Here is a 278,247-nt window from a genome sequence, read left to right as displayed (position 1 = left end):
TTGTTACTTCGTTCAGTTTCTGGAATTTGGGTGTTTAACCGTTTCCGCATTTATCCGTGAAACGCTTTTCGCGTTTTTCGTGCGCCGCTTCAGCCAGTTTTCAAAGGGAATGCTTCCAGTTTTGCCCATATTCCAGTATGATACTGGCTGTGGGTTTGTCATAAATAGTTCTTATTCTTTTTGAGATACATTCATCAATACCAACTTTATTGGGAGTTTTTAGCATGAAGGCTGTTGAATTTTGTCAAAGGACTTTCACCATCTATTGAGATAATCATGTGGTTTTGTCTTTGGTTTCCTGTTTGCATATGCTGGATTCACCGGTTATTGATTTGCGGATCTTAGACCAATACTTGCATCCAGGAATGAAGCCCACTTGATCATGGCAGATAAGCTTTTTTTTTGATGTGCTGCTGGATTGGTTTGCCAGTATTTTATTGAGGATTTTTGCCGATATTCATCGGAATATTGGTCTAAAATTCTCTTTTGTTATTAATCTCTGCCAGGCTTTGGTATCAGGATGATGTTGGCCTCATAAAATGAGTAAGAGGAGGTTCCCTCTTTTCTATTGATTGGAATAGTTTCAGAAGGAATGGTACCAGCTCCTTGTACCTCTGGCTGTGAATCTGTCTGGTCCTGGACTTTTTTTGGTTGGTAGACTATTAATTATTACCTCAATTTCAAGGCGTGCTATTGGTCTACTCAGGTATTCAACTTCTTCTGGGTTTTAGTCTTGGGAGTGTAAGTGTCAGGAAATTATCCATTTTCTTCTAAGATTTTCTAGTTTATTTGCATAGAGGTGTTTATAGGCATTCTCTGATGGTAGTTTGTATTTCTGGGGTTGGTGGTGATATCCCTTTATTATTTTTTATTGTGTCTATTTGATTCTTCTCTCTTTTCTTCTTTATTAGTCTTGCTAAGCGGTCTATCAATTTGTTGATCTTTTCAAAACCAACTCCCTGGATTCATTGATTTTTTGGAGGGTTTTGTGTCTCTATCTCCTTCCAGTTCTGTTTTGATCTTAGTTATTTCTTGCCTTCTCTGCTGCTTTTGAGTGTGTTTGCTCTTGCTTCTCTAGTTCTTTTAATTGTGATGTTAGAGTGTCAATTTTAGATCTTTCCTGCTTTCTCTTGTGGCATTTTGGTACCTCGAGATTTCCCTCTACACTGCTTTAAATGTCCCAGGATTCACCAGTATGTGCCCTTATCTTTGTTCTCATTGGACTTCCGAGGAACATCTCCTTATTTCCTGCCCACCTTCATTTCGTTATGTACCCAGTAGTCATTCAGAAGCAGGTTGTTCAGTTTCCATGTAGTTGAGTGGTTTTGATTGAGTTTCTTAGTCCTGAGTACTAGTTTAATTGCACTGTGGTCTGAGAAACAGTTTATTTATAATTTCTGTTCTTGTACGACATTTGCTGAGGGAGTGCTTTACTTTAGTGCGTAGTCAATTTTGGAATAGAAGTGTTGTTGATGTGGTGTAAAGAGAAGAATATATATTCATTGCTTTGGGGTGGAGAGTTTTGTAAATGCTCTATTAGGTCAGCTTGGTGCAGTTGAATTCAATTCCTGGACATTTCTTTTTCACTTTCTGTCTGGTTAGTCTTTCTAATGTTGACTTGGTGGTGTGTTCAGAATCCCCATTATTATTGTATGGGAGTCTAAGTCTCATAGCAAGTCTCTAAGGACTTGCTTTATGAATCAGGTGCTCCTGTATTGGGTGTATATATATTTAGGATAGTTAACTCTTCCTGTTAGATTGAATCCCTTTACCATTGTAAATGGCCTTCTTTGTCACTTTTGATCATTGATGGTTTAAAGTCTGTTTTATCAGAGACTAGTATTGCAACCCCTGCTTTTTTTTCTTCTCCATTTCCTTGGTAGATCTTCTTCCATCCCTTTATTTTGAGCCTGTGTGTGTCTCTGCATGTGAGATGGATCTCCTGAATACAGCAAATTGATGGATCTTGAATCTTTATCCAGTTTGCCAGTCTGTGTCTTTTAATTGGACCATTTAGTCCATTTACATTTAAAATTAATATTGTTATGCGTGAATTTGATCCTGTCATTATGATATTAACTGATTATTTTGCTCATTAGTTGATGCATTTTCTTCCTAGCACTGATGGTCTTTACATTTTGGCATATTTTTACAATGGCTGGTACTGGTTGTTCCTTTCCATGTTTAGTGCTTCCTTCAGGGTCTCTTGTAAAGCAGGCCTGCTGGTGACAAAATCTCTAACTATTTGCTTATCTGAAAGTATTTTATTTCTCCTTCACTGATGAAACTTAGTTTGGCTGGATATGAAATTCTGGGTTGAAAATTCTTTTCTTTAAGAATGTTGAATATTGGCTGCAACTCTCTTCTGGCTTGGAGTTTCTGCCGAGAGATCTGCTGTTAGTCTGATGGGCTTCCCTTTGTGGGTAACCTGACCTTTCTCTCTGGCTGCCCTTAACAGTTTTTCCTTCATTTCAACTTTGATGAATCTGACAATTATGTGCCTTGAAGTTGCTCTTCTTGAGGAATATCTTTGTGGTGTTCTCTGTATTTCCTGAATTTGAATGTTGGCCTGCCTTACTAGGTTGGGGAAGTTCTCCTGGATGATATCCTGAAGAGTGTTTTCCAACTTGGTTCCATTTTCCCCCTCACTTTCAGGCACCCCAATCACATATAGATTTGGTCTTTTCACATAATCCCATACTTCTTGAAGGCTTTTTCTTTTCTTTTTCCTCTTTTTTCTTTAGACTTCTCTTCTCGCTTCATTTCATTCATTTGATCCTCAATGGCTGATGCTCTTTCTTCCAGTTGATCGAGTCGGTTACTGAAGCTTGTGCATTTGTCACGTATTTCTCATGTCATGGTTTTTATCTCTGTCAGTTAGTTTATGGCCTTCTCTGCATTGATTATTCTAGTTATCCATTCTTCCATTCTTTTTTCAAGATTTTTAATTTCTTTGCGCTGGATACGTAGTTCCTCCTTTAGCTCTGAGAAGTTTGATTGACTGAAGCCTTCTTCTCTCAACTTGTCAAAGTCATTCTCTGTCCAGCTTTGATCCGTTGCTGGTGATGAGCTGTGTTCCTTTGGAGGGGGAGATGCACTCTTATTTTTTGAATTTCCAGCTTTTCTGCCCTGCTTTTCCCCCATCTTTGTGGTTTTATCTGCCTTTGGTCTTTGATGCTGGTGACGTACTGATGGGATTTTGGTGTGGGTGTCCTTTCTGTTTGTTAGTTTTCCTTCTAACAGTCAGGACCCTCAGCTGTAGGTCTGTTGGACATTGCTTGAGGTCCACTCCAGACCCTGTTTGCCTGGGTGTCAGCAGCGGAGGCTGCAGAAGATAGAATATTGCTGAACAGCGAGTGCCGCTGTCTGATTCTTGCTCTGGAAACTTCGTCTCAGGGGTGTACTCCGCCGTGTGAAGTGTGAGGTGTCGGTCTGCACCTAGTGGGGGATGTTCCCCAGTTAGGCTACTCACGGGTCAGGGACCCACTTGAGCAGGCAGTCTGTCCATTCCCAGATCTCAACCTCCGTGCTGGGAGATCCACTGCTCTCTTCAAAGCTGTCAGACAGGGTCATTAACATCTGCAGAGGTTTCTGCTGCTTTTTGTTTAGCTATGCTCTGTCCCCAGAGGTGGAGTCTACAGAGACAGGCAGGCTTCCTTGCACTGCGGTGGGCTCCACCCAGTTCGAGCTTCCCAGAGGCTTTGTTTACCTACTTAAGTCTCAGCAATGGTGGGCGCCCCTCCCCCAGCCTCGCTGCTGCCTTGCAGTTAGATCTCAGACTGCTGTGCTAGCAATGAGTGAGGCTCTGTGCGTGTGGGACCCTCCCAGCCAGGTGTGGGATATAATCTCCTGGTGTGCCATTTGCTAAGACCCTTGGTAAAGCACAGTATTAGGGTGGGAGTTACCCGATTTTCCAGGTGTTGTGTGTCTCAGTTTCTAAAGGGATTCCCTTCTCCATTGGGCTTCCCAGGTGAGGCAATGCCTCACCCTGCTTCAGCTCTCGCTGGTCGGGCTGCACCAGCTGACCAGCACCAATTGCCCGGCACTCCCTAGTGAGATGAACCTGGTACCTCAGTTGAAAATGCGGAAATCACCCGTCTTCTATGTCGCTAGCACTGGGAGCTGGAGGCTGGAGCTGTTCCTATCGGCCATCTTGCTCCGGAAATCCAAGCATAATTCTTAAATAAGTTAATTTAGGTCTTTACAATGTTCGTTTAAAAATTATCAATGCAGGCTGGGCATGGTGACTCGCACCTGTAATCCCAGCACTTTGGGAGGCCAAGGCAAGTGGATCATGAGGTCAGGAGATCGAGACCATCCTGGCTAACATGGTGAGACCCCACCTCTACTAAAAAAACACAAAAAATTAGCGGGGCGTGGTGGCATGCACCTGTAGTCCCAGCTACTGGGGAAGCTAAGGTGGGAGAATTGCTTGAACCCGGGAGGCAGAGGCTGCAGTGAGCCGAGATCGCACCACTGCACTCCAGCCTGGGCAACAGAGCAAGACTCCATCTCAAAAAAAAAAAAAAAAAGAAAGAAAGAAAAATTATCAATGCATTCAGCTATAATCATCTTTCTACCAGAACCTAAGTAATCTTTGCAACTACAAAAATGCAGGTAAAATTTCCTCTCTCTTATATATCATATATCCTATGAACCACAAGAGGGAGCCTATGTCCAGAAACATACAAAAAGGAATTAAACTTTTCGTGAAAATTTGTATGAATTTCAGTTAACCCTTCAACAACACAGAGTTAGAGGTGCTTATTCCTGTGCGGTCAAAAATCTGCCTGTAACTTTTGACTCCCTAAACCTTTAATGACTAATAGCTTACTATTGACTAGAAGCCTTACTGATAACATAAATGGTTGATTAAAACATATTTCATATAACATATGTATTATATACAGTGTATAACACATATACTGTATTCTTACAAAAAAGTAATTTAGAGAAAAGAAAATATTAAGAAAATTATAAGGAAGAGAAAATATATTTACTATTGATTAACTGGAAGTGGATCATCATAAAGGTCTTTATTCTCCTCATCTTCCACTTTGAATAGCTGAGAAAGAGGAGAAAGAAGAAGGGTTGGTCTTGCTCTTCCAGGGATGGCAGAAATCCACATATAAGTGGAGCTGTGCAGTTCAAATTCATGTTTTCCAAGGGTCATCTATACCATTACCAAGAATGGTAGTCCACTGAGCTATTCTTCTGAACAAACAGAACTATCAGTCCCCAGATAACAACATTCTCTACTCCTTCCCCCAGCAGAGAGGCCAACATTGTTTCTAAAGATTCAAGAAAACTTAAACAGAATCTTCCCCGAGTGAGATGGTGGGGTGGGCTATCTTGGTAGGGAGTGATGTTGGGGTGGGGAAGATTGAGGACATACTTTGATAGGCCTGGCAGAGTGACCTATGTTTAGCTTTCTTGCAGTGCTTAGGAAAAGAGCCAGACACTATGGAGCCTGTCTCATGGGAAAAAGACTCACAACAATATAAAGGAGCACCTAAAGGCATTTCCTTTTTTTCTTTTTTTTTGAGACAGGGTCTCACTATATTGTCCAGGCTGGTCTCAAACACCTGGGCTTAAGCAATCCTCCTGCCTCAGGCTCCCCAGTAGCTCGGGTTATGGGTACATACCACCCCACTCAGTATCCCTAAAAGCATTTCTGAGCAAAATATAACTACTTGCTCTGGTGCCTCAGATTTTCCTGATTAGGATGATTCATTCCTTTAGAAGTTGACCATGCTTAAAATGCACTTAATCTCTGGATGAGAAAGAAGACTACTTTTCACTATCCTGGGGCTATTTTTCAGGTTACCCAGGAAGAGCATTGGGAAAGGAATGAATATCAGGGTCACATGAAAAAGGCAGTTCTGGGAATGTACTAGGCACCTGGATTGGCAAGCTAGCGGAGCTTAACAAGACACTACCAACTTCAGACTGTCCCAGAGTCAGTGTGAAAAAGCATATAATAGGTAATTCCCAAGACTGGGATTTGCCTAATTGGTATAATCTAGGATTCAGTCACATTAATTTTCAGCTTTGAAAACCATTTTTTGTGGAAGCTTTATGAAATATGCCCAAGGTTGGTAATTTTGAGGCAAACAAATTTTCCACTTTTTTCATTTCTCCTGATTACTGTAATTTTTTTAGTCTTATATAAATACTTCTCTCACAGAATTATGAACTTAAGAGCTCTGTGTAGAATGCAATTTTTCTTTTATCTCTTTTTTTTTCTTTCTTTTTTTTTTTAGGAAAGAGCCTCACTCTGTCACCCACTCTGGAGTTCAGTGATGAGGTCTCAGCTCACTGCGACCTCCACCACCTGAGTTCCATCAATTCTTGTACCACAGCCTCCCGAACAGCTGGGACTACAGGTGTGCACCACCACGCCCAGCAAATTTTTTTTCTTTGTATTTTTAGTACAGACGGGGTTTTGCCATGTTGCCCGGGTTGGTCTCAAACTCCTGGCCTCAAAAAATCCACCCACCTTAGCCTCCTAAAGTGTGGAGATTACAGGCATGAGCCACTGCCCCCAGCCTTTTCCCTTACTACATAGAAATTTTACCTATCTGGCTGAGTGTGGTGGCCCACGCCTGTAATCCTAGCACCTTGGAAGGCCAAGGTGGGTGGATCACTTGAGGTCAGGAGTTGGAGCCCAGCGTGGCCAACATGGTGAAACCCCATCTCTAGTAAAAATACAAAAATTAGTCGTGCATGGTGGCACATGCCTGTAATCCCAGCTACACAGGAAGCTGAGACAGGAGAATCGCTTGAACCCAAGATGCAGTGAGCTGAGATCGCACTACTGCACTCTAGCCTGGGCAACGGAGTGAGACTCTGTCTCAAAAAAATAATTTAAAAAAATGTTACCTATCTGTTTATGGATTTGGATCTAACTTTGGTTGTGGTAGAGCCTTTTTAAAAAAATATCCAGCATATCAAGGTCCAACCATGGTGTACAAAAGACACATTTAAGCTTCCCTGCAATGTTAACTTTATATATGGATATCTAATAGACGTGTATTAAAAGTAAACTTTGTGGGAGTACCAACATGCATAAGATCAGTGGGGTTTCTGAGTCTAATTTTTTATTTGGCTGGGAGGAGGGAAGGTTATAATAATTAATGCAGCTTATGTTAAACTTGGGGATGTTCTCTACTCCTACTTTTTATTTATATCATCCTTAAGGTTGCAGAACAAAATCATAGAGATGCCCTAGAGTAGCCGAGTAAAAGGAACTTTTTTCCGGGCAAACACATGCTTTTAACATACCTGATACTTACTGTGATGGAAACAGAGTTGGTAAGAAATACTGATATCAGCAAACGCCTCCTCCTCTTCTAATAAAGTGAGGCCAAAAATGGTTTTAGAGACCACTTGAAGAAAGCTTATGTAGGATTCTCCCAGAGCAGGGGGACAGGATGGACTGGCTTAGTAGAGTGATGTCAGGGGATGGGGAAAGTCTGCAAGGCTGAGGGAGGCGTAGCATTTGGTGGGTTCAGTGGAGTGATTTGTGCTTAGCTCATTAAAGCTCCTAGAGGAGTATTAGGCAAGCTTAACCTTGAAGCAGCAAAGCAGCCCTCTACCTAAAAACCCAGAATGAGACAACTGGTGAAAGGCCCCAGAATTGGCCATCAGTGTCCTTCTTTGTTGTGACCTTTGCCCTGACCTTGTATCTCTTAAGTTGTCACAGAGGAGGGAGATACCCACATTGCCTTCCTTGTAATGTAGTGTAGTAGGGAAGTTCAGAGGAATTCCAAGGCATGAATCTTGTCCAGTAGTTAAAGAAGACAAGGCAGGGAGGCATAACTGCTCATTATCGCAAAATGAGGGATCTTTTTTCTTTAAGATGGAAATAGCTTTACTGATTTTTATGATTATAAATATAACACACGTGCACCGCACCTGATCTTAGCCAAAAGGCAGAGAAGTCATAACACGTGTGCACTGCAAAAATGCAGACAATAAGGAAAGAATGAACTCTATGATTTCAGTGGGATTAGTTCATAAATGCTGTTTGACAGCCTGCTTTTTTCACCAATAATATATTTTAGACATCTTTCCATGATAATGAATATCATTGTGGCCACAGGGTATGTCTTTGTGTGAATAAGTCAAACTTAATGCCTACTGGCAAAAATTCACACTGCTTACAGTATAGTTTCTGAATGAAGAAATAGTGATACAATAAACAAAGAACTTTGCACACTGATTCAATTATTTTCTTAGGTTATACTTCTAGAAGTAAAACTGTTAAGTCAATTATTACATAAATTTTTAAAATCTTGATGCATACTACCAAGTTGCCTTCCAGAAATTTAGTACCAATTTGTATCTTTAGCAGCAGACTATTGACAGTACCTATTTTCTACGTCCTTATCAATTCCACACATTGTCATTTTTAACTCAACAAATTTTATTCCTTACTCAAAATTTTAAGAAACTTCCAAGCCCTAAACAGCAATAATATGATACTTTTTTAAAGTTTATGAAACAATAATAGAATAGTAGTCTATCAAACATTCAGCAATATACTTTTTTTTTTTTTTTTTTTTTTGAGGAGACATGGTGTCGCTCTGTCGCCCAGGCTGAAGTGCAGTGGTACAATCATAGCCCACTGCACCCAGCCAAGAAAACTCTATATTTTTTAACAGTCACTCCTTCTTCCGTCTTCTCCCAATCTCTGGCAACTGCAAATCTACTCTCTTTCTGTTTGCAAATCTATTCTCTATCCACTTTTTAAAATTTTAGTTTAAACTTATTTATTTTTGAGATAGGGTCTTGCTCTGTCTCCCAGGCTGAACGGAGTGTAGTGGCATAATCATGGCTTGCTGCAACCTCAACCTCTCAGGCTCCAGCAATCCTCCCACCTAAGCCTCCTGAGTAGCTGGGACTATGGGTGCACTCTACCCTGCCCAGTTAATTTTTTATTTTTTGTAGAGACAAGTTCTCACTATGTTGCCTGGGCAGGTCTTGAACTCCTGGGCTCAAGCAATCCTCCCACCTCAGCCTCCCAGGCAGGGAGGCTGTGTGTCACCAAGATTGGTGAGATTCTTCTTAGCAAGATCAAAGTTTTGCAAAGCGTCATAGAAAATCTGGACCCAAGATAGGGTGATGGTAGGAGAGAAGATCTTTGAGCTAGCTCTTGAGGAAAGTTACTTAGATGCTCTGGGTAGCAGTGAACAATCTGTGCCATAAACAGAACCAGCTCTGCTAGTTCTTTGCTCAGTTTATTTGGTTGGTATTTGAAAATCTCCACATTGGATCTGTGGTGATTATACGGCTACAGAAACTTCTCAGTGTGGACAGGTGAGTCCTGCTTGATTAGATTCTGTCATTGCACCAGGTTGCTGGGCAGCTTGTTGTTTCTGTTGGATGTGTTGGCTGCAGACTGGCTCCATGGTGAGCAGTTCTGCAAAAACTCAGATGGCCAACAGCCACCAATCAGTTCTAGCTGCAACTTCCATCAGACATTTTTATTATAGCCATCCAAGTACTATGTGAAGTCATATCTTTGTTTTTGATTTGTGTTTTCCTGATGACTAATTATGTTGAGCATCTTTTCGTGTGCTGACCATTTTATTTGTTTGTTTGTTTGTTTGTTTGTTTATTGAGACACTGTCTCACTCTGCTGCCCAGGCTGGAGTGCAGTGGCATGACCATGTCTCACCATAGCCTTGACCTCCCTGGCTCAAGCGATCCTCCCACCTCAGCCTTCCCAGTAGCTGGGACTACAGGCATGCACCACCACACCCAACTAATACTTTAATTTTTTGTAGAGATGAAGTCTCACTATGTTGTCAGGGCTGGTCTCAAACTCCTGGTCTCAAGAGATCCTCCCACCTTGGCCTCCCAAAATGCTGGTGTGAGCCATCACCCAGCTCTAGATTCAAGACTTCAACTTTCACTCTGGTCCTCAGTTGACTCTTTGGAATTGAGAACAGGATTCCACGATCTGGCCTTTGTTACTCCCCAGCACTGGACTCAAATTCTGCCAATGGACACTTCTGGCAACTACCTTGCTTCCCCTACCTGCTTCCTACAACGCCATCCGGACTTTGAGATGCCCCGGGTAGGGTTTTCAGATAAAATACTTGCAATGTTTGGTACAAATTTACACTAAGAATTAATTATTCATTTGAAATTCAAATGTGATTTGATGTTCTGTATTTTTATTTGCTAAATCTGACAACCCTAGCCCCAGGGCTCTGCCAAGAGGATTCAGGAGAGGGGAGAAATGCATTGAAAAAAATTCATGAATACTTTTTATTTTTTTCTTCTTTCCCAGTATAGCCATTTTTCAAAGCACTACCTGGGTCTGTATGTCAAATACTTCAGCAGCCAAGCCAATAGTCACAAACTCAAATTTAAACACCTATAATCCTGCCTTCAAGAGAGAAGACATTATACATTGAATCTGGTAGTGTTTTATTCCACTGGGATTCACTGTCATCTAATGTATTATGTTATAGCAAGCTACATTGTATGGACATTTAACCACATATATTTACGATGTGCTAATTTATACTGAAAAGCGTATTTTCACAAATTGTTACAAGCATGAATCTCATATAGTGAGTGTAGGTCAAAGTTATATTTAATTAATAAAGCAACCAGAAGAAAAAGAAAATAGTTTGATGAGGATATGAGAAACTGAAATATATGTGTCAGTGGGAAAAGAAATGCTGAAATCAGATTGCTATACAAGATATGAGCTGGGCACATGGCTGATTCCTGTAATCCCAGCACTTCGGGAGGCCAAGGCAGGAGGATAACTTGAGCTCAGAGGTTCAAGACCAGTCTAGGCAACATGACAAAACCCCATCTCTACAAAAAATATAAAAATTATCCAGACAGGGTGGTGCATGCCTGTAGTCCCAGCTACTAAAGAGGCTGAGGTGGGAGGATCACCTGAGCCTCAGAGATCCAGGCTGCAGTGAGCTGAGATTGCACCACTGCACTCCATTCTGGGTTACAGAGTGAGACCCTGTCTCAAAAAAAAAAAAAAGTTAGATATAAAACTGGTTATAAGCTACAAGGCAATAAGGCCGGGCCTGGTGGTTCACACCTGTCATCCCAGCATTTTGAGAGGCCACGGTGGACAGTTCATTTGAGGTTAGACCAGTTTGGCTAACGTGGGGAAACCCCGTCTCTACTAAAAATACAAAAATTAGCCAGGTGCGGCCGGACACGATGGCTCCCACCTGTAATTCCAGCATTTTTGGAGGCCAAGGCAGGCAGATCACAAGGTCAGGAGTTCAAGACCAACCTGGCCAAGATGGTGAAACCCCGTCTCTACTAAAAATACAAAAAAATTAGCCAGGCGTGGTGGCGGGAGCCTGTAATCCCAGCTACTCAGGAGGTTGAGATGGAGAACTGCTTGAACCCCGGAAGCAGAGGTTGCAGTGAGCTGAGATGGCTCCACTGCATTCCAGCCTGGGCGACAAAGGGAGACTCTGCCTCAAAAAAAAAAAAAAAAAAAATTAGCCAGGTGTGATGGCGGGTGCCTATAACCCCAGCTACTTGGGAGGCTGAGGCAGGAGAATCGCTTGAACCCAGGAGGTGGAGGCTGCAGTAAACCAAGATTGCCCCACTGCACTCCAGCCTGGGCAACAGAGCAAGACTCTGTCTCAAAAAAAAAAAAAAAAAAAGCGACCAGTCAATAAAACCATAACCTTTGGGTTAACTTCTCTACCAGAGAGAGGGAAAATCTCATACCTTACCAGGTTTTACAAGTTAACATCTATTAAAAACTTTTATGAAGTCACATTTCCTGAGCAATATCACCCTCAGGTGGGTCTATTAGAAAATGTCTAATGTGATTTTAGAAGGCCACTTAGTAGAATTTTTTGCCTTTTTTTCAATTTTTGGAAAATTTTTCATGTATAACATGTACTACATTTATCACCACATAATTAGACATGGAAAAATAAGGGATAGAGACAAATAATATGCTTGATCTCCCTACCAGTCTATTCTGGGGTGAGCCTGAGATAAAGGATTAAAATACTCGCCTTCAGTTCCTCTAAATATCCTGGGGACTCAGATCGATGAATATGAGCTCAATGTTTAATGAGCTCAATGTTTCCAAACAGAAGGTTACCTAAATGCAAGCCAACTATTAAATGTAGTGCTGGTCCAAAGAAACATAATCTGTTCCAACACTGCTGGAAAAAATGACCAGTTTGGGTCCCAAAAATTGCTAAGGATTTCCAAGGCTAATTTTTACTGTTTTAAATTTTGGCATAGGTGCTGAATTTAGAATCCATGCAAACCACAAGAAGAGACCCTTCTGTAATATTTATTTTTTAACTGATTTTTTTTGAGGAGGTAAATACATATTTTATAGATTTCAGAAAATACAATGAGGTTGTAGCAGACACCTATCAGGCCCACCAGATTCCTTTTTCTAATCTGGTCCCTTAGCGGCTCTGAAGGTGAATTGCTAATTGCTCAGAGCTGTCTCCTTTTCTAGAGAATTGCCCTGGCCAGTAGGAGCCACCTCTCCTGAAAGGGCACCTCCTCCTGAGGGCAGCTCACAGCCAATGACTGACTGAGAAAGGTACAAAAGCCTGACCCCTTTGTCTCCAGGTAGGACCAATTCGATGGAACTATTCACACTCCAGAGCTCTTCAGGGTTTCAAGTAGAAGCTAGGCTCCAGCTAAGACCACATCCTTGCTTGATTTTTGATCCAGGCCCTGTCCTGCTTGCCTCACTCTTAGAAGAGCACAGACTCAAGAATCTCTGTCTCAGACTCTAATTATGGAGAAACTGACATAAGATGAGGACATAGAGTGAAAAGTCACACTCCTTGTGTCTTTCCTTCAGCCACCCAGTTCACTAAGAGGGGATAATCAAGGTTGCCAGTGTCTTGAGTAAACTTCCAGAAATATAAAAATATACATATATAATACATAAATGTATAATAACTATATTAAATATGTGATTTTGTGAGTTTATTTTTGTTTTATACACAAATGGTATCATACACTATCACTATTCTTTCCTTTGGCTTTTTATTTGATACTGTATCTTGGAGACAGCTCCTAACCAGTACACATAGTGCCGTTCCTTTTGTAAAGGCTGTTGAATATTCTGTTGCATGTATCTACTGTAATTAAGATAATTGGTCTCTTAATTATGGACATATAGGTTATGTTATGCTGTCAAATAATAGGTCTTATTCATTCTTTCTAACTACTTTTGTACCCATTACCATCACCACCTCCCCCCAGTTCCCCACTACCCTTCCCAGCATCTGGTAACCATCCTTCTACACTCTATGTCCATGAGTTCAACTGTTTTGATTTTTAGATCCCACAAATAAGTGAGAACAAGTGACGTTTGTCTTTCTGTACTTGGTTGATTTCACTTAACATAATGATCACCAGTTCCATCCATGTTGTTGTAAATGGCAGGATCTCATTCTTTTTATGGCTGAATAGTACTCCATTGTGTATAAGTACCACCTTTTCTTTATCCATTCATCTGTTGATGGACTCTTAGGTTGCTTCCTAATCTTAGCCATTGTAAACAGTGCTGCAACAAACATGGGAGTGCAGGTATCTCTCTTCGATATACTGATTTCCTTTATTTGGGGTATATACCTAGCAGTGGAATTGCAGTATCATATGGTAGCTCATTTTTTAGTTTTTGAGGAACCTAAACTGTTTTCCAGTAGTGTTTGTACTGACTTATTTTCCCACAATGATGTCAAGGGTTCTCTTTTCTCTACAACCTTGCCAGCATTTGGTATTGCCTATCTTTTGGATATAAGTCATTTTAACTAGAGTGAAATGATATCCCATTGTATTTTTTATTTGCATTTCTCTGATGATCAGTGATATTGAGCACCCTTTTGTATACCTGTTTGCCATTTGTATGTCTTCTTTTGAGAAATGTCTATTCAAATCTTTTGCCCATTTTTGATCAGAACATTAGATTTTTTCCTATAGAGTTGTTAGAGCTCCTTATATATTCAGGTTATTAATTCTTTGTCAGATGGGCAGTCTGTGTGTGTGTGTGTGTGTATACATATATATGATACTATATATATGCAAACATATGATATATTTTATCACATTATATATTATATTATATCTCATATATACATATCATATGTATCATATATGATATGTCCATTTCTGCTTTGGTTGCCTGTACTCAAGGGGTACCACTCAAGAACTTTTTGCCCAGATCAGTGTCCTGGAGATCTTCCCCAATTTTAGCTTGTAGTAGTTTTGTACTTTGAGGTCTTAGATTTAAGCATTTAATCCATCTTTATTTGATTTTGCATATGGCAAGAGATAGGAGTTTAATTTCATCCTTCTACATGTGGATATCCAGTTTTCCCAATACCATTTATTGAAGAAACTGCCTTCCTCAATGTATTTTCTTGGCACCTTTGTCAAAAATGAGTTCACTGTACATGTTTTGATTGTTTCTGAGTTCTCTACTCTGTTCCATTGGTCTATGTGTCTGTTTTTATGCCAGTACCATGCTGTTTTGGTTACTATAGCTCTGTTTTATAATTTGAAGTTAGGTAATGTGATTCCTCCAGTTTCGTTCTTTTGCCTAGGATAGCTTTGGATATTCTGGGCTTTTTGTGGTTCCATATAAATTTTGGGATTTTTTTTTCTATTTCTGTGAAGAATGTCACTGGTATTTTGTTTTTTGTTTTTTTGTTTTTGATGTCACAAATTACATGTTTTTATATTGTGTATTCATTAACATATTTCAAATAATTATTTTTTATACTTTTGTCTTTTTTAAAATTATACTTTAAGTTCTGGGATACATGTGGAGAACCTGCAGGTTTGTTACATAGCTATACATGTGCCATGGTGGTTTGATGCACCCATCAACCCATCATCTACATTAGGTATTTATCCTAATGCTATCCCTCCCCTAGCCCCCCACTCCCCCAACAGGCCCCAGTGTGTGATGTTCCCTTCCATGTGTCCATATGTTCTCATTGTTCAACTCTCACTTATGAGTGAGAACATGCAGTGTTTGTTTTTCTGTTCTTGTGTTAGTTTGCTGAGAATGATGGTTTCCAGCTTCATCCATGTCCCTGCAAAGGACATTAATGCCTCCTTTTTTATGGCTGCATAGTATTCTGTGGTGTATATGTGCCACATTTTCTTTATCCAGTCTATCATTGATGGGCATTTGGGTTGGTTCCAAGTCTTTGCTATTGTGAACAGTGCTGCAATAAACATACGTGGAATGTCACTGGTATTTTGATAGAGATTGCATTGAATTTGTAGATTGCTTTGGGTAGTATGTATATTTTAACAATATTTATACTTCCAATCTATGAACATTGGAATATTTTTTTCATTTTTTGGTGTCCTCTTCAATTTCTTTCATCAATGTTTTATAGTTTTCATTGTAGACATTTTTCACTTCTTTGGTTATGTTATGTACTAGGTATTTAGTTTTATGTGTGGCTATTGTAAATGGGATTACTTTCTTGACTTCTTTTTCACATTGTTGGCTGTTGGCATATAGAAATGCTATTGATTGGCCAGGTGCAATGTCTCATGCCTATAATCCCAGCACTTTGAGAGGCCAAGACGGGTGGATCACTCGAGGCCAGGAGTTCAAGACCAGCCTGGCCAACATGGTGAAACCCCATTTCTATTAAAAATGCAAAAGCTAGCTTGGTGTGGTGGCACACACCTGTAATCCCAGCTACTCAGGAGGCTGAGGCACAAGAATCACTTGAACCCGGGAGGTGGAGGTTGCAGTGAGCCAGGATCATCCCACTGTACTCCAGACTGGGCAACAAAGTGAGACTCTGCCTCAAAAAAAAAAAAGAAAACAAAAGAAATGCTACTAATTGTTGTATGTTGATTTTGTATCCTGAAACTTTACTGAATTTGTTTACCAGTTCTAATAGTTTCTCATGGAGTCTTTAGGTTTTTCCAGACATAATATATCATTCACAGACAAGGATAATTTGACTTCTTTCTTTCCAATCTGAATGCCCTTTATTTATTTCTCTTGTCTGATTGCTCTAGCTACAACTTCCAGTACTATGTTGAATAACAGTGGTGACAGTGGGCATCCTCATTGTGTTCCATAATGATTATTTAAAGGTTTGGTAAGTCTTCAGTGAAAATGGCTGTGCCAGGATACTTTTTGGGAGGAGCTCTTTAATGTTTACCCCCCACTTTTTCTATGGTAATCAGTCTATTTATATTTTTTATCCATTGTGAGGTCTGTTTTTGTAATCTCTTATTTTGATCTAGGTTGTCAAATTTATTTTTATAGTAATTACAGGTTGTCTCTTCTGAATCTTTAAGTTTTTCATTTATTTATTAGTTCCTCCATGTAAATTTGTATTTTACATGTTTATGATTCCACTGTTTTCCCTCAATGAAATCAAATAAATTTGTTTTTTTAAGAATTAAATTTTAGATGTATTTATCATATATGTCATCTTTTCAAAGTTTTACATTTCTGCCTTTATCCTTATGAATTCACTTATTTTTATTTCACTAATTTATTTTCTTCTGCTTTTTATAATACCTTGATTTGAACATTTATGACTTTGCATTTTCTTTCAAGCATTGCTTTATATGTATCGCAGATGTTCTACTATGTGTTTTCTCATTTCAATTTCCTTTTTCATGCAAAAAATGTTTTTTGATTTGTTGGTACAATTTTGTTCTAATTTCTAATTTAATTGCATTAGGTGTAAAACCATGTTGCCGAAGACTAATGTTGCCCGTAATATTTTTATTTAAAAAAATTTTGTTTGTTTGTTTGTTTGTTTTTTTGAGATAAGGTCTCTGTCAGCCAGGCTGGAGTGTGGTGGCATGATCATGGCTCACTGCCACTTTGACCTGCCGTACTCAGATGATTCTCCCACCTCAGCCCCACAGGTAGCCGCGACTACAGGAGCACGCCACCAAAGCTGACTAATTTTTGTATTTTTTGTAGAGATGGGGTTTTGCCATGTTTTCTAGGCTGGTCTCAAACTCCTGAGCTTAAGTGATCCTCCTGCCTCAGCCTCCCAAAGTGTTGGGATTACAGGCGTGAGCCACAATGCCCAGCCTGATTATTTTATATGGACTACTATATTCATCATGCTTTGTGAATATTTCTTGGACACATAAAAAGAAAATGTATCTCTGTTTGGAGAATATGAAGTTATATAAATTAGAATTATATAATTATTTATTAGTTATGTCTTAAGATGTTTACATCTGTTTATTAATTAAGCCTTTAGGATGTTATTAATTAGATGTTACCTTAAGATGCTTAAATCCGTGGTGGAATGACACAGAAAAAAGCATATTTTAAAAGATGTTTTTCAACAGACACTGAGGTCTACTTGAGGCGGGAGGGTGGGAGAAGGAAGAGGAGCAGAAATGGTAACTACTGGATACTGAGTTTAATACCCAGGTGACATAATAATATCTACAACAAACCCCCGTGACATGTGTTTGTCTATGTAACAAACCTTCACATGTACTCTCAAACCTAAAATAAAAATTTGTTTAAAGATATTTTTAATACTCCCTTGTTGTAGGCTGTTTCTAGTATTACAGGGACAAGAAAAAATATTGCTGTTTGAAAAATTATAGCCATACTTTTTGTCTTTCATTTTATAGGTTATTAGGGAAAACAGTACAGTTCTAACAACCTATAAAGCAAAAGACAAAAATAAAGCAAAGAGTGTTAGTTGTTACAAAATAATCAACATTTTATAGTATGGATGATTTAGGAGTAATGATGATTGATGACATACAGTTTTATTTTTATTTTATTTTTTGAAACGGGGTCTCGCTCTGTCACCCAGGCTGGAGAGCAGTGGCAAAATCATGGCTCACTGCAGTCTCAAACTCGTGTGCTCAAGCCATCCTCCCACCTCAGCTTCCCAATTAGAAGGGACTACACGTGCACATCAACATGCCCGGCCAATTTTTAATTTTTTTTTATAGACAGGGTCTCACTATGTTGCCCAAGCTGGTCCCAAACTCCTGGCCTCAAGCAATCCTCACACCTCAGCCTCCCCAAATGCTGGGGTTACAGGTGTAAGCCACTGCACTTAGCCTTGGTAAACAGTTCTAATGTGTTATTTTTTTCTACAATAATACTCTAATAATATGCTAAAACTTTTGATAAGCCTGATATATGAGGTGCTGTTGGGGAAACGGAAACAAGACATCTTTGAACATTTGATGTGGCAGAGGGCTGCAACCACCTGGGGCAGTTATGATATGGAAAATGGTGACCAGCAGGAAAAGGGCCTATTTTGGTGCTGAGGATTGAGACCATGAGATGGTAAACAGGAAAGGTTGGGTTCAAGGGTGGATTATTCAGGAGTAGACTTGAGATCCTGTCTTCTGGAATATATTAGATAGTCCAAAATCTTGAAACAAGAAGTGACAGCCTGCTGATTCATGGGTTGGTACAATCTGGTATATATCTAGGTTATGCTATGTTGTAAATAATAATAGCTCAATGCTTTATTGAGCACTTACTATGTGCCAGCCATTAGGTTGAACTATATATATATATAATATATTCATTTAATTATCATTACAAACCCATAAGGCAAGTGCTAATATAATCACTATTTTACAGATGAGAAAACAGAGACTTAAAGAATCACCCAGGATGGCACTACTGGGATTTCAAACAGGCAATATGACTCACAATTGGGTCTTTCAGGTATGAGAAACTAAGCTAAAGAGACTTCCAGTTTGTACAAGATGAAATACACTCTCATTCTTCCCACTAAGTATAGCTTAAAAACCCTGAACATTATATATAAGACAAATAATAAGGTGACTCTGAAAGATGGAGGAAAGAAAACAGAATGGCTTGGGACCTCAGAACCCCAAAAATGCCAGGCATTGTTTACCCTGGATTTCCTCCCCCTCCCCGCCCCCCGCCTTTGTATCCTCACCTGGGTACTGGAGAAGCTGGCAACCAGAAATGCCAACAGACATAAATAAAAGGAGGAAAATATGTTCAAGAAAAGCCTGTTATTTCTCACCAAGGGACAGAACAGGAGAAACCTAGCAAGAGAGAAAACTTAGACAATAATTGTCTTACTGTAGTGAAATGCCACAGGAAAAATTGAGGTCCCCATCCCCACCCTTGTCAGCAACTTAGAGGCTGAGTAGAGAGCTTAGACTTCCACCCTCACCCAGCTGGCATGAGGTATTCCTCATCTCCTCCTCCCCCAACACTGTGATGCTGTCAGAGAAGACCAGGTGGGGCACCTAGGATTGTCACCCTAATCATGCAGTAACAAGCCCCTCCATTCTCCACATTTTCGGGGGAGACCACAAGAAGAGCTTGGACTTTTGCTTCCACTTGGCAGTAACAAGGCGCTTCAACCTTCCCCCGACTGGAGCAGTATCAGAGGAAACCTGATAAAACCAAAGATTTAAATAAGATCCAGAGTCTCACAACATAATAACCAAAGTATCCAGGGTTGCATTTTCAAAATCATTCCTTATTCTAAGAACCAAGAAGATCTTAACTAGAATGAGAAAAGACAATCCACAGATGGCAGCACTGAGACGGCACAGATATTTGAACTGTCCGACAAGGATTTCAAAGCAGCCATCATACAATGACTCGATGAGAAATTTTGAACATGCTTGAAGCAAATGAAAAGTAGAAAGCTTTGGTGAAGAAATAGAATATGTAAAGAAGAGCCAAATAAAACCTTTAACTGAAAAAATACAATAAAATGTTAAAACTCACAGGATGGGCTCAATAATAGATGAAAGAAGACAAAAGAATACATCAATTAATTTGAAGTTAGATCAATAAAATGTAACCAACTTCAACAACATGAAGAAAATACACTGAAGAAAAAATCAACAGAACCTTAGGGACTTGAGGAACCTTAACAAAAATCAATAAATTGTATTATCAGAGAGGAATAAGAGTGAGATTGAAAAAGTGTTCAACAAACTCACAGCTAAAATTTTCCTGAATTTGGCATAAGACATAAACCTATAGATTTCACAGGCTAATTGAGCCTTAAACAGCAACAACAACAAAAAAAGAGCAAAAAAAAAAAAAAAAAACAAAGAAATATAACCAAGACACATTATAATCAAACTTCGGAAAACTAAAGACAGTGAAAAGGTTGAAAGCAATAAGAGAGAAGTGATTTACCTGTAGAAAAAAAAACAATTCAAACAACAGATTTCTCATCCAAAACCATGCAGACCAAAAGGAAGTGGGACAAGATTTTTGAAGTGTTTAAAAAACTGTGGGCCAGACGTGGTGGCTTACGCCTGTAATCCCAGCACTCTGGGAGGCTGAGGCAGGTGGATCACTTGAGGTCAGGAGTTCAAGACCAGCCTGGTCAACATGGTAAAACCCATTCTCTACTAAAAATTAGCTGGGTATGGTGGTGCATGCCTGTAATTCCAGCTACTTGGGAGGCTAAGGTAGGAGAATAGCTTGAACCCAGAGGCCTGCCACTGCACTCCAGCCTGGGCAACAGAGTGAGATCCTGTTGAAAGAAAGAGAAAGAGAGGAAGGAGAGAGAGAGGAAGGAAGGAAGGAAGGAAGGGAGGGAGGGAAAGAGAGAGACAGAGAGAAAGAGAAAGAAAGAAAGAAAGAAAGAAAAAGAAAGAAAGAAAGAAAGAAAGAAAGAAAGAAAGAAAGAAAGAAAAGAAGAAAGAAAGAAAGAAAGAAGAAGTAGAAGGGAGAGAGAAGAGCTGAATCCCATGCACTTTTTAGCATGCATATAAGTAAAATAGTTTTGGAATGAAGGCAAATGAAGATATTCTCAGATTAAGTAGAAAACTAAAATAATCTGTTACTAGCAGACTTAACCTTAAAAAGAATGGCTAAAAGGAACTCCTTTTTTCTTTTGAGACGGAGTCTGGCTCTGTCGCCTAGGCTGGAGTGCAGTACACCGATCTCGGCTCACTGCAACCCACCTCCCAGGGTCTCACGCCATCTCCCGGCCCCAACTCCTATAGCCGGGACTCCACACAACCAACCACCTTAGGCTATGGTATTTTAATTTAGGCCAGGATTTTACCATGTTCGCTTAGATGGTTCGCTTTTCCTCTGACTCCTTGATTCCTCTTACTTCGCTCTCCTAGGTGTTAGATTTGTTGAGCTACTACTTAATGAAGTGAACTTTTATGTGTTCAAGAAAACCAGAGGAACTGCTGAAACATCAGGAAGGAAAAAGGAACAATGGAAAGTGTAAAAATGTAGATAAGTACAACAGACTTCTCTTCTTGAGTTTTCTAAATTACGTTTGATTGTTGAAGCAAAAATTATAACATTGGCTAATGTGATTCTCAAAATACGTAGAGGAAATATTTTAGACAATTATATTGTCAATTGGGGTGGATAAAGGGAATTAAAGGGAGGTAACTGTTCTATACTTCACTTAAATTGGTAAAATGTTGACACCAAAAAATAAAACAAAAGGCCGGGCACGGTGGCTCACGCCTGTAATCCCAGCAGTTTGGGAGGCTAAGGCAGGTGGATCACCTGAGGTCAGCAGTTCAAGACCAGTCTGGCCAACATGGTGAAACCCCGTCTCTACTAAAAATACAAAAATTAGCTGGGTGCGGTGGCATGCGCCTGTAATCCCAGCTACTAGGGAGGCTGAGGCAGGGAGAATCACTTGAACCTGGGAGGCAGAGATTGCAGTGAGCCAAGATGATACCATTGCACTCCAGCCTGGGTGACAGAGAGAGACACTGTCTCAAAAAATCAAATAAAATAGTTGGCCAGGCGCGGTGGCTCACGCCTATAATCCCAGCACTTTGGGAGGCCGAAGCAGGCAGATCAAGAGGTCAGGAGATCAAGACCATCCTGGTTACCACAGTGAAACCCCATCTCTAGTAAAAATGCAAAAAATTAGCCAGGCGTGGTGGCGGGCACCTGCAGTCCCAGCTACTCAGGAGGCTGAGGCAGGAGAATGGCATGAACCCAGGAGGCAGAGCTTGCAGTGAGCCGAGATCGTGCCACTGCACTCCAGCCTGGGTGACAGAGCGAGACTCGGTCTCAAAAAATAAAAAAATAAAAAAATAAATATCCAAAGAATACAAAAAGAAGAAAGTGATCAATTTTGCCAATTCCATTTTTTTTTAAGTAAACCGAAAAGCTTTTGAAATGGAGTTGTGAAAGACTCCACATTACTAAATTGCTCAATATGACAATGATAAAATCTCTTCATACTATAGGCAGACTATTTTAGAAAAATGATTGTATTCTATGCCCTAAAGAGCAGTGAATAAATATATGTGTGTGTGTGTGTGTCTGTGTATGTGTGACCACGTTCAAGTTTTGGCTCAGCCTGTTTTCATGATCAGCTTTATGAGACTTTAATGACAATATGCAATAGGCACTTACGGGGTGGGCATTCTCCCCACCTTGATTTGAGAGCCCACACAGCTCTGGCAGCCCTGGGAGGTAATAGGGAACTTGGGAGAAAGGACTCTTCTTGGAGAACCCAGACTGTCAAGGAAGTTGATGAGAAGCAGGAGCAGAAGAGTGAGAGTAATTTTGTCCCCAGCACGTGAGACAGCACCTGGGGAACTATGAGAACAGACAGGGCATATGTGAGCAAAGATTAGGTACTTTAGTGGGTAGGCAGAAGCTCAAAGTCATTGTAATTAGAATACTAAAGAAAATGTAGCCTTTTTTTTTTTTTTTTTTTTTTAAACTGTCTCTCTCTATTGCCCAGGCTAGAATGCAGTGGTGCAATCTCGGCTCACTGCAACCTCTGCCTCCTGGGTTCAAGAGATTCACGTGCCTCAGCCTGCTGAGTAGCTGGAATTACAGGCATTTGCCACCACGCCTGGCTAATTTTTGTATTTTCAGTAGAGATAGGGTTTCACCATGTTGGCTAGGCTGGTCTCAAACTCCTGACCTCAAGTGATCCTCCTGCCTCGGCCTCCCAGAGTGCTGGGATTACAGGTGTGAGTCACTGCACCTGGCCAAGCTTCATCTTATTTTTAAGTTTAGTGAAACTTAGGCATATAAGCTCTTGTTGCATTCTCAGAGGTCTTATGATATGACTTGTTCTTCAGTTCTAGGTAGCTAAATCACTTCTGACGAATGTTCGTTTCTAAAAATTATAAAAAAGAATTGTGTATATTCCCTCACTACCTCTATTCATTGTCTAAGAGATGTTACTATTTTAAACTTGCTCCTACTTTTAAACTGTACTCTCCCAAGATGTATTTAAATTTTATTTTCTCATATTTTGTTTTCATTTGAGTTGAAAAACAGCTGACCTTCATATTTATTTTTAGAATTGTATTTTGAAAGGATATTATTAAATCATCATGATTGCATCAGTTGGGATTTTTTTGTTGTTGCAAGTCACAAAAACTTAAACTAGCTCAAATAGAAAAGGATTGTGGTTACCTTCAACTACAGTTGGATTTGGGGGCTCAAACACAGTTCTCAGGGACTCATGTTTTCTCCTATAATCAGCAGCTATGTCAGTCTCTCAAAAACTCTCTTTCCAACAAAAAAGCAAGAAAAGCCTGGAGAGTACTCTAATTAGTCCAGCTTGGTTTACATGCCTGTGTCTGAACCAATCACTGTTGCCAGGGAGAAGAATGGCCAGGCCTGGTCACCTATGAGTGAGTGAACACAGAGAGCCTCACCAGAACCACAAGAAATGGCTCCCCTACAGAAAAGCAGTGTCCTAGTACCAGAGTAAGAGGAAAGGAATGTAAATCACACCCATATGTCCAACAGATGTCTACCTACTGTTCTTGGCAATGTGAATACAGAGGTAATAAAACACGGACACTACCCTTAATGGGCTCATTCTCTCCAATTTTCTTTCTTTTTCCTCCTTGATTCATTTGACATTTTAGTAAAGTGCTTTACCTCATTTGTAAGGTGCCACTCCAGATTGGAGCCTTCTGATTTCTGTTTTTTGCTATCTGGGGGTTTCTGTTTTGGAATTACACTCAAGAAAAATTCCTGAACATTTTGGGACTCTCCCATTCACTGTGAGAACAAAAACATTTTAAATTAAAAACATTATTTGCCTAATGTTGTGAGGGGTTGTAAGTAGAATGTAACTGGTAAAAACAGGCTCCTTTTATTAAAGGAAGTAATGCATGATTGAAGCAATTCTGAGGAAAATAATTTCAATCTAGATCTACCAATCATGGTGTGCCTCTGGCATGTACACACATGTCCTATGCATACCTTACATATGCACATCATTCATGCTCACCCCACCCCTCCCAGGAACCTGTAGAGTCAAGGACTATTTCAGTTATTACTAAGACTTGAATAAAGAGTGGGGATGGGGGTGGGGGTAGAAGTATATATGAAACTGCAAATGCCAAGACCCACTATCTAATTTACCTGCCTCCTTCATTTTTAAGATTACCATTTATAATATGACTATTTAATGACTTTGATATATATATCAAAATATCAAATATATATATAAAATACATTTAGTCTAATTTACCTGCCTCCTTCATTTTTAAGATTAACCATTTATAATATGACAATTTAATGACTTTGATATATATATCAAAATAGCAAATATATATTTTATATATATTTTAAAGTCATTAAATATGACTAATGACTTTGATATATATATGTGTATGTATATATATACATATATATATAATATAAAGAGAAAAGAAACTGAACGATTGCTTAGTCTGTTTTCTTGCTTCAGGGACAGAGCTGTACCTGATTCAACTTAGGAATTAATCCTTGGTCTATAACATTCCAACCACTCTTGGTAATTTACTGCATTGGGGCCAATCCCTAGTACCAACCCAGAACTTAGTTGGATTGGAGAACAAGATGGGGCATAAATGAATGGAAGTGTTAATAAGTGATAGAGAGAAAGAGAGCAAGCAAAAAAGCAAAAGCAAAAGCAAAAGAAGGGTGGTTTTTGAAATGAGAACAGAATTATTCAAAAAGTTACGTGATTCAATTTTTAGTTAAACATGGCAAACGAACTATATCTATTTATTTTACTACCTTCTAAAACTTCACCAATGGATTTATTGGATTAATGGATTTATTGGATTAATGGATTTATTGAGGTACACTTGACATACAAACTACACACACTTAAAGTGCAGAGTTTTATTAGTGTATGCATGTGTGTGTGTATGTGTGTATGTATGTATATATATATATGTATATCCATCACTACCATTAAAATAAATATAATGAACTTACCTATAATCCCCAAAAGTTTCCCTGTGCCCCTTGTAACCTCTTCTTCAGATTCTTCCCCATCCAATACCCTTTCCCAGGGTATTGATCTGCTTTCTTGTCACTATATGTTGGTTTCCATCCTAGAATTTCATAAAAAATCATACAGTTCGCAGTCTTTTATGTCTGGCTTCTATCATTTGGCATAATTATTTTAGAGTTATGTTGTAGAAGGTATCAGTAGTCCATTCCCCTTTATTGTGAAATAATATTTTGTTGTATGGACATACCAGACTCTGTTTATCCATTACTTGATGAACATTTGCATTATTTCCTGTTTTGGGCTATAACATAAACTTCCTAAGTATATTTGTGAACAAATCTTTGTATGGATATATGCTTTCACTTCCCTTGGGTAACTACTTAGGATTGGAATGGAAAGATTGTATGATAGGTATACATTTAACTTTAAAGAAATTGCCAAGTTGGTTTCCAAAGTGATTATTGTCCAGCACTGTAGAAACACCCTTGACAACGGTTGGTAGAGTCAGTCTTTTAAATTTTATTTATTTTAATAAGTCTGCAATGGTATCACATTCTGATTTTAATTCACATTTTCCTAATGACTAACGATGTTGAGCATCTTTTCATCCATATGTCTTCTTTGGTGACGTGTATGTTCAGATATTTTGCCCATATTTTAACTGTGTTGTTTGTTTTTCTATTATTGGCACTAGAGAGTTCTTAATATAATTTAGATACAATTCTTTATCACAATTTTACTTTGAAAATCTTTTCTCTGACTCTATGGCTTGGCTTTCCATGCTCTTAACAGTGTCTGTTGAAGAGTAGACATTTTAAATGTTGTTGAAGTCCTCTTCTTCTTCTCCTTCTCCTTCTCCTTCTCCTTCTCCTTCTCCTTCTCCTTCTCCTCCTCCTCCTCCTCCTCCTCCTCCTCCTCCTCCTCCTCCTCCTCCTCCTCCTCCTCCTCCTGATGAAGTCTCACTCTGTTGCCCAAACCGTAGTGCAGTGGTACGATCTCAACTCACTGCAACCTTGGCCTCTAGGGTTCAAGCAATCTTCCTGCCCCAGCCTCCTAAGTAGCTGGGATTACAGGCATGCGCCACCACGCCCACCTAATTTTTGTATTTTTATTACAAGTGGGGTTTCACCATGTTGGCCAGGCTGATCTCAAACTCCTGACCTCAGGTGATCGTGATCTGCCTGCCACAGCCTCCCAAAGTGCTAGAATTATAAGTGTGAGACACTGCACTTAGCCTCTATCTTTTATGGATTGTGCTTTTGACATTATATTTAAGCAATCTTTGCTTAATCCAAAGTCACAAAAATTTTCTCTTAATGTTTTCTCCTGGGAGTGTTATAGCTTTACATTTATGGCCATGATCCATTTCGAGTTAATTTTTGTATAGGGTAAAAGCCATTAAATGAAATTTTTAAATTTATTTATTTATTTTTATTTTTTTAGAGACAGAATCTGGCTTTGTCACCCAGGTTGGAGTGCAGTGTTGCAATCCTAGCCCACTGCAGCCTCCAACTCCAAGGCTCAAGTTATCCTCCTACCTCAGCCTCCTGAGTAGTTAGGACTACCAGTGTGCACCACCACACCCAGGTTTTTTCTTTTTTTAAGAGATAGGATCTCACTGTGTTGCCCAGGCTAGTCTTGAGTTCCCGGCCTCAAACAATCCTCCAACCTCAGCTTCCTAAAGTGCTGGGATTGCAGATGTAAGCCACTGTGCCTGGCCAAAGTCTTTTTTGTTGTTGTTGTTTTGTTTTTGTTTTTTGTATATGGATGCCCAGTTGTTCATGTGGAGGCATTTTTTGAAAAGACTATAATTTCTCCACCGAATTGCCTTTGCATACTTAGGGGAAATCAGTTGTCCATACATGTATGGGTCTATTTATCTTCTTTCTATCCGGTTCCATTGCTCTATTTGTCTCTCTTCATGCCAATACCACCCTGTCTTGATGCCCCTAGCTTTATTCTTTTTGAAAGTAAGTGGTGTTAGTCTTCCAGCTTTGTTCTTCTTTCTCAAAGTGATTTTAGCTGTTGTAGGACCTTTGCATTTTCTTTTGAATTTTAGAATCAGCGTGTCAAATTCTATATAAAACCCTGCTGGGATTTTTATTGGAATTGCAGTGAATTCAGAGTTCAATTTGGGGAGTTATATGGTTTGACCGTGTCCCCACCCAAATCTCATCTTGAATTGTAGCTCCCATAATTCCCACATGTCATGGGAGAGGCCAGTGGGAGGTAATTGAATCACAGGGATGGATTTTTCCCACACTATTCTCATGATAGTGAAAAAGTCTCATGAGATCTGATGGTTTTATGAAGGGCAGTTCCCCTGCACATGCTGTCTTGCCTGCTGCCATGTAAGATGTGCCATTCCCTCTCCTTTGCCTTCCACCATGATTTTGTGGCCTCCCCAGCCATGTAAAACTCTGAGTCCATTAAACCTCTTTTCCTTTATAAATTACCCAGTCTCAGGTATTTCTTCATAGCAGTATGAAAATGTACTAATATAGTAGATTGGTACCAGGAATGGAGTGCTACTATAAGGATACCCGAAAATGTGGAAGTGACTTTGGAACTGGGTAACAGGCAGAGGTTGGAATAGTTTGGAGGGCTCAGAAGAAGGCAGGAAAATGTGGGAAAGTTTGGAACTTCCTAGAGAATTGGATGGCTCAGAAGACAGGAAGATGTGGGAAAGTTTGGAACTTCCAAGAGACTTGTTGAACGGCTTTGACCAAAATGCTGATAGTGATATGGACAATAAAGTCCAGGCTGAGATGGTTTCAGGTGAAAATGAGGAACTTGTTGGGAACTGGAATAAAAGTCACTCTTGCTATGCAAAGAGACTGGCAGCATTTTGCCTCTGCCATAGAGATCTGTGGAACTTTGAACTTGAGAGAGATGATTTAGGGTATCTGGCAGAAGAAATGTCTAAGCAACAAAGTGTTCAAGAGGGAGCAGATCGTAAAAGCTTGGAAAATTTGCAGCCTGACGATGCAATAGAAAAGAAAACCCCATTTTCTGTGGAGAAATTTAAGCCTGCTCCATAAATTTGCATAAGTCAAGAGGACCCAAATGTTAATCATCAAGACAGTGGGGAAAGTGTCTCCAGGGCATGTCAGAGACCTTCATGGCAGCCCATCCCATCACAGGCCTGGAGGTCTAGGAAGCAAAAATGATTTTGTGGGCTGGGCCCAGGGCCCCCTGCCCCACCCCGCTCTATGCAGTTCCCCTGCTCTATGCAATATGATGTTCTGCATCCCAGCTGCTTCAGCTCCAGCTGTGGCTAAAAGGGGTCAATGTACAGCTCAGGCTGTTGCTTCAAAGGATGCAAGTTCCAAGTTTTGGTGGCTTACATGTGGTGTTGGGCCTGCAGGTACACAGAAGTCAAGAATTAAAGTTTGAGAACCTCCTCCTAGATTTCAGAGGATGTATGGAAATACCTGGATGTCCAGGCAGAGACATGCTGTAGGGGTGGAGCCCTCATGGAGAACCTCTGCTAGGGCAGTACAGAAGGGAAATATGAGGTGGGAACCCCCACATAGAGTCTCCACTGGGGCACTGCCTAGTGGAGCTGTGAGAAGAGGGCCACCATCCTATAGACCCTAGAATGGTAGATCTACCAACAGCTTGCAGCGTGCACCTGGAAAAGCCACAGACACTCAATGCCAGTCCATGAAAGCACCTGGGAAGGGTGCTGTATCCTGCAAAGCCATAGAAGTGGAGCTTCCTATGGCCATGGGAGCCAAGCTCTTGCATCAGCATGACCTGGATGTGAGACATGGAGTCAAAGGAAGTCATTTTGGAACATTAAGATTCAATGACTGCCCTATTGGGTTTCTAACTTGCATGGGACCTGTAGCCCCTTTGCAATAGAAAGGTTGAAAATTACAACAGAGGAAGTCACCTAGAAAGCAGAACAAAAACCAAAGGTATGGAAAATGGAAGAAAAAAATATGAAAATTAGTGAGTGCCTCTAGTCCAGGAAGTCCAACATCCAACAAATAAGAGTTCTGGAAAGAGAAAACAGAGCAAATACAGGGAAGAAATTTTTCAAAGAGTTAAGACAAAATTTCTCCAAATTAAAGAACATGGATTTCCAGATTGCAAGGGTTAATGAGTGCCTGGAAAAATATGTTACAATGAACTATGTCGAGATAGATCATCCTGAAAGTTTACTACAATTGAAATAAAGCATTCTAAAACTTCCCAGTGAAAACACTGAAATCCAGAAGACTTTGAACAATGTCTTCTAAAATGCAAGATACATTTATTTACAACACAGAATTCTATAGACAAACCACTCAATAATAAGTGTAGAATAAATACAGTTAGAAATGCTAGGTCTAAAAAAATTTATCTTCCAGTGGAGGATATGCCTCACAAGATACAGATATAAACCAAGAAGGAGAAAACTATAGAATCCAAGACAAGATACAGGTATAAACCAAGAGGGAGAAAACTATAGAATTCAAGACACAATAAACCAGAGAAGGGGAATTCCTTGAATTTTAGTAAAATGAAGTCAAGACAGCTGTGTAGCCCACCTAGAAAGCAATTAGCCTAGGCTAGGACAGAACAGAGGGCTCCAGGAAAAATATCAAGCAATTGCATTGATAAACTTCTATGTGTTTATAGCCATTGGGAAAAGTTTTATGATTTCTTACAAATATTTTGAGAATGAATTAATGCTAAATATGTGAAATATTAAACAAAAAAACCAAGGCAATTATATATTCACAGGTTGCATGACCAAAAAGTTGCACAGAAAGGAGATATAATCACAATTTTCTTTGTGGCTCAGTAATAAACAATAGTTACATAGTTTTTAATAAAATTACTATGAATATTAAGCTAACCACAAATTGTGATTTAAATATATTGGAAAATGGGATGAGAGAAAGTGAAGGTGAGGAAAGGAAAATGGACATGTAAGAAAAATAAATTCTCAATTTCCATTTGGAAAAGATAATAGCTAACATTTAATTTTGTAAATTTTTTTTAATTTAATTTAATTTTTTTTTTTTTTTTTTTTTTTGAGACAGAGTCTCGCTCTGCCGCCCAGGCTGGAGTGCAGTGTTGAAAATTTTTTTTTATATGGCCTCATAAACTGTTATTTAGAAATATGGTAGTAAGTACCAAAAAAAAAAAAAAAACAGCTAAGAATGCTTAAACAGGTTACATATGGGGAGTGGAAAGGAAAAATGAGGAAAGGTGTGCTGTTTTTTACTGTCAGGTTTATTGAACTATGTGACCTTTAAAAATTATTCATGGTGGGCAGATCACCTGAGGTCAGGAGTTTGAGACCAGCCTAGTCAACGTGGTGAAACCCCAGCTCTACTAAAAATACAAAATTAGCCGGGCGTGGTGGCACATGCCTGTAATCCCAGCTACTTGGGAGGCTGAGGCAGGAGAGTTATTGAAACTCTGTCTGAAAAAAAAAATTATTATTCATATGTATAATTAAAATATTTTATTGAAATACAATATGCATACATAGATGTTCACATTTACATGTAAAATTTTGATTTTATTTGTTTTTTTTTTTTTTTTTTTGAGATGGAGTCTCGCTCTGTTGCCCAGACTGGAGTGCAGTGGCCGGATCTCAGCTCACTGCAAGCTCCGCCTCCCGGGTTTACGCCATTCTCCTGCCTCAGCCTCCCGAGTAGCTGGGACTACAGGCGCCCGCCACCTCGCCCGGCTAGTTTTTTGTATTTTTAGTAGAGACGGGGTTTCACCGTATTAGCCAGGATGGTCTCGATCTCCTGACCTCGTGATCCACCCGTCTCGGCCTCCCAAAGTGCTAGGATTACAGGCTTGAGCCACCGCGCCCGGCCAAAATTTTGATTTTAAAAATACATTTAAGTAAGTCAAAGGAACCATAAAAGGCTTTACAGGTGTGACCTTCGGCATAATTTACTGTTGATGGAAACAATGAGCCACTGAAAGTGTTTCTGAAGGTATGATTTCAGAAGCATTGATCTGTGGTTCTCAAGCACTTTGGAGTTTTCTGAAGACAAAGCAATAAACAATATGACTCATTCTTTTGAAATAAAAGATTAACTGTGACTTTCTCAGAAAGCTGGTTATATTCTTAAAAGTATTACAGTCTTTTTTTCTCTACACTGTTCTGAAGGTACATCAGCAATTTCAGTCTTAAAGGAGGATCTGAACTGCTCATTTTGACTAAAGTTCAGTTAACCAGATACAGATTATCTTTGCCAGAGTGTTTTGGAGTTATTTCTATGTGATTGTTTACTTTTGCCAAACTTAATAACATGGCTCTCGGAAGCCAAAAGTTAGTAATGAAAACAGTAACTGAAATACTACCACTAAGAATAATTTAGCTGCTCTAGGCATTTGTCAACATCATTTGTTTGGGCTAAGCCCAAATTCAGAAAGCCTTTAAAAATGAACAATAAGTGGAAATTTCAGAACTCCAAAGAAACGGTAATCAGTGAAACATTCTGCTGCTCCTTTTTCTCCATGGCAGTGCCCCCAAAGCTTGCCTGCAGGCTAGAATCACTTGGGGAGCTTTTAAAGTTCCAGTCCCCAGGCCGCACCTCAGAACAGGTAAGTCAGAATCTCTGGAGGTGGGACCCAGGCATTGGTATTGTTAAAACTCCTCAGGTGATTTCAACATGCTGGCAAGGCTGAGAACTACTGCTCAACGGAAAATCATAATGAACAACATTCAGATACTATCACATTGGTTTCAGTCCTTTTTTTTTTTTTTTTTTGAGATGGAGTTTCGCTCTTGTCACCCAGGCTGGAGTGCAGTGGCACGGTCTCGGCTCACTGCATCCTCTGCCTCCTGGGTTCAAGTGATTCTCCTGCCTCAGCCTCCTGAGTAGCTGGGATTACAGGCACTCACCACTACGCCTAGCTAATTTTTTTTTTTTTTTGTAGAGATGGGGTTTTGCCATGTTGGGCAGGCTGCTCTCGAACTCTTGATCTCAGGTGATCTGCCTGCCTTGGCCTCCCAAAGTACTGGGGTTACAGGCGTGAGCCACCGTGCCTGGACGGTTTCCGTCCTTTTCTTAAATAATCCTTAAACCTCTGCTGTGAGATCCTCCAACTTTTTTGAGGAAAAGGCATTAGGGAAGGGGAGATTATCCTCTCAACCAGACACTGGCTTTAAAGGAGATGCTTGCTCCAATCCCCAGTATAACCTAGCTTAGGGCGGTAAAGATAGGCTGGGATGACATCCGATCATAACTCCATTACCCACTTGAGCTTAGCTTCACGAGCAAGTTCCTCTCTGCTCTTTAGTTGCAATATTAAACAAAAAGTTAGCACATTTTAAAAAATAACAGTTTCATTGGGATATGATTTATATACCATAAAACTCATCCTAAGTTTGCTGTCTTAAAAAAAAAAAGTCACTCATTTAAAGTGCACAATTCAATGGTTTTTTTAGTATATTCAGAGAGGTGTGCCACCATCATCACTAATTTCAGAGCATTTTCATCGCCACAAAAGAAACCCCATATCCTTTAGCAGTCACTCTCCATCCTTCCTCTAGAGAATTCCCAGCTCATAGGCACCACTAATCTAATTTCTGTCCTATAGATTTGCCTGTTCTGGATATTTCATATAAAAGGAATCATACAATATACAGTCTTTTATGATGGCATCTTTCACTTAGCATATTTTCATGGTTCATGTTGTAGCATGCATCACTGCTCCCTTCATTTTATGGATGAATAATATTTCATTGTATGAATATGCCATATTTTCTCTATTAACTCATCAGTTCATGGACATTTGGGTTGTTTTCCTCTTTGGCTGTCATGAATAATACTGTTATGAAATCTGCATACACATTTTTGTCTATTTGTATTTCTCTTGGGTATATACCTAGGAGTAGAATTGCTGAGTCACACAGTAACTCTATATTGAACTTTTTGAGGAACTGCCCAACTATTTGCCACAAATTTTGCAAGTTTTTTTGAAGTCATGTGCAAGTATTAAATGTTTAATTTGTAACAATAAAATAGAATAGAATTTATTTTTCTAAGAATGATGTTCAGATTTTTTTTCTTTTTTGAGACAGAATCTCACTCTGTCACCAAGGCTGGAATGCAGGGGCATGATCTCGGCTCACTGCAAGATCCACCTCCTGGGTTCAAGCGAGTCTCCTGCTTCAGCCTCCCGAGTAGCTGGGATTACGGGCACCTGCCACCACGCCCAGCTAATTTTTGTATTTTTAGTACAGATGGAGTTTCACCATCTTGGCCAGGCTGGTCTTGAACCCCTAACCTCGTGATCCACCCCAGCCATCACACAAGGCCGATGTTCAGAGATTTTAATGTGACTTTCTTGAGAAACATAGTTAACAGCTATCCTCACATTTTAACTTCCATCTCTTCCCCACCCCGTTCTGGAAAGGAACAAACTGTTTTATGGATGATGAGGGGACTTAAGACTTATAAAAGTGGATTTAAACAATGATCTCTTGCCAGGCGTGGTGCCTCATACCTGAGATTCTAGCACTTTGGGATGCCAACATGGGCGGATCACTTGAGGCCAGGAGTTCAAGACCAGCCTGGCCAACATGGTGAAACCCCATCTCTACTAAAATACAAAAATTAGCCAGGCCTGGTGGCACGTGCCTGTCATCCCAGCTACTAGGGAGGCTGAGGCAAGAGAATTGCTTGAAGCCGGGAGTTGGAGGTTGCAGTAAGCCGATACCATACCACTGCACTCCAGTCTGGGCAACAGAGTGATGCTCCATCTAAAACAAAACAAAACAAACAAACAAACAAAACAAGTAGCTCCTGATGAGTTGTCACAGATCTTTGGAACAAATATATAATGGATATGTGTATCCAACTAGATTTTTATATATTACTATGACTATTTGGACTTTTTGTGGGAAGCTCAGAAATTCATTTTTCCCCAGTCCACAGTATATAGTCTGTTCCGAAATTTTGTCAATTACTGGTGCAAATTCATCAAAATGTAATTTTGTTTTCAAAAAGGAGCAATGACTTTGCTGGTAAAAATCTATTGTGTTTCTTTCTTGAATTGGTGCAAAATAATAACTTCTAGTAAAGCTAGTAAGTCTTGTTACAAACATAGAAGAGACCCAAACTAGAAAAACATCATTCAATGTTGCACTCTAGGTAACAAAAACAGGAATAAATTACATTATTGTTAGCCAGGCATGATGGCTCACACCTGTAATCCCAGCACTTTGGGAGGCCAAGGCAGGTGGATCATGAGTTCAGGAGATCGAGACCATCCTGGCTAACATAGGGAAACACCATCTCTACTAAAAATACAAAAAATTAGCCAGGCCTAGTGGCAGGCGCCTGTAGTCCCAGCTACTCAGGAGCCTGAGGCAGGAGAATGGTGTGAACCTGGGAGGTGGAGCTTGCAGTGAGCCCAGATCGTGCCACTGCACTCCAGCCTGGGCAACAGACAGAGCGAGACTCTCTCTCAAAAAAAAAAAAAAGAAAAAGAAAAAAGAAAAAAAAGAAATCCTGCACAAAAAACAACCAAAAACAGACTAAGAATCAATTTTTTGGCCAGACGCCAGTGGCTTACGCCTATAATCCCAGCACTTTGGGAGGCCTAGGAAGGCAGATCACCTGAGATCAGGAGTTCGAGACCAGCCTGGACAACATGGTGAAACCCTGTCTCTACTAAAAATACAAAAATTAGCAGGTCGTGGTGGTGCACACCTGTAATCCCAGCTACTCAGGAGGCTGAGGCAGGAGAATCGCTTGAATCCCGGAGGCAAAGTTTGCAGTGAACTGAGATTGCCACTGCACGACAGAGCAAGACTCCGTCTCAAAAACAAAAACAAACAAACAAAAATAATCAATTCTTTCTCTATCCCAAGTTGAAATATTTACATTTCTAGTTTGGGGTATATGTTCACGCAGTATTGAAAATGGCGTCAGTGAGAAATTGCTCAGTGATTTCAGGGTTTACACTTGATCATATATTGAGGAGTAGCTAACAGTACTAACCAAAACAGGCTGCCAGTCCAAATGATCTGGAGTAGAGCTTAAGGTCAACTACTTTAGCAGGTATAACATTAAAAAATAAACCAAAAAACAAAAATAAAAACTCCACTGGATATAGAACTTGACCTACAACTCAAGCTGTATAGAAATTCTTTTTGAAAGTCTTCAAGTAACATCATCTGTTTCACACACGCTTACCTTTATTCATTACAAAAATGTAAATGAATCTTTTTTTAAAGTTTCCTAAATTTGGTAATCCAAACAGCCACCAAGTAGCCCATATAGGCAAAGTTTGAGAAACTATGTGGACCTCCAAGACTTACAAATATTTTGGGCTGATCTCCAACATACTTTGGACCACAGGGGTTTTAACTATTTTAATATATACCTTTTAATTTTGAATAAAGGTTTTGATTTTCATGACTTAAAAAAATTTTTAATTTGAAATAATTTCAAGCTCACAGAAAAACTGTAAGAATAGTACAAAGGACCCCCATACATACCTCACCTAGCTTTCCTAATTGTCAATATTTTACAGTAATTTTATTTTATGTAGTTTTATTTTTCATTATAGAATTATTACATGTTTATTGGGGAAAATTATTAAAAATATTTAATAGAATAAAGAACATAGATATCATCGATAATCCACTACGAAGAGACAGCCACTATTGACATCTCTTTTATCTATGTTAGGCTAAAATTTTTATTCTTCAATGCTTTTTTGGTAACGATTGGTATTTCTTTCCCAGTCTGGGATTAGGGTGAGATAAGTGAGGTATTTAGGGCACAAAATTTAGGAGGCTCTCATTTTCAGAGTTCTGTAGAGTGAGCATTTATACGATCCTGAGAGCGAGTATGTCCTTACATTTTGTGCTGTAGGCCCCTCAGTTGCCTCACTCTATTCCCTGCCCTGTTACTTTTTATATCTTCTTCCACCCTCCATTTCGGGCTATGAGAGCAGAAAGAGAACAGGAAGTCTCTTTCTCACTTCAGAGTTTCAAAACCCTTAAGGATGGAAAGTGCTCAATGAATAAACAACGTTTGGGAGGGAAAAATATTGAATAATATTTATACCAACTCCTGCCTTGTTACTAAAACTTATTTTATGAGTAGGGGGAAAAGAAGAGGGGAAAGAGAAATGATGGGAATTTAAAAGAAAATGAGACCTTGCCTCTTACCCACTCTGGGAGAACGCAAAAGCCAACTCCCAGAGTGTATCATGCTATAGTGTAGCATGGGAATAGCAGTGGGACCTGAAGGCACCTTGAGTATAGGAATTAGGGTCAACTCAGCAACGATTTGCCTATGCCTGATAACCTAGGTATCAGGTGCTGAGTTGAAGGTTATCAGGGCCCTACTAAATTCCCCCAAGGGCTCCTGGAACTTAGATGCAACTTGAGAGAGAAAGGGTAGCTAGAGGGACACAGAATTTAATGAAGATTACATTTCTACCTCCCACCCCGCCCCAGTGGAATGGAGGCTTACAAGAACAATTATACAGGAAAAGATATGTAATGTTTTCTGTATACCTGAACATGTCCCCTAAGATCTGCGTCCATTATACAAGAGCAGAATGACCCACTGATCTGAATTGTATTATATGACCATGAGATATGGGTGGGTGAGTAAAGGTTGAAGTTACATGGCAGAGATTCAGTCTTTCAGAAGACAGATACTCAGAAGACAGATCCCCTTGAGAGGGGATCCTCTCAGGAACCCATTTGCCACTACGGCTTTCTTTGTGTTCTCAACCGTACATGTTCAACTACCCATACTATTTCCCCCAGTTAACACACCCTCCACTTCCAACTTTTTGTTTGGAAATGTTATCTGCCTTCTAAAACCCAGAACATAAGACCCACTCCAAGACTTTCCTGATCACGAAGCCATGGGCACTTCTTCCCCATCTCTTCGGGAACCCACCATGTGTACTTAGGGGATATTTAATATTTTCTGCATGAATATGTGACACGTGGCCTCAAATCATACTGTGGGTCTCCATGTCTTATTAATAAATTTGTACTTTTCATGCAAGTATGAACTGTATCATACACATAAACATGAAGGTGTCTTAAGAGTACCCAGTATGTATAAGAGGTATTCAGTGTATGTGTATGAAAGGATGAATTCCCACGTGGTCTATCCACCAAAATGGAATACCTAGTGTCTTAGATTGACTTCTCCTAGAAGCAGACTCTGAGCCAAAGTTTCAAGTGGAAGTGATTTATTAAGAAAGTGCACCCAGGTCAAACTAGCAAGGGAGTGAAGGAAGAAGGATAGGAAAGAAGATGCAGACAAGCAGGGTACAAGTTTAGATGACTTCCTGGACTCACTCTGATCCTGTGGAGAGCTCTGTAGCATAAGATACATCTGTGAGTTCATCCTGTCTTGAGGTTAGGGAGCTGGGCTTTTGTACGCTAGTCAGTGGCTGGCTACCAGCTACTTTGGGGGATGTGAACTCCCAGGCATCTCCAACCTTCTAACTGGAGGTGGCTCCAATAGCCCAGGGGCCATCCTTCAAAGAAGGTTGCAGTGCAACCTGAGGAGATTCTGAGGGGATCTGAATGGGGTACCAGTATATTCACTGCACCTGGTAACACAGTTTTCTGGGCTTCATTCTGAGGAAGATGCTCCTGTTGATCTTTGTTTTTTAGTCAGTTATTTCATTTCTTTTTTTGGTCTGTTTGCTAATTTATATCCTATCTCTTTGTGTTGGTTTCTACAAAACAATAAAACATTAAAAAGTTATCCTTAAAGAAAACTAAATATCAGATAATCCAAAGATTTATATCTGGAAAAAAGGAAATCATAAAAGTTCTGGAAGAAGGGTCAGAGGGGCTTTGGGAAGCAGGAGCTTAAGAAGGCTAAGTTGCTCTATAGAAGAACATAGAAAGAATTTGGTTTTTATATTTCTTTTTTTAACTCCGAAAGGCAAGCACAGGGAAGACAGAAGTAAGTATAGAAATAAAGGATGTAGCCAAAGGACTACTGAGAAGAAGAATATCTGATGTTTGATCTTAAGATGACTTTGTGGCTCCACCTCCCTAAACATTGATTGTAGACTGCCACCAACTCACAACCTTGGGTAAATAGGAAATTTTTTTAGTATTAAAACTAAGGAATGAATTGCAGACAGAGTAGAGGTGAAGTTGCAGAATGGAGAGCAAGAAGTCAGTGGAGGCGGCCAGAACCAGAAGAACCACGAGACCATGACTCCACAGAGAAGAGCCACACATCTTGGCAGGGACACTGGATTTGCCTTTCCCTAAGGCCTGGAATATGAACATTGTAGCGTGCGAAAGCCCAATCTTATCTAGATCCTTCTGATAACTGGATTATTCTAAGGAAGCTAACGGCACCTTAACATTTATAAGGGGCTTTTATAAAACAATACACAATCATAATATGGGAGAAGTTATGTGAGCCATATGAAAATGCAAAACGAGGAAGAGACAAAGGCAGAACCAGAGCCCAGACACTGTGAGTCTTCATCTGGTCTTCTGTTATGCATTATTGTCCCCAGTAGCAATTTGCAATGGTAGGATCAGGTTACTGACTGTGTCTGAGGCTTCTCAGAAAATCTTAGTATTAACACAGAGAGTCTGAAAAATGGGTTCATTAAATTCCCTCTGTGTCATAGCTGAGAAGCTGTTCACCCACTCACTTTGGTTCAAATCCAAGGTATTCTATGCAGTTGGAAAAATTGGCTGGGTGACATTTTCTTTTTAATGGCACATTAAATCTCTTCTATTCCATCCTTTTTAAAGGCTTAACAAGTAGGCTTTGGTATTAAGGAAAAGTAGGCTATTCATGATCTGAAAATTTTTAGAATGGTGCAGGCAATTCCTGAGACCAGGGAGTCACTGTATGTATTCCAGGGATGTGAGAAAGGCTTTGAGGTGTTCAAGAAAGAGCAACTAGTTTCCTGTGATTGGGGATGTAAGGTAGACAAAGGCTGGAGAAATCATAGGAGATAGGCCAGAAATTTGTAATCTGTCTTTCAGCAATTGGAGGTTACTGAAGATATTTTAGTAAAGGAATAGTATTAAATTTATCTGGGGAAAGGTCATTGGTTGCAAAGTGCAGAACAAGTCAAAGGGAAGCTGGGGGTTTTAGTCAGCTTGGGCTGCTATAACAAAATACTATAGGCTGGGTGGCTTAAACAATAGACATTCATTTCTGTTGTCCAGCATTGGAGTGCTAGCATGGTTGGGTTCTGTGTGGGTCCTCTTCCGGCAGATGGCAGGCTTCTTGCTGTGTTCTCACATGGAGTGGGGATGGGAAAACACTCCCTGGTCTTCTCTTTTAACCCCACACTAATTCTGTCAGGACGACCCCATCTTCATGACCTCATCTAAACCTAATTACCTCCTAAAGGCCTTATATCCTAATACTATCACATTGGTGGTTGGGGCTTTGGCATATGAATTTTGGGGGGATGCAAACAAGACTTCAGAACACCAGGGAATCATTTTTTGAGGAGGCTTTTCCAATATTTTAAGAGAGAAAGGTTGTACTTCTACTCTCGGAGTGAGAGTCTCACTGACTATCAGATATCTGAGTAAGATATTGGGAAAGTAAAGTCCAAAGAGGATAGAATGATTTCACTATCAATTACTTCAGATACACACACACAAAAAAAACAACTAAAAGAAAAGTCGCCAGGCGCGGTGGCTCACGCCTGTAATCCCAACACTTTGGGAGGCCGAGGCGGGCGGATCACAAGGTCAGGAGATCGAGACCACGGTGAAACCCCGTCTCCACTAAAAATACAAAAAATGAGCCGGGCGCGGTGGCGGGCGCCTGTAGTCCCAGCTACTCGGGAGGCTGAGGCAGGAGAATGGCGTGAACCCGGGAGGCGGAGCTTGCAGTTAGCCAAGATTGCGCCACTGCACTCCAGCCTGGGCGACAGAGCGAGACTCGGTCTCAAAAAAAAAAAAAAAAAAGAAAAGTCAGCCTTCATGCAGTTAGTCTGAATGCTAAATGCTATGGTAAGGAAATACAGGAGACTAAAGCTTCTCTGACTTGTGAATACCATTATATTGTTCCCCAAACCGGGGTGTCAAATAAATGTGGCAGCTCATGTTTGGACTCAGGTTAGAAACATCAATGAGAGGGTAGGCTCGAGAAAACTGAAAGGCATTGGAAGGTCAAGGCAGCTTCTGGAGGGTGAAACCACTGCTCAATTCAAGCTAAGTGTTGCCTTTTGGGAAAGTGGGCTTAATGTTGCAAGACCTTCACATTTTCCAAAAGAAAGTAGTATTCCAAATTTCTGTGTGGGCTCCACTGGATTTTAAAAATTGAAACCTAACTCTAATTTTAAAAAACAATGACATGGGCCAGGCGCGGTGGCTCACGCCTGTAATCCCAGCACTCTGGGAGGCCGAGGTGGGTGAATCATGAGGTCAGGAGTTTGAGACCAGCCTGGCCAACATGGTAAAACCCCGTTTCTACTAAAAATACAAACACACACACACACACACACAACAAAACAAACAAACAAAAACAATGATACTGTATGAGCCAAATAATAAATGTTTGTGTGCTACATTTGGTCTGCAAGCATCATATGACCTCTGGCCTCTTTCCTCAACTAATTTATGGAAAATTCACTTTACACCAAGCCCTGTGTTCTGCTCTAAAGATAAAAATATGAATTAGGTACACCCTGCCCTAGAATCACTGGCAGTGGAGTAGGGAGCCAGATAATTATAATAAAATATGCTGATGCTCTGAGAGGTTGCCCATTAAGAGTTGGTCCTACTAAGATGGTACCTAAATTGACATCTGTGTATCTACATTTTAACTTCATATTTCAGTGCTATATGCCAAGTGGCCTAAAATAACATCTTTCTATAAGGGCTTATGTGATTTGGATCTGTGTCCCCACCCAAATTTCATGTAGAATTGTAATCCCCAATGTTGGAAGTGGGGCCTGGTGGGAGGTGATTGGATCATGGGGACAGGTTTCTCATAAATGGTTTGGCACCATCCCTTTGATGCTGTCCTTGAAATAGTGAGTTCTCATGAGATCTGGTTTTTATAAAAGTGTGTAGCACCTCCCCTCTCTCCCCCTTGCTCCTTCTCTGGCCATGTGAAGTACTGCTCCCCCTTCTCCTTCCACCATGATTGTAAATTTCCTGAGGCCTCCCCAGAAGCCAAGCAGATGCCAGCATCATGCTTCTTATACAGCCTGTGGAATCATGAGACACACAGACCTCTTTTCTTTATGAATTATCCAGTCTCAGGTAATTCTTTATAGCAATGAAAGAATGGACTAATACAGCTTACATGTAGTATGATTGAAAACAAGGACATCTGTGACTATCTGTAGGTTATCTTATATACTATTATTTTGGAGGGGAAAAGTTTTGCTGTATTTTTTGGCTCATGGGTAGATACAGTAAAAGGAATCAGAAATCAGGGACATGGGAGGTGGTCGAAGGAGGAAGCACCATGCTGGATGGTGTATTAATTTCCTAGGGCTACCATAGCAATTTACTATGAACTTGGCTTACAACAGAAATCTATTCTCTCACAGCTTTGGAGGCCAGAAGTTCAAAATCAAGGGGGTAGCAGGGTTGGTTTGTTCCTTCTGGAGGCTCTGAGTGACAATCTCTTCCATGCCTCTCTCTTGGCTTCTGGTTGCCAGCAATTCTTGGTGTTCCTTAGCTTGTAGACATATCACCAATCTCTGCTTTTGTCTTCACTGGCTTCTTCCCTCTGGGTCTATCTACTCCCCTTCTCTTCTAAGACCTTTGAGGTCCAAGGACCTCATCCCTAATCCAAGAAGATGTCATCCTGAGATCTTTGACTTAATTACATCTGCAAAGATCTTTTTCCAAATACTGTAATGTCATATTCACAGGTTCTGGGGGCTAGGATACAGACATACTTTTTGGGAGGCCATAACTCAACCCACTATAGATTTTCCAATACAGTAGTTTTCATGTGAGTCAAAATTATTTTCATAATAATACTAAGACATTATCTGCCATTTGCATTGTGTTGACATTTGCACTGATGATACAAAAGCAATAGTGGGCAGAACTGAAGTTTCCTTAGCATGAACAATGCAGTGAGGCCAACTGCGCCTGAGAAGGTGCAGGTGTAGAAGGTGCAGGGGGAGAGAGGTGGGAGAAGCAGGCCTGTTCTGGAGCTGGGTCTTTGGCAGCTGAGGGCCATCAAGGCTGGTCTTCATAGAGCCACAGTGGACCCCAGGAGGACTAAGCAGGAACAAATAGCTGAGACTCGGGCTGGGGCAGAGCAGCAACTATGGTTGAGAGGATAGTGATACACACTTGGGTAGCCTAGAAGCAGGCACTAGCCCAGCCTGTGAAAAGGTCTTAGGTACCAGGCTGTGTCTCCTTTTCCTGGATACAAGTTTTTAGGGCCCTAGGGTACAAGATAAAGTATAGTCTCAGTGGCAAATTTCAAATGTCAAGTTTTTTCCTGAGGCAGTAAAATAAGTGTGTACCTCCCCAGAGGGACCATGGTGACAACAGCTCTTAGAGAGCATAGATGTCTAGAGGCTGGATGCTGGGGTCAGACTTGATTGGATTTTGTCTTAGCCTGGGTTCTTCCAGATGTAAGGATTTGGGTGCAAGTACTTGATTCAGGAGATAATCTCTGGACAGGTGGTAAAAGAGTGGGGAAATAAGACTTGGAAGGAAAGATAGACAAGAAAGGTGGTGTTAATGGATGAGTTATTGTAGGAGGCAACTGGGACTTAAGCCCTCTGGATCAATGTAGAATACTTAGAAGCGCCTCACACAGAGGCAAGTAAGCTGGAGAACTTAATAGTTCAATTCCTACATCCCCTTTCTGTTGAGGGTTGCCCCTCGGGTCTAAACTCCCCAGTCATAATGTCCTTGCCGGAGAAAACTATCAAAAAGAGAAATGCAGGAATTGACGGTATAGAATGGTCTGTAGGTAGGGGCACAGTCGAAGGACTGACAGTTTTGAATTTCCTTTCCCTAAGCTAATTAATTACATGGCTTTTATTCTCTGTGCTTCAATTTATTCATCTACAGAAGGATGATGATAATAATTGAAACTCATAGGGTTGTCATAGGAATTAAATGACAAAATACTCCTATGTAAAGTGCTTACAAAATTCCAAGAAGCAGACTAAATATGACTATCAAATAACTTCTGGAATATTCCTTAAGTTAATTATTTAAATTTGTTATAGTTATCTCTCTCTTATAACTTAGAAAGGTGATAATTTACTTGGCATTAGTTGCTCTTCCTTTAAAAAAGCAACCTAATGGTTTTTCCCAACAGATTTTCAGCTTCACTAGTGTACAATTGTGAATTTCCCTCCATCACTCATCAATATTTTTTTAGCTGTGTGATCTTTCTTTTTTCTATTTTGTTTTTGGAGACAGGGTCTCATTTTGTTGCCCAGGATGGTCTACGAACTCCTGGCCTCAAGCTAACCTCCTACCTCGGCCTCCCAAAGTCCTGGAATTACAGGTGTGAGCCAGTGGGCTTGGCCAGCTGTGTGATCTTTCATTAACTGAACTGATTTCAGTTGTCTGGAAACTGCAACATTTTCATTGGGGCCACAAATAGAAATAAAAAACTGAAGTGTCTTTCACTTCACCTCTCCTAGAATGCCAATGCAAAACGTGATCAATGTATTTATATTTTCCAACCACAGTATAGGTTTCTAGAGATATTCTGCATATATTTAACTAAAGTGTGCCTTCATAAGCACAGATCCTTATTTATTTATTTATTTATCTATTTATTTTGGCCTAGGCATCAACCAAGGTGGGGCGAATGAAACAGCCTTACAGGTGGTTTGCTGTGCTTAGCAATTTTTTAAATACACAGATCAAATTCTGTTGCACAAATTCATCTAGGAGCTCTGAATGATTCGGGACCATAAAATACATCTCTCCTCACCTGTTTATATTTTTTATCTCCAAATGATGACTTAAAATGTATATCTTGAGCATCACCACCCAAATTGTATCCTTTCCTCCCCTAAATGAGCATAGCTTTGTAATTAAGCAAGGGATTTGGGGCCAGATTACTTGGATTCAAATTTTGTCTTTGACATTCAATAGCAGGATGAACATGGGGAAGTTACTTAATCTCTATTTGCCTCTATATCCCCATCTGTCCATTGGGAATATTCATAGCACCTACCTCATAAGTTTATTATGAGGATTAAATGAGCCTATATTGTACAGTACTCAGCTCTTAGTAAATGCTATCTAAGAGTTTTCTTAATAAAAATAGAAAACTTTGTATATGTTGACTGTTTAGTATTCAATATATACTTTCCCTTTTATGACTGGTGCTTTGTGTGGATCAGGTGGAAAGCAGAATAGGTAGCCATTTATCTTTGTGGAGGCTGTCATTTCTCTTTGTCTAGACAATTTCACTGAACTTTTGTAGGAGAGTCTCATCACTGGCCCTCTCTTGGCCATAATTCTAGTTTTTTCAAAAAGAATTTTTTTCTTTTTTGTAGAGATGGGATCTCACTATGTTGTCCAGGCTGGTCTTGAACTCCTGTGATCCTGAAGTGGAAGGACTCAAAGTGATCCTCCCACTTCAGCCTCCCCAAAGTGCTGGAATTATAGGTGTGAGTTACTGCACCTGCCTCAATAGTTCTGTATTAGGGTTCTTCAAAGACCCAATAGGAGATACACCTTTTTTTTCCCCACAAAGAAAACTAACTATTCAACCTTGAGATAGAAAATTCTGACCAGCAGCTACTCTTGGCTAAGCCAGTATACATCTATATAGTAAAGAAAGCTTTAAAAATAAACATGTTCATTATAAATTTGACTCAAAAATCAAATAATCAAGCCATTTAATTTTTTAAAGCAACATTTACTTCTTTACTACTCCTCTGAGAAAATAGAAAAATAAATTATCTGCAGCAAACTATTCTTGGGGCAGAAGCCTTGAAATAAGCCACCTCTTCATGAACTTGTGTCAGGTATTTGCCTTTATCTCTGCATACTCCCATAGATTCATTTCCAGAAAATTCTCTGTGTTAAAATCTTTTACTATCTGGTTGAAAATGTTTTCACCAGTTATTTTACTAACATGCATCTTCACAGACATCACCGTTACAAATAAAATAAACAATTACCTAATCAGTAACAATCATGCCTTCATCCAAATATGAGAAAAGGAACTGGGTTATATATGACTTTTTAAAAAAATGAATATTCGAATGTGTGCATTAACTATGCCATTTTTATAAGAACACATTTTTTGAATGATTGGCAGCCTCTTTTCACCTAAACAGATATGGACATATCTACCTTTTAGGGTGTCACTAATTTTTCTTCTTTTTTATAAACCAGTTTCCTAAGATAATTCAACAACCTGTTTTATGCAATTTTTAATGATTAGCATGTTTAATTTTTTTAGTATGTTTAATTACAATACTCCACTCAGCCTTCTCTATAACTGAAGAAAGAGATCATAGTTTTCTTTTAAAGTTTGTAAAATTGCTTGTTAAATGTCATTTCAAATATAATGGTTTCATGACCAGGCACGGAGGCTCACACCTGTAATCCCAACACTCTGGGAGGCCGAGGCGGTTGAATCACTTGAGGCCAAAAGTTTGAGACCAGCTTGGCCAACATGGTAAAACCCTGTCTCTATTAAAAAAAAAAAAAATTGCCATGTGTGGTAGCAGGCACCTGTAACCCCAGCTACTTGGGAGGCTGAGGCAGGAGAATTGCTTGAACCTGGGAAGTGGAGGTTGCAGTGAGCTGAGATCACACCACTGCACTCCAGCCTGGGCAACAGAGCAAGACTCTGTCTCAAAAAAAAAAAAAAAAAGAAAAAAGAAAAAAAGAAATAATAATAATAATGGTTTCAGGAAATTATTGCTCAGTTTTCTCAAATAACAAATATCAATCTTTAGGCTCATTCACATATCCATAATAATGGAAATTTGTATTATAAGTAAACCTCTAAGCATATCCTGTACATTCTGGATGGACTTCAGCTTATTAGAATGGTGACTGGAATACCAATGACCACAGTTCAGGCTGTCAGTAATCTCAGTAATTTCAGTTTTTTTTTGAATATTTTCTATTTTCACTGTTTCAAACTTAAAATTAAAACTTACTCCTTTTGAGGAGAACAAGGTGGCCCTGCTGAGGGCGCCCCATAGCTCTGCTCCACATCCACCGTGATCCACATCCACAGCGAGACCGCCATGTCGGACCATGTTGTCTGGTCCCTGTTCAACTCGCTCTTCATTGAACTGATGCTGCCTGAGCTCCATAGCACTCACCTACTCTGTGAAGTCTAGGGACAGGAAGATGGTTGGCAGCCTGACTGGGGCCCCACTAAGCCTCCACTGCCAAGTGCCTGAACATCTACGTCCTGATCTTCGGCATCCTTGTAACCACTGCACTCGTCATGATTTTCACCACTAGCTCAGGGATAATCTTCCAAGCAATTTCTCAGACGATAAAGGATCTCCAAGGCCAGTAGTTGTGCCCACACACTCCACCATCCATTGCTGGCCTTGCACCTTGCCCTGGGGCTGTTGGCCCTGCCCACTTGATTCTGCCCATTTATGCAGCAGTTTATACGCACATACTTTTCTACAATGGTATTCGATAAAGTGCATATGTTCCTGAAAAAACAAAAAAACTTACTCCTTTTAACCATTGACTCACGCTCCTATTTGAAAATAAAATGTAAAAAAGTATTACAATTAAAGATCGTGTGATAGTCAGCTTCCGAAATGGTCCTCATCTTTGCTTCCAGCTTTTATGTCCTAGCATAGTTCTCTTCCACACTGAATAGGACTGACCTATGTCAGCAGTGGGCTATGGTGGAAAAGGTGGTGTGTGACTTCTGAGACTGGGTAATAAAAGACATTGGGACTTTCTCCTTGGTATTTCTTGGATTATTCACTGTGGAGGAAGTTGGCTGCCATGTCAGGAGGACAATCCTGATAGCCCTATGGAGAGACCCTTGAGATAAGGAAGTGAGGCCTCCTGCCAGCAACCATGGGACAGAGCCACCTTCCCATGGCTGACATCTTGATTATAACTTCATGAAAGAACCTGAGCCAAAACCATCTGGGTAAACTGCTCTCAAACTTCTGGCCCACCAATATCTGTGAGGTAATAAATATATGTTGTTGCTTTAAACCATTAACATGAAGATAATCTGTTACTCAGCAATAGATAAACGCATATAGAAACCCATACAGATATCAAAGTTGCAACACAAACTTTTCAGTACATTTTTCCTATCAGAAAACTCTGCAAAATGGGTGGGCGCAGTGGCTCATGCCTGTAATCCCAGTACTTTGGGAGACCGAAGTGGGTGGATCACTTGAGGTCAGGATTTTGAGACCAGCCTGGCCAACATGGTGAAACCCCAACTCTACTAAAAATACAAAAAAATTAGCCAGGCATGGTGGTGCGCACCTGTAGTCCCAGCTACTCGGGAGAGTAGGGCAGGAAAATCTCTTGAACCCAGGAGGCAGAGGTTGTGGTGAGCCAAGATCGCCCCACTGCACTCCAGCCTGGGTGACAGAGAGAGACTCCATCTTAAAAAAAAAAAAAAAAAAAGAAAAAAAAAGAAAAGAAAAGAAAAGAAAAGAAAAGAAAAAAAAAGGAAAAAGAAAACTCTGCTAAATGAAATGGAAAAGGTGCCATTTGGAACAAAACATCTGGTCATAGGCAACTGGGATGGGAATTTATTTTATGGGAGTTAATGAACAACTTTTTGTCACAAAAAGTTTTTCAAGTCTTTCATAAGGTGGAACATTTATTTTTGAAAATAGTAGCTGGGTGGATCCTTACAGACTAGTCAAGAAAGGTCATATTAATACAGTGGGCAGCAGTAATGTTTTCATGGTCTATCTTACCACCATCTGACATGTTTTTGATACATTTGACAGGAAAACATCACTGGACACCCTGGCAACATCAAAGCACCAAATTTTCCTGTCATTAATTGCACATAAAAATGTTCTATTTCTCCTGGCTGTGGAAAACAAAAAATTGACCGTCATGAAAAAGTGGTATATTGTTTTATTTTCCTTATTAAATGCATGTGACAAAACCTTTTTAGGGCTTAAAAATTCCAACAAGAACCCTCTCATATAGGTCCCAGAAAGCAGCTGAACTAGCGTGGCCATGATTACTGAGCTCTGCCTGGCATTTCCTCCCTCGGCCTCCAGACTTCTCATTCCTGAGGTTTCTTTTCTGCCTCTTCCTGCTGAAATCACCCCCATGGTCCCACTCACCCCATTTGCTCCCATATCAAGAAGTTTCTCTTGAATCTTCCATGTAAGAGTACTCTCTCCCAGCTTGGACCATACCAGTTTATGACTATTCCTATATTTAGCATTTATAATTTACTCGTTTTTGGAGTTGGAAATGTGGAGTTAAATTTTTCTCCCACAGAGGAATTTAAATTCCTTCTGGATTTGAATTATACTTTATAAGAGCTTAGCTCAAATTCTTGAAAATGGTAGGAGGCCCAAAGGTATTTCCAAATGGAAGGGTTACATGAAGAAGTCCTTCTGCACCTTGAGGGAATAGTGGGATGTTGGGAGAATGGAAGTCATTGGTGGTGCAGAGATGAGAAGTCTTTTCAGTGGGCAAGGGGGTAGAAACTCCGCAACTCTCAATTTTAACTCCTAGTCACTTTCTTCAACAAAGCATTGCACTCATTGGGAACCCACCTTTGACTTTCTTTCATTGGAAATCAATGAGCAAATATTTACTCACAGAAAATGATTTTATTGCAAACATTGTTGGGACAAGTGTATTTACTTACAGAAATAATTTTATTGCAAATATTGCTTGGACAAGTGTATTGCATCCTTTATTAATTTCTTTAGCAATTATGAAGCTTTATTTGGCCTTCCTAGCTTAACTTCCTTAATAATGGTACCAACTAATATTGATTTACTACATTTATGGAGTTATTTCACTTTTTAATAGATTCAATTTGATTATTACCATAAAAGAAAAGAAAAAAAACAGCCTTTGGTGGTGGGTGACAGGATTTTTTAAACTCTGTTTACAAACTAATAACTTAGCCTATGACTATTTCATTGATGCTGGCAGAAGACCCGAGACTCCTGGGTCAGGGACAAAGGACTTTTTTACTCACAGCACAGCAAGTACTGTAAAGTCATGTGCTTTGCCTCCCAAATCTCATGGACAGAAACACTGAAGTCGGGGATTCTGCAATTTTATAGAAAGCAGTAAGCAAATCTTTTCTCTGTCTGGGAGGGAGACATTATTTCATCCCTCCAGATTGCTCGCTGCAAACATAACCCAGAGAAATAGCCCAGATAATGAGTAGTCAGTGCCTTGTATTCTTGGCATACCTAGCAAAACATACGCAAGACTCATGGAAGAGTATCTCTCCCAACAATCATTGTGAATCTGCATTATTTAGACTGAAACAATGAAGCTCCAGGAAGGTAATAGATGACTTTATTACATTTACAAAGTCATTAGTATCAAAACCTGGGTTTTCCCAAGAAACGTGCACTAATATGTAAAATATTTTATATAATTTTTTGTTTTAATCACAGGCTTAAATGATATTATTTGAATATAAATAAAATATTATTAAGTACAAATAATATATTATCAACACGAAATTTAGGCCTGGTACAGTGATTCATGCCTGTAATCACAGCACTTTGGGAGCCCGAGGCAGGAGGATCGCTTAAGCCCAGGAGTTCGAGACCAGCCTGGGCAACATTGTGAGACCCTTTCTCTACAAAAAATAGAAAAAAAATTAGCTAGATGTGGCGGTACATCTGTAGTCCTAGCTACCCAGAGGGCTAAAGTGAGCCTAGGAGTTTGAGGTTGCAGTGAGCTGTGATCTTGCCACTACACTCCATCCTGGGTGACAAAATGATATCTTATCTTAAAAAAAAAAAGATATTTAATAAAGGCATACTAAAACGTGATTAACAGAACTTTATTAAATATTTTTAAAATATTGCTATATAAAATACTATTAAATATAATTTATATATTAGTAAACACAACTTTACCTTTTTTCTTTACTTTCTAAAATGTGTTTACTAGAAAAATTTCAATTACGTATACTATATGCTCACATATATATTATATTTCTATCGGGTAGCACTGAAATAGACTGTAACTGCTTCATCTCCTTTTTTCTTTTTAAATCTCTTGTTCTGAAGCTCCACCCCCAATCCTTTTTTGGGTACAACATGCATATAGTAAATGCATCATGTACTTATCTTAAGCACAGAACTTGCTGAATTTTAACCAATGCATACGCTCTTATCATCACCACCCAGATCAAGATACAGAACATTTCCATCACTGCAGAAAGCTGTCTCAGGCCCTTTTCTAGTCAATGTCCACTGACTCCCTTCTTTGGTGATACCCACTATTTAACTTGCATCACCATCAGTTAAGTTTTTCCTGCATTAGAAGTTCATGTAAATGGAATTGCACAATATGTACTCTTTTGTGTCTGGCTTCATGTGCTGAATGTGATTTTTTAAAAGGCTTAGCCTCATTGTTGAATATATCAGTACTTTGGTTTTTACTGCTTTGTAGAATTCCATTGTATGGCATACGACATTTATCTATTTTCCAGTTGATGGATATATGGGTTGTTTCCAGTTTGGGCTATAATGAATAAAGCTACTATGAACATTCGTATATATGTATATCCCTTTTAACCTTTAAAGAAAGATTGTGATAAATCTTTGGCAAGACACTTCCATCTATTCCCCCACCCCCACTCCAGTACCTAACACAATGCCCTTCTTGAAGGATATTTGCTGAAGCATGATTTCAAACCAGCTGTGTGGTGATTTATTTGTCTCCTAGCCTTCGTATGGAAAATAAATTCCAGTGGCAGAACAAAGTCTACTCAAAGTTTCCACTATTATCACAAATAATGAACAAATAAGTCAGGAAGTCAGTTTGCTGTATTTAAATGATCTATTTCAGTTTCGTTGCCAGTTAAAAATAGACTTCTGCTCCCAGATAAATTTTAGTGACTGATCATAAAAGAACACAGATATTTCCTACACCATTTTCTTTTCTAAAATTCCTCCCCATTTTCTCCATCTCCTTTCTTTTTCCTTTCTAACAGAAATTCAGAGAAAAACAGGTCCTAAATGAAAATATAAATAAATATTCAAAGAAATGCAATGTGTTTTGCAAGGAGTGTTATTATTGTGGTAGTTAATTCAAAACTTTCTTCTTCCAATTTTCTTTTCTTTATGTCTATTTGAAAGACCACAGAAGCCAGACATCCTGGGTTTGAATCACGGATCTGAAATCATGAGTGAGGCTGGGAACTTAATCTCTGAGCCTCAGCTTTCTCCTTGCTAAGTTGGGGATATAATATCTTCCATACGGGGTTGCTTAGAGGATTAAAAGCCCTAACACGTGATTAGGCATGAATCTTTGTGAAGCTCAGTCCTTATTGGAACCCATACCTCTTCCTGCATGATTACTACTTGTTTCTTGTTCTCTTTGTCTCTCTGAAAACTTGGGTATCATCAGGGATCTGTCTGTGCCAAAGTTCCCAAATTGTGTGATCAGCACCCTGGGGTGCCAAAGCACACTCACCAAGAGCACTCCAGGATATTTACAGTTTTAAAGGGCAATGGTGATCATTGGCATCTGTAAGACATGTAATGGCTCCAAGTAGTGCATGATTTCAACATCAGATTGTGGTACATTGTTTTTCATTGATGTCATATCTTTGCCAGGCTGTGTTTTTTGTGGTTGCGTTGATTAAAAAAAAAAAAAACAATCGAATCCTTGAGCCCAGGAGTTCAAGACCAGCCTGGGCAACAAAATGAGACCATGTCTCTACAAAAAAATTAAAAAATTAGCCAACCTGAGTGTTGATGTGCTCTACTGCCTGAGTATCGATGTGCAACAGGATGAGAATGATGATATTCAGTCCCATTCCAAGGTTAGAGAAATTGGACAGTAACCAACAGGCACAGACATCTCATTTATAAGTGTTGTTCAAGAATGATATTTAAAATAAAATTTTTGATTTGCATATATCATTTTTTCATATGCCTAGTAACTTGCTAGGATATAAATACTAAGCTGTTTGGATCTCACTTATCTAGTGGACTTCTTAGGTGTTTCTTTTGGCCTAGGGATGCTGTGAAAAAGTGACTGAGATGCTAGCAATTTTGTGAACTTTCTGCTCTAACAATGTTGAACCTAGGACAGACGACGGTGATATAAATAAAGATGTAGATTTTGTAGTGAGTATATACTGATAATAACAAATAGTTAATCAAAATAGTTGAGACTACATCTTGTAGACAAACATGCAACTCCCCAGGAAACCAATTCTTTAATTAGTTAATTCCTAGTGATCCTCAAAGTTCAATTTAAATATAACCTCTTCCAAGAAACCTTCTTTAATTTGTAACTTTTCTACTCCCATACTCAGTACTATCTAGATAAGGAGCCTCTCATCTAGTTTCCAAAAACCCTCTGTTTACTCTATCATAGCATCTCTGTTTACTCTATCATAGCATCTCAGTATATGTTTACTCTATCGTAGCATCTCACATTTGATTTTCTTGTGCCTATTAGAGCTTGTGGGCAGAGACCAGGTCTAAATGAATTTTGTGTCTTTGGAACTATGGCACAGTATCTAGCACAATATAGGTGCTCAGAGGATATGTGTTAATGAATTAAAATGAAACACAGAAAGAATATATAAGTAATAGTAACCAATGTTTACTATTAACTTTATAGGCCAGGTGCAGTGGCTTATGCTTGTAATCCCACCACTTTAGGAGGCCAAAGTGTGAGGATTGCTTGAGGCCAGGAGTTCGAGAATAATCTGGGCAACACAGTGAAACTTCATCTCTACTAAAAATAAAACACAATAAATGATAATTAATAACAATTTTATAGGTTCTTCCAGAGTTACTCCTAAAGATGATTTAGTTAACTTATAACTTAAAAACGATCTAGTGTGATCTTCAATTTACATAAGTTCAGAAAGGGGAATAGAGACAACCAAGGGGGAAGAGCAGCAGTCACTTTTGGTCATAGGAATGGGCAGAGCTGAACCTAGAATCCAGAGCTCCTGCATTTTTTTTTTTTTCTGTACCACATACTGCACCTGGTCACTAGCAATTACAGGGTAAAGTTCTTCTGGATAGGATCCTCTTTTTATATCTTTCTGCAACCCTTTAAGAACAGAACCTTTAGACACTCAAACCCAAGGAATGGTTACCATAATGTATTAGTCAGGGTTCTCCAGAGAAACAGAACCAGTAGATAGATATGTGGAGAATACTTAAAAAAAATTTTTTTTTGAGACAGGGTGTTGTTCTGTCACCCAGGCTGGAGTGCAGTGCCACAAACACAGCTCACTGCAGCCTTGACCTCCTGGGCTCAAGTGATCCTCCTGCCTCAGCCTCCCATGTAGCTGGGACCACAGGTGTGTGCCACCACACTTGGCTAATTTATTGATTTCTTGTAGAGACAAGGTCTCAATTTGGTGCCCAGGCTGGTCTTGAACTCCTGGGCTTAAGCGATCCTTCCACCTCAGTCTCCCAAAGTGCTGGGATTACAAGTGTGAACCAGTGCACTTGGCCTAATGAGAGGATAATTATTACAGGAATTGGCTCACATGGTTAAGCGGGGCAAGAAATCTCATGTCTGCTGTTTGCAAGCTGGAGAGCCAGGAAAGCTGGTGGTGTAATACAGTCCTAGTCTAGAGGACTGAGAATTGGAGGACTGATGATATAAGTTTCTGTCTGAATCCAAAAGTTCAAGAACCAGGAGCACCCATCTTTGAGAGCAGGAGAAGATGGATGTTTCAGATCGAGCAGAGAGAGTGAATTTGGCCTTTCTCCACCCTTTCGCTCTCTTCAGGCCTCAACGAATTGGATGATGGCCACTGACATTGGAAAGGGCCATCTGCTTTACTCAGCTCACCAATTCAAATGATAATCTCTTCCATAAACTCTCTCACAGACACACTCAGAAATAATGTTTTGCCAGCTATTTCGGCATCTCTTGCCCCAGTCAAGTTGACACATAAAATTAACCAACACACATAGTTTACTAGATTGAGGCACAGTCTGAGGGAAATTACAACCAATTAAAGATGGAAGAAACTTTACAACTGTGAAGTACAGAAATACTGAAAAAAGAACACAGAAAACAGTCAATTTCTTTGAATTTTGAGTTTGTTCTTATTTAGTGATTGTGAATATTTCAAATATCAATTTTTGTTGAATTCATTCACTCATTTAACTTAAATTGGCCACCTATTATTTGCCAGGCACCATCCTAGGAAAACACAAAGGTTCCTGGAGCTTTCTGTGTATTAGAAGAGAAAGATATTACATAAATAGTCATTTCATTGTGATTGGGAATAATTGTCAAGATAAATACAGTGTGCATTTGGAATGTATTAGACAACTTTACCCCCACTAGAAGGGCTGAAACGAATAACCCTTACCAAATTAAATATTGTGGAGCAACTGGAACTCTCAAGCATTGCTGGTGGGGATTTAATATGATCCAGTCACTTTGGTAAACAATTTGGCAGGTTCTTCTAAAGTTAAACATACAACTTACAGGACCTAGTAATGCCAGTCCTTGGTATTTACCCATGAGAAAAGAAAATATATCCACACAAAAACTTATGCACTAACCGTTGTAGCAGCTTTATTCATAATTATAAAAAATAGGAAACAACCGAAACATCTACCAACAAGTGAATGGATCAACAAATGGTAGTGATTCCACAAAATGGAGAGCAATAAAAAAGAATGGACTTCTGAGACACCCACAGCGCTGGATGGACCTCAAACACTATGCTAAAAGAAACCAGACTCCAAAAAAGTAGACTGTATGAAGTTGAGGAACAGGGAAAACTATGTTACCGTGATAGCAATCAAATTAGAATTGCCTAGGGAAGAGGCGGTAATTGGGAAGTGTCTTGGGACTTCCTGGGGTGTTGGAAACGTGTTGTACTCTCACTGGGGTGGTGGTTACACGGATGAATACATTTGCCGAAACTCATGAAGTGTATGCTGAAAATCTGTGCGTTTTACTTTATGCAAACCGAATTTATTTTTTCTTTTTTTGTAAGTATTACACCGTGACTGCGGTGGTGGCTGGAAGCAGAAGTCATGAGTGTATTCTGTTTTTTTGGTTTTTGTTTTTTTTAAACCGGCAGTGGGGGCGGGAAAGGGGGATGCTAAGTACCAGAAACTTTCCTAAGCGTTGAACAGAAGTGGAGGAAAACTTGGAAACGTTCTACATTTCACAGGGCGAGGGCACGCTGCCCCAGCAGCGGCTAGCGAAGAACGGCCCGCCTCCCGGCGGGCTCGAACCAAGTAGAACCCCAAGTCTCCCTAGAGGTCCTACCGCTCCCAGCGGTTTCCGCAGCTACCTCCACCACCTCCTCAGCGAAGCGCTAGCCGGACGGGAGGGCCCTCGCCGGCGTCGTGCTGACGTCACGCGCGTGCTGACGTCGCCCGCGGCCGCGGCTTCTGAAGCGGGTTGGGGCTCGGGGGGCGCCGAGTTTGACTAGTTTGGGGGCGGCTGGGCGCTTGGCGTCCCTCCCGCCGCCCGCTGCGCCCCGCAAGCCGCTCCCCTGGCGGGCTAAGTGAGTCCCGCCCGCTCCCGCGGGGACCCGCACTAGAGGCTGGGCGGCGCTCGGCGAAAGTTGGCCGCTCACAGACTGGCAGGCGGGCAGGCGGCCGCAGCCATGGAGCCCCGCAGCATGGAGTACTTCTGCGCCCAGGTGCAGCAGAAGGACGTCGGCGGCCGGCTGCAGGTCGGCCAGGAGCTGCTGCTCTACCTTGGCGCCCCTGGCGCCATCCCGGACCTGGAAGAGGACCTGGGCCGCCTGGGCAAGACCGTCGACGCGCTCACCGACTGGGTGGGTTCGAGCAACTACCGGGTAAGCGACGGCGGCGAGGCTGGGCTGGTCACGCCCTCCGCGGCGGCCCTTTAATCCCCGACGCGAGCGCCGGGCCGGGAGAGCTCCTGTCCGAACCACCGCTTAAGAGGGGAAACACACTTTTGGGAGGCCGAGGCGGGCGGATCACGAGGTGGGGAGTTCGAGACCAGCCTTACCAACATGGTGCAACCCGTCTCTACTAAAAATACAAAAATTAGCCGTGCGTGGTGGCGGGCGCCTGTAATCCCAGCTACTCAGGAGGCTGAGGCAGGAGAATCGCTTGAATCTGGCAGGCGGAGGTTGCAGTGAGTCGAGATCGAGCCGCTGCATTCCAGCCTGGGCGACAGAGTGAGACTCTGTCCCCCCCCCCCAAAAAAAAGGGGGAAACGGGGGTCGCGCGTCCCCACTGGGCAGCGAGAACTGACTTCTGACCACGTTTTTCTACCCTTGTGAACAATGACAAATTCAGCGATTCCGTGACACGTTGCGGAGTTACTAGGACACAGTATTGATCACTTATTAAAAAAAAAAAAAAAGTGAAAGACTTCGACATTTGTGTTCACCTGTGTAAACACTACCCAGACCAACACTTAGAACATTAGGATACGATTTTAGGTTAATGTGTCTTAGTAGATAGGCTAATGCTGGGGGAAAAAAAGTTACAAAGATGAGGTATAAGAAGGAATGAGCCTTTCTAAAGAGTCGGTAGTAGGCAGGTTGTAATGTAGCCACGTTGGGAGGCCAGGTAAATATTTTGTATTTAACTTGCCCCGTAGTCGTTAGTAGTTACTTTTCTTTCTTGTCTTCTGGTGGCAGTGTTGCTTTAAAATGCTGCCTGCAAGTTCCCATGGATGAAGTGATTCTTCTTAGTAACGTATTCTCATAATCCAACGAATAGGCTGTACTTTGAAACCTTTTATTCAAAAAGAAGAAAGGCAAACTCTAGAATTATGATGCAGATTTAATGGTAAAGCCCGGATGAGTTTTGGAAAGGTCAGACTTTTTACAAGAATAATAAAGTTTGAGAACCGTGTCGATGCTTCATTACATACCATCTCTTTATTATTTTTAAAAAGTTTGGGGAGTAATTTAATAATATATCATTACCATTTGGGAGATTATTTCTTCTTTGGAAGAAACAAGCTAAATTTACTCTGTAAGAAAGGCATATACATATTCACACTCAAGATAGTTGATTTTATGCTACAGCATAGACTGTTGTAGAAAGACAGCGCTTTGGTAATGTTTGCACCCCTTCCCAAGTGAAGATCGATTTGCCGTCTTCTTTTACACGTGCTGTTGTGAATTGGCTTTGGGCCGTTTCATTCATCAGATGTGCACTCAGTGAATGACAGTTGAGCAATCATGCTGATATTCTGTGATACTACAGTATGCTAATTTTCTGTTATGACTCTGAGCCCTACTTCTACTCGGTGCTGTGTTTTTAACTGTTCTTTAAGAATTAGAATCCATCAGGGGTCTCATCCGGGTTCTTAACTGTTTTCACTACACATTTTCTCCATGCTCCTCACTAGATAATGTAGCCAAAGACAATTTCAGCAATCAGAAGAGAACTGCCATAGTCTCCCACCACCTATCTATACACTTCCTTGTAGCTGTGACCATATAATCTACCTTCTTCCTTATTAGAATAGATAAATAGCCTGTTTTCCTCATTTATGCCATTCCCTCCACAAAAGTATTAGATTCCATGCCTTCTTGCTTACTCAAGGACATTGATCCATCAATTCTGCTCTCTTTCCTAAATCACTAGTTCTCCCCTTTCTGTTGAATTCTATAGCATAATAACTTTTCTGACATTGTTAGGGAAAGGGCATTCTAATTAATCTGTTGCTTTAGGTTTTATAAACTAAGTTACCCAACTGGGTAATCTTTTTAATTTTTTTTAACTTAAGATACAATAAAACATATTTAACTATTTTAAAAAGTGTGTCATAGGAGTTTTTGAACATACAAATAGAATCATATTTCTATTTCAGTTTATACTGAACAAAATACAATTTTTCTTTGGATTGGTAGTACTTCAGAATCTGAGTGTCTTAACAGTCATTGTGTTAGTAAATTTGAGTGCCTCCTGTATGCTGGGTATTCAAGATGCTAAGGATCCATCCAGCTTTAAACAAGACAAGGCCCATTCATTCAGCTTCATTAGGATATTTATCGATGACCTGTTATTATCAGGAACTTATTCTTCTAGGCATTGCAGATACAGTGTGAAAAAAGACAAATCCTTGCCTTTGTGGACTTAGATTCTAGTAGGAGGAGAGGAATAAGCAAGAAAGATAAATAAAATGTATAGTGTGTTAGATGGTGTTAAGTGGTTTGGAAAAAAAAAAAAACAGTGAAGGGAATAGGGAATACTAGGCAAGATGCATATGTTGGAATTTTAAATAGTTGGTCATTGAAGACCTCATTGAGAAGGTGACTTAACAGAAAATGGGAAAATGAGATCCCTGCCATTGTGTTAGAAAGAGGTAGACAGGTATAGAAATTAGATCATTTCAGGTAGCATGTGCTTGTAAGTAAACATGGTTTGAAATGCTTATGAGACTCTACTTTGGGTGGTCAAAAGAGGTGACATGTGAGTGCGGACACTAAAGAAACATAAGAGTGAAGAATAATTGAAGCAGAGAAAGCAGCAAATTCAAAGACCCTAGTTTTGTTGAGAAACATAAAGAAAGCCAGCCTGGCTAGAGTTTAAATGAGTGAGGTGTTAAGAAAGACGAAGTTGAGGAAGCAGGTATAAAGTCATAGGATTTTATTCTAAATATGGTGGAAGTAGCTGGGCAGGTATGAAGTCATAGAATTTTATTCTAAATGTGGTGGAGGTAACTGGGTGTGGTGGCTTGTGTCTGTAGTCCCAGCTACTTGGGAGGCTGAGACAGAAGGCTCACCTGAGGCCAGGAGTTTGAGACCAGCCTGGGCAACAGAGCAAGTTCCCGTCTAAAAAAAATAAATACAGTAGAGGGTTTTATGTGTGTAAAGGGTGGCTGCTTTGTGGAGAGTCGACTATAAAGGAGTAACAGAAGCAGCAGAGAGATAATGGTGGCTAGGCCTGGTTTGATAGCAATGGCAATGCTGAAAAGTGGAAAATTTGGGCTATGATTTGGTGGTAGATCCACTAGGAGCTCCTGTTGGATTGGATTTGAGGGTTGAAAGAAAGAGAGGAATTATGGATAATTGCCTTGCTTCAGCAGTAGGTTAGATTGTGCTATTTATTGAAATAGGGAAGACTGAGAGAAGAACAAATTGGGTGAAGGATATAAAAAGTTTAGTTTTTACTGTGTTAGGTGTGAGAAGATTGTTTAACATACAAGTTGAGATGATAGACAGTTGGGGTCCCAAGTTCAATGGAGAAGTCATAATTGAAGATTCAAAATATGGAAATAGGCATATATGTAATATAGGTAGTCTGACATTTGACTTTTACTCAGAATGGTCCTACAATTTCAGGAGTTCTCAAATTTTTAAATGGTATTATGGCAATAAAAATTGCTTCATAAAATACAGTTAAGTATGATAACCACCATTTACAGAGTCCTTAGTGAGTACCAGGCACTGTCTCAAATGCTTTATTTGCATTGTCTCATTTAATCTTTAAGATGGTCTTCGGAAATCGGTGTACTATTATTTTCCTTTTTTTGTAGAAAAGGAGACATAAGTATATTGCTTTAGACCATAGACCTGGTAAATTAGTGGAGGAGTTGCTTAAGCCTTGGAAGATTAGAATATCCATATTCCTTTTCTCTACTTTTATAAACCTCTTCAATATTCTATTATTTGCCAGCTCTACTTTTACTTTTGTATATTATGAGGATTAGTAACATTTACATTTCATCTGCAACCACAGGGTAAGTTGACGTTAAAAAATGGAGAAAACGCAGCCTGAGCAAGATAGTGAGACCTCATCCCTACAAAAAAATTAGCCCAGAATATTGAGACTGCACTGAGCCATGATTGGGCCACTGTACTCCAGCCTGGGCAACAGAGCCAGACCCTGTCTCAGGGAAGAAAGAAAAAAAAAAAAAGAGAAAACAGTGAAAACATGTATGTAGCGCTATGTAGTGCAGGGCTGTCTGGTAGCATTCCATGTATTGTCTCAGAATTTAAAATCATAGCCCCTTTCGCATTCTGAAGAGGATACTTCCCACCATTGGTGTCACCTCAATTATATATCCTATAAACTATTAAGAAATATGCCATTCTTTAGTTTGCCGAAAGAGGTGAGGTTTATCTACCCATTAATACGTATTGATGTTGCCTATTCCATTTACCTGCTGTATAGGTGAACATTCAGTTGTTTTTATGTTGCCTATTCCATTTACCTGTTGTATAGGTGAACATCCAGGTTGTTTTTAATTCTTTATTTTTAACATTGTCCTTTTTGTCACCTTGTTACATATGCATCAAAAATTTTTCTGTGGCGGTGATTCTCAATCCTGTCAGAGTCAGTTCCCTCTTTTAATTACCCCTTCTTCCTTTTCAATTCTGAAATAAAATTTATAGATAATATCTGATACACATAAATTTTAAAAACCTCTGTAATGTATTAGCTGTACTATAAAGGAAAATCACACATAATTTATGAGGTAAAATATATTTTGACATGTAAGTATGTCAACCTTACTACCCATGAAAACATAATGATAGTTACATGGTTGTAAATGCTGCCGCCACCAATTCAGACCACTACAGGTATGTAGTTGCTGGTGATTCATGCTTTTTTTTTTTTGAGATGGAGTTTTGCTGTTGTCGCCCAGGCTGGAGTGCAGTAATGCAATCTCAGCACACTGCATCCTCCACCTCGTGGGTTCAAGTGGTTCTCCTGCCTCAGCCTCCCGAGTAGCTGGGATTACAGGCGCACGCCACCACACCCAGCTTATTTTGTATTTTCAGTGGAGACCGGGTTTCGCCATGTAGGCCAGGCTGCTCTCAAACTCCTGACCTCAGATGATCCACCCGCCTTGGCCTCCCAAAGTGTTGAGATTACAGGCATGAACCACTGCGCCCGGCATTGAGTCACCCTTTCACCAGTGACATTACTGTTGGTGATTATGATATTCTGGAACTCTAAATTCTGAACCTCATTTCTTTGAACTTGAAGAGTTTTACCACCCCACGTGACATCTATTTCATTAAGCTCACCCATTAATCATACCCTTCCATTCATTCTTTTTTTAAAAAAAATTTTATTATAATTTCAGTGGTTTTGAGGGTACAGGTGGCTTTTGGTTATGTGGATAAGTCCTTTGTTGGTGATTTCTGAGATTTTAGTGCACTTGTCATCCAAGCAGTGTACACTACTGATACATAGTCTTTTATCCCTCAACCTCCTCCCTGAGTTCCCAAAGTTTATTTTATCATTCTTATGCCTTTGATTCCTTATAGCTTAGCTCCTAACTTGTAAGTGACAACATACGATGTTTGATTTTCTGAGTTTCACTTAGAATAATGGCCTCCAGCTCATCCAAGTTGCTGTAAACGACATGATTTTGTTCCTTTTATGGCTGAGTAGTATTCCATGGTGTATGTGCACCACATTTTCTTTATCCACTCATTGGTTAATGGGCACTTAGGTTGGTTCCATGTCTTTGCAGTTGTGAATTGTGCTGCTATAAATATGCATGTTCCTGTGTCTTTTTTATATAATGACTTCTTTTCCTTTGGGTAGATACCCAGTGGTGGGATTGCTGGATGGAATGGTGGTTTTACTTTTAGTTCTTTAAGGAATCTCCATACTGTTTTCCATAGTGGACACCAGCAGTGTAAAAGTGTACCTTTTTCATCACATCATATCACACCAACATCCATTGTTTTTTTGACTCTTTAATTATGGCCATTCTTGCAGGGGTAAGGTGGTATCTCATTGTGATTTTAATTTGCATTTCCCTGATGATTAGTGATGTTGAACATTTTTTCGTATATTTGTTGGCCAGTTGTATATTTTCTTTTGGAAATTGTCTATTCATACCCTTTGCCCACTTTTTGATGGGATTGTTTTGTTTTTTTTCCTTGCTGATTTGAGTTCCTTGTAGATTCTGGATACTAGTCCTTGCATTCATTCTTAATTCTATTTTCTCTCTTCATTCTTGTTTTATGGTCCTCATTTGATAAAATGTTATACTGAGCTGAGCATGGTGGCTCACACCCGTAATCCCAGCACTTTGGGAGGCTGAGGCAGGGCGATCACCTGAGGTCAGGAGTTTGATACCAGCCTGGGCAACATGGTGAAACCCCGTCTCTACTAAAAAAAAAAAATAATAAGAAAAATTAGCCAGGTATGGTGGTGCATGCCTGTAATCCTAGCTATTTGGGAGGCTCAGGTGGGAGGATCCCTTGAACCTGCTAGGCAGAGTTTGCAGTGAGCTGAGATTGTGACACTACACTCCAGCCTGGGTGACAGAACGAGACTTTGTCTCAGAAGAAAAGTGCAATACTGGTTAATCCCACTCTGCCTACCCTATACCTGCACTAGTGCAACTGAAGATGTTTGGGGAAAAACACAAAACCTCTTTAACTGGCTTCATTTTAAATTCCTGACCATCATGTGGGCCCTTAATGCTGCCTGAAAGTCATACTATATTTTCTTCGTTCATTCACTTTTTCACTTAAACAACTATTCTACATCTTTTCCTCTCCGCTTGATCCTACTGGTACCTCTTCTACAATCATTGTCAGCTGAGGCAGGCATTGCTTCTGACTTCACTGAGAAAATGGAAGGAATCAGTTTCTTTTTCGAGATGGAGTTTCACTCTGTCTCCAGGCTGAAGTGCAGTGGCATGATCTCAGCTTACTGCAAAGTCCGCCTCCCGGGTTCAAGCGATTCTCCTGTCTCAGCCTCCAGAGTAGCTGGAACTACAGATGCCCACCACCAGGCCCAGCTAATTTTTGTATTTTTAGTGGAGACGGGGTTTCACCATGTTGGCCAGGTTGGTCTCAAATTCCTGACCTGTGATGATCCGCCCGCCTTGGCCTCCCAAAGTACTGGGATTACAGGCGTGAGCCACTGCGCCTGGCCAACTCCTAGGTAATTTAAAGTGTGAGTATCATAAATGCTATTTGCTCTTTTGTATTTTTATTATTTATTTATTTTAGAGACAGGATCTTACTCTGTTGCCCAGGCTGGAATGTAGTGGCACGATCATAGCTCACTGTATCCTCCAGTTCCTGGGCTCAAGTGACCCTCTGGCCTCAGTCTTCTGAGTAGCTGGAACTGTAGGTAAGAGCCACTATACCTTTAAAAATTATGTTTTTTGGCTTATAGAAATAAAATGGCATTTGGTATATTGATTTTTATGGCTAGCCTGCTTATTATTGTAATAATTAAAAACATTTTTTCTCCAATTTATAGATTTTTAAAAGGTTTTCTATATGTATATCACAGACTAACAACAGTTTTGCTTGGTTTTGGTGTATTGGCTAAGACCCTTAGGATTAGGATGAATAAAACACCTTGTGTTCTGGGTACCAAGGGTGTTTTCTAACATCTCACCATTAGGAATCATGCTCTCTTTAATTACAAAAACTTTATTATGGAGAATTTTGAACATATGTAAAGGTAGACAGTAAAATAAATTCACCCACAATGTTTATCAGCCCATGGCCAATCCTACCCCATCACTATATCACAAATGACAGATATCATACCGTTTCATCCCCAGGACTTCCTAGTTACTGTCTCAAAGATACATGTTCTTTTTAAAAATTTATTAATGTAACCTCAACATCATCAGAATTATAAAACAATAATTCCTTGATGTCACATGTCCAGGGTTCACATTTCTAAATCTTTTAGTAAGTTATTTTAAGAAAAGTTAGGAACCAAATAAGAGCCACATCTTGTGATTCATTAATATATTATCTTCCTATTGCTGCTAACAAATTATGACACACTAGCTTATACACTTATACATTTTTTGTTTTACAGTTCTATAGGTCAAAAATCTAAAATGGGTTTCATTGGGATAAAATCAAGGTGTCAGCAGGATTATATTCCTTCTAGAGACTTTAGGGGAGAATTTTCCAGCTTCTAGGGGATGCCTGCTTTGCTTGATTCTTGGTATCTTTCTCCATCTTCAAAGCCAGCAGTATAACATCTTCAAATCTCTTCGTCTGACCTCTTCTGTCATCAAATCTCTGACTGTGGCTCTTGGCCTCCTTTTTATAAGTACCCTTGTCTTTATAAGGATTCCCCCTTATAAGGACCCTTCAAATAAATCCACACATACATAGTCAGCTAATTTTTGACAAAGACACCAAGAATACACAATGGGGAAAGGATAGTGTCTTCAATACACAGTATTGGAGATACTGGATATACTGGATATCCACATGCAAAAGAATGAAATTGGACCCTTATTTTACACCATACACAATAATTACCTCAAAATTGATTAAAGACTTAAATGCAAGACCTAAAACTGTAAAACTCCTAAAATAAAACATAGGGGGAAATATCCTTGACTTTGGTCTTGGCAGTGATTTTTTGGATTTGACGTGAAAATACTGCCAACAAAAGCAAAAATAAACAGGGGAACTACATCAAACTACAAAGTTTTCTGGACAGCAAAGGAAGCAATCAAAACAAAATGGCAGTCTACTGAATGGGCGAAAATACTTGCAAATCATATTTGATAAGGGTTTAGTATCCAAAATGTATGAGATGCTCATCTAACTCAATATTTGAGAAGATACCAACATCAGTAATTGTTAGGGTAATGTAATTCAGAACTACGATGAAATATCACCTCATACCAATTAGGATGTCTGTTATCAAAAAATCAAAAGATAGCAAGTATTGGAGAGGATGTGGAGAAGAAAATTGTACACTGTTGATGGGAATGTAAATTGGTACAGCTATCATGGAAAATGGTAAGGAGGTTCCTCAGAAAATTAAAAATAGAACTACCATGTGCTCCACTTCTGAGTATATATCCAAAGAAAATAAATCACTGTCTCAAAGAGATATTTGCATTCCCTTGTTCATTGCACCATTATTCACAATAGCCAGGGTATGGAAACCACTGTGTCCATAAACAGATGAATGGATGAAGAAAATGTGGGGTGTGTGTATGTATGTGTTTATATGTGTGTGTATATATATATACACACATACACAACACATAACACACACACAAAGGAATATTATGCAGCCTTAAAAAGAAGGAAATCCTGCCATTTGTGACAACATGGATGAACCTGGAAGACATACTAAGTGAAATAAGCCAGACACAGAAAGACAAATACAGCATGATCTTACTTTTATGTCAAATCTTAAAAAAAAAAAAAAAAGTCAAATTTATAGATAGTAACAGAATAGTATGGTGATTACCAAGGGTTGAGGGATGTGGAAAAAGGGGAGATATTTGTCAAAGGGTACATGTTTTCTGTTATGAGTAAGTTCTGGAAACCTAATGCACAGTATGGTGACTATGGTTAATCTATATTGTACTTGAAATTTACTAAGAGCGTAGATTTCACCACAGAACAGATGGGGAGGGAGACCCTTGTGATACCTTTAGGCCTAGGATAATCCAGGGTAATTTTTCCCTCTCAAGATCCTTAATTATATCTGCAGAGTCCCTTTTGCCAAGTGTGATATCATATTCAGAGGTTCTAGGAGTCAGGATGTGAACGCCTTTGTGAGGTTATTATTCTGCCTGCAAGAGTCAACTTATTTATTAAGTCTCTTTTAATGTTTCCCCCTTAGTCTCTTTCTATTTAAAAAAATTCTTGAGTTTTATTTGTGTAAATTTTTCCCACAGTCTGGATTTTGCCAGTTTCATTTGTGTAATGATGTTTGACTGTTCCCTCAGTTTTTCCTGTAAATTGGTAATTTAGTTGGATCTGAAACTTAATTTGAGTCCTTTTTTGGGGGGCCGGGGGGCAAGACTGTTTAATAGGAAATACTCTCCTTCCATCTCCTTCCTGGAGGCACATGAGGTATGGAAGGCACACAAGCTCTAGGTCTGTTTTTTTGTGTGTGTGATGTTAGAGGCCATTAGCATTCAGTGTCTAGATCTATTAATTCATTAGAGTTTGCAAAACGGTGATATTTGAATTCTGTTATTTCTTCATTTATTGGCTGGAATGGTTTTATAAAGAGAAACTTTCCTCATTTACAGTTATTTACCCAGTGATATGGTTTATATAGAATGGTAGGTATATTTCTGTGATTCTTTCCATTTACTTACTAATTGTGAAAATAATGGTTTTTTTTTTTTTAGTATCCTTCAAATGTTTTGTTTTTGTTTTCATATAATTATGAACGTATGTATTTAAATATACCTAATGTGTTTCAAGACAATGCAGTTATTATCCTTTTTGATATTCAAACTGTCCTATCTTGACATGACCCTAGTAATCTTTGACTGCTTCTTTGCTGTCTGATATCACAAGATGTATTTCCTTCTCCAGCCCAGGAATGAGCCACCTCTCCATGAAACTCTTGATCTTTTTTCATGGGAAGGGGTGCCTGGAAACTGCAATGTGGTGCTAGTGGTATTCATTGTCCTTGTTTGGTCATTGTTTCTAGATTTCTTTCAGTGGACAGAATTAGATCTTATTTTATTTGGTTAATTTTTATGTTTTGAGACAGAGTCTCTCTGTCTGTTGCCTAGTCTGGAGTGCAGTGGCACAAACACAACTCACTGTAGCCTCAACCTCCTGGGCTCAAGCAATCCTCTTACCTCAGCCTCCCAAGTAGCTAGGACTACAGGTGCACACCACCATGCCCAACTAACTTAAAAAATTTTTTTTCTAGAGATAGGATCTCCCTGTGTTGCCCAGGCTGGTCTTGAACTCCTAGGCTCAAGCAGTCCTCCTGTCTCAGCATGCCAAAGTACTGGGATTACAGGCATAAGCCGCTACACATGACCTAGATTTTATTTTAATTTTAAAGAAAAATATATCATGAGTTCATACTGATATTTCTAATTCAGATTTAAGACTACAGTTTTTACTTCTGTCTTCTATCTGTATCTTTTTTCTGTCAACAACAATAAGATTTATAAAGACCATTAGCTGTATTTTTCAGTTTTGTTTTTGTCTCTAGGATATATCCCATTGACAAGATAGGGCCAAATTACTGTGTTTCAAGTCACTTGGAAATAGTCTTTTTTGTGACTCAATGTAAATTTAGATTCATTTATTTTATTTCATTGAAAATGAAATGAAATGAAATAAAATAGTTGTTTTTCATTGAAAATGAAATAAAATAGTTGTTGCTAAAAGAAGGTGTCTTCAAAGAACTCTAGTTTCTCTCTCTGTTCCTTGTATCCTGTTCTCACCATTAAAATTTTATTTTCCATCATTGTGTCTGTGTGTGTTTTTTGTTTGTTTTTTGGGACAGGATCTCACTGTGTTGCCCAGGTTAGAGTGCGGTGGCACCATCATGACTTACTGCAGACTTGATGTCCCAGGCTCAGGTGATCCTCTCACTTCAGCCTCCCTAGCAACTGGGACCACAGGCGCATGCCACCATGCCTAATTTTTTATGTCTTGTAGAGATGGGGTCTTGCCATGTTGTGCAGGCTGGTATCAAACTCCTGGGCTCAAGTGATGCTCCCACCTTGACCTCCCAAAGTTCTGGGATTACATGCATGCGCCACCGCACCCAGCCATCGTTGTTTTTTTTAAACATTTATGTCTGTCTATATCTATTTAATTCCCCTTTTTTTGATATACATACTTTTCCCAACTTTGCTTTTTTCACTTAACAGTATATTGTGGAGATTGTTGCATAGCAGAATTAGGGTAGTCTTCATTTTTATTTTTAAAGTGTCATAGTATCCTGTAGTGTGGATACACCATGGTTTATTGAATCTGTCCCATATTGATGAATGTTTGCATAGTTTCCAGTCTCTTGTAGTGAATAATTTTTGCATGTCTTTTCATAATTTTACTTGTATATCTTGGGGATAGATTCCTAAGTATATTCTTAAGAGTACACATTTTTCCTGCTTTTTTGAGATAACTGCTTGGCTCATGTATGTGTAGTTGAGTCTATTTTGGATTTTCAATTTTGTTTAACAGCTCTATTGATATCTCATTCTATATAATTCACTCATTTGAAGTGTATATTACATTGATTTTGTAATAGCTACAGGTTTGTGCAACCATCACGACAGTAAATTTTAAAACGTTTTCATCACCTCCAAAAGAAGTCTATACCCTTTAGCTATTATCCCACCCTCCATACCCACCCCAACCTAGTCCTAAGCTACCACTATTCTACTTATCTTTATAGATTTGCCTATTGTAGACATTTCTTATAAATTGAACCATATAACATGTAGCCTCTTGTGACTAGCTTCATTGAATTGAGATATTTTCAAGGTTAATCTATGTTATAGCATGTATCAGCCATTCCTATTTATGGCTGAGTAAAATTCTATTGTATACATATACCACGTTTTGTTTATCTGTGCATCAGTTGATGGACATGTGGGCTGTTTCCACCTTTGACTATATTGTGAATAATGCTGCAGTGAACATTGATGTACAGGTACACATGGCTATATCTGTTTGAGTTCACTTCCTTTGGGTATGTACCTAAGAGTGGAATTCCTGGGCCATGTGGTAAATTTATGTTTAACTTTAGAAGGAACTGCCAAACTGTTTTCTTCAATGGCTGCACCATTTTACATTACCACCAGCAGCATATAAGGGTTCCAATCTCTCTGCTCCTGCTTCAGCCTCCCAAGTAGCTGGGACTACAGGTGCATGCCACCAGCCCAGCTAATTTTTGATATTTTTAGTAGAGACAGATTTCACCGGGTTAGCCAGGATGGTCTCAATCTCCTGACCTCAGGTGATCCGCCCACTTTGGCCTCTCAAAGTGCTGGGATTTCAGGCGTGAGCCACTGTGCCTGACTGCCATTCGTATATCTTATTTGGAGAAATGCCTATTCAAGTTCTTTGCTCATTTTTGTTTTTTAATAGGTTTTATTTTTTTAGAGCAGTTTTAGGTTCACAGTAAAATTGAGTAAGAGAGACAGATTTCTCATATATCCCTCTGCTTCCACATAATGCACAGCCTCCTCCACTGGCAGCATTCCCTACCAGAGTGATACATTTGTTATAATTGATGAGCCTACATTCACACATCATTATCACTCAAGGTCCACAGTTTACATTAGGGTTCACTCTAAGTATTGTACGTGCTATAGGTTTTGATAAATGTACCTAACATTATAGTATTATGCAGAATAGTTTTATTGCCCTGAAAATCCTCTGTGCTCTGCCTAAAACTTCCTCTTTCCCCCAATACCTGGCAGTCCTTTTACCATCTCCATAGTTTTGCCTTTTCCAAATGTCATATAGTTTGACTCCAACAGTATGAAGCCTTTTCAGGCTAACTTCTTTTACTTAGTAGCATACATTTAAGGTTCTTTCATGTCTTATTCATGCCTTGATAGCTCATTTCCTTTTAGTGCTGAATACTATTCCATTGTCTGAATGTACTACATATTTATCCATTCTGCTACTCAGGGACATCTTGGTTGCTTCCAAGTTTTGCTAACTGTGAATAAAGTTGCTTTAAACATGAGGGTGGGCTGGTCATGGTGGCGCATGCCTGTAATCCCAGCCCTTTGGGAGGCCAAGGCGGGTAGATCGCTTGTGTCCAGGAGTTGAAGACCAGCTTGGTCAACGTGGTGAAACCCTATCTCTACAAAAAACAAAAACAAAAAATTTGAGTTTGTAGGTGTTTTGTGGACATTAGTTTTCAACTCCTTTGGCTAAATACCAAGGAACATGAATGATCACTGGATCATATGGGGGAGAGTATGTTTAGCTTTATAAGAAACTGCCAAAATAACTGTACCATTTTGCATTCCCACCAGTGGTGAATGAGAGTTCCTTTCTCTCCCTACCTTTGTCAACACTTAGTGTTGTAGGTGAATTGGGTTATGGCCATTTTAATAGGTGTGTAGTGGTATCGTAATTTTATTTGCAATTCCTAATGACATATGATGTTGAGAATCTCTTCATGTGCTTATTTGCTGTTTATGTATCTTACATCTTTTTTGGTGAGGCACTGTTTGGATCTTTTGCCCAGTTTTTGAATTGTTTATTTTCTTGTTGAGTTTTAAGAGTTCTTTGTATATTTTGCATTACAGTCTTTTATCAGATGTGTATTTTGCAAATATTTTCTCCCAGTCTGTGGCTTGTTTTCCCATTCTCTAGACATCTTTCATAGAACAAAAGTTTTTAATTTTAGTGAAGTCCAGCTTAACAGTTATTTCTTTCATGGACCATGCCTTTGGTATCATATCTAGAAAGACATTGCCACACCAAGGTCAGTTAGATTTTTTCTTATGTTATTTTCTAGGAGTTTTTTATTTTACGTTTAGTTTTATGATCCTTTGAGTTAATTTTTGGGGAAGGACGTAAGGTCTCTGTCTAGATTAATTTTTTTGCATGTGGATCTCAATTGTTGCAATACCATTTGTTGAAAATCTTTTCTTCATGATATTGCCTTTGCTTTTTTTGTGAGAGATCATTTGACTATATTCATGTGAGTGTATTTCCAGACTTTCTGTTCTTTTCTGTTTGCTCATTTTAAAAAATGGATTATTTGGCCAGGCACGGTGGCTCACGCCTGTAATCCCAGCACTTTGGGAGGCCGAGGCGGGCAGATCACAAGGTCAGGAGATCGAGACCACGGTGAAACCTCGTCTCTACTAAGAATACAAAAAAAATTAGCCGGGCGCGGTGGCGGGCACCTGTAGTCCCAGCTACTCAGGAGGCTGAGGCAGGAGAATGGCATGATCCCGGGAGGCGGACCTTGCAGTGAGCCAAGATTGCGCCACTGCACCCCAGAGCCTGGGGAACAGAGCGAGACTCCGTCTCAAAAATAAAAAAATAAAAAAATAAAAAAATAAAAAATGGATTATTTGTCCTTTTACTATTAAGTTGTAAAAGTTCTTATGGATCCAAGTCCCTTATCAGATATATGTTTTACAAATATTTTCCCCTGTTCTGTTGGTTGTCTTTTCACTTTCTTCATGGTGTTTTTTTGAAGACTAGGTGTTTTTAGTTTTGATAAACTCTAATTCTTTCTTTATTTGTTGTTTATGCTTTTTATGTCCTGTCTAAGAAACCATGGCCAGTGTCACAATGATTTACCCCATGTTTTCTTCTAATAGCTATGGAGTTTTAGCTCTCACATTTAGGTTTATGATTCATTTTGAGTTAATTTTTATGTATGGTGTGAGGTAGTGGTCCACATTCATCCAGTTGTCCTAGTACCATATGTTGAATCATTCCCCATTGAATGGTCTTGACACCCTTGTTGAAAATCAGTTGCCCATAAAAATATATGGGTTTATTTCTGGACTCTGAGTTCTATTTCATTAATTTATATTTTTCTCCTTGTGCCATTGTCACACTGTCTTGATTACAGAAGCTTTGTAGGATGTTTTGAAATTGGGAAATTTGAGTCTTCCAACTTTTTCAAGCTTGTTTTGACAATTCTGGGCCCCTTGAATTTTCATATGAATTTTAGAATAGGCTTGTTAAATTCTACAGTGAACCCAGTTGGCTATCAGATAAGTATTTTGAAAATATTTTCTCTTAATCTGTGCCTGGATTTTTCATTTTCTTAGCCATGTCTTTTAACAAGCAGAAGTTCTTAGTGAAGTCTGCTTCATCAATTTTTAAAATTTTATGTTGTCTTCAAGAATCTTTTATGTTTTTTTCTTTTATGTTTCTTTTCATGTTGTCTCTAAGAATTATTTGTGTACTCCAGGTGTAAAGATTTTCTCCTGTGTTTTCTTCTAGTAGTGTTATAGTTTTAGGTTTTATGTTTATGTCTGATACATTTTTGAGTTGATTTTTGTAAATTATGTGATGTATAGGTTGAGGTTCATTTTTTATTTTGCATATGGATATCCAATTGTAACATCACCATTTATTGAAAAAGTATATTTCTTTCCTTCATTGAATTGCCTTTGCACAGTTGTTGGATATCAATTGACTATATATGTGTATATCTATTTTCCTACTCCCTCTTCTGTTTCATTCATCTATATATTTGTTTGTTCTTTTGAGACAGGGTATTACTTTGTTACCCAGGCTGGAGTGCAGTAGTACATTCATAGGTCACTACAGCTTCAAACTTTTGGGCTCCAGTGATCCTCCTGCTTCAGCCTCTTGAGTAACTGGTATTACGTGCCTGTGCCACCATGGCCAGCTACTTTTAAAATGTTTTTTAGAGACAGGGTCTTACTATGTTGCCCAGGCAGGTCTCCAGCGATCCTCTTGTCTCAGCTTCCAGAAGTACTGGGATTACAGGAATGTGCCTCTGTGCACAGCCCCCACATTGTCTTGATTACTATAGGTTTATGTTAAGTCTTCAAATCAGATAATTGCACTTTAACTTCATTTTTCTTATTCAATATTGATATGAGTGTTCTAATTCGTTTACCTTTCTATATACATTTCAGGATCAGCTTGTCAATTTCTGCATCAAATTCTCCTGGAATTTTTATTGGGATTGCATTCACACAAGAACAATTTGTGGGGTTTCAAATCTTTATAATATTAAGTTGTCCAATTCATGAATTTGGTATATATATATATATCCATTTATTTAGCTCTTCTTCGATCACTTTCATTAGCATTTTGTGATTTCAGCATGTAGATCTTGGACTTAATTGTTAGAATTATATCTAAGTATTTTGTGATTGTTGTTAGTTTTGTAAATGATACAGTATTTTGAAAATTCCCGATTGTTGAGTGCTGGTATATATGGATACAGTTGATTTTTTTTTTTTTTGATACGGAGTTTCACTCTTGTCACCCAGGCTAGAGTGCAATAGCGCGATCTCAGCTCACTGTAACCTCTGCCTCCCAGGTTCAAGTGATACTCCTGCCTCAGCCTCCCTAGTAGCTGAGATTACAGGCACCCGCTACCACACCTGGCTAATTTTTTTGTATTTTTTAGTAGAGACAGAGTTTTACCATGTTGGTCAGGCTGGTCTCAAATTCCTGACCTCAGGTGATCTGCCTGCCTCACCCTCCCAAAGTGCTGGGATTACAGGCATGAGCCACCACGCCTGGCCCACAATTGATTTTTTTATAGTGACCTTTTATCTCATGACTTTACTAAACTCAATAGACCTAGTATTTGTTTTAGAGCGTCAGTTAGTTTTTAGAGTAATTAAATACATATATTTTATGTATTTTAAAAGTTTTTTTGTTTGTTTGAGACAGTGTCTTGATTTGTTGCCAGGCTGGAGTGCAGTGGCACAATCTCAGCTTACTGTAGCCTCTGCCTTCCAAGTTCAAATGATTCTCGTGCCTCAGCCTCCTGAGTAGCTGGGATTACAGTTATGTGCCACCACACCCAGCTAATTTTTGTATTTTTAGGAGAGATGGGGTTTTGCCATGTTGGCCAGGCTGGTCTCGAACTCCTGACCTCAGGTGATCTTCCGGCCTCCCAAAGTGCTGGGGTTATAGGCACGAGCCACTGTGCCCAGCTTATTTTTAAGGTTTTAAATATTTATTTTAATTTCAACTATTTCCTGTTATTAGTGTAGATCTAAGTTTTTGTCTGCTGTCGTGTATTTTTTTCCTCGAAGATTTTCCCTTAACATTTCTTGTGATACAGGTCTCTTGTAATGAATTCTATCAGATTTTGTTTGTTTGAAAAACTTTTTATTTCTCCTTTAGTTTTAAAATACCTTTTATTTTAACTAGGTATAGAATTCTGAAGCGAGAGCATTCTTTTTTTTTTTTTCTTTTGGTAGTACAATAATCCATGGTTTTGCTTTCTACGGTTTCACTTACCTATGGTCAGTTGTAGTCCCAAAACAGGTAAGTAGAATATAATATTTTAAGAGAGACAAAACACACTTACGTAACTTTTGTTATAGTATATTGTTATGGTTATTATACTTTATTATTGTTGTTACTCTTTTACTGTGCCTAATTTATAAATTAAACTTTATCATAGGTATATATTTGTAGGAAAAATTATATATAGGACTCAGTACTGTCTGTGGTTTCCGGTATCCACTGGGGTCTTGGGATGTATTACTTAAACAGATAAGGGGGGACTGCTGTACTGTAACAGTGTCATTCCATTCTCTCCTTACTCTCATACTTTTTGGCCGGAAGTCTTCTGCACTTGTGTATTTAATGTCCTTTTGTTTTTTCTCATTGACTTTAAGATTTTTCTTTCTTTTAGTTTTAACAGTTTGAATAGGATGTGTTTTGGTGTTTTTTGGAATTTTCTGTTTGAGGGTTCTCTGAGACTCTTAGATGTATGGTTTGATGCCTTTCATTATTTTTACCATATTCTTGGCTATTTTCCCTCCAAGTATTTCTTCTACCTTGTTCTCTCTTCTAGAATTCCTATGACATTATGTTGGACAATTTGATATTATCTCACTGCTCTTGAATGCTTTGTCTCTCCCCTTCCCTTTTTGTTCCTTTTTGTATTTCAAATTGAGTAATTTGTATTAACGTATTTTCATATTCCCTGATTCTTTCCTTTTCTGTGTCAAATCTTTTGATGAACCCATCAGAGGCATCTTAATCACTTTTGCCTTCCTTTTAATGCATTTAAAAATTTATTTGCATTTTGAGTCTGCCTTAAAGTTTTCATCTCTCTGCTGGAATTCCTTTTTTTCATGCATGTTGTTTGTTCTTTTAACTAGAACATTTACTACATTAATCACAGTTATTTAAATGCTCTGATAATTCCAGCTTTCAGATTATCTATGTATTTTGTTCCATGCTTTATTCTTGATATTGGTTTGTATCCCTCCTTGCTTTTTTGTCTGTCTCATAATGTATGGTTGAAAACTGGACAGTGTTTGAGATGTTTAAGACTAAGTTAAATAGTACTTATGCCTGGAAGTGACATGCCTTTTTTCTGCTAAGCTTATATATAGTGTGGAGCTGTGCAGTCAGTCTAGTCAGGAGTTGAGTTAGGTTTCGATGTTATGATTGCTATAGTTACTTTAGTTCATATTTGCTTCACATTTTTTTGTCACTTGGTTAATTTTATGAAGGATTTTCCTCAAGTTTCTACTCAACTCTGCACTTTAGGTTTTCCCTATTTTCTTGTGCTTCATAGAGGATTCTTCTTTGTGTTCTTGCCCCTTCCCCACTGGTAGACTGCTGTTGCTTCTTATTTCATACTTGCCGGTCTGGTTGGGGGAAACAGGGTCATTCTTTGTTTTTCTGGTCCAGCTTCAGTCTTAGGAAGCTTTTTGTCCTGAGTCTTGGGGTAAGGCTTTATAAAGACCATGGCTCTCCCCAACTATATGGGCCCCAGGATGTTTTTCTGCTCCTTCCTCTGGGGTGGAGGCTTTTTATCTTTTTCCTCTCCTTAACAGCGTTGAGTTCTACCTGTGCCTTAGGAGTAACAGTGTTTCATAGCCTTCACTGAGGAGCATCAAACTTTTATTTCTTAGCTTCAAACTTTTGTTTCTTACAGGACAAGGGTACTAGGTGCCTTTGTGCCTTTCTAGTATCCTGCTCAGCCCTTAGTCTTAAGAGTGTCCAGTGGAGGTTTGTGGAGAAAGAGCTTGAAAGTAGATGTGAACTAGAGCCTGTAAGTGGGTATGAATTCTCCTTGTGTCTGTGGCTAGTAGGGATTGTATTTTCATGCTAACCCACACTCAGTTGTAAATAGTTTTGTAAAGTATAACTGACTACTTCTTACTCAGTTACATCATGGGTTCCTTTTCCTCCTGTCCTGTCACATGTGACCTACTGGCTGTGTCCCATGTTTAGATTTCAGGTTAGTTGGTTATTCTCCAGCCTTAGCTTTCTGATGGATTCAAGAGCAGTTAGGATTTTGTAGACCCAGTAGGCTTTTTCTTGTTAGAATGAGAGAGATGTTCTTTCTAGTTTCTACATCCCAGACAGAAGATGAAATTCCCAGACAGAAGATGAAATTCCTCTGTAATTAAAGAGGCTCTTCATTTTTAACTGTTTCATTTAGGAAACATTTCAAAGTTACAAATATAGTTATGCATACCACATAACAACATTGTGGTCGGTGATGGACTGTATATACATTGGTGGTCCCATAGGATATAATAGAGCTGAAAAATTCCTATTGCCTGGTGACGTCATAGTTGTTGCAATATTGTGCTTGCATCACCTTTTTTATGTTTAAATACACAAATACCATTATGTTAACAGTTGCCTACAGTATTTTGCACAGTAACGTACTGTACAGGTAGTAGCCTAGAAGCAATAGCATATACCATGTAGGTTAGGTTTGTAGTAGGCTATATACTACCTAGGTTTGTGTAAGTGCACTCTGATGTTTGCACAATAACAAAATTACCTAATAATACGTTTGCTAGAATTTATCCCTGTCATTAAGTGATGCATGACTGTAGAGTCAGTAAACTCCTGTGTAACTTCGTCTAATTTACCAGTTAGCATTGTACCAAATACGCTTTATCGCGATCTTCCTATTTACACATTATTATTGTTGTTTTTATTGTTGAACCATTTGAGATTAGAGTGCTCCAACCTCATGACTGTTTACCCTTGAATACTTAAATCTCATTTTTTAAAAATGTAATATATTTATGAAGATCTTTTATATGTCAAAAATTACATGCTGATATTAAAGTATGCATCAGTAATTTATATTCATTAAAATCCCTTTTTATCGTAGGTATCATTAATGGGATTGGAAATCTTAAGTGCCTTTGTGGACAAATTATCAACACGCTTTAAATCCTATGTAGCAATGGGTAAGTTAACTTTATTTACAATTCTAAATAAGATTTGACATGATGACTTTTTTCCTTAGTTTTTGTTTAGCAGAAATAGTTCTCTGTAAATTAAAAAATGTAATTTCTGTAATCCCAGCACTTTGGGAGGCTGAGGCGGGCGGATCGCCACAGGTCAGAAGTTCAAGACCAGCCTGGCCAACATGGCAAAACCCCATCTCTACTAAAAATACAAAAATTAGCTGGGCATGGTGGCATGTGCCTGTAATCCTGGCTCCTTGGGAGGCTGAGGCAGGAGAATCGCTTGAACCCAGGAGGTGGAGGTTGCAGTGAGCCGAGATCGTGCCACTGCATTCCAGCCTGGGTGACAGAGCAAGACTCTGTCTCAAAAAAAAAAAAAGTGATTTTATGTAACCCAGAGATCTGCTACTTAGCATTTCAGTTTACCCAGAGACAAGGTTTTAAACTTACTTAAATCACCTTTGAGGCAAAAAAAAAAAAAAAAAAAGAAAAGAAAATTTTTTTACTGGATCTTTTACTGTTTTGTGAAATGCCAAAATTTGTAATATAACTTACAGTGCCATGTTTCAGACTATTTGTGGGGAAGGATCAGTTTCTTCATTGCCAGCATGTTGCAGACCAATATTTTATAAAATATAAGAAAAATAAATTACAGCAAAATTAAAGGAAAAAAAAAAAACAAGGCTCAATTTTTTATCGTTAGATGCAACAAACAAAATTTCTTTGATCAAATTGCTTCAAAAACATTTTCTAAGTACTCTAAATGTCCTTATCATAGACAGTCTGTAGATTGATCCTAGGCTGTTGATCATACTTTGAGTAGCACTTACTTACAGTGTGTTTGTAGTACAGTGCGTATGGTAGGATAATGCTCTTTGTATAGTTATTAGGATTACAGAGTTGGCTCTGACTTATTTTCTAAACCCGAATGACCTTCATGTACCTTTAGAGTATGTTATAAGTGGATTTGATCCTATTATATAGCAGCATTATATAGCATATAGAAGGGTAGCCTCAGATATTAGTGATTTTCTTTGCTTTTTTCTTTTGTATTTTAAAATAGAGATGGGGTGTTGCTATGTTGCCCATGCTCAAGCAGTCCTCTCACCTCGGCTCAAGGTGAATTCCTGGGCTCAAGCAGTCCTCTCACCTCGGCCTCCCGAAGTGTTAGCATTATAGGCATGAACCACCATACCTGGCCAGGGATTTTCTTTTGTGGATTAAGTTAATGCTTCCTAATATCAGTATATCATCACATGTACTTTCTGATATGTTTGGTTAACTTTTTTCTTCATGTTTGGTATGCTACTTACCCTTCTTTATCAGTTTTTCCTTTTATTTTCTAGTTATCTTTTCAACGGAAGCATCTGATGGGGTTTTCTATCTTTATTATTTAGTTTTAATCAACACCAGGTTCCACTTCATCCTTTGTGTTAATATTTTCTGAATTTTTTTTTTTTTTTTTTTACTGTTAGTCTCCACTTACAACTCTGTAGTAGGCCCAGGGACTCACTGGCTCACACCTGTAATTCCAACACTTTAGAAGGCTGAGGTAGGAGGATTGCTTGAGGCCAGGAGTTTGAGACCAGCCTAGGCAATAGAGTGAGACCATATTTTTACCAAAAAAATAAATAAATAAATCAGCAGGCTTAGTGGTGTGTGCCTGTAGTCCTAGCTACTCTGGAGGCTGAGATGGGAGGTTGGACCCAGGAGTTCAAGGTTACATTGAACTAAGATTGCACCACCATGCCCTGGGCAGCAGAGTGAACCTCTTGTCTCTTTAAAAAAAAAAAAAAAAAAAAAAAAACACAAACAAAAAAAAAACTATGGTAGATATTGAAAACTGCTCTACAAGCATTTTACTTGTTTATGTTTTCTTTCTTTCTGTCTCTCTCTCTCTCGCTGTCCCTGTCTGTCTCTTTATTTTCTTTCCTTTCCTTCTTTTTTCTTTTTTGAGATGGGATCTTGCTCTGTCACCCAGGCTGGGGTGCAGTTGTATGATCATGGCTCACCGCAGCCTCAGCCTCCTCAACACTCAAGCGATCCTCCCACCTCAGCCTCCTGAGTAGCTGGGATCACAGGTGTGAACCACCATGCCAAGCCTACATTTTCTTGAAATATTTTGAATCAGTGTTTAAAATTGAGAAGTTTTACATGAAAATTCGTATTTCTGGCTTGTCTCAAGAAATTGCCTAATGTAGGAACCCTGATCAGAAGTTGCTTTGTAGTTGCTCTCATGTCTAGTTAATGATCTTTCCCATTCATAAAACCTCCTCCACCCCCAAAATCCTCTTGTCTCTTTGTAACTGAGAAAGTTAGGAATACTGCACTTCTTAAACTGGCTAAGTATCAGCATTTCCTGTGTCTCCTTGGATGTAAACATTTGTGTTTGTGACTCTTGTCCTGTAGTAGCTCCCTATTCTTAATTGCTACAGAGAAAATTTAGACTTAAGGGTAGTTCTAGGTATTATGTATCTCACTTAATTTTCAGACACCAGGAGTACCACATGGGGTTTTATGTCCTGACTACACTCAGATTGAGGCAATGGGAATATTGGGACCGGAATTGTAGTTTGACTCCCAACACTGTCCTGCTTTCAGAACTTACTTCTCTAAAGCTGTCTTTTACCATATATGTTCCTTCTCCTTCTCAGTAGACTTTTTCTTTGTAATCTTTAGCAAGTACTTTGTCTCCACTTTAAGCTAATCAGAAACTTGCTCACTCTTTCTAGGCGTAGCTGAACTTGTTTATGCCTCTGCTGTGCCCTTATTTCTTTTTGAAATCTTCACTTCTTCTCCATGGTCCTTTCTTTCCCTTCTAAAAATGTACTTCAGATTTGAGAATCTCAGGAATTTGCAGGTTAACCTCACCCTATGTTGAATTTTTCTTTACTCTGTGATTCTTATACAGTTAAATACTTAATGAATAACATTAACTTGCTTTTGTTGGTTAGTGTTTTTCATTTGTGTTTGTGCAACTAGATGGCACATGTTCATACACTCTTATATATGTATAATTTTTTTCTTCTAATCTCCTATTCTTTCTAGTTATCCCTGTGCATTTACTGTTAGTATTGTTTTCACTTTGAATCATAAGTGCTCATCATTGTCCTTAATGAAACTTGAACTTGTTATTACTTTAGGATAATATACAGTGTGGTATAATAGGAAAATTTTTTTACAGCTTTGCTATCATTAATTGAATGCCTACTTTTTACCCATTTTTGTCCATTTGCCTTTTACCCTTTTACTAGTTTACATACATGAAAGATTATCCTGACTTCATTTCTAATTTGTAGAATAGCTTTGCAAGATAGGCAGCATACCTGTATGCTCTTAGAAAGGTATGGAACTGGAGTAAGAGTCCCAGGGTTAGCTTTTTGGTTTTATCTCTCTTACAGAACTTAGCCAGATCACTTTAGGAGTCTTTCTTTAAAAGGACGGAGTTGAATTGGATTATGTCTGGAAGGTTTTTTGGTAATCTAACTGCAGATATATATAACTTGATTTGAGAGATAATGTTTAGTTTTGGTGCACTCGGGTTATTAGTTATCATTACAGGTATTTTTAATATTCTTTTATGTTAAAAGTGAGAAGTGTTTTAGGAAAATTGAGATTCATTTTCAGTTTTAGATACAGTTCCAAAAAGAGTATAAGCTCTATTAATGTAATTCTTAAATATATAATCTATATATATGCATGTATTAATAATAGAAAATATTTTAGTTTCCTTTTGTGACCACATATATTGTGGAAAAATATAATTTTCAAACAAAAAATATACAATTTACATTTAATATTGATCACCAGCCCTGGTTTTATAACTGATTCAGTAAAAGATCTCATATCTTACAAATTTTGTAAACTGTTTTAAAATTTTAAACAGTTTTATCCCAAAATGTTACTGTAGAAGGAAAACAAAAATAGGCTACCCGGTTATCACTTTTGTAGAATGGTTTGCATCTTGTACGATGCTAAAAGAAAAAAAAATACTAAGAGTTACGTTTCAGCCTTCTTCTGTGTGTCATTGTCCAAATTCCAGTCTGTGATAGATTGATTCATTTGTTTAACACATTCATATGGAGAGCCTATTGAATGAAAAATTCTGTTCTGGATACCCAATAAATATTTGTTGAATATTCATCATATTAAATGATAATGATCATGGGCTTGGCACAGGTGCTTTTTCCTTGTTTTAGTTCATCCTTTCACTAGTCATGTGAGGTATAGTTCTGTCAGCCTTCCATATTTTACAGACAAGGAAACTTTGAAGTTCAGGGAATTTTCTGTTTTGTAATTAATAACTGATAGAGTTAGGAATACAATCTTGTTCTGTTTGACTCCGGGGTAGCATGTGTTAAAAGGCGATCCAGTGCAAAAACAGTATGAATTTCTTGTTTAAATTATTAGCTGTAATACTAATTTTATGTAATGTGAGGCTTTTTGTTTTTGTTTATGTTTCGTAAAATGGTTTTTAATATTGAAGTGAGCCCCTGTTTGGGCTAACATTTGAATTTTCTTGTTGGAGTTAAATTTCGCCTCTCAGGAATGAAGGATCTTTTCTTTTTCCATTATTGTTATATGGTTGTTAACATATACACACACACCCAAACACCTCAAATTGTAAGTAAATGGAGATGGTTATGACTGTGATCTCACATTGTATAGATATTTATTTATTTATTATTTTTTGAGACAGGGTCTTACTCTGTTGTCCAGATTGGAGTGCAGTGGCATGATCTTAGGTTACTGCAGCCTCTGCCTCCTGGGATCAAACCATCCTCTCACCTCAGCCTCCCAAGTGCTGGGCTATAGACACGCACCACCATGTTTGGCTAATTTTTACAGTTTTAGTAGAGACGGGATTCCATTGTTTTGGCCAGGCTGATCTCAAACTCCTGGCCTCAAGTGATCCACTTGCCTTGGCCTCCCAAAGTGCTGGGATTACAGGTGTGAGCCACTGCACCCGGCCAGTATAGATTATTTAAAACCTGGTTTCACTACTTGTTGTTTGCGCGACCTTCGATAAGTTATTTAATCCTTTGTGCCTTCTCTATCAAATGGGCCTACTCTGTTTCATAGGACTGTTGAAAGGATTAAACGAGATAATTCGGCGGTTAGTGCATAATAATATCTAACATTTGTTAAGTGTTTACTATTGTCTTCTGCCTTTCAGAAGCTATCAGAACCAGAAGCCCATAATGGCAACCTTATAGATGTTGACAAATTCCTGTAGTGTTAACGGTACATCCAAGATGTATGAGAGGAATTTATATTGTTCCTATTGATGAACATTGTCCCATAATTAGACTTATGATTTTTATGTCGAGGACATTGTTTTCTTACACAGTCATTTCTTTGATTAAGCTTAAGGCTTTTGGATGATATCTTTCCATTTGGTATGTTGCCGTCTCACTCTAGTCATTTGTTTCCCAAAAAGGATGTAATTTCTTTTTTCTTTAACTCTTGTTGTTCATTATTACATCAGTTTTGGTTATTACATTATAGATAATAGATTGGCTTCAAATTATATACACATTTAATTATATATGTTTATAAATAAACTAGAGAAATATTTCTTTCTTGATCTGATTTCTTTCTCCTTCCTTTGTTTAAACTAGACTTAGTCCTCCGTTGATTCAGAGAAAGAAAAGCTATGTAGTAGTCCCCCATTATCTTCAGGGGCTGTGTTCCAAGACCCCCAGTGGATTCTTGAAGGCTCCGATAGTCCAAACCAGTCCATGACCTGTTAGGAACTGGGCTGCACAGCAGGAGGTGAGTGGCCAGCAAGTGAACATTACCACCTGAGCTCTGCCTCCTGTCAGATCAGCCTCAGTATTTGATTCTCATAGGAGCACGAACTCGCTTGTGAACTGTGCATATGGATCTAGATTGTGCACTCTTTACGATGCCTGATCCCAAAACCATCCTCCCCACCCCCCGCCACTGTGGAAAAATTGTCTTCCACAAAACCAATCCCTGATGCCAAAAAGATTGGGTACTGCTACTATACATGTGATGTGTTTTTGATCTGATAACCGAAACAGCTACTAAGTGACTAATAGGCAGGTAATGTAAACAGTGCAGGTATGTTGGACGAAGGAAGGATTCACATCCCTTACTGAATGGAGCAAGAGAGCCCAATATTTCATCATACTACTCAGAATGGTGTACAATTTAAAATGTATGACTTGTTTATTTCTAGAATTCTCCATTTAATATTTTCAGAGCACAGTTGGCCATGGGTAACTGAAACCACAGAAAGTAAAGCTGTGGATAAGGGGGGACTACTGTATAGCTGTAATATCAAAAGAGAAACAAAGGAAGTGTCCTTGCTTTTGAACATGCAGAAGGATGATAGTGATAGTGATAGTAGGTGACATTATAGAAAGTGCTTACTCTGTGCCCTTTACTCATTGAGTTATGTGTATTATTTTTTAATTTTCAATAATCCTCTGAGATGAGTACTGCTACCCACATTTATGGCTGAGGAAATAGACGAAAGGTATCTAAAAAATAGACATTAGGTCACACACCTAATAAGACCACACTAAATGGTAGTGGTAATTTAAGGGATTACAGGAAGGTAATTTTGACTATGAGGCATTTTTGCCCTATGAACTGACTTTAGAACCTGTTCCCTTTGAATTCTACTTCCTCCTTGTCCCCTCATCTATACATTTCTTTCAGAAAAATAATATTTAGTTTTGCCTGTTTTTTGAACATTATTATAAGGAGATGTCATGCTGCATGTATTCTTGTGAATCTTCACAGTTATTTTTTTATTGGATTCATGTGTAAAGAACTTAAAACAATTTCTTTACCTCACAACTCTTCATTTATGGAAACAATTGCTATTTGTAATTTTGAGAAATATAGTTTTTAATGGAGATGAGTTATAAGTAAACACTCTTTTACTCCCTCCCCTTCTTTAGTTATTGTAGCTTTAATAGACAGAATGGGAGATGCCAAAGACAAGGTTCGAGATGAAGCTCAGACTCTGATATTGAAGTTAATGGATCAAGTAGCACCACCTATGGTAAGCCTACATTTTAAAATTCAGATTTTGCTAATGGTAATCACAGCAAATCATTAAAGCCACAGCAAGCATGAATGCTGACGTTTTAAACAATCATTTGTTGCTAATGCCTTTAAGAAGTCGACATTTAAGATAAAGTGTCATTAAGATAATGTTTGACTCTGGTTTTTTGCTTCTTATTTTGTACTCTTTAATGCTTTTTTTTAAAGCTAACTAATAGATTTCAGTGGTTTGACAGTATACGGATTATATTATACTTTAGGATTTTTTTCGTTTCTCTTTTTTGTAAATTGTAAAATGTTTGAGAAAGCTTATTTTGAGAACTACTGAATACTATATTGTTCATTTCTGCAACTCCTACAGAGACCAGAAGAAAATTTTTTCACAAGTGGTTACTATGTTTTCCCAAATGTTTTGTATTTCAGAACTAATTTATTTTTTTTTTAATATTGTGGTGAGTGTCCTTCCACTGTTGTTTATTCATTTACATTTTAGGTTGTTTTTGTCTTTCTGTGATTACAGACATTACCATAAGGGGCATCCCTTGTACTTCTATCTTTGAACATAAATATAAGTATTTATATAGAATAGCGTTCCAGAGGTAGTATTGATGAGTCAGGTTACCCACATTTAAGATTTTCTTTTTTTTTTTTGGTAATTTCTTAAGCCAGCTTCTTGAAAGTTTAGTAGGGAGAGAGAAATATATTAGTAGAACTGAATACAGACTCCAGAAAGAATACTGAGTACAGAAAGAGGATGGCTGTGTATGTTGTATATTTGAATTTTGTAAAGGGTAAAAGTGCTGTTTCCAAATGTGGAGAAAGGATTGATTGGTACAGTTGGCTTCACGTTTGTAAAAGTAAAGTTGGATTTCTTGTTACACCCAAAATAGTTGGTTTAAATTATTTGTATAGGTTTATCTATGCTTTTTCTAACAGAAGAGTGTGGTAGGTAGCTATAAAATCGATTGTCCAAATACGTTTCTGTATTTGGATCCAACATTGAAAGGAAAAAAGTCTGAATTATAAAATGTCCAAAAAAAAAAAAAAAAAAACAAAAGCCTGTTCCGTGTGAGTCTATATTAGTTACTACACAATGTTGAACCACTTAAATACTTACTGGACTACTGGACTTATAATGGTAGCATTGTTATTGAAGGTTTCTTAATTATAGAAGAAATCGTGTGTCCTTGGAAATTCTAAGGTTTTCAGTTGTTGGACATGGTTCTTCTGGGAATAAATAAAATCTAAAGTGAAATATATGTAAGTACTAAAATGTGATTAAGGTAATAAAAATAGGTGAGAACAATTGTGTAGTTTGGCTTAGAAAAACTTGTAAGTAGTGGAGAAATGAACAACAGTCTGATGAAAACGTTCAGTTACCAGTAAGGTTGGTAGTAGGATTGGGAAGAAATAAAAGATTGTAACATGAATAATTTAGTTTTTTGTTTCACATTTTTACTTTTCTTTCAAATAGTACATTTGGGAGCAGTTGGCTTCTGGTTTTAAACACAAGAATTTTCGATCTCGAGAAGGCGTGTGTCTGTGTCTTATTGAAACCTTAAACATGTGAGTTTTATGATTACTGAAAATAACTTTTTTTTTATTTCTCTAAAAAAACCTCAGTTCACAAAGTCAAGGAAAGCTATGGTAATAACACACTTAAAATTGTTATTAAAGCATATAACTTTTTATTTGATACCTTTACTGTTCATTTTTTGTGTATGTTATCTTTCATGTTCTTAATTTTTCAGTTATGTCAGTAATAAGTGTTTCTTTTTTTTTCTTTAGTATGTAGCCACCCAAAACAGATGGTCATGGAACTGATATGCTGATAACTTAGTATCTATTTCTGTTCTGGATCGAATTTGAAATTTTTTTAAATTCAATGATATTTCACATATTATAGCCATTTACCATCCCCACCCTCCCCCAGAGCAATGTGGTGGGTACCAGAGTCATAGACCAAGCAAAACTTTCCCCGGTAACTAGACAGTGAGGCTGGTAGCTGTGTGCAGAGTTCTGGCTGCCATAGTTGCCACAGAACTATGACTGATCTGAAAAAGTGCTAGGACTTTTGTTCTTGCGCTGAATTATGTTTTTAGGTTCTATGCAATGTCATAGGTCATAGGTAGTAGCTTTCAACTTTTCCTATAGTGCTACTTCCGTTTCTTAACTATGTTTTCACTTATTTTCTTTTATTACTTTGTAGTCCTTTCTGCCCTCTAGAAGCCTATAAGTGTACTTAGTCTACACAGCTCTTTGTGCTTGGTTTTGGCTCTCCTGCCATAAGCATAAAGATCTTTTAATTTCGTTATTTCATTGGAATGCATTTATATGAGACCCAGAGTCTAAAAAAAATCACAATTTTAAAAGTGAAAACTCTGATTTTCTTAAGTTATTCGTAGGTTGCTAGGTTTAAGAGTGCCATTGTTGAACATTTTAATCTATTGGATTATGTGTTGTCTTCACTCTCAGTTGTGATTATTCAAATTTGCATACTTCACATTGCTTAGAATTATTTTTGCTTATGTCTCATATCCTTCATGTTTTAATGATGTGTACCCATCCTCTCCACCATATTTGTCTTATTGCTACAGACAAGAAGGTATAAGGATATTTTGTTCACTGTTTATTAAAAACAAATTCTCTTTATTTTTTTCTCAAATTATATTTAGTTTTGGGGCTCAGCCGCTAGTCATCAGCAAATTGGTACCACATTTGTGTATCCTGTTTGGAGATTCCAACAGTCAGGTAAAATTTTATTTACATTCAAGCATTGACTGATTTTTTGGCTACCATTTCTTTTCTAGTCCTCTTATTCTGTTTTTAAAAAAGAAGAGAGGGTGGAGGGGGTTGCTGAAATGAAGATTTTACTTCATTAAAAAAATCCATCAAAGTTAGTTTTTAAAAACATTATATTCATGAAAGTTGCTTATGTTTGTCAGTTGTTTGGCTAGTAGTAAGGACAGATGGGACTTAAAGATTAGTTTTGAGTGTGAGAGACTGAGTAACAAAGAGCTTAGATTCCCTGCTACAGTCTACCTGTATGTTAACTGTGGGACAGATTGTCAGCTTCCTTTGGTTATTGCTGAAATTGGCTGCATAACATTTTGCAGTTGTAAGAACCCTACTTAACAGAGAGGATTTATATCAGTGGTATATCAGTTGTTAGAAACTTTTTTATCTGAGCTGTCTATACCAGTAGGCCCCAACCTTTTTGGCACCAGGGACTAGTTTTGTGGAAGACAATTTTTCCATGGGAGGGTAGGGATGGTTTTGGGATGAAACTGTTCCACCTCAGGTCATCAGGTATTAGTTAGATTCTCATAAGGAGTGTGCGACCTAGATCCCCTCGCATGCACAGTTCACAATAGGGTTTGTGCTCCTATGAGAATCTAATGCTGCCTCCGATCTGACAGGAGGTGGAGTTCAGGCGATAAAGCTTGCTTCCCTGTCACTCACCTCCTGCTGTGGTCCTTGAACAGGCTACGAACCCATATGAGTCCATGGTCTGGGGCTTGGGAACCCCTGGTCTATACTATAGGTATAATACAGGAATGTGTTCTGGATCATGTCCCTCATGGTGAACTTGAATCTTGACTGTAACCTTTTTGGCACAGTTTGGCCATTTGGAGTGACCTCGGGAAAGATTTTCCCTTCTTTTAGATCCTACCTGCTCCTCAAGAGGTTTGTAGAGAATTCTACTGTCTCTTCAGTTGCTGTTTCACAATGAGCTGTGCAAGGGAACTGGAGCTACCTTTCAAATTCCTGTATTCAGACCACATTCTTTTTTTTTTTTTCCTTTTAATTGTAGCAAATACAATATAAAATTTACCATTCTAACAGTTTTTAAGTGTAAGTTCAGTGGCATTACATACATTCACATTGTTTTGCAACACCCATCACTGCCATCTAGCTCCAGACTGAAACTCTGTACCCGTGAACAGCAGCTCCCCAGTCCCTGGCAGCCCCCCGGTGGCCCCCCATCCCCAGCTCCTGGCAACCACCGTTCTCCTTTCTGCCTTTGTGAATTTGACTGTTCTGTGTACCTCACAGAGGTAGAATGATAGAATATTTGTCCTTTTGTGTCTGGCTTGTTTATTTAGCATAATGTCTTCAAGGTACATCCATCTTGTGGCATGTATCAGAATTTCCTTCCCTTCTGTTTTAGGCTGAATAATATTTCATCGTGTGTATATAGCACATTTTGTTTATCCATTTCTCTGTGGATGGACATTTGGGTTGTTTCCACGTTTGGCTATTGTAAATAATGCTACTGTGAATATTAGTGTAAAAAATATCTGTTTGAGTTCAGGCCGCATTCTTGAAATGCAGTTTTAATATAGGAAAATACATTAACCATGATAATAGTTTGTATTAATATAATTATTGGCAGTTGTTTACATAATCTTACTACAGGTAGGGTTTTTTTTTGTTTGTTTGTTTGTTTTTTGAGACAGAGTTTCGCTCTTGTTGCCCAAGCTGGAGTGCAATGGTGTGATCTTGGCTCACTGCAACCTCCACCTCCCTGGTTCAAGCGATTCTCCTGTCTCAGCCTCTCAAGTAGCTGGGATTACAGGCACGTGCCACCACGCCAGGCTACTTTTTTGTATTTTTAGTAGAAACGAGGTTTCACCATGTTAGCCAGGCTGGCCTCCAACTCCTGACCTCAGGTGATCCACCAGCCTTGGTCTCCCAAAGTGCTGGGATTACAGACGTGAGCCACCGTGCCCGGTCTACAAATAGATTTTTAAAATTTTTTTATTATTATTTTATTTTATTTTATTTATTTTTTTGAGTTGGAGTCTCGCTCTTTGTCACCCAGACTGGAGGGCAGTGGCACGATCTCGGCTCACTGCAACCTCTACCTCGGTGGTTCAAGCAATTCCTCTGCCTCAGCCTCCTGAATAACTGGGATTACAGGCGCATGCCACTACGCCCAGCTAATTTTTTTGTATTTTTAGTAGAGGCGGGGTTTCACCATGTTGGCCAGACTGCTCTCAAACTCCTGATGTCAGTCAATCCACCCTCCTTGGCTTCCCAAAGTGCTGGGATTACAGGCATGAGCCACTGCACCCGGCCACAAATAGATTTTTAAAAAGCTTAGCAAGTAACTTTTATTGACAAGTTTCTCCAATTTCTGTAAAATCATCTTTTAGTAGTTTTTTCTAGAAGTATCTTGGCGGGCCCTCTTGGGTTTTTACTGATGACAAGCCATATATGCAGGGGTTTAGAGGCATTAAACCCCACTTAGAGCTTCAAGTTGATCTATTAGTGTAATGTTACCTTGAAATGAAGTATTTTATTGTATCATATATAAGTTTCTTAAAAAGTTCTGAATTCTTTGACAGGTGAGAGATGCTGCAATATTGGCTGTAGTGGAGATTTATAGACATGTGGGAGAAAAAGTGAGGATGGATCTTTGTAAGAGAGGAATTCCCCCTGCTAGGTAAGTCTTGCTGAATTTGGTTCCTTTTTTTTTCACCACTAGTTTTAAAAGTTTTCATTTTGTTTATTTTAATTATTTATTTATTTTTTTGAGATGGAGTCTTTCTCTTGTTGCCCAGGCTGGAGTGCAATGGCGTGATCTCGGCTCAATGCAACCTCTGACTTCTGGGTTCAAGTGATTCTCCTGCCTCAGCCTCCCGAGTAGCTGGGATTACAGGTGCATGCCACCATGGCCGGCTAATTTTTTGTATTTTTAGTAGAGACGGGGTTTTTCCATGTTGGTCAGGCTCGTCTCAAACTCTCAACCTCAGGTGATCCACCCACCTCAGCTTCCCCAAGTGCTGGGATTACAGGCATGAGTCATTGCCCCCGGCCTATTTTAATTTCTTTTTTTTTTGAGATAGAGTCTTGCTCAGACTGCAGTACAATAGCGCGATCTTGGCTCAGTGCAGCCTCTGCATCCTGGGCTCAAGTGATTATCCCATCTCAGCCTCCCGAGTAGCTGGGACTACAGGCATACACCACCACACCTGGCAAATTTTTTGCATTTTTAGTCGAGACAGGGTTTCATCATGTTGACCAGGTGGGTCTGGAACTCCTGACCTCACGTGTTCTGCCCGCCTCAGCTTCCTAAAGTGCTGGGATTAGGCGAGAGCCACTGTACCCAGCCTGTTTATTTTAAATAGGTTCAAATTTTTGAAATTTTTGTTTTGTTTTGTTTGTTTTTGAGACAGGGTCTGGCTCTGTTGCCTAGGCTGTAGTGCAGTGGTACGATCTCCGCTCACTGCAACCTCCACCTCCGGGACTGAAGTCATCCTCTCATCTCAGCCTCCCAAGTAGCTGGGATAACAGACATGTGCCACCACGCCTGGCTACTTTCTGTATTTTTTGTAGAGATAGGGTTTCACCATGTTGCCTAGGCCAGTCTTGAACTCCTGAGCTCAAGCGATCCTCCTGCCTCTGTCTCCCTGGGATTATGGATGTGAGCCACTGCAGCCAGCAGAAATGTTTTAAAATTCAAAAGATACAAAAGGATATGTATGTTATCACCATTTAAAAAGTTCTTAAGATCCTATAATATTTTTTGCCATTGTTTCATTATATATTCATTTATTATTTAGTATATAATTATGTACCATTATCAGGTGATAATAGTCATTATTTGGGAGATGCTTGAGCAAGGATTTACTAAAAATATTAATTCATTCATCAAGTAAATACTTTAAAAGTATGTACTGTTGAAAGGTACCATACAATTTATTTGATAACAGAAACTGTATGAGAATCAGTTTTTTGTTCTTTGTTTTTGGAGACGGAGTCTCGCTCTGTCGCCCATTCTGGAGTGCAGTGGCGCAATCTCGGCTCATTGCAAGCTCCGCCTCCCGGGTTCATGCCATTCTCCTGCCTCAGCCTCCCGAGTAGCTGGGACTACAGGCGCCCGCCACCACACCCGGCTAATTTTTTTGTATTTTTAGTAGAGACGGGGTTTCACCGTGTTAACCAGGATGGTCTCGATCTCCTGACCTCGTGATACGCCTGCCTCGGCCTCCCAAAGTGCTGGGATTACAGGCATGAGCCATCGCGCCTGGCCAAGAATCAGTTTTTTAAAAGCTTAATAAGTAACCAATTCTAGGATTCTTACAATTGCAAAATGTTTTATAGCCAATTTCAGCAATAACCAAAGGAAGCTGACAATCTGTCCCACAGTTAACATGCAGGTAGACTGTAGCAGGGAATCTAAGCTCTTTGTTACTCAGTCTGTCACACTCAAGAACTAACCATTAAGTCTCTTCTATCCTTACTTCTAGCCAAACAACTGACAAATTAAAAAAAAAAAAATTAGTCACTATTCTTAAAACCTACTCTTAAAACATGTTCAAATAAAAAAGAAATCAATAATATATGAGTAGTATGGCATCAGATTGCTAAATAATCTTCTAGTGTATCAGAAAACATTTTTCAATGGCTTTTTTCTTTATTACTTATCAGTTTATATACTTTTATTAAGGATATTCATATTGAAGTTTTTTTTCTTCATAATGAAATTTTAAGGGCATTCACTAAAGGAATTTTTTTAACTTTTTATTAAGGTATTTAGTATTTCAAACAAATACTAAAGGAGGTGGAATAAAATAATGAACCTTCATTTACCTATTACTGGGTTTGAACAATTATCAGTGTGTATCCAGTTTTTTATGTTACATCCTAAACTACTTACCCTTGTGCTGTATTATGTTGAAGCAAGTCCAAGTTATGACATTTCACTTATAAATATTTCAATACATTTTTAAAAGAAAAAAATTTTTGTCAGTCACAACAACAATACCATCAGCACACTCTAAAGTTTTTTTTTCATGTAATTCTATAATATCAAATATGTAGTTAGGGTTCAAATTTCCAGTCGTTTCATAAATACTATAAGTGTGTGTCTTAATCTGTTTTGTGTTGCTGTAAAGGAATATCTGAGGCTGGGTAATTTATAAATAAAAGAGGTTTATTTGGCACGTGATTCTGGGGGCTGTACAAGAAGCATCGGGCCAGCATTTGCTAGGCTTCTGTTGAGGGCGTCTGACTGCTTCCACTCACGGGTGGAAAGCGATGAGGAGGCAGTGTTTGCAGAGATGACCTGGCCTGAGAGGAAGCTAGAGAACAAGAATCAGGCTCTTTATAACAACCAGCTCTCATAGGAACTAGCCTAGGGAGAACTCATTCACTCCTCCTTGCCCCAGGGAGAACAGGACATTATTCATGAAGGATCCACACCCATGACCCAAACACCTCCCATTAGGCTTGGAGATCAGATTTCAGCTTGAGGCTTGGCGGGATCAAATTCAAACCATAGTAATATGTATGTGCTTTTAACAGTTTGTTGAATCAGGGTCCAAATAAAGTCTGTATGTTACATTATGTTTTGTTAAGTCTTTTAAAACCTTTATGTACTCCAACACTCTTTTATCCTTGTGTTTTATTTGTTGAATAAGCTAATAGTTTATTCTGTGAAGTTTCCCCCATTCTGGAGTTTGCCAATTCTTTTCCTGTGATATGGTTTAACATATTATTTTCTCTTCATATCCTGTTATTGTGTAGTTAAATCTAGAGATTTCAGCAGGTCTTTGTGGGAGGATGTCAGGAAGAGCAAGGCAACTTCGTAGGTGGTGATGTGTTCTAGTATGATGTGTCTCATCATATTTGGTTGTCTCTCTTAGCAGTAGTTGTTTGCCAGTACCAATTATTTGCTGGTAATAAGATTGTCTCAGAAATAAGCTTTTTGTTGACTTGATCATCTATTCATTTTCTACTTCCAGGACTACCAAGAATTCCATTTGAGTAAATTCTACATCATTTTATGGATGAAAGAAATAAGTGATGTTAACATATGTATTTTGTGTGTATGTGTGTATACATATCTTTACTAAATTTATATTGAAATTACTTTATTCTTTTTTTTTTTTTTTTTTTGAGATAGAGTCTCGCTCTGTCACCCAGGCTGGAGTGCAGTGGCGTGCTCTCGGCCCACTGCAATCTCTGCCTCCCAGGTTCAAGCAATTCTCCTGCTTCAGCCTCCTGAGTAGCTGGGATTACAGGCATGTGCCACCATGCCCGGCTAATTTTTGTATTTTTAGTAGAGAGGGGGTTTCACCATGTTGGTCAGGCTGGTCTCAAACTCCTGACTTTGTGATCCGCCTGCCTCCGCCTCCCAAAGTGCTGGGATTACAGGCATGAGCCACTGTACCCAGCTTTATTATTCTTAAATAGATTTTAATTTAATTTTTTTGAGACAAAGTCTCACTCCTGCCCAGGCTGGAGTGCAGTGGTGTGACCATGGTCCACTGCAGCCTCAACCTCTTGGTCCCAAGCAATCCTCCCACTTCAGCCTCCTGAGTAACTGGGACTACAGGTGCACACCACGACACCTGGCTAATTTTTAAAATTTTTTTGTAGAGACAGGGTCTCCCTATGTTGTTCAGGCTGGTCTTTAACTTTTGGGCTCAAATAATTCTCCTGCCTCAGCCTCCCAAAGTTCTGGGATTATAGACATGAACCACCATGCCTGGCTAGACTTTATTTTTAGAGAATTTTTTGGTTCACAGTAAAATTGAGTGAAGATACAGAGATTTCCCGTATACTCTGTGTCCCTGTACATGCCTAGCCTCTCCCGTTCTCAATATTCCTCAACAGAGTGGTACATTTGTTATAATTGATGAACCTACATTGACATATCATTATCACCCGAAGATTATAGCTTGCACTAGGGTTGACCCTTGGTGTTGTATATTTTATGGGTTTGGACAGATGTATAATGACATGTGTCCACTATTGTAGTATCATACAGAATAGTTTTACTGCCTTAAAATCCATACTGTTTCACCTGTTTATTCCTCCCGCTAGCCTAACCCTTGGCAACATTCTTCTTTTTACTATCTCCATGTAGTTACATTCATACAGTATGTAGCTTTTTCAAATTGGCTCTTTCACTTAGTAATACATATTTTAAGTTTTCTCCATGTCTTTTCATGGCTTGATAGCTCATTTCTTTTTAGGGTTGGAAACTTTTCTATTATCTGGAAGTACCACAGTTTTTCCATTCTACTGTGGGACATCTAATTTGCTTCCTAGTTTTGGCAATTATGAACAAAACTGCTAAAAATGTGAATTTGCAGGCTTTGTGTGGACATACATTTTGGTCTCCTTTGGGTAAATACTAAAGAATGCAATCACTGTATTGCATGGTAAGAGTAAGTTTAATTTTGTAAGAAGTTGCCAGACTGTCTTCCAAAGTGCTTGTACCATTTTGTATTCCCACCAGCAGTGAAGGAGAGTTCCTGTTGCTTCACATTCTCACGAAGATTTGATCTTGTCAGTGTTTTGGGTTTTGGCCATTTTAACAAGTACTTGGTGGTATCTTGTTTTAATTTTGCATTTCCCTGATGACCTATGATTTGGAGTACTTTTTTGTATGCTTGTTTGCCATCTATATATCTTCTCTGGTGAGATGTTTGTTCAGATCTTTTACCCCTATTTAAATTGGATTGTTAACTTTCTTATTGTTGAGTTTTAAGAGTTTTTTGTTTACTTTGGGAAGCAGTCCTTTAACAGATATGTCTTTTGCAAATATTTTCTCCCACTCTGTGGCTTGTCTTATTCTCTTGACAGTGTCTTTCAAAGAGAAGAAAGTTTTAATTTTAATGAAGTTCAGCTTATCAGTTATTTCTTTCATGGTTCATGCTTTTGGTGTTATATTTAAAAAGTCATCACCAAACCAAAGGTCAATTAGATTTTCTACTATGTTATCTTCTAATCGTTTCATAGTTTTGCTTTTTGTGTTCTGTGATCCATTTGAATTAATTTTGGGAAAGCATGTAGGTCTGTATCTAGATTCATGTTTTTGTGAATGTCCAGTTGTCTGAGCACAGTTTTTTGAAAAAACTATCTTTTCTTCATTGTATTGACTTTGTCCCTTTTCCAAAGATCATTTTTATCATATTTATGTAGTTCTCTTTCTGGGCTCTCTATTCTGTTCCATTGATCCATTTGTCTCTTCTTTCACTAATACTACACTGCCCGTAGTTTTGTAAGTTAGGTAGCGTCAATCTTCCAACTTTGTTCTTTTCCTTTAATAGTGTGTTAGCTATTCTAGGTCTTTTGCCTCTCCCTATAAATTTTAAAATTGCTTTGTTTTTATCCACAAAACAACTTGGCTGGAATATTGATTGGAATTGCATGGAATCCATAGATCAAGTTGGGAAAAACAGACATCTTGAAAATATCAAGCCTTCCTATCCATGACTGTGGAATATATCTCAATTTATTTCTTGTTTTTTGGTTTCTTGCATCAGAGCTTTGTACTTTTCCTCATAAAGTCTTACACTTACTTCGTTAGATTTATACCTTTATGTAGATCTGAATTTTTGACCTGTATCATTTTCCTTCTCTCTAAAGAACTTCTTTTTAACATTTCTTGCAAGCATTACTACTGACAACAAATTCCTTCAATCTTTTTTTGAGAAAGTCTTTATTTCTTCTTTACTTTCAAAGGATAATATTACTGGGTATAGAATTCTAGATTGGTAGAAAAGAAAATCTAAAAAGAATTGTAGATGAGTGTGTTTTTTCTCTCAACACTTTAAATATTTTATTTCACTTTCTTCTTGCTTGCACAAGGAGACATGGGATGTAGTTTTTATCTTTGCTCCTTATAGGTAGTGTTTTCTTCCCCTCTGGTTACTTCAAGAATTTTTTTCTTTATTTTTGATTTACTATAGTTTGAATATGATATGTGTAAGTGTAGTTCTTTTGTCATTTGTTCTGCTTGGTGTTCTCTGAGCTTCCTGGATCTGCGGTTTGGTATCTGACATTAATTTGGGGAAATTCTCAGTGATTATTGTTTCAAGTACTTTTTTTCAAATACTTTTTCTGTTCTGTCTTTCTTGTTCTATTATCCCCATTAACATGTATATTACACCTTTTATAGATGCCCCACAGTTTTTGGATAGTCGCTTCTGTTTTGTTTTCCAATCTCTTTTTTCCTTGCTTTTTCAGTTTTGGAGAATTCTATTGAGATTTCCTCAAGCTCTGAGATACAGCAGTGTGCAGTCTAGTAATAAGCCCAATAAGGACATTCTTTAATTTTATTAAGTTTTTGATCTCCAGCTTTTTTATTTTTATTTTTTTGGTACTTTGTTAGAATTTCTTTCTCTCTTACCCATCTATTTTCTATTTTCTTTTTTTTTTTTTTTCCTTTTTGGCATGCTGTCTACCTCATTCTTTGGCGCCCTTAGCATATTAATCATAGTTTTAAAAAAATTCCTGGTCTGGTAATTCCAACATATCTTCCATATCTGGGTCTGGTTCTGATACTTGCTCTCTGTTTTTTGTTTTTTTTTTTTGTCTTTCATAATGCCATGTAATTTTTTTTTTAATAGTTGAACATGATGTGACAGGTAAAAGGAACTACTTGAAACAGGCCTTTAGTAATGTGTTGGTAAGGTATGGGGTAGAGGAAGTGTTCTATAGTCCTATGAGTAGGTCTATTTTAGTGAGCCTGTGCCTCTGGATTGTGAACTTCACAAATGTTCCTTAAGTATTTCCCGCTCTCCCCTCACTTAGGTGGGACAGGATGGCTAGCTAGAGTGGGCGGGAATCATGTATTTCCCTTTTTTTGGTATGGAAGAGTATAGTAGACTGGAGTTCGGGATTTCCATTTCTCCGGAGAACTAGAGCAGCAGGAGATGGGTATTTTCCTAGGTCAGTTAGGCTCTGATAAAACCCCAGCAGGTTAAGTATAATTAAATAGTTTCACTTAAGGTCAGACATTGTTAAGGAGAACAGAATACTCACATATTTCAAATTGGTTCTTTTTCGGTTCTCCCTGCTGGAAACATGATAGGATTTTGCACTGATACTCACTCTGAAAACCAAGTTGAACTCTTGGAGGTAAAACTCAAAAAGTGTGGTCTCCTCTGCACCACGATGACTGGGTCCCCTGGAGTTTTTGACTCTCAAGAGTTGTCCACTCTGAGCCTCCAGCAATTTGTTAACTACAGGTCAGGTTTTCCTACTCTGACACTGGTTTTCACAGAGTCACAGAGGTTTCTACTGATGGGTTATGCTCTGGTAAGTTGTGATTCTCTGTTTTCATCTCTCCATCTCTTAATTTTTGGTGCAGCTGTTTGCCCTGTGACCTCCCTTTTCTTACAAATGTAAGAAGAGTTGTCGATTTTTTAGTTTGTTTAACTTTTTACTTGTTGTTAGGGCAGAGTAGCAACTTTCCAAGCTTCTTACATATGGAAATCAGAGGGGGGAATTACTTTTTAAAAAAATATTTTAAATGTTTATTCAGGTAGGAACTCCATACAGAAAAGTGCACAAATCATTAGTATACAAATCTATGAATTATAACAAAGTGAGTCCATGCAAGTATCCACCACACAGATGAAGTAGAACATTACAACATCCCAGAAGCCACTTCAAATCCTTTTAAATGTTTACCTCTTCTCTTCCTAAAAGTAACCACAATCCTGACTTCTAACACCATAGTTTAGTTTTGACTGTTTCTGAATTTTATATTAATAGAATCATATACTTCTTTGTGTCTGCCTTCTTTCTGTTAAAAATTATGTTTTTTACGTGTGTGTGTGTGTGTGTGTGTGTTGGGTTGTTGGATCCAGCTACAGTTGTTCATTTTGATAGCCTTATCGTTTTCCATTGTATGAATAGACTATACTTTATGAATTCAAAACTGAAGATGGACATTTGCATTATTTTTCGTTTACGGTTTTTATGAGTATGCTGCTAATAACTTTCTCGTATATGCTTTTTGGTGTACATACTAATTCATTCTTTTGGAATATATCTTAGAGTAGAATTGCTATGTCAGAGGTGATGTTCACATTTAGTTGATATGGACAGTTTTCCAGAGTGGTTGTATTCCATTTATATTCTCACTGGTACTGTTGCAAGTTTCCATTATTCTACATAGTCACCAATATTTTGTATTGTTAGGCTTATTTTCACTAATTTTAGGTTCTTAATGGGTGTGGTGTTTCATTGTGGTCGTAACATGCATTTTTCTGATTACAAATAGAGAGGAGCACGATTTAATCTGTTTATCAGCCATTTGGATGTCTTTTGTAGTGTTCTTTTCAGGCCTCTTGCCCTTTTTTTTTTTAATTGAGTTCTCTTTTTAAAAACTTGATTTGTAGAACTTTTTTATATGTTCTGTGCACAAGCCATTGTCAACGCTATATGCTTCAAGTACCTTCTCTCTCTCTGTGACTAGCTTTTGTACTTTCTTGGTGATACCTTTTGATGTACATAAATTCTTAATTTTAAAGTAGTTCTTAGTCACTTTCTTTATGAGTAGAAATTTCTGTGCCCCGTTTATGAAATCTTTGCTTACCCTAATGTATGAAGACATTCTTGTATGTAATTGTCTTGAAAGTTTTATTCACATTTAGATCTATAATCCACTTGGATTTGTGTGTGTGTTTGTTTTTTGGCAAATACAATGATTAAAGACTTCAGGTAAAAAAATTTTTCATGTGGATACTCACTTGACTCAGCACTACTTTTTGAAAACATCTTTCTTCGTTTCTTATTTTGTTATAAATTAAGTATGCATATATGTGCTTAGAATTTTTGCATCTATGCTCAAAATGACATTGACCTATAATTTTCCTTTCTTCTTGATTTATATCTTTTGTTAGTAATGTTACTTGTTAGAGGAAACTCTTTATTTGAGTTTCTTCTCATCAGAATTAACCTCATAGGGGTTTTATCATATGCAAGTAGCTAATACTTTAATGTTCTTACTGAAATAGGCCAATGACTTATTACCCCTAGCCGTTCTTACCATTCCTCCCTCCTCTAAGTCGGTAGTCACTTGGCAGATGAAGACTCTGAGACCCAGAGCAGCGACAGCTAGTCAGTAGGAGGTTGATGGCTTCCTGACACCCAGTCCATTGTTCTTTCTTCCATGCTGTGCTTGTGTCATTCTCCCTGGTGATGCTTCTTTAGCAGGTAGTAGGCAATGGAGAAGGACTCTGTGTGGGTACCTGAGCTTTGCTTTTCAAACACGCAGAGTGTTTTCTATTCTTGATGCCTATGGCCTCATTGTTTTATGGGTAGTATTTCGAATCCTCAAAATAACAACACATATTAAACAGTTCTTAAACTTTTGTAAGTTAAAGCATAGATTAATTTTGGTTTACACCTTTCTTCAGACTATTGTTCCACTATTTCCCTTTTTCCACTACCATATATTCTCAAGAGTTTATACTGAATATTACATTCATTTGAAACAAGTATTCTTTTGTTATGGTGATCGAATTCTAACTTTAATTTTTAGAAGGGATAGTTTTGATTCTCAAATATAACTCCCTTTATGGTTTCCAAATTTTCTGTTTGATATAGCCTGCTAAGGTTAAAGTTTGTTTTTGCCCACTCTTAAATTTTTATCAGAACCATTCTTCTTTGTTAAAACAACTAAACTTAAGTATGGTTCATAAAGACATTAAGTCAAATAGTGGTTTTTTTGTTGTTGTTTTTTGGTTTTTTTGTTTTTTTTTTTTTTTGAGTTGGAGTCTTGCACTGTCACCGAAGCCGGAGTGCAATGGCATGATCTCAGCTCACTGCAGCCTTCGCCTCCTGGGTTCAAGCAATTCTCCTGCCTCAGCTTCCCAAGTGGTTGGGATTACAGGCCCCTGCCACAACACCTGGCTAATTTTTTGTACTTTTAGTAGAGATGGGGTTTCATTATGTTGGCCAGGCTGGTCTCGAACTCCTGACCTTGTGATTTGCCCGCCTCAGCCTCCCAAAGTGCTGGGATTACAGGTGTGGACCACTGCGCCCGGTGAAGTCAAATAGTTTTAAAATAATAAAAATAATAAAAAATTAAACAATTTTTTTCTATTAAATATATTTTAAAAGGTAAGTTCTGATAGTATGGTCCTAGCATAACACTAGATATAGATCATTGGAACTATACTGAGGTAAACTTGTATTTTTGGTCTGTTGATTTTTGTCAAAGATGCCAAGACCATTCAATAGGGCAGGAAAGAATGGTCTTTTCAACAATGGTGCTTTATAAACTGGATATCCCTGTGCAAAAGAATGAATTTGCAACTCTTCCTCACTCCACACCCAAAAATTAACTCAAAATGGATTATAGAATCAAATGTAAGAGCCAAAATAATAAAACTCTTAGAAAGCACTAGGCAATAGTTTCTTAGATACAACACCAAAACACAAGCAACCAATGGAAAAAATAGATAAATTGGATATCACTAAAATTAAAAACTTATGCTTCAAGGAATGCCATCAAGAAAGTAAAAGAAAACCCATATTATGGGAGTAAATACTTGCAAATCAATTTTTTTATTTTTGATAGTCTCACTCTGTCACCCAGACTGGAGTGCAGTGACACGATCTTGGGCTCACTGCAACCTCCACCTCCCTTCAAGCAATTCTCCTACCTCAGCCTCCTGAGTAGCTGGGATTATAGGTGCACACAGCCATACCCGGCCACGTTTTGTGTTTTCAGTGCCGATGGTGTTTCACCATGTTGACCAGGCTGGTCTTGAACCTTTGACCTCAAGTAATCCTCCTGCCTCGGCCTCCCAAAGTGCTGGGATTACAGGCATGAGCCATTGTACCTGGCCGAAATCAAATATAAGACACGTATCTTGACTATTATAAAGGGCTCTTTACAACTCAATAGTAAAAGGACAGATAACCCAATTTTTAAAACAGACAAAATATTTGAATTTCTTCAAAAAGAGTATACAGATGGCAATAGCACATAAAAAGATGTTTAACACCATTTAACCATGAGGAAAATACAGATCAAAACTATTATACACCCCCAGGATGACTAAAATAAACAATGATAGACAAATAAAAATTGATAGACATTAACAAGTATTGATGAGGGTGTAGAGCAATTGGAACCCTCATACATTGCTATTGGGAATGTAAAGTTGTGCGGCAACTTTGGAAACAGTTTGTAATTCCTCAAAATGTCAAACATAGAATTATCTATAACCTAGTAATTCCATTCCTAGCCATATATGCAAGTGATATGAAAACATTCCTCACAAAAACCTACACACAGGTGTTCATAACAACATTATTTGTAATAGCCAAAAAATAGAGATACCCCACATCTACATATGTCCATTACTTGGTGAATGGATAAACAAAATGTAGTAAATCCATACAATGGAATATTATTTGGTCATAACAGGGATGACTGATACATCGTGCATCAACCTTGAAAACATTCATGAAAGAAGCTAGTCACAAAAGGCCACATATTGTATAATTCCATTTATATGAAATGGCCAGATATGGCAACTCATAGGCTAGATATAATCTTTAGGGAAAGGAAGTAGATTAGTGTTTGCCTAGGACTGGAGAGATCAGGGTAAATGGGGAAGGATTGCTAATGGGTATGTGGTTATTTTTTGGGGTGATGAAAATGTTCTAAAATGGATTATTTGGTTGCACAACTCTGCAGATATACTAAAAATCATTTTATTGTACACTTTAAAGAGGCGAAGTTTGTGGTATCGAATTCTATCTCAATAATACTGTTATTTTAAAAAGATAAAGTCTGAGATACCTAATTGTCTCTTTCATGTTATACTTGGGATTTATTATTCTTATTCTAAACTTTTAAGTCTGGACTTTGGTTAGAGTTACTTTCCTAATTCTGTCCTCCTTACCCTATGAGTCAGAACCTCCTAATGCTTTACTGGCCTCTATCCTTATCCTAAGTCAGAACCTTCCTAGAGCTTTGTAGGCCTCCTAAATTGTGTTTATAATCTTTTGGACAATCCAGTCTCTGTTGTATTTTTCTTCCATTGAATTTCCTAATTTCTTCCCCTGAATTACTTAAAATATCTTAGACTGTTCGTTCTGCTCTTAAATTGTTTGTTTCTTCCTTTTTTCACCAAATTATATGTACAATAATCATCTATTATAAATGCGTTTGTTTTTCTAAAATAAGTGTATAGAGTTTAATGATGGGGTTGGAGGGATTCTGTGAGGGCCACGTAGAAAATTATACTGTGTTTGTTGTTTTGTTTGCTTTAAAGATAAGTTATGAACTTATCCTTTATAAAGTTTTGAACAGGTGACTAAAATATTTTTAATAAATAAACAAAAGTCAGATGTTAATTTTACTTGAAAGTTGGTAAAGTGAGAAGCATTAGAAGGAAAGAGTGACTGAGGAGAGTACAACAGTCATAGGAAGAGTGTATAGAGTAACTGAAGAACTGGCAGCAAGGTTAATGCTGTGAGGTAATCATCTCCTCTCTGTGTCTATCTTAGCCCAACCCAGTCCCAAAAGACCTTTGGATGATACCTTCTACTCTGACCCCTTCTTCCTTTCCCCTCCCCTCCTCTCTCCCATATTCTTACCATATTTGCCTACTATTTCATTTGACCCCTCTTCCACTAAAGCTGCTTACATCTAGATTCCTGTCTCCATGTATTACCTGCCTTACCTTAATTCCTTGCCAGCCCACTTCTCAGCTTTCTGTCCTAAATTTTCTACTCCTGTTCTTCTATTCTATAGCCAAATGTTATGCCCCTTCATGTCTTGTTCTGCTTTTTCTCAGACAGCACTCCGAAATCCTCTCCTTTCTTTCCTTTTTTTTTTTTTTTTCTGAGACAAAATCTCGCTCCATCACCCAGGCTGGAGTTTGCAGTGTCAGGATCTTGGCTCACTGCAACTTGCGTCTCCCAGGTTCAAGTGATTCTTGTGCCTCAGCCTCCCTAGTAGCTGGTACTGTAGATATGTGCCACCACACCCAGCTGATTTTTGTATTTTTACTAGGGATGTGTGATTTGCCATGTTGGCCAGGCTAGTCTTGAACTCCTGAGCTCAGGTGATCTGCCCTGGTTGGCCTCCCAAAGTGCTGGGATTATAGGCATGAGCCACCATGCCCGGCCTCCTTTCTGAGGTTCCAGCCTCCAATTCCAATGCTTCCTTCTATCTCATGTCCACCTGTTGTGTGTGGGCAACCTGCTTGGTGTCTGTCCAACCCTCCAGAATATACTACTATGTAGGATAAAGAGACCTGTGTCTTTGAAGTGAAATGCCTTCAGATATGTAAATAGTTGTATTTGTTGAATTTACTGGAAGTAGGAGGTGATGTTAAGGTTTAGAAATCCTATTATAATGAATTCTTAGAGGAGATTTCAACTAAAAAAATTTTTTAGTTAGTCCTTACTGAAATAAGCCAATGATTTATTTCAAAAAGTACCTGTATCTTTAATTTACTGGTAAGAAATGACCACAATGAGGACCAAGGCTTAAGTAAGGTTTTAGGAAATGAAATTGTGACAGATATATATGGGTAAGTCAGTGAAGAACATTTGGCAACTAAAGGCAATATGACAGTGACCCTCCTCCCTTCCCCAGTTCTCGTAAGTCACAAATTTAAGAATGAGTCATAGCACAATATATTGGAAAGGGAAAGAAAAGCAAACAAAAAAAAAAAGGGCTATCAGTGTTATCCCATTTCACTCTGAAGGAAATTTGTATATGAATATAAAAGTATCAGAAAGGATACAGTTAATATATTCTGTGAGTGATAGAAATGTGGTTTTTTTCTTTGTTCCTGTTTATATTTCCTAATTTTCTTTTATAATGAATGTACATCACTTTTGTAATAAACACATTTTTAACTAAGAAAAGTGATAGCAGAAGTGCAGAAAGTAATTATCCTGAATATAAAATTAGAAGCACCAGTGGAATTGGTGTTGTATGAAAATAGTCATGTGAAACAGGGAAAGCATTGGATTATCAGTGATATTAGCCATCTCTTTAGTTTTTGATATTTGATATTTTGTTGTTTTTGTTTGCCTTAAGTTACTTTGGCATGATTTTTATGTGCCTTTAAAAGATGTCTTGGTGACTGAGTAGACTTATTATGAGGTTGAAACTAGAATATTTTTGATGGATTTGGAGAATTGATTTTATGATGAAACATGAGAAACTGCTTTGTGTAAAAATTGTCTTTTCACAAACATACCTGCAAATGTGTAGTCCTAGCTATATTTGACTTCTTTCAACTGAAGAGAGATGGGTTTTGTGTCTTTTTTTAGTGATTTAATTGTGAAAGAGAGTTGTATAGAAAACTAGCTGAATCCCTACAATTGTTTTTTCTAAGGGAATGGTGAAAGAAATTGTTTCTATTTTATCTATATGTTAAAAAAAAATCAAACAAACACAATTTATTCTTTATTCCCAGATTAGAAATGATATTTGCCAAATTTGATGAAGTGCAAAGTTCAGGCGGTATGATTTTGAGTGTCTGCAAAGGTAAGAGTAAGCTCTCAAATATTTCTAAGACTATTTAGCAAAGTTTTAGGCACTAAAATGTATATTACTGATTCAAAAGAGTTGATTTTGTGGCCTGAAAACTTAGTTGAGATATAATAACAAAATATTTACATCCTGCTGACAATTATCCATCCTCTGATTCTTTTGGAGTGAGTGAAAATTTAATAGTGGGTCAGTTGTGTAAAATGATACTGTTCTTTTTTTTTTTTTTGGTGATACTGCCTTATTTTTTGTGTCTTCTGGGTCGAGGTATGATGACCTTCGTGCCCTCCATTTTCTATGCATAAAATGTGTTTTTATACCTGGAATAATTGTTTTATTTAGTTGTCTTTAACAGAAATTGTGGGGTTGATGGGTTCTGTATATAGACTATCTGGGATGATACTGATCAAGGGACTCATACACAGGAACTTCACTAGCATAATCACCTTGGGCTTCTTAAGTAGAATGAGACCATGTTGGAATTCAGGGACGTTTGGAGTTAATATCTGGTATTGACTTGATTTTTGTGGTTCCTCTCCTTTTTGTAAAGTTGATAAGTTATGTTTAGCTTTGTTGGGTAGCATTTGCTTACACTTGAGACTTTAAATATTAATTAGCCATATATGTAACAAATGTATTCTGTTTCCAAAGATAATATAGGTTGTTTTTCCACCTAGTAGTTTCATATTAAAGAGAGTGTGGTTAATTTAGTAATATAAATGATGTTGGAGTAAAAATTTGGTGTGTGAATTTATAGTCAAATAATAGGAAAACTAGTTACTCATAAAATTTAGTTACTGTTCTTTGGGTTAAAGCAAGACTGAGGATGTGTTACAGGAAGTCAGAAGGAGTAAGTGAGTGTTAGAAAGAATGTGTTTACCCACATCTAAACTTAGTTCCAGAAGCATAAATTGACTTCAGTGCTACCAGTCCTCACCTTGAATGCCAGAAGATTCTCACTTCACTTCTCTGAATAGAAAGTGTTTTAAGTACCTTCTCCTTATTTTTCTAGCAGTTACCTCTGTCAATTTCTAAAGAAACCAGAAACAGTAGGAAGAGATTAGACAAGATCCTTGAACTTGTGTGTTTTCATAACATGATCGTTTGTGTATTTCAGACTAAGTAGTTACAACTCTAAGGAAAAAAAAGTAGAATACTTTTAAAATCTGAGGTATTCATTGTTTGGGTGTGGTTTATTTCAAAAGCACTGTTATTCTTGTATTTTGTGACATTATTTCTGTTACCTTCAAAATAGAGCTTTTTTGTTTCTTATTCTTTAGTTCCCATTCCTTTTCCTATTGTTTATCACTCCATAAACAGGGAGGTTCAGAGTTAGTCTCTAGCGTTTATTTTTTTTTGAAGAAGACTTCAAAAATTGTTTGCATTGACAATTACAGTCTGAATATTGCAACTATGGTCAAATGTGAAAGTTAAAGTCTATATTGGTCATAATGTTTTTGATGATAATATGCTGTTATTGAAAAATTCCTTAATGAATTAATTAACAAGAAGATGCTAGAAGAAGGAAACCTATTTATCATGTTGGAAAATCCCAGGGCCCAGGCCTCCTCTTCCCTGTTTTTATTCTGTTTCTTAGTGATCCAGCCCGGCCCAAAGGCTTTACATGATAACTCTTTGCTAATGATTCCCAATATGTAGTTCCAGCCATCATTCATCTCTCCTTTGGGTTAGGTCTAGACTTAGTAGCCTGTGGCCTTGATGACATTCCCATTTGGCTGCCTAATAGGCATTTCAACTTACTATGTCCAAAAATGAAACCTGTTATCTTTTCTTGACCCTCAGATCTGTTCCTTCTCCAGTCTTAGCCATTTTAGTCAGTGGCACCATCATCAGCTCAAGCTAGAAACCTGACTTGATTTCCTATTCTAACTGATCAAACATTTCTACTTCTGAAATACTAACATATTCCAAATTTGCTTATTTTTTTCTATCTCCACTGCTAATATCCTTTCTAAATCTCCTTTAGCTTTTGCCTGGACTACTTCTGTAGACTTCTGTTCCATGTTTGCCCCCAGGAATCCATTTGCTACTGAGAAATCATAGGGATCTTCTTAAAATGTAAATTAGATCATGTCACAACAGGAAGAAGATAATGAAATTTCTCCCCTTAAGGAACCTGTAATCTAGTGATAGAGATAGATCATAAACAAGTATATACAATGTGGTTACAGTTGGTAATGGAGAAAATATAACTACGCCTTGTTTAATGAGTTTAAATTATTCATAAATACCCTGTGCCAAGTGAAAGACCATTAGATGAAAAAATTATTTTCACCAGTATTAATGAGAAAAATTATGGTGTGTTTTATCCCAGCCCATGATACTTGAGTTGTTTTCCCAGGTAGAAAAATATATCAATTGAGTACTGAAAACAAATTTTTATAAGTAACAATTTGAAGGGAAGTTGTACGTAAAGTAATATCATGGAGTTTAATTCAACTTCTTCTTTATTTCTGCACAATTTTTCCCCACAAAATTTTCAGGCCTTTGTTGATTCATTTTTATTGCACACTAAAACTAAAACTGTAAATAAAGTGATAGAAACAGAAAACATTTTAGGAGAGAGTAAAAGCTCAGCATGAAATCTTGTGGAAATAGTTCATGCACACAAAGAGCTGTTGAAGATACTACCTTTTCTCTCCCTCACTTGGTGTTATTTATGCAAAATAAATTATTTTGGGTCCAAACATGGCACGCAATTCAAATTTGTTCCACTTGATATTCTGTGACCAGAAACTATTATGGTAAACAAAATTTTTTGGTGTGTCTTTGCCTGAAACCATAATAATGAAACATCACACATCTTACAGCATATTGATTTAGAGTGTTTTATGATGAAAAAAATCATTTTACTAAATACAAGAAGCCAAAGGATTTGTTGTAAAGGTGCTACAACTTTTTTATAGCTAACAGTTGTCATCCGAACAGTCATAAGTGAGCTATAGAGTATTTGATGGTTTTTTGAACTCAACTTGTCATTTAAAAGTTAGGCAGAGTCCCTAAGTGCAGTAGAATTAGCTCTGCTATTAGAAGAAACCGGACTTAAAATCTGTCAGATTGTGACTAGAAGGAGGGAACACCAGCCCTGTAGGAAAGAAAAGACTGAAAGTTGGAGGTCCCCTGCGATTATGGCAGACTGTGGTGTCGTTACGGAGCTTTCCAGACAGTCTCCTGCACAAACCAAGGATGTAAACACTAACAGTGTTGGTGGCTGTAATTGCAAATCCTTTTCTCTTTCACCGTGAAAAAAACTATGCATAATTATTATTTGTCGAGTGTGTGTGTAGGACCTAATACAGTCTTGGCCATGCAGTCCTTGTAAAGTATTTTCTGGCTTCTCTGTTTGAAACAGTTGCTAGGAAAAGAATTGTTCTTGGAGGCTGGCAATAAAATAAAGCCTGGAAATGAGGCTTTGAAATTACCTTAATATTTGGCTTCTATGAGTCAATAAGATAACTTCCAATCTAGTTTTGTATGTTTTTATAACATACCCTTTAGTGAAAAGCAAAGCAGCTCTTTTCTTTGGTTGATTTTTAAAATGTATCTGTTTGTGACCATGAGCTCCAGGACCTTCCTTCAGAGCTTGACAATGTGCTGATGGTTCTGCAGCTTGGATAGAGGGTGCTCTGCGCCCCTGCAGCTGCGCATTGGCTAGGTTCTGTCTCCACCAGAAGCAAGCTTTGTTCCGTGTGGCCCTGCTGTCCGCACACAGAGCAGCCTTTGATGGGCTGCCTTTGACGTGATTTGTTTACGGCAGCCAGAAATGCTTCCTGCATAATGAGAGCAGTTAATCATGGAAACTGGGCTATTCCTGTTTGTGCACTTCTAGCTGTCTTCTGTTGTAAATATTAAAAGGTAACGACAAAAGGATGAAAACCTTTTTAAAAAGGCGCAAATCAGTTAATCCATCAGATCATGTGATTGCTACTGATTACATGGATATCTTTAGGGAAGCAGAAAATGATTGCTGAACACATGCCTTGTGTTTTGATGATTGCATTAAAAGTCCCCCAGCGGGATGGCATTTATTGGCTCTCAGAGCTTTTCTTAGATTAAATTTCAGGCAGCCAGTACAAGGAGAAACATCATAACCAGTATCCAACAGCATATGTGCAGCTAAAGAATAATCTTAATCAAGTCCTTCTAGGCTCTGCTAAATAAACGAGGGTTTTCAGCAAGACCCCAGACTTTTATTTTGAAGTGGAGTAGCAGCTGTTGGCTATTGCGGTGCAGAGCTGCAGCGAGGCCTGGGTCACACAGTGCTCCGGGTGTCTGCAGGCTGCAGGCCGAGCCCAGTGGCGCAGGCACTGAGCTGTACTTATTTGCTGTGCTATTTGACCTCTTGATTTGAGAGAGCTCCCTGGACCATCTAATGGCTATGGGAGATGGTGAGTAAGATTTATTTTTCTTCTTTTGCTTGTGTTATACACTTCCTTTTAAGGTGACGATCATTTGCTGTGTAAGAAATACATTTCTCCCTAAAGAATGAAGGACACTTGTGTGTTTGTGTGTGTGTGTACACTTGTGTGTGCATTTATGCATGTGTGTGCATGTCATTTGACGTCTTTTTTTACTTGATGTATCTGTGTGGGATCTGGCAAGTATAAGGTGACAATTTACCTTGTAACCCAAGCAAGCTTCAGTCTTGGTGGTAGATACGAAGGGATATTCGAAGAAGCGTGGAATATGTGCAGAAGCTTAGAGGAAGAACACTGCCTTTGGAGGAATGACAGATTTTGGCAGGAGGATTTGACTAGCTAGCTTGATATCCTTCCTGTTATATTTGATACAAGTAGAATTATGTGGAAGTAAAATATTTAAGGAAGCAAAATGGCTTGCTATGGGCATTATTTTAATTCATATGATTGTTAATTGTCAGTGTCCCTAGTAAACACTTTTCTAGAAAATATTTAACCTTTTAAGATGCACAAGGTGTAATTTGATTAAAAATAGATTTTTGCCAGTGTTTCAGTTTGGTAAGAATAATTTTAAAAACACATTATTTCTATAATGCCTAATAGTTCTCCAAAGCACTTTTGTATACTTGATATATATTAACTCCTCAGGTATGAACAACTCTATGAAGTGTTCAGAGTATTTTGGTATTTCCATCTTACAGATTGGGAAACTGAGACCTGCTGAGACAATATGTCCCAGATCCAGGCACAGAAAGCAAACCAGAACCAAATCTAGGGTCCCAAATGTGCATTTGGTATTTTCCATTATAACACTTAATACTTGAGCTTTTTTTCTTTTTCCGTTACACCTTTTTCTGTTATGAGGCCTAGAGATATACTTTATAATCACATCAACATCACAGATATGTATGAAGGGAAATCTGAGGTTCCTCAAAAATGTTTTGAGTGTTTTTTTGCTAGGTTCTTAAGGAAGACTGGTCCTTATCTGGAGGTTTTAACTCTTAGTGGTTTCAGCCTTCTTTGACTATGTATGTAGTGAACTCTTCTAAAAAGTAATTCCCCTAGGGGCTATGAGGGATAGGATACAAATGTATCAAAATGATGGTATTGGTAGACAGTCATTTAAACTATTAATGTACATTTAAATGGAAATCTGATAGAAAATTTGGTTTGGCATATCGTCATGATTTATTCAAAGAATTTATGTAACCATTTTATATGATCTTATGGAAATAAATGAGAAAACAGTTTTTCAACTATCAATTTTTAAGACAAAAGCAGGATTAACAAATAAGTTCTCATATACTTAAGGGCATTGCCAAGTTTCTCCCTTTTTTTAAAAAAAAAAAAACTAATTTGTAGATAACTCTAAATGTTGCATTTGGTGTAGGCCATATCCAGATTTTATTTTCTTTCTTAAACATTTTAGGTTCAATGGTTATAGTTTTATGTTTACTTTGTTTTTCTTTTTTTAGATAATACATAACATTTGGACTGTTTAGGAATATATTGATTATTTTTTTAAAAAGTAACCTCTGACGAAGATGAGAGGATAACATTTCAGCTAATTCTCTTCTATAAAAATGATACCTTTATAAAAAATTTAAACAATAAAGATATGTATATAGTAATAGGCTATCTTGGAATTTATATAGTTCTTAACAGTTTGATATATACTCCTGCATATTAGTCTTTGTCACATCCAATGCACATACACTATACCAGAGTCATGTAAACATATAAAACAGGAACATATAAAACAAATGGATTATAGTGCCCCTACCTGATGTTTTTTGTTTATTTTAATTATGAACTTAATATACAATGTCATTGCCCTTTCAAAATTCAAGCAATGAAAATAAAGCAAAAATCTCTTCAAAACCACCTTCAAGACCTGATCCCAGGTATAAACAGAGGAGAACACTTTTATTAATATGGAGCATGTCTTTTTCTACCTGTTACTGTGCCTTTACGTACATATTAAGTATCAAAGTATATGGTTTTGCTTTGACTGTGTTTACATAAATGATACCATTCTGAATGTAATTTTGCCGTTTACTGTGTTTACTCAGTATGGGATGGAGCTTTTTAAAAAATACCATTGTGTTATTCTGCATCATTTTTTTAAATGGTTCGTAATATTCTATAGTATGAACATATTATAACCATTTTGTCTTCTATGGAAATTTATTTACTATATATAATTTTTCTAAATGGTTCTGAAATAAGCACCTTTGTACAAACCACATGTGTTTGTGTATACACACACACACATATATATTTCTTAAAATAGTCTGGACGTGGAATTTCTGAATCAAAGTTTTCATTCATTTTAGAATTGTGTTAGGTATAGCCAATTTGCTCCAAAAGAGGCTAAAGCCACACATGCACTCCCACCAGTAGTGCCTGCTGTCCTACATTCTTTTCAGTTCTGGTTATTATTAAAATTTGCCTGTCAGATGGTTGAAAAATATCTCGCCCTATATAAACATCTGTGCTTTCTGATAAGATTGATCATCTTCATATGTTTGGTTATTTATATTTCCTTTTCGGTAGATGCCTTTCAGCATCGTAGCCAACTTTTTGGTTGTTGTTTGTTTATACTTGCTTTTTATATATTCCAGTTATTAATCTATTATCTATTGAATATGTGATGTAAGCTTAACTTCAAGACCATGTGAAAGATTTCATTAGCAGTTTTATTTCTAGGCAAACTTGGATTTGTGAAGCACTATAATGGCTTTCACTTAAGAATAGGGGGCGGGTTTGGGGGGCTTTTCAATTTAGTTGTCCTCACCCTTACCCATGAGTATTAAACCAAGCAGTCATATAATCATGCAGTAGCTCTGGTCAGTCAAACCAGATAGAGTTAAAAACCTGTAGGATTATTATGTGGTGCTGAGCCCTGCAGTCTGCCTCAAAAAGCAGGCAAGAGGAATTTGGCCTTTTGTTGTTATGCTGCAGAGTGGCTGGAAAGAAGTAAGGTTTTGTTGTAAATAGATTGTTTCTAAACTTTTAACATTTCAACACAATCTATTATTCCAAAAATGAGTTTTAAAAAATGTATGTACAAGCGATGATATAACCATGACTTTCTAGAGACCAGCCTTCTGGGACTGCATCGAACTAATATATAACTTGGTGTGTATATATATACACACACACATATATATAACTTGATTTGTATACATATCTATAGCTTGGTGTATATATATACACACACATATATATAACTTGGTGTGTGTGTGTGTGTATATATATATAACTTGATCTACAATAGTTTATAGGACAATAACAAGAAATTAATACTAAATAGATCTCTCTTCTATGCTGTTGAATATTCTTTGTGATACACTAGGACTGGGTAATTTAAATTAATGACAGAAAGCAACCATTTGACTTACTGGCAGGAAGGCTAACTTTTCTTGTAGGAACACTGATAGAAGGAAAAGAAGTCTGTAAGGTAAAAAAGTAAATTACAAGGGACAGAAGACTGGGCATTAGCAGTAATACAGGCAGTAAGTAGCAGGCACTAAGATTGAAAATAGACAATGACTAAAATAAAGCCACCCTATAGTACCTTCCTGCTGTAGCTATTGAAGGTGTTGTACAACCATCCTGTGTTTTAGGTCTGTGTTAAGGGCATCTAAGTGCATATACTTTACCTTTGAATAAATAGTATCCTTCTAAGGCAGTCTCATTTAACCCCTTGGATCCAGGGGGTTGGGCACCAATAGTAACATATCCTCAAACCTGGTGTTGCTAATAAATTTGAATCTTCAAGAAAAGGTTTACATATTTTCTTTGTACATATAGAATAGTACAATTGATGTTCTTACAGCTGCAATACTCTAAACTGTCTTGAAAATTTAAGTACTTGAAATGACTAAATTTTGTAAAGGTTCTAAGTAAACCTTATTCTGAGCCTCATTTGTTATTTAGTTTGATATTATGGCCATTATGGCATGTGTTATTTAATTTCATTAATACCAAATAATGGTTTAAATTGTGATTGTCTCTTTACTTCATTGGACTGTTCAAAGTCTTGAATTTTTAAAGGACCCCATTTAAATAAAAGGGCAAAAGTCTTCAAATATATTTTTAACTAGTCAGTTATATCTACCTAGAAATTTCAAGATACTTTATCAAATATCTTGGCCTCTATTCTGCTTTGTATAGAACTGACTTTCTTATAAATAAATAGTTAACTAAGGTTGTGCTACTGAGAATACTGCATCTTCATGTGAATATTACAATATAGCCAATTGTCTTATTTTTGAAGTGCTTGAATTTTCAATTTCTAGTAATTTTACTAAAGTTTTTCATTTTAGTTTAAATTGAAGATGTTTTAAATTTTTACTATTTGATTCTTTTACTTCTGAAAGCTTGTGATTTTCTTTAGCTGTGGGAAGCTTTCTCCTATTATTTTTTCGTAAGTTTTCCCCTTTATTAGTTTAGTCTTTTCTTACCTATTATTCAGATATTGAATTTTCTGGGTTGATCTTCTGTCTTTTATGTTTTGTCTTCACTTTCCAGTTTTATGTCTTTCTCTTATCCTATATTCTGGGAGATATCCTTGACTTTCTTACCCAATCCTTCTATTAAATTTTAACTTTGACAAACAAAAGTTTAAACGTGTCTAAGAACTTGCTTTTTCCTTTTTCCATGGTTCCATTTCCACAAAATCCTGTGTGTGTGTGCACACATGTGCACATTTGTGTGTAAAATGTTGTGCTCCCTGAATTGGGAATGAGAAAGAGTTTAATAAAACCATTCCATAGATTTTCCGTTGCTCCTTGTGCTCATCCCTGTACTTTCTGGCTTAGAAATAGTCACTTCTCTGTTATTTTAGCTTCTGAGAATCACAAGTTGTGGCTGTACTGTGGTGTTAATGGTGTTATTCTTCAGTAGCTGTTCGTTCTTTTTTTTTTTCTTTTTTTTTTTTTTTGACAGTTCAGAGCAAAAGGAATGTGCATTCTTTTTATTTGCATCTTTTAAGAATTCATTGTGATCTTTTAGATGCTGATTTCACATATTCCACCTTCATCTCATTTTCTTTACCTTTTTGAGTTATTTTATTGGGATTCCACTGCAGGATTTTAAACAAGGGAGTAAAGTGGTTAAAATTATTATAATTTTTTAATGAAGCATTTCAAACATACCCAGAAATAGAGAGTATTATAATGAACTTCCATTACTACTCATCATCCAGTTTCAAGAAATTATCAATACATGACTAGTATTTATTCATCTATATCCCTACCCTATCTTTTCCCAGCCGTAGTATTCTGCTGGACTGAGATGTGTGTGTATGTACACATGGTACTCATCATGTATGTCAAATAAAGTGTCTTTTAGAAAGACAGTTACAATACCATTGTCACACCTAAAAGTTTAACCCTTAGTGTCAAATAATATGTTCACATTTTCTCAATTGTTTTATAAACATCTTTTTACAGTTTGTTTTGAATCAGTGTTTGAAGAAGGTTTACCATTGCAATTGGTTGAGGTACCTCTTAAGGCTCTATTCATCTATAGGATTTATCTCACTTTTTTCTCCTCTTGCCATTTATTTATTATTATTATTATTTTTGAGACAGAGTCTCGCTCTGTGGCCCAGGCTGGAGTGCAGTGGCCGGATCTCAGCTCACTGCAAGCTCCGCCTCCTGGGTTCACGCCATTCTCCTGCCTCAGCCTCCCGAGTAGCTGGGACTACAGGCACCCGCCACCTCGCCCGGCTAATTTTTTGTATTTTTTTAGTAGACGAGGTTTCACCGTGTTAGCCAGCATGGTCTCGATCTCCTGACCTCGTGATCCGCCCATCTCGGCCTCCCAAAGTGCTGGGATTATAGGCTTGAGCCACCGCGCCCGGCCACCATTTATTTATTGAAGAAAAAAATGTGTTAAATAGTCTTCCTGCACACTAGATTTTTTTATTGTGTTGTATGGTGCTTTTATATTTCTGCTTTTTAATGTTTATCTCCTGTATTTCCTCAAAATTGAAAATTTTTCTAGTGACTTGATCAGAATCAAGTCTCATGTGTGATATTTTGGATTTCTGTCAGAAGGCATACACTGTCTGATTGTCTTTCTTTGTGATGCTAATATTGAACTGTGAGTTTAGGTGTTACCAGCCTGATCCATCCTTTATACAGTTCCCCCTCAGCCTTTCATTTAGTGATTTTGGCAGGCATTGATCCCAATTGCTTTTTTAGAGGATTATATTGTCTACTTTGTGATTTGGAAGGAAGTCAAAAATAGAAGCAAGGAGACCAGTTAATAGACTGTGGTAGTAATATAGGCAAAGACAATACTGGTGTGGCCTTAGATTAGGAGTGGCAGCAGAGGTAAAGAGAAATAGGTGGATTTAAGCACGAGAACTGTTGGTAGATGATCACTGTGGGTCAAAGGAAAACTTGAGGTGGGTTACAACATTATGAGCTTGAGCAGCTGAATAGATGGTGACGTTATTTACTGGGATTGGGGAGGACTTGGGGAGATCAGTTTTGGATGATGTTGGTGTTACGTATCTATATGAAATTAGAGTGACTTGGAGATACCCATGGGGGTGGATATCTAGTAGGCAATTGGATGTATAGGTCTGGAACTCAGAGATGGTCTAGGCTAGAGACAAATATTTGAGAGCTGTCAGCATATAGAAGGTATTTAAAACCATTGAGAATAAGTGAGGTCATTTAGAGAGTGTGTAGTCTGGAGAAAAGGAGAATATTCAACATTTAATTGTTGGGTAGAGAAAGAACAGCCAGCAGAAGAGACTTAGCTTGAGGTACCTGTGAGATTAGAGAAAAGCCAAGGAGAGCTTCCCATTGCAAAAGCACAGTGTGGAAAGTGTAGACAGCTGAAATTTGAGTTTTCCGAGGCATCTGTGGTATAATAGTTTATAGGGATTATTGTTTCCTAATCTCAGTTTGTAATTTAGCTGTTAGATATAACCATAGTCACTGCTGGATATGCAAGAGTGTAAAACAGTTTAGAAATCCCACGTCTTGTTGTTCATTGTTTTAATTAGAATAAGGAAGGATACAACTTCAAGGGAAAAGAGGAACTTTGGTATAAGAAACTACTTAATGTGAATCGGAGCATATTTTATGCATGAAAATTCATGGTGTTGGGGGTTCTTCTTACTGAACTGTTTGTTTCGCTGAAGAAAATTCACACAAGATGTATTTTTTTTTTCTATGAGATGTGGTATAAATTTTGGCTTGCTCTTTTATTTGCCATGTAAAATGGAGCAGTTTTTCATCTTTTATATGAATTTGAGAAGCAGAAGTTTCGGGTTTTGGAATACACGTACCCATAAAAGTGAAGTGGAGGCCAGGCGTGGTGGCTCATGCCTGTAATCCCAGCACTTTGGGAAGCCAAGGCGGGCAGATCATCTGAGGTCAGGAGTTTGAAACCAGCCTGGCCAACATGGTGAAACCCCATCTCTACTAAAAAGACAGAATTAGCTGGATGTGGTGGTGCATGCCTGTAATCCCAGCTACTTAGGAGGCTGAAGCAGTAGAATCGCTTGAATCTGGGAGGCAGAGGTTGCAGTGAGCCAAGATCACACCATTGCACTCCAGCCTGGGTGACAATAACAAAACTCTGCCTCAAAAAAAAAAAAAAAAAAAAAAAAAAAGTGAGATGGAAAGTTTAGAAAGCCATTTCAATACATGGCTTTCCTGAAGTGAGAAAAAGAAAAAAAGGGACAAGGCATGATTAATATAAATTCACAGACCCTTATCTGAAACCTTGGGGTCCACTTGTGTTTTGGAATTCAGAATGTATTAGATTTTAGAAAATTAACAAGGTCCTACCCCATGCATTATGTAACTGTTTCTGCTGGGCTTGGGGCAGTACCCTATAATTAAGCACATTAATGTTTTTTGGGTTTTTTTGTTTTTTTGTTTTGTTTTGTTTTGTTTTTTTGAGACAGGATCTCACTCTGTTGCCCAGGCTGAAGTGCAGTGGCGCGATCTTGGCTCACTGCAGCCTCTGCCTCCTGGGTTCAAGGGATTCTCCTGCCTCAGCCTCCCAGGTAGCTGGGATTACAGGCATGCACCACCACAACTGGCTGATTTTTGTGTTTTTTGTAGAGATGAAGTTTCGCCATGTTGGCCAGGCTGGTCTCAAACTGCTGGCTTCAAATGATCCACCCACCTTGGCCTCCCAAAGTGCTGGGATTACAGACGTGAGCCACCACGCCCAGCCATGTTTTTGCCATTAAATGTATGTGAGTTCATACTGAGTAGAATACACATAAATAGCTTCATGTCAGTTCACATCATGTTTTGTCATAAGCTGAGTTCAGATCAGTTTTATGCTACCAAATGAGTTTAAAAGACAAAAGCTGGGTTTTCAGAGCTTTTTGACTTTCAGGCATGCAGATACGTCATTGTGGGCCTATAGTGTTTCAGTGCTTGCTGGGGACAGTTTCCAAGTGTTACTTGAGGCAACAAAAGGTAAAACCTTATCTTAACTTGGTCTTCTTTTTCCTTCTCCCCTTCTCCCTTCTTCTACTCCTTCTTTCCTTCAGTCTCTTCCTCCTCTTTTTCCTGCTCTATTTTTAATCGCTTCCTCCATCCACCTCCTCTTCCCCTCCATCTCTTCCATTGTTCTCCATTTCCTCCTCCTGTATTTCATCTCTTCTCCATCTCCTGCCTCCTCCATTTCCATCTCTTCCTCCTTCATTTCCATCTCTTCCTTCTCTATTTCTATTTCTTCCTTTTCTCCATTTTCTTTCCTTCTTTCCCATCTCCATTATATAGAAAACCACTGCAGCCTGCTCACTTTAATAATTTCTATCCTTCAATATATTTTAATATGCTTATCTTGTTCAGTTTCTGCACCCAACCATACCACTCTCTTTTTGAAACTTTGGAGCAAGAACAAAAGTGTCAACATAATCATAATTTGTAGTTTGCTTTTTGTGTTTGATTCTTCTTTTGTTTATTCAGTATTATAGCACCTACTATATGTATCCTAAATAATATCTTCTGATTTGTCTTTCAATTCACTAATGATCCTTTGAGTTGTGTCTAAGCTACTGTTATGCCTGCCCACTGAATTTAAATTTCAGTTACTATATTTTTATTTGTAGAAATTGCATTTGGTTATTTTAAAAATCTATGTCACTTTTAATAATTTTTCAATTCCCAAAGTCAAGTTTGCTTAGTTATTGCATAGTCCATGTCCGATAACTCTAGGATTTTAAGTGGGTCTTTTCTTATTGTCTTTCTTTTTATATTGTTCTTGGCTCATGATTTCTTGATTCCTGTTGTACCTGGTGCCTTTTGGGAAATTATTTGTGGGAATAATTTGAGGCCAGACACTTCCCAGGGAAAGTTTGCGTTTTGTTTGGCTGTTGGTTGGACACTTCCCAGGGAAAGTTTGCATTTTGTTTGGCTGTTGGTTGGAAGTACTACCTGTCTGAGCCCACAGAGTTTAAGGTCTTGAGTGTCTGGACCGCCCAAGCAGTTGACCTTAATGAAGCACTCTATTTGATTCACTTCTCTGTTATTCTCTTTCAAGAAGAGCTTGAAAGGAATTGACCGTAGGAAAATTAAGATCTTATTTGTGATTTACTTTAACCTCGAGGGTATAGTTGTTTGGTATACCAGCTTTTTGGGGAAGAGTCCTCTGTTAGACACTGCATCTAATGTGGGTTTTGAATTCTGTTCCCTTTGCCCCACAAGGCCTTCAGAATAGAACTAGCTCCACTGTACTGGTTTTATCCTTGTATTTTTTACTATATTATAAAATAATTATTGCTTTTATTATGTATAAAATATTTACATTATTTAGTGTGTATCATTATTTGCATTTGTAATATTGCTTTAAATAACTTAGTAATGCTTTCACTGGAGACTGAAAGTCTCCATACTGTGAAATGTGTGCCATTCTAGATATTGTTTCACATGTTGAAGATATAACAGGGGCAAAGCTGACAAAAGTTTTTAATCCTATAGCTCATATATTTCAGTAGCAGGACACAGATAAGTAAAATAAGTAAAATATATAGATGATAAGTGCTAGGAAAAAATAACACAGGCAGGGATACATCAGAGTACCAGGGTATTGGGAAGTTTGTGATATTTAGTATCCAGAGAAAACTTCATTGAGAAGGCAACAGATGAATAAAGACATGAAGATGGTAAGTGAACAGTATGGATGTGGATGAAAAAAGCATTCTAGGCAGAAGGAGCAAGTGCAAAGGCTCTGCCATGAATCATTAGAGGGAGGCTAGGCTAGTGGGGGGGATTAGAGAGAAAGAAGTAGGAGATAAGGTTGGAGAGACCTGCGTGACAATTAAGATCTTAGAGTTCTGGTAGACCTTTTTATGTAGTTACAGGAGGATTTGAACAGTGGTGTGATATGACTTTGTTCAACCCAGGATGCCATGTTGAGAATAAACTTTAAGGGACAAGGTAAGCAGCAGGAAGAGTTAGTTGGCTGTGACGATTATTCCTAGACTGTTCTAGGTAATGGGGTTGCAGCATAAACAAGACAAAGTTTCTGCTCCTTAAGAAGCTTCCAATCCACATATAAAAATCAGTGTCTGTTATTTCAGTAAGTGATAGCTGCTAGGAAGAAAATAATCGAGACTTGTTTTGATATTTCATCGTTATTTAGAAAAAAATTTAAGCCCAGAATATTTATAACCCTTTACAAATGTTTAACAAATTTTAAGTTTTAGGGCTAATGATAATGAATTCGTTTTATGGATTCTTTTAGCCAATAGTAAAAAAAATCTATAACCTTATTGGAAGTGGGTAAAATTTTATTTCTTCCTATGTTTATAGTTTTATTTATTTTTCTTTTTAGTTCAGTTTTTGTTTTATATATTTGAAGCTGTGTTACTAGGTACATAAATATTCAGGGTTCTGATTTTTTTTTTCCCATGGAATAACCTCTTTCTCATTGTTAAACATCTCTATCTCTAGTAATGCTTTTTCAAGCTGCTTTGTTTGAAATTAGTGTAGCTACACCAGCTTTCTTTTGATTTGTGTTTTCCCTGGTCTATCTTTCCCTAACCTTTTTGTGACCTTGTAGGTAAAAATATATCTCATTTAAGCAGTCTGTTTTAAAAAAATCCAGTCTGGGTTTTTCACTTGTACTAGTTCATTTATATTTAAGAGAATTACTGATATACTTGGTTTTATATTTACTATTTTATTTTCTATCATGTCCACTTGTTTTATTTTTCTTTTTGTCTCTCTTCAGTTAATCAGATATTTTAAATTTATTTTCTTTTTCTTCTATGTGTATACTTTTCTTTTCTTTTCTTTTCTTTTCTTTTCTTTTTTTTTTTTTTTTGAGACGGAGTCTCGCTCTGTCGCCCAGGCTGGAATGCAGTGGCGCAATCTAGGCTCACTGCAACCTCTGCCTCCCGGGTTCACGCCATTCTCCTGCCTCAGCCTCCCAAGTAGCTGGGACTACAGGTGCCCGTCACCACGCCTGGCTAATTTTTTGTATTTTTAGTAGAGACGGGGTTTCACCGTGTTAGCCAGGATGGTCTCGATCTCCTGACCTCGCAATCCACCTGCCTCAGCCTCTCAAAGTGCTGGGATTACAGGTGTGAGCCACTGCGCCCAGCCTACTTACTCTTCTTTAGTAGTTAGCCTAGAGCAGAGATTGGCAAACTGTTACTTGCAGATCAAATCCATCTGCCCTCCTGTTTTTGTATATAAAATTTTCTTGAAACACAACCACACCCATTTGTTTACATATTGTGTGTATATAACTGCTTTGGTGCTATAATGTCATAATTGAGTAGTTGCATGGAAAGGCCATATGTGTATGGTTTACAGAGCCTAAAATATTTGCTGTGTGGCCCTTTATAGAAAAAGAATGCCATCCCCTCCCCTAGGGGAGTGATTTTTAAACTCAATCATGCATCAGAATGGAAGGGCTTGTTGACACACAGATTACTAGGCTGCATCTCTAGAGTTTCTGATTCAGTAGGTTGGGTTGGGGACCAAGAATTTGCATTTTTAACAAATTGCCAGGTGATATTTTGCTGCTGGTATAGGGGCCCCATTTCGAGGACTGGTGCCGTAGATATTACTATGCATCTTTGACTTACTATAATCTAAAATAAATTATTATGTTTACTACTTCCTCAGTAAGGCTCAAATCTTTAGACTTGAGTTTGTTTGCTTACCTCTCAGTACTACCATTTTACCATAACCTCATACTGGAACAGCCCGTGTCTGTCAGTAGTAGAATGGATATTAATAAATTGTGGTACTTTCATACAGTAGAAAACTATCAGCAATGAAAATGAATCTTCCAAACATTATCTTCCAACATTGAGTAAAAAGAAGCTAGATACCAGAATATATATTGTATGATTCATTTTATATAATGTTCAAAAATGAACAAAACCAAGTGTTAGAATTCAAGACTAGTTAGCTTTGGTAGGAAATGTAGACTTTTAGGAGTCTTGAGGGCACTTACAGGATGCTGGTAATAATCTATGGATCTGGATACTGGTTATACTGCATGATCATTTTGTGAAAATTAATTAGCTATATACTTATGATTTGTATGCTTTGCTGTATTTTGATAAAAAGTTAAAAAATTAATTTCCCAGTAGTTTGAGAAAAGAGTTAATTTTTTTTTAAAATAGGGACATATTTACTCTTTTCAATTCTTGTGTGTGTGTGTGTAGGAACAGAATACTGTTTCCATGGGAACTTCTGGCTACTCTGTGTTTCAATGCTTAACTTTCTGTAGATTTGTATGTCTACTCTTTCTTAACTGCATTTTTTTTAACATAACAGTAGCAAAAAAGTTTATTTGGATTTGTATTAGTGTTTTTAACAAAGCAGTCTATGTACTGCATAGGTTTTAAGCTTATTAATTTATCCAAACTGATTCCCTAATAGTGTTATGCTAAAAAAACTATTTTTTAAGAGTAGAAGATAATTTTTTCCTGCAAGTTGTATTACTTAAAAACACTTTCTGAAATAGAGTGTGTGGCTTTAGAGTGTCTATTTGATTCTTTTTTCTTTTAATAAATAAAAGTCTTAAAACTTTCTTGGCATATTTTCATTAAAATATATTTAATAGTTATATTAAATAGTTATATATTTAAAATAGTTATTTTTCTTTAAAAATATTTAATAGTATCTCTATAGGAATTATTTAATTCTAGGTGACTGGGTATTTGTTTAAGTAAAGAAAGTCCATTGAAAGGAAAAGATTCTGGCATATTCATCTGAAGTGTGTGGTAAAGCTGCTTCTCTGCCTCGCCCATGTTGTTTGTCATGGTTGATTGTGCAGGGTCCTAGAGAAAACCATCTTCTCAGGAGAGTAGAATACACTGTGTGTGTGTGTGTGAGAGAGAGAGAGAGAGAGAGAGAGGATGCTGGGAGGTGTTTCATTTGCATATAAGTAGATGATACTAGTGTGGTCATTCATATTCCGAAAGGAGCCTTGTAGAATCATTTATGAAAACAAATTGTTTTGTTTGGTTTCTATGGCTTAAATAAAGAGCAGATTTTAAGATTACAGAGTTAATTATGCACAGTAATGAGCACTGTGGCAGTCTATGCTTTACTGATGCAATAAGCATCCCAGCAGAATGAATATTGCATAAAACCTTATTTTCTATTTATATATATTTTCATGTCAAGTAAGAAAAACATAGATTTCTAAACCTTTAGTTTTGAATGCCTTTGAAATTTTGATATAGAATAAAGATTATAGCTAATAGAGAATTTTTTAGATGCATGGAGAATTTTTACCTTTCATCTGGCAGTAGCTGCCATAAGATGATGTCACCTTGTAGCTGATTGGCTGTTGCAGCACCTAGGGCAGGGAAGAGAAAGAAAAATGCCGGCACAAACCTCAGTGGTGGTTCTGTGGTTGTTTCTGTCTTTTTTTGATAGAATCTTTGATTAGTATCGAATTTACTGTATTTGGCCATGTGAACTATTGGGAGCCTCCTAGGGTGAGGGAAATTAAGAGCTTTCAGAGGAATGAGGCGACTGATTTGCAAACGGATCTGTGATTGTAAGTTGCAGCATCTGGGTATAAGGAATAAGGCAGGGCATGCTAGAAGATACACTATGGGAGGAGCTGGCAGAAAATGCAGAGTAGCAAAAATATGAAAAATACTTTTACTACCTTTAGAGTTAATGTTTTGTTTTATGTTTTGACTTAATATGTATAAGAAGTGTGAAAATAATGCATTTTGATTTTGAATTACAGAGGATTATTTTATATAGTGTTAGCCAATATATAAATGCTTATTCAAAGGACCTTTATTGTATATGATATATCTTACCAAAGTAATGATTTTATATATGGCTTTATTTTATTTTTTAGCTTTAGGGAAAATGGATCAAAGCTTAGTTCTCTTAAATACATTTTTCGAATGCTTTGTGCAGATAAAAGCTTCGATGATGAAGAATCAGTGGATGGAAATAGGCCGTCATCAGCTGCTTCAGCCTTCAAGGTTCCTGCACCTAAAACATCCGGAAATCCTGTCAACAGTGCAAGGAAGCCTGGTTCAGCAGGTGGCCCTAAGGTTGGAGGTAATGTAAATCCATTTTGAATCTGTTATGCATGCTCCATGCCCTTGATATGGCCACACATACTTAGAACTTCAGAGGAATATGTTTATTCATGACTGCAGCACGATTGCAGATCTGGAGTCTGTTGCAACACTCAGAAGAATATGATACCCTTTTGAAATGTATAAAATATTGTATACTGCTATTTCCTCTAAGAACATATGTGAATTAGTCTCTTCTTGAGGGTATTTATTTTTCAGATGCCATTTTGAAAAAGATTTATGGAAGTTTTTTGGGTTTTTTTTTTATTTTTTAAGCAGAGAACAGGTTTTTCAGAATTTGGCTACTAATTTTCAAGTACAATAGCTGTTACAGAAATGTTGAATTATGTAATGTTTTTACACCTTCCTTTAGGTAGTAAGTCTTAAATACTGCAGCATTTAAAAAATGGTTGAAGATACTGGGTATTGAATCATTTGTCACAATAGGAGATGGGTGGTGGTCAAGTAAAATTGCCTCAAAAATGGTTCCTGTATTAAGTTATAATAGGAAAATAAGAAAAAGCAGGTTTCATGCAATTTTACAACATATAGCATATTCATTGATCATATTAGAACTGGTTTTGGCATATTGTTTATCTTTAAATTTTTTAGTGCATGTTCTTTCGTGTGTTAATTAGAAAACCATGAGTATATTTCCGGTGTTAGTTTCTGCCAAATCTTTCTGATAAAGTGAATCTGTGAAAATAAGGGTAAGTATTTAATTCTAAAAGGACGGTAATCTCTTTCTCTTTTCCTTCCTTTCCTTTTTAAAAATAAATTTATGTCTTAGTTGTGATATTTTGGGAAAACAGATCTTTCCTTGTTTATAATAACTGGTGAGAAAATCATGGTCTTGAGGATTTTTTTTTCTTTTTGTCTATAGTACTTTTTATTAAAAACCAAAAAGGAAAGAAAAATAAACTATGTATCTTGACCAGGTTCCATAAGGAGTTGTGTTCCCTTGATCTTTCTATACAACCTCCAATTTTTTCCCATCATATGAGATTCTAAATATAGAAAAACTATCATAAGTATTTCATTTAAACTATCTTCTGTGTCATACAATTAGCAATAAAGATGGTATGATATATATACATACACATATGTGTGTATACATATATATGCAGATGTAACTAAATAGCTGAAATTAAAACGTCTTACTGATTTCTCTGGATGTTTCAAGTAATCTGTACTTTAGATTTTTAATTATTTTCTTTTTGTCTTGTAATTTTATGGTTATATTCTCATCCAAATGTTAGTTATGATATCCTATTAGAAGATAGTTATTATGTTGCGTTCCTATTTACCGCTAGTAAAAAGTTTATGACATTTTTTGGTTTCTTCCTTTTATAACAAATAGCTCTCTTCAGTCATTACAAGGAAAATATTTTTCTTAATTTTGAATTACAGAATTCTAATCTATGATACTATAATAATTTTATGAAACTGTCTTTTTAGCTCAAAATAGATGAATATTTGAGATTTGTGGTGATAATATTTAACATTTTATGAATTGAATCAGTGGTTTATAATTTTTTTTTTCATGGTTTGGTATCTTTTTAGAAGAAAATTGAAAATTACCTATCATGAACCACTTAATTCTGATATTAATCATATTGATATAATCAGATACTCTTTTGTAAAAAGGATAAACTTTCTTAAGCTCCCCCACCCCCATTCTTGTAGTTTCTGTTCCTACCAGTTAAATGAAAAGGTTAAGTAGCTTTCATGATTATAGTAATTAATCACTTAAAGATTTTATTAGCCATCTAGGCACCAGCCTTTCTGCCAAAAATAAGGGAGAAGCCTTCGTTCCTTTCTCCTTTTTCTCTTCCTCTTCTTCCTTCTTTTTCTTCGTTTTGGCAATTGCAGGTATATTCTTGTTTTTTTTGTTTTTTTTTTTTTAAATCACAGCTCATTTAGGTTCGTTGCCTTTTTTCTATCTAAGAAAAGAGCTACTGGCCAGAGGATATTGATATTACTTCTGAAATAAATGCCATTCTTGGCTGTCAGTCCTTCTTTGAAAATTTAACTTTAGTTTTTCTGGTCTTGGCAGAGAGACTTGTTGATTTTTAAATTGGTTGTGGAAAGTTTTCTTACAGTTGTAGAATTTTTGAGTTGGAAAAGACCTTGGGAGTCACATAGTTTTTTAATAAAATTCCTGATAGGTGATTATTCGACTTGACTAAAGTAGTACCATCTGCTCTGAATTAAAATTTAGAACAAAAATTACCTGCTGTGCCACTACACATAGACATAATCAACTGCTAAATTATGATTTTTCTTCCAGTTACTTTTCCAATTATTTTTACGTATACAAATATTTTCTTGGGAGAAGAACAAAATTGGCACTATTCATTATATAGTTTTTTCTAACTTATATTTTACCCTAAGCATTTTCTCATTGTCTTAAATTATTAATTGAAAATTATTCATGGCTAAACAATACCTAGGTTGCCGTAAGCCTTTTCTCCTTCTATAAACCGTGTCAGCATTCTTTTATATCTATGTTTCAGCACATCTGCAATGATTTCTTTGGAATAAATTTCTAAAGTTCACTGGATCGAAAGAGCAGGGATTTTTAGCATTCTTTCAGTTTGGCAAAGTATTTTCCAGAAACAAGCCATTTCAATTCTGAACAAACAAATTCTTTTTTATGTTGCATTAAAATCTACCTCCTTGTAGCATATGCGGGGAAAATGAATTATTTGTCAATATGCTTTCAAATACTTGAAGATTGTTCTGTTTTTCTTCATGACTATTCTGTTTTCTGGACTATACATTCTCTTTCCCGTGATTTTACATTGAATGGTGGTGATTCAGTCTAAATGTATTATTTGCTATTCCAAGGTATATAATAAATAGATAAATGTAATTAGCTTCTAATTAAAGGAATATAGTAGGTGGAAATGTATAATAGTGACATAAGCTTGACACAGCCCACTGGGTTTGACAAATCTCATTTTCAAGTAAGATTACCAAAATAAAAAAAAATAGTGAGCTTCTTTGGAATCGTGACTTAATCTGCTTTTGTAGTTTTGGAATGTATTTTACTTCTTCCAGAGATATCTATCAAGATTAGGGCTGTATGCTATTTTTAGCAAAGTATCCTATCCAGTTAATTAAAGCTCATAAGTCTTGTGTTTAATCTTTAGTGTACGTTAATTTGCTTTGTTCTTTGGCCTTCGTATGCCATCCTTTTCTTCTCATACTGTATTAATAATTGTGTAGCCTTTAAGCCAAGGAGACTTGAAAAAAAGGCTATGGCTAGGTTCATACCAATATAAATATCATTGCTATAAAAATCCATATTATGTAAGTGTTGAAAGTGTTAACTTTGTGCATTACTAATTAGAATAAGGATAAAGTAAATTCTCAAATAGTCTGTTTTCTGAATAACACTTCTAACTTCATAATAGGAATTTAGATAAACACATTTTTCTTCTTTTGGCTCAATGGTTACTAGAATTGTTGAAAGTACCTGATTATTTAAAATATTTATGTCTTTACAGTATTTTAGGTAACAATTTTTAATACAATTCTTTAATGGTCTTATATATATTCTTTCATTTAAATTTCAAAATGAAAGATTCTGAGATTTAAATGAAAGAATACGTGTATATAAGAACATCTCTGAGCAAACTGATTTTACTGATGAGCAAACTGCAATTTAGAGAAGTAACTTGCCCAGGGTCATTTATCTAGTAAGAGGACAAAGCACAAAAATCACTTTGTTATACTGCCATCATACTAATTTCTATTGGTAAATAAGGTTTCTTTTAGATTCTATAGCACTGAGATTGTAATCTACAGAAATGATCACTACTTTTCGGCATCCATAAATCAGTCGTTTTAAAGCTCAACTAGTATGATTCCCAGCAAAATAGAGCATTTGGAATAAGCAGACCTTTAATTTTTACATTGTAAATAGAAATGCTTTTCAGTATTTTCTTGTTGAAATTGCCTTCTTCAAGTTTATTTTCCGGGTTACAATAATATCCCTATTCCTGTATCAATCATTTTGGCTGCTACTCTTCTTTAAAAATAAGGGTTGAATTAGATGATGATATAATTATCATTTTAGAAATAACTAGTACCAGATTTTGAGGTTAGTGATTTGTTATTGAAGCTTGTATGTAATCATTGAGACACATCATTGACCAAATCTTCAATTCTTAAAGTTCTCTTGTACTCACTCACTCACTCACTCACTCACTCACTCTAGTGGACAGTGTATTTTCTCTGTATTGTTTCTATCTAATGTCAAAGACTACTTTGAAATCGTTTTAACTTTCAGTTCTTATAATTAGGTGATTACTGCAATTTTACATATAGTAGTACTTACTAATAATCTTTAGGATATTTTCTATTTGTTTTACTTTACTTTGTCTAACCTGAAATTTTAAGAATGTCCAAATATCTATTTTCTACAAATGATGCTAGTTATTCCCATTTTTCCCTTCATGCAGACAACAAAATTGTTTTCTTTTGAACAAATAAAGATCACAAGAATCAGTATATGTAATAAAACAAATCTTAAGAATTTTGTTTTTTAATTCTGGAATCCCACATTTTGACTAGTAGACCTTAATTATTTTGTTTTTGAGCTTTCTGTGAAACCAAATAACACTTCTGTGTTTTGGTTTTGTTTTCTTCCTCTCTTCTTCCCTTACTGAAGAAGATACTAAAACTCAGAAGATTTTCACCTTAAAGGGGTGTTAAAGATGATCTGACCCAGATTCAGGAAGAGAGATTGAGCCTCAGAGCATTGAATGATGTGCCCAAGATCAGATGGTTATTAGTAACCATCTAATGAGACAAGATGAGACGAGAACCCAGTGCTTGACCCACTGTCAGGGGCTTCCTCTTGTATCATTTCTGGGTAATCTCCTAAGTAATACTGCATATGGTACATATTTATTATTTTTAATCCCATATAGCAGATCACTATTATCGAAATCTGGAATTTAGGGATTGGCCAGTCACCAGTCTGTCTGAAATTACTGTGAATCCCAGATCCTTGACTATCCATCCCTGATGCTTTCTGTCTTAACTTTGATTATACAGTACGTATGCTTTGAGTAAATAACATATAAATTATTTTAACTATAAAATAGTAAGTTGCATCATTTCTTACTATGTATAAGAATATGTGTTTTACTGTAATATTATTTGACACCAGTTTTGTTTTACCTCCTGTGCAAAAATTAAAGTGACAAAGACATTTTATTGTGCAAGATTTATTTTTTGAGGAATTCAAAATGTTTAAGAGAAATTGAATAGGCCAACTGAAGACCTAGCCTTTCTGTGGATAAGTTACTGTTTCTATTTACATTTGTATATAGAGCTTACTATGTGCAAGGCTCCATGTTAATCAACAAAGAGGACCATATCTGGGCTGGACATGGTGGCTCACACCTGTAATAACAGCACTTGGGGAGGTGGAGGTGGGCAGATCACTTGAGCCCAGGAGTTTGAAACCGGCCTGGGCACCATGGCGAAACCCTGTCTGTACACAAAATACAAAAATTATCTGGGCGTCATGGCCCATAACTATAGTCCCAGCTACTAAGGAGGCTGAGATGGGAGGATCACTTGAACCCAGGAGGCTGAGGCTGTAGTGCACTGTAATCACACCACTGTGCTCCAAACTGTGTGACAGCGAGACCTTGTCTTCAAAAAAAAAAAAAAAAAAAGGACCGTATGGAATGTTTAATTCATGGTTTTAAACTTACTACAAAAAGATACAGTACCTGCCCATTATTCTGCCAACTAGTGTTAATTATTGTTAGCATTTTGGTCCTCCCATACTTTATTTGCCTGTACTTTTTGACTGAAATTTGGGTATTAGAAAATTGTGAAGTCTCTTATGGGAATACAAATTGAAGGTTTACCTCAGAAAAGAGTGAAATGGTACTATTATAGATCTCACATATGAAGAATTTTCCATTAGTTAGAATCATTATAGTTGATCCATATGAAGTAGAAATTATAATAACTGCGTGCTCAGCTTACATTTATCACTTACATTCTAATATAGTTGATTTGGTAAGAAGCATTGTTTCTATAAAGGACATGTGAATATAAACTATTTTTTTCATTAACTGATGATTTCTCTCTTTAAAAACCAGTTTATGTGTTTCTTACTAATGAAAAGAATTGAAAGACATAATTTGATTTTTAAAAAGAAAGTCATCCTCATTGTTAAATCAAACAATGGAGAGTTTTAAAAAACTTTAATAACGTCTTGCTTCTCTAATCCCATCACCCTGAGGTGTAACTAATGTTAAGTTTGATATGTATTCTTCAACATATTACTCCATGTTCATTTCTGTAGGCACTCATATTAGGTTTTATTTTTCCCGTGTTAAACATACTAATAAAAACTTCACAAGTTGCTTTTTTTCACAGAACATCCTTCAGCATCAAGAATGACAGCTATTGCATCCTTTTAATTAGTGATACAGTATTCCACATTATTGATGCACCATGATTTAATAAACTCTTTCCTTGTCGATGTCATGCAGGTTGTTTGCCTGCTTAAGTCATTGCAGAAAATTCAGATCTTCATGTACTTACATGTTTTGAAATTCTCCTGTTTCTATTTTATAAAATAAATTCCTCTAAATAGAATTGTTTAATCAAAGGCTTTATGTGTTTTTAATTTTAATAAAGACAATATTTTACCTTCTGCAGCATTGAATATACCGGCCTCATTAATTATTGCCATTGTGATGGGTAAAAAATGATGATTCTTTAATTTGCATTTTTTTCCTCTACCTGTCTGTCTGGCCAACAGCTTGCAAATATTTACTGAAGGCTTTTAGTGTGCTGCTAGTTTTGAAGTCTGTGGGAAATGTAAATGAACAAAAGACCTTGGCCTCTTGGAGTTTATATTCTAGTGAAGTTCAGATTTTTTTTTTTTTTTTTGAGATGGAGTCTTGCTAAGGCTGGAGTGCAGAGGCGTGATCTCGGCTCACTGCGACCTCCGCACCCCAGGTCAAGCGATTCTCCTGCCTCGGCCTTTCAAGTAGCTGGGACAACAGGTGTCCACCACCATGCCCATTGTATTTTTAATAAAGACGGGGTTTCAGCATGTTGCCTGGCTAGTCTTGAATTCCTGACCTCCAGTGATCTGCCTGCCTTGGCCTCCCAAAGTCTGGGATTACAGATGCAAGCCACCACACCTGAGAATTCTATAATGTTATCTGTAAAACAGTTCCCTCATCAGTTTTTATCTCTGTGACATTGACTTTTTGGAGTCTAGGCCAGTTGTTTTTTAAGATTGTCCTGTGTTCTGTATTTGTCTCATTTCTTTGTGATGTTATTTATTTCTCTAGCTCTTTTATTTTCTGTAAATTTACTAACCTATATATTCACTTCCTTTTAGTCAGCTCATCTACATATTTAAGTTTTCTCAGTTGTCCTAAGAATATTTTTTATAGCTTTTAAAATTCAAACCAGAATATACTTATTCTCTCTTGGATAGTTGGTAATTTACTGTTTATTTCTCAGATGATTTCGTCTTTAAACAAAATTTTTGGCCAGGCATAGTGGCTCACGTCTGTAATCCCAACACTTTGGGAGGCCGAAGTGGGCGGATCACTTGAGGTCAGTAGTTCAATACCAGCCTGGCCAATATGGTGAAACCTTGTCTCCACTAAAAATACAAAAATTAGCCGGGTGTGGTGGCATGTGCCTATAGTAGTTCCAGCTACTCTGGAGGTTGAGGCAAAAGAATCGCTTGAACCCAGGAGGCGGAGGTTGTAGTGAGCTGAGATCACGCTACTACACTCCAGCCTGGACAGCAGAGCCAAACTCCGTCTCAATAAATAAATAAACAAACAAAAATTTTTTCCTGACTTTAGCCAGCTGTCTTTTCATATCTTTTATATATATTCAGAATTTTTTATATTCTCATTCATCTTTCTTTTATACCTATAATTGCTGTTTAGTTATATTGAATTTATGTTGGAGAATTATGTTATAGTTTTTTCCTTCTTGGTAGGTGTTTTTTTAATTTTAGGGAGTTACTTTTATCAGCAGAAAATATTTCTGTTCTTTTGTTTTCTTATTGAAGAACAGTATAGATGTCAGATTATTTATTTTGTTTATGATGATATATTGGATTTTCATAGACCTCAAGAAACAAGTGGATTCCTTGAGGCCAGGAAAAAAAGGTTTGCTTAGTTTTTAAGTTTAAGAGTGCCCTCTTCTGTTGGTATAGTGAAATGCACCTTCTTTACTACATGATTTGTTGGGGGCTTTCTACTTCTGATTCTGTGATTACCGTCTTATTTGAATAGAGCCCTTATCTTTTGTTTCTTCCTTTTCTTTATACACCAAGATTCAAAAGGATACCTCCCGCTTCTAATTGCTATTTACCTCTTGTCCTAGAGAGAACCTTAGTTGGTATCTACGTTATACAACTACCAGGATTCTTTTCTACACAGTTTCCTCTGATTTTTTTCAATAAGGGCTCTGTAACATCGCTTGTCTTGGATGTTTATATTTTCCTCATTTACTTGAAATGAAATTTGAAGTGTTATTTGTCTCTTATTTGTATTAAAAGCAAGGGATATGGGTAATTTTATTTGCTCTCTGTGGGTTTTGGAATATTTGTTTGTATATTTGATTTGAGTTTGGATGCCTACCATTTTCCTAAGGGAAGTAGAATGTCTACTGTAAGTTTTAATACTGGACAAGGAAAAACTTAAAAAAAAAAACGAATAATCCGTTGTCTCTGCATTTTGTTGAATTTTGGGACATTATTATTGAATAGTTTCTACCTTCCCCTTTGATCTGAGTCACTTCTTTTTCATATATCAAAATTTCTTACATTTGTAGGTCTGTTTTAGAACTTTCCATTTTATTTATTTGGTTCGTTCATCTATCCCTGCACTAAAACTTTGTAAGTCTTGATGTCTGGCAGCGCAAGTAGCCCCTCTTTTCTTCTGCAGGAGTGTTTGGCCCATTGCTCTTCCAAACAGATTTTAGAATCAGCTTGACAAGTTCCACAAGAAACCTTTTTGGAAGCTTGATTATTATTGCAATACCTAGGGAAGACTGGACACTTCATGATACCATTCCTTCTTGTTCATGAGCTTGGAATATCTCTCCATTTATTTCATTTGTAATTTTTTTTTCTTTTTTGAGACAGAGTCTCGCTCTGTCACCCAGGCTGGAGTGCAGTGGCGCGATCTCAGCTCACATTCACTGCAACCTCTGCCTCCCAGGTTCAAGCGATTCTCGTGCCTGAGATTACAGGCACACACCACCACTCCTGGCTGTTTTTTTCTGTATTTTTTATTTTTTATTTTTTATTTTTAGTAGAGACATGGTTTCTTCATATTGCCAAGGCTGGTCCCAAACTCCTGAGCTCAGGCAATCCGCCTGGCTCAGCCTCCCAAAGTCCTGGGATTACAGGTGTGAGCCACGGCACCCGGCTCTCCATTTATTTCGGTACTTTAATATCACATTAAAAATTATTATTTTCCCAAATTTTTTCACTCTTTAAAATTTCTAACTTCGTTGCTAGTGCTTAGCAATGAAATTGATTTTTGTATATTGATTTTATTTCCAGCTACCTTAGAAAGTTGAATTTTGAATGATTTTACTATATATATGTGTGTATATGTATAGACAACTAAAATTATGTGTATTTATTGTGTACCACATGTTTTGAAATACATATCCATTGTAGAATGGCTAAATTGAACAGTTAATTTATACATTATCTCACTTCAGTTTTTGAAGCCTAAAATATTACTGTGTGGCCCTTTATAGATAAAGTTTGCCACTCCCTGATACCATCATACCATTTTAAATAGTAATGACGGTTTTGTTATATTCATTTTCAGCGCATCTAATTTTTTCCACTTGTAGTCCAAAAAATTACTTTTGCTAGGTACACAATTTAGATAATATTTTGCCAATATTTTCTTCTTTCAAAACTTGCAAGATATTATTAGTATATTCTCCCTGGCTTCCACTATTGCACTTGAGAAATCTGTTGTTCAAATTGTTGTTCCTTTCTAGGTGATCTCTTCTTTCTCTGATTACTGTCTCTGTCTTTGGAGTTGTGCAGTTACACCGCCAAATTCTAGGTTTGGATTTCTTTTTATTTATCCTGCTTGGGTTATGTTGCACATCCTGAATTTATAAAGATTCTTGTTTCATTAATCTGGAAATTTCACAGCTGTTATCTCGTTAAATATCTTTCAGATGCCCCAATAGACGTATGTTAATTAGATATTCTCATGCTGTCCTTTGTATCTCTTTATGTCTTTCCATTTCCTTTTTCTCTTTGCCACATTTTGGGTAATGTATACAGGTGTATCTTCCAGCTCTCTAATTTGTTCTTAAATATGTTTAAATTTTTTAAAAATTTCAACTGTTGTATTACTCAGTTCAAGTTGTTTCATCCTCCTACCCCTAAGTTCATCTGTTTATTCCTAATGGCCTCTTGTTGATTGTCATCTTTGAGTCCATCCTTGATTTCTTTAAACATATACACATCTGTTCTGTAATCTGTACTGGACAATTCTAATATCGACAGTTCTCAAATCTATTATCTGTTGCCTCTGACTCTTGCCTTCTTGTGTATTTGATCTTTGATTGTGAACTCATTGCTTGAACTTAGTTGGTGGGAGTCCTTTGGACCTACCAGAAACAACTTTCTTCCAGAGAAGATTTATTCCTGCTTGACACTGGGGAATCATCAGTCAGAACTGCCTTAGCCTCTCTTGTCTCAACTCAAGAATTGTAGGGTACTCTGCCCCACTTATTGGTTGGGGACTTTGTTTTTGGATAGGATGAGCTGCAAAGTCACATTGTAAAAGGAGCCTGCATTCAGGAATGAGAACTCAGGGACTCCACAGATCTGGGACTCAGACCTCTAAGGAGAGGGTGGAAGCTAGTTGGTGCTATGTGATGGCACAGTGAGCTGATTCAGTGAGTGTTAGAAAAACTGCAAACTGGAGTCAGGTGCTGCTCCTGGAATGGGTGGTCTACCAGAGTTGTTAGGATTCTACTGCAAAGAATGGAAAGCAGTCAGGAAGAAACAGGTCCCTTCCTTTAACTTCCAGTCTCTCTCCAACACCCCCGTTGCCAGAGTTTAAGAGGAGAGGTAACCATTAAAATCAACAGAAAAATTGGTTTAATGAATACTAGGTTCAGCATCTCAAAGCAGAGTATATATAGGAGAGTAGGTTTAGAGCTGAAAGAATAGCTTAATTATTGGCTCTTCAATAACTACTGCCTACTAAGTTTACTTTTTTATTGTCAATGTGCAATAACGGAAGATTTGTTTGTGTAATTAAGTTTAATTTCAACTCTCATTTCTTTCATGAATGCTTTCCTGACCATGGTAGCATACACAGATTTTCTGCACCACTCTATCAATTACTGATTTTAAGTTGCTGTTCAACTTTTAAAATGTTTATCCTTATGTTTATGTGTGTTTGCAAGTGCATTGAATAGGGAGGTGGGTTTCAGGGCTGTGTTCTTAACAGTTCGAATATTACAACCAGCCTAGGCTAGCACCTTATACTTAATTGGCATTACAAAGTACCTTGACCTTTCTGAAAGTTGGAGATTTTTTAAATGCTTTCTTATAAAATGGAATATCCCTCAAAATTATACTTTTGTTGATATCAAAAGAGTTTTATTTTTCATGTTGTCATTAATGTTAAGATGCTTAAAAGTGAATCTTAGGAAATTAATTTCCTTTTAATTAGCAGGTGCTTCTAAGGAAGGAGGTGCTGGAGCAGTTGATGAAGATGATTTTATAAAAGCTTTTACAGATGTCCCTTCTGTTCAGGTAAGGCTACCAGCGGCACTCCCCATGAATATTACCTATGTGCCTGTTCGTATAATTATTTGTCTCTGTCCCTTTTTAAGAATTTTTTTTTTGTTAAATAGCTATATAAATAAAATATTTGGCTTATTACCACTAAGCCATTATTTGTTGGTACAATTAGATTTTCAAGTGATTTTTCAGTGAGGCTGAAATAGAATTGAATCATATTGTTGAATCACATTATACTGCAGTGTTCAGATTCTTAAATTAATGAGTTTTGAGCTCACAGAGTATTAGATTAGTTGATGATAGAAATTTGGAAGTCATTCATACAGATGTTATTGAAGTAAAGTGGACACATGCATAAATAAGAGTATTATTTCCATGACTTAAAACTACACATAAATGTTATATTGTATGTAACATTCTACAACCTGACTTTTTACAGTGGTGTTATTTATATTTTTTCCCAATGTAAAATTTGTGATTCTAGTTCATTCATTTGGATTGATGTGGTATTCTATTGTATGAACAGACCACAGTGCGTTTATAGGTTGTTTCTGGTTTTTGGCTATTCCATATCATGCTGCAATGAATTTTTTTTTTTTTGAGATGACGTCTTGCTCTGTTGCCCAGACTGGAGTGCAGTGGCACAATCTTGGCTCACTGCAACCTCCTACCTCCTGGGTTAAAGCGATTCTCCTGCCTCAGCCTCCTGAGTAGCTGAAATTACAGGCGCCCCGCCACCACGTCCAGCTAATATTTTGTATTTTTAGTAGAGACAGGGTTTCACTATGTTGGTCAGGCTGGTCTCCAACTCCTCACCTTGGCCTCCCAAAGTGCTGGGCTTACAGGCGTGAGCCACCACACCAGCCTGCAATGAATATTTTTGTACATATGTCCTTGATTATTTGTAGGTAGGAGTTTCTTTAGGGTATAAACACAGGAGTAGAATTGCATGGTTATAATCTTTAAGTTTACTTAGATGTTACCCTATAGGGTTGTTGTACCAGTTCAGACTCCTGTGAGAAAGGTATGATAGTTCTAATTTCATCACATCCTTGCCAATACTTGTTGTTGTAACTCAGAATATTTTTACCAGTATGATGGGTGTGAATACTCTTTAGCATGTCTATTTGAAAATATTCTCACATCGCTTTACTTGCGAACTGCCTTCTATTGCCTGTATTACCTTTTTAGCTCTCTGAAAGGAAAATTGTCCTTAAGGTATTTAACATCTTAAAAAGTTAGAAGAAAGCTTTAACAAGTTTTCTGGTTTGACTGTATTTTATCCCTTTATTGAGACATATGTTTTTTCTTATTTTAAGATATTTTTTAAATAATAGGGAAAACATATCACTTCCTCCTTTTGTGTTTTACAGCCTTTCATATAAGGGGAAGATTAGTGTTGTAGGAACAATCAGTAAAACTTAGTTGAACTTGAATATTTTTATTGTTCAGTATGTTCTTGTCAGACTGGTAACATCATGGTATGGGCAGCCAAGGGCTACTCAACTATATGGAGGGGAAAAGGCTATTTTACAATTACTCATTGCTTTCTTCCAGCTGGGCCTCTCTGCCACCCTCACCACCCTGTAAATGTTCCACACCTTCCATTGTTCCCTTGGAAACATCTTTTTCATAAGCAGCAACTCCCCTAAGCTTTAACCCCATTTTTAAAGGGTCCATTCAATGTTCTTTCCTTGATTAGAATCTGATTTTTTTTTTCTACCCTCTTTAAAGAAGCTGTTTATTATTCTTGGCTCTCATACTCTTAGTAATTGATAATAAGTTTATTGTGCTTTCACTCCTCATTATTACTTTGTGACCATTATTTCTATACCCATTTATATGAGGTTCATACTCCCTGGCCAGCCTTCTTATTATTGGCATGTACTGATCTTGACAACATTCCAGTGCTGCCTACGTTTGAATCCCAGCTCTACCACACTAGCTGTGTAACCTTAGGTACATTACTTAACCCTCTGTACTTCAGTTTCCTCATCTTAAAATGGGAATTATTAGTACTTATGCCAAGGGTTATTGTGAGGCTAGCTATGACAGTACAGATGAAGTGTAAGAAGTGTATGTTAGCTATTATTATTTTCCTAAATTTTCACACATTCTTGATGAATTCAATTTCTAGACCTCCTCCTCACTTTCACCATAGCTACCCAGTTCATAGTCACACGTTGGATTTTGATATCATCTGTGTGTTACTGTTATGTTTCCGAAGTTGTTAATTGAAGTATCTCATTACTGACCAGGATTCCCTTGCTTTTTGAAGTTCTAACAACTACTTCTGCATGATTTCAAGGATCTTCAGTCCATTGTCTTTTCTACTCACTCTCAATTAATCATCCATCACTTTATACTTTCCTTCTCATCTATGCTTTGATTTCCTTCTTATCTAAGCTTTGATACCATGGTTTCTTGTGGTAGGACTGTACATAATATACTAAAATCCCTTGCTTTTCTGTTTTTTTTTTTTTTTTTTTTTTTTCATAACAAAGTATTAAACAGTGATTTTTTAAAAATACGGATTTTACAAACCTACAACTGTGGATATTCCCAACTTTTTATTTTCTCTATGTCCTGAAACCGTGCTGTTAGAGAAAGTCACATGTTAGGGCTCATGATTTTTAGTGGAATTCACATAAAATGAGCCCTCAGTAATCTGATATCCTTACTATGTTTCTGTGATCAGTTATTTCTCTGCTTAATATAGCTATCAGACATGTTTCTTTCCTTTCTATCCATCAGCCTGTCTCTGTCCTCCTCTCTTCTCTCAGCCCCTTACTTTAGTAAATAAGCAGTCACCATCAAATGGGAGCATGATCTTTCTGTTAACATTCTTCTCTACTGTACATTCCTTCTGTCCTGTTGCTCCAGGAACATGGTCCTTCTTCAAAGGCCAGCACCTCCACCAGTGCTCCAAAGCCTAGTATTTTCTGCTTCCTTAATACATTTACACAATCAGTAATCTCATGTGGGTTCAAGCTCTTTCTGTTTATCTCTTAACGTGGCTGGATTCTTCAATTAAAAAAAAAAAGTCTCACTGGACTCCGTATCTTCCAGACACTATTTTTTATTTTGACCCTCACAGTCAGCTTTTCCAAAAGAGTTGTCTGTACTTGGTATTTCTATAACTTGTTACTCACTTCATCCCACTTCTTTCTAGCTTATTCTTACGTTGAAACAGGTCTTGAGTAAATCACTGATCATCGTTGAGGCACCAGAATCAACCCGTTTGGAATTTTTTTTTCCTTGTTCTTTTATCAGTATTTAGCACTGTTGACTATAGCCACTGTTTTGGCATTTAATTTTAGGTGCTTGTGATGTAATGTTCTTCCATTTTATTTCCTCTACATCTTTGTCCACTTCATCTCTGTCTCTTTTATAAGCACATCCTTCTCTACTTGGCTGTTGAATATTGGAATTTCTTAAGGGTTAGTTCTGGGCCCTGTCTTCTCATTCTCTGTTTTCTTACTGAGTCACCTCCTTCAAACCGCTGGCTTCAGTTCCTACGTTTTATCTAGGTAATGCCCAGATTTTAACCTCCAAGCCACATCTCTCCTGAGTTCCAAAATGATTTTGTCCACTGTGATTGTTTACCTGACGCCCTCTTTCAGATGTCTCAGACACCTCAAACTTATCCTGTTTGAAACTGAAATAATGGTCTTCCAGTATTCTCTGTGTGTAAACCATTACTTAATCAGTTACAAAAGTTAGAAACCTAGGAATCATTCTACTGCAACAGATACCTAACTTAGTGGGTTTTCAAGCTTCTTTTGCTTGTATACCTGCTAAAAGAATGTTTAAAGAAGTACATTTTTGAGTTGACTCTCTTCTTCCTTACTGGAGGAAGGGGAACCTTGCATTGTGTTCCAGGGGAATGCATCATAAGATTAGGGGTGGTTGAACATTCTGGAAAATGGCAGAGGGGTATTGTGAAGAGAAGGTAAGAGGCAGGAAAGAGCTAGCTCAGAAGTTTCTTTAACCACATAACAGAATGTTACCTGGTCACCACCTACCTCGTCCCAGCCTTGTCTCATGCCTTGCTCTCCTTTGCGTTTGCAAGCACTCTCTTTCTCTCTCTCTTGCTCTTACTCTCTGTTAAGCAAAAGGTGAATTTAATAGCGTTGAAAGTGAAAGATGTAAGGCAATTTGATGAAGAGACTCAGTTGGTATCACCAGGAGTCTATTTCTCATTTCTCATTCCTCTGCATTGTCTCCTCCCATGGTCAACAATGTGGTTATAGCTGTTCCATCCTCACACCTGGGTCATTGGCTCTTCTCCCGGTTCCCTTTATACTTTTTATTCCTTACTCTGGCCTTCTTTCATTTACTTTGTCACAGAGCCTTTGCACATGATATTAACTCTCTAGGGAAAGCAAATCTCTCCACTTTGCCTAATGATATCCTACACATTATTTAGCTCTCAGCTCAATCTTGACTTTCCTCATAGGTCATACCCCTCTTATGTATAAACTTTCGTTTTCTTTTGTGGGACTTCCTATTTGTAGTTTCATATTTGATTGATTTTTAAAATCTCCCTGAGTAGATTGTACTCTCCATAAAGCAAAGACCGTGTCTATTTTGGCTAACCATAGTCTTCCCCATTGCCTGGCATAGTACCTTTGTGTTATGTGAATATTTTTTAAATGAATGAAAGAATAATGGTGAATAGCAGTTTGACAAAGGATTGGCTCCAGAGGGAACAAAACATGTAGCTATCCTGACTACAGTTTATCATGACAGAAGAGAGAAAATCAAAACTAACTTAAAACATGTCCTTTTGGTAATATTGTGTAATATGTATATGAATGCAATAAGATAGGTTATACACTTGAAGTCATTTTGAGAAATTAGACTTTTATTTATTCTTAGATATTTGACATCTTGTTTTTAAAATTACAAAACATTTTAAGAGCATATTTGAAGTTATTTATGAGGGAAGAAATAGCAAAAATGGTAACAAGGAAGAAAAAGCGTTTTGTGTTATTGTTGTCTATAATGTATTTCTATTCTCCATTAGAAATGGTGCTAGAATGAGAAATAAACTTAGTAGGTGAAAGATTATTTTAAACATCAGGGCATAATTTTGATATTGTTCATGGCAAGAAACACTGTTATAATTCTGAATCTTTTTTTTTAAGATTTATTCTAGTCGAGAACTCGAAGAAACATTAAATAAAATCAGGGAAATTTTGTCAGATGACAAACATGACTGGGATCAGCGTGCCAATGCAGTAAGTTTTTGTCTTTAATTTTATCTTCTTTCTTTATTGATGTTCCTTTTAAAAAACATGGAAATTCAGTAGTAGTACTATATGGTATTCACTTATAAAATAGAGTCTGGTAGGTAACATTTCTTTCTGGAGAATATATTGATAAAATACTCATTTTCTGGTTTAGGATCGATTTTTATTTTGGTTTGGCTTATCAGATGGTGCCTACACATTTGGTAGCCTCACCACATGTGCTGTTTTTGACTGATCAGCGCAATGTGAGATTCACAGGGCTTTGGCCTTTCTGTGGACTTACACAGTTGCTTATTAGCACTATCCTCAAGTCATGTAAGGTTTACCAGTAAAGCAGTTCACTTTACCTGCATGCTCAGTGTTTTCATAGCACTTTACCTGCATACTCAGTGTTTTTATAGCATCAGTATAAATTCACAACAGGATGTGCATTTATCTGGCTTTTTTTCTTCCCATGTGAATGTAATGCATATTTCTCCTGTGATTTCATTTATAAAGGTCAGATACCCTTGAGTTAAGAATATTTTATGTAGCCTAAATTCCTTAAGGAAAATATTTGATAAAATTTAAAATAATATTTGTGTTGACAATAAGCAATATGTTGTTTAAATTTGTGAACTTATTGTTTACATAACCAGATTACATGTACCAAATGAGTACCTCAGAGTTTTCAAGAAGCCAGAGAAAAGGGCTGCATTTGAAGACTGTTCTGCTCTGAGAGGCCCCAACCTGGCTGATCATGAAAATCCCCATTTTGATTAATTAAATCAAATGCAGGGTCTTTGGACAAATGTGGCTTTTATGACACCATGAGCAAAGGACCATTTTTGTCTTTGTTAGGAAGTCTACATATCTTAAAACATTGAAATACTGTTTTTAACAGAGTGTTCCTCCTAATTCTTGTTTGTCACAGGTGATCTGTAGAGAAACATGACAGATTAAGTATTGTTAGTATAAAATGTCATCTTTTTACTTAAGGGTTTTTTTTTGGGTTTTGCTTAAAAACTACCCATTTGGAAACAACAGATGGTCTTTTGATTTTTTTTTTTTTTTTTCATTAGAAAAATGACACAGGCTTATTGTAATGAGTGAAACAATGCAGAAAACTACAGAGAAAAAGTTAATAGTTTCCTACCTGTTAAAGAAATAAACTTTTGTGGAGGCTAAGATGGGAGGATTGCTTGAGCCCAGGAGTCTGAGGTTACAGTGAGCTATGATTGTACCACTGTGCTCCGGCCTGGGCAACAGAGTGAAACCCTGTCTCTTAAAAAAAAATTAAAAAACACACTTTTCATTTTAGAGTATATCCTTTTCTGTGTCATATGTATTTAAACATATATGACAAGGTACGCACAATTTTCCCCTACTCTCTTTGTAAAAAAAAAAAAAAAAAAAAAAAAGAGAGATCATACTTGATACATTACTTAGTAACTTGCTTCTTTTTTTTTTTTCTTAATAAATCGTGCTCATTCAGTACACCTGGTATAGATGTCAGGCACATAATAGTTGCTCAGATATTTATTGAGTGCAGATCAATATGTACATATATTCCTTAGTTTAATATGTATACATGTAATTTGTGTATGTGTGTTATATCATAGGAATCTGATCTTTTGTTTGTTTCTTTTATACTTTAAGTTCTAGGGTACATGTGCACAACATGCAGGTTTGTTATATATGTATACATGTGCCATGTTGGTGTGCTGCACTCATTAACTCATCATTTACATTAGGTATATCTCCTAATGCTATCCCTCCCCCATCTCCCCACCCCACAACATGTAATTTTTAAAATCATTTGCCATTTGATGGATTTTCAGTTTTTTTTATTGTTTTGCTATTTTAGCAGTGTTATAGTAAACATCCTTACACACATTTGTAACAATGGTGCTTTTATTTTTGTAGGTTAGATTTTAAAATGTGGATTGTTGGGTAAAGAGTTGCTGCAATTTTATTTTAGTAGATGCTGCCAAAATATTTTGAACAAAGGTGTTAGTCACATATAATCTTACAGTGTTTGAGAGCATCTGTTTTCTTTTCAAATTTAAAAGATTTTTGCCATTGTATTGGGGAGAAATGTGACTTTGTGAATTTATCACTAGTAACTTTTAACATATTTAAATATATTTATTTTACCCAATTTAATCACAGGTTACAATAGTCCCCCCTTACCTATGGTTTCAGTTTCCATGGCTTTAGTTACTCATGGTCGACCATGGCCAGGAAATAAGAAGATGCTTTGATAGACCTACATTCATATAATGTTTATTACAATATATTATTATAGTTTTTCCATATTATTGTCATTAATCTCTTACTGTGTCTAATTTATAAATTAAACTTTATCATAGGTAAATATTTATGGGGAAAAAAAGGTATATAGGGTTCAGTACTATCTGAGGTTTTAGGCATCCACTGGGGGTCTTGGTACATATCCCTTGCAGGTAAGGGGAAACTACTGTATTTGTCTTTTTCTTATTTTATTGTCATTCTTTGTGTGTCATCTTATATACATTGCAGGTAATTTTATCCTACCGTATTGTGATGTTTATTTTGTTTTTAGTTATAATTTAGACACTTGAAAATTCTCCTCTGTTTATGATAGTTTTCCCTTCCTCATATGCCCAGGATTGTATAACATTCTTTTGATTTTTTTTCTAATGTCCATAGCAGGGTTTTTTTACATTTACATCTTTATGCATCTGATTTAACTTTAAAGACTTATTTTATTTTATTTTATTTTATTTGAGACAGAGTCTCACTCTGTCGCCCAGGCTGGAGTGCAATGGCCGGATCTCAGCTCACTGCAAGCTCCGCCTCCCAGGTTTACGTCATTCTCCTGCCTCAGCCTCCCAAGTAGCTGGGTCTACAGGCGCCTGCCACCACGCCCGGCTAGTTTTTTGTATTTTCTTAGTAGAGACGGGGTTTCACCGTGTTAGCCAGGATGATCTCGATCTCCTGACCTGGTGATCCGCCCGTCTCGGCCTCCCAAAGTGCTGGGATTACAGGCTTGAGCCACCGTGCCCAGCCTAAAGACATTTTAAAATTTAGAAAACCTCTGAGTTAAATGTGAAATTATATACAATATTGGTGTGATAAGTAGACTTTTAGCTTCTGAGTTTGTGTGAGCACAGATGTGCACGTGTGTTGTATCTCTTTTGATCAATGTAATTTTATTATGTATGTATGGTTTTCATGTGGATGACATTTGTCAATCAAATACTGTAAAAGTAATGCCTTTTCTTGTCTAGTTGCTCTGGCTAGGCCTTCTAGTACTCTTGAATAAAAGTGTTGAAAGTGGGCATCCTTGTCTTATTCCAGACCTTAGAGGAAAGGCTTTCTGTTTTTCGCTATTCAGTATGATATTGGCTGTGGGTTTGTTTTACATACCATGCTGAGGTATATTCAGCATGCTGAGGTATATTCATCATGCTGAGGTATATTCCTTCTATACTCAGTTTTTTGAGAGTTTTTATTATGATGCAATGTTGAATTTTATTGAATACTTTTTCAGCATCTGTAAAAAGGGTCATGTGGTTTTTGTCCTTCATTCTGTTGATCTGATGTGTCACATTTATTAATTCATGTGAATTAAACCATCCTTGCATCCTGGGATTTATCCCACTTGATCATGTTGAATGATCTTTTAAATGTGTTGTTGAATTTGGTTTAATAGTATTTTGTTGAGGATTTTTGCATCTATGTTCATCAGAAATACTGGCCTGTAGTTTTCTTTGTTTGTTTTGTCTTTGGTTTTGGTATCAGGATGATACTGGCCTCATAGAATGAGTTTGGAAGTATTTCCTCCTCCTTGATTTTTTTTTTTAATAGTTTGAGTACAATTGGCATTAGTTTGACTTTAAATGTTTGATAGAATTCAACAGTGAAATAGTCAAGTCTTGGGCTTTTCTTTATTGAGAGACTTTTAATTACTACTTCTATCTTGTTACTTGTTATTGGACTTTTCAGGTTTTGGATTTCTTCATGGTTCAATCTTGGTAGGTTTTTTGTGTCTAGAAAGGTGTCCCATTTCTTCTAAAGAAATAAAGAGCATCCAGGCCGGGCGCGGTGGCTCAAGCCTGTAATCCCAGCACTTTGGGAGGCCGAGGCGGGCGGATCACGAGGTCAGGAGATCGAGACCATCCTGGCTAACACGGTGAAACCCTGTCTCTACTAAAGAAAAATACAAAAAACTAGCCGGGCGAGGTGGCAGGCGCCTGTAGTCCCAGCTACTCGGGGGGCTGAGGCAGGAGAATGGCGTAAACCCGGGAGGCGGAGCTTGCAGTGAGCTGAGATCTGGCCACTGCGCTCCAGCCTGGGCGATAGAGTGAGACTCCGTCTCAAAAAAAAAAAAAAAAAGAAAAAGAAATAAAGAGCATCCAAATTGGAAAGGAAGAAGTCAAATTATCCTTGTTTGCAGATGATATGATCTTATATTTAGAAAAACCTAAAAACACCACCAAAAAAAATTCAGTGAAGTTGCAGGATACAAAATCAACGTACAAAAATCAGTAGCATTTCTATATGCCAACAATAAACAACTTGAAAAAGAAACTGAGAATGTAACCCCATTTACAATAGCTACAAATGTAACCCCATTTACAGTAGCTACAACTAAAATATCTAGAAATAAACTTTACCAAAGAAGTAAAAGATCCCTCCAATGAAAACTATAAAAACATTGATGAAAGAAATTAAAGAGGACACAAAAAACAAAGATATATTCCATGTTCATATTAATTGGAAGAATCAGTGTTGTCAGAAAGTCCACAGTCCCCAAAGCGTGTGCAGATACAGTGCAATCTCTATCAAAATACCGATGACATTCTTCATAAAAATAGAGAAAATGGTACTAAAATTCATATGGAACTACAAAAGATCAATAATAGTGAGTGAAGGCAATCCTAAGCAAAAAGAACAAAGCTGGAGGCATCCCCCCTGACTTCAAATAATATTTACAAAGCTGTAGTAACTCAGATAGCATGGTACTGGCTCAAGTGACCCACCCACCTTGGCCTCCCAAAGTGCTGAGATTACAGGTGTGAGCTACCACATGCAGGGAGAACAGTATGGAAGTTTCTTAAAAAATAATAAAAGTAAAAAAGAGATAAACCAGTGGAACAGAATAGAGAACCCAGAGATAAATCCTTGCATTTATACTCAACTCATTTTCAGCAGAGGTGCCAAGAACACAACAGAGAAAGGACAGTTCAATAAATGGTATTGGGAAAACTGGATATCCACATTGCAGAAGAATGAAACTAGACCCCTATGTCCCACTATACATAAATCACATCAAAATTGATTAAAGACTTAAATCTAAGACCTCAAACTATCAAACTACTACAAGAAAACGTTGGAGAAACACTTTCTAGGACGTTGGTCTGGGTAAAGATTTCTTGAGTAAGACCTCAAAAGCATAGGCAGCCAAAGCAAAAATGGACAAATGAGATCACATCAAGCTAAAAAGTTCCTGTACAACAATGGAAATAGTCAACAAAATGAAGAGACAACCCACAGAATAGGAGAAGATATTTGCAAACTACCCATCTGATAAGGGAGTAATAACCAGAATATATAAGTCACTCAAAAAATTCTATAGGAAAAATAAGTAATCTGATTTAAAAGTGGGCAAAAGATCTAAATAGACATTTCTCAAAAGAGGAGATACAAATGGACAACACGTATGTGGGAAAATGCTCAACATGACTAGTTATCAGACAGATACAAATTAAAACTTCAGTGAGATATTATCTCACCCCTGTTAAAATGACTTTTATTTAAAAGATAGGCAGTAACAGGCAAAAAATAAGAATGCTGGCAAGGATGTGGAGAAAGAGGAACAGTTGTACATTGCTGATAGAAATATAAATTTTATTTTAGTTTAGTTTCGTTCTTTATTTTAGCTTAGTTTATTTAGTTTGGGTATTGTATTGTATTGTAGTTTGGGACTGGGTTTCGCTCTGTTTCCCGAGCTGGAATACAGTGGCGCAATCACGGCTCACTACAGTCTTGACCTCCGGGGCTTAAGCAGTCCTCCCACCTCAGCCATCCAAGTACCTGGGACTATAGGCACATGCCACCATGCCCAGCTAACTTTTATCTCCCTATGTTGCCCAGGCAGGTCTCAAACTCCTGGGCTTAAGTCACCTACCCTCCTTGGCTTCCCAAAGTGCTGAGATTACAGGTGTGAGCCACCACATGCAGGGAGAACAGTATGGAAGTTTCTTAAAAAATAATAAAAATAAAAATAAAACCACAATATGATCTAGCAATCCCACGGCTGGGTATATATCCAAAAGAAAAGAAATCAATATATTGAAAAGATATCTGCACTTTCATGTTTATTGCAGCACTATTCACAAAAATCTAAGAGATGGAATATACCTAAATGTCCATCGGTGAATAATAGATAAAGAAAATGTGGTACATACACACATTGGAATATTATTCCACCATAAAAAGGATGAAATCCTGTGGTTTGCAACAACGTGGATGGAACTGGAGGACGTTATGTTTAGTGAAACAAGCCAGTAACAGAAAGAAAAAGATTGCATGTTCTCACTAATACGTGAGACCTAAAAAAATTGAACTTGAGATAGAGAGTGGAATAATGGTTACCATAGACTGAGAAAGGTAGTTGGGGGTTGAGCAGGGAAATAAAGAGGAAATAGTTGAAGGGTACAAAAATACAGTTAGTGCAAGAATAAGATCCAGTGTTAGGCAGCACAATAGGGTGACTGTAGTTAACAATAATTTATTGTATATTTCAAAATAACTAAAAGAGTAGAATTGGAATGTTTCTAACAGAAAGAACTGATTGACATTTGAGGTGACAGATACCCCAATTACCCTGATTTGATTGTTACACATTGTGTGCTTTTATCAAAATATCACATGTACTTCATAAAAATGTACAACTATTATGTATTCATAATAATTAAACATTTAAGAAATTAAAAATTCAACAGCAGGCCAGATGTAGTGGCTCACTCCTGCTGGGAGGCCACGGCGGGTGGATCTGTTGAGGCCAGGAGTTTGAGACCAGCCTGGCCAACACAGTGAAACCCCATCTCTACCAAAAATACAAAAATTATTTAGGCACGGTGGCATGTATCTGTAATCCCAGCTACTGGGGAGGCTGAGGCACGAAAACCACTTAAACCCTGGAGGTGCAAGTTGCAGTGGGCTGCAGTGGCACCACTGCACTCCAGCCTGGACAACAGAGCAAGACTGTCTCAAAAAAAAAAAAAAAAATGTTCCGCAGCAAAAAAAAGTAATGCTAAAAGTTTCCAAATTTGACACTTTTAAAAATAGGCTCCCTTCGTAGATAGTGATGGTAGTGGTCACACATTGTGAATGCACTTAATGCCACTGAATTGTATACTTTAAAATGGTTAAAATAGTGAATTTTGTTCATGTGTATTTTACCACAAGTAAAAGAAAGACTCCCTATTATCACACTGGGGATTAAGCTAAAAGACACATGAATAAATAAATTAAATGGATTCCCTTAAAACTTTACAATTTATGTACTTATAGATTACATTTCTCTGTTGTGCTTATAACTAAATCTATAATACTATTTTTCAGACAGCTTTTTGTTGGCATATTTATTTATAAGATACTTTTTTAATGCTACTAAATATTTAATGCTACTAAAATGTCTGAATATAGTAATATAATGAAACATTACATATGTTTCATTTTTTAGAAAGTTTTTGTTTGAATAATGTAGTTTAGGTAGCTTTTTTTTTTTTTTTTTTTTTGCACTTCCACCTTTTTTGTTAATAATGAAAATTCTTTATTTCAGCTGAAGAAAATCCGATCACTGCTTGTTGCTGGAGCTGCACAGTATGATTGCTTTTTTCAACATTTACGCTTGTTGGATGGAGCACTTAAACTTTCAGCTAAGGATCTTAGATCCCAGGTGGTTAGAGAAGCTTGTATTACTGTAGCGTAAGTATATTCCTTTTATGATAAGTGTTTTTTATGAATGAATTTAGTACTCACTGATTCAGTGCTCATTAAGTCAAGCAGTAGCAAGATAGCCAAAAAAGTAGGTGATCCAAAAATCATTTTTGTTATACATAAGGAGTCAATCTGTATGATTAAAAAAAAAATTCCTTAACAGCTCTTTATACCAACATTTTAAGGTTGGTATAAAGATATTTAAAATATCTAACGCCTACTGGTGGATTTTTTATCATTAATTCTTCAAGTATAAGATGAAAATGAATGGGTATGGAACCTGGCTGTATTCACTTTTCTCACTACTAATTTGGATATTAAATACTCAATTTCTGATATTTTAGCAGTTATTCTGGCATTGCAACATGCATCATTAACTTAGCAAAATCTAAACTTTAAGTTTGTAGTCTTCCACTATACAAGGATGGTAGAACTTAAATTCTATTTATTACTATTTTTGACCTAAGCAGTGTTGTTGCATATGCATTCCTTTGAAGATAGGGAACACAAAAGTGCCTACTAGCAATATTTCTAATCAGGATTGTTTTATATATTCTAGTCAGAAATGAAGAAAGAAAAGGCAATATAAGGATTGCAAGAAAAGGAACAGAACTGCCATTATTAACAGACGATATAACTATCCATGCAGAAAACTGCAAGAGAATCTACAGATAAATTATTATAATAAAGGGACTTTGGCAAAGTTGCAAGATACAAGTCCCAGTATACCAAAATGGCCCAATATCTCCAACTAGCAAAGAAAACCCAAATTAATACAAAAATCCATAAAATGTAACCATGAAAAATATACTTAAAACATGACTAGCTCTCTTGCAGAAAACTGGACAATATATGTGAAACATCTGTTTCCAGATAACAGACAGCAGACAGGGTAGGAATGGAATTCTGAAAAGATGCAAGTGATGTTGAACAGTATGAGTTTTGACCTGGAGGCACTCTGGGGAAGGAAGGGGGAACCTAAGCAGAGCAAGGCAATCTCACTGAGGTGAGGAAACAGAGACTAGAGTTTCAGAGGCTGAAGTGGTCAAAATCGGCAGTGCGGAATACTGGAGAGAAGATGGGGAGATTCTCACACACACACACACACACACACACACACACACACACACACACACACACAAAGAGCTACAGAGATCATAATATGGGAATCCATGACTCTAGATGTATACTTCCCTGTCCATGTGAAAGGTACAACTCTGAGGAAGGAAGGGAACTAATGCCTGGGAGCTATAAGGTAAACAATTCCCAGAGCTCACATAGGGATAGGAGAGGTTTAAGATCTGACCAATCAGAATGGAAAAACCTTGGTGAACACCCAAGGCAGTCAGTAGAAACCCCAGAAAGGCCATTGCATAGGAATAGTACTAAACCAGTTCTAAAGTAAGGCATCTCTAGACTCTGCCTCTCCCAACAAGCTTATAAAGATCAAGCTGATTCTCAAGTACATTACCTGTCTACCAAAGCAAAACTCATGCTCTTTAAAGGAAGACAACATCCAAACATATCCACACCTCCCTGCTTTTCATTTGAGGATCCTTTTTGCCTGTGAGTTCAGACATTAGGAAACTAATACTGTAACAGCATAGGTCTATGTACATAAATGTACATGGGTCTAAATCTGAGCTCCTGGAATCAAGAACCTGAATTATTGGAGCTAACTCTATCCCAACCATGTATTTTCAGTAAGATATAAATATATAAAAATTAACCAGTATTGCAAAATTGTTGGCACTTTGAGTGGTTACCATATCCCTCCTAAGTATTTTAACTAAAATCATGCAATTAAAGGCTGATTTAGTTGTTTAACTACACAATTGGAAAGAGAAGTCAGATGTCCTAAAGATCACCCAATAAGATATGGTAGAGTTGTATTTTTGACTGTGGATTTGGAAATCCTACTCCAAAGAAGTAAGGGAGTATTTGACTCAAAAAGGGGTGATACTATTAATAGAAATAAAGAACATCTTGAGGAGCATTGATTTGAGTAAGATTTTGAACTTGTTTGTAAAAATACGCTGAATTTAAGATTGATAATGGATCATCAAAATGGAAGTATCTCCTGGATCAAGACCAAAGGTCAGAACCATCAGAGCTGATTATTTCACCTGATGTGTCCTTAGAGTTAATAATTAAATTCTGAAATCAAATGGCTTCTCCAAGTGCTATTGCGAAGAGATGAGGAAAATGCCAGATTTCAACTTTGGACTTGCCAGTTAAACAATGGGGAAAAGAAGGAAATATGTAGTATCTAGGTTTCCCTATCTTTCTTCCATTTTTCTGCCATTCTGCCATTACAACTGATTAAAATACAAATTCCTAGGTTAATTCAGTAAAAGAGTATTTTTAAATTATATGGTTCTATCTATATTTAATGTTAAACTATTAAAAAAATACTTTTTGTCTTCCTTTGTAGCCACCTTTCAACAGTTTTGGGAAACAAGTTTGATCATGGCGCTGAAGCCATTGTACCTACACTTTTTAATCTTGTCCCCAATAGTGCAAAAGTCATGGCAACTTCTGGATGTGCAGCAATCAGATTTATCATTCGGGTAGGTTTGCTCTCTCCTTTTCCACTGCTGCCTCCTCCGCCTCCCTGGCTTTTTCTTTCTTCTTCTTCCCCCTTTTTCTCTCCTTTCCCCACCCCACCCCCCTCTCTCAGTGTACCTAAATAAGTCACTGAGTTTCTTTTTGAACCCCAAAGGCAAATCATTTTTGAATTATTTTTCTGATAGTAAAAGCCATAGATGGTCATTATAGAACTAGAGGATTGCAAAGTACACATGTTTGTATATGGAATATAATACATACATACATGTACATATGAATACATATACGTATCTACAGTTACGTGTTACAGAAAATAATAAAAGGCAAATTTTTAATATAGTTATGTACCATCTGACAAAGTTTCAGTCAATGATGGGCTGCATATGCAACAGTGGTCCCATAAGATTATAATATTATATTTTTACTGTATCTTTACTACTTTACTACTGTTGGATATGTTCAGGTACACAATACTTAGTATTGTGTTACTCTATCCTAGAGTATTCAGTACAGTAATATTCAGTACAGTATTCAGTACAGTAATTCAGCTACAGATTTGTAGCCTAGGAGCAATAGGCTATAACATACAGCCTAGGTGTGGAGTAGGCTATACCATGTAGGTTTATGCAAGTACACTCTATGATGTTCATATTATGATGAAATCACCTAATGGATTTCTCTGAATGTATCCCGATCGTTAAGTTATGTATGACTGGATTTCTCTTCACTCATATCTTGAGGAAGTCCAAAAGAACAGAGTTGAAAAAACAAATCTCTCCCCTTGAATTCTATTCCTTTGTTACTAATCACTCTAGCAATTTAATGTGTACTTTTCCAAACTTCTATTCTGTGCCTTTACAAATGTATTTGCTACACATATAGAACATGTAAGTATATATAATATATTCTTTGACTTATTTATTTATTTATTTATTTATTTATTTATTTAGAGATAGAGTCTCACTCCGTCACCCAGGCAGGAGTGCAGTGGCGCGATCTCGGCTCGCTGCAACCTCTGCCTCCCGGGTTCCTGCAATTTTCCCACCTCAGCCTCCTGAGTAGTTGGGACTACAGGCACCCACCCCCATGCCCGGCTAATTTTTTTGTATTTTTGGTAGAAACAAGGTTTCACCACGTTGGCCCAGGCTGCTCTCAAACCCCTGGCCTCAAGTGATCCGCCTGCCTCAGCCTCCCAAAGTGTTGGGATTACAGGCGTGAGCCATCATGCCCAGCCTGTCTTCTTTTTAAACTTCATATACTTGGGTAGCGTCCCTTATCCATATATGTAATTCTTTTTAATGTCTAAATTAGTCTTCTGTTAAGGATATATCATCAAATTATCCTTACCAGGCCGGGCACGGCAGCTCACGCCTGTAATTCCAGCACTTTGGAAGGCCAAGGCAGGCGGATCACCTGAGGTTGCCAATTCGAGACCAGCCTGACCATCACGGAGAAACCCCATCTCTACTAAAAATACAAAATTAGCCAGACGTGGTGGCGCCTGCCTGTAATCCCAGCTACTCGGGAGGCTGAGGCAGGAGAATCACTTGAACCTGGGAGGCAGAGGTTGTTGTGAGCCGAGATCATGCCATTGCACTCCAGCCTGGGCAACAAGAGTGAAACGCCATCTCAAAAAAAATAAATTAATTAAATAATCATAATAATAATTATCCTCACCATTCTTATTCTTGCAGTCTTCTTCCTGGAGTCCTTTTTCTCCATTCCTTTGCCAATGTTGTCTTTTGTCAGTATCTTTAGGGTTTTATAATTTAATAATCATTATTTCATATTATACTTTGCATCCCTAGTATTAGGGATGTTAGCTATTTTTTTCCTTCTATAATTCTATGGATTGCCAGTTTATACTCTGTGCATTTTTTCTCACTTATTTCTAAGACCTTTTTATATATCATAAGGATATTAATTCTGTGTTGTATATGTTGTGGTATTTTCTACAGTCTGACATTTCTTCAAATGTTATATAAGCTCTTGTTACATATCAGAATTTTAAATGTGTATGTGTTGAGACTTGTTCATTTTGTGGGTTTTATTATAGTTAAGACAGCTTTCCCAATTTCACAGTTACATAAAAATATTCAATCATTTAGAACTTCTGTAATTTTTTTCTTAGGTTTAGATCTAACTGGATTTAATTTTTGTGTGATTTATAGATTTCTAACTTGATGTTTCCCCCAATACAAAACCAGTTGACCTAGTAGCATGTGGTGAATTACAATGTAGCTTTTTCTTGAAATGGTGTTTTGTGTAATAAATTTTCATAAGTACATAAGTCTGTTTCTTAAATGTATTTTCAGTTTCTTTAATCAGTTTGTCCTTTCCTGTTAAAAAAAAATTAAGTTTATTCGTAATATTACTTTCCCAGGAAGTGTTCTTTTTCACCATTTTCATATTTTAAATTAGAAAATGGTCCTTTTTTCCCATTTCAGGCTTTTTTTTTTTTTTTTTTTTTTAAAGATTGTAGACAACCTTAATCCAGAACCTTTGTAACAATGTCAGAAAGTATAGAGGCTGGGCATGGTGGCATATGCCTGTAATCCTAGCACTTTGGGAGGCTGAGGCAGGCGGATCACAAGGTCAGGAGTTCGAGACCAGCCAGGCCAATATGGCGAAACACCATCTTTACTAAAAATACAAAAAAGTTAGCCAGGCGTGGTGGTGCATGCCTATAATCCCAGCTACTCCGGAGGCTGAGGCAGGAGGATTGCTTGAACCTGGGAGGTGGAGGTTGCAGTGAGCCAAGATTGTGCCACTGCACTCCAGCCTGGGCGACAGAGCGAGACTCTATCTCAAAAAAAAAAACAAAGGAAGTATAGTAGGAATTATTGAAATGTTTGTTTTATCCCTTAATTGGGTGGGATCATATTTAACTTCAATTAAATATGATTTTTAATGGGTTTCTGTGGATATAGTATATTAGATTATGGAAATATCCTGCTGTTCACATTTTGCTAAATTTTGATCAGGAGTAGATGTTGAATTTTATCAGATAGCCCTTTAATATCTTTAGAAATGATTATCTTTGTTTTTTCATTTATTCATTATACATTCAAGAACTAAATTCTGCTCGGCCATTGTACATTAAGATACTGCTAGATTTGGTTGGCTAATGTTTAGTAATATTTTGGCATTCATTTAAATGAATAAGTATTTTGTGAATTTTTTTTCCTGTTTTGCATATTTTGTTAATATATTGTTCTGCTATTAGGGTTTAATGGTCTTTAAGATTATATAATAATATTTCCAATGTTTTAGACTCTGGGCATCTTGAATCTTTATTTTGAAATGTTGGTGATCCTCTCACCTCAGCTCCCAAGAAGCTGGGATTACAAGTGTGAGCTACTGCACCTAGCTGACTTTTTCTTATTAGAATGTTATGTATTCTTTTATATATACTTGACAGAGGCATTATTTGGGGTTCTTTATAAACATCTATTTATAGTTTCATTGGTTGTAGTGAGATTATTTAATTTTTCTAATTCTTTAGTTTCTTTTTTTTTTTTCCAACTTTTGGCTCATTTTATTTTTTTAGATTTTTGTGGTATATCTTTAGACAATTTGCATTGCTTTTTCTTTATTATTATAAGGCTTTGGGTTTTCTTCTGAGTTTGGCTTTGGCAGCATCTCGATTTAAATTTACCACATTTTATTTATGTTTTCAATCATTTGTAATTTCCATTTCAACTTCTTTGAATTGCATAATAATGTTTTCATTTTCAGATGGTGCTTTTGTTCTTACTGTCATTATTTTTGAATTTCATGATGTTCTGATCAGGGAATTTGGTTGTATGATTTATTCTTTGGTGAATACCTTGAAATTTTATTTGTGTTCCGTCATCAGTTTATATAGGTAGGCTGTTAGCATTTACAAATGTGGAATTCTTTGGCATAGAATCGAGTACTTTGTTCATCACTAAATCTAGCTTATGTTTTATTTACATTATTCAAGTTCTTTATGGTCTCATTTTTTTAAAAATCTACTTTATCTGGCAAATTCTGATTCTAATTTTGTCAGTTTCATTTTTCTAACTGTTCTTGATATATGTACTTTATGTATGGTCAAGGTTTTTTACTATTATCTTGAAATCGTATTTTTTTCTTATAGTCTGCTTTCTGTTCACTGTGCTGCTTTTCTTTCCTTTTTTTTTTTTTTGTAATTTAGAAGTTCCTTATTGTCAAGAATAAAACCTTTGTTATGCTCGTCTCTGCCTTTTTAAAAGTATGCATTTTATTTCATTCATGCCATTTTTCCCTTACCCATTGAATTAAATTTAACAAAGATATTTTCATTTTCAGCAACTGTAATTAACTGTAGTTTTTTACTACTTTTATTTCTGACCCACTTATTGTTATACTCTCGCTTCCCTTTTTTTAATTGATTCTGGGTCGTTCTTGTTTGGCTTTAGTGTTTTCTCACTTTTCATATATGTTTTTATCTTTGTATATTTTGATTTGTCTTTTCCTTGCCAATTTAGAATATGGGGACTAGAAATTTGACCGTTGAACTTCAGGTTCACTTTCCTTTTCTTTCACAAATTTTGTTGTTGTTGTTATGGAGTCTCGCTCTGTTACTTGGGGGAATTCAGTGGCGCCATCTCCACTCACTGCAACCTCTCCCAGATCAAGCTATTCTTCTGCCTCAGCCTCCCAAGTAGCTGGCTTTTCAGGCACCTACCATCACGCCTGGCTAGTTTTTGTATTTTTAGTAGAGGTGAGGTTTCAGTATGTTGGTCAGGCTGGTCTCAAACTCCTGACCTCATGGCTCAAGCCTGTAATCCCAGCACTTTGGGAAAGCGAGGCGATCCGCTTGCCTTGGCCTTCCAAAGTGTTGGGATCACAGGCATGAGCCACCATGCCCAGCCCATTTTCTTAACTTTTTATTGTTGCCTGTAAAAATGAGACTGTTTGATTTTTTTATAGCAAAACAACCACCACCACGACCAAACAACCTTTAGGAAGTTTTATAAGGCAGTCCCTTTGTGTGAAGAGTTTCCCCACAGCAGGTCTAGGAGTTGATCGTCTTTCATTAATACTATTCTTAATACAGTGGACAAGGATTTTGGACTGAAATTGGTTATCTTAAATTTATGTTAATTTTCATGGATCTTTTCTTTATTTAGTACTTCTGTCTTATTGGCTCAGATCTTTTCCTGCTGTTACTTTTGTTACACAAATTCTGAAATCCTCAATGTCATTTATCATTTTTTGAATAACTTTTTGTCTCTTTGTCTTACAGCTGTGTGTATTTTCAAGAAAAATTCCTTCAAATTCTACTTATTTGAAAGTACCCATTTTGTAATTCTCAGGCATTACTCTTTATACTTTGTTTTCAAATTGCTCATTTTTCATGTTATTATACTAGCCTATCATCTCACCAATAAAACAATAATTTTTAAATATTACCTCCTGTTTTTATTTCCTAAGAATACTTCCTTAGATTGCTGTATTTAATTTCTAATTCTCTTTTTAATTTTAGAGAGGCTTTTTTTCCTGTTGTCAACTTGTATTAATAAAGTGTAAATTGTTCTTAGTGTTTGATTGAATGCTTCATCTGTAATTGATTTGAGGTAAATTTTTACTTTCCTTTGGTACAGCTCCCCCGGATATGATGTAGCAGTAGTTAGGTTAGTTTATCTCTCCATCCTTGCCACTGTCATGGATGTGATTAACCCATCTTTAGGATTTCGGAGAGGTTAGAAGAAAAAGAGAGGAGTGTGGTGGGTAAGACCTCCTTTATAGTTGTTGTAGCTAGGGGATCTCCATGGGTTTTACTTCCACAGTAATGTTTGGGAAATGGGCTCTTGTGGATGCTGTAGGGAGCAGGTCCACAGAGTCCTTCCATGCTGAATTGAACAGTTGACTAACAGGCATGTCAGCACACTTTCTTGAATTATTCTCATCTTCAACAGCTTCAAGCCTATAGATGGTTTCTCTCTGTAGTGGCTGAAAAAACGTTTTTCCTTTTATTTTGGTTGAGTTAGCTGTGGCAAACGCTGCTGTGCCATATACACTTTCCTTCAATGAAAGACTTGTTTCCCCAATGCTAGGAGAACTGTTAGTAGACAGCCTTCAGCTGCCAGTCTCCTAAAGGATTATTTCAGCTAGAGAGCTGCCTTTCCCAAGGTCTTGCGCCTTCCCAGTATTGCCCATATCCAATAACTGATTGATGTGAAAGTATAAAGGTTTGGCCGTCTTGGACCAATTCAAGAGTATTCTGAGGGACTGTTTCAGTTCTAGAGCTTCGTAATGGCTTTGGGCAAAGATAGCCTTGGGCCATGTCACAGTTTGATTTCTTCCTCTGCCCGCTCCACTCCTGCTTCCTTCTCCCGTCCACAGGTGGTAATCCCAAGGGCACTTAACAAAAAATTAATATGTAATGGATGTACATATTTTGGGGGTATATGGGATATTTTAATGCATTCATATGTGTAGATGTCCAATTAGGGTAACAGGGAATTAATCACCTTAAATATTTATCTTTATGCTAGGAACATTCTAATTATTCTCTTTCAGCTATTTTGAAGTGTACAATAGATTGTTGTTAACCATGGTCAACCTACTGATCTGTTGAACACTAGATCTTATTTGTTCTAACTGTATACCTATTAATCAGTCCTTTTTCCCTCCCTCCTCCCTGCTATCCTTCCTAGCCTCTGATCATGACTAACCTATTCTCTATCTTCATGAGATCCACTTTTGTTTATCTCCCACATGAGTGAGAACATGTGATATTTGTCTTTCAAGGGCACTTCCTAATACATATCCTGCATGCTAAACTCCATCTCATAGCCTGCTTCCTAGATAACCCAGCCTGTACCATTAGCTCAGAAGGAATACAAGAGATTTAAGGAATTAAATATGTATGCTTGTGTTAATGTCTATTATGAACTTGTTAGTGTTGGCTTCACTAAAGAAGGGTATAAGAATTAATAATAGAAATCAGAAGATTATGTCTTTGTGGAACTTCTACTTGAATTCTAGAGAGAGATGATTCAGCCAGAATGAAGTGAAAGTTCTATTAAGACCACCATTTCAAAGTGGATTCCCAATAGTTAGGGAAATAGATTCACTCGACTACCTGCTTTGATGACGTTGCAATTATGATTTTTTACCAGCAGTAGCCATAGTACTTCAGAAAATGTGTCCAATACATGCCCAGTCTCTTTTAGTGCTCCCTCTCCCCCAGAATTATATTGTCCTAACAGTTCTTTGCGGTTACACAGTTAACTTTTCTTTGTTAGGTCACCTGTCCTTTTGAAACTGTATCATCATGACATTATGTTAATTCAAGAAAACGTTTCCAAACTGGTCTTAATTTCTTTCAAATCTAATACCTGGTCTTTTTGTCCTCTGTAACTAAATACTTGAATGTAAGGCAAATAGAAGAAAGGACCACTTGAAGTGTGTAGTATTTTCAACCTTTTCTAAAACATCTTTTTCAGCATACTCATGTACCCAGACTTATACCTTTAATAACAAGCAATTGCACATCAAAATCAGTTCCCGTGAGGAGGTAAGTTTAATTTTTGTTGTTGTTGTTGTTAGTATAGCGCTGATACTGCATTGTTTAATTATTGGTCTGGTGCAAGAATTGGTCATTAATTTCTTGCCTTCCAGAAAACCATAAAAAAAATTTTTTTTAAAATCATATCTCATGTAAGGGAAAAGGGATGAAGTGATTATTATAACCACCCACTTTTCTTATTTTATCATATTAAGCTTTGGTTTATTTGGGCTGCTGGTTGCCTTGGTTTTCAGAGAACAAGGAATACAGAGTCAGGTCTGGGCTAGAGTCCTACAACTGCCATTGACTGTTCTACCTTAGGCAATTATTTAACTGCTCTGAACCTTAGTCCCTGCATAGGTTAGTAGAGCTAATAATGTCAAACCCATAGAACATAAGGATTAAATGAGATACATACTAGTAGAATATAGCCGGTGTTTGGAACAGAGTATATAGCCCTATCAGGTCTTTCAGTTAGTGTCTGCCTCTGTCTCTGGTTTCTACAATTTTTAATGTCACACCTGTCAACCTAAATAACAGAGAGGTTCTCTGAAAGAAAATGATATTAGTATTTATGCAGGAATGAGAATTGCAGTGGTAATATGCATACAATAGCAAACTATGTGCATATTCAGGGAGGTAAAGGAAAACAAAGGTTTTTAAAGGAAAAATGAGGAAGATTACATAATCATTTTGAGGTAGTTATCCCGGGCTACAAGGATCAGTAACAAGGGTGATGCCAACTTGAGGCTGGACAGGCAGTTGCTGGGTAGATGTCCTTGTAGAATTTTTGTTTGTTTGTTTTTTGTAAGGTTGCGATAGCCTTTATGCAGGTTGTGTTTTTTTGGAGTCTTTTGTGATAGCTCTTGTTATCAGTCATTTATTCATGAGAACTCTCCCTTAATGGCCTTCCTCAGCTCTATTTGTCAGTTTTTTGTGTGTGTGTGTGTGCGTTGTAACACAAGTGACTTCATTTTGATTCTGACAACTTTCACACCACTATTGCCAACAATAAAGTTAGGAAAAACAGATTTGTACATTTGATGTTTAAGAAGATTGTAAAGAACTCTACCTTTTTAAATTAGATAACTACATTTAATTAAATACTGTGTTAGGAAGAAGCTGAATAAGACATTGTTATTTTAAGTGGTTCAAACTTTTGACAACAGTTGTTCAGTCATCTGTCTTATGTCAGGGGTCAGCAAACAACAGCTTGCAGGTAAAATGTGGCCAACAGTCTGGTTTTGTACAGCCTACATGCTAAGGGTGTTTTTTACATTGTTAAAGGGTGATTTAAAAGGTAGGGGATGGGAGGTAAAGAATATGAGACAGAGACTGTATGTGGTCCACAAAGCTTAAAATATTTACTGTCCAGCCCTTTACAGAACAGTTTAACTGACCCCTGTCTTACATTGAGGAAAATGGTAGTTGGAGAAATAAGAATGTGACAGCAGACAAAATCAGAAGATGTGTCATAGAATTGCCTTAAAAATGGTGAGCAATCCATTAACTATAGGGAGAGTGAGTGGAGTACAACCTAAGCAGAAATGTAAAGCTATGCCATATGCTGCAGAGCCATCAGATAGGCCCCTGAGGCCAGAACATATGACAAATGGAAGGTTTCAGTGGGAAAAGAACCTGGTTGAGGGCTGGGGAGTAGGTTGAGATCATAGTGTGGAGGGCTTTGAAAGTTATGAAGAGGAATTTTGACATTATTTCATAGATAGTAGGAATCTTTGACAGTTGTAGATTTTTGGTGAGGAGGTGATGTCCAAGGCTAATTTTTATTCCAGCTATGAAAGTGATTGAAAAGAAACTGAAAAGCATTGTTTAATTAGGTAGGAGTTGTTATAATTCATGGAAGAGAAAGGCAGAGTCTGAACTAGAACTGTGTGGAACTGTGTTGATAATTGAAGGTTTTTTTAATTAACAAATTCAAAACATATTTCATGTGTGGAAATGAGACTTGATAATTTTGAATATAGATGAGGAGGGTGGTGTCAAGTGCTTCAGACTGTGAGCTCTGGAGTCAGAATGCCAGGGTTTAAGTCCTGGCTCTATCACTTTGAGCAAGTTAATTTAACCTCCCCATTTCTCATTGCTTAATCTGTAGTATATGAGCTAAAAGAGTAGATTTGAAAGGGTACGAATTAATTCGTTGTTTTCTGTGTAGTGTTTGAGTTGACATTCACTGCCTATGTGGAGACATCCATAAACTAGTTGGAACTTTGACAGCTGAAGTGACATACCAATGCTGGAGATACAGGACTAGATGTGGTAATTATATCTCGTAGGCAGAACTAAGAGTACAGATTATGTTGCCTCAGTAAAAAGACTGTAAAAAGATAAGTGGGCAAATATTGGTACCAACCAGGTGAGCATCTGTTTAAGGGAAAGTGGAAGAAAAAGTGTTAATAAAGGAAGAAATACAAGTCAAAGGTGTGTCATCAAGTGCCAAGGAAGGAGAGGAGCTCAAGTATGAGACAGTTGAAGAAACTGAGAAATAGAGGACTTAGGAGAAAATGTACACAAACTTTATGTAAAGTCATATACATACATATGTAAGGAAACAGTGTAAAAATGAAAGATCCAGATTGTTGTGGCTTTCTTGATCACTATTGTATATCTTCACTGTCAAGTGCATAGATGTTTAATAAATATTTTTAAATTAATAAATGAAACTTGTTACATTTTATTTATTTATTTTTGAGACAGTTTCTCTCTCTGTTGCCCAGGCTGGAGTACAGTGGTGGGATCTCCGCCTCCCAGGTTCAAGCGATTCTCTTGCCTCCACCTCTCAAGTAGCTGGGAGTACAGGAGTACACCACCATACCCAGCTAATTTTTGTATTTTTAATAGAGACAAGGCTTCACCATGTTGGCCAGGCTGGTCTTGAAGTCCTGACCTCTAGTGAACCACCCACGTCAGCCTTCCAAAGTGCTGAGATTATAGGCATGAACCACCGCACCGAGCCTTAAGTTTTATATTTGACAAACATTTTAAGTTAAAATTATGGGGAACTCTTAAAGTCTTTTTGAACTGTTTAGCATAGCAGTAATTGGATCCTGAGTAAGTTAGGTATTCACAGCTACTTGGGAGGCCGAGACAAGAGAATCACTTGAACCTTGGAGGCGGAGGTTGCAGTGAGCTGAGATTGCGCCATTGCACTCCAGCCTGGGCAACAAGAGTGAAACTCCGTGTCAAAAAAAAAAAAAAAAGAGAAATCTAAAATCATGTCTTATGCTTTAATTTAGGGGACAAAGTGTAGTAGTATAAAAGAAAGTGTTAATGTATTTCTCAGTACAACATTTAGTTATCATTTAACTTTTATTTTTCAGACGTTCATTTGAATTTTTAGATTTATTGTTGCAAGAGTGGCAGACTCATTCGTTGGAAAGGTATGCATTCCCTCTTCCTTCCTCCCACTTCCCTCCCCATTGTCACCAGTTAGTTAGAAGTTGATGGTATTGGTTTTACATTATTTCTCATTTTGCTTCGAAGGTTATTTGTACTGGTTTTCCTTTAAAGCTGTGGTGGTGTTGTGCCCCTCTTACTCATTACAACTATGAATAGTATGATTTTCTTCTTTGTGAGATGAGTAAGGGTTTCTCAAATAGAATGGGTTATATAAGATACTCCAAGTTGAGTTGGGCAAAAGTTTAAAAATGTATCTCTAGTCATATGATCTAAGTTTCCTAAGTGTAATCAATCATGTAATGAATGATTTAAGATGGAAGGAACCTCCTTTCAGAGGAAAGAGATTTTTAAGAAGAGGTATTTGTTGGGAAGTTTCTCCACACCAGCTGTTAGATGTCATTGATCAGGTATATACTGGGCAATGTCTAGTGTAACTCTAAAATGAAGGAGAGGAAAATGTGGGCAGCTGATTGGTTGCTGGCTATTCATGGCTATATTTCTTATTAGCTTCAAGTTTGAAGCTTGGAAGATACTGTATTTACCTTGAGTATATGGCTGGTTTTTCATTTTCATGAAAATTCTTGAATTCTTAAGGCTCATTTTTTAAAAATAGAATTTGTTCAAGTTTTCTTTGCATTCTTCTGTGGCAGCTACTATTCAAATTTGGTCAGATCACAACTGATCACACTTAGCAAATCATTTCTACAGTGGTAGATTAGTGAGGAACCACACAGAAGATTCTTTTTTCTCTAATTTATTAAAAATTAAAAATTTAGGTACTATATATTTATATACTATCTGAATTCCATATAAAAATAATTACTTTTAGATTTACAGTAATTGGATTGTCAGAAGGAAACCATACATTAATAAAACATATGGGACAGATAATTAGAAAATCTTATGGTCTTAGATTTATTATTGTGTACTAATTAATTTTTATTTACCTCGCCTACCCATTTGTAATTAATATGTAACATATAAGCAGTAAGTACCATTTGTGGTGAAACATACAGCTTTATCATAACTCTAAAAATGTATTTTATTTTATAGACATGCAGCCGTCTTGGTTGAAACTATTAAAAAGGGAATTCATGATGCTGATGCTGAGGCCAGAGTGGAGGCAAGAAAGTAAGTCAGTATAGTATATTTTTGTGACAGTTTAATCTGTTTTTAAAAAAACAAAAACAAAATGTATTGGGAGAATGAAAATATCAGAAGTGTCCAATTATTTTACTTGACTAGCCCTCCAGTAAAATTAAGAATGTTTTTTCTCCACTACATCTGTGCTAGACATGTAACAGCCTCCTACATATTGCCACTGACGTATAATCATCAGTATTCTTTTTTTGTCATAACCTATTCACTTTCATCATGAATAAAAAGAACTGTCATTTATCGTTTGTATTGTATACCTGATATTGTTTGAGGTACTTGTTATATATTATTTTCTAATCCTTAGAATGATCCTCCAAAGATAGTGTTATCTCCATAGACGGCAACTGAAATTTGGACACTTAGGGGTTTACCCAAGGCCACACAAACCATAAGTGGCACAGCAGGTTTTGGACTGAGATCTGCTTTTCTCAACAGCCTTCAGTCTTTCCAGTGGAACTTGTTCAATTTAGAAAGTGTTCACCTGATACATAGCAGATAATGCTGAAAACCAGTAGGCTTACCTTCATCCTTCTTGAATGTACATGTTACTGTTAATGTCTAATTATGTAAAGCTGTTACTTCATCTGCTTTTCTTTTTTTTTAACAGGACATATATGGGTCTTAGAAACCACTTTCCTGGTGAAGCTGAAACATTATATAATTCCCTTGAGCCATCTTATCAGAAGAGTCTTCAAACTTACTTAAAGAGTTCTGGCAGTGTAGCATCTCTTCCACAATCAGACAGGTCCTCATCCAGCTCACAGGAAAGTCTCAAGTAAGGTCATATAAATGATGGTTACTAGTCTCTTCCTCTCCTCAACTCCCTAAAGTTTCATAAGTTGGATACTTGAATATCTGTTTGCTTTCACCTAAAGCCTTGAAAGAATGATAACTCTAATATACTTACTCATTTTGGTCTGCTGTTTCAAGAGTTGGATAGCTTGCCAGCATAATTCCTTCTCTTTGGATAAAGAGTTCTATGATTCATATTTTGCTTCAATATGTTTATGTCTGTAAAAGTCTGGGAAGCACTACTTTTTTTTTAATACCACAAAAATAGTACTTATAATAAATAACCCATTTAATGGAGGAATTGTAATGGAGATTCAGAAGTTATCTTGAGAATTCTACAACACTATGTGACTGGTAAAAAAAAAAAAAAAACTCTACTACTTTCCTTCTTAACCTCTGACACAGCTTAAAAATTCAGGAAATCCCTCGAGGGACAACATTATCTAGTATCTGACTTAGTTCTCTGCAACTCCATTCTCATCTTGATGTTGACTACCTCAAATCCTTACTGCGTTAGCAACTGTAACCCTGTTTTCTGTCTCTCTGGCCCTATGAGATTGCTGAAATTCCTGATGCCTTCTCTACTTCTTAGCACTGGCCCTGTCCATCTTCGTGACCTCTTGCCCTGTGCCATGTATCTGCAGATTTCCCCCAGGGAAGAGCAGCTCAGAGAATGTCAGCCTAATTAGGCCAGACATGGTAGCTCATGCCTGTAATCCCAGCACTTTGGGAGGCCAAGGCGAGCGGATCACCTGAGGTCAGGAGTTCGAGACTAGCCTGGCCAACATGGGGAAACCCCATCTCTACTAAAAATTAGCCAGACATGGTGGCGGGTGCCTATAATCCCAGCTATTCAGGAGGCTGAGGCAGGAGAATTGCTTGAACCTGGGAGGCGAAGGTTGCAGTGAGCTGAGATTGTGCCACTACACTCCAGTCTAGGCAACAGAGCGAGACTCTGTCTCCAAAAATCCTCTCTGTAATTTTTTTCTTTTGGGGATCTTGACCCCCACAAAGATTGCTGGTTGCCTTGGCAACTCTGATGCAGAACTGGGACCAGGGGGAGGCAAGGGGGCACCTAGGGTACAGAATTTAAGCAGGCACTCACTGGGTCATTCAAATACTGTACTGAAGTTCAGTTTCTTGTAGGTTTTCAGAATAAAAGTAGATACAATCTGATTTCAAAAATAATTGTTGTAGGAATAATGACCTATCTAAACTTTTATTTAAATTTCTGTTTAAACTTCTGTTTAAATTTGTGATAAGTTCCTCATCTGAAATGAGCTGTCTTTGTTGCTTTTGTTCTCTTTTTATTAACTATGCTCAAACTTTAAAGTATACACGAATCACCTGAAGATCTTGTAAAATCTGGAATCTGATTCAATAATTTTGGGGTGGGGCCTGAGATTTTTCATTTTTTGCAAGCTCCTAGGTGACGCTAAATGCTGTTTGTTCGTGGACCATATTTTGAGTACAAAGGATCTAAAGGAAGATATTTTATATTGCTCTAATATAACATTTTAAAACATAAACAACTTTAGATTCTGTGAACCTTAAAGTGATCTGTCTCAATCTAAGAGAACAACAATTTTAGGAGACACTTACAAAAATAATATAATGTTAGCTTAAACATTACACGGACATTACAACCTTATAACTTAGGTGAGAGAGGCTTTGGTTATGCTGAGTTGCCTATGTGCTAGTGATAACACTACGCCTTTCTTCTTCTAAGTAAAATATCTCAGGATACAAGTGAATAATAATAGTACTGTTACTGAGTTCTCTTTGGTGGTCACCATGATGTGTGTTGAGGAGCAGAGTGAACAAAGGCAACCTGATCTCTATCTCTGTAGAGCTTACAGTCTTTATTCACTGCCAGTATTTTATCTTTGCTTCATAGCTAATTGAGACACCATTGATATATGATGATTGGGAGGAACTGTTCTAATGCGATTTGTAAAAGGAGAGTTAAAATTAGAAGTACCAGCTAGGCATGGTGGTTCACACATGTAATTCCAGCACTTTGGGAGGCTGAGGTAGGAGGATCACACTTGAGCTCAGGAGTTTGAGACCAGCCTGGGAAACATAGGGAAACCCGATCTCTGTTAAAAATTTAAAAATTAGCCATGCTTGGTGGCATGCACCTGCAGTCCCAGTAAAGTTGAGAGGTTGAGGTGGGATGATCACTTGAGTTGGGGAGGTCAAGACTGCAGTGAACCATGATTGTGGCACTACACTTTAGCCTGGGTGACACAGCAAGGCTTTGTCTCAGAAAAATAAAAATAAGAAAGAAATACTTCTCAACTTTCCACAAAATTCAGTAGTATTTTATTGGTTTTTATCAGAGGAATGTTAAATTGTCTTCTTACTAAAAGCATTTTTTATACCTTGCAGTCGCCCTTTTTCTTCCAAATGGTCTACAGCAAATCCATCAACTGTGGCTGGAAGAGGTAATTTTCTCTTTAAGTAAGAGTTATAACCTATTTTATCTTTAAAACAGTAGCCTTCAAACTCTTTTGATGTGCTCCATAGTGAGAAGATCATTTTACATGGTAACCCGGTATCACACATAATGAACTTTACCTGTATATGTATACATGTATACATACATAATATAACCCAAAGTTGCAGGAAGCCATACTTTCTCTTACTTGTGATGCACTCTGCTTTCAGTTGTTTCATTTCTTCATAATGGCTTCTCATGATGCACTCAGTTGATTTTACAGCTTATTAATGGGTCATAACTCACAGTTTATAAAACTCCTGACCAGACTGGCCAACATGGGGAAACCCCATCTCTACTTAAAACACAAAAATTAGCCGGACATGGTGGCACATGCCCATAATCCCAGCTACTCAGGAGGCTGAGGCAGGAGAATCGCTTGAACCCAGGAGGTGGAGGTTGCAGTGAGTCGAGATCGCACCACTGCACTCCAGCCTGGGTGACAGAGCGAGACTCCATCTCAAAAAATAAATAAATAAATAAAAATAAAAAACTGAAAATCTAAAGACCAGAAATTAAATGACTTAATTTGCATTTCCACAGAGTGGCAGAACCTCCATTAATTTTTTAATATCTCTACTCCTGGACTAGTTTTTCTTGTATTTTTCTTATAGTAAAAAATGATACTGCTGCCTTCTATTTATCTTGTATAGTGCTTCCTTTGCATAAATCAGTCCTAAACATAATCTCTTCATCTACAAGACAGTCCTGTGAATTTTATAGTCAGAATGTTATCATTTTTCCCATTTTAAAGGAGAGGAATAAGGCAGAGAAATATTGAGAAAATTGCTGAAGATTTAGTTGTGATTGAAACTGAGGCATTCTAACTTTAAAATACTTAATAGTACTGTCCATTTGGCCACTGCCTTTTTGTTGACCATTTGTCTTCAGATTAACTCATGGTGGTCAGGTTTATATAATTTTCATGTTTTCAGTGATTTAAATGATACAAGTTACCTTTGCTTTGTCTTTCATAGTATCAGCAGGCAGCAGCAAAGCTAGTTCCCTTCCAGGAAGTCTGCAGCGTTCACGAAGTGACATTGATGTGAATGCTGCTGCTGGTGCCAAAGCACATCATGCTGCTGGACAGTCTGTGCGAAACGGGCGCTTAGGTGCAGGTGCCCTGAATCCAGGTTCCTATGCATCACTAGGTAAGACAACTGATTATGGAAAATTGTACCATGTTCTCTCCCTGATCTCTGTGAAGACAAGTTCATACACCTTAATCATTTCTATTCATTCTTGTTATTTAAGGATAGTCCATATGTTTAAATATAATTCTGTATTGGGGACATGCTTCTGAGGAATCTGAACTGCCTTGTTTCTTCTTTTCACTTGTCTTCATCATCATCTTGATCAAAGCAACAATTCTTGAGTCCATGATTGCCTGTAGAGTTTTCATAACTGTACTTCTACCACATCTAGCCACTAGTTTCTAAGGGGGTTTGGGAAGGGAATTGGTCTTGTATCTAGCTTTCTTGTTTTCTTTCTCCTACTTCTCTTTCTCTAATCAAGAATGTGAAGCCTTTTGGAGATCTTGGAGAATGGCAAAGCTCTACTCTGTCTAACCAAACCCTAAACATATATTCCAAAACTCTATTCAGTTTGTTTTTTTCATGTTTTTATGTCCATCAAATTAAAAAGTTGAGGTTGGTTATCCGTATTGCATATCTCTTCATGCTTCTTTTTTTTTTTTTTTTGGGTAGTACTGGTGGAACACTAAGCAAGCAAATCACCTGAACACAATACAAGTTGAGCATACCTAATCTAAAAAATGTGAAATCTGAAATGCTCCGAAATCTGAAACTTTTTGAGCACCAACATGGCACTCAGAGGTATTTCGAACCAAGGCGGGTGGATCACCTGAGATCAGGAGTTCGTGACCAGCCTGGACAACGTGGCGAAACCCTATCTCTACTAAAAATGCAAAAATTAGCTGGGCATGGTGGCTCATGCCTGTAATCCCAGCTACTTAGGAGGCTGAGGCAGGAGAATCTCTTGAACCCAGGAGGTGGAGGTTGCAGTGAGCCAAAATCGTGCCATGCACCTTCAGCCTGGGTGACAGAGTGAGACTCCATCAAAAAAAAAAGGTATTTCGGATTTTGGATTTTTGAATTAACGATGCTTAGGGATGCTCAATCAGTTAAGTATGAATGCACATATTTCAAAATCTGAAATCCTAAAACGTTTTTGGCCCCAAACATTTTAAATAAGGAGTACTCTTATAGATTAAGGTTTCTTATAGGTTAAGAAATGCAGAGAATTTAGGTATGAATATAGTACATGATAAAGTTGCCACAGCTGCATTCAGAACCGTGAAGAGGAGTAGATTATTCAGTAAATTGTGTTTAGACACATGGTTTACAATCTGGTATAAAATTAAGTTAGAACCATGTTACACATCATATATTATATTCTAGATGATAAAAACATTAAAAACATAAAGCAACTTGATGAAAACATAATAGGTGAGTATTCCTCAAATCTCAGGTTGACACAGGAATTCCTATACATAAAAGCAAATAAGCCATGAAGGACAAAAATCTCTTGAATTTAAATCTAAAGTATGAAAATATGAAATCTTAAGCAAAAACTAAAAGAGAAAAATATTTTGCCACATACTAGTAAAAAAGTTGAGAAGTTTTTCAAGTCCATTAAAAACAGATGAACTCTATATATCAAGAAAAGCATGTATCAGAATTGCCAACAAATACCAGAATAAATGTTGAACCTTAGCTGTAATCAAACAAATGCAAATAGATAGACCTATAACTATAACAAGAAAGTTAAGGGTATTGCCTGCTGTTTTCAAGAGTGTGGTAAAAAGGGCCTCATCAGGCAACGCTGATGTGAATTAGTGATGGGACACTTTTTCTGAGTTCCAATTTGGAATTCCATGAAGCATTTTTAAATCAGAATTTTTGCCCCAGTAATTCAATGTTTACATAATAACGTTTTTAAAAAGAATGTTCGTGTTTTTAATAACATTATTAGCATCAACCTTAATGTGTAACAGAGGGGATAGTTGAGTTATATTGTATCCTTATATACGCTGTGCAGCCATTAAAAAGTCATATTTTCAACAAAGATTGAATTATGCAGGCTACCAAATAGTATGTAGTAATTTCATCATTTTGTGTAAAATTATACATAGAAGGAGGACTGACGTGATATATTACAAAGGTGTTAACGGGGTTGATTACTGCTTTTAATTTTCAGAAAACTTTTTGTTTCAAAGCATTACATTGCCAAGAATGCAAGGTTATTTCAGTATGTGAAGACCAGTCAACATATGTACCATATTAATAGAAGAAAGACAAAAACCTCATGATCATCTCAGTACCAGCAGAAAAAGCATTTGACAAAATTAAAGACCCTTTAATAATAAACATACTCAACAAACTAGGAACAGAAGTCATTTTTCTCAACCTGATAAAGAGCATCTTTGAAAAATCCACAGCTAACATCCTACTTGATGATTAAAAAACTGGATATTTTTCCCTAAGATCAGTAACAAGACAAGAATGTGCACTCTTGGCTCTATTTAACATTACGTTGGAGTAATGTTAAATTGGAGGTGCTAGCCAGGGCAGTTAAGCAAGAAAAGAAATAGAAGGTATCCAAACTGGAAAGGAAGAACAAACTATCTCTCTTTGCAGAAAACACAATCTTGTGTTTAGAAAATCCTAAGGAATCCACTATATATATGTGTGTGTGTATGTGTGTGTATATATATATGAGCAAAACACATTACATTGAATATTATTTTTACAAGAAGAAAAATATTGTATTTAAAGTGTTTTAATGTGCACTAGAAGGCCAATTTGGAACACTATTTTTTTTGCGAGAACCTATTGTTGTTCTTTAAGGTTTGAATTTCATGTTTCATTGTAAAAAGGAGAAATGCCACTACTTTTTTCTTTTCTTCATCTGATCCAGGTTCCCACTCAGGGACAATCAGATACCTGCCTGTGGCTTTTTCAGGGGTTGGATAAAGGGTGTTCTTCTTTTCCCTGCTTCCCTTTCTTCCTTTACCCCACCCTACCCGCTGTGTCTCATGTACCCTTCTTACACACATAAGACTGATATAAACTCTGTTTTCTTCTACTTTGAGCCTCACTTATTATGGTATACATATATGGATTAGAGGGAGTGTTCTATTAGTTTTCAACACACACTTACTTGAGCACTTAGTTTCTGCTAGGTACCAGGGATCCAGAGGTATATGCTTCTATACTGAATCTCTCAGTCTATTGGTAGGTTGCTGAAGGAGGAGCAGCTAAAAGTTTGTTGCGTTTTACGCATTTTGAGTTTGAGGTCCCTGTGAGACTTCAAACTGGCAGTTTTCAGTGGACCCTTGGTATACAGTAGTATATAGAACTTGGCAGAGAGGCCAGCACAGTGACTCAACACCTGTAAACCAGCACTTTAGGAGGTAGAGGCGGGTGGATTGCTTGAGCTCAGGAATTCGAGACCAGCCTGGGCAACGTGGCAAAACCACACCTCTACCAAAGCAAAAAATTAACCAGGTGTGGTAGCACGTGCCTGTGGGCCCATCTACTAGGAAAGCTGAGGTGAGAGGATTGCTGGAGCCTGGAAAGTCGAGGCTGCAGCGAGCCGTGATCACACCAGTGCACTCCAGTCTGGGTAACAGAGTGAGACCTTTCCACATTCTCCAAAAAAAAAAAAAGAAAAGACAACAACAACAACTTAGCAGAGATCTGTGCTGATGATTAGATTAGATTTGGAAGTCATTGGATCATTTTTACTTACTGTAATCAGTATTAAACTCAGAGCATTCCTTCTTAAAGCAGTTGCTACTGGTTTTTGTTATCTCTAAAGTACTGAAGATTTTGGCAGCAGGGATATCATAAGTGTTTTGAAGTTCACCCTTTAACTTCAGCCTGAAGGGGAAACTTGGTGGTAGGAAACAGGAATTTAAGTTAAGGTAACCTTGATGTATGAGTGCATATTTATGAATATTTATTCTAGCAATTGAGTTTGTGGAATTGCTTGAGTGGAAAAGAAAATATAATTTCAGTGAGGTCATATGGACAGAAGTCAGATTTTAGTTGGTTGATTGAGAAGTTGGAAAGAGAATCTGTACAAGTTATTATTATGCCTGATGGTCAAGAAAAGGGGTGAAAGAATGGTAAGAATTATCTGTGGTTGAAAGAACTTACCGTCTTACAAGATTGGGGAAGTGAATTATGTTTGTATCCTAAGGTGGCAAGTCAGTAGAGATGGAAAAGTTAGAAGTGTGAGGATGAAGGGAGAGAATTAATAGCTAAGTTGCTGTGGAAGGTGTGAGGAATGGGATACGGAGCATAGTCTGGGAGTTAGTCTTGAATGTGGAAGGGTCAGCCATTTCACTGATGTAGAAGGGAAGGAAGTGGAAGAGGTAGTAGATATCAGATATGATATTTTAGAAAGTTGGGCATTAAGAAGAGCATGATTGGGGAGGTTGTTGTGACTTTCTGCCTAAAGATTCAGTCAGGATCATGTGCAAACAGGTGACTTGAAGTTTAGAATAGCCATTTGGGGGGAGTAGACACAAGAGGTGGGGCACTCGTGGCTGACATTTATTAGAGCAAAAGGATTTATTAGAGCAAAGAAAAAGACCTGTTAGATAGTCTGAAGGAGTCTAGACACAGGCTTTCAAAGTTTGTCTCCCAGAGATAGGGTTGAGGGGCTACTCCTTCCTCAAGCAATGAAATAGAGCAATGCGGGCAGGGCACAGTGGCTCACACGTGTAATCCTAGCACTTTGGGAGGCCTAGGCGGGCAGATCACTTGAGGTCGGGAGTTTGAGATCAGCCTGGCCAACATGGTGAAACCTCGTCTCTACTAAAAATATGAAAATTAGCCAGGCGTGGTGGCAGGTGCCTCTAGTCCCAGCTACTCGGGAGGCTGAGGCATAAGAATCACTTGAACCTGGGAGGTGGAGGCTACAGTTCGAGTTGAGATTACGCCATGGCACTCCAGCCTGGGTGACAGAGCGAGACTATTAAAAAAGAAAAGAAATACAGCAATGCAACATGTTCGCAGTGTTTCTGCCTAAGGAAGCTCACTTAAGACTCACGCTGGGGGGCCAGTAGGGGATTGGGAGTAGTCACATAAGGCACTCTGCTTGCACAACCAGCCACAATTACCAGAATCCCAGACTCCCAAAAAGAAAGGAGGTGTTCACCATAAATCACACTGTTTGCAAAAACAGCTTAGGCGAACCGTAGCAGAGTTCTGTGTCCCCACAACTCCCGCACACACACTTAAAATAACCTTATTAATATAGGGAGGATCCAAAATGATTACCAGAGACCAGCCCCACAAGCGTACACTTCTTAAGAACAGTATCAGTCCTGCTATGTTAAATCCTTTTAGCATGGGCACTAAACACCAAGTCAGATATTTATCCCAGTTTCTAGTATTGCCAGTATGCATAACTTCATGGTTGTGTAGTTTTCTCTATGGGGCATCTCAAGTAATAGAATAGAGAAAGTGAGTTAGATTCATTCAGATGTGAAATTTTATAGGGGCTGAAAGTTCTAAGAAAGGATGTGGGTGGGGAAGCAACAAGGTGGTAAACAGAGGCTAATGATGAGAGAGCCTAAGTGTGGAATTTGGGGGTATACTATAGACAAGAGAGAAAAGAAACAAGGCCATGTGACTGGATGGGAAAAACTCAGACTAGAGCAGGGGATTGGCCTGATGGCAAAGTCCAAGGCTAGGACATGGACCTCACTAACTTTTCTCTTTTTAGGCTAGTGAAAATAAGACTCATTATCAACTTTTAAAAAATTATCTACTTAGTACATTAGGTGAAGTCTTTATCTCACATCTTGTTTAATTTCCTAGTCTGTTTTGGTTGAAAACAAGCTTGATATGTATGTCTGTGCTATGAATTCTGTCTTCTTAAAGAAAATGTTTTCTAGGAATTATAAAAATCATTTATTCTAATATACTAAGTTTTCCTCTGTTCCTTGCTTGCACTTTCATCAAAGAGGATACTTCTGACAAGCTGGATGGTAAGAACTTCCTTTCCTAATTTTACTAAAGATTTTTATGGAACCTGGATTCTATATAATATTCTTGTTCATTCTTCTCTTATTTTCTGAAAATGTATTATTAATACTTATTTAGTGATAACGTTAATGTAAAAATGGCTACATAATTCTCTGAATAAAGTTGGGGTTATATCCCAGTCTACTCAAATACTAGGTAACTATTTTGTTTTAACTTAATTACCTTAAAATATTTTCCCGAGCTCTTAGAAGTACGCCTCTGAATATTCTCGATTTGTTAAGTCTTCGTAAAAAATATTGGATTCAGAAGAATGGAAGGAAATCTCCTAAGTCATTTCATTCACCTCTTTAGTCTATTAACTGATACGACAAATGACATATTTCATAAGTTCATATGATTGTTTTTGAAAATGAAACGCAAGTTACAGAGGCTGACTTTTTAGAGGGCGTTGTAAACTAACATTTAGTCAAAATTGAACTTTAAACTTTGCCCTTTTAATTTCAGTATTCATTTGCTTACAGTTTATCTGTAGTGGCTCGGTTCAGTAACAACCCTGTATGATATTTTTTGTCTGATACTAGATAGTATATTATCCACACTTTCCCTTCACTGCAGCAGATACCATAATGTTACCTATGAGCTTGACCTTTTTTAAATAACTTAAGATACTAAATCTGTATGCCACATTATGAGATCTAAGAAAAACAGAGACACTATATATTTTTCTGTAAATTATTATGTAAATGGAAAATTGACCTAATATATCTTCTGTTTTAATGAGATATAACATTTATTAAACCTTGGGTTAGGTACATGACTGCTAGTTATATTAGTCTCTGCTTTTCTATATTATTATAATAAAATATTGAATGAAATGATAACCCATCAAGAGTTGGTTTCTATGTATCAAACCCCTTGAATATCCTAATATTGATATTCTGAATCCTTTAAAAACACTTTTATCACTTTCCCATTCAAAATATTTTCCTGTTTGGGTAGGAAATATCAATCTATTTGAGGAGTCACTTCTGTTATATGATGTGATACTCTTACTGATGTTCAATCCTATGTTTAAAAAAAATACACAGACATGTATATTATTGCCCTTTAGTAGTGAGTTATGATGTTTGTACTTAGTCATTTTTTATAGATTTCATCGACATCTTAAGGAGTGCACATAAATGTTGAATAAATAGCTAATGAATTGGATTGATAGGTTTTTACTTTGTAGATGCTTTGATGAAAATGGGCAAATGAGGCCTAGGTCATAGATTTTATTCCTATGTTTCTTAGTTAGCTTTTTCTGATACCTTTATGGGCTACCTTTTGAAAATGCAGAGAAAACATTTCTACCCTGGAAAGAGCTATAAAATTTCATTTTCAAAGAGTAATTACAGAGTTACATTTTTTGAGGGATTAATTTCTCTAATTTTTTATACCATTTCAAATTTTAAGAGTGAAATATAGCAGACAAAAAATGTTTCCTATAGATTTTTGTTATTTTCATTTGTCTAGTTTCAGCCTTTTTCTGTGTGCTGTGAATCATTGGATTTCCTCAAATTTTGTTTTTCTCAAAATGAACCTTCCCACAATTAATTTAAGGCTGTCAAAAAGTTACGTTTTGCTTTTACCCTTTCATTATAGTGTTGGGTGGGGATTGTGAGGCAGGTCGTAATATCAACATTGGCAGAATTTGTTGAAATACTGTTTTATTTTTCTTATTTAGGAACAGCATCTGAAGATGGTAAGAATTATATATTTTGTTAGTAACACAAATGCATCTACATTACTATTTTCATTGGTAGGAATTAAATATTAAAACTAAAATAGGCTAATTTCTTTGCAAGTCTTTATAATTTGCCAGTGGTAGTAAGTTCTACATTTTATATTTGGTTGTCTTAGTAATGTGTGATCTTTTTTTTTTTTTTTTTAATTCTTCATCCTGCTAGTTTGCTTTGTACTTTAGATCATCTCATGCTGGAAAAACATAATTGCTTAACATGTTTAATAATAAATAGTATAATGTAAGCGTATAATTCATTTTTTATAGTAGTGACATTAATGCTTTTACATGTTTGTAGTTTTTTTTATTTATGCCAATTCATTTATACTTTAAGAGATCATGCACCATTGCTTTATCATTGAAGTTTTAAATGCATTTACTTAGTCTGCTTTTAAAATATGTCTTCTACTTTTGAATCAGTAAGTGGGGAATTGGTCACAGATTCAAATTGAATTACACCAGAATTGCTACACATATCTTACTGAGTCAGTTCATCTTAAAAATCATTTTTATAGTTTTGAGTTTGTAGAAAGGAATTTAGTGTTTATATTCACTCTACCTGAAATCTGTCTTTTTAAAACCTCTGATTCAAAATATAATTTTTCCTCTAGGTGTTATGTGAATGACTATTTTTTGCGATACAAAACCAAGTAGAATAAAAAAGTTATTTGGTCTCATGTTTACTCTGATATATTTAAAATAATTTTGTATTTTAAGTTTTAAATTGGAATACTCTATAAAAATAGGATCTCTGGCCAGGCGTAGGGGTTCACACCTGAAATCCCAGCACTTTAGGAGGCTGAGGTAGGAGGATTGCTTGAGCCCAGAAGTTTGAGACCAACTTGGGCAACATAGTGAGAACCCATCTCTACAAAAAATTATAAATTTAGCTGGGTGTGGTGGCACGCTCCTATAGTCCCAGCTATTCTGGAGGCTTAGGTGGGAGGACCACTTGAACCTGGGAGATCGAGGCTGCAGTGAGCCATGATCATGCCACTGCACTCCAGCCTGGGCAGCAGAACAAGACTACGTATCAAGAAATAAATAAATAAAAATAAAAACATGATTTCTGGCACTGTGGAATTGTAATTTCAAATGTTAATATCAAAATAACATTCTCATTTCTTTGTTATATACAATGTAGATAAATTCTCCATTTCAAAAATAATAATTTGGTCATTTTGTTTTACTTTTTAGTCAAGAGAACTTTGTGTCCTGCTCAAAATAGACTGTAAAAGGGTGAGAGGCCTGAACCACGGGCTCATTAGGGGCCTTGAAGTTGATAGTATGCTGGTATTCTACCAATTAAACTTCTGGTTTTGATTCTGTTTTATTCCTAGTTCTTACTACTCTCTTATCTTTTCTCATTTCTTAATTTTGTGATATCTCCTTATTCTTTAAGGAGTTTTTATTCTTATTATTTAGTATGTTTTTTCCTAATTAATATGGTCATATTGGGCTAGCCAGTATTTCATGTATACCCTACAAGTTGTATCTTTTAATTTTAACTAAAAGTAGTTCTGAGCCCTTCTTTTTGAATGGCAAACCTTATTGGTTCTGATTTGATAGTAGTTGAGACTATTGCTTAAGAACACCAAAGTACCATCCAATAATATATTCTGTCCTCACTTATTTTTATTAACTGCAGCTTTTAAGCACTTGAGAAACATGTTTCTTGTGGTTAAAGAGCCCTAGAAATAGAGTGAGGATGTTTGTGGCCTAGTTTTGTGGAGGGGAATGAGGCAGTGGTAGAGTAGAAAGGAGCAGTTTGGGAGGTATGAAAAGAAATATATTGAGAAAAATGCCAACTCTTATGTGATATGTATTTCCTCAAATCATTTTCTAAATGAAATGGTTGATTGGAGGAAGAGAGCAGTAAACATGTCCATATACATGTGTAGTAATCTGATATAAAGAGATTAAATCTTTTGCCTAATTATATCTCTTCCTTCAGATCCCTTTAGAAATACATTTTCAGTCAAAAGGATGGTTTGAATTGTTCCTAAGATTAGGCTTATATTTAAAACTGTAGGGTTGAGTTGAGAATAATCTAAACTTCATGGAAACTAAAATTTCAGAATTGCAACTACCAATTGAGAAGCAAGTGACATGCCTGTGGTAATTATCTTAATGATAACTGCTGGACTAATAATTAAACTAAGAATGTAAATCTTTTAATTTGATTCTTCTTACCCTTGAAGGAAAGTTAGCTTATTGTATAACACGTAAAAACGAAATACTGTTTATAAAATTTTTAAGAGAAATAGAACCCGTAATTGATGATTACATTATTACAGAATTTGGCAATACCTAAAAATAGTGAGATTTTTCTCCCCTTATTATTAAACATTATTATAGAAAAATGTTTTTAATTATGTAATTATTTTATTTCTCAGGCCGGGTGAGAGCAAAACTTTCAGCACCACTTGCTGGCATGGGGAATGCCAAGACAGATTCTAGAGGAAGAAGTCGAACAAAAATGGTGTCTCAATCACAGCGTATGTATTGCCTATCAGCCCTCCTATATTTGTCACTATGTTAGGATAAGTGTGTTCCTTGTATATTACTGTATTAGATGATTGACCAGTGGATAAAGACAAAGCTAATTTTAAAAAAGACAAGCCACATACTGAGTTCTTGTTCTGTGCTTTAGGTTCATCATCACCTGACAAAAATGAAGGTATTTTTTTCAATGTTTTGGATCAGTTGTTGTGCATGTTTTGGAATTTTTTGAGTGGGTGTTGTCTTGTCTTTGGTGTGTTATTAGGGCTGCATCATTGATATCTGCCACTTAGAAAGAAAAACTTCATCTGCCTTACAAACTTTTGCATGGAGATATTTTAAATAGCACAAATCCTTAGCATTAAGGTGTTCACATTCTACTCAGACGCTAATGTAGAAAATTGTGCTTTTTAGAGACAAAATAATTGCCATATATTAGCATCAAAATATGGTTATATCTTAGGTAACATTATTCAAGGACAGATACATGGTATCTTATTTTCCCCAAAATCTATTAGATTATCTATTTTTGGTTAGCATTTTTGGCAGGTATATGCTAATTTATAGTGAGGAAACGTAATTTGAAATGACTAATTCTGTTGCATTCATGTTAAATTTAGGATTTATATTTTTGCTCTTTCACTGGAAGCTGTCATAAGCGTGATTATTAAAAAGCACAATTTTGAGGTCTAGCTAAAATTAATCATTTATTTCTATGTTTCAGAATAGTAAACATATATTTATGGCATTTTTAAAAACTATTTATTTATTTATTTATTTATTTATTTGTGAGAGATGGGGTCTTACTCTGTTGCCCAGGCTGGAATAGAGCAGTGTAATAATAGCTCATTGCAGCTTCCAACTCCTGGGCTCCCACCTTTGCTTCTTGAGTGGCTGGTGCCACAGGCTTGCGCCACTATGCCTGGCTAATTTTTTGTTTATTTTAAGAGATGGGGTCTTGCTGTGTTGCCCAAACTGGTCTTGTTCTTCTGGCCTCAAGCAATCCTCCCACCTTGGCCTCCCAGAGTGCTGGGATTATAGGTGTGAGCCACCATGCCTGGCCTCATTTATGGCATTATTAATTTAAAATCATTTGTTCCTCTTCCTTCTTTACCAAGAGATTTTCCTTAGTGCTTACCTCTAAAACCAGGACAGTTTTTTAGGGGAGTAATTGTGGGAGTTATTCATGTGCTTCACTATTTGTTTTTCTTTTTTTGAGACAGGATCTCACTCTTGTCACCCAGGCTATAATGGTGCAGTGGCGCAATCATTGCCCACTGCAAGCCAGGAACTCCTGGGCTCGAGGGATCCTCCTACCTCAGCCTCCCAAGCAGCTGGGACTACAGGTGCATGCCACCACTCCTGGCTAATTTTTTTTTTTATAGAGGTGGGTTCCCACTGTGTTGCTCAGGCTAGTCTCAAACTCCTGGGCTCAAACCGTGTTCCTGCCTCTGCCTGCCAAAATGCTGGGATTATAGGTGTGAGCCACTGCACCCAGCCTTCTTGGCTATTTTTGAAAGAAATAAATGTAACTATTTTCTACCATTGTTTAGGTGATTTATTAGAATATGGATGTCCTATTTGTTTGTTTTTAACCTGATTTCTCAATCTTGAAATCGGGAAAGAGAATGGGGCATTGAAGGGCAGGATAGTGATTACACAAGTCTTACCAACCAGATCCTTCTCTTTTTCCAAAGTGAGAAAATCCAGGCAGAGTAATGATTGGAGCACTCAAGAAGAGTCCTAAAAATAAGCGGAAGTAAATTGGTTTGCAGCTTGAAGATTATTTACGAATAGGAAAACTTTTATCTCAACTAAATCAGTAGATCATATCATGTTCTTCCCTGATCTTGTATATTTTTAGAGTAACTTAATCTTTAGCAGTGTAGCATAGTAGTTAGAAGATGTGTTCTTCCATATGTGCTGCCCAGACCAGTATTAGCATCATCTAGGAGCTAGTTAGAAATACACAATCTCATATGCCATTACAGATCTACTGAATCCAGTCTTTAACAAGATCATCAAGTGATTTGTATCGCAATTAAGTTTGAGAAGTACATACCGGTTTAAATCATGGACACTGGAGTCTGCCCAGGATTGAATACTGGCTCTTTGAGGTTATTTGAAGTTACTGTACTTCTATAATTTCATCTGTAAAATGAAGAGGATAATAGCATCTACATAGGATTGTTGTGAGGATTAAATGATGTAGTGTATTTAATATACATAAAATATTGCTTAGCTTTGAATAAGCACTATATATGTTAGTTAATAAAATTGTCATTTTTAAATTTTTTTAAAATTTTAAAAAATTTTAAATACTACAGATGATCCTTATTATTATTCTTAATCAAATGTCAACTGAATTTTAGACTGCTTTTGTGTACTTCTGTACCTTGTTATTCTTAGTGCCTTCAGTAAACAGATAAATAAATAATGAAATTAGGAAAATTAAAGCATAAAGATAACAACCAGGAATTTCCATGTCCATTGTCTAAGGATAAAAATTAATTGTGAGGTATTAGTTCTTTTCTGAAACAGTACTGAGGCTGATGTCAGGGCAAAGAGTCCAAGGGCCTTTTTTTTTTTTTTTTTTTTTTTTTGCTTTTTTTAAAATACTTACGAGACCTCCTTTTCACGTACATTGTAAGTAAAGATCACTTCACTAGAAAATAGAATAATTTTTTGCATTTGGCTTTTCACTTTGAAACCCGTTCCATAATCCTCCACATCTTCTCCTAAAGTGTGAAAACACAGTAATTGGCTTTCTTAGACTAAATAGGACTTTAAGATTAGAAGACTTTCCCTCTGTAAAATCATTTGGGTTTTATATTGGAGGGACTTTTGTTTGTTTGCTTGCTTACTTATTTGAATGACTATATGTTCCATTCCGAATTCTTTTGTAAAAAAGGTATTATGTAATTTGTATGCAAGTTTCTTTACAATATATTTGCACAGAAATATTACTGTGATCATCATCCTTACTTTGTCATAAAGTGATTCATTAGGGCTTGCATGGTCTTACCGTACCTTTGTATCACAACTTAGAAAAAAAAAGTCTCTCAGATCAAAGCAGGTGTGTTCTGATGGCTAACCAAAATAAATAAATAAATGGAGACTCAAAGGAGAGATCACTAGACCTATATTTATGACAGAATTGTGTCTCTTTTTCTGTTGGTAGTGGCTGGTTGTATACAAATGATTGTACAGCCTGTCAGAAACTTTGTCTCCTCTCCTCCCATCTTTTGGTTTTTTTTGTTGCATCTTAAGAAAGATGACATTTGTAGCTTTTTCATGTAATTTTTCTTCAGCTGTACAGTGTTGTAGTTGTTCCTTATAAGTAGTTTTAAATTAAATGTTTAATGAAAACAAACATTTAATGATTTTGATTTTGACTGTCAGTAGTAGAAAAGCTGAAGAATTTACATTTACTGTTGCAATCTCATTTCATCTGCTTTGTACATGAGTGTCTGATTTCAGTTGATTAGCTTTAAAAACTACTAAATGTACTGCTTTTGTTAAAGACATCTGTGCTTTTGGGATTTTTTAAAGTTTGCTTTTTTTGCTTTAGGGTTTTTAATTTTCTGAGAACTGACTAAAGCTTTCTTATTTCCATCTGCCATCCATTTAAAAACTGCTCCTTTCCTCTTCATGGATTATAATCCTTACCCTAATTCTGCCTTTACACTTGTTCAGGATCACAATCTGCTAATACCATTGGTGGTAAGAATCTATAGACTTTATGTGTGCATCTATTGTTTGATCACCTATTTTCATTATGAAGAATGGGTTCTATTCAGCAGAAATTCTTAACATCATAGTCTATCATTTGTAGTCATACTGGGGCAGAAAGTGCCAGTTGTGATTTTTCTTTGGCCTTTGTCTTATTACCAGAATTTTGATTTGTTTTTTTTAATGTCACAAGTTAATACTGTGGATATAAACATTCAAAAGAAACAGGAGCTTTTGTCATGCTTTGAAATGCTATAAAAACTATAAAATGGTAGTTTGAAAACTTTAGGTAACACAAGAGAAAATAGGTGTTCGATGTCAAGTTTTGCAAATATGGGTATTTTCTGGTAGCATGCTATTCCTTGGATATATCATGACACTTTTCATCAACTCTGGTTTTCCTAAGAGAAATAATTAGTGTTGGCGGCTCTTTACTGGGGAAGGAGCCTTGGTATTTTTTCCTAAGTATGAATAATTCCAAACTGGGTCATAGGTACTAGAATTATCACACTCTTGGTGGGAATCAGGAGTATTGCACAGGAGAGGGTAATGATTAAAGCAAAATGAATACTGACAATTTTATTTCCTAGGATAGGGCAGGAATGAATTTAAATTTATAGAGTGCACTTGCATAATTTTTAATAAATTCAGTAAATCTAGAGTAGAAAGAGAAGTTACTCTGTTTCTGAACTGTAAGTTTCCTATCTGCTGAATAGACCCACATTTCAAGAAATTCTGCAGTCTCTCCTACCAACACTTCCACCCCCCAAATTTATATTGGTTTTAATAGAATACCATATTGTATGTGCTCAGTTCATTATTTATACTTTTTATATTGTTGCGAGTTTTCCCATAAAATATTCCATTGGCCTATCTTGCATTGTGAGTTGTGGCATGTTGGGTGTTTGGATGTTTTTGGTGTGTGTGTTTAGTTTAGACACTGCATGGAGAAAACAGGTTCCTTATATGAGTATCCTTAAGGTTATAACTGAAAGAAACTGGATTTAAAGATTCTTCACTTGAAACATCATGAAACGTTCAAATGAGCTATTTTAAAATACACTTGAATAATTTCCTTACAATAATTTAGAATTCCTTCTATGCAGATAGTAAATTGTTAATTGCATTGGAAGCACTGCTTTGTTTTACAATATTGTTATCACTAATAGGAAATAAGTTTCATTTCGTATGCTGGTAAAGTTTAAGAATTAAGCAGGAATATAAATTGTATTCAGCAAGACCATTCCAAGAAAATTGTAGTAAGAATCACAGATCGCCAGCCCATGGACCATGTCTAGTCTGTCTCCATTTATGTATTATTTGGCCTATAGAATATGATAAAAATCTGGAAATATCAAAGCTTTCATTTTTGAAAAATCCCAAGACCTATCCACTATCACCTCAAGACAGAGGTGGCTAGAACTAAAAAGTCACCTCTCAGTCTAGGAAAGGGCAGGCACTCCCCTCTTGATCAGTCGTCTTACTACTCCCTGCTTCACACAGTGCCCCTCGCTTTTTTGACATCCTGTGCTTGTCCCCATTGGCATTTGAGTCTCTGTGGAAATGAAGCCTGTTTGGGTAAAACTGTGTATCATGTCATTGTACAGCCCTCTTACTGGGTAGAAGTAGTGCCCACAAAGGGAAAAGGTTGCTTTCATGAAGATTAATTTAACTGCAACTTTAATTTTTCTATTACTCTTCTGAATCTACATTTAGACTATATCTTGGAGTTCTTATCTAGTCCGTTTTTCTATTCAACGTAGACATAAAGTGCTTTGATTGACAAGGAGCTTATCTCCTTAAAATTTAACCCTTGCATTTCTAGTTTAAAAACATGTTTTTAAAACTTTTTAAACCCATGCACAGTCTCTGAAAAGATTTTACTAACTCTGCCTGTGTTCCTGACCACATGTCCACCTTCCAAAACGGAAAATTACTCATTTGAAAAGAGACCGGGCGTGGTGGCTCAGGCCTGCAATCCCAGCACTTTGGTAGGCCAAGGCGGGCAGATCACGAGGTCAGGAGTTCGAGACCAGCCTAGCCAACCTGGTGAAATCCTGTCTCTACTAAAAATACAAAAATTAACCAGGCGCGATGGCAGGCGCCTGTAATCCCACCTACTCAGGAGTCTGAGGCAGGAGAATCGCTTGAACCCGGGAGGCGGAGGTTGCAGTGAGCCGAGATCGCGCCACTGCACTCCAGCCTGGATGACAGAGCAAGACTCTGTCTCGAGGTGGAGTGGACGGAAATACAAGAAAAGAAAGAAAAGGATCTGATTCATTTGATGTTTTCCCCTTACTCCCTTTCTACCCTTAGAACTTCTGTAACCCAGAATGTCACTACCCAAGAGCGCTCTGTTATTTGAAGACAAATAGCAAAAAGCAAGTTTCTTTTTCAGCTGGCCCACTTTTGTCAGCATTTGAAATTTAATTGTGTTAAGTTTAAAAATATGTCTCATAGTAAGACAGATAGCTTCGCTGTACCCATTCAGAGAAATCTCAGCAGGCAAACTATTTTAAAATGCCAACAGTTTATCATTATTATATACTTAACAAAAAAATAGTGATAGAATTGCTGGTTTTTTTTTTTTTTTTTAATACAGTCATGCTCTGCATAACCACATTTAATCAATGACCACATATTTGACAGTGGTCCCATAAAACTATAATACTGGGAAGCAGGTGAGGAACAGAAGACTACATATTGGGTACAGTGTACATTGTTCAGGTGACAGGTGCACCAAAATCTCAGAAATCACCACTAGAGAAGTTATGCATGTAACCAAACACCACCTCTACCCCAAAAACTATTTGAAATAAAGCTTTAAAAAATTATAATACTGTACTTTTACTGTACCCTTCTATATTTAGATATTTTTAGATACACGAATATTTACCATTGTGTTACAGTTGCCTACAGTATTGTTAATGGCATACTGTATAGGATTTGTAGCCTAGGAGCAATAAGCTATATGCCATATAGCCTAGATCTGTAGTAGGCTATACCATCTAGGTTTGTGTAAGTACACTGTGATGTTCACACAATGATAAAATCACCCAACAACACATTTCTCAGGATGTATCCCATTGCTAAGTGACATATGACTATATAGCTTGTTCACACAGAACATGATAGCCATAGGAAATGGATTGTCAGATAAGTGATTTCTTTGGAAATCTTGTATACCATTTGTGTTCTAAAAATTATGATGATATTGTCCTTATTAAACATAGTGTCTTATACCTCCAAAACTCGAAGTGTATTTAGGTGATTTACCATTCAGTGCTCATACATGTAGTATACCTTTTTTTTTTCCAGGTTATAATTATATTTAAATCTTCCTCGGTCTATTTCCTTTGAGCGTAGAACCTGTCATCCTATCACAGTTTTATCTGTATTATCAATATTTCTTGAATTTTTATCCTTTCAGCAAATTCTCTTGGTGTTTAATCTTAACATTTGTATATGTGTTTGGTGTTCAGCTGGTAGCCGGTCTGGGTCTCCAGGAAGAGTTCTGACCACAACAGCCCTGTCCACTGTGAGCTCTGGTGTTCAAAGAGTCCTGGTCAATTCAGCCTCAGCACAAAAAAGAAGCAAGATACCACGGAGCCAGGGCTGTAGCAGAGAGGCTAGTCCATCTAGGCTTTCAGTGGGTAAGATTTTTTTTTTTTTATGTGAGACATGTGACCCTTTTAAAAATTTTTTTATTTTTTTCAGGCTTTGGCAACATTGAAGACTTTGGAATACAATTAGGCACTTACAAATTGGAAGAAAATAACTTAAAAATTCAACAGTTGAAGAATAGGTTATAAGTTGAATTATCTTAAACGTGTAATTCAGGGCCTGGCGCAGTGGCTCATGCCTGTAATCCCAGCACTTTAGGAGGCTGAGCGGGGCGGATCACTTGAGGTCAGGAGTTTGAGACCAGCCTGGCCAAACACCGCCATCTCTACTAAAAATACAAAAGTTAGCCAGGCATGGTGTTGCATGCCTGTAATCCCAGCTACTCGGGTGGCTGAGGCAGGAGAATCTTTTGAACCCAGGGTGAAGGCTGCAGTGAGCCAAGATGACACCACTACACTCCAGCCTGGGCAACAGAGACTCTGTCTCAAAAAAAAAAAAAAAACCCAAAACAAAACAAACAAACCCTGTAATTCATAGGAGCTTTGAAAAATATAGCTAGTATTTTAAAATAAAAGGTTATTGTGGAATTTTATAATATATTTATCACATATACACACACATATATATATATACAGTTGCTTGTATATTTGACATTCATGTTATAGTTCAGCCCTATTCAAATACTAGTAAACTTTAATATTTTCTCTGTGTATTGATTAGGACATTTTAAATTTCAGATGATAGAAATGACAGTTGAAGCCAGCTTAAACAATAAAAATGGATTTATTGGTTCTTTTAAGTTTGGAGATTGTACAACCTTCAGGATTGATTGATTAACATTGCTCTGATGAACCCAGAATCTGTCTTATTTTCCCTTTCTCTCACTCTCCCTTCCTTCTTTTCTGCTTTATCAACCATGTTGCTGGCTTTGTCCTTAGGATAGCTGCTGCTTGATACGTCATTTCCAGAGCAGAAAGCCCCTAATAATTCCAGTTTATTTTTAATAATTTTTTATTGTTTTAAGTCTTTTGCAGATTACCTATGTAACTTTAAAAATATTCTCATATTTAAAGAAAATACATTTCTATTTCTTGTTTTATCAACCTCAATCAGTATCTCAACTTCCATACTTTTCCTCCCTTCACCTTCCACTCTTAGAGTTATCAATTTTTATATTATTAAAGTTTACACATACATTTTCTTCTGTATCCACAAGCAAGTCTTATGTATTTGTTCCGTAAGTTGGCTTTAAAAGATGAAAAGCTATAAATAACATATACTGTGTTATGAGTAAATGAATGTTGTTTGCAGCCAAGACACATAGTGTACTGTGAACTCATTTCTTCCCAAAGGTACACTGAATGTTAGGGACCACTTGAAGGAGAATGTTCCTGTTATAAGGAGATGAATTCTTTTCTCTTATATTCCTACCAGTTTCTTACAATTATGCCACGTTTTCATTTGCTGTGTATATAGAAAGTGACTAAGAGTAATGTGCACTTCTCATATCCTTTAGTATTACTTTCCGTTCAGTATTGCTGAAAGGAAATATGCAATTCCTTATTTTTTCCAGACTTTCTTTTCAGTACTCTCTGGATTAGTTGCCGTCTAGGCCTCTTGCTCAGCTATCTTCTTGAGATTCCCATTTGCTGCTTTCCTGGTTTGAATCACTCCCTCCTGGATCCTCTTTCTCTTCCTTTGCTCTTTTGCTTTGCTCATACACATTCTCAAGTAAATTCCTTAGAAACTGTATGTAAAAGTCAAGCTTTTTGAAACCTTGCTTGTCTGAGAATGTCTTTATTCAGTAGATGGCACAGATTTCTTTTGGGCGTACAGACTTTGAATTACTGTTCCTAGCACTTTTCATTTGTTCTGTGCCTGGTATTTGGCCCATGAGCCTCTCAAGTTTTCATCTAACTAATTCACTTTCTTTTGTTTTCCAGACATTATTTTTAATTCTCTGATCCACCTTTAGTCAGTCTTCGCCCCTGTTTATTGTTTCTTTCTTTCCATATTTGTGGGGTTTTCATTTGTGAGGAGGTGAGAAAAAGAATGAGAATTGAAAGCATTGGCTTATTTTTTCCTCCTTTGTTTTTGTTTGTTTTAGAGACAGGGTCTCGCTCTGTTACCCAGTCTGGAGTGCAGTGAATGATCATAGTTCACTGCAGCCTGGACCTCCTGGGCTCAAGCAATCCTCCTGCCTCATCTTCTTAAGTAGCTAGGACTACAGGCATATGCCACCATCCCCAGCTAATTTTTGTATTTTTTTTGTAGTGAGACAAGGTCTCACTATGTTTCCCAGCCTGATCTCGATCTCCCAGCCTCAAGCAGTTCTCCCTCCTCACCTACCCATGTTGCTGGAATTACAGGAATGAGTCACTGCACCTGGCATTTTTTCCTCTTTATCTTGAACTAAGAACTTAAGAATGGGTGTTTTACTTTAGATTAATATTTGATAAGTATAAGGTTTTTCTGTCTATTAAAACCAAGATTTTAACTTAAGATACCAAAAGTGTTAGAAACCTCTATAGTTCAGTGAACAAAGAGAAAAATTAAGTTGTACTATATTGTACAGTATGTTAAATCTTTTTATTTGCAGCATTTTTGGTTTAGTAAAATATTATTTGCCGTTCTAATTTCATACAAACTAGAGGACCGTATTTAAGAATTTAACTGTATTCCTGGTAATGCTTCAGCAAAAGTAATTTCTTTTCAACCTTAGAAAAATGTAAGTTACTGATCAGTCTTTAAGAAAGAAAAAAACAAAATTTTTTAAGATGCAAACTCTGTTCTGTTTTCTCCCTTACTGTGCTGCTGTTGCTTCACACCAGCCCGAAGCAGTCGTATTCCTCGACCAAGTGTGAGTCAAGGATGCAGCCGGGAAGCTAGTCGGGAGAGCAGCAGGGACACAAGTCCTGTTCGTTCTTTTCAGCCACTTGGTATGTATTCCGGCAGGTGTTACGTGCATTGCTATCCATTGTGTTATCACTATCCGATTAACTTCAGCATACCTGGGATTCAGCTTTCTTTGTTGACAGATCTTTTTCTCTACCCGTTTTCTGTCATTTTGAGGAAAGGAAATTACATGTTTGGGAAATTCCTTTGATTTGATTTACATGTCTGAAATGAATATGTTAGTCATTGTATTAACAGATTGCCTTCATAATCAAGTAAATGTCACATAGATTTAAACTTCAGAATATTGAAGTCTAGATCTTTCTTAACAGGTAAACCTACAAATTTAAAAATATTTAAATATTTAATCTCAAGTGAAATGTGGACTAGTTTGATAAAATACTTTTGTCTTTTTCAGCGGAAATGTTAACATTTCAGCTTAGATCATTTAACTTAGGTTACTAAAAAGAATGCCACAAAATAATATATGAACTACTTGTTAATGGTAGGGATTAACATTTTTATAGTATTTTACAGTTTAACAGTCATTTCCTATGAGCTAATGCTCTTGTCACAGCAGTAAAACTTGTTTGTCCCCAATTGTATTATAACCTTGATTGTAATACTATATTTACCTCAATTATAAAAATATTAAATGATTTCTTAAACAGTCAGTATTAGGATAACTGGAGAGGTATAGTTGTGTATGTACCTTGAGAATCTTTAGAATTTCTGCATAATCCTTCAGCATTTTAACTAGTACTTTGTTTAAATGCACAAGCCTGTAGCCATTTCAGATTTTTTTTCTTTAACACAATGTAGTTTACTGTAAGACTTAGAAGGTTGCTCTTCAGACTTTGAAATGCTCAGGGAGAACATAGTTCTACTTATCCAGTGGATTCTTATTTTCTCAGATATATATGGTAGTATAGAATTTTCTTTTTCTTTTTTTTTTTTTTTTTTTTTTTTTTTTACTATGGAGTCTCACTCTCTTACCCACGCTGGAGTACAGTGGCACAATCTTGGCTCACTGCAGCCTCCGCCTCCCAGGTTCAAGTGATTCTCCTGCCTCAGCCTCCCGAGTAGCAGGGATTACAGGCACACACCACCACACCTACCTAGTTTTTGTATTTTTAGTAGAGATGGGGTTTCACCATATTGGACCAAGCTGGTCTCGAACTCCTGACCTCAGGTGATCCACCCCTTTCGGCCTCCCAAAGTGTTAGGATTACAGGCGTGAGCCACCACACCTGGCCAAGAATTTCTAATGGTTAATTTCTCATTCTCTAGGCCATTTGGCTCAAATATACTAGGCATTTTTGTACTGACCTAGAAAACCCCATTAAAGCTAGAGTCACAGGAATATGCTCAACCCTTGTTTGTGTTCCAGCCCCAGGTGCCAGAGAGTTTCCCTCTTTCTTTTCCCTCTGTGGGGAGGTGCCAAAGTAAAAAGAACTGTTCCACATCACTAAGGCTGTGTGTGGCAGGTACTTTGTCAGAGATATTTTTAGTTCATATGCAATAGAGTTAGTCTGCAGAGTGTCTGTATGTGTGTATGTGTGCGCGCACACACATATACGTGGTGCATCCTCATGGATATACATTTAAAGAAATGAAGTAAATCCGGCGTGTGTATAAAATAATCATGCCACTTTCAGAAGTGGAGGGAAGTGGAGTTGAATGTGTAGTGGTTTAAGAATGTATGTTATAGGGTCAGGTGGCCTGGGTTCATTCCCCAGCTACGTAACCTTTCTATGCCTGAGTTTCCTCATCTGTAAAACAAGGACAATAATAGTGTGTACTTCTTAGGATTGTTTCGGAGACTCATAAATGAGAAATACATTAAAAACTCCCTCAAGGCAGTGCCTCAAGGCAGTGCTTGACACATAATGAGCACTCTATCGTGGTCATCATGGTCATCATCACTGCCACCACTGCTGCTGCTGCTGTTACCATTCTACCTCTTCCCCCGAAACTCTAATCTCTTACCCTAGAAACAGTTAAATTACACTGCAGTGGCAAGGATCTCAGATTTCTTAATGGTACGGGCACCTGCATTTATATAATGTTGATATTGCAGGTTACTAGAAAACATACCAAGAAGAAACCAAAATGTGTTTCTGGACTTTGTAAATCTGTACAATAGTTAGAGATTAGAGGATCTTTATAATCCACTACTAATTACTGTAAAAGTAAGCATGGTTTAATATGCCAGTTCTTAAAGAAATATTTTGTCTAGTCGTTAATATTCTAGATTCATCTCAAAGCTTCCATTTGACAATTTAAAAATTACTTAAATTTTGATATTAAAGGAAACCATTTTCCTGATTCTCATGAAAGTTCCTATTTGCACTGAAGATGACTAAACCTTTTAGTCATAGTTTTAGAAGAATTGGCTTTTTTATAGCCATTTTATTTACATATAGGTACTGCATAGCAAGGCAGCAGATTAGCCCTGTTTGTTTTGCAGGGATGAAAGGTAGCATTCCCAGACATTAAGTTGTTTTTGCTATTCCCATTCTCTGCTACATTTGCCTACATTCTTTGGTCCTTTCTATTATTTGTTTCTTTGGTGGAATCTCCTTGTTGCTCGTGACTAGATATTGTTACTCAGCAGATGAATCACAAGTTTAGTGTGAGGGCCCTAAAGCATCAGAAATAAATCAGAGCCAAGCAAAGTTTAACTTCTCTGGAACTTGCACCTTTAGTTTCCATTTATTTCTGGAACCAAGATATTTTAAAGGCTTACTTAATTTCAGACACCTATTATCTTCAGTCACAGATAACTATTGATTCTGTAAAGTGTTTCAAAGATTTTTGTCCACTAGACATTTCTAAACTTGTTCAGCTCTTCCTCATCATTTTAGAAATTATTTCTGTTAGGTAAAATTAAAACTAACAATGTATTTTAGTTTATTTTTCTAATGATACCAGTCACCTTTCAGGGCTAACTAAACATTTTGTGCAGCATTCTCTTAGTTTAATCCTCCTTTCTTTCAGTCTTCCTGTTTGTTAAGGCTGTCCTGTAGCAAACAAAAGAGTGACATTTTAACTGCTGTAATATATCTGGGGAAGAATAACTTTCTAAATTAAAGTAATATATTTTATTAAATATCAAAATGCATTTTTTGGCTATTCATTTCTATATGTAAGAAAAGTTGACTTTATGGTGTTATGCAAAATATGCTAAATTTAGATTTTAGAGCAGTATTAGGGAGATATGTCACAAATTTCTACATTTTGGTTAAATTATTAGTATGTTTTTATATTCAAATGTGCCTTGATATTTAAATAATCTACTGAATGCAGAATTGGTGTTATGTGAACCATTATGGAAAATGTTAATGTTAACAAAATGAGGTGTTTTAACTTTTGGACAATGTAAATTAAAGATGGTACATCTACTGTTTAAGGGCAGAGGAATTGAAAGTACAGATACTGAAGTGTATCACTAGTAGTGTGGCTATAATCAAATTAATTAATCTCTCTCTAGGCTTTAGCTTTCTCATCTCTCTTAGTTTGTTCAGGCTACTGTAACAAAATAACATAGATTATGTGCTTTTAAATGACAGAAATTTATTTGGCATGGTTTGGGAGACGAGGAAATCTAAGATTAAAGAACCAGCAAATTTGATGTCTGGTGAGGACTCATTCCTTTGTTCACAGATGATGCCTTCTCATTGTGTTCCCAAATGTTAGAAGGAGCTAGCTAGCTTTCTGGGGTCTCTTTTATAAGGGCACTAATCCCAATCATGAGGGCAAATTGGCTCCCAAAGGCCCCACCTATCTCCTAATACCATCACCTTGAGGATTAAGATTTCTACATATGAATGAATCGGGTGTTGGAGAAGGTCAGTCAGTTAGACCATAGCACCATCTGTAAAATTGAATACTAATTTACTGCCTCATTGGATGTCAGAATTAAAGGAGATAAGATTTTATTAGTTACTAGTTACCATGGTGGTTTTTTTTTTAAACTATAATGTTCATATTTTTGTTTCATGCTTGTACCTTCAACATTTCCTTCCATTTGAATACTTCTTTTGTCTCCTGTAGGCCTGTCTGTCCACTTAGGTGTAAGATGTGTTTTTGTGTCAGGAATGATGGTGCAATGCTAATGTTCCATTGCCCGATTTGGCAATACTCTGATCATTGACTATAAAGAATAACACCAGTGTTAACTAACTCTCCTTGCCTGACAGTAGTGCTGCCACTATTCCTTGTTTCTGTGGTAATAGATGAGGTTTGTATGGTCCTGTTATTCCAGCCTCCAGACACCATTCCAGATCAACTGGTGCCCTCTACGCCCCCGATGTGTATGGGGCCTCAGGTGAAGGATGAGTACATTTTCACTATCATCTGGCATTCATCTCAGTTTTCATCCTTTTCAGTTTCCACTAAATAATATTCATGTTTTAAAATTGATTTGTTTTTATTATTTAAATTTAATTTGTTGGAGAATAAACTTTTTTTTTCTTTTCTCCCAAGTAACATTTTCCCCTTTAGCAACTATATTGAGCATTTTTCTTACTGGTATATGGACATTTTTTGTATAACCTGTTGTGTCATTTTTAAATATAGAATTGTTTTTATGTTCTCATCTTTGTATGTTGTGTTTTTAAAAAAAAAAAAAAAAAAAAAAACCAAAATGGTGGATGAAGTGTTTTAATTGTAAATGATAGTATAGAAAGCAGTTGAGGGGGAGAATTCATCTCTGGTTTGTCTCTGTATACCTCAGAATGTCGGGCACATAGTAGACACTTAACAGCTATCAAATAGATATCTCTTAGTTGTAGAATAAAACCAACTTATCTTGAAGGAGAGGAGATAATAATTAGAGCTTATTTTCCTTGTAAATTTCTCGTGTGTCTTCATGGATCTCCCTAACCACTATTGGTTGAGGATTGATCTTTGTTCTGGGTTACTCTGTGATTCAACCATATGGATGATATTTGCCTGAACTGATAGAGCTGGATTACAGGGCTATAGACTTGCAAGCCCTTAGTCTGCCAGCCGTGCTTTCTTCTACCTTGTGGTTATAAATAAATAGCGAAATAGTGACTGTTCTTTATTTTTCACACATTGTCAGTAATTTTAATTGCCTTTACCCTTTTATTTTGCCAAAAACTAAATGTGCCCAGAAAATACAATATTGCTTTTAAAATGCTTTGCCCCATTGGTTTTTTTTCCTTCCCCTGTAAGGGTCTTAAAGTCTCCCAACCTGACCCTGTTATATTTATGACTCCTTTAATTCTGTTTTCCTTCTTTTGATGATTTAGGTCCGGGTTACGGAATCAGCCAATCAAGTCGACTGTCGTCTTCTGTTAGTGCCATGCGAGTCCTGAACACAGGTTCTGATGTGGAGGAGGCGGTAGCAGATGCCTTGGTACTCTTCTCCATTTTCTTATCATTATAAATGTTCCAATTATGAAACTATTGAATGAGTAAGCCGGTCTATCCATGTGGGAAAGGGGATGGGGAAAAATCAGTGATTAAATCTAAAGATAAAATGTGGACAGTGTAAAAAGCAGAACAATATAATTATTGATCTTTATTAATCAGAATTGTATACTACCACGGCCGAAATTACTGATGGGCTATCAGAAATATAAATATAGATGTCTTTAATATGGTAATATGTTTTATACACTGTAGTATACTTAAGGTAAGGGAGATAAATTATATAAATATGTACACTTAAAAGCATGTAATTTCAAGTCTAGCTTAAACTGTGGTATTTAGGGATTATTTTACTTTGGTGTTGGATTTTGTTTAGTCTTTTATCTGTGTTTTTTGAACTAAAAGTACAACCTCAAGGCAAATTATAATTAAGATACAGTTATATCTTATAGTTAGATATAATTCATGATTCTTTATGTCTGACACATTAAACAGTGAGATTTAAAAACATGCTTTACAGATCCATGATAGCTTGTCAGAAGATTACTATACATATATCATTGTTGTTTTTCTCACTTAAAATTATGTAAGAAGTAGCATTTTTTAAAATGTATATAATTGGCTTTGGCTAATTTCCCAGGTTAATTCAGTATCACTTCCTCTTTCAAATTATAATACTAATCCTATGTTTGAGAAACATTTACTCAGTTTCTTACCCAGAACTTATAAGAGATCTCATCTTTGTTTTGAAATTTAAAAAAAAAAGTTTCCTAAAATTGTAGATCCCATCTTAACTAGTGTTGATATAATACAATGTTTGCCACATAGATTTGAAAAGGCAAGTTTTTAAAAATATTCATTGGTAATAGCTATAATTTATTGAATATCACATGTGTAGTTCTGTGCTAACCATTTCACTGTGCTGAATATTTCCCGTTACTTCAGCCACTTGATTATTTTTTATAAATTAATATAATTAAGTAGGGACTTTGTTCTCCTCAGCATGGGATATATTGATCACATCTTGTTCTGATGATATTAAATTAATCAGATGTTTTTGATTTGCTATTCCTCATCCCTGTATCTCAAATCATGTTTTCTGGATTTTTTCAATTGGATAATTTACCAGTTAAATTCTACTTACATAAATGTTATGAATCGATTGGCTTATTCTTGAACTATTACTTAGAACACTGAGATGGTGTGTTTGAATTATATGAGGAATGTTTAACTACCAAGGCTAAAGTTTGACTCCCAGTAATCTGATTCTGAGTACTTCCATTACTTGCAGAGCACAGAAGTTCCACTTACAACTACCAATTTTAAGGAAAAAACTTTCCAGCTAGTAAGCCTAATTTGTGCTGGAGAAGATCAGAAATACATTTAACTTTGGAAATGACAAAAGGATCCAAATAGGAAGAACATTTAGGTTTCTTTGAGAAAATTGGTTATGGGAATATTTTTGTAGCATCACTATTTCTCTTTGAACTAAAGAATATTGACAAGATTAAAGATATAGCCTGCTAATAAGCAGTTCTTTGTACCTATGTGTGAAAAAAACGTAATGTTTCTGATCATAGGCATTGTTAATGCCTACTTCACTGTGCTGATTAGCAAAATGTTCTTCATTATTTTCAATTTTTCTCTTTAAAAATTTACTGCTCTCAGCTCTTAGGAGACATACGGACTAAGGTATAGACATTGCTATTTTCTGACATCTTATGATACGATAACTTTTTTTTCTTTCATCAATTTAACAAATGATGGTCTTCTATAAAAATTAAAGTAGAAGTAAAATCCTTAGACATACATCTATTTTTCTGTAAATATGGTTATCAAAAGAGAGATACTGCTTGAATAATGTCCTCTGGAGGTGCTCATTCTTTCAGCTTGACTACGTCATACAAATGAAATGAGGTCATTCACACTGACATCTATAACAAAAGTGATCCTAGAGCTTAACACAAGAAACATTACCATTCAAAATTAAGCTAGTGTCTCTAAATCAATATAAGGTTTTTAGTGATGGAAACATCTCTTAAAACTATTTTGAATTAAATCGTGTTTTTTTAGATTTTAGACTTTGGATAACTACTGCCACCTGGAACTATTTTAAATTATTGTGTTTAATCTGTTTCATAGATATCTTCACCAGTCATCAACCAAAATTCAAATATCAGATAACATAAAGATTTGTTTTCAACTCTTTTAAGGAAATCTTAAATAAACTATTTATTCTTTCTCATTTCACTTGAAATATGCAAAGTATAACTGGCAGTTACATATATTAAATAAGATTTAGATGTAAAGAAATCAAAGGAGTCTGAATATGCTTTCTTATATTTATTGAAGTAAACAATATAGATACATTGAGAAAAGCATAGAGGGCTCTCAAGGAGTTCGCCTCCTTAAAATAATAGTAGACTAAATAGTTTTTCATCATTCTTTGTATTTTATTTCTCTAGGAGACATGAGGGTTGGGTACAAGGGAAGGAATAGTGGCAAGAGAAGTGGTAATGGAGGTTAAAGGAGAATAAAGAAAAGATAGAAAGACAGAAAAAAAATGGAACTTTATACATGGAAAATATTTTTCTGATCCATTATACTCTTTCTTTAAAAAGGTAATATTTTCTTCTTACCAACTCAAATTTCTAATACAAGTTCTGTTCATTTACATTCTAGTAGTTCTTGGTTTTTCATGAAAAGGGGAAAGGAAAAACCCAATTTTTTAGCACTTCCCACTTTACATATCTGAACTTCCATATAGTCTTATTCTGCTTCTACCACTTTCCATAGTTAAAGAATGTTTTACCTTCTACTAACTTCTAAAACTTGTTTTCTGAAGAAAAACTGAATACTGACATTCTGTTATTACAATGATTAGGAGCATGCTTTGCATTGATTTTAAAACAAAAATCAATCCTTTTGTGGTCAATAGAAATTATAAAATGCCAATGTAGTCTTTTGGCCACTGCTAATGAGATTCTTGATGTATAACAGAAAAAACCAGCTCGAAGAAGATATGAATCATATGGAATGCATTCAGATGATGACGCCAACAGCGATGCATCTAGTGCTTGTTCAGAACGCTCCTATAGTTCTCGAAATGGTAGTATTCCTACATATATGAGGCAGACGGAAGATGTGGCAGAAGTCCTCAATAGATGTGCTAGTTCCAATTGGTCAGAAAGGAAGGAAGGCCTCCTAGGTCTGCAGAACTTATTGAAAAATCAGAGAACACTAAGGTGAGATGTTTTGTCTTATTTGACTTTGTTTCTATAATACTTTAGAGATATTGGTATAGAAACAGACTTGTCCTGAATTCATATGGTTGCATCAAAGTGTTTTTCCAAAGCTTCAGTCTTTAAGGACCATCTATACCTTCATTTACTAAAAAAAAAAAAAAAAAAAAAAAAAAAAAAAAAAAATTGGTTGTTTTGTTTTGTTTTGTTTTTTTGAGATGGAGCCAGACTGGAGTGCAGTGGCACAATCTCGGCTCACTGCAGGCTCCATCTCCTGGGTTCATGTCATTCTCCTGCCTCAGCCTCCTGAGTAGCTGGGACTACAGGTGCCCGCCACCATGCCTGGCTAATTTTTTGTATTTTTTTAGTGGAGACGGAGTTTCACCGTGTTAGCCAGGATGGTCTCGATCTCCTGACCTCGTGATCCGCCCTCCTCGGCCTCCCAAAGAGCTGGATTACAAGCGTGAGCCACCGTGCCCAGCAATTGTTCTATTTAACAAAACATTTTAAAAGGAAACTTTTTATTCACACATAGAAATTAAATTTAAAATGTTATTACTTTTAATATTAAATAATAAAACTGGTTATTAAAATTTATTCCTGGTAAGTTTTTCAATGAGAGGAAGAATGTTTATGCTTATTTGGAAATGAAGATATATTCTTAGTGTGTGTGTAATATGTGAATTTTAGTGTAATACAAAGTTGAATTGGAAGGAATTTCTTTAAGAACAGATATTTGTTAATATTTTGGGTTTGGGGTTTTGTTTCCTTTGCTAATGGCATTATCATGTTTTTTTCCCCCTGCTTGCTTTATTGTCCTTGTCTGTGTGATGTTTTAAACCTATAGTTGACCCCTTTGAGAACCTAGCTTCAGATATTTCATAGGGTTAAGCATGGTGGAATGTACAGGGTTACTTCCTGACTTGATACCTGTGAAATAAGAGTTTGATGTACTTACTTCCTGTGTATTTGTTTTAGGACATATTAGAACTATATAATTTAAAATAAATGTTTCTGTATTACCTAAATATATTTTCATGTGTGCATATCACACATCATGAATCACTGCAATCCACCATCATAATATTGTTCCCAGCCCATCAAGATAAAGTTAATATTAGATTCAGCATGCCATTTTAAATGACAAGGGAGTAGGCATAGTTTAGAATGATTTTAGCCCATAAGCAGCAACATTTAAGAAAATGTCTTAACACCTAAAAGGATAGAATTCATGTGTTGATCATTTTAAATGGCAAGGGAGTAAGCATAGTTTAGAATGATTTTATCCCATCAGTAGCAATATTTAAGAAAACATCTTAACACTTAAAATGATAAAATTCATGTAGTGGGAATGCCACATGTAAAATATCCTTCATCCCATTAATGAAGGATAATTGTATTTCTCTTCTTAACTTTTAACCTTTAAGATAGTGTGGGCTACAACAGAGTAATTGTTGTAGTTAGTAACTTTGTATTTAGCCCTGACTAGGAAATCCCACAAATTTCTCAATTTTTAGGGCTGATGTTTTTTAATGTTTTCGTCGTCGTTTCTGATTTTTAAGAGATGAGATCTCGCTTTGTCACCCAGGATGGAGTGCAGTGGCACAATCATTGTTCACTGCTGCCTTGAATTCATGTGCTCAAACAGTCCTCTCGCTTCAGCCTCCCAAGTAGCTGGGACTACAGGCGTGCACCACCACACCCAGCTGATTTTTTTTTTTCTTGAGACAGAGACTAACCCTGTCACCCAGGCTGGCGTACAGTGGTGCAATCTCAGCTCAGTGCAACCTCTGCCTCACAGGTTCAAGCAGTTCTTCTGCCTCAGCCTCCCGAGTAGCTGGGATTATAGGCGTGTGCCAGCATGCCCAACGCAGCTACTTTTTTGTATTTTTAGTAGAGACAGGGTTTCACCACGTTGGCCAGGCTAGTCTCAAACTCCTGACCTCCAGTGATCTGCCCACCTCAGCCTTCCAAAGTGCTGGGATTACAGACTTGAACCACTGTGCCCGACCATTCCCAACTGTTTGTGTTTTTTTGTTTTTTTTTTAATTTATAGAGACAGGGTCTTGCCATTTTGCCCAGGCTGTTCTTGAACTCCTGGGCTCAAGCGATCCTCTCACCTCAGCCTCCCAAAATGCTAGGATTATAGGTGTGAGCCACCATGCCCAACCTAACCTTTTTTTTTTTTTTAAGAAAATTATGTGTAAAGTTACTTTTATATGACTTCTTGCTACAGCAAGATATTAATTAACCGCTGTATTATTTTGGCAGTCGAGTTGAACTGAAAAGATTATGTGAAATTTTCACAAGAATGTTTGCTGACCCTCATGGCAAGGTATGTTTTAGTATTTAAGATTATTTATTTCTATAGGGTATCATTTGTATATTGTCAAAGTAGAAACACTGTAGGCCATTCTTATTTTATTGTCCCAAAATGGCAGTAATATTTTCAAACATAATTAAAATTGTTTGGTATCATACATAATTTAGAAGTTAATCTCTGGTAACTTTTTGAGCTTCTCCAATGATAGATGGTCTAAGACTGAAAATTAAAGGGGATACAGTTACAACTCATGTAATTTAGTCAAGTTGGTGTATTTTGTGTTACTAAGACTGTTTTAGTGTTTGTAAAAGACATAATTGGGGTAAGTTGAAAAAGTTTTTAACATTTTGTTTTTGTCTGTGATTAATTACAGCATTGATGTAAATATATTTCAATTTTGAAATAATAATTTTGTAGAAAAGAATTGTCATTAATTAACACAAAGGCACAAAATGTGGTTCCAGCCATAGTTTGGTGGTAATATAAGAGACATTTCTTACATTGAAATAGTCTGTAAAAATTTTCAGAACTTTGTTCATTTTTAATGTTGATTAAAACATATTTATTTAAGTACTTATATGTAATCTGCATGTGTACTGTGAAATTTTGGTTTACCTGGATGCATAGTGCTGTTATAAAACTGTGGTCACACATTCCGTTTCCAGCAGTATGTTTGACAATGGTGAAATCTTCCCTTAGGATACCAAATGTCTACAGGAGACTTTCTAACCTAAGTGAGAGGGAAATATGGCAAGGAAATGATAAGAAAAATATTAATGAATTTCACTTTACTGTTTCTTTTTATTGTCTTCGCTTTATTGTTGCACATCTCATTTCCTCATTTTTTTTTCTATTTTTGGTATTTTCATTACTTACAACACTACTTAAAGATAATGAAATCCACTTTATACATAAACTAAAATCCAGCTAATGATTTAAATCCAGTGGGGGATATACTTATCTAAATAAATTGCTTATACTTTAAAACAATATTTTCAAAGATTATTCTATCAGAAGTTTTTTTTTATTTAAGGATAAAATATCCTATTAAAAGACAAAGAAGAAAATACATTTGGTAAAGTTTGTAACTTATAATTGAACATGCAGGTAACTGTACCATTCTATATTGATATTACTATCACTGATTACAGCTGTAAGTCTTTAATGTAAAAATTTCTATAAATCCTGAACAAATTAACTGTTGATATTTTTAGTTGGCAATATAAGCCGAAGGACAAGACCGTTATTTGGGTTAACTTGTTTTATTAAACTTTTAAATTAATAGTCTACTCAACTTTGAAATACATAGTTATTAAGCATCTTCAGTAATTCCTGCTACTGGAAGATATAAGACCAAAGCTAGATTATTTCTTGAAGTCACAGTTTTTGACTTTCTTTTAAGGCAATAATGCAGTTTGGTTGGATGCCATGATATATAGTGATAAAGACAAACATTTTTTAAAAGATCAAATAGGAAAGCTGAGTTTAACACTGGTATAGAAACTTAACTGAGCACAAATGTTTGGCCTCTCTTAATACATGTGGAGAACCAACTACTATTTTCCCTAATTGCATCAAATTTATCTTCTTAGGGCTTTAAAGCAACATAAAATTCCCGTCTGGTTTGTTTGTTTGATTTTGGTTTTTGTTTTTTAGTCAATTCTGTGAAGACAAATGTAATGGGAAGATTTTCATATTTTTGTATGGCCGTTGATTGTCCATCAGAGACTCTGTCAATAATGTAATTCATTAAGGATAGACTAGACATGTCACCATCCTGTGCTGAGTTAAAAATGTTTGAGTTTTTAGGCCGGGCGCGGTGGCTCAAGCCTGTAATCCCAGCACTTTGGGAGGCCGCGATGGGCGGATCACGAGGTCAGGAGATCGAGACCATCCTGGCTAACACGGTGAAACCCCGTCTCTACTAAAAATACAAAAAACTAGCTGGGCGAGGTGGCAGGCGCCTGTAGTCCCAGCTACTTGGGAGGCTGAGGCCGGAGAATGGCGTGAACCCGGGAGGCGGAGCTTGCAGTGAGCTGAGATCCGGCCACTGTACTCCAGCCTGGGCGGCAGAGCAAGACTCCGTCTCAAAAAAAAAAAAAAAATTTTGAGTTTTTACATTGTATTCTGATATTTTAAAAATAGCTGCACCCCTCCCTTTTTAATGTATTTTTAGACCAACAGTTCCATCTTCAGAATCAAGCAACTTTTTTGGTATCTTTTTTCTGAATGCAATCTTTTTCTATATCAGACTCAGCCACTATTTTCTGTAAATAATGTAGCTTTGCAGACCATAATGGTCTCTGTCCCAGCTACTCAATTATGCCATTATAGCACGAAGGCACCCTTAACAGGCAATAAACAAATGTGTGTGTTGGGTTGCAATAAAACCTTATTTATGAACATTAGAATGTGAGGGTATATGTGTGTGTGTGTAATTTTTTTTTTTTTTTTTTTTTGATACAAGATCTCTTTCTGTCACCCAGGCTGGAGTACAGTGGCATGATCTTGGCTCACTGCTTCCGCCTCCTGGGTTCAAGCGATTCTCATGCCTCAGCCTTCCAAGTAGCTGGGCTTACAGTCATGTGCCACCACACTCTGCTAATTCTTTGTATTTTTAGTAGAGACGGGTTCTCGCCATGTTGGCCAAGCTGGTCTTGAACTTGTGGCCTCAAGTGATCTGAGGTGACAAGCCCATCTTGTCCCCCCAAAGTGCTGTGATGACAGGCGTGAGCCATCATGCCTGGCCATGTGTTTATATAGTTTTCATGTGTCACTAAATACCCTTTTGATTGCTTTTAAAATCATTTTTTAAATGACTGTAAAAACTTTTTAAGAATTAGAAATAGCTTGCAGGCCATACTTTGCTGACCCCTGTCGTATATGATCAACTCTTTGTCATTGACACTAAAATAGAAACATATGTTCAGGAACCTATACCCTTGGAAAGCTGAAATTATTTTATGTCTGTAATTTGATAAATGAACTTTTTACTTCATATGCCCGTATAGAAACAAGTAATTAACCACAATATCTGTAAGACAATAATTTAGACCATAAATCAGCAAATGTGTTATTTTAAAGCCCTTTAGTATTTTTTATAAGTGAAGTAGTACAACAGATGTTGTACTGCAAAATGGTAGGCTTTGGACATTATCTTGAGGGCAGTGAGCAGTCACTGAGTAGATAAGACGTACCTTTGGAAGCATTACTTAAGCAGTGTGAGGGAGAATTTAAAATCACAAGTATGGATAGTGAAGCTAGATTGCTTGGGTTCAAATTCTAACTCCAATTTATTAGCAGTATGTACTTTAATTATTAATTATTAATCTGTAAAACAGTTAATAGTAATATCCACCTCATAAGATTGTGATGATGATTAAATGAGTCAATATATGTAAACCCTTAGAACATACCAAGTACCATATATAAGTTTTTTAGAGATCAAATAAATTTTTTAAATTAAGGAGTTTGAGGCAGATTTTTATTTTGACTGCTCTGGATCCATTTTTTGCCCGTCAGATGCAAGCAGTATCAGTTGCCAAACGCTATCCCATATATTTTTGGCACTTGAATCTGGAAAGAACTGCCTTCACTGTGGTGCTTGCTTTGAATTGACATTTTATGGTATTTGTAACACTACCTCTTGAATCATACTCTTAAGTCTTGGACAGCAAGGGTAGGAATTCAATCTGTGGCTACTAAAATGAGGCACAGTTGAATCTCCTGACAAGCATTCTAGGAAGCTCAGCTGCCTGCAGTCTTGGGATCAGGAGACCATAACACACATCTTACCTAGGGAAAATAAAAAGTAGTATAGTTACTTTTATTACTTCCAATCAATAGTTATTGTTTCAAGCCTTCACAGAAATATTTTAACTTGTGAAAGTATTGCTTCTGAGAGGAGGAAAAAAAGAGAAAAGAAAGGAAAAAATTCTATAGACTATGCTTTGGAACCAAATGTTGGCCCTGTTCAGAAGTGGGACTATGTATCTATTATTCTTGGATTCTTTTCAGATGTTTAACCTCAAGGATTGGTAGGGTCTGGAAAAGAAGAGTTTTTGTCTTTAGTTTTCTTAATTTTCCTGGCAAGGAGGTGCAAGAGAAACAAAATCATATGTTCTTCTCCCATACTATTCATTTAAGTCTTGTTTTAAAAACTATTTTGAGTTTATCATAAAACTTTGAAAACATTTGTCACTTTTATTTTCTAAGTGTTTTTCTTCCATACAGGAACTTTGCATTGATGGCGACTAATTTGTGTGTTTTTCTTTTTTTTCTTTTTTTCTTTTTGCATGCTGTCCCCTGTGTTGGAACTCTCAATAGAGAGTAAGTTGGTTCAATATTTGTTGGAAACCTAACTTTACTGCATGACTGTGAAATTAACCCTTTTTCTCTGTTTTCTCTCCCGAAGAGTTCATGCAGTGTTGGAACCTTTGCAATCCACGAAATGCTATTTGCAGTTATGCAAACTATCATTCTGTTTGGAGATATGCTTTTTAATCTACTAATTAATCTAATTTGATTATGTTCTTCTGTTCTATATTTGATGACTGGCACACCTAAGATATAAGGGAGTTAAAGAAAAGTCTGCCTCAATTGTAATAGCTTGAGTATTTTAATTCTTTTCCAACAAATTATATTTATGAGATATGTGGGATAATAAATTGATTCTGTTGAAGATTGCTTCCATTGAATTATTTAAAAATGATTTTGAAGTTTCACAATTTTTTAAAAAAAAATTTAACCCCTACCTTCCCACAGTTGACATTTTATTAATGTCATTCCATAAAAGCTTTGTCTTCGGAAAGAAAATGTGAATCACTAGTATTATATTAGCATAGCCATTTTCCACTTTGTTCTTTAATCATAGATAAGGAAATGGGAGCATATTAACATCTGACAAGAACCCTTTTTGTTAGGGCAATCAAGTAAGAAATTTTGTATATAATTTTCAACAAATTTTAGATATGGATAATGAATGAAGATAGATCGGTGTATATGTATCTATATGTAAGTACAATTGACTTAGAGAGGGACACAGACCTCTGTGGAATCGAAAATCTATATATAATTTTTAACTCCCCAAAACATAACTACTGATAGCCTAGTGTTGACCAGAAACCTTACCAATAACATAGTCAATTAACATATATTTTATTTATTATATGTATCATACAGTGCATTTTTTTTTCTTTTTTTTTGAGACGGAGTCTTGCTCTTTCGCCTAGGCTGAAATGCAATGGCTCAATCTCAGCTCACCACAACCTCTGCCTCCTAGGTTCAAGCAATTCTCCTGCATAGGGGGGATTACAGGCATGCGCCCACCACGCCCAGCTAATTTTGTATTGTAGTAGAGATGGGGTTTCTCAATGTTGGCCAGGCTGGTCTCGAACTCCCGACCTCAAGTGAGCCACATGACTCGGCCTCCCAAAGTTCTGGGTTACAGGCATGAGCCACCACGCCTGGCCTATATACTGTGTTCTTATGAAGTAAACTAGAGAAAATAAAATGTTGTTAGCCAGGCTCATGCCTGTAATCCCAGCACTTTGGGAGGCTGAGGTGGGCAGTCACCTGGGCTCAGGAGTTTGAGACCAGCCTGGCCAACATGCTGAAACCCTATCTCTACTAAAAATACAAAAAAATTAGCCAGGCGTGGTGGCGCTGACTTGTAATCCCACCTATACAGAAGGCGGAGGCAGGAGAATCACTTGAACCTGGGAAGCGGAGGTTGCAGTGAGCCGAGATCGCACCAGTGCACTCCACCCTGGGTAATAGAGTGAGACTCCGTCTCAGAAAGAAAATAAAATGTTATTAAAATCACAAGGAAGAGAAAATATATTTACTTACTAATTATTAGGTGGAATGGATCACCATAAAGATCTTCATTATTGTCATCTTCACCTTGAGTAGGCTAAGGAGGAAGAGGAGGGGTTGGTGTTGCTATCTCAGGGGTGGCAGAGGTGGAAGAAAATCCACGTATAAGTGGACCCACACAGTTTAAAAGCATGTGGTTCAAGGGTCACCTGTATATGTGTGTGCATATGATCATTTACTAAGTACCATTGATAGGATATAAGCATTTTTGAAAAATAATAGTACAGGCTGGGCACATGGCTCACATCTGTAATCCTAGCTCTTTGGGAGACTGAGGTGAGAGGATTGCTTAAGGCTGGGAGTTTGAGACCAACCTGGGCAACAAAGGTAGACCCCATCTGTACAAAACTAAAAAAATTAACTGAACATAATGGTGCATGCCTGTAGCCCCACCTACTGAGGAGGCTGAGGTGGGAAGATCGCTCGAGCCCAGAGGTTTTAGGCTGCAGTATGCCATGATCGTGCCAGTACACTGCAGACTGGGTGATAGAGTAAGACTGTCTCAAAAGCAGTAACAAAATTTTAAAAATAGTACCATTTCTTATGTAGAGTACAGCAACTAACATGTCCACATTTTTATTTAGCTACTCACGTTTTATATAACCAAAAAATATTTCTACTTAGGAAACTCAGAGACGTCTTCTTGAAGAAAATGGATCTTAACATGAGCTTCGGATATGTCAGTGTGAGAATAAAGGCTTATTGGAAGTAGCTAGCCTGAGTCCAGAAAAAGAAGTGGGAGATGCTAGAAAGTTTATGGAAAATAAGAAGTTAATCTTGGCTCGAATAAAGGGAAGGTCTTCCCTTGCATTGAAGAAAAAGGGTTGGATATATGAGATGGGTTCAAGGATAAAGAGTTTGTTTCCAGATAGCCCAAGATCAATTTGGAGTTAGAAACTTGTCTAAGTATTTTAGACATTATCTTATAGACAGTGAAGGGACATTAAAGGATTTTGTTTCCATGCAAAGAATGATACCATAATCTGATGATGACAAACATGAGTTGACAAACTACAGCCTGCAAGCCATATCTTTCCTGCTTACTGTTTTTGTGAATAAAGTTATATTGGCACACAGCCATGCTTATTTGTTTATGTGGTGTCAGTGGCTGTGCTAAATGGCAAAGTTGAGTAGTTGCGATAGAGACCATATGGCTTGCAAAGCCCTAGGATATTTACTATCTGGCCTGTTACAAAAATGGTTTACTGATCCCTGGTATACAGAAAATATAAAACTAAAGTCAGGCTACTACAGAAATCCAGATCTGAGGTCGGAAAGGTTTGGTGCCTTTAGTGATGGTGTGGTAAACAGATTTGGAGGTGGTCAGGAAAAAGCTGTTCTAGAGGTTCTGAGGCCTCATGGGATAGATCAGAGAGACTATGTCAAGTAGGTCACACTTATGATTAAAAGAGAATCAGGATGAAGACATGCAAAAGGAGAATTCCTGGCAAACAGAAAGAAGGGAAGTAAGAGGAAAGCCGTGTCAAGTTACAGAACGGCCAAACATACTAAACTTAATGAAGACGCTGTTATACATCACGATTAGAAAGTAATTGGTGGGAGCAATAGGATGGAAACAGAGAGATAATTTATTGGGATGACTTCTGCATCTGTAAGCAAAGGATTTAGGTAGAGAATAAAAGAGTAAAGATAGAGGAGACCATGTTTTAGAGAGCAAGAATATAAAGTAGAAACATTAGCCTTAAAATGAAGAAAATCACTTCCTTCTTGAAGAAATGATGATTAGAAGGATAGGTATAGAGGAAATCAAATTGAGGGAAGAGTCAATGGAGAATTTCATGTTGAATGACAATAAAGAAGATAAGTTAGGTCATCTGGTAATAGAGTGGACGAGCACAACTGAAAACCAAGTGACCTAGCTTTAAGTCCTGGCCTAGCTATTAACCATCTGTGAAACATTGGGCAGGTCATGTAATTCTCTGGTTCCCTGTTTCCTCATCCATAAAACAGGAGGGTTGACCTAGGCATTCTAATGTCTGTGATTTTTCAGAATGGATTTTCATATAGGAAAGCTTGAGGTTGTAATCTTCAGGAGCATAGACAAGTGTTGAAACAAGGGTGAAAGTGAAACAAAGAATAGGATAATGGTGTCCTAGTAAATGAGCTTTGGGGGAGAGCCAGGAAGCTCTGATTTGTAGTGTTTGCCCATTTCTGAGATGTGAATACCCCATCCACTTCACAAAATTCCTGAATATTTAACAGTTGACTGTCTAGACAGGTGCAAACTGAAGCCAGCACATCACTGAACAGATTTGCTAGGTAACAATAAGAATGAGTACCAGATTAGTTACATGCATTTGTCATAGACTAGGTCTAGTGAAGTTCCTTGACAGTATTCGTGGCCCTCAGGAGAAGGCCAGAGACAGTTTAATGAAGCAGTTGGCCAAGTTTGGAATCTAAGAGAATCCAAGTTCTTGGGGGATTGTTGGGGTAGGGGTGGGACAAGAGTTAAAGGAATCCACACTGAGTAGGAACATTGTTGAAGCACACACTGCCTGGGGACCAGAGAATACTCAAAAATTTAATTATAGTTTCTACTGTTACCAGTATAGTGCATCTTAAGCAAATAGCTAAAGTATATTTTTATTTTTAACTCAATTTAAATGGTGAAGCTTAATTACAATTCTGATAAAGAAAATCCTTCATTTCTAAAGAGAAAAAAACAAGAGTTCATCTATAACTGTATAATGGGAATTCAAGAAATAAAATATACATTGAGAGCAAAACCCTTAGTTCTCAAGTTAACATATTTACTTTTTGAGATTAACTTGAAAAGTTAATAATTTTAAGATTTTTTTAACCCATAGTTTTTAATCTATGATTAAAGTGTTTATTATAATTTGTCCAGTAATACATTGTGGCTGACAGAGTTTTTTCTTCTTTACCTAGAAACTAATTTTCCAGTATGGTATTGACTATCTTATAAAGAGATACAGCCTTGATAAAGGTCACTTTTCACAAGTATTTTAATGAGCTGCATCACTTATAAACATTATCTTTCCTTCACTATAATAATTTTTTTCTACCTTATAAAAATGTGTAAACCAATAGATTAATATTGGAAGTAAGTAAAAAACCCATGAATGGATATGGAGACTAATAGTATGCCATCTCGGACTTTTTAAAAATCACTAAAATTTAGATGTAGACATTGATCTTGGATTTATTTTATTTTAGATGGAGTTACAGTTGAATCATTTAAAATTACCATTGAGGCAGTTTTAATAAATAATATATCCCATACCAAATTATTTGTGACAGTTGTCATTTTGAGAAGTCTGAGGATTCTCTAATTAGTCTATTATGCCAGGTAAATTTTATACTTTAAGGTCATTGTAGTGTTCTCATTTACTCAGTACCACTCTTCGGAAGAACTGAGAGTTAGTGAAACTATAGTTTTTTCCCCTACATTTTATAGAAAACAGATTTCACTTTAACCAGTTTAAGCTGTGGCATCATTGATAATATTAGGTGTGCCAGCCATTATGGCCAAACTTTCTTTACCAAGTGATGCTGCATGGAATAGCTAATTGTCAAACTTCTGCAGAAGTTGGATAACAGTTCAAATGTACTCTTGTATCACAGAGTCCAATGAAAAGCAAGAGAGATTGTTTTTCCGCTTGGCTGCCAAACGCTGTGCCTCTGATTCCTGTGTTCCTTTCTATATTCATTTTGAATTGAACATAGAGGTGAATATTTCCTCTTTTTTTCTCCCTACCTCTCCCCTTTATCAACTGTAGGTATTCAGCATGTTTTTGGAAACGCTAGTGGATTTCATACAAGTCCACAAAGATGATCTTCAAGATTGGTTGTTTGTACTGCTGACACAACTACTAAAAAAAATGGGTGCTGATTTGCTTGGATCTGTTCAGGCAAAAGTTCAGAAAGCCCTTGATGTTACAAGGTAATATTTTTTTCATATATTTCAAGTTAACCTGATAATAACTAGGAATATCTAACCCCCATATTAATAGTTCAGATTTCTGAGTCCCTTTGAACAATTTAGATTGCATGGACTCCATTTGAAGATTGTTAATCGTATATTTAACGCAACATTTTTCCTTGGGTCAAGCCCTGCATTTCTTTTATAAAAATTGTATTAATATTGGTTGACTAGTTCAAGGTGGTGTTTTATCTTAATTGATATATCAGCAGCTGGGCATGGTGGCTCACACCTGTAATCCCAGCAGTTTGGGAGGTTGAGGCAGGCAGCTCACTTGAGGTCAGGAGTCCGAGACCAGCCTGGTCAAAATGGTGAAACCGTATCTCTACTAAAAATGCAAAAATTAGCCAGGTGTGGTGGCAGGCATCTGTAAGCTCAGCTACTCGGGAGGCTGAGGCAGGAGAATCGCTTGAACCCGGGAGGTGGAGGTTGCAGTGAGCTGAGATTGTGCCACTGCACTCCAGCCTGGGCAACAGAGCAAGACTCTGTCTCAAAAGAAAAAGTAAAAAAAAAGGTATCGGCAAAGTAAGGTTGAAGATTGAAGATTTTATTTAGTCTACTATAAAAAGTATTTTCTGTGTATTTAAACAATGTTTTATTATGCATTTAAATATTCTAAATCTCTTTTCAGAAGGTTTTGAACCAATGATACAGTTCTACTTTCTTGTGTAGATTGTTGAAATAAGAAACACTTATTTCAAATATCTGTTTACTAGGTTGAGGTGAGTCAGAATTCAGATTTTAGGTGTAGAGAAACATTTCTGAGAATGTTAAGCTTTTTGCTGAATACATTTTTCTGATTAAATCTATAGTTGAGGCAAGATAGGCTATTATTTACTATAGTGTTGCTTTTTGTTTGTTTGTTTGTTTGGGACGGAGTTTTGCTCTTGTTGCCCGGGCTGGAGTACAATGGCGTAATCTTAGCTCACCGCAACCTCTGCCTCCCAGGTTCAAGTGATTCTTCTGCCTCAGCCTCCAGAGTAGCTGGGATTACAGGCATGCGCCACTATGCCCGGCTAATTTTGTATTTTTAGTAGAGACTGGGTTTCTCCATGTTGGTCAGGCTGGTCTCGAACTCCCGACCTCAGGTGATCCGCCCACCTCAGCCTCCCAAAGTGCTAGGAATACAAGCATGAGCCATTGCGCCCAGCCTGTGGTGTTGCTTTTTAACCCAGTACTGAGTACAAATTCAGATGTTCATATTCTTCTGAGGATACATTTATTGTATACTATACCAGATGGTTTATACCACATGCAGATACTACTTCATGGATGTTTTTTGGATGACATTATGTTTGGTATTAAGCATAGTCTTTTGCTATTACATGCGTACTTGCTAACTAAATTTTTGTTTTGCTTTGCTTTGTTCTCGTTTCAGAGAATCTTTTCCAAATGATCTTCAGTTCAATATTCTAATGAGATTTACAGTTGATCAGACCCAAACACCAAGCTTAAAGGTAAAAATTTGAGATCTTTCGAAGACATTATAAGGAATTGAAATATTTATTAATAAAGTTATGTTGATATTTGTATTTCTGTCACATGAGAAGCTGTTCAATCAGTGGGTTTTGTTTTTATAAACTTTCAGACAGTCAAGCCAGCACTTCGGGACCAGCTTCACTCTTTTTGGAGCTCCAAGGTTTTATTGTTTTTGTTTTCATTTGCATTATTTCTTTTCTTAACTCTCTGCAGTGTTTGCATCTATATTCAACTACTAACCTTTGTAAGCCTTTTACGCATGCACATATTTGATTTCAAATGTTATTTAAATGCAATGCCAGACTCTGAGTCTTTTGGAGAAACTTAATGGTAATACACATTTGGAAGGCATCACAGTATTGCCATCTAACCCTAAGCTGGTAATGCAAACGCACTCTATAAAGTCTTATCTAATTTTATGTTTGTGATTTCCCATTACTTTTTTTTTTTTTAAGTGTCAGGCATTTTAACAGGTATTTTAGGCAAAATGTCAGTTTTGCCTATGTATTAACTAAACACAAATTTTTAAATTTAACCTCAGTCCCTTTCTTCAATTATCCTTAACTGAAATAGTAAGTTTTTTTCTGATGTATGCATAACATTTGGAATTATAATTAACTTTCTTATTTGTTACATACACACATTTTCCAGTTAATGTGAAAACTAAGTGGATTCCAATTTGTGATTTAAAATGATGATTAAATTTTACATAAAAGAAAAAAATTAATGTACAAGAATAGCTCGTGAATTCTTTACTAAAGGGTTTTTTTAGTGAGTTTTATTAAATGAGATTAAAGTCAGGGAAATAACAAGCATATGTACTTACACAAGTCCTTTATTTTTCTGCTCTATCCTGCACGAAACATATTTCTACAAGCATTACTGCCCAGGATTGATTTTTCCCTTAAGTTTCTGAATGCAATTGTGCCTCAGAATCACAATTATGTTTCTTATCAGGGTTGACTTTGTAAACCGAAAAGTGTCTGAGACAAGTCTCAATCAATTTAGAGTTTGCCAAGATCGAGGATGCATCCAGGAGAAAGAGATACAAGCTACAGTAGGGTCTGTGGCCTGTGCTTTCTTCCAGAGAGGGCTTTGAGGACTTTAATATTTAAAAGAGAAAGAGCCAGCAGAAGGGGAAAGAGGAACAGTCAGGCATTCATCTAGTGTTCAGTAAATCTGATCTTACATAAGAGAAAGTAAACATAGAGTAGAGGAAGAAGTCAAATATGTGTTTGTCTCTGGGTGAGTGGGGGATGATTTCTAGTCGCATCATTGTCCTCTACCTGTGAAGATAAACTGTTAATTTACATTGTCAGCATGAGGGAGACCACCTGAAGAGCTGTGTAGCCTTCTATCTTGCAGCTGTCTGTGTATGAACAAATGGGAGGCAGTTTTTTGGATGACTCAGTTCCCAAGCCTAACTTTTCCCTTTGGCATAGGCCATTTTATTTTCCTTTCACAACTTACACTCAATATAATGTTGTTTTCTTAGAGCTGCTAGGGGAAAGAGGTTTCATCTGTTTGATTTTGAAAAGGGACTTGCAGAAGAGTAATTTACTTGATATTATTAATAGATATTTTTGAACTCAAAATGACCAAGGCATTGTGCTAGGTGTTCCTGGGAATATAAAGTTTGTAATTTTATCATTATTAACTATAATATATAATAAACTCTAAACAGTAGTAAAAGTTATGATATAGGTACCTGTAGTGGTGTTCAGGTGCTACTGAAATGTATGTAGAGTTAACTAGGTGTGGTAGTTCATGCCCATAGTCCTAGCTGCTCAGGAGGTGAGGCAAGAGGATTGCATGAACCCAGGAGTTGAGGTTACGGTGAGCTCTAATCACGCCACTGCACTCCAGCCTGGGAGCCTCTTTTTTTTAAGAGACAGAGTGAGACCCTGTCTGTTAAAAAAAAAAAAAAGAAAAAAAAAAGAAGTAAAGAAAGAAAAAAAGTAGAAAATGTATATAGAGATGTTTCATGGGCCAGTGCAAATGAAGGTCTAAACCAGCTTAAGAAATAAGGGTGAGGCTGGACACAGTGGCTCACACCTGTACTCCCAGCACTTTGGGAGGCTGAGGCAGGTGGATCACTTGAGGTCAGGAGTTTGAGACCAGCCTGGCCAACATGGAAAAACCCTGTCTCTACTGAAAATACAAAAATTTACCAGGGGTGATGTTGGGCGCCTGTAGTCCCAGCTACTTGGGAGGCTGAGGCAGGAGACATCGCTCAAACCCAGGAGGCGGAGGTTGCAGTGAGCCAAAATCATGCCACTGCTTTCTAGCTTGGGAGACAGAGTGAGACTCGGTCTCAGAAAAGCAAATAAATAAAAATAAGGTGTTGATAATTGAGTTCAGAGGGAGAATAAGTTGCAGGAGACTTGAAGAGAAAGACAAAGCAAAGATTAAAATGAGATATGCACAAATTAAAAGTAACTTTCCTATTGGAAAATATTATACTGGAAACTGGAATCACAAGATTGTTTCTCTAAAAGCCTAAGTTATTTATAAATACATATTTAATATAGATAATAGATATATTAGCAAATCCATGAAGGAAAATCACTTTTTGGCTGGTCATGGTGGCTCAGGCATGTGATCCCAGCACTTTGGGAGGCCGAGATAGGTGGATCATCTGAGGTCAGGAGTTCGTGACCAGGCTGGCCAACATGGTGAAACCACGTCTCTACTAAAAATACAAAAAGTTAGCCGGGAGTGGTGGCATGCACCTGTAATGCCAGTTACTCGGGAGGCTGAGGCAGGAGAATCGCTTGAACCCAGGAGGTGGAAGTTGCAGTGAGCCGAGTCTTTGCCACTGCCCTCTAGCCTGGATGACAGAGTGAGACTCCATCTCAGAAAAAAAAGAAAATCACTTTTCAACTCTTACATCAGTGTTTAGAATAGCAGGGAAAAGTTATATTGGAGCCATACCTTATGCCAAAAATAAAACCAGCTTTCAAGTGGGTGACAGGATTATGTATAAAAAGTTTTAACAGATTATAGAAAACCACATGTAACTTGAGTATCAGATCTAGAAAATTTTTTTATTTATCTTTCAGATAAATGATGGACGTTTATATAAAATTTTACATCTCTTTTCGAGTGTAATGTGATTACATGTCAAGAGGAAGAAATGGGGGGAAATGGCAATACAAAGTGATTTTACTTGAATTAGTAATACTTTAAAGATAAATGTAATTTTTGCTGACCTCTTTTTCTGGGTTTCACAAACAAGTTAAAGAATCTCACATCCCTTAGCAGCTAGATTGTTTTTCCTTCTCTGAAAAAGAATGCATGTTTGCTGTGTTAAAATTATAAACTAGGTATAATCTAGTAAAATATCCTGATAAATATACATGTTCAAATGATTATATATGTATTGTGGTTATGTTGCCTGTTAGTATAGTAAACACATACTTTCTGTGAAACCCTTGTAAAATTTTGCATGACGATAAATTGCCAAGGCACTGCATTAATTGAATCTCCAATAGTGTTAATAAATATATTCAGTTATTGATGGTGGCAAATTATAAACAAAATATATTGATGTTCATTTTTTGATTTAACGTAGTCACCTTCCATCTATTAACACTGAGAGAGGATGACATTGCTTCAGGAATTCAGAATATTGGCCAGGGAATGGTGGCTTTTACCTGTAATCCCAACACTATGGGAGGCCAAGGTGGGCAGATCACTAGAGCCCAGGAGTTCGAGACTAGCCTGGGCAACATGGCAAAACCCCATCTCTACAAAAAAATTTTTTTAATTAGCTGGACGTGGTGGTGCATGCCTGTGATCTCAGCTACTCGGGAAGCTAAGGTGGGAGGATCACTTGAGTTGGGATGTCGAGGCTACCAGTGAGCTGAGATCACACCACTGCACTCCATCCTGGGTGACAGAGTGAGACCTTATCTCAAAAAAAAAAAAAAAATCAGAATATTATGTGCTATCATAATTTAATTGTGCCTGGTACTTTAAAACTAACCAGAAATCTCTTTTCCTGTCTACTACACATTTCTGATGGCTAATAGGTTAACTTTTGGTTTTTTCAATAAATTTATTTAAAGTTACAAATATGCCTTTTAATTGGCAAGTAAAAATTCTATATATTTATGGCATATAACATGTTTTGATATATGTATACATTGTGGAATGGCTAAATCAAGTTATTTAACATTTGTATTACCTCATAGGTGTATCTTTTTTTGTGGCGAGAACACAAAATTCACTCTTTTATCAATTTTCAAATATACCATATATTGTTCTTAACTGTAGTCACCATGATGTACAGGTCTCTTTTTGTTGTTGCTGATTATTTATCAAGAGAAACTGTTTCTTACCCCACATATTCATAATTCATAGTTCAGAAACACAAGTTAGTTACAAACTTCTAGGTCATTCAGCCTGAAGAAATTCTTTATATTCCATAATCCCTTTGCACCCTGAAAGATACCAGCCTTTCTCATCTCCTCAAAATCTTTCATGGAATCATAATTTCCATAGAAATCTTCATATGCCTTCTTTCCTGGTTTAGCTACAGCAAACTTATAAAGAGCTGCTACCCCCAGGGATACAATGAATGCTCCTACAATATGAAATTGCAGACATTTGGCCAGAAGACCGTGCATCTGAGATTTCATCATAGCACTGGGAGCCATGGTAGTTGCTGTCCTTGATATCTATGTCAACCTCTACACCAACATCTTCCTGGCTGATGGAGAAATCATATCTCTTAAACCTATTACTCCTGTCTAACTAAAATGCTGTGCCCTTTGACCAACATCTCTCCAGTCCCCTACCCTCCATTTTACTCTCTATTTCTATAAATTTGACTTTTTTTTACATGCTGCTTGTAAATGAGATCATACAGTATTTGTCTTTCTATGTCTGGCTTATTTCATGTAACATATTGTCCTCCAGGTTTATCTTCGTTATCACAAACAACAAAATTTCCTTTATAAGGCTGACTAGTATTCTATTGTGTATATATATACCACAGTTTCATTATCTTTTCAGCCATTGATAGACACTTAAGTTGATTACTTTTTTTTTTCCCCCGAGGCAGAGTTTCGCTCCTGTTGCCCAGGCTGGAGTGCAGTGGTGCGACCTCAGTTCACTGCAACTCCACCTCCCAGGTTCAAGCGATCTCCTGCCTCAGCCCCCTGAGTAGCTGGGATTACAGGTGCCCACCACCACGCCCAGCTAATTTTTGTATTTTTAGTATAGACAAGGTTTTACCACGTTGGCCTGGCTGGCCTTGACCTCCTGACACTAGGTGATCCGCCTGCCTCGGCCTCCCAAAGGGCTGGGATTACAGGCGTGAGCCACTGCGCCTGGCTGATTCCATATCTTGGTATTATGAGTAATGCTGCAGTGAACATGGAAGTGCAGATGTCACTTCCACATTCTGATTTCATGTCCTTTGGGTATATACCCACTATGGAATGCTAGATCATATGGTTGTTCTATTTCTAATTTTTTGAGGAACCTCCATATTATTTTCCATAATGGCAGTACTAATTTACATTTCCACCAGCATTGTGGAAGAGTTTCATTTTCTCCACATCATCACCAACACTTATCTTTCATCTTTTTGATAACAGTCATTCTAACAGGTGTGAGGTGAATATCTCAAATGTGGTATTAGTTTGCCTTTCCCTGATGAATACTGATATTGGTCATTTTTCCATACACCTGTTGGCCATTTGTATGTCTTTCTTTGAGAAATGTCTATTCGGATCCTTTGCCCATTTTCTAAACAGTTTATTTGTTTTCTTGCTATTGAGTCGTGAGTTTCTTATATATTTTGAATGTTAACCGCTTATCAGATGTATGGTTTACAGTACAATATTTTCTCCCATTTTGTAGTTGTCTCTTCACTCTGTTGATTGTTTCCTTTGCTGTGCAGAAGCTTTTTAGTTTGATGTAATCTCATTTGTCTATTTTTGCTTTTGTTGACTGTGTAGAGTTATAAATACTTCTTAAAATTCGTTATGAAAGAAAAATGTAATATGATCTCTTTTTTTAACTGGAAGGAGGAAGGGAAAAATGTACACGTGTCAGAACCTTATTTTAATATTTTACTCCCGTGAATTTATTCAGTATGGCACTTCCCAGAGACCTTATTTCGCCTGAGTGACAAAAATGACATTAAAATCAATACTAAGGGAAGAAAAAACATAGAAAAACATATTACCTTTAAATTTGACAATTTCTTCTCAAGTTTCAATCATACATTTAAACCTTCATTATTCTAAGTCAGCAAATTAGCATTTAATATGTGTTCAGCATCCTTGCTGTATCCAAGGACTGTGTACTATGTCATGTGCTGTTTCTTAAGTGCCCAGGTAGAACATGGTGACTTTAGTTAATAACAATGTATTGTATACTTGAAAATTGCTAATGAGGGGATGTGGAATGGGGAGCTATAGGTCAAAGTATACATAGTTGCAGATCTATAGGATGAATAAGTCTAGAGATCTAACAGACAACATGAAGACCATAGTTCATAATATTGTATTATATGTGGGATTTTTGCTAAAAGAGTAGATTTTAGGTGCTCTTGCTACACACACAAAAGGGGTAACTGAGATAATGGATTCATTGATTTGCTTGACTGTAAGAAACATTTCACTATGTATATGTATATGAAAACTTATACACATTAAATATATAAAACTTTAAAATTGAATTTATAAAAAGAAAATTGCCAAGAGAATAGATTTTAAGTGTTCTCACCACAAAAAAAATAAGTATATGAAGTAATGCATTTATTAATTAGCTCAATTATAGCCATTCCACAGATACATATATTTCAAACATCTGCCTTCCGTGCACCTACACATCAAGAATTACTGGGAGAATAGGCCGGGCACGGTGGCTCATGCCTGTAATCCCAGCACTTCGGGAGACTGAGGTGGGCAGATCATGAGGTCAGGAGTTCGAGACCAGCATGGCCAACATGGTGAAACCTCGTCTCTGCTAAAAATACAAAAAATTAGCTGGGTGTAGCGCCTATAATCCCAGCTACTCGGGAGGCTGAGGCAGGAGAGCTGTTTGAACCCAGGAGGCGGAGGTTGCAGTGAGCCAAGATCGTACCATTGCACTCCAGCCTGGGCAACAGGGTGAGACTCTGTCTCAAAAAAAAAAAATATATATATATATATATATATAAACCTACACAGAACATTTTTATCCACAGAGGTGTTGTCTTTTCTTCAGTGGTACTTGTGTAACTCATTTTTGTGACAGTTCTTTTGGAAGGCAAGTCTAACAACTGGTAGACTCACTAAGGAACCTCATCTCATTATGTGAGTCTGTGTTTAACAACAACAACAAAAACAACTATATTGCCCACCTTGATTGCTACCTTGATTTGCCATACCTTTTTTTAAAAACACTTTGGTTCATTTTCCCAAAAACAAAATTACAGAGTTAATAAAGACCAGCTCCCTGTGAGGCTGGCCAAGAGTCAGCCATAAGCTCTGAGGGCTGATTTAAGAAAATGTTTATAATCTTGTCAAGATAGTCTTCAGCAGTTGTTCAAATCTTGGGAATGAAACACCTGGGACCTCGAAGTTCTGATTGTGTGTGAAAAACAAAAGTCATCAACACTATCATATACTTGTACCTCAGGTAGGTAGGTGATTGTATCACGTGGCTGGGCATGATGGCTCATGCCTATAATCCCAGCTCTTTGGGAGGCGGAGCTGGGAGGATTGCTTGAGGCCAGGAGCTCAAGACCAGCCTGGCCAACATAGTAAGACCCTTTCCATATATAAAAAAATAATCATCATCATCACCTGATTATTTTTGAAATGTTCTCTAGTGTCTCACAATAACCATCTTTCTGTCCTTTCTCTTTGTGCTTTCCTCTGCAGGTGAAGGTTGCTATCCTTAAATACATAGAAACTCTGGCCAAACAGATGGATCCAGGAGATTTTATAAATTCCAGTGAAACTCGCCTAGCAGTGTCTCGGGTCATCACTTGGACAACAGAACCCAAAAGTTCTGATGTTCGGAAGGTATGTTTTAATATGAGGTTTAGAAGATAAATTGGGAAAGCAAGTCAGTTATTGTGGATTGCCAGTGAAGTAAGCTAATATTTTCAGCACCTTAGCAGTTAGCAGTGAGTTATGAAGAGCTTTTTAAAAAAATCTTTAAAATTGTTTCAAATTTTATCCAATTAATGTGAGTGTAATTTTCAAACCTAGAATCAAAAGTAGCTGCCCTTACAATGATTCTCACTCTAATTTTATAACCATTCAGAATATTTCAAATCATTCCCCTTGCATTTACCTATACATTTCAAATAAGAGCTTACACTATTGTTTGATTTATCAATTTTTAGACTTTTTTTTATCTATTGATAAATGTAGACATTAGGTATATCCATCTATCTTGATAAGTGAGGACTTAGCTTTCTCATACTTTCTGTATCCTTTCTAAGGTATTCATAAAATACTTATGAATCAATTACTAGTTATCAGTAGAAAAGATTTACATTTGACTATGCAGGTATTCACTTCTATACCAAGTGATTTGCGACTGCTTTCTTTCTTATAGAAACGTTATTTGTCCTGGAGTTGATAATTTGCCTTGCTTTTTCATTTGCCTACTTTTTTTTTTTAAGTATCTTAATATTTTCAACATCTCTGCTATACGTGTATGACTATTATTTTTCACATGCTCAAAAACATAGATTAAACTTATTTTATTTTCTAGAGAGCTCCTTCCTAGACATTCTGTTTTCTCCAGTTTTGACATGTTTCTCCCCAGGCCTGCTGCACACACGTCTGCCTGCAATTTCTCTTGAGCATCTTCCTGAGACTTATCTTCATCCCTGTTTACTTCTTGCATCTTTTTTTTTTTTTTTTTTTTTTTTGAGTCTCGCTTTTTCACCTAGGCTGGAGTGCAGTGGCATGATATTGGCTCACTGCAACCTCCACCTTCCAATTCAAGTGATTCTCATGCCTCAGCCTCCTGAGTAGCTGGGATTACAGGCACCCACCACCACACCCAGCTAATTTTTGTATTTTTAATAGAGATGGGGTTTCACCATATTGGACCAAGCTGGTCTCAAACTCCTATCCTCAAGTGATCTGCCCACCTCGGCCTCCCAAAGTGCTGGGATTACAGACGTGAGCCACTGCACCCAGCCTGTTTCTTGCATCTTGTATTTACTTTTATTTACTTTCTTTTCTGGTGAATCATTTCCATCAACATTTGCTGCAAAAGGAGTACACATAGGCCGTACGCAGTTGGCTCACGCCTGTAATCTCAACACTGGTAGGCTGAGGCAGGGGGATTGTCTGAGCTCAGGAGCTTGAGACCAGCCGGAGCAAATGGCGAAACCCTATCTCTACTAAAAAATATAAAAAAGTGGGTGCAATGGCATGCACCTGTAGCCCTAGCTACCTGGGAGGCTAAGGTGGGAGGATCACTGGAGCCCAGGAGGTCGAGGATGCAGTGAGAAAGATCGTGCCACTGCACTCCAGCCTGGGTGACAGAGTGAGACCCTACCTTAAAAAAAAAAAAAAAGTACACAAAATATACATTTTTTGTGATCTTTATTTCCAGTGACGAGCACTGCACCCAACAACAGAAGAATATTCTTCTCAAGTACACTTGGAACATTCTGCATGCTAGGCCATGAAACAAATCTCAATAGATTAAAATGCTAGAACTAATACACAGTATGTTCTCTGACCACAATAGAATGAAATTAGAGTCAATAATAGAAAAGAGTTTGGAAAGTCGACAGACAGCTCACTCTTAAGTAATCAGTGGGCCGAAGAGGAAATCAAAAGAGAAATAAGAAAATACACTGAGAAATACATTGAGATGAATGAAAATGAGGACATGGCATACCAAAATGTATGGGATAAAGCTAAAGCAGTGGTTCTAGGGAAATTTGTCACTCTTAATGCCTACAGTAAAAAGATAGCTCTCAAATCAGTAAAATCAGTAATCCAATTCACCACTGTAACACACTGGAAAAAGAAAAGCATACTAAACCTGAAGATAGCAAAAGGGAGGATATAATCAAGATAAAAGCAAAAGTTAATGAAATAGAGACTGGGAAAACCAGTGAAACCAAAAACTGGTTCTTTGGAAAGATCAACGAAATTGACAAACCTTTAGCTAAACGTATCAGGGTAAAAAGAGAAAACATTCAAATTACTAGAATTATAAATGTACTGGGTGTGGTGGCTCACACCTGTAATCCTAACACCTGGGTGTGTGGTGGCTCACACCTGTAATCCCAAGGTGGAAGGATCACTTGAGGCTGGGAGTCCGAGACCAGCCTGAGCAATATGACAAGACCTCATCTATGCAAAAATTCAAAATTAGGTGGGTATGGTGGTGCCTGCCTTTAGTCCTAGATACTCAAAAGACTGAAGCAGGAAGATCACTTGAGCCAAGGAGTTCAAGGGTGCAGTGAGCTATGATCGTGCTGCTGCACTCCAGCCTGGATGATAGTGAGACTCCCAACTCAAAAAAAAAAAAATGAAACTGTAGTCGTTATCTATTGTAGTAGGAAATCACTAGAAAATGTCTCAAGCTGATAGTGAAGAAATAATTGTATAAGCCTGTCAATCCTATCAGTAAAAACAAGCATTACAAAAGGGGACTCTGGAAAGCTGAAAAAGGGAATTAAGATTTATAAAATGATGGTCAGGCACAGTGGCTCACGCCTGTAATTCCAGCACTTTGGGAAGCCGAGGCAGGGAAGCATGAGGTCAGGAGAGCAAGACCATCTCGGATAACATGGTGAAACCTTGTCTCTACTAAAAATACAAAAAATTAGCTGGGTATGGTGGCACACGCCTTTACTCCCAGCTACTCAGGAGACTGAGGCGGGAGAATGGCCTGAACCCAGGAGGCAGAGGTTGCAGTGAGCCGAGATCGCACCACTGCACTCCAGCCTGGGCAACAGAACGAGACCCTGTCTCAAAAAATATATATATATATATAAAATGTTTTCTAAAACTGTTTTTTAAAATCCGTAAATATGTATTTGATTTAAAGACTTAAAAATTATTTTAATATGACTACTGAGCTTACAAAAAAATCTTAGGTGAAATGAACAAATTCCTAGAAAGATACAAACTACCAAAACTGACTCAAGAAGAAGTAGATAGTATGAATAGAACTATAACAGGAAATTGATCCAGTATTCAAAAACTATGCACAGGCCAGGCACGGTGGCTCACACCTGTAATCCCAGCACTTTGGGAGGCTGAGGCAGGTGGATTGCCCGAACCCAGAAGAGACTAGCCTGGGTAACATGGTGAAACCTTGTCTATACAAAAATTTAATTGAGTGTGGTGGCATACGTCTGTAGTCCCAGCTACTCGGGAGGCTAGGGTAGGAGGATCATTCGAGTCCAGGAGGTCGACGCTGCAGTGAACTGTGATCACACCACTGCACTCCAGCCCGAGTGACAGAGCAGCACCCCATCTCAAAAAAAAAAAAAACATAAAATAAAACTGCAGGAAGAAAAGCCCAGGCTCAGATGGCTTCATTGGTGGTAAATTCCACCAAACAATTAATAGCAGTTCTTCACACATTCTTCCAAACAAGCAGAAGAGGAAGGAATACTTCCCAGTGTATTCTGTGAGACCAGTTTTATTCTGATACCAAAACTAGACAGAGACATCACACATCAAAAAAACACTACAGACCAGCATCTCTTTATGAATATGAATGCCTTAATCTTCAACAAAATGCTGGCAAGCCAAATTTAGCAACATATATAAAAGAATTATATACCATGACTGTTAGTACGTTTTCATGCTGCTGATAAAGACATATTTGAGACTGGGCAATTTACAAAAGAAACGTTTAATTGTACTTAGTTTCATGGGACTTGGGAAGCCTCACAATCATGGCAGAAGCCAAGGAGGAGCAAATAATGTCTTACGTGGATGTCAGCAGGCAAAGAGAGAGAGAATGAGTCAAGTGAAATGGGTTTCCCCTTATCAAATCATCAGATTCGTGAGACTTATTCACTACCACAAGAACAGTGTGGCGGAAACCACCCCCATGATTCAGTTGTCTCCCACGGTGTCCCTCCAACACGTGGGAATTATGGGAGTATAATTCAAGATGAGATTTGGGTGGGGACACAGAGCCAAACCATATCAATGACGAAGAGGGGTTTATCCCAGGAATGTAAGGTTAGATTAACATCCAAAAATCTATTAATGTAATATATCGTATCAATAGTAAAAATACAAAAACTACATAATCATCTCAATAGACACAGGAAAATAAAACACTTAAAACAGGAATAAATCTTCATGAACTCGGATTTATCAGTGGATCCTTCGATATGGTATCAGAAGCTTAGGCAACAAATGGAAAAACAGATAAATTGGATTTCATCAAAATTTAAATTTTGTGATATTCCAAGAACAAGAATACTGATGTGACTATAGAAATTATTGGCACATTTTTAAGTCACAGAGTAATATGATTTATGTTTTTAAAGATTATGCTGTCTGATGTGACAAAAATGGACTAGTATAAGGGAGAAGAAAGAAGAAAAGGTAGAGCTGATAGTGAAAGGAACCTAAGTCCTCATCTGTTGTAGGAAATCGCTAGAAAATGTCTCAAGCTGATCAATGAAGAAATAATTTTATAAACCTATGAATCCTAACTATTTGTAAAAGCAAGCATTACAAAAGGGAACTCTAGAGAGCTGAACAATGGAATTGAGATTTATAAAACCTTTTCTAAAACTGGTTTTTAAAAATCTGTATAGATGTATTACTTTGATAGAAAGACTACAAATAGAAATTTGCATTTCTACAAAAAAAATATGAAATGTATCTAGTAAAACAAATATGACATTAGGAAATTTAAACCACAAGAAAGGAACGGTACGATCAAAATATACTAACGCTATGTATTTTATGTCATGTGGTGTTAGTACAGAAATAGACAAGTAGATCAATGGAACATGAAGGAAGGTCCAGAGACACTTAGGTTTATATAGGAGATTAGTTCATTATACAAGTGTCACTTCAAGTCATGAGGAAAGGATATACTCATTGGTAAAGGGTTTGGGAGCAATTGGGATGTCTGTCCCTACAGGGGAAATAAAGCTGAATCTCCAAACCAAAGTAAACTAGATGGAATAAAGTATATATTAACAATTACTAGTTCATTTGCTCAAGTTTATTTGTGGTCCATTCAATGTGGTGGTTCCAAAAAAAGTATGAGATCGTAACTTTTGTTTTCAAACTGCAAATATTAATAGCTTTATTTAAGCACTATTAACATGTTAGATACCCAGAGTATATACCCACACAACTTATACTTTTTTGTTTTTAACAAAATGTGCCCATATTATAGCACTCCTTTTTTTTTTTTTTCCTTCCCTTTTGAGATTAAGTCTCAGTCTGTCTCCCAGGCTGGAGTGCAGTGGCACGATCTCTGCTCACTGCAACTTCCACTTCCCAGGTTCAGGAGATCCTCTGGCCTCAGCCTCCCAAGTAGCTGGGATTACAAGCACACATCACCACACCCAGCTAATTTTTGTATTTTTAGTAGAGACGAGGTTTCATCATGTTAGCCAGACTGGTCTTGAACTCCTGACCTCAAGTGATCCACCTGCCTTTGCCTCCCAAAGTGCTGGGATTACAGGTGTGAGCCATTGCACCTAGCCTGTTACAGCAGTCTTATAGTTTTTCTTCAACAGTATATAATAGACCTTTCTCAGTTTCTACATTGAGAGCTATATCATCTTCCAAGATTGTGTTGTATAGTATTCCATCATTCCAATATAACATAATTTAACCATTCCCCTTAGTGTTCTATATTCAGGTGTATTTTTCATAGAGTGGGTTCAGAAAGGTCCAAAATGAAGTGTGCAGATTTGGATACAAGTCATGTGATCATAAATGATTTGGGTTTCTCCTTAATTAAGTATATAATTTGAATTTCAAAGTTTGGCTTTTAGTAATGCAGTTGATTACTTCAGAAGCAGAAAAGAATTGTATAACTTTTCTTAACTGATCTGAGTAAGCTGTATTTTGTTCCCATTTCCACAGAACATACTTTAGCTTCAAATTGTAGAGTTGTTACGTTAACTGCTTGTGAGAAGATTAGATATTATTTCTCCTTGTAATCGTTTATTGGAAAAACTAAAATACTGTAGTAGTATGTAACAGAGTAACCCTGGAAACCGTCATGGTTAACTTTTCCATTGTGTGTTAGGTAATATTTGTTACGCTTTTCATATTGCCTTCTTACCTTCAAAAAAACTGGTAGGTTAATTTTTTTTTTTTTTTTTGCTTCCAGCAAAACAGTTTGAAAGCAAATAAGAATATCTTCCTTTTCCTTTTTGGGAAAGATGGTCAAGCTTCATGCTATTTAACAGCAATGTAGGGGAAGAAAATGGTCTCATTTGAGTAACAAAAATATATTCATCTACTATATGCCTTTGTTTTTTAGGCAGCACAGTCAGTACTGATTTCATTATTTGAACTCAATACCCCAGAGTTTACAATGTTATTAGGAGCTTTACCAAAAACTTTTCAGGATGGTGCTACGAAGCTTCTTCATAATCACCTTCGAAACACTGGCAATGGAACCCAGGTAATTCTTACTTATTTTCTTGGCTGTTATATAATGTGATGGTTGATTTAACAATAATTGCTTTCTTTTATACGAGGTAAACTTGATCCTTAATATATAATTTTTGCATCTTTATTTGGCAGCATTTCCTGAGCAGAATTAAGTATTGTCTTGGAAGAATCCCTATGCCTGTCCTGTTTATATAATATTATAATTTGTGTACATTAGGATGGTGGTAAACAGTGGCCAGGTATGAACAAGAAGAGCAAAATGTGAGCAAAACATAGATGAGAGCACCAGCTGGAAGCCATTAGAATCAGGACATGCTCTTTAGATGAACCAATTCTTGTTTGAGGACTAACAGGGATGACTTATTCCAGGGTTCGCAAATAAGATTCGAAGGAGGTAGTGCTCTAAGAAGTGTGGTCACATTAAATGATCGCAGGTTTGTCAGTCCGTTTATACTTGGATGTGCAGGAATTTGTTTTGAAGAAGTAAGTTCTGAGTAAATGAAACATTGAAATATGTATATTTATGTGTTTGTGTATACATATATATTTTACTCGTATGTAATAATTTACATTATATGCCTAAAGAATTGAACTAAAGCATTAAAAAGAAAGACATTTGATAGCAAATAAAAGAGATACACTGATGGCAGGCTTAAAGTCTGAGGAGGGTTAAAAGTAATCCTAAAACAATTTCTTGTGAACCAGAGTCAGTCATCTTTTTAAAGGGAGTAGGGATTATTTTATCATATCTTAAGAATAAATATATTAGTAGTATGACCAGATTTAACTCGCTTGGTGTAAAGCAAAGTCAAGGAGGGATAAAATTTGAGCATTAGTAATGGTTAGAAGAAGGAAATTAGCTCAGAACAGGAAGCTACTTTAAAATTATATTCAATCCTTGAGGGAAAGGATGTTGATAATATTTGAGAACAGGAAGCAGGTGAGAACAGAAAAAGACTAAAGAGTTATATTACTAAATAGGGAGAAATTTTCCCCCTGGAAACCAGACATAAGTACATGAATATTTAAAATACTAACCTGTAAATATGGCCCTTTAATATGGTTCAACCTCATGTTTGTGTTAAGTGAACTTACCTGTAATATGTTAATATTTCTTTGACTCCCTTCATCAGAGTTCCATGGGGAGTCCTTTGACAAGACCAACACCACGATCACCAGCTAACTGGTCCAGTCCTCTTACTTCTCCTACCAATACATCACAGAATACTTTATCTCCAAGGTAATAAAAGGATGATTTTTCATGATGGTTTGTATTTGTAAATTCCCTTTTTTTTTTTTTTTTTTTTTTTTTGAGGCAGAGTCTTGCTCTGTCCCCCAGGCTGGAGTGCGGTGATATGATCTCAGCTCACTGCAACCTCCACCTCCCAGGTTCAAGCAATTCTCCTGCCTCAGTCTTCCAAGTAGCTGGGATTACAGGCGCACCCTACACCCAACTGATTGGTGTATTTTTGCTAGAGACAGGGTTTCACTATGTTGTCCGGGCTGGTCTCGAACTCCTGACCTTAGGTGTTCTGCCCGCCTCGGCCTCCCAAAGTGCTGGGATTACAGGTGTGAGGTACTACCCCTGGCTGTAAATTCCAATATTAAGAAAGCAAGCATTGATATAATTCAAGTCAATTCCCACTTGACTTAAAAGGTCTTAGAAAAGTAGAAACTTAGCACATTAAAAAAATTCAAAGTTTATTTGAAAGCCAACTACTTAAATGATAATATATAGGATGTGGAATTTTTTAATAAGTGGAAAGAAAACCTACCGACAGCTTTTTGAAATAAATTACTGTTTATTACGTTAAATGGCATAGTTATATTTCTCAGAGATGCTGTATAAATCCAGTAAATTGCAAATTGTGTCTTTCGATTACATTATACTACTCAGTATAAGTGGTGATGAGGTCAGTTATAATGATGAGTTTAAAAAATTAAGCTTGCAAACAAAACAAATAACAAATAGGGGAGGGCTGAATATATAATGAATATATGGCATATTATATATGTGTAATATATAATGAATTACATATATAATAAATCACATATGAATTACGTTTATATAAAATAAATTACATATATAATGAATTACATATATAATATGTCATATATTTATATATTTATGACATATATTAGGTCATATTATGCTTTTCATACTCAGAATGATTTATTTCATATTCAGAATGATTATAACTGATTTATATTCATATATTATATATTTATTATATTTTTATATATTTAACACTATTTTTATATTTATTATATATTTAACCCTTCCCTATTTGTTATTTTTATGTTTTGTCTGTAAGCTTAATTTTTTATTATATATGTATTGAATTAGATATTATAATTCATTACATATATAATATCTATGTAATCATTGTATATATAATATAGATAACAAATGTCGTATTCATTATATATTATATATATAAATATATATAAAATAAATAGTGATATATACCTCTGAGGAAAAAATATGACTCAGATTGGTCCTTAATACAAAATAAAAGATGTGTACAATTTTCACACACTTGTGCAATTCAAGCATGAGCTGTATTTCAAATGACGTTCTTGACTGCTTAGTAGACTAAAATTTTATTTCCTTTTCCTAGCCTTTTGAAAAATTCTTTGCATAGAAGTTCGACATCACTGATCATTAGAGAAATGCAAATCAAGCCCACAGTGAGATACCATCTCACACCAGTCAGAATGGTTATTATTAAAAATTCAAAAAATAACAGATGCCAGCAAGGTTGTGGAGAAAAAGGAACACTTTTACACTATCGGGAGTGTAAATTAGTTGAACTATTGTGGAAGATAGTGTGGCAGTTCCTCAAAGACCTATAGACAGAAATATCATTTGAGCCAGCAATCCCACTACTGGGTATATACCGAAAGGAATATAAATCATTCTGTTATAAAGACACATGCACATGTATGTGCACCGTAGCGTTATTCACAATAGCAAACACATGGAATCAACCTAAATGCCCATCAGTGATAGACTGGATAAAGAAAATGTGGTACGTATACACCATGGAATACTGTGTGGCCATAAAAACAAAATAAGATCATGTCCTTTGCGGAGACATGGATGGAGCTGGAGATCATTATCCTTAGCAGACTAACGCAAGAACAACGACAAAAAAAAAAAAATACTGCATGTTCTCACAAGTAGGAGCTAAATGATGAAGACACATGAACACATAGAGGGGAGCAACACACACTGGGGCCTACCAGAGGGCAGAGGGTAGGAGGAGGGAGAGGATCAGGAAAAATAATTAATGGACACTAGGCTTAATACCTGGGTGATAAAATAATCTGTACAACAAACCCCATGACACATGTTTACCTATATAACAAATCTGCGCATCCTGAACACATACCCCTGAACTTAAAAAGTTTTTTTAAGAAGGAGTTGGGGCTGGCTGTGGTGTATTCCATGGTGTATACGTACCACATTTTCTTTATCCAGTCTATCACTGATGGGCATTTAAGTTGATTCTATGTCTTTGCTATTGTGAATAATGCTACAGTGCACATACATGTGCATGTGTCTTTATAACAGAATGATTTCTGTTCCTTTCGGTATATACCCAGTAGTGGGATTGCTGGCTCAAATGATATTTCTGTCTATAGGTCTTTGAGGAATTACCACACTATCTTCCACAATAATTCATTCACACCTGTAATCCCCGCACTTTGGGAGGCTAAGGCGGGAGGATCACTTGAGGTCAGGAGTTCGAGACCAGTCTGACTAACATGGCAAAACCCCATCTCTACTAATAATACAAAAATTAGCCAAGCGTGGTGGTGCATGCCGGTAGTTACAGCTACTCAGGAGGGTGAGGCAGGAAAATCACTTGAACCCAGGAGGCGGAGGTTGCCGTGAGCCGATGTTGTGCCACTGCACTCCAGCCTAAGTCACAGAGCAAGACTCCATCTCAAAAAAAAAGAAAAAAGAAAAAAAGAGTTGGTATTTATAGTTAATAGCTTCATGGTCATTAGCCATATATTATAGTGTGCTTCATCAAGTTATTCATTAAAAGTATTGGATAATACATCAACATCTGAGAAAAATATATTGCAAACATTTCCTACCCTATTTTTTCTGTGTTCTACATATATGATAAATTTGGTAGCTAAATTACAGCTTCAGTTGAATTTCAGCGTTTGATTATAAAGTTCATGTCTATAATATGATATGGCTCACACTTGCAATCCTATCTGTTTGGGAGTCCAAGGCAGGAGGATCACTTGAGGCCAGGAGTTTGGGACAAACCTGGGCAACATATTGAGACCCCATCTCTACAGAAAAATTTGTAAAAATCAGCCAGGCATGGTGGTGTGTGTTTGTAGTCCTAGCAACTTGGTAGACTGAGGCAGGAGGATTACTTAAGCCTAGGAGTTCAAGGCTGCAGTAAGCTATGTTCGCACCACTGCACTCCAGTCTGGGCAGCAGCAAGACTCTATCCCTTTAAAAAAAAAAAAAAAAAAAATTGGCACAGTGGCTCACGCCTGTAATCCCAACACTTTGGGAGGCCGAGGTGGGCAGATCACCTGAGGTTCGGAGTTCGAGACCAGCCTGGTCAATATGGTGAAACCCCGTCTCTACTGAAATTACAAAAAAATTAGCCGTACGTGATGGCAGGAGCCTGTAATCCCAGCTACTCGGGAGGCTGAGGGAGGCTGAGGCTGGAGATTTGCTTGAGCCCGAGAGGCAGAGGTTACAGTGAGCCAAGGTTGCGCCATTGCACTTCAGCCTGGGCAACAAGAGTGAAACTCCATCTCAAAAAAAAAATTATGTTCGGTATTAAAAATCCTCTACCTTCTTACAAATTTATGTTAAAATACATTTATCTCTTCTTCAAGCAGTACCATTATTGGGAGTTAATCACAGAGATTGGTAAACTTTCTGTAAAGGGTCAAGTGGTAAATATTTTAGGCTATTTGAGTCATGGTCTTTGAGTCTGTTCTCAACTCTGCTATTGTATGAGAACAGGCATCGGCAATAGAAATAGAAAACAGCCATAGACAATACCTAAATAAATAGTCATGACTATGTTTAATAAAATATTATTTATGGGCCGGGCGCAGTGGCTCACGCCTGTAATCCCAGCACTTTGGGAGGCCGAGGTGGGCGGATCACCTGAGGTCAGGAGTTCAAGACCAGCCTGCCCAACATGGTGAAACCCCATCTTTACTAAAAATACAAAAATTAGCCGGGCTTGGTGGCTGGCGCCTGCAATCCCACCTACTCAGGAGGCTGAGGCAGGAGAATCACTTGAACCCGGGAGATGGAGATTGCAGTGAGCTGAGATCGTGCCATCGCATTCCAGCCTGGGGGACAAGAGCAAGATTTTGTCTCCAAAAAAAAAGAAAAAAAATTTATTTATGAATACTGACATGTAAATTTTATCTAATTTTCATGAATTTTTTTGTTTTTTTTCAACCATTTAAAAATGTGAAAAACGTTCTTAACTTGCAAGCCATCATAGTTTACTGACCTCTGGTTAATCAGAACATTTTTCAAGGTAGAAAGACAAACCAGTTATTAAGGACTGTGCATTGTAGAGTAACTGTAAGGTGTCCTTGGTGGAAGGACAAAGAGACATGTACTTTATATATAGCTGCTATTTTTTATTTTGCTAATGATGCTCTGAGGATATACATTCTCTAATCTTGTCTTTATAGATATCCTTATATAATCTCCTCAGATGTGTTTGTATTTTATAACTACACCTAAGTAAAAATTAGTGTCGTCTTTTTCGTAGTGCATTTGATTATGACACAGAAAATATGAACTCTGAAGATATTTATAGCTCTCTTAGAGGTGTCACTGAAGCAATCCAGAATTTCAGCTTCCGTAGCCAAGAAGATATGAATGAGCCATTGAAAAGGGATTCTAAAAAAGACGATGGCGATTCAGTAAGTATTTTAATATCCTTACTTTGCAGACTATTTCATTGTTCATTAAGCATTATTTTAATTACATTTTGCTTTCTGTCATTTTCGAATATGCTTTTCTATGGGTCAGTCACTCTACAAGTATTTACTGAGTATCTGCCACATACCAGGCACTGTGTGAAGCATTAGATTTATACGACAAAATCACTGCCTTCAAATTCCTTTTAGATTGTCATATAGAGATGAATATTACAGAGTTTTAGGATAGAATGTGCTTTAGAGGAAAGTGAGTCTGTTTTAGATTTTGTGGTCCAAGAAGGCCTCTCTCCAAAGGTAGCATTTGCATTGAAACCTAAGTAAAGCCACATAAAATCTAGAGGAGAATTCCATGAAATAATCAGCAAATCCAAAGACATTTAGATGTGAACAAGCTTTGTATAGTTGAGGACTAGGAAGAAAGCCAGTGTAGGTGGACCATTGTGAGAGAAAAGGAGTGGAACATGGGCCAAATCACTTTGAGTCTTGTAAGAACACATAAGGCGTTTAGAATTTTTTTTTCCCTGTTAGGTGTAGTGATAGTAATTTGCATCATCAGTTTGTATGGCTACAGTTAAGAATGTGTTTTGTTTTTTTAATAATGTGCCAAATGTTTTATTTCTCTGGTGTGCAAGTAACTGACTCTCAAGTATTTTTAAAAACACAAAACATCATTACATTGAAACAAGAATGTTATAATCTATAACATTCTTATATATTTAATATTATTGACATATTTGAATATTGTTTATTGCTTCTGCCATTATACACAGAATAGTTTTTTACTTTGCTCCTTCTTAGACTTGCCTCTGACAGCTTAGACTTTTCACAAAATGAGCCATCCCACCGGTTCCTATGGAATTCATTGTTTCTCAATGTTTGCAAAGTTACAGAAAATCTCCAAAGGACTTCTTCCTCTGCCTTCCTGCCATCTGTCCTGCAGTTGTTTTTCTCACTGTGCCTATCTGGCAGAGCTAAATTGTGGTCAGTCTAGTAAACTGGCTGCCAAAACCAGCTTATCACTGATATTTGAGGTTCCCTACTCTTCAAAGCTGCATATGGTAGCAATCGCAGATCGGTAAGAATCACTGCTTCACTGAGACTCAGGTTTTTTTTTTGTTTTTTCCAGACACAGCATGGTACAGGGTAGGGCACTCAAATTGTGAATTTTGGCAGAATGAGTTCAAATCCCAGTTCCTGTCAGTTATTAGCTAATCAGGTGATACCTCTAAGCTTCAAAGTCTTCATTAAGAAAATAGGGATGTCACTGCTTACCTTAAAAGTTGTTGTGAGTATAATAAATACTATGATTCTATTCAGCTTAGACCTCTTTCCTGAGTTCCACATTCACATTCAGCTGCCTGTTTGAACTCCTGGTCTTCTCCCCTAAAGCTGCTCTTTCCTATCTTAGTTAATGGCAACCCTAGTTGCCTAGTCAAAACCCATGGACAAGAGTTTGTTGAGTCCTCTGTTTTTCTCATCCTCTATACCAAATCTGTCAGGAAATGTGCTGACTCCACTGCAGAATGTATCCAGAATTCAGCCTATTCTCACCACTGCCTTTCTGGTTTGAGCCATCGTCTTCATCATTTCTCTCACCTGGATTATTAAAATTTGTCCTCCTTGATTATGCCCTTGACCTCCTACAGTACATTCCCACTCTCACTCAACTCTGTAGGAGGTCTCTGTCTCAGAGTAAAAACCAAAGTCTACACAATACACTTTTTTTCTGTTACCTTTCTGGCCTCATCTGCTAGTTTCCTCCTTGTTCACTCTGCTTCTGCCACACTGGCCTCCTTGCTGTTCCTTGAACTTACTATGGATGTTCCTGCCTCAGAATCTGTGTATTGGCTGTTTTCTCTACCTGAAACACTCTACCTCCAGAGAGCCCCTTGGCTAATTCCCTTACTTCCTTCAAGTGTTTACTCAAATGGCTTCTCAGTGAACCCTACTCATCCTATTTAATCTGTGAACTGTCCTCCCACCTCAGCATTCATGATTCCTTCTTCTGACATGTCATATACTTTATTCATTCATTGAAGTTTTTTTTTTTTTTTCCGTCTGTCCCTCCACTAAAATATAAACTCCATTGGGGTAGACATCATTCTCTCTTTTGCTCACTGATGTATTCCCAATGCTGTGAACAATGCCAGGCATTTAATAACAGGTGCGTAGCAAATATTTTAAGAATATTTGTAAAGCGCCTAGCAAATGACTTGGCACATAGTTGCCCAGTGGATGGTGGTGATGCTGATACTCGTGGTAGTAATTATTTTGATACCAGTATTTGTATCAATATTCATATTCATATTTTGGTAAGTACATTAACGTACCCAAATTCTTTTGGCATCCTTCCAAAAGTTATGCAGGCCTTTTAAGCCTTTCTTTTTTTTTTTTCCCCTCCTTAAAGCAAGCCTTTTAAAATTTGATTTTACTATGCTTTGTTGACATACTACTGTATGATATACCGTTACCTTAATAATGGAATCTGGCAGCTTGTAGTGCTGTGTTGCTTATGAAAGTTCTTTCGTATCTTTAACTGACATAGAGAAGCTGCTGGTAATCACACTGTACATATTGTCTGGTCAATTCATTGGCAAAGGAACTGTAATAATCATTAGAGGCACCATTCTTTTATGGTTCTTATTTGCCTTCACAGCTGTAGTTTATATGTTTAAGCTTTGACATCTGGAATATAAATTGTAACTCATAATATTGATTGCCATTACTTAAATTTTTTAGCTGGTTATTGTTATCTTTTTAAAATTGTCTTTTAAGCAGTAGAGAAATATATTTGTAGAATGTTAAATAGATACCTGCAAATGAGTTAATTTGCTGTGCCTTCTCCTTGCTTGATAGATGTGTGGTGGTCCTGGGATGTCTGACCCAAGAGCAGGAGGTGATGCCACTGACTCAAGCCAAACAGCTCTTGATAATAAAGCTTCATTGCTTCATTCAGTGCCTACTCACTCCTCTCCACGCTCTCGAGACTATAATCCATATAACTATTCAGATAGCATCAGTCCCTTCAACAAGTCTGCCCTCAAGGAAGCCATGTTTGATGATGATGCTGACCAGTTTCCTGACGGTATGTTCTGGGTCACACTGCTACTGTCTGTTTTGGAGAACCTGGTAATCGATGAAGTAGAAGAAATGCATATGCTCTTTTATTATAACTCCCAAAAAGCAACAATTTTTAGAATAAGAATGTTTTCTCCCGTCTTCTAGGAACTCATCTCTAGTGCTTTGGTAATTTTCTACCCCTGAATGAGAAACAGGGTAGTCATCTTGAGATCATGATCAAAGTCAAGAAAACCTTAGTTACCACCCAGAAATAACTAAAACCAATTGTAGCTTATACATTTACTTTATCTCCAGACACAATTTATTTGATCATTAATTTTTATAGCACGATGACAAAACCTTTGAAGAAATACCCATTCTTTATAGTAGCCCTTTAAGCATGAAATCATCAACTTTTTTGTTAGTAAAATACATTTCAAGGACAAAATATAAGGAAAGTTACCATTAGGATTTGGATTTGGGTGAAATGGGCTTAGTTCTAAGCTCTAACACTAAGCTGCATAGCCTGTCAAGATGGTTAACTTTCCCGAGTCTCAGTTATCACCTCCAAAAGAGGATGATGATGATTATACCACCTGTCCTAATCCCAGTGTGCAGTAAGATGCAGGTAAGTTATATAAAAATTGATACTATAGTACAAAACACGACAAATGTTTTAGTGTTTTGTTTAAGAGACTAGGTGTCACTCTGTTGCCCAGTCTGGAGTGTAGTCGCTGAAATATAGCTCACTGCAACCTTTTCCTCCTAGGCTCAAGCGATCCTCCCACCTCAGCCTCCTGAGTAGCTGGGACTACAGACCACCATACTCAGCTAATTTTACCTTTTCAAATAAATTTTCTATAGAGATGGGACCTCCCTATGTTGCCTAGGCTGGTCTTGAACTCCTGGCCATAAATGATCCTCCCACCTCAACCTCTCAAAGTGCTGGGATTATAGGTGTGAGCCTCTGTGCCTGTCCTAGTTATTTTTTATAATAAGGAAACATATCTTTTCTTAATTACTTAATTCATTAATACTTTTTTAAAGATTCTAGTACTATATAGTAATACATAACTATACACAGATAAACTTGAAAGTCTTTCTGTCAACACTATCCCATGATTCTATATTCAGGTTTTTCTTTACTCCTATAATGTTGCTGTCAATGAACATATTTCTGCATAAACCTTTATGCCCATAAATAAGTAATTCTTTTTGTGTGTGTCAAGAATCTTAAGAACAATCAATGGCCGGGCGCAGTGGCTTATGCCTGTAATCCCAACACTTTGGGAGGCCGAGGTGGCTGGATCACTTGAGGCCAGAAGTTCGAGACCAGCCTGACCGACATGGTGAAAACTTCTTTACTAAAAATACGAAAATTAGCTGGGTGTGGTGGCACGCGCCTGTCATCCCAGCTACTCGGGAGCTGAGGCAGGAGAATTGCTTGAACCCCCCGGGAGGTGGAGGTCTCAGTGAGCTGAGATTGCACCACTGCACTCCAACCTGGGCAACAGAGTGAGACCCTGTCTCAAAAAAAAAAAAAAAAAAGAACAATCAAGATAATTTGCTTTTAAGAGATTTCTAGAGATGGAATTGCTCACTTAAAGGATAGGTGAATTTAAAGTTTTAGACTTACTTCCTATTTACATCTCAAAATACTTGGCTAGTTTCAGTAGTGCTGATTTTCTCACCAACACAGAATGTTTGAAAGTTTTTATGATTGTGATAGAATGTGTATTTCCTTGATTATTAGATATTGAGGAATTAAATATTAGAAATCTTTTTAAATTTAAAAAATTTTTATTAATGAGAAATAGCTTCATTTGTAGTTCTTTGATTACTAGCAAAGTTGAGGAGTGTTTTTATTACCTTCTGTTTAATATATCACAAATATCAAAAAGCCAAAATTATGACAATTTACCAAACTCTTAAGTCCAAATTGCATAAGGATATAGAAAATTGCCCCAATTATAGGCTTTGATGTGTTTTAATCTGTCACAAATAGTTGACTGTCTTGCTGAGGTTTAGTTATGATAGCGGTGTAACATTGGTGAATAAATTGGACATGGCATAAAAGTATCCACTGAACACTATGTAGTAGCATCAGCCTGGTAAATTGAGACTTAGCTTCAGTAGCACTAATTATTTAAAAATCATTTATGCACATAGGTCACAAACTGTCAGACTAAATGTCAACTGACTTTTCTTCCCTCGATTGTACTATAAATATGTATTTTTTTCATCTTAAAATGATCAAGAACTTAAAAATTGGGAGAACTTTTTCTTCCTGAAATATTTGAAAGTAAATTGCCAACCTGATGCTGTGTCACCCTAAACGCTTTAGGATTTATTTTCTACAAAGACATTCTCCTGCATAACAACAAAATACTCATCAAAATCAAGAAATTAGGTAGCGCCAGTAGTCCCAGCTACTCAGGAGGCTGAGCCAGGAGGATCCTTTGAGGCTTGGAGTTCAAGGCTACAGTACACTATGATGATGCCTGTGAAGAGTCCTATACTAAAGCCTGGACAACAAGTGAGATTCTGTCTCTAAAAAACTAATAATTACAAAAAAAAAAAATTTTTTTTCTTTTCTTCCCCCTAGACCACAGAATTTTTAAAAATTTTTTTAAATCATGAAATTATCATTGGTATATTAATAACCACCTAATCCTTAAACCCCATTAGAATTTGCCAGTTGTCCCAGTAATGTCTTTTTTCCAATTTTGTTTTGCTGTGTTAAAATACACATAAAATTTATTATCTTAAGCATTTTATATATACAGTTTAGTGATTTTAAATACATTCATACTGTTACACATCCATCACAACCATCCATCTTAGTTAATTCTTTTCAGGCTGTAAAACTGAAACTCTATACCCATTAAATAATAACTCCCCAATTCCACCCTCACTCCAGCCCTTGGCAACTGCCATTCTCTTGTCTGTCTCTCTGATTTTTGTCTACTCTTAAGTACTCTGTATAAGTGGAGTCAGACATTACTTATCATTTTGTGACTGGCTTATTTCATTTAGCGTGGTATGCTCAAGGTTGATTCATGTTGTGGCATATGTCAGAATTTTCTTCCTTTGTAAGGCTGAATAATATTCCATTGTGTGTATATGCCACATTTTGCTTATCCGTTCATCCATTGATGGACACTTGTGTTGCTTCCAAGTTTTAGCTGTTATGAATAATGTTGCTGTGAACATGGGTGTGCACATACCTCTTCAACACCCTGTTTTCAGTTTTGATGGGTAAATACCCAGAAGTAGAATTGCTGGATCATATGGTAGTTCTGTTTTTAATTTTTTTAAGACACTGTACTGTTTTCCATAACAGCTGTACCATTTTACGTTCCCACCACCAGTGCAGAAGGGTTTCAGTTTCCCCATATCCTCACCAATACTATTTATTTCATTGTTGTTGTTGTTTTATAGTATCCATCTGAATGGATGTGTGGTGATATCTTATTGTAGATTTTGTTTTTTTTTTTTGAGACGGAGTTTCGCCCTTGTCACCCAGGCTGGAGTGCAATGGCATGATCTCGGCTCACTGCAACCTCCGCCTCCCAGGTTCTGAGTCGCTGGGATTACAGGTGTGCACCACCATGTCTGGCTAATTTTTGTATTGTGGTAGAGACGGGGTTTGTTCATGGTGGTCAGGCTGGTCTCGAACTCCTGACCTCAGATGATCCACCCGCCTCGGCCTCCCAAAATGCTGGGATTACAGGCTGAGCCATTGCACCTGGCCCTCATTGTAGTTTTGATTTGCATATCCCTAGTGATTAGTAATGTTGAGCGCCTTTTCATGTGCTTATTGACCATTTGATTACCGTCTTTGGAAAAATGTCTTTTCTGCTCCTTTGCCCATGTTTGAATCAGGTTGTTTATTTTTGTTGTTGTTGCAGGAGTTCTCTGTATATTCTGGATATTAATACCTTGTCAGATACATGATTTGCAAATATTTTCTTCCATTCTGTGGGTTGCCATTTTACTCTGTTGATACAGTTTTTTGAGACACAAAAATTTTTAATTTTCATTAACTTTAATTTGCCTATTGTTGTTGTTGTTGCCTGTGCCTCTGAGGCTGTATATTACATTCTGTTGTTCTATGTGTCGGTCTTTATGCCATTAAAATGCTGTTTTGATTACTGTAGCTCTGTAGTAAATATTGAAATCAGGAAGAAGTATGAGTCCTCTAGCTTTGTTCTTTTTCAAGACTGTTGTGGCTATTTGCTGTCACTTAGGATTCCTTATGAATTTTAGGATAATTTTTCTATTTCTGTAAAAAGTGTCTTTGGGATTTTGGTAGAGATTGCACTGAATCTGTAGATGTCTTTGGATAATATTGATATCTTAACATTATTAAGTGTTCTAATCCATGAAAATGGGGTGTGCTTCTGTTTATGTATATCTTCTTTTATTTCTTTCAGCAGTCTTTTCTAGTCTTCATTGTACAAGTCTTTCGCCTCGGTTAATTCCAATGTACAGTCATGCAACTCATAACATTTCAATGTCCGACTCCATTTATGACAGTGGTCCCATAAGATGAAATAGAGCTAAAAAATTCCTATTACCTAGTGATATCATTGCTGTCATACCATCATAGTGCAATGCATTACACATTTGTGATATTGCTGGTGTAAACAAACCTACTGCACTGCCAACTGTATAAAAATATAGCACATACAATTATGTGCAATACATAATACTTGATAGCCATAACAAACGACTGCGTTACTGGTTTATTTATTTATTTTTGAGACAGGGTCTTACTCTGTTGCCTAGGCTGGAGTGCAGTGGCATGATCTTGGTTCATTGCAGCCTCACCCTCCTGGGCTGAAGCTATTCTCCTACCTTAGCCTCCTGAGTAGCTGGGACAACAGGTATGCACTACCATGCCCAGCTAAATTTTTTTGTAAAGTTGGGGTTTTGTGATATTGTCCAGGCTAGTCTAAAACTCCTGGGCTCAGGCAATCCGTCTGCTTTAGCCTTGCAAAATGCTGAGATTGCAAGGCATGCGCCACCATGCACAGCCTGGTTTTAGTATTTACTATACTTTTCATCACTATTTTACAGTGTACTCATACTTATTTTTTAAAAAAAAAAAAAAAAAAAAAAAAAAAACAGCCTCATTTGGGTCCTTCAGGAGGTATTCCACAAGAAGGCATTGTTGTCATAGGAAATGACAGCCCCATGCATGTTATTACCCCTGAAGATCTTTCAGTGGGACAAGATGTGGAGGTTGAAGACAGTGAAGTTGATCTTGACCCTGTGTAGGACTAGACTAATGTGTGTGTTTGTCTTAGGGTTTAACAAAAAAGTTTTAAAATTTTTAAAATCTTTGATAGAAAATGGCTCCTAAAATAAGAATGTGAAGTGGCTCATGCCTGTAATCCCAGTACTTCAGGAAGCCAAGGTGAAAGGATCTCTTGAGGTCAGGAAATTGAGACCAGCCTGGCCAACATAGGGAGACCCATCTCTGCAAAAAAAATTTTTTTTTAATGTAGCCAGGGCGCCAGCACATACCTTCAGTCCCAGTTACTTGAGAGGCTGAGGTAGAAGGATCACTTGAGGACCAGGAGGTACAGTGAGTGCACCACTGCACTCCAGCCTGGGCAACAGACCAAGACCTTTTCTCAAAAAAAAAAGAAAAAAGGATGTAAAGAAAGAAAATATTTTTGTACAGTTGTACAGTGCGTTTGTGTTTTAAGCAGAGTGTTACTACACAAGAGTCAAAAGATTTTTAAAAATTTGTTTGTAAAGTAAAAGTGTTATAGTAAGTTAAGAGTAATTTATCACTGAAGAAAGAAAAATCTTTTTGTAAATGTAGTATAGCCTAAGTGTTTAGTGTTTATAAGTCTTACAGGAATGTCCTAGGCCTTCACTTTCACTCACCACTCACTGATTTCACCCAGAGCAACTTCCAGTCCTGCAGGTTCCATTCATGGTAAATGCCCTATACAAGTGTACTATTTTTTATCTTTTATATTTTTACTGTACCTTTTCTATGTTTAGATACACAAATACCGCGTTACAGTTGCCTGCAGTATTCAGTACATTAATATGCTGTACAGGTTTGTAGCCTAGGAGCAATAGGCTATCTTTAAGTTCCTTTTTAGAGTGTTCATTGTTAATGTATAGAAATGCAAATTATTTTAGAGTGTTGATTTTTGTGTCCTACTGCTTTGCTGAATTCATTTGTTAGTTCTAATTTATAGCCTAGGTATATAGTAGGTTATAGCGTTTGTGTTAATATACTCTGTGAAGTTCATACAGTGAAGAAATCACCTAACACATTTCTCAAAACGTATTCCGGTTGTTAAGCAACACGTGACCATATTTTTTTCTGATTGATGCTCGTGAAATGGAATTATTTTTGTAAGTTCCCTTGTAGATTGTTTATTGTTAATGTATAGAAACGCAAATGATTTTTGAGTATTGATTTTGTGTCCTACTTTGCTGAATTCATTTATTCTAATTTTTGTGTGTGGAGTCTAGAGTTTTCTAAATATAAGATTGTATTATCTGTGAACAGAGATAATTTTGCTCCTTCCTTTCCATTTTAGATGCTTTTTTTTTTTCTTTTTCTTGCCTGGTTGCTCTGGCTAGAACTTTCCATACTATGTTGAATAGAAAAGGCAAAAGCGGGTGCTGTTACCTTGTTTCTGATCTCAGAAGAAAGTATGATGTTTACTGTGGGTTTTTCATATATCACTTCTATTATTTTGGAGTAGTTTCTTTGATTCCTAGCTTATTGAGTGTTTTTTATCAGGAAAGAATGCTGAATTTTATAAAATGCTTTTTCTGTAAGCATGGAAATGATTATATGTGAGGATTGTTCCTTCATTCTGTTAATGTGGTATATTACATTGATCAGTTTTTGTATGTTGAGCCATCCTTGCATTTAGGAATAAATCCCATTTGGTCGTAATGTATAATCCTTTTAATATGCTGCTGAATTTGGTTTGCTAGTATTTTATTCAGGTTTTTTGCATCAGTGTTCATAAGGGATATTGGTCAGTAGTTTCCTTTTCTTATAGTATCTTTGTCTGGCTTTGTATCAGGGTAAGCTGGCCTCATAGAATGAGTTAGGAAGTGTTCCCTCCTCTTCCGTATTTCAGAAACATTTAAGAAGGGCTAATATTAATTCTTCTTTAAATGTTTGGTAGAATTCAACAGTGAAGCCCTCAGGTCCTGGACTTTTCTTTGTCAGGAGATTTTTGATTACTGATTCAGTCTCCTTAATAATACAAAGATTTATTCAGATTTTTAAATTTCTTTGTGATGTAGTCTTTGTAGGTTTTGTGTTTTGAGGAGTTTATTTCATCTGGGTTATCCAGTTTGTTCATAATACTCTTTCATAACCCTTTTTGTTTCTATAGAATTAACAGTAATGTCCCTGCTTTCATTTCTGATTTCAGTAATTTGAACCTTCTCTCTTTTTGTCTTCGTCCATCTAGCTCTGGGGTTCCAAGCCCAGGCTTGGGACCAGTACCAGTCTGTGGCCTGTTAGGAACTGGGCTACACAGCAGGAGGTGAGGGGCAGGCTAGTGAGTGTTACCACCTGAGCTCCGCCTCCTGTCAGATCAGCAGCAGCATTAAATTCTCATAGGAGCGTAAATCCTGTTGTGCGAGGGATCTAGGTTGCACATTCCTTATGAGAATCTAATGCCAGGTGATCCGAGGTGAAACTGTTTGATCCCGAAACCATCCCCTGTCTGCCCTGGTCTGTGGAAAAATTGTCTTCCACAAAACCAGTCTTAGTGCTAACAACGTTGGGAACTGCTGATCTAGCTGAAGGTTTGTCAACTTTTTTTATCTTCTCAAAGAACCAACATTTGATTTCATTGATTTTTTTAATTTTCTGTTTTTCTGTTCTCTATTTTGTTGCTCTCTGCTCTGATCTTTATTATTTTCTTCATTCTGCTAGCTTTAGGTTTAGTTTGTTGCTTTTTCTAGTTGTAAAGTTAGGTTGCTGATTTGAAATATTTCTCATTTGTTTATTTTTAACTTTTAGGTTTGGAGGTACATGTGAAGGTTTGTTACATAGGTAAACACATATCACAGGGGGTTGTTGTACATATTGTTTCATTACCCAAGTATTAAGCCTAGAACCCAATAGTTATCTTTTCTGCTCCTCTCCCTCCTCCTGTCCTCCCACCCTCACCCCCTCAAGTAGACCCCAGTGTCTGTTTCTTTATTTGTGTTAATAAGTTCTTATCGTTTAGTGCCCACTTGTAAGTGAGAACATGCAGTATTTGGTTTTCTGTTCCTGCGTTAGTTTGCTAAGGATAATAACTTCCAGTTCCATCCATGCTCCCAAAAAAGACATGATCTCATTCTTTTTTATGGCTGCATAGTATTCCATGGTGTATATGTACCACATTTTCTTTATCTGATCCGTCACTGATGGGCATTTAGGTTGATTCCATGTCTTTACTATTGTGAATAGTGCTGCAGTGAACGTTCGTGTGCATGTGTCTTTATGGTAGAATGATTATTATTCCTTTGAGTATATACCCAGTTGATGGGATTGCTGGGTTGAATGGTAGTTCTGCTTTTAGCTCTTTGAGGAATTGTCATACTGCTTTCCACAATGGTTGAACTAATTTACACTCCCACCAACAGTGTTTAAGTGTTCTCTTTTCTCCATAACCTCACCAACATCTGTTATTTTTTGACTTTTTAATAACAGCCATTCTGACTGGTAAGAGATGATACCTCATTGCGGTTTTGATTTACATTCCTCTAATGATCAGTGATACGGAGCTTTCTTTCATATGCTTGTTGGCCATCTGTATATCTTCTTTTGAGAAGTGTTGGTTCCTGTCCTTTGCCCGCTTTTTAATGGGGTTGTTTTTCGCTTGTAAATTTGTTTAAGTTCTCTATAGATGCTGAATATTAGACCTTTGTCAGGCACATAGTTTACAAATATCTTCTCCCATTCTTTACTCTGTTGGTACTTCTTTTTGCTGTGCAGAAGCTCTTAAGTTTAATTAGATCCCACTTGCCTATTTTTGCTTTTCATGTGATTGGTTTTGGTATCTTTGTCATTAAATCTTTGCCCTTTCCTATGTTCAGGATGGTATTGTCTAGGTTGTCTTCCAGGGTTTTTATAGTTTTGGGTTTTACATTTAACATCTTTAATCCATATTGAGTTGATTTTTGTATATGGTATAAGGAAGGGGTCCAGCTTCAGTCTTCTGCTTATGGCTAGCCAGTTATCCAAGCACCATTTTTTGAGTAGGGAGTGTTTTCCCATTGCTTGTTTTTGTCATCTTTGTAGAAGATCAGATGATCACAGATTTGCAGTCTTATTTCTAGGCTCTCTATTCTGTTCATTGGTCTACGTGCCTGTTTTTGTGCTAGTACCATACTGTTTTGCTTACTGTATCCTTGTAGTATAGTTTGAAATCAGGTAACATGATGCCTCCAGCTTTGTTCTTTTTGCCTAGGATTGCCTTGGCTATTTGGGCTCTTTTTTGGTTCCATATGAATTTTAAAATAGGTTTTTCAAGTTCTGTGAAGAATGTCATTGATAGTTTGATAGGAATAACATTGAATCTGTAAATTGCTTTGGGCAGTATAGTCATTTTAATGATATTGATTCTTCCTATCCATGAGCTGAGATGTTTTTCCATTTGTTTGTGTCTTCTCTGATTTCTTGAGTAGTGTTTTGTAATTCTCATTATAGAGATCTTTCACTTCTCTGGTTAGCTATATTCCTAGGTATTTTACTCTTTTTATGGCAGTCGTGAATGGGATTGCCTTTCTAATTTGACTCTTGGTTTGGCTGTTGTTAGTGTATAGGAATGCTAGTGATTTTAGTACATTGATTTTATATCCTGCAACTTAGCTGAAGTTGTTTATCAGCTTGAGGAGCTTTTGTGCTAAGATTATGGGGTTTTCTAAATATAAAATGATGTTGTCTGCAAACAGAAATAGTTTGACTTTCTCTTTATGTTTGGATGCTCTTTATCTTTATTTCTTTCTTTTTTTTTTTTTTTTGATGGACTCTTGCTCTTTCACCCAGGCTGGAGTGCTGTGGCACAATCTTGGCTCACAGCAACCTCTGCCTTCTGGATTCAAGCAATTCTCCTGCCTCAGCTTCCCAAGTAGCTGGGTCTGCAGGCACACGCCACCACTCCAGGCTAATTTTGTATTTTTAGTAGAGATGGGGTTTCACCATGTTGGCCAGGCTGGTCTTGAACTCCTGACCTCAAGTGATCCACCCACCTCAGCATCCCAAAATGCTGAGATTACAGGTGTGAGCCACCATGCCCAACCTAGATGCCCTTTATTTCTTTCTCTTGCCTGATTGCTCTGGCTAGGACTTCCAAAACTATGTTTAATAGAAGTGTTGAGAGAGGGCATCCTTGTCTTGTGCCATTTTTCAAGGGGACTGCTTCCAGCTTTGACTAATGTTGGCTGCTGTGAGTTTGTCATATATGGCTCTTATTATTTTGAGGTATGTTCCTTCAATACCTAGTTTATTGAGAGTTTTAACATGAAGCAGTGTTGACTTTTATCAAGTCTTTTTTGTGTCTATTGAAATAATCATGTGGTTTTTGTCTTTAGTTCTGTTTATGTGATGAATCACATATATTGATTTATGTATGTTGAGCCAGCCTTGCATCCAGGGATGAGACCTACATGATCATGGTGGATTAGCTTTTTGATGTCCTGCTGGATTCGGTTTGCCAGTATTTTCTTAAGGATCTTACATTGATGTTCATCAAGGATACTGGCCTGAAGTTTTCTTTTTGTTGTTGTTGTGGTTTTTTGTTTTGTTTTGAGACAGTCTGACTCCTTCACCCAGGCTGGAGGACAGTGGTGTGATCTTGGCTCACTACAACCTCCACCTCCTGGGTTCAAGCAATTCTGCTGCCTCAGCCTCCCGAATAGGTAGGATTACAGGTGCATGCCACCACACCTGGCTAATTTTTTGTATTTTTAGTAGAGATGGGTTTTAACCATGTTGGCCAGGCTGATCTCAAACTCCTGACCTCAGGTGATCTGCCTGCCTCAGTTTCCCAAAGTGCTAGGGTTACAGGTGTGAGCCACCGTACCCGGACTCTGGCAGGTTTTGGTATTGTTCTGTGATGCTGGCCTCAAAATGAGTTGTGAAGAAGTCTTTCCTCCTCACTTTTTTGGAATCGTTTCTGTAGGAATGGTACCAGCTTTTATTTGTACATCTGGTAGAATTCAGCTGTGAATTCATCAGATCCCAGGCTTTTTAAAATTATTATTATTCGTATGCTATCTATTACTGATTCAATTTTGGAGCTTGTTATTGGTCTGTTCAGGGAATCAGTTTCTTCCTGCATCAGTTTTGGGAGGGTGTGTATGTCCAGGAATTTATCTGTCTCTTCTAGGTTTTCTAGTTTGTATGCATAGAGGTGTTCGTAGTAGTTTCTGATGGTTGTTTTATTTCTGTGCGGTCAGTAGTAACATTCCCTTCATCATTTCTAATTGTGTTTATTTTGATCTTCTCTCCTTCTTTGTTAGTCTAGCTAGTGGCCTATTTTATTAATTTTTTTTAAAAACAACTCCTGAATTCATTGATCTTTTGAATGTTTTGTCTCTCAATTTATTTCATTTCAGCTCTGATTTTTATTTCTCATCTTCTGCTAACATTGAGGTTAATTTGTTCTTCCTTCTCTAATTCTTTCAGTTATGAAGTTAGATTGTTATTTTGAGATCTAACTTTTTGATATTGGCGTTTAGTGCTATGAATTTACCTCTTAACACTGCCAAAGCTGTATCTCAAAGTCTTGTATCTTTGTTCTCATTGTTTTCAAAGAACTTCTTGATTTCTGCCTTAATTTCATTATTTACCCAAAAGTCATTCAGGGGCATGTTGTTTAATTCCATATAATTGCATGGTTTTTAGCAATTTTCATAGTCTTGACTTCTATTTTTATTGTGCTGTGGTCCAAACTTATGTCTGGTATGATTTTGGTTCTTTTACATTTCTTGAGGATTGTTTTATATCCAATTATGTGGGCCATTTTAGAGTATGTGCCATGCGATGATAAGAAGAATGTATATTCTGTTGGTTCAGGGTGGAGAGTTCTGTAAAGGTCTGTCAGATCCATTTGGTCCAATGTTGAGTTTAGGTCCTGAATATCTTTGTTAATTTTCTGCCTCGATGATCTGTCTAATACTATCAGTGGAATGTTGAAGTCTCCTGCTGTTATTGTGTGGGAATCTATGTCTCTTTGTAGATCTCTAAGAATTTGCTTTATGAATCTGTGCTCCTGTGTTGGCTGCATATATGTTTAGGATACTTAGGTCTCCTTGTTGAATTGAACCCTTTTCCATTATGGAATGTCCTACTTTGTCTTCTTTGATCTTTGTCAGTTCAAAATCTCTTCTGTCTGAAATTAGATTGCAACCCCTGATTTTTTGTTTTACATTTGCTTGGTAGATTTTCCTCCATACCTTTATTTTGAGTCTCTGTGTATTATGACATCTGAGCACTTTGGGAGGCCAAGGCAGGCAGATCACTTGACACCAGGAGTTCAAGAACAGCCTGGCAAACATGGTAAAAACCTATCTCTTCTAAAAATACAAAAATTAGCTGGGTGTGGTGGGGCACACCTGTTATCCCAGCTATAATTTTTTTTAAAAAGCAGCAGCAGCAACCTGACCACGCTTTGGTAGAGCATCTATGCTGGGGGAATCCCTTCTGCCCTCTGGTCAGCTCAAACTCTATAAAGCCAGAAGGCTGGATCAGCCAAGTCACCCAAACAGCAAAGATGGCAGCCCGCCCCTCCCGGCTCCTTCTTAGGGAGGTGCGGTGCCTCTACTGGTGGCTGTCTGGAATTCCAAGCCAGTGGATCTTATCTTGTGAGGTGCTGTGGAAGTGGGGCCTGCAGGCTATCACTGCTCAGTCCCCTGGATTCAGCCTCTTTCCTAAGGCTATGTACGAGGGTCTAAACTCTCACTTTGCCGGAGCTGTAGCTACCTTTGTCTGAAAGCCCGAGTGTGTAAGGCTCCAGGGTCTCCGCACATGCCTGAGTGGCTCCACTGCCAAGACTCCACATAGTTCTAACAGACTGAAGGCTGGTGGAGTGGGTGCACAAGGAGATCTCCTGACCCGAGGGTTGCAGAGATCTGTGGGAGAAGCATGGTTCCCTGGGGTCACATATTCACTCACCGCTTTCCTAGGCAGGGGAGGTTCCCCTGGCTCCGTGTTGCTCTCTAGTGGGCTGTTGTCCTGTCTTACTTTTCTTTGTTCTCTGTGGGTCAGGTTGTTTCCTTGATTAGTCCCATTGCGAGCACCTGGATGTTTGAGTTGAAGGTGTGTTTACTGACCCCTTCCCTTCCTCTCTGTGAGAGCCATGCACACTAGCTACTTCTAGTCGGCCATCTTGCCCCTTTATCCTTTCTTAGTTTTAAATTAACACATTTATAGCTATAAATTTTCCCCTTAGCACTGTTTTCACTCTCTCCTATAAGTTTTGGTATGTAGTTGTTTTTATTCAGTTGTCTCTCTAGGTTCTCTGATTTCTTCTTTGATCCATTAAGAGTGTGCTGTTTAATTTCCTCAAACTTGTGAATTTTCCAGTTTTACTCCTGTTACTGATTTGTAGCTTCATGTGGTGGGAGAAGATACTATGTATTATATCCATAGTTTAAAATCTGCTGAAACTTACTTTGTGCCCCAACATATAACCTATATTGAAAAATGTCTTGTGTGCACCATATATGTCTGTTGGATGTAGTTGTTTTATTGTATTAAGTCCTCTGTTTTCTTATTTCTGTCTCTTTGTTCTATCCATTATTGAGAGTGAGAGTCCACCTATTATTGTAAAATTATTTTTCCTTTAAGTTCTGTCAGTTTTTGCTTCATATATTTTGATGATCTGTCATTAGCTGCATACATGTTTATAGTTGTTACTTATTCTTGATGCATAATTGAATCTTTTTAATATATAATGTCCTCATTCTTTATCTCTTGTAACCTTTTTTTCACTTAAGGTCTATTTTGTCTGATTTTTTCTTTTTTTTTTTCCTAAGGATCTCACTTTCATTGCCCAGGCTGGAATGCAATGGCTCTTGGCTTACTGCAGCCTCAACTTCCTGGGCTCCGGTGATTCTCCCACCTCAGCCTCCCTAGTAGCTGGGATTACAGGCACATGCCACCACGCCGGGCTAATTGTTTGTATTTTTAGTAGAGATGGGGTTTCGCTGTGTTGCCTGGTCTGGTCTTAAACTCCTGGGCTTGAGTTATCTCCCTCCCTTGGCCTCACAAAGTGCTGGTATTACAGGCATGCACCGCCACACCCAGCCTATTTTGTCTGGCATTAGTATAGCCACCCCTGCTCTCCGACTATTACTTATTGATATACCTATTACTATTACTGTTGATATACCATGTAAATAGTAATAGTAATTACTATTTGCAAAAGGATAGAATATCTTTCTATCCTTTTTTATCCATTCTGCTAATCTCTGTCTTTTGACTGGGTGATTTAATTCATTTACATTTAAAGTAATTACTGATAAGAAAGGACTTCTGTCATGTTGCTATTTGTTTTCTGTACCCCTTATAGCTTGTCACTTTTTACATTACTACTTTTGTGTTTAGTTGTTTTGTAGTGAAATGTTTAAGTTTCTTATTTCCTTTAGTGTATATTTTATAGCTGTTTTCTTGGTTGTTTCCATGGGGGTTACATTTAATATCCTAAATTTATAATGCTACTTTAAATGTATGCCAGTTTAATTTCAATAACATACAAAAACTCTGTGTTTTTCCAGCTCTGGCCCCACCCTTTTCAGTTGTTGACATTGTAAAATTACGTTTTTGTACAATTGTCTCCAGAAATATAAACTTTTACTATGTTAGTCTATTAGATTATGTAGAAAACAAAAAGTGGAGTTATGTTCTGTTATTACAATAATAGTAGTTTTTATAATTGCCCATGTATATATTTACCTTTATTGAGATGTGTTTCTTCATATGGTTTCAAGTTACTGTCTAGTGTACTTTTAATTTCTCCCTCGCTTTTGAAGGACAGTTTTGACAGATAAAGGATTCTTGGTTAACAGTTTTTTTCTTTTAGCACTTTGAATATATCAGCCTACTACCTTCTAACCTCCAACATTTCTAATGAGAAATCTGCTGATAATCTTACTGAGGGTCCTTTTTGTGTCACTGGTCACTTATCTGTTGCTGCTTGCAAGATTCTGTCTTTGCCTTTTGAAAATTATCATGTGTCTTGATGGGGCTTTCTTTGAGTTCATTTTACATGGAATTCATTGAGCTTCTTACATGTTTATGTTCATGTCTTTGATCTTTTGGAGGTTTTCAGCCATTATTTTTTCAAATTTTTTTTCTCTCTATTCTCTTCTGATACTCCCACAATGAGTAGATTTGTTCACTTGATGATGTCTCACATATCCTTGAGGCTCTGCTTACTAATTCTTTTGCCTGCTCAAATATGCTTATTAAGTAATCACACTAGTGAATTTTTTATTTCAGTTACCATACTTCCTAATTCCAGAATTTCTTTTTGGTTTCTTTTTAGGTTTCCTGTCTCTTTACTGATATTTCCATTTTGTTCATACATTATTTTCATAAATTTATATACACCTTAACTTCTTAGAGCATCTTTAAGACAGGTTTTTTTGTTTTTTTGTTTTTGAGACTTGCTCTGTTTTGTTTTTGAGTCTTGCTCTGTTGCCCAGGCTGGAGTGCAGTGGCTGGATCTCAGCTCACTGCAAGCTCCGCCTCCTGGGTTCACGCCATTCTCCTGCCTCAGCCTCCCAAGTAGCTGGGACTACAGGCGCCCGCCACTTCGCCCGGCTAGTTTTTTGTATTTTTTAGTAGAGACGGGGTTTCACCGTGTTAGCCAGGATGGTCTCGATCTCCTGACCTCGTGATCCGCCCGTCTCGGCCTCCCAAAGTGCTGGGATTACAGGCTTGAGCCACCGCACCCGGCCAAGACAGGTATTTTAAAGTCTTTGTCTAGTAGATCTGCCATCAGATCTTTTTCAAGGACAGTTTCTGTTTATTTTTCCTTTGAGTATGCTGTACTATCCTGGTTCTTCGTATGCCTTGTGATTTTTTTGTTGAAAACTGAATATTTGAATCTAATAATGTGGTTACATTGGAAATCAGATGCTCACAATACCCCAGAGATTGTTGGCTTTTGTTATTTTTGCTTGTTGTTTCTGGTTTTGATTGTTGCAGGCTTTCTCTATGCCAAAGATCAGCCTCAGCCTGAGGTATAAACTTAAAGTCTTCTCAGATCCTTTCTGAGCCTGTATCTTTTTCTGGGCATCCATTGTCACTTTCTAACTCTCCATGTATATGCAGTTGTTTTTGAATATCCTGGTCTGTAATGTCTGGCTCCCAACAAGGAAAAAGAGAAAAATGTAATAGGAGGGGCAGGACCTTTAAGCCCCTGGAAGTTACTTTAACTAGAGGGGAAAGGGCTTGCAATAGTGAGGAAAGGTGCAACAATAATGGCTGCCTGCCTCTTTGTACCTCTGTTATTAGAAGCAGCAGTGACTAGGACTTGGAAAGGGTCTTTAGAAGAAAAAAAAAAAGCAGCAGTTAACAGTACACAGATCCTCAGTATTCACAGAATAAGGTTCTTTTTTCATGCCCTGATTCCCACAAGCTCTGTGCAAGCTGCTCCAGCAACAAGTGCACAGCTGCCTGCCAAGGGGCTGGGGCTGGTAGTGGGGGATGGGTAGTTGCTACTGTACTGAGAGCCGAAATTGATAGAAATTAGCCACGTTTTACCATCCAAAACTTTCCCTAGAAGTTATAAGCCTTCAGTAGACTAGAGTTCCAAAATAGTTACATCAGACAGATCCTGTTGTCTGGGTGAGGAGACAGAGTCCTGGTGCTTTCTAATCTACCATCTTCCCAGAATCTCAATAATATCTTACAGCTAAAGGATCCATTTCAGAATCACACATTGCATTTAATCATCACGTCTCCATCAGTGTTCTCCTCCAGTGTTCAGTCTTTCCTTAGCTCTCATGACCATGACACTTTTGAAGTTATTTTGTAGCATTTCTCTGAATGTAGTTTTGTCTGATGTTTTCTCATGATTAGAATGAGGTTATACATTCTCAGCATCAGTATTGCAGAAGCAATGGTGCATTCTTTTCATTGCACCCCTTCTAGTAACACATGGTTTCACTGTGCTCCATCACTGGTGATGTTAACTTTGATCTCTTGATTATGGTGGGGCTTACCAGACTTCCTTACTGTGAAGTTACTTTTTCTCTTTGTAATTAATAAGTGTTTTATCAGGAGACACTAATATTTTTAAACAGGTTACATATTCTGTTCATCTTTAAACTTGAATTCATTTATTTAGGAAATTTTTTATTTTGTATTCTAGAAAATTTATTTGGGAAAATTGACATACATATTTGTAACAGTATAGACTCATCGTTTCCCATTATAACGATCATTATTTATTTATTTTGAAGCTCAAATTGCCCTTGATTTGACCAACAGGATTCTATTCAAGCCGGCTTTTGTTGTTCTTTTGACATGTCCCCATCCTTGCATTCTGGTACTGTTGTACTATCCCTGCTTCAGTCCTGGAATCAGTCATTTCTCCAAGGATCCATCGTTCCTATTAAGGAAAGATGGTTTTTACAGGCTAAGATCTGGACTCTAGATGTACTCACTGTTAGTGGGATGTCACTGCTCCCTAGACCTCTCAGTGATCAGAGCTAGGGAATGTGTGTGTGTTTAGAGATTTACATTTCTGTTTCCATATCTATCAAAAACCATGTTTTTACACCAGTAGTTCCAATTCCATTCTCGCACCAAGGAAATTCTAATTTCCAGATTGATAACCCACTTTTCTGGCAGTGAGAAACCTAGCTTACGTTGTCTTTAATATATTTACTGATTTGATCAGTCCTCTGTATGCAACCATTTTTTCTGCTACCAATTTTTCTGCTGCCTCTGCTACTACCTCCTTACTTGCACAGATCTACTCCTCATCCTGCTAGGCTTTGCCATTCCATCCTCACTGACAACCGTGAATGCCCTTCTTATTTCACTTTGGCTCCAACAGCTTACACTTGATTACCACTCTATGTGGACGCCCTTTCTACCTGTCTGGGCTTAAAGCTGATACATTCATCAGTGGATACCCTTCTTATAGTTTGTTTGGGAATCTGTCCTAATGCCTGGTCATTTATAATTTTGGTAACTTTTTAAAAATTATCCTTTGCATTTCTTTGATTACTTTTACCATCTTCTCATGTCAAGAGACAATATATCAGCCAGCTGCGGTGCCTTACGCCTGTAATCCCAACACTTTGGGAGGCCGAGGCAGGTGGATCACCCGAGGTGAGGAGTTCGAGACTAGCCTGGCCAATATGGTGAAACCCCATTTCTAACAAAAATTAGCTGGGCGTGGTGGCGCATGCCTGTAATTCCAGCTACTTGGGAGGCTGAGGCACGAGAATGGCTTGAACCTTGGAGATGGAGGTTGCTGTGAGCCGAGATCACGCCACTGCACTCCAGCCTGGGTGACAGAGCAAGACTCTGTTGCAGAAAAAAAGAAAAAAAGAGAGAGAGAGAGACAACATATCAAAAATATCATAAAGCCAAAATTATGACAGTTTGTCAGGATCACTCCCTTATTCCCTAATTATCTTCTCATTTACTAAGGATCATATATTTTATATTTGGTAAAGGAAGACTTTATGGAAATCTAAATTGGGTATAGTGTTTTTGAACTTGAGAACACTATTTCATCATAGTCTAATGTGTGATTTACTTCTGAAACATAGGCAGCCATTTTATGTTGAGTAAACATTCTTTGAAGATGGATAAGCCCTCAGCTAAACTACAGTAGTACAAAGAAAAGAAAAAAGAAAAAAAACTACAGCAGTAGTAGTCCCATGCTTTGTATGGCAATTGTTTTCATTTATTGTCTATTTTCATTTTTAATGTTGAGATGAAGAAGACCCTGTTTGACATTATTTTATTATGAACATTGTTAACATTATTCTTTTTAAAATTGTTCTCTATTTCTGTTCTGATTTTTCTTTTATTCTCCTCCCCCATGCAGTTTCCCCTCCTTTTTTTATTTTTAAAATCTAAAATTTGGCAAAGGATAATTTTGTTCAAGTCAGAATTTCTATAAAAGGAAATTATTTGAATATCTGATATGTCTCTCACCCAGTGTTTCTGCCCACATTACAATCAGGCACACACATTTATCAAAGTTAACAAGTCCAGAAAAAGCCACTGATAACCTTTGTTAAGCTTACTAGGAACTATAATGTTCTAGAATACTACCTCTAGTGAGGATAGTGCAGTTATTCAGGAAAGATTCATATAAAAGCTTGCCAAGCTGAAAGACTATTTTGTACTTCTTGAGCACTGCCACAAAAATATTATCAGAATTGTAATTGTTTCAATATTTGTCAGAAGGACACAGGAGAATTAACATTAATGAGCTTACTGTATTCTAGGCCCAAGTGCTCACCATGACCCTAGGAGGCAGATGCTGTTTTCCCATTTTACTGATAATAAAACTGCACCTCGGCAGTAATTAGGAAACTGCTCCAGTCACAGAGTATAAGAGGCAGAGATTTAATGAGACTACAAAGCCTATGTTCTTTTCACTTGACCATGGTGCTGCTGTCTGTCAGAAGAGGAAAGATTCAGCACCTTTGGATTATCTCATTAGTATGATACAGATAATTCAGTTTTATAGCAATCTAGGTGCTTTCTCTGGAAGAAATTATTTTTCTGCCAGTCATCTGTCCAGATCATTATATATCAGGTCATTTCTAATTATCTGCTAGAGTAATTACAAAGCTTACTTTCATGGAAAAGATAACTGACTACCTGTGAAAAGCATTTTCTTGTGAATCCCATACATCCAGCTGAAATAAAAGACACTCTTAGAATGATCCTTTAACATCTTCCAAAATCTGTTAACCTACAGCTTTCCGGAAGTGATTTTTTGTGGGATTTATAGAGATACATTCATCCTGCTGCAGTAGTTCTTGTTAAAACCAACAATAGTGATACATTGGTCTGCAGCGTGCTCTATGGTTGTTTCATTCCAGAGAGATGGGAAGGAAATTAGTCTATGGCACAAGTCCAGGGCACTACCTGCTCTCAAGGGCTGAATTTATCATGTATTTGATCATCAAAAAATTTTAAGAAGAACTCTGGTATTTTGTGACGTTCAAATGTGAATTCTTAGATTTAACTGTTATTCCTACAAAAATGGTTTAAAGTACTGTCTGATAACTTGTTTAAAAACAAGCAGTGACTTTTCATGGTTATAAAATCCATGAGTTTGTAATTGTGCTTGTAAAAAGAAGGCAAAAACAAATAAAAACTCCTTGGTAACCGCTGGGCCTAACTCAATGCTAAAATTTAAAGAGAACTATATTAAGAATCTATTCTGCCTTTTCTATCGAATTGTATTTCAGGATAATCAGAATAGGTCTAGTTGATAAAGTTATTCTCTACAGAAGAATTCTACCCCATGGAAGGAGTGGTATGATTAGATAATCACCATTTTGAACTTGTATTAAAATAAGTGATTCAACAACAATCAGTGGCCAAAACCATTGATAGTCTGCGCATGGTGGCTCATGCCTATAATCCCAACTCTTTGGGAGGCCAGTAGATCACTTGAGCCCAGGAATTCCAGACTGGCCTGGACAGCATGGTGAGACCCCTTCTCTACAAAAAACACAAAAATTAGCTGGATGTGTAGGTACACACCTGTAGTTCCACCTACTCAGGAGGCTAAGTTGGGAGGATCAATTGAGCCTGGGAGGTGGAGACTGCAATGAGCCATGATCACACCACTATACTCCAGCCTTGGCGACAAAGTGAAACCCTGTCTCAGAAAAAAAGGGGGTGATTTATGAAGAAGTTTACAATAGTGGGATTAGATTGTCACCTACCTAAATCTAGTGGTCGTTTTTATCATCACTAAAAACCATTTAAGCCTCCTGGCATGAAACCATAGAAATACATACTGAGGTATATAAAGAGGAAATGACATATATGGGATTTGCTAGAAATACTTCAGATAAAAGGGAAGGGAGGACAAAGATGCTGTAAGAATGGTAAAATCTTAAAAACTGTTAAATCTGGGTGATGGGTGTATAAGGGTTCATTATACTGGTCTCACTTTTGTGGAATTTTATTACACAAAGTTTTATGATAGCACCAGTGTTTTGGGAATGACAAAATTGAAAAGAAAATTACTTAAGTCTTTTTTTCTTTGTCTTTTTTACCGCAAACATAATGGTTTTATCTGTGTTTCATCATATAAAGTTGTTATCCCCATACTTGTGAGAATCACCCTATAAAGTTACAGAAGTAATATCATGTCCTTTTGACAGATCTTTCCCTAGACCATTCTGACCTAGTTGCAGAGTTGTTGAAGGAGCTGTCTAACCATAATGAGCGTGTAGAAGAAAGAAAAATCGCCCTCTATGAACTTATGAAACTGACACAGGAAGAATCTTTTAGTGTTTGGGATGAACACTTCAAAACAATATTGCTTTTATTGCTTGAAACCCTTGGAGATAAAGAGGTAAATGGCAAAATGTGTAAACAGTAGCCTGTCCTTTCTGTCTCTTTTAGATTGCCTGTTAATCCAATGCTACACGGATTTAGAAATTGGAAGCATGAGTCTCTTCTGCTGCTTCTTTCTGCATGAACTTTTCACTAGGAAGTACTTTTTCTTCTAAACCAAGTAGCTCAACAATTTTGAACAATTAACAACAGGAAAAATGAAAGGTTGCAGGCTGAATTCTTATAGAAAAGTACATGTTACTTGTTTTACATATTTAGATTAGTTGCTCAGGAGCAACTTTTTATTTATTTATTTTTTTATTTATTTATTGAGAAGTAATCTCATTCTCAAGCCCAGGCTGGAATGCAGTGGTGTGATCTCAGCTCACTGCAACCTCCACCTCGCAGCCTCCAGCGATTCTTCTGTCTCAGCCTCCTAAGTAGCTGGGATTATAGGCACGTGCCACCACCCCTGGCTAATTTTGTATTTTTGGTAGAGACAGGGTTTCACCATGTTGGCCAGGCTGGTCTCAAACTCCTGACCTCAAGTGATCCACCTGCTTCAGCCTTCCAAAAAGCTGGGATTACTGGCATGAGCCACCATGCCCAGCTCCAAAACTCCTTTTTATAGTCTGAATGTAGTTGTTGATTTCTTGCAAATACAGTAAGTGTAATATAAATTTTCAACTAGAGATAAGAAAACTTAATTATGTAGTATAACGCATACTTTATGCAGTTGTCTGCAACTCCTCCCCCATTATTAAGACCCTTAAGTTACAAAAATTGAAAATGTTGGCTGGGCGCGGTGGCTCAAGCCTGTAATCCCAGCAGTTTGGGAGGCCGAGACGGGCAGATCATGAGGTCAGGAGATCGAGACCATCCTGGCTAACATGGTGAAACCCCGTCTCTACTAAAAAATACAAAAAACTAGCCGGGCGAGGTGGCGGGCACCTGTAGTCCCAGCTACTTGGGAGGCTGAGGCAGGAGAATGGCGTAAACCCGGGAGGTGGAGCTTGCAGTGAGCTGAGATCCGGCCACTGCACCCCAGCCTGGGCAACAGAGCGAGACTCTGTCTCAAAAAAAAAATTGAAAATGTTAAAGATTATCTACAACCCAAAATATTAAAAACATTTAAATGTTTCTTCTTAGCCTACAATCAGGGCTTTGGCGTTAAAGGTTTTAAGAGAAATCCTAAGGCATCAACCAGCAAGATTTAAAAACTATGCAGAATTGACTGTCATGAAAACATTGGAAGCACATAAAGATCCTCATAAGGAGGTAAGTTACCTGGAGGTTAAATTATTATTTCATTATTTTATTTCATGAAACATGTAAACATTGTATAAAATGTAGCCTTATTAATGATTTTCTTGAACATTTGCCTTGACATTCAGGGTAATACCTGATCAAGAAGCAAGCATATTTTTTTCTGTTAAATGAATTAAACAGTGATATCATGGCCTTTCACCTAAAATAGGCCAGCTCTAGGAAATATTTTATTTAATTTCGTTTTCTCCTTCACTTTGAGTTTTCTACTTAGAGTTTAGCAATCTTGTTTTCACTTTTCATTTAGCAATAAGAATTTGATTTTTTAAAATAACTAATGAAGATAAGAAATCATGGTTTTGGGGGCGTTGGTTGTTCGTTTGTTGAGTCAGAGTCTCACTCTGTTGCCCAGGCTGGAGTGCAGTGGTGTGATCACAGCTCCCTGCAGCCTCAGCCTCCTGGTTCCAGCGATCCTCCCACCTCAGCTTCCTGAGTAGCTGGGACTGCAGGCATGCACCAGCACACCTGGCTAATTTTTGGTATTTTTTATAGAGATGAAGTTTCACCATGTTGCCCAAGCAGGTCGTTGTTATTTTTAAGCGATAAATTGCCTAGAGGAGCTATTTATCTGCTACAAGTTTATTCACCAAAGTAGTGAGGACAGCTTTCATGGAAGAGTTCCATGAACCTGTTTCATAGTACTTGGTAGTCATGATATCTCTCTCCCCTTCTTCACCAGTGACATTGATTAGATAACTATGAGGATTTGTATTATAATCTCAGAAAGAATTAGGAAAAAAAAGTTCAAATAGGGACTACATTTTTTTTATTTCAATAGATTTTTTGAGCAACATGGTGTTTGGTTATATGAATAAGTTATTTAGTGGTGATTTCTGAGATTTTGGTGCATCCATCACCTGTGCAGTGTACACTATACCCAATGTGTAGTCTTTTATCCCTCATCCTGCTCCCACTCTTTCCCCCAAGTCCCCAGAGTCCATTGTATCATTTTATACCTTTGCACCCTTGTAGCCTAGCTCCCATTTATGAATGAGAACGTATGATGTTTGGTTTTCCATTCCTGAGTTACTTCACTTAGAATAAAGGTCACCAATTCCATCCAGGTTTCCGCAAATGCCATTATTTCCTTCATTTCTATGGCTGAGTAGTATTCCATGGTGTGTGTGTGTATATATACACATACACTTGGTGTGTGTGTGTGTGTGTGTATATATATATATATATACAAACAAAATTTCTTCATTCATTGATTGATGGGCATTTGGGCTTTTTCCATATTTTTGCAATTGCAAATTGTGCTGCTATAAACACCTGTGTGCAAGTACCTTTTTCATATCATGACTTATTTTTTTCTAGGTAGATACCCAGTAGTGGAATTGCTGGATCAAATGGTAGTTCTACTTTTAGTTCTGTAAGGACTATATATCTAAGAGAAAGCAACTGAGAAATAGCATTAAGTATCTCTGGTAGAACCAAGACAGAAGCAAAAGACAGATCAAAAAAGGAAGGTTAAAATAGAAACGAGATAAAATGAATCAGAGCCAAATGCAAGAGCTAAAGCTATAAACCTCTCCAAAGAAAGCAGAGGTATAAATCTTTATTACTTTGGATTAGGCAGTGATTTCATAATATAACTAAAAGCAGAAGCAACCAGCAACAACAAAAAAGATAATTTGGACTTCTTCAAAATTAAATACTTTTGTGCTTTATTAGCTTAGTGGTCAGCTAGAGGTAACACTTTTAAAACAAATTTGGCCGGGCATGATGGCTTACGCCTGTTATTCCAACACTTTGGGAGGCCAAGGCAGGTGGATCACTTGAGGTCAGGATTTCGAGACCAGCCTGGCCAACATGACAAAACCCCATCTTCACTAAAAATACAAAAATTAGCCAGGTGTCATGGTGGATACATCTAATCCCATCTATTTGGGAGGCTGAGGCAGGAGAATTGCTTGAACCCGGGAGGTGGAGGCTGCAGTGAGCCAAGATCATGCCACTGCATTCCAGTCTGGGTGACAGAGCAAGACTTGTCTCAAAAATAAAAATAAAATAAATTAAAAAATCAAAGAAAATATTTTCTGTCTTTCAAAGGACATTATCCTGAAAGTGAAAAGACAACTCATAGAATGGGAGAAAAATTTTGCAGACATGTATCTGATAAGGTACTAATATCCATAATATATATTCTTACAACACAGCAATGAAAAGATGGCCCAATTTTTTAAATGGACAAAGGATCTGAATAAACATTTCTCCAAAGATACACAAATGGCAATAAGCACATGAAAAGATGGTCAACATCGTTAGTCATTAGGAAAATGTAACCAAAGCCACAGTGAGAGATCACTTAACACCCAAAAGAAATACAGACAATATGTTGGTGAGGATGCAGGGAAATTGAAACCCTTGGGGTAATTACTTTTTCAAAAGATTTGACTGTGACTCTTCTAGAAGAGTGAATCATAACTTTTAAATATATCTGGATTTTTGCAGGGGTTTTGGGTTTTCTTTGTTTTGAGACCGAGTCTCGCTCTGTCACCCAGGCTGGAGTGCAGTGGCACGATAGCCCACTGCAACCTTTGCCTCCTGGGTTCAACAGGTTCTCCTGCCTCAGCCTCCCAAATAACTGGAATTACAGGTGTGCACCAACATGCCCTGCTAATTTTTGTGTAGAAACGGGGTTTTGCTGTGTTTGCCAGGCTGGTCTCGAACTCCTGGCCTCAAGTGATCTGCCTGGCTTGGCCTCCCAGAGTGCTGGGATTACAGACTTGAGCCACCTTGCCCAGCCCAGTTTTGTTTTCTGTTTCTGATTTTGTTTTATTCCATCAGTGTTTAGTAGTGATACACCTATGGCATTTCACTGAAAGTTTAAAAACAATGTCTAATATTTGTAGTTATTTACCTTTTGACCCAAATAAGGCCTGTAGCATCCCTACAAAATATAAAATTGACACTCTTAAGGTATTAAAGCTGAAATTGGCCCTGGGTCTTCTAACGTCCAGTGTATTTTCTTTTTTTGTTTTTGTTTTTGTTTGTTTGTTTGTTTGTTTGTGTTTAGACGGAGTCTCGCTCTGTCGCCCTGGCTGGAGTGCAGTGGCGTGATCTTGGCTCACTGCAATCTCCGCCTCCCCGGGTTCAAGCGATTCTCCTGCCTCAGCCTCCCAAGTAGCTGGGACTACAGGTGCGTGCCACCACACCCGGCCAATTTTTTGTATTTTTAGTGGAGATGGGGTTTCACCATGTTAGCCAGGATGGTCTCGATCTCCTGATCTCATGATCTGCCTGCCTCGGCCTCCCAAAGTGCTGGGATTATAGGCGTGAGCCACCGCGCCTGGCCTTTTTTTTTTTTTTTTTTTTTTTTTTTAAGTGTATTTCCCACTGTACCTTTCTAAGCATTTTTCACCTATTGAGATCATAAGTGAGACACTGCCAAAGTAGCATCAAAAGCAGTTATTTTTACATGATCTTAAGACTGTCTTTAGAGATTACAGACTCTAATAAGAAGATAGACAGCCATTTCTTGTCATCATCATGAAACCAGTGTTTTACCCTCCCAAAGCTCAATACAGAAGAAAGAAAATCATTATGAAAACAAGGAGGAATAGTATGTTAACTTTTGACAACACATTAATCATATGATTTTTATTTTATTTATGTGATACAAAGGGCTCAAGCACTCCTAGAGATGAGAGTACTAATAATGAGCAGGGCTTCAGCGTGGCTTATGCAGGGGACTCCAGTCACATTGTAGTCTTAAGTAAATAGAGCCTCCTCACCCTAATACAACTAGACCACAATTTGATTTAAAAACTACTTTAAGGCTGTGCGCGGCAACTCACACTTGTAATCCCAGCACTTTGGGAGGCCGAGGCAGGAGGATTGCTGGAGCTCTGGAGTTTAACATCACCCTGGGCAACATAGCAAGACCTCATCTCTACTTAAAAAAAAAAAAAAAGTTCCAACTACTCAGAAGGCTGAGGTGGGAGTCTCACTTGAGCCTGGGAGTTTGAGGCTGCAGTGATTGATGATCAAGCCACTGCACTCCTGCCTGGGTGACAGAGCAAGACCGTGTCTCAAAAAAAAAAAAAAAACTACTTTAGCCAACAGCAAAAAAGAACACAAGAAGGGAAAATAGTGTAATAAAGCCCATTTATCCATCATCTAGCTTCAGCTATTACTGACATTTTGCCAGTCCTTTGTATCTGTAATCTGCACCCTCACTTTTCATGTTTGTTTACTGTAGCATTTTCAAAGCAAATTCCAAATATTATATTAAATACTTAATGAAGTTTATACTTCCAGGACATAGTATAATATTTTAAAAATACTTTCTGGCTTACTTTCCTATTTTTTTTTAGGTGGTGAGATCTGCCGAGGAAGCAGCATCAGTGTTGGCCACTTCAATTAGTCCAGAGCAGTGCATCAAAGTGCTTTGTCCTATCATCCAAACTGCAGACTATCCAATTAATCTGGCTGCAATCAAAATGCAAACAAAAGTGATAGAAAGAGTGTCCAAGGAAACCCTTAACCTCCTTTTGCCAGAGATTATGCCAGGTCTGATACAGGTAAGCAACAAAGCTTTGAGAGGAATGAGCCATGATACATTTGGGGTTCAGTTATTTTAGGTACTTTCCAGGCATCATTACTGGCATGATCAAGCCTTCCTCCTGTTTGTCTGCAATATTCAGGACAAAGACTTTTTCATAACTAGCCAGGGGGTTATAGATGTGGGTGTGGTAAAATTTACATAACATATAATTAACCATTTTTAAGTGTACAATTTAGGGGCATTAAATACATTCACAATGTTATGCAACCATCACTATTATCCACATACAGAAATTTTTCATCATCCCAAACCAAAACTCTGTACCCATTAAGCAATAACCCCATTCCTTTCTCCCTCCATTCCCCCCCAGCACCTGGTAACCTCTATTCTATTTTCTGCTAGATTCCTTATAAGTGTAATAATACAATATTTGTCCTTTTAAGTCTGGCTTATTTTACTTAGCATAATGTTTTCAGGGTTCATCCATGTTGTAGCTTGTATTAGAATTTCATTCCTTTTTATGAATGAATAATATGTCATTTATGTATATGCCACAAATTGTTAATCTGTTCATCTATTGATAAATATTTGGATTATTTCCTTTTTATTGACACATATTATAATGAATTTCCTTGTAATATCTTCATGCACTTACATATATACATCTAGAAACAGAATTTCTAGGTGTTACCAGATTTCACTCCAAAGTGGTTATACTAATTTACAGTCATTGATGTAATTTGTTTCTCTTTAGCTACATAAACCCAATCATAGAAACATTTTAACAAAAATGAGATGTGTTTTATAACATGCTTTAACTTAGCCATACATTGTGAACTCTTTCCATCCAATAAATAATATTTTGCAATGTGATTTTAATGGCTAATATTACATAGTATATATATTAAGAACCCTCCTAAAGAGAACTAATCATTATACATCTATAGTATTGTATTTTAAATTCTATTCTAAGCTTAATATTACTAAATTGGGAGGTCCTAACATAAGATCCAAATCTCTTTGTCTGTGCCTTAATACTAAGAACAGAGTATAGGCTGGGCACAGTGGCTCACACCTGTAATCCCAGCACTTTGGGAGGCCAAGGCGGTGGATCACCTGAGGTCAGGAGTTCAAGACCAGCCTGACCAACATGGAGAAACCCTGTCTCTACTAAATATACAAAATTAGCCAGGTGTGTTGGCACATGCCTGTAATCCCAGCTACTCGGGAGACTGAGGCAGGAGAATCGCTTGAACTCAAGAGGTGGAGGTTGCAGTGAGCCAAGATCGTGCCACTGCACTCCAGCCTGGGCAACAGAGCAAGACTCTGTCTCAAACAAACAAAAAAAAAGATTTATAATATGTATAATATGTATATGTCATATATATAATGGGTACTGAATCCATATTTGCTGGATAAGTAACTTAAAGAGTGTTAGGATACTAGCAAAGAGCCATTATGGCTTTAAGTTCTTATAAATTTATTTCCTCTGATGATAGGTTGGTACAGGATTTTATTCCATACATGATTATTGGGAAAAGGCATCTTACCTATCAGAAAAGCAAAAGAACGCTAATGAACATAAATATTAGCATTTTAACTCTTTGCTATAGACTATTAAAATTAAGATGTGTAGGTATTAGGACCAGAGCAATGAAAGGCAAGAAGGCAATGGCAATATGCTTTTTGAATGCCTTCAGATTTTCTCACCAGAAAATTATCTCACTGAGCAACTAGAATTGCATACAAAAAAACATGAAAAACATCAACAAAATTAGGAAAAGGTATCCCAGTGAACCCCAAAATATGAGCAGATAAGGCCAAACCACCACTAGCAGCAAGTTCCCTGCAAATATCAGTGGTATGGAAAAGTGTGAAGGAAAGTCAAAAGTTACTTTTAAGACCCTGGGGCCAGAGAATCACCCAAGTTCTCACCCCTAAAAGAGATGTCTCCATTCAGAGTGAAAGGCTAAGTATACGTAACTGATAAAAATTTGGAGGTAAAAGCAAAGATACTGCGGGAAGCCCAAATCATGCTGGGTTGGCATGGATCCTCAGGGCTCTTAGAAATACCTGGCAAAAGCTCCCTTCTGGAAAGAGCTTATTTAGCAAAAAATTCATTGACTAGAGTCTAAACGGAGCATCTGCACAACCATAAAAAAGAACAAAACCATGTCCTTTGCAGCAACATGGATGCATCTGGAGGCCATTATCCTAAGTGAATTAACACAGAAACAGAAAACAAAATACCACATATTCTTGCTTATAAGTGAGAACTAAACATATTGGGTACACATGGACATGAAAAATGGGAACAATAGACAACTGGAAACTCCAAAAGCGGTTGGGAGAAAAGGGTAGGGTTGAAAAACTACCCATTGGATATTGTGTTCACTGTTTGGGTAGGGGATCAGTAGAAGCCCAAACCCTCAGCATCACACACAGTATACTTACATAAGAAACCTACACATGTACCCTCTGAATCTAAAATAAAATAAACTGAGCATTGTAGCAATATTGTGACAGAGGTGGCTACCCAAAGGCCATATTTTTTTTAAAAAGGGTAACAAGAAGAAAGAATCCTGCAGCTGTAAAGCTAGAAAAACTTTCATGGCGCAACCCACTCCGCCACACAGAAAATTCATTTTAAAATATAGAATACAGAAAAGTGTCTCTCGCTTACACATGAGCAATGGAAAAGGGTTGTGGAGGTCAAACCCAAAGATATTGCCTATTCTTCAAAAAAGAGGAAAAAAATAGTGGCGTGAGGTATACCTACAGTGAAGGTACACTAGACACATGGACACAAAGCAAATGAAAACTTAAACCCAAACTTAAGAAAACAAGGTAAAAAAAAAAATGTAAGAAAACTATAGAAACTAATAAAAAGCATGAATCAGATTTTTTAAAGCTTGTAAAGGGGGAATTAGACAATAGATCTATTCAAAACAGAGCAGCCAGCTCAATAAATAATATTTTACTACCAGTCTTCAGTGGAATAAACCCTAAAGATGAAAGAAACTGCAAAGAAATCTTTAACTGCATTCAATATATTCATAGGAAAGATGCTGGTATGGTTATTTTTGAATAGTAATAACATTGATACACATATCGATAGATAAGATAGATTAGGACAAAGCAAATAATGATGCCATAAAATGAAGTAAATCTTAAAATCCTAACTTTGAATTGGATATGTCAAAATGAAAATATTGTTTAATTTCGTATTTCAAAAAATGTTTCCTACTAGCCTCTGGGTCAGTATCAACTCAGAAATACTGAGCATCCCTACCACCCAGATTGTGGTCTTCAGATACCATTTTCCACTCAAAAGAGTCAGGTGTCTTTGGGAAAATGTGAGTCCAGGTTTGGAGCAGATAATGTATAAAATGAGCCTGGGAATTCTTGTCTGAAAGCAAGAAAACTGTTCATATTTGAGGGTCAAAAAGAATAATACTACAATGAATTAAAATACATCAAATTTTAAAGTGAAATTCATGAGTTTATATTGATACTTTAAAAACTGGCCAACTTTCAAGATTATTGGGTTATTCCCAAAATTGGTTAATAAAGAGAAAGAATCAAAGCACATAGACTACCTATCCTATTTTCAGGACAACCAAATATTTTATGAGATGAAGTACTTTTAGAAGGATTCCAGTTAGTATATTTAGAAAAAAATTATTGACTTATAAAATTATTCTTGATCAGGTGTGGTGGCTCATGCCTGTAATCCCAGCACTTTGGGAGGCCAAGGAGGGCAGGTCACTTGAGGTCAGAAGGTCGAGACCAGCCTGGCCAACATGGTGAAACCCCGTCTCTACTAAAAATACAAAAGTTAGCTGGGCTGGTGGCGGGCACCTGTAGTTCCAGCTACTCGGGAGGCTGGGGCGGGAGAATGGCTTGAACCCGGGAGGTGGAGGGGGGTGTGTGTGTGTGTGTGTATTTTTTTTTTTTTTTTTTGGTAGTATGTGGTAGCTCACACCTGTAATCCTAGCACTTTGGGAAGCCAAGGTAGGAGGATCACTTGAGCCCAGAAGATCGAGACCAGCCTGGGCAACATAATGATGCCTCGTCTCTACAAAAAGATTTTAATTAGCCAGGTTTTCTTGCCTGGTTTAGTGGCTCATGGTGGCATGCCTGTAGTCCCAGCTATTCAGTAGGCTGAGGTGGGAGAATCACCTGAGCCTGGGAATTTGAGGCTGCAGTGTGCTGTGATCATGCCACTGCATTCCAGCCTGGGTGACTAAGCAAGAGCCTGTCTCCAAAAAATATGTATATATTTTATGTATATACATACATATACACGTGTGTACACACATATACACGTGCGCACGCACACACACACACACACACATATATTTGGCCTCATTGAAACGATGGATATATGAAGTGATTTTCAGTAGCCACCAACATCATTAGGTAAAAAGATGATGGGGCAGGGTATATAATGGAGGAGTTAGACTAACAACATCTGAACCTACTGATCAATCTTAATATCACTGAAGGTGAGACAACTAGACGAAAAGTTTTCTTGCCTGGCTTGATGGCTCATGCCTGTAAACCCAACACTTTGGGAGACTAAGGCAGGAGGATTGCTTAATCCCAGGAGTTGGAGACCAGCCTAAGCAACATAATAAGAAACTATCGCTACAAAAAAATTTTTAAAATTAGCCAGTCATGGTGGCATGTGCCTGTAGTCCCAGCTACTTGGGGGGCTGAAGTAGAAGGATAACTTGAGCTCAGTAGGTGGAGACTGCAGTGAGCTGTGATCATACCACTGCACTTCATTCAGCCTAAGTGACAGCAAGACCCTGTCTCCAAAAAATAAAAATAAAAAGTTTTCTTTTCTGAAGCAATTGAACCGAAATCTAATCAAGTCTTCAGTTTAACTGTCAGTTTAAAGGAAGTTCAGAGAATAGAGAAGTGTGTTAAATTGTACCTTAAGGGTATATTCAGTCAAATTCAGAATGTAGGAAATTCTGTGAGGAAAAATGCCAAATTCCTTTAGTAAAGAAATGGCACGAAGAAAGAGGAAGAGGAGGTTATCAACTGTTAAAGATTTAAAGAGTCTCAAGAATCTAATCAACTTGGCCGGGCATGGTGGCTCACACCTGTAATCCCAGCACTCTGGGAGGCTGAGGCAGGTGGATCACCTGAGGTCAGGAGTTCAAGACCAGCCTGGCCATGGTGAAACCCCATCTCTACTAAAAATACAAAAAAATCAGCCAGTTGTGGTGGTGCACCCCTGTAATCCCAGCTATTCAGGAGGCTGAGGCAGGAGAATCACTTGAACCTGGGAAGCGGAGGTTGCAATGAGCCAAGATCGCTCCATTGCACTCCTGCCTGGGCAACAAGAGTGAAACTCCATCTCAAAAAAAAAAAAAAGAATCTAATCAACTTGAAAAAGAAGAACAAAATTGGAGTACTCACACTCCCAATTTTAAAATGTATTACAAAGCTATGATAGTAAAGACAACATGGTACCGTTGTAAAGGTAGACTTATAGATCAATGAAATAGAATCCAAAAATAACCCTCACATTTATAGGCAATTATCACAGTGTTTTGTGGGGAAGAAGGGTATTTTTAATAAATGTGATGCTAGGACAGCTGGGTTTCCACATGAAAAACAATGAAGATGAACCCCTGCCTCACACCATATACAGAAATTAACTCAAGGAGTGATGCACAGAAAATGGCAGACAGAGTAGGAAGCTCCAAGAATTGATCCTTCTACTTAAGCAACCACTGAGCTGGCAAAAAATGAATAGAATCAACTTTTTTGGAACTCTAGGATCTAACCAAAAACTTGTAGTAACCAAGAGAGTACTTAATGAAAGAAAGAGGCTTACTTTCAGTACTTTAGAATAACGCTACAATCAAATTTTATTTCAAAGCAAATTCTTTTTTTTTTTTTTTTTTTTTTTTTTTTGAGACGGAGTCTCACTCTGTCGCCCAGGCTGGGGTGCAGTGGCACAATCTCAGCTCACTGAAACCTCTGCTTCCCAGGTTCAAGTGATTCTCCTGCCTCAGCCTCCCGAGTATCTGGCTGGGATGACAGGTGCCTGCCACCGTGCCTGGCTAATTTTTGTAGTTTTTAGTAGAGACGAGGTTTCACCATCTTGGCCAGACTGGTCTTGAACTCCTGACCTCATGTTCCACCCGCCTCGGCCTCCTGAAGTGCTGGCATTACAGGCATGAGCCACTGCACCCTGCCTATTTCAAAGCAAATTCTAAGTATCATGTCATATTAAATACTTCATGAAGTTTACACTTTCAGGACCTAGGATAACGTTTTTAAAATTACTTTCTGGCTTAATACTTCCAGAACATAGTATAATGTTTTAAAGATTAATTTCTGGCTTAATTTCCTGTTTGTTTTAGGTGGTGAGTTGCCTGGATAATGTTTTTAATTTTTTGTTGAGACAGTTTCTTATTATGTTGCTTAGGCTGGTCTCCAACTCCTGGGCTTAAGCATTCCTCCTGCCTCCACCTCCGAAAGTGTTGGGATTATAGGCATGAGCCATGAAACCAAACAAGAAAACTTTTTTAGGTGGCATCTTATTGAACGACACATAATGTCTAGTTGTCCCACCTTTAGTGATGTTAAGATTGATCAGTAGGTTCAGATGTTATTAGTCTAACCCCTCCATTATATACCTTGCCCCATCATCTTTTCACCTAATGATTTTAGCAGCTGCTGAAAATCCCTTCATATATTATTGTAGAATGATTCTGTTCATTTTGGCCAGCTCAGTGGTTGCTTAAGTAGAGGGGTCAATTCTTGGAGCTTCCTACTCTGTCTGCCATTTTCTGTGCATCACTCCTTGAGTTAATTTTTGTATATGGTGTGAGGTAGGGTTTCAACTTCATTCTTTTTCATGTACTGAAAATACTTCTTTACTTTCAGTGAGAAACTTACTTAACTGCCTACCATCCGCCATGCTCAGTAGCCTTGGTAATGGTGGCCCGTATTTGTGGTGTAGCTTGCTGGTGCCAGGAGGAACATGGATCTTATTCTCAAAAAATTGTGGTTGTGTTTTTTGTTGTTGTTGTTGTTGTTTTTATCTCTGGCATTCCCTGAGAGGCTGGCACAGAGATTAGCCTTTGTTTCACCTCCCATCAGGCTTAAGTGGCTTCCTAAGTGGCATCTATTGAAAAGATTTAAAAAACATACTACCTATAGCCACCTGAGGCAAGGGAGAGCAGACAAGACAAGCAGCAAACAAAAGCCTGGGAAGGAGGAAGCTGAGGAAGAAGATAATTGGTGAAATAAGGGTTTTGCTGGGCTACCACGTGTACTGAGGAATCCACCAAAAGTATGCTCACAAAAGACCTTAGAGCAGGGGTCCCTAACCCCCAGGCCATGGACTGGTACTGGTCCGTGGCCTGTTAGGAACTGGGCGACACAGCAGGAGGTGAGCAGTGGGCAAGCGAGCATTACCACCTGAGCTTCGCCTCCTGTTAAATCAGCAGTGACATTAGATTCTTACAGAAGCACGAAGCCTATTGTGAACTGCACATATGAGGGATCTAGGTTCCATGCTTCTTATGAGAATCTAATGTCTGATTGTCTGAGGTGGAACAGTTTCATCCTGAAACCATCCCCCCATCACCCTGCCCCATCCATGGAAAAATTGCCTTCCATGAAGCCAGTCCCTCGTGCCAAAAAGGTTGGGGACCACTGTCTTAGAGGACCCTAGGCTTGGACCTCTGGATGTTCTTTGGGCTCCATGCAAGTAGGAATTGGGCTAACACAGAATTGTAAGCAGCCTAGCTCACTGAATGATTACCCAGCTCAGAGTCAATCTGCAAAGACTGGGAGAGTGTGTCTTATTTTGTTTTGACGCCAGGCATTTAAGGAAATCTCTGTCAGGTCATTGACTGACCGCTGAGGTAACAAAGAGACTTCAGTGACCACGTACCATAAACAAAATTTACTCAAACAAATCAGTGATCTAAATATAGCAACTAAAACTATAAAACTCATAGAAGAAAACATGGCGATAAATCTCTATGACCTTAGATTTAAGGTCATCCTCTATGGCAGTGGATTATTAGATATGACACCGAAAGCATCAGTGATAAGTTAAAAATAGGTTAATTGAACTTCATCAAAATTAATAACTTCTGTTCATCTCAGGACCTAATCAAAAAACTGAAAAGACAACCTATAGAATGGGAGAACATTTTTGCAAATTATATATCTGATAACAGTCTACTATCCAGAATATATATAAAGAACTCTTATAACTCAACAACAAACAGATGAATAACTTTTAAATGGGCAAAGGACTTGAATAGGTATTTCTTCAAAGAAGATGTACAAATGGCCAGCAAGTACATGAAAAGATGCTTGGTGTCATTAGTGATTAGGGAAATGCACATCAAAACCACAATAAGATACCACTTCATACCCACTGGGATGGTTGTGATCAAAAGAACAAAAATAACAGCTTTTGATGAGGATGTACAAAAATTGGAACCCTTATACATTGCTTGCATAAATATAAATTGGTGGTACAGCTGCTGTGGAACGCAGTTTAGCAGTTCCTCAAAAAGTTAACGTAAAGGCCGCGCACAGTGGCTTACGCCTGTAATCCCAGCACTTTGGGAGTCCAAAGTGGGTGAATCACTTGAGTTCGGGAATTCAAAAGCAGCCTGGCCAAGGTAATGCAACCCCATCTCTACCAAAAATACAAAAAGTAGCCATGTGTGGTGGCGGGTGCCTGTAGTCGCAGCTATGTGGCAGACACAGGCAGGAGAATTACTTGAATCCTGGAGGTGGAGGTTGCAGTAAGCTGAGATCACATACTGCACTCCAGCCTAGGCAACAGAGCAAGACTCCATCTCAAGAAGAAAAAAAGGGAAAAAGATAAAGTTAACACAAAATTGTCATATAACCACCAATTCTCTTCCCAGGTATATACCCAAAAGAAGTCAAAGCAAATATTTAAATAGTTGTACATATGAATGTTCATAGCAGCACTATTCACAGTAGCCAAAAAGTGAGAACAACCCAAATATCCGTTAACTAATAAATGGATAAACAACATGATATATCATACAATGGAATATTATCCAATCATAAATATTACATTCCTATTCCACTCCTTGCCCATAATACCTCATTCTGCCATGTGATTCCCTCACTGTTCTGGGAAGGGACAGTGTGTTTCTTTTTGGACACTGAACATTATCTACCTGGCCTGTTCTTGTCACATACCAGGCACTTAAATGTTTAAACACTGAATGCCATACTGTTTGCCATGTTATTTGTAATAGGAAAAATTTAGCAGGAAGGAGGTTATTGGGGAGGAAGATTTAAACTTAAAATACTCTAGAATGATTAAATTAGGAAGCATACTAAATGAATGCCTCATATCATTATTATAAAGACCATATAGAAAAATTACGTTATAACAGTTATATTAAAATGATGAGGGGAAATAAAATTAACATAGTTTGATTGCATGACTTAGGAATAATATACTTCTTTTAGCTAGGTATCTATTAATATTTTAATGCTTCTGCAGTTGCTTTAGAAAGATAAAATGATTAGGATTTTAGTGGAGATGAACTCTTATTTTTCCTCTGAGTAAAATGTGCATATTCATTCAGATAATTGATTCAAAAATACTTCATGGATAAGATTGCTGTAGACTATTGAAATAAAGTAGGCCGGCACAGTGGCTCATGCCTGTAATTCCAGCACTTTGGGAAGCCGAGGCAGGTGGATCACAAGGTCAGGAGATCAAGACCATCCTGGCTAACACAGTGAAACCCCGTCTCTACTAAAAATATAAAAAATTAGCTGGGCGTGGTGGTGAGCACCTATAGTCCCAGCTACTCGGGAGGCTGAGGCAGGAGAATGGCGTGAACCCAGGAGGCAGAGCTTGCAGTGAGCCGAGATGGCACCACTGCACTCCAGCCTGGCAGACGGTGAGACTGTCTCAAAAAAAAAAAAAAGACATTAAGTAGTGTGATCAAAAGCATAAGTAGGGGAGATGGACAGAGAAAGGGAAGATGTTGGTCAAAAGGTACAAAGTTTCAGTTAAAGAGTATTAGGTTCTAGCTATCTATTGCACAGCACAGTAACTAGTTAATAATGTATATTTCAAAATAGCAATTATAAAAGAAAATGGATTTTAAATGTTACCATGAAGAAATGATAAGTATCCGAGGTGATGGATATGTTGATAAGCCTGATTTAGTCATTCCACAGTGTACATGTATTGAAACATCACATTATATCCCATAAATGTATACAATTATTATTTGTCAATTAGAAATAAGATACTTTTTTAAATAAAATGAGGTTATTAAAGGCACAATAAAAGCATAGGGGAATAGTTTACATAGACTGGATTATTAGAGAAAGTAATTGCAGGGATGATACAGATGTAAAACTTAATTAGGCCTAGATTATAGGACTACCTTGAGCTACCAAACCAACGAGTTTAGGTTTTATTGGATAGTGAGGAGTGCTGACTGCCTTAAAACCTAATGCTTTAGAAAAGTTAGTCTGGAGACTTTTTCGGGGTGAAATGTCAAGGGAGCAGCCTCAGAGTCAGAGAAGTACAGCTTTCCAGACTAAGTAAGAACCTGATAGAGAGGGCTAACAGAGTGAGGGCGCAGCAGGGGAAGTGAAGGGAGAGAAGGGCATTGTCTATGCTTGAAAAGGTTAAAAAGTTAACTTCAATCTGCACTTTTCTCTCCTCAGTATGCTCGAGAGTTTATCTTTCAGTTGCATCTTCTGTCCCTGTTAAAAAGGTAGTTTTCTCAGATCCCCTGGAGTACTAACAGTGGACTTCTCTCCATAGGGTTATGATAATTCGGAGAGCAGTGTTCGGAAAGCTTGTGTCTTCTGCCTGGTGGCTGTTCATGCAGTAATTGGTGATGAACTAAAACCACATCTCAGTCAACTTACTGGCAGTAAAGTAAGTAGTGCTGCTGTGTTTTAAAGATGGTGGCCATAGTGCATCCTTCAAAATTTAGTTATATGTCTGTAACGGTAAGCTTTTTATTTGGCATTTAATAAGTCAGACTTTGAGCATCCAACTTGCCCTTATTATATCTATTTTGTATTTTATCTTTTTCTACTCTAACATTTGTTAGATGTTCACTCAGGTGAAGTCAGCAGCTTGTTGGGATGGTTGGTAGGTTTCTGTGAGAGAAAATGCCTTCAGCTTCTAGTTATTTTTAATAGTCAGCTGACTTCTTACAAAATCCCAGACCCAAATCTTTACCCCTAAGCACTGTTTTATTAAGAATAAATAGACTGTTATGGTTATATATTCATGGATTACTGTATATCTCACAAAATATAGAATACTTGCACATTTTAAAATTTTTCCCTTAAGAACTATGATAATCAAATTATCCTTCTCTATTATCCAAATTAATGTGCAACTTTCACTTAGTATGTTAAAAGTTTTCTGATTCATTGTTCAGGCTTAAAAAATGAGTAAGTCTTGCCTTCCTCATTTGATTGCTACTACCAGAACTTTGAAATGTACTCTACTAAGGTAGCCAAAGTGGTTCATACCCATAATCCCATCACTTTGGGAGACCGAGGCGGGAATATCACTTGAGACCAGGAATTTGAGACCAGCCTGGGCAACAAATTGAGAAGACCCTCTCTCTAACAATAAAAATAATAATAATTGTTTTGAATTAGAAGTTTGTTCTCAAGGGTGAAGATAACTTACGATTGTTGAATCATGGCTTACGAACCATTTAGCAGAAAGCACTCACCGTCACTTAAAGAATTTCTCAAACCCTAAGGATTGTCTTATTGTGGTCACATTTATTTTTTAATAGCAAAAAAGCAAAATATACATATAATGGAAAATGAGCCTAGATACATTAAGTATCTATATAAGTTATAGATAAACAATAATTCTTAACTCTGGGTTACAAACCACTTTGAGACTTAGGTAAAATCTCATCTCAGAAAAATGCATTCAGATAAAACCATGAGACAAAGTTTTAAAAAAAATAGAAAAGTGCATAATGGAAACAATTACGTGTCGTTTCAGAGGGTTCTGTGATCCCCTGAATCCCATAGCTACCAGGTTAAAAACTCTTGGATCAATGAGTTAATGTTTAAAAAGCAAATCTTCTAAAACAATTAAAATTCAGCACTTTTATCAGAACAGTAGGTAGCCAGTAATAATGTTACATATGAAGACAGTAGGTAGGTGGAAAAAATATTTTGAAATAACATTAGATGAAACAAGTAGGCCAGATGTGGCTCCCACAGCACTTGGGAGGCCAAGGTGGGAGGATCACTTGACCTCAGGAGTTCGAGACCATCCTGGTCAACATAGGAAGACCCTGTCTACAAAAAAAAAAAAAAAAAAAAGTTAGCCAAGCACAGTTGCACATGCCTGTGGTCCCAGCTACTTGGGAGGCTGAGGTAAGAGGATTGCCTGAGCCCAGGAGGTTGAGGCTGCAGCAAGCTGTGACCATACCACTGCACTCCAGCCTAGGCAACAGAGCAAGACCCTGTCTCAAAAAAAAAAGTAGAACACAGAATTGTGTGTGTATTGATTACAAACTTCATAAAATCATGATCTCATACAAAAACTGCAAAAAGACACAGAGATACTAAAAACATTCTTGGTAGAATGGCAATGGCTTCATGGTCTAATATCTTAGGTCCTGTAACCCAAATACCTGAATTCCTGTATTTGCCTACTTCTTACTCACCCCTGTGACCTTAGTCTGTAACTTAACCATTCTATATTGTGATTTCCTCATCTATAAAATATGAAGATAAAGAGATAACGTAAAACATATTGTGTAACACCTAGCGCTCAATTGTTTGTTACTGCTTTAATGGTGACTTCTGAGTTTCCTTTAATGTTATATTAGTCTGTTTTCATGCTGCTATAAAGAACTGCCCTAGGCCAGGTGCGATGGCTCATGCCTATAATCCCAGCACTTGGAGATGCTGAGGTGGGTGGATCACAAGGTCAGGAGATCAAGACCGTCCTGGCTAACACGGTGAAACCCCATCTCTACTAAAAATAGAAAAAAATTAGCCAGGCATGGTGATGGGCGCCTGTAGTCCCAGCTACTTGGGAGGCTGAGGCAGGAGAATGGTGTGAACCCGGGAGGCGGAGCTTGCAGTGAACTGAGATTGCGCCACTGCACTCCAGCCTGGGTGACAGAGTGAGACTCCGTCTCCAAAAAAAAAAAAAAAGAACTGCCCTAGACTGGGTAATTTATAAAGAGGTTTAATTGACTCACAGTTCCTCATGGCTGGAGAGGTGTCAGGAAACTTACAATCATGGCAGAAGGGTAAGCAAACATGTCCTTCTTCACATGATAGCAGGAAGGAGAAGAATGAGAGAGCTGCAGAGCGAAGCAGGGAAAAGCCCCTCACAAAACCATCAGATTTCATGAGAATTCACGATCACGAGAGCAGCACAGGGGAACCGCCCCCATGATTCAGTCACTGCCCACAAAGTCCCTCCCCCAGCACATGGGGATTACAATTCAGGTTACAATTCAAGATCAGATTTGAGTGGGAACACAGAGCCAAACCATATCAAAAGTTCTATATGTGATCCCTACAATATATTTTGAAAAGACATAAAATACTCATCATGAACAACTTTCAAGACTTAAAAACTTTTTTGATATTTTATATATTTTTTTCAGATGTGCTAGCCAAAAAAACAATTTGTTATTCTTAATTATCAACAATAGCTTGGACATTATAATAACCCCCAGCCTAAAATCTATCAGAGCTCACATATATGTATATAATATTTTAATGAGTATCTTATAATTTGGAGCAGCTTGCTCAAATGACATTTATTTGGCTTGAATCTGCAGATGAAGCTACTGAATCTTTACATCAAACGTGCACAAACGGGCTCTGGAGGAGCTGATCCCACTACTGATGTTTCTGGACAAAGTTAGTGAAGCTCATCACAGCGAACCAGGTCTCTCAAAAGAAAGGACAGATAGACCACCCTCATCAATGAAAGGAAATTCTCAAACACATCTTTTGGAACTTACTATTGTTTCCCAGTTTTAGTTTTTTGTTTCGTTTCGTTTTGTATTTTCTGTAACAGAGGACTATCCTCAGTCTGCATGTAACTTTTATGATAGTTATTCCAAATTCAAGAAGAAGCAGTATTAACATCAATTGATCGATACAAAGTAATTTTTAATCTAATTCATCATTTCACATGTTTGTACTTTGTCTTCCCATTAACTTTTGCCAGTGTTATGATTGTATAAATTTTTTTAAATGCTGGTTAAACAGGAATGCTTAAAGCTTTAAAAGTTTAACAGTCTAAAACATTTTTGCTTTTATTCAACTGCAGAATAATATTTTTATTGCTACTTTGAGTTTTGTTCCGTATCATGTCCTATGCTAGAAATATTTAAATGATGTGAAACAAAGCAGGACTAATTTGAACTACCGCTGGACTCTGTTTGTGTGATGGTGATACATGTCATTAGTTGCAACTTCTTTGGGGTGATCTATAGTTTGAAAACTAAAACCTCAAAGACAGATGTTACAGAATCAGCCAGTTCTATAAAACTGATATCGTCTGTTGGTTATTGATCTTGCCATCTTTATTTAAAACCATGTCCCTTCTATGATCCCTTAAGAAAGCTGCACCAAATCATCTGCCTGTGTTTTCTTGATACTGAAATAGAAGGTTTTATTGCAGGGTTTTTTTTTTTTTTTTTTTTTTTTTGGTTTGTTTATATCTTTGTTGTGAATGATGCTTTTTTTGTATTTATTAATATCAAATTCACTTATGAATAAACTTGATAATGGAAACAGACAAAAAAATCAAGTGCGTGTGTGTCCTTGACCGTCTTCTGTTTCTCACGTAATAAACAAACTAATTATCGAGACATGGGAGTGACCAGCACCTTTTTTAAATGGTGGAACCTGGTTTCCTTTTACCATGAAATTGTCTTACTTGAAAATACTGATCCTGATGAGAGAGAAGATGGTGCCAAGGCTATCTTTGTATAACGGGCTCAAATTCTCTACCTCTTCAGGGCTAATACTTTTAACTGAGCTGCTGCCTGTAGTGTCTTTTGGAAAACTACTTAAAGGGTGATTTTCTGTTACTTCTTAACAAATTTTTTTAATCACCTCTTGCTACACCCATTCTTTTCATGTGCAGCTGACTTTCAAAAATTACCAGTTTTGGTGAAAGGCCAAATTAGATAATTTGGAACCAGGATACTAATGATTTCTCATCTTGACTTTTTTTAAAATCCTAATATAAAGTGAATTTGATTGAAAAGGCAAATAGCTATTAGGGAAGCAATTTGCTATTGTTACAGAGTTATCTGTACTTTGTTTAATTGAAAAAAAATGTAGAAATGTATGTAAAGAATTTAAGACAGGAGTACTGAATGGATGATTTGTCATAGGCTTTCCCCTTCCTTTGTTTCTGTTCTAGCAGCAGGAAAAGTTTCTCTATATCCTCTCCCTCTACCTGTAACAATTTTGTTTTCTACTGTTAATTACATTGTGTATTTATAGTTCTATGCTTACTGTTGTGCATATACTGGCAATAAAACTGTACATAACATTACTTGAAAAAGTTAATGTATATCAGTTTTTCTGTCTCACTGTGTAAGAAGTCACTCAGTTTTAACTTTAGAAGGTCTTGTATCAGTGGTGGTCTCTTGAATTTTCTAAGTTCATCTGAGGAGAAAAGATTTTTCAGGTGTAGCAACTACAATCAAAGGTATATAGCTACATACGCATGTATAACAACTTATCTGTAAGAAGAAAATGCATTTTAAACATTGAGCTCTTCTCAGTAGCATTTTATAACCTTTGGATATGTTTGTAATCATTTCAAATCAAAATATTGGTTTAATTTTGACCTCTGGTTTAAGATACTGCTTTAACTACTGTTGACAACTAAGTAGAGTGACTTAAGCTGAATAGTAACTCTAACTGGAAAATTAGATCAAGCACCTGGCATCTAATGGTAGACAGGCACTCAAGAAATGAGTTAACTGGCCGGGCGCGGTGGCTCAAGCCTGTAATCCCAGCACTTTGGGAGGCCGAGACGGGCGGATCACGAGGTCAGGAGATCGAGACCATCCTGGCTAACATAGTGAAACCCCGTCTCTACTAAAAAATACAAAAAAAATAGCCGGGCGAGGTGGCGGGCGCCTGTAGTCCCAGCTATAGGGAGGCTGAGGCAGGAGAATGGCGTAAACCTGGGAGGCGGAGCTTGCAGTGAGCTGAGATCCGGCCACTGCACTCCAGCCTGGGCGACAGTGCGAGACTCCCTCTCAAAAAAAAAAAAAAAAAAAAAGTTAACTACACAACGGAAAAGTATGGTTTAATGTGTCCAAATGAAAGCTAATAGATATAAACAAGAAAAAATTGTGTTTACAATTCTATAATCTCAGTTGATAAGACTGTAAGAAAGTTATTGATTATTTAAATCACTGTATACAATACACCCTTAATTTGTTCATTCCAGAAACATATTTAGATGTCAGCTACTTAAAAATGGTCAGGAAAAGCTACTGTTTAAATTTTTCCTCCTGCTATTCTCTCCCAAATTAATTATTAGTGTTGTTCATTTACTGCACTGCTGAGAACTAATTAAAATTATATATTCCAGATTGTAAAACATGTTTATTTCTTCTGGGTTTCAAAATCTAATACACTTCTGACGTTTTCAAGTAACATGTGGTTTGAACCTGAGGCTTCAATTTTGCAGTTAATCTGCTGTGTTCCTTCATATTTTATTCTTACCAAACTTTAAGTCAAAATTACTTTTATTACCAAGTTATGCCTTATAGTAAAAGACTGGAATCTTACTGATAACATCATTGATAAGGCCAGGTCTATTTGTTAATTCAAATGTAGTTTATAATTGCTCAATTAGAGTAGCATTTACAGTAAATAGAAATGATAATTAGCATATTACTCCATAATACATAAGGATTTTTAAACCTAATATTTTATATCTTTGCTTCTGGTATTAGTTCATTTTATTGCAATTAGTAGTTTTGCAGCTGTATAAAAGGCTTGGAATTCCATTGTAAAAAAAAAAAAAAAGGCTGTGCATGGTGGCTGTAATCCCAGCACTTTGGGAGGCCGAGGTGGGTGGATCATGAGGTTAGGAGGTCGAGACCATCCTGGCTAACACGGTGAAAACCCGTCTCTACTAAAAATACAAAAAATTAGC

General features: G+C 37.2%; 1 protein-coding gene across 42 annotated transcripts; it reads left to right on the top strand.

Annotated features, from left to right (window-relative positions):
- Positions 1-55,578: 55,578 nt before the first annotated feature.
- Positions 55,579-276,638, top strand: CLASP2 (cytoplasmic linker associated protein 2). 42 transcript variants are annotated; one of them, XM_031663794.1, is made up of 44 exons: positions 55,579-56,122; positions 76,794-76,872; positions 83,808-83,911; positions 85,388-85,479; positions 86,589-86,664; positions 89,265-89,362; positions 104,121-104,191; positions 123,033-123,179; positions 134,938-135,020; positions 140,159-140,251; positions 148,077-148,222; positions 150,669-150,804; positions 158,263-158,333; positions 161,663-161,722; positions 162,795-162,872; positions 163,507-163,674; positions 166,083-166,138; positions 167,169-167,342; positions 173,192-173,215; positions 174,940-174,957; positions 177,393-177,494; positions 177,650-177,676; positions 181,195-181,221; positions 184,713-184,883; positions 187,686-187,793; positions 192,017-192,079; positions 193,029-193,135; positions 194,818-194,841; positions 196,150-196,394; positions 198,663-198,726; positions 203,041-203,043; positions 208,353-208,516; positions 209,934-210,012; positions 210,144-210,194; positions 217,918-218,061; positions 224,501-224,644; positions 225,768-225,874; positions 230,418-230,571; positions 233,446-233,674; positions 255,028-255,221; positions 256,352-256,480; positions 260,848-261,054; positions 271,864-271,980; positions 274,889-276,638. In XM_031663794.1, exons 1-44 carry the CDS (start codon positions 55,928-55,930, stop codon positions 274,973-274,975), a joined length of 4,716 nt encoding a protein of 1,571 aa, XP_031519654.1. In that variant the 5' UTR covers positions 55,579-55,927; the 3' UTR covers positions 274,976-276,638. The 42 variants fall into 42 exon arrangements, with proteins under 42 accessions (XP_031519654.1, XP_031519695.1, XP_031519676.1 ...); XM_031663795.1 differs by having other exon boundaries at positions 55,928-56,122; positions 134,941-135,020; XM_031663825.1 differs by lacking the exon at positions 55,579-56,122 and adding an exon at positions 82,494-82,647 and having other exon boundaries at positions 76,811-76,872.
- Positions 276,639-278,247: the final 1,609 nt, after the last annotated feature.

Source organism: Papio anubis, chromosome 2 (assembly GCF_008728515.1).
Source record: "Papio anubis isolate 15944 chromosome 2, Panubis1.0, whole genome shotgun sequence".
Taxonomy (NCBI): domain Eukaryota; kingdom Metazoa; phylum Chordata; class Mammalia; order Primates; family Cercopithecidae; genus Papio; species Papio anubis.
The sequence above is the reverse complement of the archived record's forward strand: the minus strand, read 5'-3'. Positions and strand labels throughout refer to the sequence as shown.

Coding starts and splice junctions, on each gene's coding strand:
- CLASP2 (XM_031663794.1), top strand. CDS start 55,928: ATGGAGCCCCGCAGCATGGAGTACTTCTGCGCCCAGGTGCAGCAGAAG. Junction 76,873..83,807: donor TAAATCCTATGTAGCAATGG/GTAAGTTAACTT, acceptor CCCCTTCTTTAG/TTATTGTAGCTTTAATAGAC. Junction 140,252..148,076: donor GGGATCAGCGTGCCAATGCA/GTAAGTTTTTGT, acceptor TCTTTATTTCAG/CTGAAGAAAATCCGATCACT.